The sequence below is a fragment of the Salminus brasiliensis genome, chromosome 8 (genome assembly GCF_030463535.1).
Source record: "Salminus brasiliensis chromosome 8, fSalBra1.hap2, whole genome shotgun sequence".
Lineage (NCBI taxonomy): Eukaryota > Metazoa > Chordata > Actinopteri > Characiformes > Bryconidae > Salminus > Salminus brasiliensis.
Genome location: NC_132885.1, coordinates 26343389 through 26631746, shown reverse-complemented (window position 1 = coordinate 26631746; position 288358 = coordinate 26343389). Strand labels below are relative to the sequence as shown.

Here is a 288358-nt window from a genome sequence, read left to right as displayed (position 1 = left end):
ATCAGACTGCCATTCAAGTGCTGCCCACTGTCAGCGGCCACATGACCGTCACAATGGCAGGGAGCTGTCCGCTGTACATTGCAATAAAGCCTGGCTACAGCCAAACACTCAGCAGGATAACACCCACTATGGGAGCTTATGTTAAAGTCTTACTGCTACAGCAAATGTGCACAATCCTCTTGTGAAAGCTCCTCAGTCAAATGTTAGTCAATGATTTTAACAAGTTGTAACCAAGTTACAACCAAAGTGGTGATCAGTAGAACGAAAAAGTGTCGCAATTGAAACACACCAAGAAAGCTAAAATATCTGATTCTGATTCTGAAATAACCATAGTCTAAATATCACAACAGCATAAAACTATTGGGAAAAATGGTTTACTGTTCCGCTTGTTATGTTTATTGTTGGAGACTTTTTCTGGAATCAATTTAGTTTCTATTGTGAAACACTGCCGTGTCTTTGCTCACAAAGAAAACTGCCATCATGCGACGCTCAGACAGTGATTGCAATCAGTGCTAATTCAGCTGATTTGCTTTAAAAGATTGCTTATCATGCCAGGCAGCTCCAGCAACGTTCAGGACACCAGTCAACATCTGGGTGGCAAATTGAAGTCCTTTCTCTTACTCTCCCCTGAACAACTGCCTTAGAGAGTGTTTGTTCCAGTGATTGCTGCTGGGCATATTCATATTCATAATCAACATGCATTCTTTACGGGCGCAGCGTATATAGAATACATCAGTGTGCTAATGACTGGTGTAAGTGCCAACATCTTAGTCACCTCCGCTACTGCAATCAGTCATTTATTGCCTCGGCAGGGCAAAATTAGCATTTTGGCAAAAACTCTCGCTGTTCTTAGAGTGGCTCAAATGTTCAAGCATAGCTGTAAAGCTAAAAAGTCACCCTCAAACACCAAACGAAAAGGGAACCTCAATGAGAATAGTGGACAGGTTTTCCAGACTGCGGAGAGCTCTTCAAAGTAGGTGGTTCCTTGAGGAAATTCCAGACGCCTAAAAGCCTTGTGACAGCTGCCTTTCGTGAAGCAAAATAGCTTGGCCAGCAAATGTTTTACATGTCATGGTCTCCTCTCAGAGCTTTTACGAGCTTTGTGGCCTAGCCTTACTTAACTTTTCACTGAAATGAAGGCCTGAGCAAATGCTAGGTTGGATGGGTTCCTACATATTTAATAATTTACAATTTCATGCCATGTATGTATTGTCGTGTATTTACGTATTTCAGCAGTCACAGGTATGTTTCATACTCTATATCGTCATGTGTATCCAATACTCGGAATACTAATTTGTTTATAAGGTGAGAGAAAATATGGTCTTTTCTAACATTACTTTCATGTGGTTTCAACTTGTTATCAAATGGTTATCTTAATCCTTTGTCTCACCTTTTGTTACCCTTCGTCTGCCGGCCTAAAGTGGTCACTCTCTCTTTGTATACCATCAACCCCCCCCTCAACTTCACCCACCTCCTACCCCTCTTTAAAGTGACTCCCAGTGACCTATCCTTCATCCCCCTCCTACCCCTCCTTAAACTCCTCTTCATCAACCTTTCTCCTCCCACAATTTCCAATGTATATAAGGCCCTCTCAAAATACCCCTAATCAGACTGGGTTGACCGTGACCGATCGAGTTGTACATCTCTGTGTGTACCAATAAACTCATCAACACTGAAGATCCAGTCTCCTGACTCCTGAATCTGTCTCCTGGACGCCGGATTTCTAACAAAGGACACTTATTCAAAGACATTTTGAATAAGTCATGACTAATGTTTTCAGTTTTCAGGCTGTTTTCACACCAGAGTTTGGGTTTTTGTGACATTTGTGTATTTTGTTCATTTGGTTCTGTTGGTTTCTCACACGTGGGTGTCCCTCAATTGGTTAGAAATTTGTCACAATTTGGATACAAGCATTCTGTTACTGTCATATTTGCCTCCATTAGAGCTCCATGAAAACTTTTTTTTTTCTTCCAGCATGAAATCCAGTACCAGTCCTCACACATATCCTTGTTATAACTGTGCACATCCATTTATTACACTGAACTAGTTACACATGACATCTACATGTACAGTATCACAATCAAAACAAGCCAAACAAGCCTTACTGGCTCTCTGCTTCTTTATAATCGATTCATTTGTCAATTTGAGTTTTACCAATCAGATTGCCTCTGCATGGCAATAAATGCATTCTGTAACCCAGGTGCCAATCATATGTTCTGTTACTCACATGCTGTGATTAGAAGCAGCTCAGTCTGTTGGAATTGTATGTATACACTATGTGGACAGTACAACACTGAAGCGAGGGAAGAAGAGTGGAGCTACTGAAGCATCGGAAATATATGCTCCCATCAGCAGCAAACTGAATTAGGGTTGAGTTGAAAACAGCAGACCAAGACTCTTGATTTATAGCAGACCAGGGTTTAGTTGTTTGATTCAGGTAAGGGGTGCAGTGTTCAAACTGTAAAACAAACTGAACTAAAGAATTATGGGTCAACACCAAACAAAGTCTATATGAAAGTGCCCTCAGATTATTTGTTGTATGTTTACATTAATAGATGTGTACTGATGTGAAGTAAACTGAAGTAAATACCTGTTCCCTAATATGCACTGTATTAATATGAAAAAGCTTTATATATATTAAGCTTAAATAAGCGTAATGAATGTTAAACAATCAGTTCTTGAAGATGAAGTGTTGGGAGTAGATAAAATGGGCAAGAACCAGAGATTTGAGTAACTTTGTGAATAGCAAATTAATAATGGCTGGATGACTGGGTCAAAGCATCTCCAAAACTGCAGGTTTTGTGGGGGGTTCTCAATATAGAGTGGCTAATACCTACCAAAGCTGATCCAAAGGAAGTCAACTGGTGAACCAGCAACAGGGTTTTGTCCACCCAAAGCTCATCAATGCATGGTGAGGACTGAAGGTTTGCCTGTCTAGTCAGATTCCAGTCGCACAAACTACAGAGGTTGTCAATCGTCAATGTATCAATGTGTGTTACATTTGGGAACCTAACCTAAGTGCTAGAACTGGCAGATAATCCTGAAATCACCTGCAGAATCTTTCATGAGATTAGGTTATTTTTGCAACTGAGCTTTTGCTGAAAATGTGAGCGTTTACAGTATCAAATATTTTCTCCTTTTCAGCTATTCTTTACATTCATGGTATCTAATTCTGTGGTTTTGCGTGTGGCCATATCGCTTGGCTTGGGGATCCCTCATTTGAGACCTGATCGCAGCAGCGCTTGAATATTTGCATTGACTCAGCTGGGCTGACAGCCACCATAATTGTGGGAGTGAAATTTAGAGTGGAGGAAACTTATGTAATTACCTGCTGTCAAGCTAATGGATGTGAGCTAGCAGACCTATAGCTCCAATCATGGGTGAAATTCTATGTAAACAGATGTATAAATCATCATTTGGGAGCCTCTCTCCCCATCGCTCCTCAAACACCACAATGCAAATGAGGAGGGACAGGGAATCTATGGGTTTACTAGGGCTGTATGGGGAAATCCATGGAGGCTAAAGGGAAAGCCCTTTACTAGGTTGAAGTAGCTTTTTAAAAGAAAACAAAAACATGTAAGACCAACTACCTAACTGCTTTTCCATTTTTACAATAATTGCATGAGTTATAATAACTGTGTTTACATGCACAATTATCTTATTTCACAGTAATCTAGGAATTATTGTTGAAATAAGTGATATTCTTCAGCTTTAATTCTATGTCTTATCAGATTGAACCCCTTATGATCTTTATTTTTTAATTTTTGTCAATTTTATTTGAATGTTGAATATTCAGTTTATCTGACTTTAATTTTTATTTTTACATATGAGTGAGTGCATCAATAGAACTAGACAGGGAAGATTGTGTCTTCATTTACAAGAGCTACTTGTGATTTTATTTCTATTTGGAGTTCTCATGACCGTCCAGTGTAAAACAGGCTGAGTTACCAACTGTTTTTCACAGTAGGTAACACAGAACAGCAGTAATCTGATCTGCATACACATCTCTGTGTGATTCTCCAGCAATTATTGAACACTTTCCAAACTGTGAAACAACAGGTGCTTCGAAAGGTCTCTCAACCCTTTACGTAGTCTAGGCGGTGGAACTTTATCTCCATCCTCTTTACAGTAAGAGGCTTTTCATTTCATATGATCATATGTTTTGAAATCCTCTGATTCATAGAAAATACAACCCACTAGAAACTTATATGTCCCGCAATTTATGTAACAGTTGCATGTTCCTGGTTACACAATGTCCATGGACCATTGGTTCTTTAGAAATTTGGATGGATTGCTGTAGAGTCCAACTGCCTTTAACTTGAGTAGATAATTGCTTGTTTCATCCCCGGTTTGGTCGTTTCCCTAATAAACTCAGCCATGTTGACAAATGTTTTGTTACCCAGGGAATGTGTTCCAGCCTGAATGTGAAGTCAATGCACAGCGTTTATTGGCAGTACCAAATTGGGACTAAGGGGAATATTCCAACATATTTATGGAAAACAATGATGACAAGATGAAAGGTTGCCGCCTTAATGTAACTGCCAACTAACATCGTAGCTCCTAACATCATGGCAGAGTAACCATACAGAGTTGCACTCAATATTATTCAACCCTCATTTCAAAAGGTTCATCAGAAAAATGTACAAACTTTCGCCCGTTTCCAATCAACCAATCAACAGTTTAACAACTAATGACAATTATTCAACCCCTTCATAACAAGCATCTTTAGTATATAGTAGAGCACCCATCTGCTGTTATGACCTTCTGTAAACGTGATGCATAGCCAATCACAAGCTTCTGGCAGCGTTCCTGAGGAATCTCATCCCGTTCCTCGTGTGCAGTGGCCTCCAGTTCACTAATATTCCTGGGTTTGCTGCTGCAACCACCTTCTTCAAATCCCACCAAAGATCTTCTATTAGGTTCAAGTGAGGCAACTGTGACTACCACCCAAGAATCTTCCAGGCCTCCTTCTGAAGCTTTGGTGTATGCTTGGGATCAATGTCCTTCTAAAAGATCCAATGACACCCTGGCTTCAGCATCCTCACAAAAGGCGTGATGTTCTCTCCTATACATTTCTGACACTTGATTGAGACCATCTTGACATCCACACTCATCCATACAGATGTGCTCTATTTGAGTGTCAGAAAAAGCACAGCAGCCCCAGAGCCATGGCTTGGTTTCAGAAGTAGTTCTGGAAGATTCTGGAGTGATTGTCACAGTTGCCTGACTTGGTGGGATTTGCCTGACTTGGCGGCAGCTGCAGCACACAAACCCAGGAATATTAGTGAACTGGAGGACATTGCCCAATTATGGCCAGACGACTGGGTTGAAGCATCTGTGAACCAATGAGGCTTGCAGGGATCATGGACATCAGTGGTCACTACTTACTGACAGCGGTCCAAAGAAAGAAACACCCAAAAACTCTTACAGGGTATTCAGGGCCCAAGGCTCACTGATGCACAAGGGTAATACAGGCTATCCTGTCAGGTTTAAAGACACAAGTCACAAATGTTTTAATGATGTTTATGGGAGGAACCATGTCACAACTACTCATATCCCCTATACAGGCGGTCATGTATGCATTGTTTATCTGAGGAAGTGCTGGCCCCAAGATGCACTGTAGAAAGAAGACAAGTCGGAGGAGGGTGTGTGATACGCTTGGCAACATCAATATGGAAAAGCCCTGACACAGGCATTTATGTGGCTTCAGGCTGACACATGCCACCTACCTAAGCATCTTTGTGGACCAGGTACATACCTTCATGGCAACTGTACTATGCAGTGATGGTGGCAACTGTCAGCAGGATAATCTACCCTGCAACACTGCACTCATTTACATTTAGGAATGGTTTGAGGAGGATGGTGAAGAAGATGCCTCTGTGAGATTAAGCATCTACGAGATATGACCTTAGCTCTTTGGTGTATACATGGTCCAATGCAGATGCCTTGTAGATGCTCACCTGGCATTCAGCTAACATTCAACTGAATATGTGTTTAATGCACCTGAACTCTAAGAATGTAAGAATGTAAGTGACTATTTATTGAATACACCTAACCTAAACCTTAAATGGGTTAGGTTAAGATCAAGGACTGATTCAAGATTAATTCATTAAGAGCAGGGTTACATTAAACATTCAAATACAGTACAATCAACTTAGAGTTCATTAATGTTCATTAATTATTAATGGATATTTAGCTAAATGTTAGTCAAATGTCAGGTGAGCATCTATGAGGCATCTATAATGGACCATCCAACGAAAGTGTTACCAAAATGCGTTATTTCTGTTATCTAAAATGAGTCCTTTTTCTACATCTTAATATCAATATGAGTCTATTTACAAAAATATGATTATTGACTACCTCATTCAGACCCAGAGTTCTCTCATTATCTAACAACTTAAGTGCATGAATTGTTGTAGGATGGAACATCGCCAAAATAATTTTTCTTGCAATTTATTGACATTTTCATATACTCAAAAATGAGCAGCGTAGTTCTCTGAATGTGAACAAATTGAGAGCAAGATATTAATTACCGGAAGATCTCAGTACAGAATATGATGTTCCAAACAGTAAATATGAGACAGGGCTAGAGAACTACAGCAGTACACCCAGAAAGAATAAAACCATACAAACCATCGGGGAGAGGAGGCTTTTTTGTGGCAGATTAATTGTTCTCTTTCATAGGGGCAATTTAAACTGCCAGTTTGTTGCAGCAATTTAAAATAATTTAAAGGTACTGCTGGAAAAATTAGACCTAATTAAGTCTCCTAGTGCTACTTAATCTTTTTTCCCTCCATTAAGCTGGAAGAACTGATGAACCCTCCTCTCTCTTCCCTGAACTCCATCTGCTAGCCAACAGTTCTCCATTACATGAGGTGGTTGGGTTGGAACATATCTGTAGCTCAGGATTCCTGAACAAATGTTGGCACTCGAGTGCTGGACAGTACAGAGAGTTGATTGGCTGTGTCCTGCAATACATTAGAATCTATGCCAGGGTTTCCCATTCATGGTCCAGTGCCAGAGGCAGTATTATTTCAGGTGCTGCTGTGCACTCCGGAGATGAAACACAGGCCAATATATATAGAGACACTTATTCATGAAGCATATTGGATCATTTGAGCCATTTTGGTATAATGTGTTGCAATTTCAATAAATGTTATCAGTTTTTAATTCAACACAACAAAGTAAATAACATTTATGTCTATCAGATAGCAAAGATAAGGAGTGTTTATGGGGTTCCTTTAGGCAAAAAGAAGCAAACAGGTCACTTCTCTATTTTAGAGCTGCAGCATTTGGCTTTTACTGTACTGATCAAAATATGCCAGGTAAATGCTAGGTAAGCAACATCCAGATTTCAGAGCAACACAACAGTCACCACTCCACCTTATTTTGAAGATATGCAGGATATTTGTTGGCCCTTTCACATTTCTAGGACAATAGACAGTAATCTGGTGATGCATGATTGTAAAATCTTATATGGATATATATATGGATATAAATATTCCTCAAATTTGTTAAACTACATATTATGCATTTAACCAAAATTACATAAACAATTAGAATACATGTAATCCCTGATCACTTTGGATTTAAAAAAATATTATCATTATTACCCCTAGTTGCTATTATCACCCATGTAAATATGTGTACTTTGTACTACAACCATTTTTGAACTTAAATTGTTTATCTGTTTCTGTGTTGGTTACTAACATAGTACATAAAAGATAAGGTTCAGGTCCACCTATGTACTATATACTCTAAGCTATACCACCTCAAATCACAAGTCAAGTAATTTGATATTTGATGTATAATAAAACAATACGTAATTATACTTTTCTTAAGCATCTCTCGATCAAAATATCAATTGTAAATATAAGTCTAAAAATACTCATCAGCCTAAGACAAATATACTTAGATATAATTGTCTTTAGTATAAAAACTTGTAAAAATGTACACAAGTAAAAAAGCATACAACTCAATTTTGTAAGATGCCAACTGGTCGTACAGATCATGGATTATCCAGCTCTGTTGTCAAATTCAAGTCAAATTCAGTCAGCCATAGTTTTAGGGATCACTCAATCTGTATTGTAGATGACTTGTATGGCGGAGCTACATCCCTCGTGATCTGCATGACTGGTTCATGAGGTCTGTTAGCAAACCTAAAAATTAGCTCAGCATGTGACAATCATAGGTCATGAGTGATCCAGCTCTGTCGTACAAAGCAAATTCAGCCAGCCATGCTGCCAGGGATCCCTCAATATGTGTACAACTGGTTCATGATTGCCTAATACTATCTTAAAAGTCAGATCAGCATGTGACAATACATTTTTCAGAAGGTTCTGAGCTCCAAACAAATGATAGCATTATCCAAAAGGAAGATTTCATAAAAAAAAAACAGTAGTAGTAGTAGTAGTAGTGGTAGTATGTTTTTCATTTGTCACGATTTGGGTCTGGGCTTAAGTTATTCTGCGTCTGCCTTTTACAGACACGTCACAATACATTTTTCAGGGCAGAGGTTGCGAAGTACTGAGGAAGATGAGACCTGAAGGGTGATTAGAGCCACAAAAGTCCTATGATTGTTCTTGTATTTTATAAATAAGCCCAGAGGAAGGCAGACTCCATTAAAGTGCAATTACCCCTGCCTGTCTTTGGTGGAACAAGACCATTACTACTGCACCTTGCTATTCTTAGTCAGGAACAAAGGCAATAACACTCTTTTTGAGCATCCATGCAAGCTCTGAGTCATCTAATGAGGGACTGTTCTTCTTTTGCTCTCAAGCTGAGACACCATTTGGATGTCTTATAGGCCGCCATCGCTCCCATTTCGAGAACAAATTTCCCAGCGTTTAATAAGAACACAATGAAGCTAGAAAGCAATGACATTATGTCCAGCTAATGAGTCCAGCTAATATAAAACAACTGATCAATGAAAGCATCTGTAACCTCATCAGGAACGGTGGCAGAGCCCTTGTTTATTACACTGCAAACCACAGAGACCATCTTCGTGGAATTTGCTTGCAAACTGCACTGTAACTGGCAATAATGTGAAACACAAACCACAGACCATCACCACCAAGGCTGTTCTGCACTCAAGCTGTGTAGGAGGCTCTCTAGCCGTGAGGCTGTTGGCATCAAAACACTGACCAGCAGATTAAAAAAAAACCAAAAAACAACATTTTTGGCCTCAAGCTGTACGCATCATAAAACTGATACACTTGCATACAAACCTCACATCACATTCTCAACTGTTACACATTCATAACCACTATGGTTATGTTCAGTTGGATGCATGCCATATAGTTCTCAATCATGTACTGTACGTTAATTATAGCATTAACAACAGTGACTCCAAAAAATGCTAAATATTTACAATTTAACATTTTCCATTCTTTTTACCTTAAAACAACTTTATAATCACATATTACTATGACTATCATTTTACATTTCAGATATTGTAAGTATTTGTCCTCGTTTTGTTTTTTATGACTGTGTGCACTCAAGCTGTGTCGGCTCAATTGTCAGGCCCTCAATGCCAAGCTCTCCCTTGAGGCAATCTCAGGACTCCGCCCACAATTCCAAATAAGGACTTCCTTCTCATTGTTCACGATTCACGGCACCTTGGACTGATGGTTCTTAAGCCCAGTCTACAGACTGGTAGGTGCCGTGAATTAGCCCTGTTGCAACCACAGTGGTCAGTGTTGTCCAGGGGTCTGCTCTAGGAAAACTGGCAGGTTTGCTTGCTCCTTGCTGGGCCTTGTTTCTCTTACCTTGCTCCTTGTTTCCTCTTTTGTTACTTTGTTGGTTTTCTTTGGTTTGCCCCAGTTCTGCCTCAGTGCTGCTTAGTGTTTTGTCCTTATCCCCTTGTCCCTTCTGAGCACTGCTCATTTACCTTGGTATTACCTACCCTGTTTAGTTCCTAGCAGCCTGTCCCAAGTTCCTAGCACCCTGTACCAAGCTCTATATTCCTCACAGTTCCCTGGTTTGTTGTTTTGCTCAGTCCTGTTTTAGTTGTCACCTTCTAGTTGGTTTATCGTTCTGTCCAGTAGATTTCTGTATCCCTGTGTTGTCCCATCGTTTATATACCCTGTTTTTTGTGTTTTCCCTACCAGATTAAAGATTAAATCCACCAGTGCTGTCAAAACATCAGCTTCAATGCAAGAGATAAAACTGGTAAAACATTGTTGCCATAAATTTGCTTAAATTCTTGCTTTAAAAAAACCCTAAAACATCAATATTTCTGTAATTTATTACTTTTCCCCAAACATTCTAAAACTTGAGAAAAAGTTCCCTCATTTTCTTTTTTTTAGGACCCTACTGTATATCACAGCCATTGATGCTTTCAGTAGATCAGGGGTAGGAAACTGTGGGCCACAGTCCTGCTCTGACAGACCTACTAAACCTGGCAATTAATGGGCGAGTTGAAACTGGGGTTGCTTCAGTAGAAAAAGCACAAAACTGTGCAGGAATCCAGGTTCCTTGCCCCTGATATAGACCATGTGCTTGTTTCAAGAAGGCCACGAGACAACAATGTCTCCTGATGCAGCTGGCCGAGGGAGGTGGTGCAGGAGAAAACCGAAGCATGCCAAATGGGCTGGTGTCCAGTGTAGTCTAAAAGCTAACCATAAGAGACCAGAATTTCCTCCAGATCTCTTTTGTGTGCTCCTTTGACAACATTCTGGATGTCTGGTGGGAGGCTGAGGACAGCTGTGTTTTCATTCTGTCTTTGCTACTAAGCTAAACGGGCTAAGCATGTTGCTCTCTTTGCATGCTGCCATATCTGTCCTCTTTTGAGGTTCTCCGACATAAAGGATGTGACAAACCTCACACCTTAGGAAGAATTACAACAGCTGTACTGAATGAACCTGTGAATTACCCATGACCATATGTTACTTGTGAGGTTGTTGTTTTATACTGTGAATCACAGCTCTCTCACACTTTTAAAGCATTTTAAAATTATCATTATTTTAAGATATGAAGCACCTCATAGACCTGGTTTTTCCTACCCTCATACCATCGCAAAATATTACCGCGGTATACGGGATCACCGGGACTGGGGAGTGTTGTAATTGCGCAGGTAGCGCAGATGGTCCTGTGTTTACGTGGCTTCTGTACAACCCCATCCTGCCTAAGTTTAAAACATTATTTTGAAAAATGATCAATCGGGTCACAGGCTAAGTGAACACAGTGCACACATTTAAATCAATCATTGAATAAAGGGCTGTCAGTCTGACAATTACAAATGTTACACTGCTCTGAAGCTGGTTAGCATTAGTTCATTTCGTAGCACGATGATTCTGTTCACCATTGAACAGGTTCAAGTCTGGCTTAGTGAAACCCTACTTACAAACGACTCAGATCGAGTGACTCCTGTAAAAACAACAGAAAGCTGAAATTAAAGGTGTTCTTTTTTCCCTCATGGTGTTGGCTTTGGTTCAGCCTTTGCTTAGCTAGCTCGGCAACACAGCCACAGAGCATCAGGCAGCTCAGTGCAGCTGCTGTTAAATAAGTGACACTAGAATTGACAGTAAAATCTCAAGTGGCTGGTGTTGGGGTGACAGAAAGGCCAAATGTGTTTGGACCTGTAGCCAGCCAGCTTGGCTTAGACCAGTTATCCAGCTAATAGGCCAAACACCACAGCACAGACAGTTCCAGCTAGTGGGAGGCCTGTTTTTTGCCTTAGTGACACTGGGTACCCTTTTAATTGTCATGTTAATTGCACTAATACGACTTTCAATGGCCAATTGGTGCTTAATCTTTATCTAGGTGGTGTAACACCAATATCTTGCTAATTTGCTAATTGCTTCCTGGCTAGCCACAAGCGCACATTCTCTTTTTGCTCAGTTGTATTTTCATTCCTGGAAACGGATCCGTCTGCTCTGGTGTGGATGAAAACATTTCCAGAACAGAGTGGCATTTTCCAATCCACTTAGGCCCAAAACAGAGCATACGTTACTACTTAAATATCTGCCACACCCCCAAGATCAACACTCTAACATGAAACCTTGTTTGAGTACAGCTAAAGAAAATGTCCTATTTTTGAAAGCTGCAGCAGGTCATGTTGTGCACTGAGAGACTCTGTTCCGCATATGGTCTGAACACAGGCCATTCCAATGGGCGATCTGCTGTCTGACTGCAGTAGTGGTTCAATCGTGGAGCACTCACTCATATCCGGCTGCAGTGGAACATTCATCATGCTCCATTAAATCCAGGAGATTCAAGAATTCATGGTTCACACGATTCCAAAGTACGCGTGTGAGCAGGGAACGCCAGAGGCTTTGTCGTGCAGCACAAATTGCTCGGAGTAACTCGATATAATATCTTTGCGCTATTACATTTTCCAGGCTGTACTGTAAACGTCAACAGCACTGATCATTGCTTTTCCATTCTCAGCTGAAAGGGAATCTTATATTACATTGTCTTATTGGAAACACCTGAAAAACTACACCTCGCTCCACAACTTACTGAGGCACACAGTCATCCGCAATATAACAATGCTGTCATATCCAGAGTACGGAAACCCATCTTTTCCTTTTTACACCATTTGGAAATGCCAGCTGTGCTTTGTTATGTGTGAACATTGCAGAACAAACTGACCTATGGAAATGTTTTAAGAACCTATTTACACTCCGCTCCAAAGATAAATGAGGATCCCCCTTAATGTAAAGTATAGTTTCAATAAAGAACATAGGATTCACAGATAATTTAAGTCATGCTACAAACAAGAACTGAGCCTTATTCACCAATTGGACTCAAGTTGGCATAAGAAATAAGCCTTATTCACCAAACATCCTTCAGAACACATTTCTTCTTAAAACCCACTCATGCAGTTTTGTCAAATATTCTGCCATTCATCAATGTTTTCTTATTTGGGATTTGTTCAATTTGTGAGGACAATGGGATCTATTATTATAAGAGGAATTATCTCCTCTTTCATTCACAAACTCCAGATGGTCCAGAACGTCTCCTCACCCACACTTGCTCACATCGCCACATTACACCCGTTCTCAAAAACTTGCCTATTAAGCTCCTAACAGTCCTGCTCCTTCTAATGTATCTGATCTTCTTCCCTACAAACTCTCTGACGCGCTCAGGTCTTCCACAGCTGGGCTACTCACCATTCTTCCAGCCATCCTTCAGAGCTTTGGCGGCTGAGCATTTTCTAGATTCGCTCCTCAACTCTGGAGCTCATTCTCTGGTTGCATACAATCTTTTTTGTATAGTTTTGTCTGTGTTGCTTTGTATACTGAATTGTGAGTGTTGCTGGGTTTGTGAGAAATGCTATAAACCTAAAAATAATAATAATAATATGAAAAAAGATTAAACAAAGGTACTATGTAGACACATTAATAGCAGTAAGACAATTTGTAGATAGGATGTGAACATATCCCAAGTGTGCACCTGCCCCGACTCCTAAACAGCCTAGCACACCCCCTGGATAACGAAGTGAGCATGACACGCAATCAGCCTGTAATATAACAGGTGCAGAGAGGGAGTAGCGGAATCTGCACAAGCAGGGTAAACGCATCTACTCAGTTTGCTCACAGGCTCACAGACTAAGTGAACAACCTGCACAATTTTAAATCAATCATTCATTAAACATTCAACTGTGAGTCTGACAATAACAAATGCTGTTGTTTGGGGGGCTAGGCCTCTTCGCTTGAAAGCCAGAACCCCTCCCCAGAACTCCAACTGCTCAGAAAAAGTCATCTGATGCCAATGAAAATGTTATGTAATTCATCATGCGCTCATTTAATACAGAACATAACAGACTCAGCAGTGAATTGCCTGTAGTCAACTGATGTACCTCTTCCAAAGCAAGGCAAGTTGGAGCTACCCCTGCACTTCTTCAGACTGGCCTCCGCTGAGAGGGAGCAAGAGACCGGATGCTCGCACTTCTTGCCTGTCCAGCCCTCTTTACAGTCACACCTCCCGCAATTACACTGACCGTGACCTTCAGGAATGGGAAGAAGAAAAAAAAAAAAACAGAGAGAAACAACACAGAGCAGGATTTAGTGTCCTCAGAGGCTGACGGATAAGCTTAAACTGTGCCTGAAGCTGCTGTGGAGACCAGCACACATAATCCCGCTGTGTGTGGGTGTGTTTGTGTCTCTCCGCTCGCGTGGGTGTGCGTGTGTTTTGAAAAACACAACTCATGGGGCGAGCTCAGTGCTAATGCAAAGCTCCAGTGGCCTGAAAGTGAGCAAGAGTGTGCTCTGGAAGTGCTGCTCCTTGGCTCCAACAAAATTCCATTCCTACAAGCACATACAGTCCTGGCCACCGTGTTATTCCTCAATATTAGAAACAGATGTTCACCCGTGTTTCATGTTTGCCTTATGTTCGTGAGCTCAGGCTAATCCGGCAGGTCTGTGTTTACTAAAGGAGGAATATGGGTGGGGGGAGTGGGGGTGGGGGTGCCGTGAGGACAGCACACAGTTCCACCCAGAATGCTTTAGCCAAGTCAGCACTTCCATTGCTGGACTATACAATGTGAGAGGGCCTTACTTGCAACTTACTATGCCACTTTGCACTCTGAAGATGACTAGGCCGCTTCAAACTAATGCTATGGTAGTGTGCTCTTCCGGTAAGGGTGTAGGAAGGGTCAGATAAGTCCAAATGTGGACACCTCTTCTAATGAATGCGTTCAGCAACTTTAAGCTGCACCCACTGCTGACACAGATGTGCAAATGCGCACACACACAGCTTGTCTAGTCCCTGTAGAGAAGTACTGTCAATAGAATAGGACTCTTTGGAGCAGATTAACATGAACCTATTAGCACCATTCCTAACCAGGCATGTGCTAGAGGCTAGCTGTGAAGCAGTGGAACTGTGTTCTTTGGAATGACACTGCTCTATCCAAAACTTTCGGGATTAGTTGGAGATGATCATCCAACATATGGCCCTCACTAATGCACATGTCACTAAATGTAATCATATCCTCACAGCGATGCTCCAAAATCCAGTAGAAAGCCTTCCCTAGACAGTAGATACCCCCCAATACTACACTGCAGTAATGGGACCACTCAGTGTGGTGGCTAAACCAACAATACCTGGAACCTCTGGGTGCATGTCAGGAACACCCCATGGACTAAGGCACCAGTCCATCACAGGGTAACACAACATACCTCACTCCTTGGGTAATCTTAGCATAGCCAAATCCCCTACCAGCATGTTTTGGGAAGTGGAAATAAACCTGTGCTAATAGCACCAGGAGTGAGGATCAAACCCACAACCCTAACATTTTCTGGCTAATTATGATTTTAAGCTAATTAAGATGTTAAGACTACATTTTTTTGAGTGTGTTTTCTTTAAACAATCATTTAAATGGTGTAAGGAAGTGGAAGCAGTGTAAAGAGGTTGTTTTTACCAGAGCAGAAATCATCTGAATATCTGTCATACGTTGAGTGGCAGCTCCTCTCATCGCACTCGCAGGTGTCTCCATGAATGTCACCCCAATCCCCTGATGGGTCCACGTCATAGCAGGTACACTCTCCACATATGCATGTGCCTACGCAGACAGAGGGTAAAAGGAAGTCAGCTTTAGTCAGCTTTAGCTCTACTCAATCAAACCTAACAAGATGCTTCCAGTCTTGTGGAGCATCATCTTCCCCAAAATAAATAACAGAGGATACATTTCAGTCACAAAATACATTGACTTTCAAAAGGAAACTGCTGAACAAAGTGGAAATTCATATTCCCTCCACCACAACGTCAGATCTACCACACTGGGATTCAGAAAGCTCTTTTAAATGGATTTACTGTGAGCTTAAATGGAAAGCTTGGAGACAATCTACACAGTTTGCATGTTCCCTGATGCACCCCACCAATTAGCTTGACACGCACTTGCCTCAAACTTTGTGTATGTGGTTTCTGACACTGTGACACATGTTATGTATGAAAACTCATCACTAAGAAAAGTACATCTTATGGCAGCCTGTAACCGTAATCATACCCTCATCCATTATCATAAGTTACTTAAAAATGTTGACGGTATCTCAAAATTAGGACGGTATTTCACAATTACGACATGTCTGATGTGTCCAATTTCTAAAACATGGCCAAATCAGCTTGTTAATTTAAGAACCCATCATAGTTGCAAGTTTAGTAATGACTAAAAAGACAGAAGCCTGGATGAACCAGTCTACTCAGTGTGTCTGAAAACAGTCAAAAAAACTCCCAAGACAATCCCCTCGACTCTGCACTCTCAGGTGTAACGTTTTATCCTCTAAACGTGGGTGGTTTGAGCCTCAGTTAGCAGGAACACAGGCCATGCTGTGCTGTTTAGGGTGCTGGCTAACTTTTCTAAGCCTAGATTTTCCCATGACCTTTTTCTAATAATCACAGTTATTTAAACAACCTGTTTCATTTTATGTCTAAAACTGACAGGCATGTAAACCACCTCTTACTGGCTCTCCTACATTGCACTTCATTTAACTGAAGTATGTGATAAAAGCCTCGGAAAGAAATAACTTCAGTGTGAATGGGTGGAGTAAAACTGATGTAGGCTGAGTAGGCAAATGCACCAGCAAGCCAAAATATTATGCCTAATATGCTGTTGGCACTTTGTGTGCTGCCAAAACGGCTCACTCTACAAGACGTCTGAGAGTTCCCTGTGGCGACTGGCACCAGGATATTACAGCAGATCCTTAAAGTCCTGCAAGTTTTGAGGCGGAGCCACCTTGGAACGGACTTGTTGTTCCAGCATATCCCACAGGTACCCTGTACTGAGCCGCCCATATGGTGTAATCGGACTCTGTTGCTCCAAGGTCCAGTCCTGACAGTGACCATTGTTTGCACTCTAACAGAAGTTAGCATTGGCCCTGTTTTGGCAGTTCTCCTAACACATCAACGAACCATGGCTGCCCAACACCCTGCTGACGGTTCATGGTTTCTCCTTCCTCAGACCACTCTTAGCAGCTGCTCACCACCACTGACTGGAATCACCTTGTAAGCCTTTCCATTTCGGAGGTGATCCATTATCAAAAGCACACATGTCTGCCCATTTCTCCTGCACCCAACATATAGTCTATGAGAAGTCATAAAAAGCAGCTTTATCTGTAAGTGGTTGTAATGATTTGGCTCATGTGTGCACACAAATGCATGGTTTTGTGCCATTCAAACAATGCTGTGTGGACTGTATGGTCTGAGGAGTAAATAGTGAGTGAAAAGGAATTTCGGGATAAGGAATTTTGGGAATTTCCCCACTGTGGGACTAATAAAGGACTATCTTATCTTATCTTATCTTAAAAGGCAAAGACAATCGTGTTTAACGTAACACCGTCTCTTTAAGTGCTTTAGGGCTTGCTGACGGACAGATACATGCCACAGTACAGCTTCATCCTCAGGTTCTGGATCCCCTGGAGCAACTCCAGCAAACAGTCAACAGCAACACAATCTCTAAACATAAGCCTGACAAGAACACCTCTCAGACGTGAATTGCTGGGTTGCAGTGCTGGGGACAGAGCCAAGGGAAGCACCTCCACTCTGACGTACCCGAGCCAGGCCAGCAGCAGCTGAGCAGCCACGCTTGTGGAAATCCCATTTTCTCTTATCTGTTCCAGTACGGGGAGAGCACACGGGAAGCTGTGCCAACTGGCAACCTCCTCACACTGCTGCTGCTTCCACCACCAGGCACAAACCTGCCATAGGCCTGACCTGCATAGATGCTATGTAAGCTTATGGAGTTCTCTTTCTTTCTTTATATATGATATTATTTCATTATTTCCTTTTGGTGGTCTGACTGTTGCATTTTTCTTACTCTTTCTTCCTAGAGTTCTTTAAAAAAAAAAAAAGCTAACTGTAAAGAGTATAAAGCTAGTAGCTCTTTAAAGGGTCTTTCTGTGATGAGTTTTACCCTGTCATTTAGTCCTTTGTGAGGAAAACCTCATTTCAAGGTTGATATTTTTATATATTAACCCTCTGGCACACTGGCATATTAGTTACCGCCCACATTTCATATCAGAATGTTCAGAACAATCCCAGCTCTCTCTGTAATGAGACCCAAATGTGACCTACAGCATTGCGTAAGGAGATAATCAGATTTTCCTGAGGAAATGTACCTTTACTCATGTGGACGGACTGGGTTTTAGAGTGTCCATTGATCAGATTCACACAATACATACATATGAGATAAAGATGAGTAACATATGAATCTACCAACTAGACCCGGCAGGAGGCAGATACTAGATACTACTACTACTCTTCATAGCCTTGTAACTTGGGATGGGAGTCACATACGATCTGAGAATGAGATGCAATGGAAAGGACGGGCTCTGCAGATTCACAAACTGTATTATCGCAAAATTATGATTAAAAACAGCAAGAGAAACATTGTATTTTGACAGGCCGGAGTGTTCATAGACTCCAGAGGGTTAATGACCACAATGGCTGCCTCAGTAGAGTAGGGGTAGGATAGGGGACGTGACTGTGTAGTGGTCATAAGCTCAACAACAGCTACTGCAAAGCACAATATAGACCCGTGGATTCCAACCCAGCTCCTGAGGAGCTACCTTCTCGCAGTGTTTGAATGCAACTCTAATCCACCCCAGCTGATCCAACTACCTTTGGAAGTTTAATTAGAGGTGTGTTACATTTGTGTTAGAAGCTAAGGGTGCATCCAAATTGCATACAACTGAGTCATTTGAACTTGGTTTTGAGTATGTAGTATGTAATATGTGAAAGCTGAGTACGCTTAAATATCCACAATACACACTCAGAACCAGTCGTTTTTGAGAGTGGTTATGACGAACACTATCATCTCGCAATGCAATGCAAAACAAGGGCTGTACAGTAAAGCTTCCACATGGAGGAGGTTAGTTGTAAAGCAGTGTTACAGTTGAGGCCTAAAATGAGGGGGAGTGCCTTTTATTTCTATACACAGACTGTGCAAATAGTCTGATTAGTATTTTCAGACAGTTTAATGTACTGTTTACAAGATGTTAAAAGACAAAGTTTGCAGCACCTCTTTTGTTAGCTAGTGCCCTATTCCCTGCTAGTTTGAGTAACTGTCAGATTATCTATAATTGATAACTGCATAAACAGCCTACAACTTTTTTTTTTCATTCAATCATTTTTGGGAGTACACAGTCTATCATTATAATTCTTTAGTATCGTTTTTTTTTTTAATGAAGCTTTACAATGCCTGACCTCCAACCATGTCTAATTGTTCAAAATTGATAATAATGTGAAGCCTTGGACACTTATGTTTTCCATTTGAAGGGCAAGCCATTTCTGAGATTGAGAGGGTGACTGGCTAAATGTGAAAGTGATGTTGGCATTTAGCAAGATAGCAGTGATCCACTGAGAGCAGTCAATTGCAGAGCAGAACGGGTAATTGAAGGCTGGAAATGGAAGACGGAATACAGAAGAGGCTGGAGAGTAGTGAAACGCTGTGGGTTTGCTGTGCACACGGGAACAAACAAACGTGTGCTCTCTTTGTAGAGCAATGCCACAGCCTGCCTATTTCGCTTTTGTCTGCTTAGAGCACCGCAGTGGCTCCAGATGTCTTTTAGAAGCCCCAGCCTTTTAAAGCAGGGAGCTTGTACTCAACATCTCCAACAGATCTGAGCACACCGGAGTTTGAGCTGCATTCAAATCAATCTCAAAAGAGTTGGAAGGTAGGGCTGGATAGGAAAATGAAAGTTTCAACTGTTGCTGGCTCGTTTGTGCTGAGTATTATTTGTGGGAAAACTTGACACTGCTCAGATTGCCAAAACTACTCTATATGTTCAAAGGTTGCTAGACGTCCTTTACAATGAATGGATTCAGCTACTTTACCAAAACAGTCTTCATAGAAAAGCTCTGCCTGCGCTGAAAGGAGCTGCTGCACATGAGCCGAAGGTCAAGTATTCCCTTACATTTAATCTCTTTTCCTCATTAGACAGATGTTATCCCTCTGCAAACTGCTCTTTTTCAGCATTGAGGTCCTTGCTTACTCTGCCTTGCCCTTTCCCCTCAGAAGAATCCCTGATATCATCTGAAATTCCTGAAGTCAATCTGAACTCAGACGGGGGGAGGGGGTATGCTCTGCCACTATGGCCCGAGGGGTCGCAAGTTACAATCTTAAGCCATGCGGCCTTTCCATCAGCAGCCGGAGTCAGAAAGAGCACAACTGGCTCCCTCATTACTCTTATTAAAGCAATGGTGTCCGGCACAGTAGTCTGTTAGCTGATGTCAAAACTGACATTTAATGATTCTTGGCTTCTTCACAACAAATCAAACCAATTTTCAATCATCATAAATCTGCAGTTGTTTAAAAATGACTCCAAAAGAGATATTCCTGACTTACTCCTTCTAAATTTTGCTAGGAATACCTTCCTACTGTACTATCTTGGTTAATCTCTTTTTATCGGGGCACAGAGTGCTTACCAACTGTAGTCATTCATGATCACTAATAGGGTGTTAAAGGGCATTTTAGAACTAAACACCAATACATTAATAATCTAAGTGAGGGTATGTATATTTTTGAATTAATAAATTATGCACCATATTCTTGTTTATCTACCCTTTAAAAAAACATGCTGTATATCTGCTTCTTCAAACTTGCCCTGCAAGTGAGGCAAAGTCATAACAGTGGTGAAACATCAGGTAAGACTATATTATTCTGCATTCTGCTTTGTTTGGGATGCATATATAGATTTCATATATTCACAACAAGATTATGGTATTAGCTCTGTAGTGGTGCACCTGGCAAAGAACGTTGTTTCATGTTGCCAGGACAAGAGCTTGAATCTTGACACTTCCAAAGCCAGCCATGGTTGCTGGTCCAAGATAGCTATTGGCTGTGTTTTCTGGATGGTAGGTATGGATTACTTCTACAGTGGTTTGGGCCAATCCTGCTCATGTACACATAATCAGGCAGAAAGTGCCTTTTTTGGGAGCAAAACCTTAAAGGAACCAATTTTGGCTCCTATTATGCTGCGTCAAACAGTTGCTGTCTTATTGTCCACAAAGCAAAGAACAGCGAACTGAAGCTTTAATCATTCAAACATTTGTCCTAGTCAGGACTTATTTAGCCCTGTTATATTTAAGAGTGCACAACCCTCCTTCAACAACGACTAAAAAGACCCAGTCTTGGAGGGAGCATGTGCCTGGCTTCTCATCTCACTCTCAGATTGGTTGGCACTGTACCATAAAGGAAATTCAGTCAGTGAGTGGGAACGGGCAACGACTAACTCTGGGGAGATAGCTGGGCAAGAATCCAAGGAAGTATTACACTATGTGTTACACTTCAGTGGGTCGGGATATATATATTTTAGGTTCTCCAGCTCAGTGGAAGCTTTCACTGAAGCTTCAGTCCCAGCTGGGCTTTCCTGCATATATAAAGAGTTCTGTCCCCCCCCCTTATATATGAATCCCAATTCTGGAAAAGTCCTTTAGGAAGTCCCTAGAGGTTGTAATCATCATAAATCATTCTACCTTGTTGTTTGGGATCATTATCATGCTGTAAGATGATGCGTTGCCCAATGGGTTTGGAGGCATTTACTGGAAATTGAGCAGATGTGTCTAGACACCTCAGAATTTAATGTGCTACTGCCTCTAGCATCAACAAAGATAAGTGTGCCGGTACTGGTGCTAATAGTAGTCTCTGACAAACCACCTCCTGAAAGCTATATTTGATGTGTCGGCCAGACAATTAAGGTCTTCTGCCATCAGCAGTGGAGGTCTTCCTTGGCCTACCAGTCCCTTTGCTATTAAGGAGCTCACCAGTGCGCTCTTTCTTTTTAATGATATTCTAAACAGCTGATTTTGGTAAGTCCAAGATTTGATCGATGTCTCTAATGTTTCTTTTCAGTCTCATAATAGCATCTCTGACTTTGGTTGGCACAGCTGTTGTCCTCATGTTGAAAAAGGGGAGTCTGTAGCTGCAAAGGTAGTTGAAGCCTGTGTATCTTATGCTTATGCTAGTGCAGCAATGGAACACACCTGAATCCAAATTCACACCCCAAACACTACGGTGCCCTGAAATGAAAAGAGCTGTGTTAAAGGTGTTTAATTTCAATGTGGTGAAACTGAAATGTACAAAAAAAGCCTAAATTGAAAGTCTTGAATGTGTACTTTATGCAGGGCACTGCAATTTGCAGTACTTTATAACCATAGAGAATATCATAAAGAACAGCTACAGGGTTATTTATAGTAGCTATTTATATTTATTTGTATTGTTTTTTGTTTGTTCTGTTCCACTCTACTTCCCTTTAAGTAGCTACCCTGTACTATGGAAGAGTATGTTGGGTGGGTGACCTTGGAATACTAACTTGTATTGTATTCATTTGTAGGTTCTATTCATATCTACCAACCAATCTAGTTATTTATGGTAAAACGAAGAAAATCAATAACGAAAAAATGTTGTCTGAGAACACAACAACTGACGATAGCCTTACAGGAATGTAACGGCATGTTTATTCTCAAAGGCTGTTTCGCAGCATCACCTTCAAGAAAGCAGATTTGAAATAAGTGTGAAATAATTCTAAATTAGCGAGGACCTCTCCCCTCTTGCGATCTGAACAAACTGGCCTCCCTCCCACTGCTCTGATCTGTTTGCTTGAGTCTGGCCATTTTAGCTCGCAGCAATACCTGCAGCTCTGTGGAGAACAGAAAGAGAGAAAGAGAGAGAGCAAGAGAGCGAGAGAGAGAGAGCTTCTCCCTCAAATACAACACAATCCCGCTGATTAGTAAGGCACCACAGGCATTACATAAACCCCGCTCATAACATTTTGCAGAAGAATGGCTGTCAGAATCCATTTGGAATGGTTGTCAGAAACCAGAATACTCCAGAGGTGAACCAACGCTTCTGTAAAAAAAACAAAAACAAAAAAAAAAAAACAGGTGGGTGGGTGGGTGTGTGTTGCTCTATGTACAGTGTGATTATTTGTAATGGATTCTATCATGCACCACATTCTGCCGTATTGCAGCAAACAGATTGGAAACGGCACCAGGCCAGAGATATTCACCCCTCTCATTAGGTACTACTGTATAGGATGGAGATCAAAGTGTTGTATGTGGTGATAAATAATAAATGAATGTCTCAAGTATTTTTTTGTAGGCAGTTACCTTATCTACTCCTACTCTAACAGCAGACTGCTGTAGAGTACATGTTACAGACTGCAGTAACTTTACATGGTCTGCCACTTCATAGCTGAGCTGCTATGGTTCCTAAACTCTTCGAGTTTTCAATAATACCACAGAGAGCTGATCGTAGATTAGCAAGGAGGGAAGAAATTTCACCAACTGACTTGCTGGAATGGTGGCATCCTATTACAGTAAAACACTGGAATTCAGTGAGATCTGCAGAACTTCCCATTCTTTCGCTATTGTGTAAAGACAGACTGCATGGCTATGCACTTAATATTATATTATGTGGTAATGGAACTGAATGAAACACCCGGATTCAAAGATTAAGAGGTGTGTCCCTATACTTTTGGGCTTATAGAGTGCATTTGCACATTCCTAATTAATAACCTGCTACTTGAAGCTGCACCCGACGATGCTATGATAGCATTGTTTTTACAACTTTAGTATAATAGCCTATGTTACGCTACTATGCAAGAGTTTCAAAATATGCTATATGTTATTTTGCCAGTTTAAAAACTAGGAGCTCAATATAATAAAAGGTTTTCTCCACCAGCTGAGCTTTGAGTCCTCCTACGATTTCACAGTAAGCCTGCCCCAGCTACCATTAAGGGCATTAATGTCATAATTAGGACCTCGCAGTCAACGTGGAACTTCACCGCTACAGAATGAATTTTGTGAGCTTATTTTAAATATACATGTATTTTCATTTTCATTTTTGATCCATATCTGCTCAGAGATATGCGAGACCTCTAATTGAATACAGGCACAGAACTTGACCACAGCTAGAAATTCAACATCATGCAGTCAAGTGCAGACTGTGTACCACTTACCAACTCTTTCACCGGTGTGCTGTAATCAATTTCACTCCCAAAGTCACTCCCTGGAAGATCCTTTTTTTTTTTTCTTCCATCTCTTTCCCTTACTTTTTTTCCCTACTCCGAGCAAAAGTCTGGGAATGGAGCCAAAAGGTGTCCCATTCTCATCTATACTTGTCAGTTGAAGTTAGTTATGCTGTAAGAGGCTGGAATGAGGCACCCCCTGTTTGTAAAACCCTCCAATAACATAGCAAGAAGCTCCTCTGCTAAGCTACCTTATCAGATTGTTGGAGGAAATTCTGTTTAAGAAAAAAATAAACAACAACAACAACAACAAACCTCTGTTGCTGCAGATTTTGCCGTCTGGAGATGTGCATCTCCGCTTGCTTTCCCATGGGCTGATGTCACACTGGAATTCACATTTATCTCCATGCCAACCGGCCGAGCAGTAACAGTTTCCACAGTAACACTTTCCATGGCCTGCAACCGAAAACGGCGGGAGAGAGAACAGACGACAGCCAGTCGGGCATTAGAGTTGCATGGCTCTCCTGCATTATCTCTCGCAGCCACAGAGGAAATATGGCCACGGCATTCTGTGCACTAGCCAGTCATTTAAATGCAGTTATAGGGGACACATTCAGGCTGTATTAATTGAAACCTTCAAAGCAATTTAATGATTTGATTTCCTATAAAGCTCTAGTAGCAGTAGATATAATGTGCTTTCCTTAAAATGAAATTACAGGCTAGTTAATTAAAGTGGACTGGCTGGGGATGCAATTCCTCTGGGGGTGCTGTATAAGTTGGCCGTCACCTGCATGTGAGGGGGTAGCATTATGTTATTATCTCTATAATATAACAATTAACCTTGGCAAAAAGAATAGCAATGTCCTCTTAAGAGACTGTGTTTTAGAAAAATGCAGTTTGCACTTACGTACTTTAAAACCATTTACTAGAAAAAGACAACATGCGGCACATAGTTGAACTTATTTCTCCCAATATTACAGGAGATACAGTATTACAGAGGGTCTGTGTACCCCCTCATCCTGCACATCAGATTCAACTCACGAAGGCAAGACACTAACCCTAACCACGTCATGCATCACTGAAATGCTTGTTTGTTGTACAATCTATTTAGACATACACATTGCCACTATCCAGCAAAAACCTTGTATCTACATTTTACTGTTTTTAACATAGTGTGTGTGTTACAGTATATTAAACTATATTAAAAACTTTAAATAGACTTTTTATATACATAATAAGGTTTGCATTTTTTTTTTCAAAATAATTTAAAAGCAAATTCAGGTTCGAGCATCTGCATTAAATAAGGCTTCATGCACAACGAGTGAGTCCAACAGTGATCTAACGTCATCTGATGCCACCAGAATTACACAACCAGCTTTCCAGCAGAAAATGTACAGGTACTGTTAAGTTAGGCTGGATGACTAACCTTATTTTTATAGTCCATAGCAATACACACACTAAATTACATTGCACACACACACACACACACACAGCATTGGAGTCATTAGTTTGGGGCAAATGCAGCGTTAGGAGCTCTGACTTCCCTAAAGGGGGATCTCCTGCATGGAGCGTGAAGTGATTAAACCACTCACAGTCAGTTATAAAATACAGATATATGGCCAATACAGATATATGGTAAATTGGTGGTCTAACCTACATTACAAATCTTTTACTTATGCATTAAATTATCACTTTAAAGAAGCACTGCAAGTCAAACGGCAACAGACATAAGCATTTTGTTAGGAGTGAGTTGATAGCGAGGCGTACCTCCACACACCTCTCCCGAATCGTCATCCAGGCACTGGCTGTCGTCGCACTCGCAGTGGCGCCCGCTGATGAGGCCTTTGCCGTCGGGGTTGTGGCACATGCAGCTGCCGCACTGACAGGATCCTGGTGGAGCACAAACACACACACACACACACACACACACACACACACACACACACACACACACACACCAACATCCACATACACACCAGTGACTGAGACACAGGCCGTGAGTCAGTCCATCAGACTTACAAACCACTAAATAAGGTTAAATCCAAGATGGAAAGGGCACATGGTTTCTTAAAGTACACACTATTAACAATAACCTTTCCATGAAATTCCCTAAACCCAGTGCCGCTATGATCCACGCTAGTGAACCAGTGTCAGTGCCCTTGTAAAGGAAAGTGCAAGTGCTCTGAGATACAGCAAAGAAAGCTGCAAAGAAGCTCTAATTAGCACAACCGGCTGTGAATTTAGCACTTTTAAGCGTAATAAGCATAACTGACTAGTTGGTTCAGTGGTTAGAGCGAGGAGTTATTGATAACAGGGTTGTAGATAAGCTGCCAGTGGTGGACCTCAAGGCCCTTAAATCTATACTGTGATTGCCAAACAACTAGATCAGAGCATCTCCAAAACAGAAGGTAGGTCTGGTGGGGTTTTTCTGGTCTGCAGTGTCTGCACAGTCAGTACCTGCCGAAAGAGCTCCAAGAAAGGACAACCGATGAAAAGTCAACAGGGTCACAGGCGCCCAAGGCTCACTGATGTGACCCACAATATATAGGACCTATATACCTAAAGCAGCACTTTCCAGCCCAATGTCTGAACTACTGAACAATGTCCAACTACTTTCCTTGTATCACTGGCTGTGAGTTCAAATCACCAAATCACATTTATTGTTACGTCACACTACATACTATAGGTATAAGGGTGATGTAGGTGCATCATCCCCCACAATAGTTAAAAAGAACATGCATTTACAAAATAGAAATACTCAATATTTACATGTTAACTTGGTGACCATACATATACACATATACACTAGAGATACTGTCTATTTACAGGTTTGATATCATCTGAAATGTTTACATTATTTACAAAACACACTGGCTGGGTGTGAATTCAGGTGTGGGGTGAGCGGGGAGACGTCTTTGTGGGTGCAGTGTGAACTAACCTCACAGGCATTACAGCAAGCACACAGCAAGCACACAAACACACATTAATACAACACAAACACAGACTCCCAACACTGTGTGCATGTGTTAACCAGCTGGGTCCTCACCCCCTGCTGCACATCACATTCACATCCCTACAGCCTCACAGCTTTAGGGGAAGTCAGGATTAAGGGTAGTGGACAAGGTCAGTCTGATTACACTCCGGAGTTCACTGGGCTTGTCAGTTTGTGGTAGTATGATGTAAAAAAAAACCAAAAAAAACAAAACATCCACTAACACCACACATTAACAGTAGGTGTCTTCTGAACTTACACACTCTAAAAATTCTCCAAATTCTAACCATAAATTTCTAAAACAGGAACAGAAGGAGATGCTGAAGGAGGTGTTACAGAGTACTGATTTAGTAGGGTGTCTACATTTTTTGCTGTTTACTTGTGAGTTTACAAGTGTAAAAAAAAAAGTCAACATATTTAAGTCAGTGTTCCCTCTGTGGCGTCATAGTTTTAACAGAGTGGACAGCGGTAAAGGCCGTACGGTGGCCGCAGCTCGGGGATGTGGGAGGAAATCTCACCTGCGTTGGAGCACACCACTCCCTGAGCGTTGCGGCACAGGTCCTTGCTCTTTCGGCTGGAGAGCTTGCAGTTCTGCTGGTACTGACAGGCCTCTCCAAACCAGCCCTTATCACATACGCACTTACCACAGTCACACACGCCATGACCTGCAATTGCACAAAAATGCACAAACACACACAAGCACATTTTACAGTTATTGATTGCTTTAAATGGAAAGCTAATTCCTAAAATGAAAGTATAACACGGTCACCCAGTGTGAAAACAAAATGGCTGAATGGCGAATGAAATTACACTGGCGGTGCACGCGAGCTCAATAGGAGATCGATTTTATGATTAGTTTCTGATTTGTAGGTATTTGGAGAAGGGGTGAAGGGCAAGGTGACACACAAGCCATTAACAAACTACACCTGCATGCTTCACTAGTGAAGCCCCATTACACAGACGTTGTGTGTATATGTGTGCGGCCTATTTAAACTGAGGCCTGAGGACCAGTGATGTGCCTCCCAACTAATACGGACTCTGGAGGGGTTTCTCTTTTTGAGGAGTTGAATATTAATGCGCAGGTATCTTGTTAACTGTGGGGAAGGAAAAGAACCACATAAAAATGTGCCCAAACAGTAGAACAGTGCACTGGTGTTCAGAGTTACCACCAAAGAATAACCTCGGTAGCAAGCAGAGGAATACGATCACATACGTTTACCATCCAAAAAATCGCTAAGGGAAAACTGTTGTTTTTGTATTGGATGAAGAACTAGGGCTGCTTCTGCCTCAGTTAACTGTAACTAGAACCTCAGTGGATGAAGGAAATCTGTGGTCTTTGTATAGGATGAGTAACTAGGGCTGCCTCTACCTCAGTAAACTAGAACTAGAACCTCAGTGGATGAAGGAAATCTGTGGTCTTTGTATTGGATGGGTAACTAGGGCTGCCTCTACCTCAGTGAACTAGAACTAGAACCTCAGTGGATGAAGGAAATCTTTAGTCTTTGTATTGGATGGGTAACTAGGGCTGCCTCTACCTCAGTAAACTAGAACTAGAACCTCAGTGGACAAAGGAAATCGGTGGTCTTTGTATTGGATGGGTAACTAGGGCTGCCTCTATCTCAGTGAACTAGAACTAGAACCTCAGTGGACAAAGGAAATCGGTGGTCTTTGTATTGGATGGGTAACTAGGGCTGCCTCTACCTCAGTGAACTAGAACTAGAACCTCAGTGGATGAAGGAAATCTGTAGTCTTTGTATAGGATGAGTAACTAGGGCTGCCTCTACCTCAGTGAACTAGAACTAGAACCTCAGTGGATGAAGGAAATCTGTGGTCTTTGTATAGGATGAGTAACTAGGCTGCCTCTACCTCAGTGAACTAGAACTAGAACCTCAGTGGATGAAGGAAATCTGTGGGCTTTGTATACGATGTTTAACTAGGCCTGCCTCTTCAGATGTGAGCAAAAACTACTAACTAACTTAGATAGCCTATAGGCAGGGCTATGAAACAGGGCTATAGGCAGGAAAAATAGAAATTAGCCTTATTTTGCTAGACAAAAAATGTAGTAAAATTAAAAAGTGTAAAATTATAGCACCTTAGATAGCCAACACATACTAGGGCTGTGAATTTGACAAGCTGATTTTGTAGTAGAGTTCTCAAATGCAAAAAAAAAACCTAGCAACATAAGCATCACCTTTCAAAAATGAGTCATTTCATAATCCTAGACAAACTGTACAGCTTTAATCTTGAGTGACAGCTGTTTAAGTGTTATCATCAGAAAAAAGGCATGGCTGATCCTTTGGTGGTCCTTGGCAGCAGTATTTCATGTTTTATTAAGTTAGTCTTTTTAGAAGGAATGTCATTATTAACGCTATGTTGAGGTTGGTTGGCACACAAAAACAGAAATGAAGGGAGCCAATTAGAGGTGAGTGACACAGCAAAAATATCATGTCATTTAAAGGCATTCATGACACACAAGATTTGATGCGATACATAATCACAGACAAAATGCATCAGTAGCGGCAGATTCTGGGCTACTGTCTGTCTTCACAGCTGCCCAGCGGCAAGAGGTACAGAAGCATGAAGACCAGAACCAGACAGTTCCGAGACAGCTTCTACCCCCAGGCAATTAGGCTGCTGAACAGTCAGTAGTGCAGTGTACCAGTCCACAGTCCACAAGTTATCTTACCGGTCTCATCACACCTCCACCCGTGAAACAGTCATTTACTAAAAGGCCACTGCCAATGTCCAGAACTTAAAGGAACGGCCTGCTGGTAATGAAAATTCGCACTGTGCCGATCACGATGGTGGCTCTGCATGCTTACTGTGTTTTCTCCCCTTTCTCTCTCAGTTGTGTTGTTATGTGGCTGGCTTTATTGCTTCATCAATAGATTGCGACACAAATTATATAACCATGCTAAGAAAAATGAATGCCTCCTGAAATGCACTGCTTTTCCCACGATTTTGAAGATTATTCGCAGGCGAATACAAAAAAGGGGAGCCATTAAAAGCTTCAATAGCACATGTGAAAGGGGGCTCAGGTCGAGCCTCCTTGTGAAGCCTGCAGGCTTGCGTAACTGCACAAACAGGGTCTTGGTAATGTGCTTTAACGCCTGATAGCATGAAACACAGCAGTTCGACAGAATAGAGTTTAATCCCATGTAATCAAAAGCCTCCTGCAAACGCACAATCCAGTCCACAGTTCATTATGCAACCCAACACTGCTAAAGGAGTGACAAAATGCAACTGACATTTCACTGCCTGACTCTCTCCGGATTGTGAGACTTGTTGTTTGTTGCCTGTTTGCCTTAAAACAAAACTGTCTATATATTTTTTAATCTCCAGTATGTGTTCAATATCTAAATGTTCACTCATTATTTATGACTTCCAGCATCCTCCATGAACATTGGTAAACTCCACACACCCATTGTTGGCAGCTTATACATCATAAATTTGTCTTTAGTCGAAGCCTGCAGTGCCATCTCCTATCTCTCCATGTTCTAATCCATCAGGTAAATTTGATGTCCTTTTCAAGGGCTATCCATCAGTCTTTAACAATAGCCTTGCTCTGTCGCTGTACTCATTACCGGGGTGCCCTAGCTGCTTGTCACAATCATTCAGTGTTTTACAGCTAATCTTAGAGTAAAGGCAAGAATTATGCTAATACGAAACATGGAGTCATCTGTCTTGCACCTTACGAATGTAAAAACAAAAGGCTTTTCAAAATGTTAGGATATGTTATAAAGGTCTGGAATAACCTCTGGGACAAAGGACTCAAGAACCCAAACCATTAAAGTTTGGTGCTAATAATCAAAAATATTAGTAAAAGTAATAATCAATGATTTTTTTATTTTATTTTACTGGACATGTTTTGGAAAGAGACACACCCGTCTATATACAGTCTCACAGCTGACCATTCATATCAGAGCACAAATCAAGCCATGAGGAGGAAAGAACTGCCTGTAAAGCTCAGAGACAGGACTGTGTGGAGGCACTATTCTTAGAGCTAGTCTCATCAGACTAAAGAGGAGAAGGGCCGAGGTGTGACCAAGAACCCAATGCTCACTCTGGCTAGCTCCAAAGTTCCCGTGTGCAGAGGAGAAAAACACCCAGAAGGTCTATCACTACAGCACTCTATTAATCTGGGCTTTATGGTAGAGTGGCCAGACAGAAATCTCTCCTCAGTTTGAAAATAAATAAATAATAAAACACACACACACACACACACACACACACACACACACACACACACACACATACACACATGAAAGCATGCCTGGAGTTTAAAAAAAGCACCTAAAGGACTCTCAGACAGCAAGAAACAAGATTCTCTAGTCTGAAGAAACCAAGATTGAACTTGGCATCAATTCTAAGTGTCATGTCTGTAGGAAACCTGGCATTGCTCATCACCTGCTCAATGCAATCCCTATGGTGAAGCATGATGGTGGCAGCATCATGCTGTGGTGGTGTTTTTCAGTAGCTGGGACAGGGAGACTGGTCAAGGTTAAGGGGAAAGCACAGAGATCAGAACCTCAGACTGGGCCGAAGGTTGACCTTCCAACAAAACGATGACCCTAAGCACCCAGCCAAGACAACACAGGAGTGTCCTTGAGTGGCCCAGCCAGAGCCCTGACTTGAACCCAATCTAACATCTCTGGAAATGGCTGTCCACGACGGCCCCCACATAACCTGAAGGAACTTGAGAGGACCTACAATGAAAAGAAAGGCTGAAAATATCCAAATCCAGGTGTGCAGACCTCATTTCTAAGAGGATTGGAGGCTGTATTTGCTGCCAAATGTGCTTTAAATTATATATATATATATATATATATATATATATATATATATTAGTATTATTATTTTAACCACAAGGCCAGAACATAGAATGGGGAACGTGAAAGGATCTGAACATTTTCCAAATGCATAAATGTGTGTGTGTGTGTGTGTGTGTGTGTGTGTGTGTGTATTGTCTACAATTTAATCACACTGATTGCTTCATTATTAGATCATTTCAATTTTAGATCGACCTGGATTAGCCATATTTACATTACAAATATTACATTAATTTCTGTAGGGTTATCTAAATGCTGATATTTTAGCACAGTAGCTAAAATAAACACAAGGGAAAACACAACGAAGCCTCTCCAGAGAAAAAACTCATATAACTTCATTTAGTTCAAGCTGTAAAGACTGTATGATATTAGTGTTGTGGAATAGTTGTTGAAAAAGTGATGGAGCTCCACCAAATACCTTTGGGATAAGATGGAGTGGTGTTTGTGATCCAGAACTAATCATCTAACTTCACAACCATACTTTAATAATGCTCTTCTGGCTAAATGCAGTCAGATACTCACATCTAGCTCCAACATCTAATGCAGGGGTGCCAAACATGCAGGCCGGGGCTGACCCCATCAAAGTTCTACACATAGAACACTTTTTAAACAGTAAAACTTGTCCATGTTTGGGTTCAGAGAGCAACCTGACTCACCAATCTGCTAATGCTAAATGCTTTTACCATCATGAACAGAGCTGTAGTCGATTCTTACATGACAGGAAATCTTGAATAACATAAGAATAATGTTGCAAAAATGTTAATATCCAGATTGCCCCTTATTTTCTAAAAGTGGTGATTCAATTTGAAGGCAGATAACATTGAATTAGGATTAAAAAATAATAACTGAAATGGGGTTTTTAGAGCAATCCCAAAGAAAAAGCATTAAACCATTAGCAATACCAATGATGACTCAAAACTACTGAGCATTTTATTTTTAAACTAAGGCATTACAGAAGACATCATTAACACAGAAAACGGCAGAATTTACCAGTCATTTAGTCATTCAGGCATCATTCATGCCAGGTACTGGTCCTACAAACAAAGCCAATCGCCTTGACATATTAATTGGCACCCACTCACTGCTGGAAGGAAGAGTGTGGGCCCCGCTGTCCACCACGTCCACACTCTTGTGCCTCGGGGGCTGTAATTTGCCCACAAGCCCCCGGGGAGGCCGGTCTGTCCAAGCACCATTCGGGTGGACTGAGACAGCAGCACAACGCCCCTGGACCGGATGACTCACCCCGAACAGCTGAGAACAGTATTAATAGGCCATGCATCCTCGTCAGATAAATTGTAGATCAGTGAGTCATCTCTAGATGCTAATAGCTGTTTTGCCATTGCAGTCGACCGCTCTCCTTGATAACTCGCTGAATTTGTTTAAGTGTGAGGAAATCAGATGAAGGCTTTATTGGTGCTAGTTACGAGCACTGATGCACAAGAATATTAACAAGAAGCGCTTGACAGGAAAACAAGAATAGACAACAGGATCTCGCCACCGGCAAGGCTGTCTCTGGAGATTTCTGTGGTGGCTTTTGATGTAAGGTAGTGCTGTTGACTGAAAAAGTTGATCTATAGACCTACAGTTGTTCTGCAGAAATGCTGAAAATTGCCTCTCCAAAGCATGTCTTAGTCATTTCCTTCAGCCAAACATCTGCTCTTGCACCAGAAACCGTGGGCAATGAATCAAAGCTCATTCATTTTCTCATTAACAAAAAAAAACTGACATTACTGTTGCAAATACAATCAAGCCTATGTCCAAGTAATTGGACAGTGACGATTTTCATATTTTTGCCATTGTACATCACCACAGTGGACTTGAAATGAAGCAAGATGTGACTGAAGTGCAGACTTCCATCTTTAACTCAAGGAATTGAACAAAAATACTGCATTAACTGTTTGGGAATTTGGGAGTCTTATACAGACCCTCCATTTTCACAGGCACAGTTTCATCTTCTGTTGCTGCTTTGTTTGTCTTTCTACCTTCAGTTTTGTCTTCAGTGAAAAGCATGTTCAGATGGGTTTTTTCACCATTAAAAACACTTCCATTTAGTTGCTTTTGACTAAATCAGCAAAACGTATAGCTCAATCCACCTCAGAATTTATCCTGCTACTTCCATCAATAAACATCACTGACCCACTTCCACAGGTAGCCATTCACTCGCATCCTGTAACACTGCCACCGGCATTTATGCAACGCCACAGGGCAGTTATTTCCAGCCAGACAAGACCAGGCACCGATCTCTATTAATGGCGAAAGACCATAATACTGTAAACTGAAGATCAAATTCCTGTTTCAACACACACATTTTAAATCACTGATAAAATCATGAATAGTTTATCATTCAGCTCAATAACAAACCATTAGATTTCTAGTTTCTCCATTAGAACGTAAACCTGCATCCCCTTTGCAGCACAACCAGCAAGCTGCTTGGCTTTTTTGATGGCTTAATTTCTGACTTGAGCCATAAACACAGGCCATGTTTAGCATTACGAGAAATCCCATTCTTCCACACTTGATTGTTCTTGACTCGATAAATGTCAAGGGATGAATCTGTGCATTTCTTATTTTGTAGAGAATGTACCAAATTATTCATCTGGCCACTCCTTATATAGTTTTTTTTTTTGCAAATATCGGCTTCCTTCACTTGCAGCAACACCGTTTTGTGCTACATATTAAGAGTTCTCAGCTACAAAATGCAAATTCCCTAAAAATCAATTCCAGACCTTAGTTTGTCAGGAAATAATGAGGAAATAGACCACACTTGGCCATGAAACTGCTTATTTAGCCTGTAACAATGGAAGAACTGTGTTCTATTGCTGAGAAGTTAATGCATTTTTAAATTCCTTGAATTAAAGCTGAAAGTCCACAATTTAATCATTGATTGCTTTATTCCAATCAATTTTAGATCCACCTGAATTAGCAATATTTATATTATAAATATTACATTTTAGCACAGAAGCTAAACTAACACAGGGGAAAACACAACTAAGCCTCTGCAGAGAGAAATTAGTTAAAACTGTAATGACTGTATGATATTAGTGTTGTGGAATGGTTGTTGAAAAAGTGATGGAGCTCCACCAAATACCTTTGGGATAAGAGGGAGTGGTGTTTGTGATCCAGAACTAATCATCTAACATCACAACCATACTTCAATAATGCTCTTGTGGCTGAACGCAATCATATACTCACATCTAGCTCCAACATCTAATGCAGGGATGCCATACATGCAGGCCGGGGCTGACCCCATCAAAGTTCTACAGATAGTCAAACACAGCTGAATTTACTTCAAATCTGGGTTTCATCTGGGAGGAGGAAGACTTTTCAAAACAGTAAAACTTGTCCATGTTTGGGTTCAGAGAGCAACCTGATGTACCAATCTGTAATAAATACTTTTACTATTATTTATGCATTGGGTCAAAGTTTTCATATTTTGAGAACAAGAACGATTGGAGTGGAGCACAGTAAACCCACATGGTGAAAATTCATGAAAAGGTTTACTGGGATTTATATTACAGCTATGTTTTGATCAGTCAGTTTTCCAGTTGTCTTTGATCCGTCAGTCAGCTGTTATGTTTGACTAGATAATATCAACATAATGGTGGCATAGCATTTGAACTGCATTTGCCCAGCTGCCTAAAATATGAAAAAAATAATGTGGCACATAGCCTTCAAGTATATAAGAAACAATACTTCATTACAAACTCGCTTAACCTGTTGTGGCACAGAATGTCTACAGTGGTACCCAGTGTTGCCCGGACATCAAAAGCATTGACGTATAATCACGTGTGCGATCTAATGATCATGAAGTGTCAGTCCTTGTAAAACCAGTGGTGTTTTGACCACTGAAAGGGGCTATAAGTAGGTAAAGCCAACATGGACTTTCTAGTAGGTAATCCGAGCAGTCAGATGACTGGAGCACTGCACTTCTAGGTATAAGTAGGTCGGACCAGCACAGGGCTTTTAGCGGCGCTTCACTGTTATGAGCCATTATAGCATTAGCCTAAACAATCTACAGTTTGTTTTCTAAATAATAACCCTAACATTTCAGGTTATTAAGTCTTTAAGGCGATTTGATAAGTGTGAAGTGCTGCCCCTGTCAGTTCCAGGCAAATTACATTTCTCGCATATCTATGACAGCTGCAGTAGTTTCAGCTACTTTCTGTACCATTGAAAACTAGCACAGCCACTTTTTTAGAATTTTGGTTTCTACTCGGTACTGAAGTATCGTTTCAAATAACCACTTATTAGCAAAATTAGCAAAAAATACATAATGACATAATCTGTACACCATGGAGATAAATATTTACCAATAAATCTTGCCATAGTTTGTGTAATCCTGACCAAATTGGAAGGATTTAATCAAAATGTCATTCAGAGAACACCAGCAAAATCGAAGCCAGATCAGCCATTGGGCATAATTACAGTATGACGTTGACTCCCAAATGTGAGCCTCATCAGGCATTGGCCTCTACAGTTTACTTGTACCTACCTTGCGTAAAAATCTCAGGTCTCACACTTAAACCTAGGTCATTTCAACCTAAGTTTGAGCCTCATCAGCTGTCAGGAGGCCATACAGTGCACAGTTACATTTAGTTACAGTTACATTTGGATATATATACTTGTGTTTTCAAACCTTGCTGGAACTATTGTGCATAGACCTTTAACTGCCACTTGCTGATGTAGTGTTCATCTTGTCTTTATATACTGGATGATTCAAATATTTTTAGTATATTCATAAGTATAGTACAACCCTGCTAAGAATACGTATCTTTATAAGCAAGCTAAAATTGAACTGTTAGCAAGTCTCTTTCTAAGCAAAGTGCGCATAGGGTTGGTCTTTTCCACTTGACATTCGAGCGTAGGTGAATTGACATGTTACCTCAAATGAGTCTGACACCCCTGATCTAGTGTAAAGCCTTCCTTGAAGAATAAAGGGCTGTTGCTGCAGCCAACACCATATTGATGAAATGAACAAACATCATATTAATACCCTTGATTTCGGAGCAAATACTGAACTAGCGGGGGTCTGTAAACTTTTGGACATGAGTGTGACATAACTGAACAGAAATACTGTATTCATATCATCAGCAGCATGGTAAACCAAGTTTAACATTAAGCCTGGCCAAATGTTTTTTGTTCGGAGCAGACGCGACGAATTCATATGAACCGATACTTCATGAGATGTGCAAGCTGTTTTACATTAGTCCAGATATATTTTGCTCAAAAACCATCACAAAATCATACCTACATCTTAATATGTTAGAAATTGGCACATGGCACTGACTTCAGACACAGCAATTATGCTCATGATTGGACTGTGCAGTAAAATAGATTGTTCTGATTAGCTATCTACACATAAATATGATTGAATATGGGGCCACTTTCTACATAACTGAGATTAATGTTGTATTCTTATCCAATTATATCTTTACAGAGGATGCAGAAGACACTGCTGTGGCATTTTATCATTTGGCACGTTTTTACATTTCTTCTATTCAAATAACTTCACTGTTAATACACAGCACCCAGTCCTGGCCCTCTAATGAGTCAAAGAAAAAAAAAGGGCGGAAAGAAATTGTCTCTGTTGTAATTTGTCACCCTGTGCAGGAGTTCATTCTTTGATGAATGCCGGTTGAACTGTGGTTATAAAACAAGGCAAATTTTAGCCAGGCAATTATTCTGCTCTTGTTCTTCTCTTACTTTGTGTTGCGGAGCGTGAAATGATTGCAGCTGGGTTGGGCTGGGCTGTGAGTGAGGGGGAGACACCTGTCTAGGGTAATAACTCAGCCCAGCTCCACTAGACCTGCACCATGCCTGAGCCAAAACACACACCCGTAATGAGGGCAGTTAGGGATGCTGCGGTGTAACTGCAAGATCACATTGCGGCACATTTAGACTAAATGCAAAACTAAAACTAACTGCTTGCTCTAAAATCTGATGCTATCCATCATAGATCATGAGTGGTGGGTAATTGTCACCTAATCACTGATTGTGTTATGGCGAGATGCAGGAAATCACCCTGTCTAGTCCTAATCACTCATTTCCATCTGTTCTTATGCCAAAAACTGACAGACAAAAAATCAAACCATGTCACTAACCTTCAGAAAGGGGTTGTTATTGTCATTTGGTTGATAATATTTAAATATAACTATGGAGTTATGTGAGATATAGGTTCTGGTCACAGAATGAATTTAATAGGATAAAAAATCCAAAAAGATTAGCTAGGCATACAACTGCTACTCAAATGACATAAACATAACTCAGGGTTCATGACTCATAACTAATGCCTTCAGAGGTTCAATGTGGTTGCAGCAGCCAAACAGCTACCAGATAACATTTTAACATGGTTGTTAAAACAGACACAATATAAAACAAAAATGATTAGCAGCAATGTGCTGCAGCAGTCCCCATTGAAAAAAAAAAAAATTAATTCCCACAGGATTGTCAGCCCCTCGGTATCGCGCCCTCCCCCGGGCGATTCCGAGCCGCCGCCCACAGGCCAAAATAAGGACTTCCCCCTCGTTTTCATTCATGTGTTTAGTTCACTTGTATCGGTTCATGATTTGGTTTTGATGGTTCATGTGTTTCACCTGGGACTGGGGGTACTTCCCAGTACTTGAGGTCGCTTGAGAGGTTCCCTGTACAACTCACCGTCAGGATTCATTGGCTACCCACGTCCAGCAAGGTGACCCGCGCTCACAGCAGCATGCTGCCGTTTCAGGTTAGGTCGGCCTTGCCGTTTTGTCTAGCTGCTGGTTCCCCAGCTCTTCTTGTCAACGTATTGAGCACTGCTTTAGTGCCCGCTCAGCTCCCAACTCCTCCCAGTCCCAGGTCTGTTGTGTTGCCCTATAAACATAAACCATCTTGCATTGGTTTCCATGCATTGCTTGCATTGGTTTCTCTGCAAGTGTTCTTCCCTTTGTGTCTGGCCTAGCACGCCATGACAATGATTTGGTTTTCTATAACTTGTCACTGATCTGTCACTGTGCACTGGGTGATTTTGGCAGTGTGGACAAATACGGCAAATAAATAAAGCAACATTTTAAGGAAGAGCCAATGCACAAGATCCACAGATATTCCGTTAATTACGTTTTCATGTAAAACAATTCCACGCTGCAGACTGTTTTGTTACCTTCTGAGAACGCTTCCCACTGCCACAAGTGGTAAAAGTCGCCTGTATTTAAAGTCTACAGGACACCAGAGGGAGCTCTGCTAAAACAAAAAGCATCAGGACTGGATCGGACCCAACATAGCCAATACCCGATACAATAAAATATGCCTGGATCGACCCCAATCCAAAAGTCAAAATAGGCAGATGTTTTGTGTATTGGGTGACAGGGCCTCATAGGGTTGAGAACTACTGGTATAGAAAAGAGTGGTAAACAAACGACTCAAAGTACCATGGCGCTCGTCACTAGCTGATGGTCTGGTTCTGCAGACAGCAGCTAACTGGGGTTTTCATGCTTAATTCCATGTGTTCTATCTCTAACGGTTTTCTGAATTTGTGCCGCACTTCTTGTTATGCTCTTTTAGTGCTTACTGCCATAGACACTGACTTGACTACAATGTGCGTATTGAATCGATTGCATCTTCTGGATACATGCACTGACTCCAACAAGGCTTTCCTTCTGAACTCAAAATAAACAGCTAAGCAAGATGCTTCCAGTATAGTTGTCGTTTTCTAAGCTGACGCTACAAAGACTATAAATAAATCAATAAAAGCCAGGAAACAGAAAACAGTAATGCTTACTAGAACTACTCTTACCACTGGTCTCCATTCATTTGTTTTTATTTACATAAACTCTCCTGCATGAAGATGTCCTTCTACATTTCTTGGTGGGTGGGTGTTTTCTTAAACGCTGGAATGTAAACTTCAAAAGACCTCTTTTCTTCACACCTACTGCATGTACATCTGTTTTGCTGGAGAAGCCCCAAGTAAGGACACGGTTTCATTGTGCCACTGTTTGCCAGAGCAGACACTTCGCCAGAGGGCTTTTGACCTTTCACTGCGATTCACAGGGCAGCTCAGTCCTGCTGCTTCAGCTGCCCATACTATAAACTTCTCCCCTAGAGCCAGCTAGGTCAACATATGCTAACTCACCTATAGCATAAACACAACACTTCTGTAACCTCTACAGTTCAGCACTTCATTATATACCACCAGGGATATCACTCCAGCATATATCCTAATATTTACCCCATCATCTATAGAGTGCCACTTCTTATGTGATGAGGGCATCATCCAACAACACAGCTCCAGCATTAAGCTGTTCATTACAGAAATATCATAAAAGCTACCACCAGTAACTCATACCTAGGTTAGCTATTATTGGAGAGCTACAACTAATCCTATCACTAGTGCTACACCTGCCAACTAGACAAATATAGTTAATATGGCAGATTTTACTTTAACCACATCTATACTGGCTTGACCAGGTGTATGTTACTTAAGTCCAGGGGGGTCAATGTCTAAGAGCACCTGCCTGGTAAAACTCTGTTAAACCATTTGTATTCTATCTGGGTATAAAAAAAACAACCTTTTTGATTTTAGGGAGCATGTTTAGGGTTCAGCCTGATTTATTATAAGCAGGTCTTTTTCTATGTAATTATGACTGTGTGGCTTATAACATGTGAAACCACATAGGCTCTCAGGGTTTAAGCTGGGCAAAATCTCATATCCGTGGAAGTGATCCCACTACGACGCTTAACAGCACTCTCCTGAATCCAGTTATACACAATTAGCTGTGAAGGCTCCATGTCAATCACTCAGTGTCAGAGTTGCAGAGTACTAAAGCTATAGCGTATTATGGCTACCTGGCAGTAAAAGCCTTCCACTGCAAACCACCAATTACAATTTCAAAGTCCTCTCGCACATCTAACGACTCCTGAACCCAGACTTTAAGTTGCAGCCAGGTGTTATGTAATACATATCTCTGATGTTGGCCTTCAATTCTGAAAGACTCACAGAGCATTCTTTGAGGAGGGACTATTGAACTCCAGCTTTTAGTGAAAAAAAAAAAAAGAATATGCAGCAAAAGCTTGACAGAACTCCCGCAGACCTAGAAAACATGGAACACATTCATTTCCAGACGAACAAAGGGACAATAAGGCATGTTCACAACAAACTCTAGACATTGTAAAGACTTTTACAATTATATATCTCCAAATTAAATTCCATTCATTTACTGATGGTTCCAACCTTTTTTTACCACAATTAGTGACGCAAATACTGCAATAATGGAAGACCATACCATCCTAATTTAATCTTTAAATACCATATTAATGAACTACAGGAAAGAAATAAATTATATCTATCATCAGCCAGACTATCACTGTGACTTTAACATCTTATTTAGTTAAGCTGATTCACCTCATATTCTTATAGTAAAATTGTCTGTGAAATTGGACAGATATTCACCTTAAAAATTTGGATTTGTGTCACAAGTATGGGCATGTAACCGTATGTGTATTCGGAAACCTTAAACTGTAAGCTTATAGATGTGCAGGGTATTATAGGAATTGTAGTGGTTTTATGAGTATTGCTATGGTAACTGTAGTCTCGTTGGCTCTAAGAGAAAGTCTGGTTAAAGTTAGTTGTAACTCTGTGTCATAACTAAGCCTCCTGAGAGAAATAATGGCTTCATAACCTCCACTTACTATTTCAGAAAATGTCATTTAAATTTGCCATGTTTGAAAGTCAGCTCTTGCTAATCCTATTAATTTTATTGCAGATGGGTTTTTTTCAATGTTTAGGCTGGAAAGCTTGTTTTTTCAACATTACATGCATTTCTAAGTCTATCAGTCTCTGAAATGTCTGTTAGATTATTATACAGTTAACCCCAGCTATGGGTTAAGGTGTAACATTTGTACACATTTTGCTTTCAGCTGAACTCTGCGTAAACTCTGAATACTCTGTGTAAATAGTTTATTTGATTGAAAAATCAAAATTCTGGCTAGTGCTGCCTTTAAGAGTGGTGACAAACTACAGTATAACGCTAAATGTGAATTCGAACATGCAGTAATGATGAGAGGTTTCGGTCTACATGTCTAAAAGGCTACAAGCCAGTAGCACTTGGCGCAGTAATAAAGAAGCTGTTGGAATGGTTAATTCGGAGGTGTTGCTCTGACCTAAATTTTTGTATGGATTTGCGTATTGAAATGGAGGAATAAATTAGTGGATGATGCAGTCTGAGTCCATATTCTTTTTGTGGGCAGTGTGTGTCTGTGTACAGTTCCTCATTCAATAGAGTTGTACACTTTTTACAGGACAGAAATCAGGAGGTCAAAGTTCCTGATGACATTTTGAAATCTTTAACTTGCAGTATCAGGATTTCTCTGGGATGATGCCTCTCTCCATTGTTCCATTCTGTGCACATAAGTGACTGTGCACACACATCTTTCATTATGACAGAAAAACTGATTAAAAATCTGCAGATGACACACTATTATGAATGTGTTTATAAGAGAGAGGTAATAATTATGGTGAATTGGTGTAAGGAAAATAATTTGCAAGAGCTAATCACAGATTTTAGAAAGAGGTAAAGAATAGTAGAGCCACTAGAAATGAATGGGAAGTGGAGGTACGGTGAGTAGGTTTAAATTTATTCCTACTGTAAGTTCACAGTGTGTGAAAATGCTCTGGTTCTTATTATTGAGTGTGTACTCATGTTCTGCATTACTACATTACATGGTAGTTAACTGCTAAGAGAAGAATCAGCTAGAGGGAGTGATTTAGATCGCATTTACGATTTCAGGCCACTTCTTGCTGTTATCTTTATTGTATCGGCTCGACCATTTTACTCAAGTTTCACCCCAAGCATAGGTCGCTTTTACATAAGAACGGAAAGCAAACAGAGAATCATGTATGGACCTTTTCCGGAGTTTCACACATGTAGCATACAGCCAGGGATTCTCTGTGGTTCTCACTACAGGAAACGTTATGCGTGGTTTAAGGCAAGGAGCGGTACCCACGTAGGAGGCATGGCAGGATGCATAACGCAAAAAGTATGCTGCGGAAATAGCAGTGTTTAGTTTACAGCACATCAAAGATGGCAAATGAAGCTACAGACTCCATAATGATGTTATCACCACCAACGTCTACTGTAAATTCTTTGAAAAATGACCTGCTCTATTCACACTCTGACACTGGGCTCACTCAAGTCCAGGTAACACTCGGAACAACTGATCTGGACATTTCCATTCCCACATTCAGCTCCTCCAGGTAATGTGAGGAACAGTTCTGGGTGACTGTGCACATCTAAAAGGGGCTTTAGGCATTTCCAATTCACACCCCCTAGCTTAGACCAGTGGCATGTGCTTCCTCTAAACAATCAATGCTCTGACCACACTAACTGCTAGTTCTGTTACATCAGCTAACAGACTGAACAGGCTGGTTAGCATTGTGCTCAATGATGAAGGAGAAGGGTGAGCCATCCTATCTACCCAGAGAGAGTGAGTCCAAATGTGCTCTCTGGGCCTCTCTCCTAGACCTTGAATTATTATTAGCAATTGCTCTCACCCAGCATTCTCTCTTTTACAGCCAGCCATTCTTATCTGAGATAAGGCACATACAGCTTTCATTCAGAACAGAATGATACAGAAGGAGCATGTATAATAATAATAACTGATTAATCTTAAATACATTTTAATATGTGATATTTATAGTGATTTTGAGATGTGTGAGGTGTTTTGTAAAAGTACCTGCACACCAAGAAGGATTCCTTACAGCCATTGGGCTGGAATGGCAATACAAGTTGACCTGACTTCATTTGAGATGTACAGGTTACTTGTCTAAAAATGATTAACCTTGCTCAAATCATTCACAAAAAGCCTCCCCCAGTTTCTAACAGAGCCGAATACTGTGAGGTTGTTCACCCCTAGGTAAAAGCTCTCCTTCGTTTACTTCCATTTTCTTCTGTTCTTTGTGTTTGTATGATAAATGAATTAAAAACCATCCTTGAAACTCCAAAATGAGGATTTGAACCTTCAGATCCAGACGTTCACCCATTAATGTAACTGACAACTGGACTCCACATACTGTAGCTCTTTTATAGCTTATATATATATATATATATATATATATATATATATATATATATATATAGCTTCAGGTTATATAGGTAAGCTCTTCACAGGACACCACTTAGCATGCCCTTGGTAGAGCAGGCAATGCGTCACACAACGGGGCCAGCTGAGGGTCAGGCCAAGCATGAGACACAGAGAGAGTAAAAGAGAGAGAGAGAGAGAAAACTACAACAGGCTGTGCAGATGGAAAAGAGCTGCAGAGGGGAAAGATCGTAGCCAGGAGGAGCCAAGCTATTCACGTGGCTGCGTCAAAACCCAGTTAACTTGTGCAGAGAAGAGGGGGGAAGAAATTGCCACGTTGAACGCCCTCCCCATAAAGCAAGAACAGATTCAAAGCAAAAGCCGGTCGTGTAAGAAGGGAAGAAAAACTATTGTTTGTGTAGCCTCAGACAACTGCCTCAGCACAATTAAATGAAGGCTCTCGTAGGTTTTGTGGTCTTGTCCGTCCCCGCCCGTTCCCTCACTCTTCATTTTTAAAGCAGTGCGATTTTTTGCAAACAAGCAATAAAAGACATGCAGAGATGCCTGATATGTTGTGCAGGAGGACTTTGAGAAACTTGGGTGGAAAACATGTGGTAAACAGCTTTCACTGACAAGATGTGGCATTTATGTAGCATGCGCCCCAAATGTTCATGCCTTTGTGGTCAGCGAGCAGCTGAAATAGGCATAAACTAAGAGGATGGTGACTTTTGGTTATGTAATTATCTCCTAGTTGACTCGGAAAAGCAGAGAAGTCGTGTGCAGAGGCATTGTCCAAAGGTGCTGCATGTAACATGCATGTGAATAGTATCTGAATTCTCAAACAATTTTAGCCTCATGCATTTACACTGGGTAGTCAAATGCGTCTCCAGTTAGTCAGACTGAAATTCAACTGCTGTGTGGACGGAATATGCTCGTTACAATATACGACGTATAAAAACTACAAGCACACGCCGAAGTACTATAATAATTAATAATGATTAAAATACATAGAGAGAGGTCAACAGAGAATGGTCAGACTGGTTGGGGCTAACAGAAAGGGCATGGTTATTCATTGATATTCACTCTGTACAGAGATTTTACCTTTTATATAGTCAAGTCAAGTCAGATTTATTTGTATAGCGCTTTTTATAACTGTTGTTGTCACAAAGCAGCTTTACATAATTAGTAATTAGTAAAAGACAGAGACAAAAAAGAAATAACGTAAGACATGAAGGATCAAAGACCCCCAGTGAGCAAGACAACAGCAACAGTGGCAAGGAAAAACTCCCTCAGAGCTGGAGGAAGAAACCTTGGGAGGAACCAAGACTCACAAAGGGGACCCATCCTCCTCTGGTCAGAACTATTTAAACATTATTGATAAAAATGACCAAATCATCTATTCTGTTGAACTGCTCCGATCATAATCATAATATAATAATCATGGTGTAGATAGTTAATAATGGTGATATTAATAGTGGCAGATAGTTAAGAGTGCATTTAGGTTTTAACATGGTCATTAGACAGGTAGCAGTGGTAGGAGGGTGTGCTGATGGTCTGGTATGGGTGGTGGTGGGTGTATGGGTGGTGGTGGCTTGTATGGTGGTGTATGGGTGGTGGAGCTTGCCATATTACCAAAAATACATTTGAGAGTCTAAACTGAAAGTGAAAAACAAAATGTTCTTCAAATAAATAGAAGCTTTATTTAATTGAAGTCTTTGATGTCAATTTTTGAATCATAGGGAAGCCAAATTTGGGTTTTAGAACTATGGACAAATTCGTTGCAATATTTATTTCATAAAAACATCACAATTTGGATTTTAGGTTTAAAATGATTTGAATTAAAAATAAAAATCCTTTTCACTAATAATTAGAATTTTTAATAAAATAAAAGACTTGATTGATAGTGTTACTGGTGGAATTATACATGGTTAATCGAATACTATTCTATAACAGAATAGAATAGTGACTCTGTTTGCTGAGAGCTCAACAAGGGCACTGTTAGGGTTGTAACTGATGTCACACAACCTGAACTTGTGTTAACATATTAGTTAGATTCGCTTAACTTGACTCCCTGTTCACTCGCTTTGTATGATTATAAAAGAAGAATGGTAAAATGGTTGCACTCTCTGTACCACAAGGACAAAAGGACAGGTAGTTAGAGTACTGATTACTTACTATACAACAGTAGAAACGAGTTGGGTAAGATTTTGTATTCAACCACAAGGGACGAAACGGGGTGAGTGAACAGGGAGTTAAGTAAATGAACAGAGAGTTTATTTGAGGGAGTGAACAGACAATCCAGCGGAGAGAGTCAATAGTTTAGTTTACCGAGTGAACAGATTTAGTTAGGTTTAGTCGAGGGAGTGAACTCATAGTTGATTGGAGAGAGTCAACAGAGTCCAGTGTCCAAAACTGTGCCCCATTCACTATATAGTGAACTACTCTGAGGTACCACAATTTTGTTGTGAACGCTGAATTTTCAGTGCACTGTAGCGATTCCACAATGCAATGTAATGTGTACTGTACAAACAATGTACACTAAGCGATCATGGAAATATGCAATATGCAAAGAATAGCGAATAGGGAATAGAAAACATAGGTAGTTTTGGACATAGGTAGAGTTGAATCAAATGTTACGACACCCAAGAACCCCCCCCCCCCCCCCCCGAAACACGGCCCAGCTCTTTAACTCTAAACAGGGTGATGAACCCACAATAAGCATGTACATGCTTCATGGCAGAACAATACATATATGATATCTATTATTAAAGAATTACTAACTACTATAGTAGTAACTTAATCTAAGATTCCAGTCCATATTTCCCATTGTTCACTGCTGGAGCTGTTAGGGACGGCATTAATGTTAGCTTCCTGAATCTTTACTAAAGAGAACCTAACAATGTACTAGCTAATGGCAGCCATCTGGTTAGAAAACTGGAAGGTGTAATGTTTTTCCCCAATACAGTTACTGATTACCCCTGACGTTAGTACACAGAAAGTCCTGGTCCATATGTGGCCTCCATTTGCAGTGCGCACAACTGTGAATGAAACCCTATTATCAGCCAGCCGCTGAAGCTCGCTTTCAGGGCCAGGCAAAGCTAATGAGCTCTTCACTGGCTCACAACCTGTCTCCACAAATAAATCACTCTCTCTGTCTCCACATATCTCCATTAGTGTTCTTCAGCACCTATACTGTCCCACCGAGCACAAAAACGAATGGAGTGTTTTTCCAGAAATCCATCAGAGGGACTGCTATTTTCAAGGGCATGGAACTCAAGGGCAGCCTGGCTTTGTGTACATATATGAGAATCTTTGATATCTAATCAACTTTGTCTTAATGCAAGTGTTTTTTTCACCATTAAAGGCACACAGGGGACCAAATAACACTAGCACACTAGCCAAGACTGGCTTTAACACTAACTAACACTGACAAGGACAGGTTTGCTTCCAGTAACACAAGGTCTTTGATCCTGAAATCATCTATGATGTCTTGAGAGCACGCCTTTTGGCATCTGAGCTTTCTTAAAAGCATGTTTACAATATCCACAAGTCAAAGGGGTTAAAAATAACACAGCGCCCAATGAGAAATAGATTTTTAAGAATCCCTATTTTGACAGAACAACTTACATTACTGCAGCCAAAGACCATGTCAATAATATCCTGTTAGCAACCCTAAGAAAATCTCATGACTCAGAAAGCAACAGTGGCAGGCTTTTCAGGCTCATGTCAATAAATGGCAGGAATGTTAGGAGAAGTAGAAGGTGCATTTGAGTCTTAGAGGTGCATTTATGCTCAGGATCCTAATGGGATGCTTCTGTAGGCTCACATGTTTTTTTAAAAGCCCTATTCAGACAGAATTCATTTTACATGAGGCAGTGGACAAATTTCATGTTACTACAGGATGTCTGTGAATTTTTTTAAAGCACAGGATGAGAAATCTTGGCATAAATGAGATGGTAGCGGCTGCTCGATGTACGCACTGTCATCACCTTCAAAAAAAATCATGATGATAACCAATACAAAATCCATCAAAAGTAGTAATAAAATTTTAGCTAGAAAATTAGCAGCTACATGTTCATAACATATATGTAGGCTATGGTTTCAAGGCCTCACAATGCAGTGGAAACGATACTGAGCACAAGGCCTCAAGCGAAAACGCCTTTTCTTTTCTTGGAAACGTCAGTGCAACCAGTCTCCTGCTGAAAAGCAGTGCCACATCCAAAAGAGCGCTTCGAAAGGGTTCGTGTTTGACTGAATGAAACTCTGAATTTCAAATGTGGTCCCTGTAGCTAATGACAAAGTCAAGGTTTGTGACATTAAAAAAACCTCCACCAAAATGGTCAAAAGCTTTCATTAGTCTGCAACACATTCTTTACAACACCTGGCAATGCAACTTGACCTTTACAATAGGCCAACGAGGACTGAAATGATTGCACATGTTAGTTATTTGAGAGGCTCTGCACTTACCGCCACAGGTCTTCCCATCATATGTTGTGCAGACCCAGTCGTGGCATTCACACCGAGGCCCATAGTACTTCCCAGGGTCAGTGACTTGGCATATGCAAACCCCGCATTCACACTCTCCCCTGCCACTGCAGATCAGGCCATCAGAGGTCTGGCAGCGTCTCTGCGAGGACTCGGTGGAGAGCTTGCATACTCCACCCACCTGCCTGTTAAAAATACACAACAGTCATTTACCCCTTTGATTTGTGAACCTTTGCACCCTGGCTTACAGTTTCAGCCCTTAGTACTTAGTGTCTCGGTGTGCATGATGGTATGTGCATGAGGATCTGAAAACTCATGAAAACTAATGACAACCAGACTCTGTCAACTTGGCAGTAAATCTCTTCTGGCTCCTGAAGATGGTTCTAGTTAGGGACTTTCAGACAAAACCGGCTTTCCAATCTTCTCACCTCGTCTTAGTACCATGTTGCTCACTATGCTTCATAACAGTACTGTTCAAATGTTGCAGGCATCTGAGCAACCTGTATGACCACTTACAGTGCCGGGACAAAATAAGAACACGTTTGTAGTAAATTTCCTGACAAAAAATGTTTTCAGGCCCAGCATGCAAAATGTAATAGAACATGAGGACACAGAATATCAATAAACTTTTTAATTGATAAACAGGAAATGCAGATACAGCATGTAAAACAAATAATGTAAAAGGACTTCCATCCATCTTCCAAAAAGTCCCACTTTTAACTCATCATCTGATTGTTCCCAAAGGCTTGAGCACAATCACATTTTCTGCTGTTGCTGTTTCTGGTGAAAAGCTTTTATGTTCCATGTGGTTAGCAGTTGTTTTTAACCTTGCAACTTTCTCCTGGATACAATTTTTGCCTTGTCTCCTTCTATTGGTAGAATTATGAATGCTGACCTGATCTGTGGAAAACAAGGCCTGCGGTTCCTTAGATGTTTATCTAGGTTCTTTAGTAACTTCCTGGATGAGTGGTCAATGTGCTCATGGAGGAATTTTTGGTAGGCCGGCCGCTTCTAAGAAGACTCGCCACTGTTCTGAGTTTTCTTCATATGGAAATAATGGCCCTCACAGAGCTGATAACATTTTTCTTATACTGTATACCAACTGTGTTAGAATATGCAAGAAAACTAACACAATACTGATGCAACTACCATCCAGATTGTCTGCCATTAAACTCCAAACAGACAACAAAAACATTTACTTGTGGTTCCATGTTTATACAGTACGAAATAAGCATTTCTGGAAAGTATACTGTACAACTGCACTTCAAATCAGAACAACAACAACAAAAAAGGCTGTCGGCTCACCACCAAGCCACAAAAGAGTCTTTCAAACAACAGAACTGCTGCCCAGAAAGATTTTATTAGATCAGATGGTCCAGATACAAGGTCTCAATACAACAGCCTGTAATATGTAAACCCCTTTCTCAAAAGACGTAACAAAAACACTTCCAAACCACAGCCATTGCTCTAGCTTAGAATTACCATAGTGTCAGAACAACTTACACTGGTGTGTAATACTTCAAGGTGGGGGAAGAGCATTGAGAACATGACCGGCATAAGGGGGCAAAGCTTTGCTAAATCAAACACATCTTGACCTGTCTCTGATGATGAAGCGTCTTCCGCCAACAGACATGAAAGTCTTACATGTCAGGTAGGAAACGCAACGTGGCAAGTTGTGCACCACAGCATTTAAGTCTACAGGTCTGGGTGGATTCTTCTGAGAGATTACTCCACTAAAAGGGGGAAATAGCATCCATATTGTTACTGTGGGCTTGGCACGTTGTCAATTGCACCATGTAACTGTGGTAAAGCAGGCAGGACAATGCTTGCGAGAGTCATATTGGTGATAAAAAAGGTGTACAAAGTGTGGAATTCTCACAACGCCTCCCAACAGTATAACCATGGTGCCTCACTGGCTATTGGCACCAGGAAGGAATGACGCTAACGAGACATCATCTGTACACCAGTTAACCTTCATAATGAACACCTTCCATCACCTAACATGGTCCATGCCACGTCGTCTCCCTAGTGTCTTTCGAGCCAAGAGAGGTTATTCCCACTATTAGATCATATTAGATCATAATATTCTGATATGACTGTGAATACCTCACTGCTTGGGACAGGCAGATGAGAGGCATACACTTGGTTGAGGTGAGGTCGACCTACGTTGAGTTCCCTAGGTGGAAAACTGTAGTCACTTTTCATTGGAAAACAATGTCCAACCTCATGGTGGTATCGTAGTATTGACCTGCAGTGTTTGAATAGCTGGTGAACAGTTTGTAACTCCAGGAGTTTATGTGATTCCCACTGATGCTGGTGCCAGATCTGCCTCCTAGCTGACAGAAATAGGTCAGTTGTGACCACCACCCTGTGAGAGCAGATCGATCTCAGAGGCAGCTAAAAATATTTCCATCTCCAGGACAGCAGTACTGTTATGCACTGCCGCGTAACCATCACCATAATGTGCTTAGGTTTTACTGGAACCAGGTGTAAGCTCTGCAGACACATCTGGAACCAATAAAGCTGCAGTATGTCCAAAAAATGACCACTGAAGCTGCCTGTCTTTCTGCTCAATAAACACAAAAGTGTGAGGAATGGACAACAATAGTCTTAAGCATGTGTAGATGTCAGAGAGGTCTTTATGGGGCATATATTCCAGAGTCTATTACATTCATGGTTTTTGATATAGCATACTCTGTGCTCTTTTTGACATGACCTCCAACATCTTGAAACTTTGGGGTCCAGAAAACTATTGCCCTACAAAACTGTTGAGGGTCAGCAGTAGTGAAATACAGTACCTATTATTTACCACTCTAACCTGCCTTATTTTAAAACTGGAAAATTATCAAATATAAAGTTCAGTAAGTGTTAAATCATCAGTCTGAGAACAACTGCTGCTGTTAAACTGGTTAGCATTAGTTTAGCTTAGTTTGCAGGATGACAGTCTCACTACTGAACTAATTCAGGTCTGTCTGACAGAAAGCACACTTCTAAACATTTAGATGAGAAGGACTCAGATCAAGCGACTGCTGCTGAAAGAACAGAAAGCTGAAGGTTTTTTTCTCTGTGGTTTTATATCTGTAGCTCACTTGCTAAGCTAGTCTTTGCTAAGCTAGCTCAGCTACAGCTCCACCAAACTGCTGAGTTTCAGACACAAGTGCTGACCATGAAAACTATTCAAGCCGGCCCAAGGCATACTTAAATTATGCGGTCAATTAGAGTCCCAATGCCACCAGGGGGCCCCCAAAAGCACCAAGGTATCATGAAAATATATATATAAAAAAAAACATTGTATAATAAAATGAAATGGTATTACACAAGTAAAAGCCATTTTTATGTACTAGGTTTATCAATTCCTGCTGCTGGCTGCTGCCACTGTTGGGCAAATGCAGATATGCGCTACTTGGGTGGTCGATAAACAATTATAAGTGCCTTCCTCACACTTAGCACACTGAAGCATCTGGTGCTGAGGTGGTGATATGGGGGCCCTAAAGGAAAATCTGCTTAGGGCCCCATAAAGGTTTCTGCGATGATTTAAGTCCTGACTTCTCGCCAACACGATTGGTCTACATGTACCTGCATCTAGTCACCGATTGGTCAACATGCTTTCCATCACAACCGATTAACCACAGCCTGAAAATGCCTAAACACAAACCAGTAATAGAAGAAAAATGCGCTGGTTTCGTCTTGGTGGAGCCAAGTGGACCAAATATTCTGAAAAATCCAAAATAAAAAAAGACACATAATAATAATAATAATAATAATAATAATAAACAAAATAATAATACAAATAATAATCAAATACACACACAGTTACAACCTGTCTGACACACCAGGGCAATGAAACAGTGAATCTAAAGGCAACAGACTTTATTTTATTAATATATCGTTAATTATGTGTTTTAGATATTGTTTTTGTTTAATGTGATGTATAGGACAGTAAAAACCTTTTCAGTTAAATTATTTTACCTGTAAGACACATCAGTTGAAATTAAAGGAGACAAGTCTTTTTTTCTTAATCTTGGTAAATGAGTGAGTGGTTATTTTTATATTGTTTTATTTATGGTTGTAGAGATATTTAACTCACAAACACATATACATGCATTGCCATTGTCCTTATATTAGAACCACTTAATAGAAGTCCCCCTGCCACAACATCCTAACCACAGGTAAAGCCTGTATGCCCCCCCACCTTTAATCCCCCCACCATGTCCTGCATATGTAGCAGTGTTAGTCTGGAGAAACTAAACAGTTCATGAGCACCAAGTCTAAAGGCGTGTGGTTTGCAAGACACACACATTTTTATTAGATTTCTACAGAAACATTGCATTTATTTGCTGTTCTGTCTGTTAGCATGCTGATTATGCCCTCTGAGACAGGACACATGGTCACAGCTTACTAGGTATTCCTAGAGTGCTAATCAACCACAACCTCAAAAACAACTTCAGGATGGATTAGCCTTGCTGGATTCCAGTTTTATCATACGTCAGTTGGCCATTGTTTTATCATTGAGCTATGTTTTGGTCCCCTCAGAATGATATACCGCTACAGAGATCAGGCATATTATTTTGAAAAATTGAGTTATTGGTGGAGTATTGGTTGATTGTGTTATCATTAAGAGAGTTAATGCCTCTGTGCACCTGTTATGAATAAACCGCCAAAGGTAATATGCTGCTCTTCTTTCTACCGCCCCTCATGTAGTGTGTCTCTGTGGCACGCTTGTCTTAAAGTGCATAAAGTTAATAGTACAAAACTCACCTTCCCACACAGTTCATTTCCAAATGGTCCATTAGCCACCCTGAGACAGTCTGTGCTTAAAGTGTTAAAATGGCTTTGATTCTGCCACTAAATAGGAATGCTTATTCAATTTGCAAAGAAAGGAAAAAACAACAACCCATGTACCATCTGTAGCACGCATGGGGAAAAAATGCACTTGTGGAATTTGTGCCAAACCACAAAGGAAGCTCTTAAAAAGGTTCGATAAGTGCAAGTCTTTTCAGTGGCACGTTTGACTGCGGCTTAAAGACAAAATGTACACACTGTGGAACAAAAAGGACACAACCCACAAGCTAGAGTAAAGTAGAGCGTGCATTCGACACATTTTAATGCATCACAAACTAAATTCAACATGTCAAGAATGATGGGAAGTGGGTATAAGGCTCCGTATGATATGCTGCAAGTTCAACAATCCATTTTTCCACTTTCCCCAAACTGTGCATGTCAGCAACATTCACAGAGAGAAAGAGAGAGAGAGAGAGAAAAAGTCACACTGGTGAGAAAAACAAAGCACCTTAACTCACCTCAGTGACTGTAGTAAACTTTCCTCAATGGCTGAGAGCAAAATCAGAAGTAAAGAAACTAAGATGGAGTTCACCAAAGCCTCTGCATTCATGTTTAGATCCCCGCACGAAACCTGAAGTCAAATGCCTTCAGGAATTTCCACTTTCCCAAACAGAGGGAAAGCGGGCTGGCCAAAACCGGCTCCAACTCTTCTGAGGCCAATAGCGCTCTACAGGCAAGTGCCTTTGATTAGTTCTGACTCTTGCAGCAAAAAGCAAGGAGCTGGACAGAGAGGCAACCTGCCAAAAGGGAAAACTTTGCCACTAGTAAAAGACATACATAGAAACAGTTGTTAATAAAGATTATCTACTAATACACTTTCCCTGTGTGTGCTGGGTGATTAGTCGGCCAAAAAAAAAAAGGTTGACAGTAAGGTATCAGATCAAATATACTTTTGCAAACATACTAATAGGAGCTATACAAACTGCTAGAGTTATACGTCTAATACAGTCATACGTCTAATACATATTTTACATTGCTATTACTATTACAACTGTGACTACAGTACACCTGGACCTGCTATTTACACTGGTCATGAGAGAAATATGCTGAAAAATATATAATAAGTATGCAGATTCATTCATTAATATTGCTGTAAATATCACTCACACTCAGTCATGTAGTGTGTACTACAATATTTGCTGGTTGTACTATTTAATTGAACCCATTCTTTCTTCTACCAGTAAAATGTTCCCAGTGCCACTGGCTGCAACACAAGCCCAAAGCATGATCCACCTCATGCTTAACCCATAACCATCCTGAAACCAATGCTGGCTCCTGCCTTTTTAACTTATTTACTACAACTTAGGAACAACTCAGACAGTTTGCATTGCTTTCCATGTATTTGCCAATTAGTCATCCTTAAGGTGTAATAAAAGGGAGGAAGCATAAGGAGTTAAAAGTTGGAGAGGTATTCTTTACATGAAATTCTTCACCATTTTGCACAGGCCTCTAAAGTTCTATGTTAACGCCATCAGCTTTTAGGACTTCGTCAAACTTGTTTAGGTGTCCCTTTGAAACATTCTGATGCTGAACTTTGTGGTTGCGAGGACACTGAAAAGATTGTCTTCTGATCACTATTCCACAAAGGTCATTAGGTGTTGCTGCACAGTAGAACAGTGCACCACCACTCCAGAGTCTGCTAAACATTCCTGCATGTGTTTTGCAGTAACACAGGGGTTCTGATATGTCTTTCATGCTGTCCTATGATTGGTGACCCCCACTGTTCCTGTAAATTGGCATTTTGTAATTGCATTCTTTGTGGACATACATGCTTAAAGTTTTCAGAGTGCTAGGCAGCTGCGTAGAGGAGCCCATGGCTGCTGATTGTTGGGACTTTTTTGAGGAATATTTACATGGCTTGAAAATTTTTTAACCATGGCTTGGGGTGCCTACACATTTGCTGGATGCTCCTTTCCTTTTTTTCACTCCAAAACTGTTCAAAATGAAAATAGTAATCTTGCTTAGAATGTTGAAAAATATATATAACTTCAGCATAAACAGATGCAGCCAGACCGCTGTAGGTGGATGCACTACTAACTGTTTGTGGACACCCTTTCGAATGAATGCATTCAGCTACTTCAAGTTTCAGCCACTGCTGACACAGATGTGCAAATGCACATACACAGCTTGTTTAGTCCTTGTAGAGACGCATTGCCAATAGAAAAGGACTGAAAGTGCTTTGAGTTGGGGAGTTGGGGATGAGGTGAGGTAGTGATCATCCAATTTTCTGGCCTCACTAACACTCTTCCTCACAGCAATACTATTAGAAAGCCTGTACAGTAGAAGTACAACAAACGCAGGATTAACTCTTTTTTTAAAAGACCCTTGATTTTGGTAGAAACTTTATGTGCATTGGTTTTCATGACATTACAAAAATGATACATTCAAAACAGGCTGTTTTGCAGCTTAGTTTCCTATGTGGAGAATGTTACATGTGCTGAAATGCTAGTGTTTAAATATCATGGAAGCAGTGATCTGGTGCAACTTCACTGACCATCAAGGTGCTTGGTAACAGTACAAACTAAAGAAAGGAGTAAAACCAGCAACTTTATTTGCAACCACAGTTTCAGCACGTTCAGTAGGCCTCCATCAAGGCTGAAGTATATAGTCACCACACTATTTAAAAACAGACAAATAATAATGGTGGCAACTGCCATGCCCGGGTCATTCTTATTTTTTCATCAATATTATTTTTTTTAATGTCTGTTAGAACCAAGTAAGATCTGAAAGTTGGTCGTTTTAGATCTGTAAGCTGTCTATTGGTTAACTCTGTAACTCCCTGTGTTCTGATTGAAAGATAACATAAAGACAAGGATGGTGCAGCCATTTTATTGGTTGTTGGTTGTTGTAAACAACAAATCTATTTCCCTCAACCTTGATTAAGGCCTATATGCCTGAAGAGTGTTTACATACTTGTGTATGTTAATATATAGAAAATTCATGATTATGAACAGATGTCAGCTTTGGATTCTTTAAGTAAATAAATAATGCTGTGGACTATTTGTCCTGAATACATAAATGAAACAAATTAAATCTTAAGTTTTTTTTTTTTACATTGTGTCAAAAGTTAATGCTGAATGGACCAATAGAAATGCTCCATTCGTTCTTCCCTTCAGTGTTCCTTATGCCACTGGCTGCAACACCATTGGAAAGCATGGTAGATTTACCCCCGTGCTTAACAGTTGGAAGTGTTCTTTGCATTCAATATTTTTTATTTAAGAATAATATATATATTATATATTTATAGTTACAATTCAACCTTATCAGCCCACCTGACTTACAATGCATTTATTTCCAAACCTCTGACGAATGCTTTAGTGAGGACACAGCTAAGAAAATTACTTGATTACTCAAAAATTACGTTTTTTTTCTTCTTATATAAATGTACATTTTTGAGATATTTTTTGATGACAGCAACAATATGCTTTACATCATCACCGCACAATGTATACCTGATTTCATGCTGATTTCTACGCATCCTAAACCATTGCCTTAGTGCTGTTACTGCTATGATTTACTGTGTCTGTTTCTTTTTTCTAACTGCTGATCATTTACACTGTCCAGAGGCAGAACCTCTCCCTAAATCCAACAGAAATATAAACACTTTATTTAATCATGCATGTTAAGCTATCCTCCGCTGTGTATTGATTGTATTGGGACTGAAGGGCCTGTGCGGTCTCCTGTCGTTGCTGCTGCTGCTGCTGCTGCTGCTGAGGACAAGCGCGCGCCCGATGCTACTGCAGTAGCCCCGCTGCTGCTGTAACCGGAGCTCCATCATCACACCGGCGTGCAACGGGAACATGGATCCAGCGGCACACTGACCTCCACCAAACGACCCACAAGTAAGCAATCCGGCGTTATTACGTGCCGTTCAGCCGCGTGGACTCGTGATTTTGCTTTGCCACCGAGGTCCGAGGTGAGGGGATTTGACTCGGCTGTGTGCGTGTCTAGCAGGAAGCACCTTTAGCCACCGCGGTGGCTACAGACTAGGCCCTGGCTAAACTACTACGCTATAGGAGGAAATCAGAGGCGTTTTTAACACTGTCACGCATGCACGCATGTCCCGTAAATACGGATCGTCCTTTTGGGATCGTGTATATGTTGATGTTTGTCATGTTTTAGACGTGAGGCGGTTTATTGTTGTCTTCTCTCCCCCAAGCCTGCAGCTAGCCTTCTTCTCCTCTGTTACCATGGTAACCGCGCTGAAGCAGATGTGCTTCATTACAAAGGGGGGGATTTTCTCTGTCCGCACACGTTTTCCTCGTCTGCTAGAATTAGTGGCGCTTATTTTACTGCTTTATACACACACACACACACACACACACACACACACACTCGGCAGACATGGTTTCAGATGTGTGATATTATGTAGCTAGCTGATGTCTTGGATCTGTGTTTCTCTGTTTTCATGACCGCTGCTTTCTTCTTGGTGGCGGTGGTGGTGGTCTACAACCCTGATGACGTAATTTTGTGTCCCGCTAGACAGGCCGTCAGTCAGCTGTGGTCATTTAAAGTCATTTTCGTCGTAGCTTGTCCTGATGGTTTGCTAAAAATGTAGACCATCTACAGAACGTCTTCTCGAGCCTTTCACCGGGGGCGTGCACAGACCTGTTCAGAGGCCATCGCTCTAACCCCTGAAGAAGGGAACCCCCCCCCCCTTCCAACGATTTTAGGTGTCCCCCCATCAGCATGTGGTGTAAATTATAATATTCTGAAATCATGATATATCATGATGTTTCACCTGCTGGTTGGTTAAACTCAGCTCTGCAAAGTTTCCAGCTTTTGAAAGACAGTGCCTACTATGATCTACAAAATACTACAACATAATTTATTTATTTATTATTATTTTTGTTTTTTTTTCAAAATTGCAACTAATCATCTCATATTGAAGAATAAGGCGACTTCTGTCTACTGCTGCATCAGTTTTTTTTTGCTGTGCTAAGCTAATGTTAGCTTATCTTCATATAGATACCGATACGTTAGCCAGCTAGCCAAGACTGCTTCAGGCCATTGCTATTTATTTTATTTTATTTTAGCCTACTTATGACTTTAAAACCCTCCTGAGAAAAGCATATTTTTGGTTGCTGGACATCTCTATCATGATGTTTTACCTGCTGGTGGTTTAAACCCAGCTCTGCAAAGTTTCCAGCTTTTGAAAGACAGTGTCTACTATAATCTACAAAATACTACAAGTCATTTTTTATTGATTAGTTATCATCTCAAAATAAGGCGACTTTTTTGCTTTGTTAAGCTAATATTAATGTTTATCTTCATATAGATACGGATATGTTAGCCAGCTAGATAAGACTGCTTCAGGCCATTGCTTTGCTGTCACTTGGTTGTTTAGTTTGGCCTCACATTAGCAGTTATGGGCTTCTCACATCTATAATTGCAACAGAAAAATTAACTATTTTAGCCTACTTATGACTTTAAAATGCTTTTAGAGAAAACACTATTTCTTTCCTACTACAACATAATTTATTTATTTATTATTATTTTTGTTTTTTTTTCAAAATTGCAACTAATCATCTCATATTGAAGAATAAGGCGACTTCTGTCTACTGCTGCATCTGCTTTTGTTGCTATGCTAAGCTAATGTTAGCTTATCTTCATATAGATACGGATATGTTAGCCAGCTAGCCAAGACTGCTTCAGGCCATTGCTTTGCTGTCACTTGGTTGTTTAGTTTGGCCTCACATTAGCAGTTATGGGCTTCTCACATCTATGTTGCCACAACAGCAAAAATTTAACTTTTTTTTTTATTTTAAGACACTTATGACTTTAAAATGCTTCTGAGAAAAGCATATTTTTGGTTGCTGGACATCTCTATCATAATGTTTTACCTGCTGGGTGTTTAAACCCTACAAAATACATTAATTAATCTACAAAATACAAAATTGATTAGTTGTCATCTCAAAATAAGGCGACTTTTTTGCTATGTTAAGCTAATATTAATGTTTATCTTCATATAGATACGGATATGTTAGCCAGCTAGATAAGACTGCTTCAGGCCATTGCTTTGCTGTCACTTGGTTGTTTAGTTTGGCCTCACTTTAGCAGATATGGGCTTCTCACATCTATGATTGCAACAGAAAAATTAACTATTTTAGCCTACTTATGACTTTAAAATGCTTTTAGAGAAAACACTATTTCTTTCCTACTGCAACATCATTTATTTTATTTTATTTTTTCAAAATTGCAAGTAATCATCAAAACATCTATGTTGCCACAACAGCAAAAATTAAACTATTTTTTTATTTTAACACACTTATGACTTTAAAATGCTTCTGAGAAAAGCATATTTTTGGTTGCTGGACATCTCTATCATAATGTTTTACCTGCTGGTGGTTTAAACCCAGCTCTGCCAAGTTTCCAGCTTTGCCTGCTATAAGCTATAAGCTTTTTTTAATTATTATTTTTATTCATTTATTTTTTGTTTACAAGATTACAAGTAATCACCTTATATTGAAAAAAGGCAACTTCTGTCTGCTGCATCTGCTTTTTTTGCTACGTTAAGCTAATGTTAGCTTTTTTCACATAGCTACCGCTATCTAGCTAGCTAAGAATGCTTCAGGGCATTGGTGTTATTAAACTATTATTATTATTTGATATATATATATATATATATATATATATATATATAATCATAATCTTTCACCTGCTGGTTGTTTAAACCCAGCTCTGCAAAAGACATTGCCTACTTTTTGCTACTATAATTTTTATTTATTAATTTTTTTTTGTAAAGCTTTTCTTCATATATCTGTTGTATCTGGTTTGTAAAAGTTTTATCAATAATGTTTAAATAGTTCTGACCAGAGGAGGATGGGTCCCCCTTGTGAGTCTTGGTTCCTCCTTTTCCTTGCCACTGTCACCGTTGTCTTGCTCACTGGGGGTCTTTGATCCTTCATGTCTAACGTTATTTCTTCTTTTTTGTCTCTGTCTTTTATTAATGACTAATTATGTAAAGCTGCTTTGTGACGACAACAGTTGTAAAAAGCGCTTTACAAATAAATCTGACTTGACTTGACTTGACATATAGCTACCGATATGTTAGCCAGCTAGCTAAGATTTAGATGCAGGCGCTTTAGAGGCACACTTTAGATGCAGGCTGGTAAGTTTTGGCCATCTGTGCGACGCATCAACGCATGTTATGCAAATCAACGTAATTTCATAATCGTGTCGCTCAGCCCTAGTACTGCAACCTGTAGCAGTATATGTGGTGTACTGTACCACTATACACAGCATACTATACCTGTATCTACTGTATAGTGTACACTGCATGCTACTTTTCATTAGTGTAACTATACAATTTAGTTGAGTTGATTACATTCTCATTACATGATCAGCAGCCTTGCGTTATGGGATGCAGTGTCTTAAATAATGGAGTATTTGGCCAGTCTAAGAAGTCCTCCGGGTGTTTTTACTTTACTGGAGAAATCCATAGCTGTAATGCACTGCATCCTGCATACTACTTTGTAAGGAGGATCCAGTCCATATGCAGTATCATGGTTTTCCTGTTGGTAGAAGGCTATTAAGAAGTACTGAAGAATTTTGAACAGCATTTGGCTTTTTCGAAAGGCTTTTAGTTCGATTCAATTATTATATATATATTTTTATGTGTTGATTGCATCTTTACTGTGCAAATAATCCTGGATGGTGCTCTTTGCATATTCAAAACCGTTTCATACTACTTTGCGAAACTAGTGGACACCCACAGCTATCATTAATATGCCCAGTGATTGCATCCTGCCTCTGGCGAGAAGGTCCTTTCTGGAGAAGTGAAACTAATTGCAGTTCTCTCCAACCTACTCCCACATTACAGCACATCCACCCTGTAATTTTGTTTTCACTCATCCATAAATCTCTACCAACATATGCTAAGTGTAGCAATTAAGGCCTATTTTGCAGATTTGACAGTATAGAGCTTTCTGAGTAAGTTGTTCCCGGCTAATAGAAAAGTAGCTTCAGATTCCAAAAAAAAAAAAAGAAAGAAAGGCCTGGTTTGAATTTGTGAAATTGTGCTTGGACATTTGATTGCCCTGGAAGGAGCTAATAACAGCAGGTATCGCTTAATTCTTCAAGCGTGTGCCATTTGTGATTTAACTCCCACAACATCTTTGTGGATTTTGTATGTGCAAATAATATGTTTTCCCTTGTCAGGTTATGGGAGACACCTCCATCTTCTGCTGTTCCTGTTTTCCATGGTCTGCAGGAGGTCTTGGTTGAATGAGGTGTTTAGATGGAAAGCCGTAATTTCAAGTAAAAACATAATGTAAACATGTCACAGGCGCGTATAAATATCATGCATGCTCAGCGAGACCTGCTAACCGTACATACTTGCATGCATTATAGTGGGGCGTGTTGTATTTTGTGTTGAGAAAACGAGCTATAACCGAAGTATAAACACGTCCTAGGGTGAACTTCTCTACCACCACTGTTGCACACCGTGGTAAACCTGTGGTAATCCACTCACATAAGCAAGCTTAAGTCGCTTTGGCAGCGGAAAAAGCTGTAGTTGATGGGTAATGTTGTGGTGGCTTTTTTTTCAGTGCGCAGAAGTGTAAGCATGTTATATATATATATGTAATATATATATATATATATATATATATATATATATATATATATATATACTATATATTCTGGTCAATTAAGATGAATAGAATAATGAGAGAGGGATATCTTTATTACTTTCTTCAAAGTCCAACATTTAAATTTACTCTTAGATTACTAGATTACTATGCCTTTAAACAATTTGGGACAGCCCATACGATGATGTCTTGTCTTTGGAAGCTTCTGATTTTTATTGGCAACATCTGAGTTAATTAGAGACACACCTGTGGATGTTTTTTAAGGCACATCTGAACACACTTTGTTGCCTCTTTGAGTAAGAGAATTGTGGACTTGCACAAGTCTGACTCATCCTTGGATGTCATTTCCAGATGCCTGTAGGTGCCTCGTTCATCTGTACAAACAATATTACAAGTTGGGAATGTCCAGCCATCATACCGCTCAGGAAGGAGACAGGTCCTGTGTCCCAGAAATGAACATGCTTTGGTCCGAAATGTCCAAATCAACCCAAGAACAAAAGCAAAAGACTTTGGAAAGATGCTGGCTGAAGCTGGTAAGAGTGTGTCATTATCCACAGTAAAACACTCTGCCAGGAAGAAGCCATTACTCTAAAAGAAACATAAAAAAGCCAGATTAATGTTTGCAGATGCACACAGGGACAAAGACCTTCATTTTTGGAGACATATCCTGTGATCTTACGAAACTAGAATTGAACTGTTTGGCCATAATGGCCATTGTTACGTTTGTGGGGAAAAAGGGGGAAGCTTGCAAGCCTGAGAACACCATCCCAACTGTGAAGCACGGGGGTGGCAGCATCATGTTGTGGAGTTGTTTTGCTGCAGGAGGAACTGGTGCACTTCACAAAATAGATGGCATCATGAGGAAAGAACTTTATGTGGAAATACTGAAGCAACATTTCAAGACATCAGCCAGAAAGTTAAAGCTTGGGCGCAAATGGGTCTTCCAAATGGACAGTGACCCAAAGCATACTGCCAAACTTGTTACAAAGTGGCTTAAGGAGAACAAAGTCAATGTATAGGAGTGGCCATCACCAAGCCCTGATCTCAATACTATTGAAAATTTAAGGCAAAGCTGAAAAGTGTGCGAGCTAGGCGGCCTACAAACATGGCTCAGTTACACCAGTTCTGTCAGGAGGAATGGGCCAAAATTTCTGCCAACTATTGTGAGAAGCTTGTGGAAGGATATCCAAAACATACAGTTTAAAGGCAATGCTACCAAATACTATATATATATATATATTTTATTACTTTCTTCAAAAAGTAAAAAAAGTTATATATATATATATATATATATATATATATATATATATATATATATATATTTTTTTTTTTTTTTTTTTTTTTTTTTTACTTTTTTTTACTTTTTGAAGAAAGTAATAAAAATGGCCTTGTTCTCTCATTATTTTGGCATTAGCAAATAAAAATATATTTGGTAATCTTAATTGACCTACAATGGGAAAAAGTTTATTCTGATTTTATGTCTGTATATATATTTTTTTTTTATATCTGTCTTTTTATATAGTCTTAGACATATTTTGCCTCCTTAATGACTTTATATCACTATTTAAATGATTCAGGGACATTTGGAGTAAAAAAAACACCCTGTGTGTTTCCCTTCCTTCATTTGTAAATAAGAGCTGATGAGCAAAAGCATGTTTAACATGAATCTCTTTGACTATTAAATTAAGCCCGACTTAGGTTGTGCCCTGTGCTTCCCTACTGATGTTACGCCAAGGCACTTGTATGTAATGTCTGCAGTACAAAAAGTTTCTAAAGTTTCTCTTTCTTGGTGTATTATGTGCCCTACAGCCTATCAAGAGAAGCCTCCGCCCACCTGGCCAATTACCTTTCGTACTGGTTTCCACCCCTCTGTACCCTGGGGATGAATGCACCAATGAGGAGCCTGACCGTGAGTCACAAGACCCAGCATTCCCATCTGTCCAGAACACCCCATGTCGCATATATGCCTCGTCTGATGTGGTGGACATTTTATGTCGATATAATCGTACTGTACACGTTGGTACACCATATATGCCATGTTGACTAACTGTTGTGTGTTATTTACAGGGTATGCCTGATCGCATGTTATGTGCAGTGCTGGAGCAATTTCAGCTTTACTTTTCCCGTTGGTATGTGCGCTTTGTTTCAGTTAGTGTGTGATATCCATGTATCTTATTGTCCACCGTGAGAATGGCCCTTTACTTCCTAGTATTACGCAACCTCTGTACTGACTGGCTGTAGGTGTGTTTTGACATTGCTGAAGATCTAGCATGATCTTTGCAGCAGGTAAGTCGGTATATCTGTGTGAAGTGAACAGTGTTCCGTGTCCTCCATGCGCTTGAGTGTGCTCCACATATGCCATTCAACAATACAATACATACTGTCTGGTGCGGAGACATGTTCTTATGTTGTAATGCGCAGCTGCTGTGAAGAGAGGCCTCGTATTTGAGCTTTCCACCTTTGTTCTGTTTGCATGTCAGTGTAGGCATACCTGTATCAGACTTTTCCCTTTTAGGTTTGGGATCACTTGTAGTGTAAGTGTAGCTTAAGATCTGTAAGATTAAACATCATATATTATTTTTTATTATTTTTTTTTTTTTCTCTACAGTTTCTAATGGCTGTTGCTTTTCATAGTGAGGTTAGCTTCTAATTGGAGCGTCTAGGAACGCTGTAGCTTGGTGCTAACTGCTTCCGGAGTCAGTTTTGGTACTGTTTGTGGCTGTGTCTTTCAGATTCACTCCCTTTATAGCACGGCTAGTCCCAGCATGCTGAAGAGGAAGCAGAGCTCACGTGTCGAGGCACAGCCTATGACCGATTTCGGGCCTGATGAAACGCTCACCGACAGCGCTGACATCCTCTGGATCAACAAACCAGTGAGTCGTTCAAATGAGCCTGTGCCACATATCTGCCGTTTCCATGCCCAGAAGTGGCAGCTAATAGACTGTAGCCATGATTCTCACTGATGGCTGGGGTCTCAATGACATATCAGGACTGTGCGCTTATGTTTTTTTTTAAGTTGGTGGCACTGGTGCTACCTAGCAGTAGGGACTGCACGATTACAAATCAGCGAATTAATGAACAAGTAGTAAACTAGATTATTATTATCAAATGTTTTCATCAAACTTTGCTGGAAATGGGGCCCCGAGTGGTCCAGCGGAATAAGGAGCTGTTGCTATGACCAAAGGATTTTGCAGGTTTGAATCCCAGTCTTGCTGCTAGCCACCAGCAGTCAGGGCCCCGACAGGGTGCACAATGACTGTAGAAAATATGGACGCTGTAGTTCCATTCCCTTCCGTTGTGTAGAAATGAATCAAAAATTGAACCATAGTCTGTGCAGTAGAGACCAGAGGTGAAGCCAGACATGCCTACTCATTTGGTTAGACCTTCCTCCTTTTTCAGACCAAGCATGTCTCAGACCGTCTTCATTGAGCTTACAGCACAGAAGCAAAGCTATTTGTTTCCCGGGATGCCTTGTTGTTTATTAACAACAACAACTTAGCAAATTTGTGGAGCCAAACACGCCTACTTATTTGGTAGACACGCCCCCAAGCATCTCAAAAAGCCTTAGTTGAGTTTACTGTGCAACCGAAAAGACTAGAAGCAAAGTGGATTTTTGTCCAGTAAGTGTAATGTTTTAACAAAAAAAATTCAGCAAATTACAGCACCGAACCTCAGCTCTGTTTGCTCTGTTTGCTGCTGAGACAAACTAAAGCGACTATAACCCAGTTTAACCGCTGAGCTGCTGCAAGAGAGTCAGCATGCACCAGTGCCGATTAAAAGAACAATAAAAATGATGTTTTAAACTGTGTTTAAACAGCACAACACCTCATGATACATAATAGTATGATTAACTAGCTAGTTGCCTGACGGCTCATCTACAACTCAGCTACTCCATGTAATGAACAGAAAAGTTCTGCAGACAGTTTTTTTCCAGCCAATCAATTCTAGAAGTAACCCCGCCTTCTGACGATTAGAAGAATAAGGGTTTAAAAATTGATTATTGGAGAAAATTAAAAAATGTGCCAAAATGTGCCAAAACAGGGGCATATGGGGATAGGCGGACCTACATAACATACTGCAACCAGCCAGCAGAGGTGCTAGACTTGTGGTGGCTTCACTTTTGAGAGACGTTGGGCTGTCTGTGTTTTTCTACAGTCATTGGTGGTGCATATATTTTTCATATTGCTACTGTCACGTAAAAACCTTGTAACTTTCTATGGTCTGTCCATCATGGAAATTAGAAATTTTAATTCTATCAAAAAGTGAAAAACGTGAGATAGAAGGTAGCATAGAAGTGTCTAGTTTGGTATGCAGCCTTTGTTTTTGTTGTAGAAGGCTTATGGAGGAAAAAAAACTGCAGCATTTCAGGGATGAATATCACTATCATTATCTGCTGAAGTTAGAGTGAAAAAAAAAGATTTGCGTATATTCATAAAATTTTACAGGCAGTTTCTGTTTCCGTAGCCTACATCTACAAGTGTTAGTGGGCTGCGTAGTGACGCAGTCACTAGGGATTTTAAGCAGCAGTGGAAACAGCATTGGCAATGGCAGCCAAAAGACAATTTAAGGTGTTCCGACATATGAGACATCAGTTTGCTGTAGTGGCTACATTAATTTATTATTAATTTTATTATACATGTATTGTTTACATTGTGTTTTGATTGAACATTTTAACAGCCCTAGATAACACTGCTCATTTAATGCAGATTTACAGTCTCTTTTAGCATCTTGCTCTTACTAATGAATATATTTATCAAATGGCACCTTAAGCAAGTACATAAGTAACATGTACTGCATGCTAAAATCACCACACACATCCAAATCTCGACTGGTGGTATTATAACATTTGCAGTGGTATTGGTTACATCTTGCATATTTTTGCGCAACAAAGTACTTTTGTGTTTTAACAGAAATAGTATTGAACTGATTTCTGGATTTCTTGTCTATACAGTACTGTGTTTTTACTGCCAACTAGTGAATTTAGTCATCAAAACAAAAAGAATATGCAACCTACGCTACCTAGCAGGCTTCAAAATGTAATCATTCAAAGTAAAGATCCTAGATCATTTTAGCCCATACGGTTGGCCTAGTTACTATCTGAGTTTGTAAATCTCCCACGTGTGGGTGGCACTGTACAACCCTACATATAAATGCATGTGATTTTACAGCAAGACTCTTCTCTGTCTCTCCACAGTGGGTGCACTCCTTGTTGCGGGCGTGTGCCATAATCAGCGTCATCTCGGTGTGCATGAACACGCCCAAGACATTTGAGCACTACCCGCCCCTGGAATACGTCACCTTCACCCTGGATACTCTTCTCATGTTTCTCTACACAGCCGAGATGATCGCCAAGATGCACATCAGGGGCATCATCAAGGTACCAAACTCCACCCTGGATGGTGGTGTCATTATTATTATTAAGGAACAAAAAAAAGAAAAAAAAAGCTCAGGGTTCCAGGGATGTGAGCGTGCAGCTGGTTGATCAAAAGGCCATTAATTACTGTTAAGAAACATGCAGACAACTTAATTGGCAGTTGAAGGATAACAAGCACATGGAGAGACGTTGAGCAGTGAATCACGTACTGCTTGACTTTTTGTGTTCCATGAATTTGTGAGAGTGCAGTGTGATTAGTCAAGCCTCAGTCAGAGGTCTGGTCTTTGGCAGTAACTATACATGACCTTTCATTTTGCACATAGTTATTTGCCTGAAACAGGACCTAATTTGATGAGTCATTGTTTGATGGGTTCAGTTCCGTTTAATTCAGATTTATTTATATAGTGCTTTTCTCCACAGGGGTTATTACAAAGCAGCTTTACAGAGATCCGGGTGTGAGCCTTTTTTGAGCAAGCTAATGGTGACAGTGGCACAATGTGCACTCTCTCAGGACAGGGAAAAAACCTTGGGAGGAACCAATCTTTTCTAGCAAGGAAACTAGTTATAAGAAAGACATCGGATAAAAAAAGGTAAAATAAAGTGAAATAATGAAGAACTATCACTAATGTGAGAACAGCGGTCAGTGTGGGACACATTCCCAGTATTATTATAGTGGGGGAGGGGATGAAAATGGTGGAAAAAAAAACTCCTAAGCAACCAGAGCAGCATTGAACACTGTTGAATTCATATGGCTATAGACTACGGGAGAAACTGATCCAGGGGACAGGTCGGCAGCAGGACTCAAAGTTGCAGATTCATGCCAGAATTGAGCAGACAGTAGGGGCAGGGCAGCTCAGGATGAGAGAGAGAGAGAAACCCACAGTGGAAGGTTAACCAAAAGATTGTGTAAAGAAGGGTTTTAAAGAGCAGGGGTGGCTCAGTGGTTAGAGCGGTGGGTTATTGATAACAGGCTGTGGGTTTGATACCTGAGTTTGCTAAGCTGCCACTGTTGGGCTCAACCCTCTCTGCTGCCAAGAGCAGTGGGTAGCCTCACTTGTGTTAGCTCACCAAGTTAACTGTGGAGGTCAAATTCCATCTGTGTCCCAAACAAATGGTGAATATGGTTGTTTGGGAGACTGATGAGAGAAAGCTCTTCTGCATATTTTTTCTTCTAATTCAAGAAACCGACAACTGACAGCGTCTTGCAAAGGACTGATTAGAGGAGTTCACCAAGATGTTGCGAACCAGACCAGTGAGCTCTTTATAGGTCAGGAGAAGCATTTTATAAGCAATGCAGAATTTAACAGGCAACCAATGAAGGGAGGGGAGAATAAGAGTTATGTGGTCAAATTCGCCCGTTCTGGTGAGCACTCTAGCTGCTGCATTCTGAACCAGTTGGAGCATGTTTAATGATGTAGTTTGATGGAGCTTGTTTAATGAGCATCCAGCCAGGAGGGCGTTACAGTAGTCCAGCCTTGAGGTTATAAAAACATGTACCAGCTTCTCAGCTTCTTCCATCTTTTAGAGGAAGTACATTTCATAGTTTGACGATATTACATACACATAAGAAGAAGAAGGCAGTTTGGACTGTGCTGCATTAGTGAGTTTCAAGTGAAATGACACTCAAGTCGAAATTGACCCCTAGATTTTTTACAGTTATACTTGATAAGACCATCTAGACTCACAGCAACATTAACAAGTTCACTACAAACCTTTCTCACCTCATTGTATCCAATATTGTATCCAATATGTTTGCGTGTTCTTTTGCTCATTGTTTTTGGGTTTGCCCTCTTTAATTGTTCTGCTCAGGTTCATTGGGGTGATTAGTTTTATGAACCGCTCAAATTAGGACCTGAAAAAAAGGTTTTGTCATTTGCAATTTAGAAGTCCCTCTACACTATCAGTGCTGAGAAGGTGAAGGCTGGGAAGAGAATGCTAACTGCTAATTCTGCTCATTTTGAGGTGAGCGAGGTCTGACGATAAAGGCTCATGGCTGTAAACGACTGCAATATCACCAGGGATCTCCTGATGAAGGGCCCAACACTTGAACAGTTCCACCTTTGGAGATCTTAATTGGGTTGGAAATGTTTCATTTAGTTTAATTATAAATAAAACAGGAACTTGAATCGTGATTAGCTTTCACGTCCATGCTAATTCTTTTTTTTTTTTTTTTTAACTGAGTGTTCAGAGGAATCCAGATGTAGTTTGCAATCCAATTTATTGCAGAGCCACAGTAGAGGCTTTGAATTTTCAAGGGATTGCTTGGCAGGGTCTCCAGGGGGCAAACACTCAACCACTGAGGTGTTCTGCTTCTCCAGCACAGAAAAGCCAGTGAAGTATGACTACAGGCTGCGCTCAAGCAAACAAACCCGCACATAGTGCGTTAGTGATGTCGTTTTGACTATTCTCCATTTCTGAAGGAAGGATGATCTGCCCTATCATATGGCTTAGGATACGTGAGTCACTCAGTAAAAGCCCACTGCTACAGTTTGACTGGTACAGTGTTCTGCCAAATCTAGTTTTGTCTCATAACCATTAGATTGGCACATCAGTTTACATTTTTGTCTTAAACAAACCAAACATTTGAAAAGCTGGTATTGTATTTTACACAAGTACAACCTATGAGTTTAGAACACTAGTTAGAGATGAGACAACTGTTGAATGAGGAAGTATCTGTCATGGCGGGTTAGGCCAAACACAGAGGGATGAACACTCGCAGAGATGGGTCCAATGCAAGTAATTTACACAACTCAAAAACATACAAAGGGGCAAAACAAAGCAAATGAAGCAGCAGCTAAAGGGCATAAATGTGAACACGACGCAAACTAGACAAACCAGAGGGCGAACACAAAACACACCTGAGACTGGGGGACTCTGGGAGCTGAGCTTGGTGAGCAGGGCAGGGAAACAGGGGGGATACTAACAAAAACCTGCAGGCAGAGCCTGGGGAAACCAGGGGAGAACTGATGACGCATTAGGTCAGTGCTGAGACTACACAAAAGAGAGCTGGGGAATCAGCCGCAGAACCACAAATGGCTAGGCCAACCAAACCTGGCACTGCAGCATGAAAGAGGGTCACCTAGCTGGAGCGAGAGTCATGGGTCTATCTTGGTAGCAAGCCTGCTCGAAAACGTGGTAGAAGAGCCGTATTGGGAAACTCTCTGGCTTCCTCAAGGTTCCAAACTAGCAATTCTCGGCAAGGAGCTCAGCATCGAAGCTCCTTAAGTACCCCCAGTCTCAGGTGAAACGCATGAACTAAACAAGAGATAATGAACATTGCAAACTAGAAACACACGTGAACACAAACGAACTGAACCAAACACACATGAATGTAAATGAACAAGAACCGAGTCACTGAATCGATACAAGAATGGAAATGTTACAAAAGTCCTTAAAGGAGCCTGTGGGCCGTGGCTCGAGTCCGCCCCGGGGGAGGGCGCGATGACGCGGACCTGACAGCATCATGCAAAGAATGATTTCTTACAAAGAGTGTTTTCTTATATCAAAAATATATATTTTTGCACCTTTTGGTATCAAGTTTCATCATGAATTTGTCATTTAATGAATTTGTCACCTACTCACACTCATACTTCATAACCCGTTCCTACATTATCTATAGCTCTTCATTATCTATCTGTCTAGTTCTTTGTGTATTTTTGGGCTGTGCGGGTCTACCTAAGGCAGATGGGTTCCTTTGGACTGAGTCTTGGTTTCTCCCAAGAATTTTTCCTTGCCACTGTCACTACCACCTCCATTGTAGTGCATTGTAGGCATGGACCTGGATCTCTGTAAAGTGCTTTGTAACAACATTTGTTGTGAAAAAATTATATATATACTTTTTTAGTGAATTTAATTGAATTTAGTTTAGTTCAGAATAGTTGGGATGTGCCAGTCTGTTCCAGTAAATCCAGTAAAGCCCAGTTCACCTCCAGTACTTTTGTTTAGACAGAAATTTTGAAAAATTACTAATAGCCAAATCACCAGGAAGCAGGAGATCAGTCAAAGTGGATCATAACCAATTTTAAGCACATTATGAAATAGACATTTTGATGCCAACAAGACAAAACCTTTCAGTGGAGATTGGAGTGGACAGTTCTGGTCCAAGAGGGCTGGATTCCTGTACAGTTTTAAACCTTCAACATTTTCAAGATACATCATGAAACGGCGCAGGGGTGCCAGTCCGTTAACTAGAAAATCTTGCTCGGGAGACTAATGTAGCACCGCTGTATGAGGCAAGTAGTCATTTTTGCAACTGATGTAGCAATGGTTCAGTTGTTCCTTTTGGCCAGAGTAGCCTTTCAGGTAAGACAGAAACTAGTGGGCATGTCAGTCTGCTACAGAGTTCTGTATGCTGGCTTCAAGTGCTGTTAGTTTCTCCTAAATCACTTAGCAACTCTGGACTGATATTCTCAATCTGTGGTCTTGTCTGTACTTGTGTTCCTGTGGACTTGCAGCCCAAGTTCCATTCAAAAGTTCACACCTAGCCAAATACAGTCCAAATGCCCGAATGGGTTCTTGTTCGACCCGTGTCATTAAGGAAGCATCAGGAGGTGACTTGTGTGGACTTGGCACAACCAAATACCTAGAATGCATTCCGCACCACAATGATGTTCCAGTTTCAAGATTACTGTGCAGCGCCCTCCCGTCCTCGGAACTTTGTACTCGCCAGTCGAACTTGCCAAGTCAGTACTACCAAGTACAGCAGTCAGAACTTGCCGTACTTTGTATTGAGATTCCCCCTTTGGTCTCTTTGATCCATGGGGCTGGATTCCTGCACAGTTTTGTGTTTTTCCAGCTGAAGCACACCTGATTCGACTGGTATTTGTTAATTGCCAGGTTCAGTAGGTCTGTTGGAGCACAGAAATGTTCCCTAAGGTAGAATGTAACACTATGTGCATATTATAAAGTAATTTCCTGTAGTATTAATTAGCAGACTACCATATCTTATCTACACTGTGCGATAGTTTTAAAAAGGAAATTCAAATATTGGATCTGCTGGTATTGGCTGATACTTAACATAAAAAGCTAAGTAAGTAATGATTTATGAACATGATTTATACATGACCCCAGATGCAGTCGGTCAGCCAAGACATGCTTGATCATCTGATATTTGCTTCTTTCATTTACAAACAGGAGGTGCTAAGTACTTTTACTTCGCTACCTGTCACCTCTGGCAATATTACAGGCCATATCTTTTGTCCATAAGTCAGATAATCATAAATGAATCTCCTTCACGTGTTGTTTATTAGTTCAGCCTACAAACCAGGGTGGACACCTGCAAGGGCTGAACATTGCTGTCCTTTTTGTTTCCACCTGCCCGGCCTTTCATTTGCCTTTCAGCCCAGCTGCTTCTCACCTGTGGACTCTCATTAAAACCTGCCTCTTATTGCTTCTCTGCTTCCAGGGAGATAACTCTTATGTTAAGGACCGCTGGTGCATGTTTGATGGCTTCATGGTGGTCTTCCTCTGGGTCTCTCTTGTGCTCCAGGTACAGGAATCAAGATTGTTTTTTTCCCCTAACTACAAGTCCTTGGTGAAGAGTGTTACCTTTCTTAGATTAAAATTCATGCCACATGCTGAGTCACTCTACTTGTCATCTTTCCTTTGAATTTTTTGTAGGTGTTTGAAATAGCTGAGATTGTGGACCAGATGTCACCGTGGGGAATGCTGCGTATACCGAGGGCCCTCATAATGATCCGAGCCTTTCGCATCTATTTCAGATTTGAGCTGCCTCGCACTCGCATAACCAACATATTGAAGTAAGTGTCTTGCCGTCGCGTGAGCCATTGCAAGGACAACGTGGCTTATCTGAAATCAGAGTTAATGTTTTCATGTTTGAGGAAGATTATGTTCAAGAACTATTGCTTTGGTGTCGTATAGGATTTTTAAACAGTTATAGCGGTAAGTGTTTTAAAGGAGCAGTCCAGCCTGGGCAGTCTAGCCTGAATATAACCGACAATGGGCAGTCTAGCCTGAATATACCCTACAATGGCAGTCTAGCCTGAATATTAAGTACCATGGGCAGTCTAGCCTGAATATTAACTACCATGGGCAGTCTAGCCTGAATATACCCTACAATGTGCAGTCTAGCCTGAATATAACCTACCATGGGCTGTCTAGCCTAAATATACCCTACAATATGCAGTCCACCTGAATATAACCTACAATGGGCAGTCTAGCCTGATTATAAACTACCATGGGCAGTCTAGCCTGAATATACCCTACAGTGGGCAGTCTAGCCTGAATACAATCTACAATGAAACGGTGCGGGGGTGCCAGTCCATTAACTAGAAAATCTTGCTCGGGAGACTAATGTAGCACCGCTGTATGAGGCAAGTAGTCATTTTTGCAACTGATGTAGCAATGGTTCAGTTGTTCCTTTTGGCCAGAGTAGCCTTTCAGGTAAGACAGAGACTAGTGGGCATGTCAGTCTGCTACGGAGTTCTGTATGCTGGCTTCAAGTGCTGTTAGTTTCTCCTAAATCACTTAGCAACTCTGGACTGATATTCTCAATCTGTACTTGTGTTCCTGTGGACTTGCAGCCCAAGTTCCATTCAAAAGTTCACACCTAGCCAAATACAGTCCAAATGCCCAAATGGGTTCTTGTTCGACCCGTGTCATCAAGGAAGCATCAGGAGGTGACTTGTGTGGACTTGGCACAACCAAATACCTAGAATGCATTCCGCACCACAATGATGTTCCAGTTGCTTTGGTGTCGTATAGGATTTTTAAACAGTTATAGCGGTAAGTGTTTTAAAGGAGCAGTCCAGCCTGGGCAGTCTAGCCTGAATATAACCGACAATGGGCAGTCTAGCCTGAATATTAACTACCATGGGCAGTCTAGCCTGAATATTAACTACCATGAGCAGTCTAGCCTGAATATACCCTACAATGTGCAGTCTAGCCTGAATATAACCTACAATGGGCAGTCTAGCCTGAATATACCCTACAATGGGCAGTCTAGCCTGAATATTAACTACCATGGGCAGTCTAGCCTGAATATACCCTACAATGTGCAGTCTAGCCTGAATATAACCTACCATGGGCAGTCTAGCCTAAATATAAACTGCCATGGGCAGTCTAGCCTAAATATACCCTACAATATGCAGTCCACCTGAATATAACCTACAATGGGCAGTCTAGCCTGATTATAAACTACCATGGGCAGTCTAGCCTGAATATACCCTACAATGGGCAGTCTAGCCTGAATATAATCTACCATGGGCAGTCTAGCCTGAATATAACCTACAGTGGGGCAGTCTAGCCTAAATATACTCTACAGTGGGCAGTCTAGCCTGAATATAATCTACCATGGGCAGTCCAACCTGAATATAACCTACGATGGGCAGTCTAGCCTGAATATAATCTACCATGGGCAGTCTAGCCTGAATATAATCTACCATGGGCAGTCTAGCCTGAATATTAACTGCCATGGGCAGTCTAACCTGAATATACCCTACAATGGTCAGTCTAGCCTGAATATACCCTACAATGGGCAGTCCAACTTGAATATAACCTACAATGTGCAGTCTAGCCTGAATATAAACTACCCTGGGGAGTCCAACCCGACTATAAACTAGATACATCATAAAAAGGGAGGGGTCGGCAGTCTTTTAACCAGAAAATCTTGTTCAGGAAATGAATAGCAACACTCTATGAGGCATGTAGGCACTTTTCAGCCTCATATTTAGCATTGCTTTAATTTTTTTCTTTTGGCCAGAGTGGCCTTTCTGGTAAGACCAAGACCAGTGGGCATATCAGTCTACTACTGAGTTCTTTATGCTGGCTTCAAATGCTGTTAGTTTCTCATACATCACTCAGTAACTCTGGACAGATATGCTTAAGAATACAGATCTAGTCTCTTTGATCCATGGGAACAGGCTTCAGTCGTGCCTAGAATCAGAACCAAACACATTAAAGCAGCGTTATACAGTGCTGGTGCTACCATAAGTTTCATAAGACGTGGAAATAAATTGGAATCGGCCATTAAGAATCCTAATTAGTGCATCTCTTGACTTTATTATCTATGAATTACAGTTGTGTACCACATGTGACACGTCAGTGGTCTCCAGTCCAGCTTCTGGAGAGCTACATTTCCACAGACTTTGGATCCAACCCTAGTCTTCAACCCCTGATCCAACTAGCGTCCTTGATTGGCTAAATGGGGTGTGCTAGATTTGGGTTGGAGTTGCAACCTGCGGGATGACTTTGGAGGCTGTTGTGCTACTTTAATGAACGCGACTTGCCTCGAACATTGCTGAGTGACGTTCATGACATAACATTTCTTTGTCTTCTTCCATTCTAGGCGATCTGGAGAGCAAATCTGGAGCGTTTCCATATTTTTACTCTTCTTTTTGCTTCTTTATGGAATCCTCGGAGTTCAGATGTTTGGCACCTTCAATTTCCATTGTGTCACCAATGACACCCAGAAAAAGTGAGTGTTTACATGTGTGCTTATCACGGTGTTCTTACCTTACCATGACTGTTTTGATTACTTGCTTATGCAAGTTGCTGTCTCTGACATAGAAAATTGCATTTTTTGATAATAATTGCTGTTTGTTACTTCTCTCTAAATACTGCAGGGCTGAGTGCTATTAATATGCATTTTTGGCAAACAAAAGAGATTGCAGGCACTATACCACCCACACACATCTGTCTTCATAAACACAAACCCCATCAGCTGCTGTATTTATCATCATTTTTAACTGACACAGCAGATTAAAAAGAACACATCTAGAAGTATATCCAGAATACATGTTGCTATACTCGCATAATCACATCTCCTTGCTTTTTTAGATTAGACTTTGTGTCTTTTCAGTATTTGTTATGTAAACATGGTTGGCAGTTATTTAGTCAGTACTATCCCTGTAGTGAATGTGAACTCAGAAACCCCTAGTGGAAGGCTCCCGATGCCTCCCATTGTAAAGGCATTAAAATGGAGTCTGTAGAAAGCTATGCGTGTGCTTCTTTTTTTTCAGAGCTCACGGCTGTTTAATATTCACATGTAGATAAGCGGTGTGTCAGAGCCAGCTCTGAAACAAAGAGCCCCTGTCATTAGGAGGAGAGGAGAGCAGTGCAGGAGAATCATAATAATTAGCGTTTCCTGTTTTGTCTGGGCTTTATGAAAGCATATATCCGTCCCTCAACTTTATGGCTTTGATCTCTCTGATCTATCACTATGACCGACAAGTGCTCTCCTGGGGCTGGAGGTATCTCCTATTGGCCGTGCTCTGGTTTCTGTCCTCATAATTAAACTTTTTCCTTGCGTTGTTATTGTTTGTGCTATTTATTAGGGTTGTAGCGAATTAACTGCCAATGTTTAACCATAATAGCGTGGAATACAGTTCTATTGCTGCTGCAGTCTTTTACACCATTTATTCAAGCGATACACTGACATTCCAATGCAAGACAAATAGAAACCACTTTTACAGGTGTGTTATGTTCGGTGTAAAACTATTGTGGAAAGGTTCCAGACAGCCATGCAGGGCTGCAGAACCACTGTGTTGAATTTCGCTGAGCTTTACAATAGAAAGATATGTATATCTTTTTTCCCCGGATGGTACACTCCAGACAAAGCGTTTGGATGTTGCATTCCACTTACATTTGTTTAAAAACAGTGGTTATATATATTTTTAATATTTTACTTATGTTCTTAATTATCAAAATGTAATTGCTGGAATTACTTTATTTGCTATTATCATTATATCAGTGATAATGTGATAATATTGTCATTATTATTATTATTATTGTGCAGTGTGTGCTGGACCTTGCCTGTTCTGTACTGGGAAGAACAGGATATATTATTATTTTTTTTTACTTTCATGAAAGTAGACCTCCGAAGTGTTCAGTATCAATTACTGTACCACGGTTTTAAAAAATGTTGACATTATGTCCAAATGAGGACGGTATTTCTAAATTCTGACGTGTCTACTGTGTCAGATTTCTGTTCTATGTCTATCTAGTTCAGCGCCAAGTAAGCATATTCTGCCTTGTGCATTTAAGAGCCACAGGGTTGGGGGCTGTGGGAGCTCAGTGAGCTCTATGAGTCTAGCTATTTGCCTTTCTCCTACTTAGCTAGCTTTAAAAAAAAGTTTAGCTAACATGGTCCAACAATGGTTGGATTGACTGTGTAACATTCATGAATGATTGCGTTCACTTAGTCTGTCAGCCTGTGAGCAAACCAAACGTTCTATTTGACCATTGTTGGTTTTACATTAAGGGAGGATGAGATTGTAGGGAAGCCACGTTAACGTAATACCATATACAATAATCCAATAATCATGTATACCACAGTATTATTTTGAGGCAGTATGAAAAAAGTGGATATGGCCCAACCCTAGCATCTTGTGTCTAATCTAGCTGGAGCACATGTCCTTGGCACAAAGTCGCAGGGATTTGATGGGGGGTGCGCTCTCTACAGGTCTCATTTTTAATGAAGATGCATTTTTGGATTTGATGATAAAACCGCATTTATTTTCTATTCCTTGTATTATGCCTAAGATTACTATTCGTGACCTTGCCAATCACATGCCGAGGAATATTTCAGGCTAAGACCTTTTGGATTTACTGATCTATTCCCTGCTGTGACAGGTGCCGGTGATAACATGATCCATGCATTCCGTGAAATCATTAGGTTAATGCTCAGGATTGAAATAGATTCATGGAATATTGAGATATCGCTGCCCTACTTCTTACTTTAGAGTCTGAAAACAAGAAACATTAAGCAAAGGAACATCTACTACATTTGGTCTGCTTTAAACATTTTAATGTATAAGCCTGTAGAGTTTTGGCTTCCTTTGTTCATATAAAGTGGGGCAGTCTGTTAGCGTATTATTAGAGCTATTTTCATTCAGCACTGTGTCTCTGATGATGGCCTCTGTGATACTGCAATAAATTATCCCCTCTCATTTCAGACCCCCTAATAAACTGTTTGAAAGAATGTCTGGCTAGCCAATTTGATAGCATTAATTTTCATTAGGGACATCAAATGGCTCCCAAAGTAACACCTGTGGCCCAGATCGAGAACTGTGTGTATGTGAGGGAGGGCTGTGTGTGTGTGTGTTGTGTAAGTTTCATACATTTCAAGGATACTGCCATGTAAAATGAAATGTGAAAGATTACCTTTGCTGGCACTGACCAAACAAGGACTAGCATATTAACGAAGTGAACATGCACACCGTTCTGCTGTTCATTTTTCAGTCATGTGACCTGGAACAGCCTCGCCATTCCTGACACACACTGCTCGCCAGATGGGGAGGGCTACCAGTGCCCCATGGGCTTTAAGTGCATGAACCTGGAGGACCTAGGTCTGAGCAGACAGGAACTAGGGTACAGTGGCTTCAATGAGCTTGGTAAGTGCAATGTCCTGATTTTTATCATTATTTTGGAAGCAACATACTTTGCTGTGTTCCATGACGTTTCATTCCAGAAAATCAGGATGTTATGGTTTGAATGACCACATATTTAGCATGTCACCTGTTTAATTTGAATTTTATGACCCAGAAAGTTATAAACGCTCTTCAAACAGTGCCAACACTGAACAACCATTGCCTCTTCTAAGCAGTTTGCTGAGGATCTGACTGAGCTAACCGAAGTTAAATGATGCTCCAAAGCAGGAGAAGACTATTAAAAATATCACAGCACTTCCAGAACTGCCGTTACGAAAAGACAGTAAAGGGGAACTGTGGAAGTTTAGGTCAAAGAACCCTCTTTAGAGCTGGAGGAAGAAACCTTGAGAAGAACCAAGCATCACAAGAGGGGACCCATCCTGCTCTGGTTAAAACTACTTAGAAATGATTGATAAAAAGTCACTGTCCCACCACCTAAGACTGTTCTTCTGCTCAGGTGTGCTTATATAATCAGTCATTGGTTCAGCCTGTGTCATTGGGATAGCAGTCTTCATGTCAGAGGTTTGTTACAGCGAGTCCGAGCCCTTATTATGAATGCTTTAATCAGCAGAAATTGTGCCGACATCGGTGGGTATTATCGACAAACTAGTATTTTGGTCAGTCCCAAGTTTCAAGGCAGCATTGAAGCGTCTTCACAAACAGAATCATTTATTTGCCCGCCAAGTTTTAGTGTACCAAGCAGTGTGGTGCATTTTTATCACTCTGCTTTGACAGAAATCCACTGCAACGGTGCACAGAGCAATAGCGCTAATCTTCAAATTGGCATGTAGGGAAGCTTTGCTGTCTCACAAACCTCAGTGGTGGCTTTGAAATGCTAGGCAGACACAGGATAGAGACCTCTTGAAAGGCCCTCTTTTTACATCTCTAAACTCTTCTGATAGTAATGGAGCGGGATTCACTGACACTGATGCTTGAAGGGACTGTCACCATTGACTGCGTGTAGTCCAGGACTTAACCTTTATTTCCGAAACCCACCTATGGTGTTTGTGAAGCCAATATGACAGTAGTGTCTGTGACTGCAGTAGTCATGTAACTCCTTGTACGTCTCTTTGCTGATTCCAGAAAGCATTACAAAGCACAGTGATTTTCAAGTCCAGACCAGGGAACACTCTTTCCTGCATGGTTTCCCTGCCCCAGCACACCTGATCCAGCTCATGAAGAGCTTGATCATTAGATGAGGAGCTGAAACAGGTGTGTTGGGGGCAGAAAACACCTGAATCCCAAGACTAGTCTTGAAAAACAGTGGTCTAGGGAACTATTTGGATGTTTACAGGTAGTATGTAGTAGCTCTTTATTGGGTTTTAGGTCAAATTACAATGATCAGAAAAGTAAAGTATGTTTTTACGACACCAAGTTAAAGTATCTTCCGAAGGCTAATTTGACCCCGTCTCTGTGGGGCAAAAGAAATGCACAGATATGCTTTTTCAAGCCTATTTACAACCCTGTTATCTTATTATTTTGTGAAAAAAAACCTCAACAAAAAGGCAGTTGTAACCAGGTAAGAGCAGTTCTATGTTTATTGTAGGAATTGTCACCCACTCTTCCTTTCAGAATGATTCTAGTTCTGCGATATCCTTCCTCGTTTTGCTAAAGATCTACCCTCAGCTTTCCAGTGATGCTCAAGTCAGGGGCCTATGAAAGTCATTCCAAATGCTTTAGCTTTAATTGGCTGGTTTACATCATTTGCTGTTTACTTCAATGGCCGTATGGTACGGTAACCAATTACAGTACAGCCTGTAACTTGTTTTAGTTATTTGCTATGCACTACATTGATGCTACAATTTGACCCCGATCTGTCATCAACTATCAGTGAGTAATCCAGTCTTCCATATAAGGAGAACTGAGAAGGGAGGAGCTGCTAGCTCCTCTTTAGTCTCACAGACTTCGAATTTCAGAATAAAAGTCCAGAGCCTGAGTTATTCATTTTAGTGACCAATGAACAGAAATTGGGTTAATTTATATCTGAGTTCATTTGTTATGGTTTAAGTTAGTAAAATAATGATCACCTGAATCCTAAAGTCTTAAGCCTCTCCCAGATGGTCAGGTATATGGTTTATTAATTTAACAATAGTATCGTATCGATATTGGGTATCGGCCAATACACAAAGTTCATGTATCGGTATTTGTATCGGAAAAGAAAAAGATGGATTAGTGCTTCCCCAGTTTTAAATGGATGCAGCCTTTTTATGATCCTTCAAATCCCCTTGGAGAAATCATCTGGCTAGATGAGTTAAAAGACAAACATATGTAACATAAATACAATATTTTGTAATATTTGCAATATATTTGCTGTTCCTTGCATAAGCACTTTCGCTATCCAAAATAAAATTGGAATGTGTCCGTTATGTAACTCCTTATAATTTAGCGGTTCATCTGTGGATGAATTTTAATGGGGATTTTTATGCCCTCCAGTTGCCTTTCACTGTGAATCACCAGTATGATCTCTATGAAGTGTGAATAATTGGACAAATGCCTGAGTGTTTTTGTTAGGGGTATCTTTGTAATGAAGGTAACTTTAACATGGTTGGAGAGTGTCCTTGGCTAAATCTGTCCTGGGACCTGGTGAGAAAATGGTGGACAGCAGAACTGTGCAGATGACTTCATGCTGGCCACAGACAGCCGCCACACAGTATGCTAACATGGGGTCATGCAAAGAGCACAAAGCTAACACAACCAAAAACTGGAGTTTTAGAGATAACCTTACAGTACACTACTGATCAACTTTCGCCGCCAACATTTCCAAGCAGGGTTCCAGTTGACCTTCCCTCCTTCCTCTCCACCTCCCAGTTCTATTTATGAAGTGTGAAAAGAGCCATAGCACTTATATTGCTCATATATTCTATGAGCTTATGTTATGTATTTCACTTCTCCCAAGAAACCATACCAAACCTGCTAAAGAATGTAGCCTTTTACACAGGTTTCTGGGCTCATCATCCACTTTTCACTTTGCCAGCAGTTTCACATTGTGCATACTTGAAAAGGCCTTACAGAAAATCTAAGATTATGTAATATAAATACAATATAAAGATTTTCTTCAGATTCACCCATGTCCTGTACTTTTTTTTGGATTGCTATTTGGTTTTGACCACTGCCTGTTTAGCTACATTTATGCTATCTCTGGTTAGCCCCATATTCATGTTACCTATATTTACAATTTTGACCTGGCCTTGTAGCAATAAACCAACCCTCTTAACTTGTAACTCCAGGCATCTAGCCCGAGCACCAAGCCACATCTGAAGGATCCTACACAATAGGGCAACCTTTAGTGACTTAATAGCCAAGATAGATCACCATCTTCAGGCTGCATCAATGTATATTATTGACTATTATTAACTTATACATTTGGATGGACAGTTTTTGCGGACTGCCAGAGCCAGAAAGCAGGACATCAAACACACCACAAACACCAAAAGCCATCTCATAAGAATTAAACCACCCCCATCTAAACAGCTCCACCCACTGCCTTTGCAGTTACCTGAAATGTCAGGTAACGGTGTGCTGTTGCATTGGGCTACCATGTAGCACAGTCACTGAAATGTATAAAGATCCTGGTTTTAGTAGCTGGAAGCCTAAGGACAAAAAGACAGGTACAGCAGACCGACTGCAGCTTGGGTAGAGAGAGAGAGAAGAAGTGGAACTTAAGGTGAAGTAAACGTTAGGGACAAATGAGAATTGACTGAGAAGTAAAGCCTAAGAATTTGTGTAGCCAGGGTTGGGGAAAAAGTGTGGGTGCAGGGGTGGACGGTGGAGCGAGCAGTGACTCATCGTCATTTACAGAAGCAGGCACTCTGAACAGGATTATTTGGACAGGGTGAAAATAGGTGCTGTGGAGCTGGACCCTTGAAGTATCGTGATCAAAGCCTGTCACAGACATTTCATGAAGACCCCAGGTAGTGATGTATCCAGTGAAAACGTCTGCAGGCGTGTTATGTCAGTTCCAGAAGCTCCCATTGCAATAATCCATTCTCCATTATGTCTTCTATTAATCTGTGGGTGAAAAGACATTCTATTATGAAATTAAAATGGTCTGCTATAATAGACCAGTTTCTGTCTTTAAGACTGTCAGATAACTGCAAACCCTGTTGGGGAATATGTTACATTTCATTATGGATCTGCAACTCCCATGTAATATTGGCCCATGTGTGGCAAAGGATAGGGTTGGGCGATATAACAGTAATAACGTATACTGCAGTATTTCAAAATGTGGAGGGGATCGCAAAATTAAGACAATGTTTTAAAATTACAAGTGTCTGACATGTTCAGATTTCTGTTTGGTGTCTTAGCTAGTTCTCCTTCATTTCCCTCATGTGCATTTAAAAGAGCGTCAGGATTGGTTACGCTCTGAGGTGGGAAAACCCCAAGCCCACCACAGTTGAGAGTTATTGACACACTGAGTTCATTTGAAAGTGAGAATCAAACAAACCTGGATATCAGATGTACCTGAAAACAGTTGAAACCCCCCCTAAGACCATACCCTCCACTCTGCTCTCTCAGCTATGCGGCTTTACCCTCTAAACCTGTGTGATCTGAACCTCAGTTAGCTGGAACCCGGACTGTGCTGTGGTGTTTAGCTAACGTATCTAAATATAGCTAGATAACCTCAGTCTCAGTTTACCGCTCTGTTCCTCCTAGCACCGGCTTCATGACTTCGCTCTCAGACACGAGTTTTTATGCTCAGCACTGAGTCTGAAGCTCAGCAGTTAGCCAGCAGCAGCTGAACTGAGCCGTCTGAGACTTGGTGGAGCTGTAGCTGAGCTAGCTCAGCAAAGACTAGCTTAGCAAGCGAGCTACAGATCCAAAACCACGGAGAGAAAAGCGGTTTTCCTGTGAGGATGAAGTTAGGACACTCTCACATTTATTATTACTTAATGTCTAAACTTAGAATCAAGCTCACCCACGTTAGCTGCAGGTGATTGGAACATCATTAGATGTTTTGATGTAGATGTAAATGAAAGCAAGGAATGCAGCAACTAAAGGGCTTGAACAGGAAAGCAACGTAAACTTGACAACCAAACGAGTGAACACAAAGCACACCTGAGACTGGCTAGGCCGACCAAACCTGGAGACGCGAAGTGGAAGAGGGTCGCCTAGCTGGAGCGAGAGTCACGGATATATCCAGTCTAATTACACTGTTAGTAATGAAAGCTGCAGCTTATCAGTGTTTCTCGGGAACGTCTGGCACAATGTGCCTGGGACAGATGAATCTTGAGTCTTGCCCTACTCACCTCTCTCATGTCTCTTTCTGATGTTTTTTTGCCGTACTGTGACATCAACTATGGCAAGAGCTACCTGCAGATCCCGTAAAGACATTTTAGGGTGGTTGGAGACCTCTTCACACATTTTACGGTCTGCTATTGGACTGAACTTGCTTGACCCGGCTTCACCTGGCCATGCTGGCAGTTGTTGCACTTGTAAATGATTTAGTGGAACGGCGAGTGTTCTGAGATCTTAGACTAATCTGCACCTACAGCCTTCATTCTGAAGGCCTTAGAAAGCTCTTGGGATCTCAGCATGGTGATCCCACTCACTTTACCAATCAAGAGACACCCAAGCTACATGTCTGAGGTTTAAATAAGACCGGCTCCTCCAAAGTCCTATCTAACAATGTTCTTATCATCGTTTTAATGGGGTGTCCTAATTCTTTATATAGTCTTTATTTTTTTTTAATACAACCTGGAATTTGACGAATGCGGCACTGTTTTACAGTTTGGGTGCTGCTGAATCTTATTCTAGAGGGGCATGTTTTTTTCGGGTGGAGGGACACATAGCTTCATAATGAAAAACACCTGACTAGGTGCAGCAATGCCAGGGCTTTGTTTATGTCTGCATTTTTGTGTCTGCACACCCGCCGGCCTAGTTTGGGGGCACTGGAATGATCTCACATCTGGGCCTTCTCTCTCTCTCTCTCCCAGGCACCAGCATATTCACTGTGTACGAGGCTGCCTCTCAGGAGGGCTGGGTCTTCATCATGTACCGAGCCATTGACAGCTTCCCACGCTGGCGCTCCTACTTCTACTTCATCACACTCATCTTCTTCCTCGCTTGGCTGGTCAAGGTGGGGCATCCTTCGCTTTTCTCCTCTTCAAATGAACTGCCACGTCTGCCCACCATCTCTCTAACCCCTTTCACCTCTATTTATAGCAGTGCCGAAGGCAGGGCAGCGGTTGTGTAGACGGTCTAGACAATACAAGACTCACTGAAGGCGACACCTGACATTGATATTGTTTCATTCCATTTCCTCTTACATTGGTGTCTGGTGTAAGACTAGGCATATGGTGATGTCCATGTAGATTCATGTGTCATCAGTTGGGGAAAAAACATGATGTAGCTGGTGGTGGAGAGGAGAAATAGTGTGGTAAGATGAGGCAACCTCACCTACAGCGGGAGAATGAGAATTTTTATTTTCTTTTTTTCCTGTTACCCAACACTATTCAGTCCAAGGAAAAACAACTGAAATAGAAAAACTGTCCTGGCAAAGAAGTTCTTTTGAATATGAAATGATGTTTTACCTTTAACCAAACGTATTCTGAGCTACTGAATATCTTGTGATTCTCCTATGCATTATTTTAGCCGTTATGCCCTTTTTTTAGCTGAAGGTCAATGACCATATGAGGAATTTGCTATACTGTTGGGTCTCCAGCCTTTTAAACAGTTGTCACTGCACTCTACAGGGATGAGCCACACTGAACTTACCTGGGAACTTTTCTCAACGCTAATCTAGTTGTAAAAACGATGTAGTAAATTCCATCACTTATGACTCAATGTGAGCCCTGTCTTATTGCTTTATGTAGGCGTTATGTAGGTGTCTTGTTGCCTTAAGACTGGTGCATGACAATAAAGCATTACCGTCACAACACTGACATCAGTCAGATCTTAAAAGCAGCTTGAGTCAGAACGGGATTCTGCTAGTCTTCTCATTATTCTCTGCTTGTGTTCTCAGAACGTGTTCATTGCTGTGATCATTGAGACGTTTGCTGAGATCAGAGTGCAGTTCCAGCAGATGTGGGGTTCCCGAAGCAGCACCACATCTACAGCCACTACACAGGTACAGTTGTGTGTCTCTCACAAAAAGTGAGTTACAGTATGTGTGTATGTTTTTACACTGTGTATCCAAACATTTGTTGAATTAGTTGAATCAAGCAATCAAAAAATCAGTTGTATTAATGGGGAATGTGCCTGTATTTGCTGTAGTAACAGCCTCTACTCTTCTCGAAGGGCTTAAGATTAGATGTTGGGCTTCTTTTCTCCAAATAACATGGATTCTGCTGCTCCACAGCCAGGTACTGAGAAGTTTATACTCCTCTAGCTGGTACTTGGCAAACTCAGGCTCACTTGTGCCTGCTCCAGAGCATCCCAATCTTTTTTTCATTCAATCGGATCAAATTGGATCTCATCTAATCACCCTGATGATGCATCTTAGTGTAAACGGAATCTAGATAATATCTGTATATGAAATGCATGTTAATACAAGATTTAAACAGCTTCGCAGAATGCTGTTCGGCCAATCACATTGTGAGATCGTGACTGATCAGTAATTTTAATTACTGTTCACTATACCCCAATCAATCAATCAATCAATTAATCAATCACGTGTTTATATAGAGCTTTTTGCAACGAATGCTGTCGCAAAGCAGAGTTACAGAGATCCAGGTCCGAGCCTCTTTAGAGCAAGCTAGTGGCAACAGTGACAAGGAAAAACTCCCTCGGGTTGAGAGGAAGAAACCTTGAGAGGAACCCAGACTCAAAAGGGGAACCCATCCGCCTCAGGTCGACACCGGATCATAATAATAAAAATCAAAACAGGAATAAAGACAATAATAAAACTAAACTGAATTAAGAATAAAAAAGGTAAGTGACGAAGATACAAGACGAAGATGTGAGTAAGATGGAAGTCCATGCAGATAAAACATGCAGAATCGCAGTAGTCCATGAGCTGGAGCATCTTGATCTAAGTTTTTCTTTTGGCAATACTATGAACCTATCACAGCGAACGTTGTACTGCAGGCTATGTGCAGTGAAACTTATGGGGTAAGTTAATACCTTGAAAAATAGTTGTCCCAATAAGGTGCCCCCATTCTTGGTATGCCCATGCACACACACACACACTAGCTAGCACACCTTCAGGCACATTAAAGGAATTTTCACCAGACAAGTCTCTGGAGGCTGTCAGAGCCTGGCGTTCCTGACCCTCCGCAGGCAAAAGGCTTCTGAAAGCAGACTGCTTTTTAAATAAATTTGCCTGCTTGTCAGGTCAGGGTCCCCAGCATCGTGTAGATGAGCCTGGGCAGCTAGCAGACTGTGTGGTGAGTCATGGTAGAGTGAGGCGCTTCAGAGAGAGTGGAAGTGGGGGATGTGTTTTGTGTGTGCGTGTGTGTGTGCGCAGGTGTGTTTGTGTAGGTGGGTGTGTGTTTGATGCTGGCAGACCCGTCCGAGTGTAATGTGTCTAACACCTGTCCAGAGCTGTGTCATTCCCTCAGGACTTCGGACTCTGCTAAGGGACAGAGGGAATTAATTATCCCTCAGCTTGGATTGCTTTAGGGAGAAAACGACTGGACTTCATCTCTGGACTGCTTTCGCGGTGTTTGCCCTGGATCTATTTTCAGACTGAGCTGTAGCGCAGGCTTTCCCAACCCGGGGATTCTGAACCTGTGCGCATTCATGGAGGAATTGCAATGGTTTTTTTGAAAACATAGAACAAAAAATAAAGAAATGCGGTGCTCTGTGACCTTTACTGAAAGCTGTGAATATGTGCCTCAGAATAAAACACATCATGGAACCCAGCAGTACATGTACTGTACCATTGTGTTTAAAAAATCAATATATATTATATATTAATGGGATTTTAGGAACTTTTTTGTGCACAGCTGCACATTTTGGACCATTTAAAAGAAGCATTGACCCGGATCAGAAGAAGATTTATATGTAATTTATATATATATTTATAATCATAATTTACAAATAATGCTGTGATTGATGGTGAAGGTTGTGTCGAAAGATAACTTATGGAGAACTGCTTTAAAGGGGGAGTTTACCAGATTAATTATTATTATTATTTTTCTGTTATATATATATATATATATATATATATATATATATATATATATATATATATATATAATTTGTTTTTTACTAAAACTCAATTTAATTGCAGAATATGTATCAATTATTACATTATATTTCGTGCACATACAACTACACACCTCAACTAACACAAACAGAAATGTTCCTCATAGTGACTTCGGTAATAACCACATTTCTAACATACCAGAAGCTTAAAATATTGAGTTGTTTTGCTTGCCTTTGCACTAATCACTCAAATGTAAAAACTAGATATTTATATAAATTAATATAAATATTAATATATAATATTTTACTCCTTTTAACTGTAAATTATATAGGGTATATGTAACATGGCATTAGTTAATCATAGATCTACCCCTGTCTCAGCAGGATACGCAAGTATTCTCAGTACCCCCTTGGTTCAGATGAGTCGTAAAATATGAAAATATAATGTGTATAAACCCACAAATCAAATCAAACCATGCTATTTGAAAACAACAAATCATCAACAGGAGCTCACAAATTTAAAATAGGTTATTTTTAAAATATGTATATTTTTTTTACACAACAATACACAAGGTTGTGCTGTAAGAATGTTCATGAAGTTGTGCTATTCCGTGGATTTTGGCATTTGCTGTTAAGACGGTATATTCATTCATTCATTCATTCATTAATTCGTTCTAAGTTTTAGTTGTAAGTGTTATTCAAGGCTCTGTGACTAACATTTTAAACTTGTCTTTTACAGTTTCTGGTTGTTAGAAAGTTACTGGCATGTAAAGCGGACTGATTCTTACTGAGTTGCATTCACAGTGCAATTTTCAAGTCATATTACAGGGTCGAAACTGCTGTATTATTTCTTAGTTTTGTTACAATTTCATTCTTTCAGTTAATGGTTTTATTAAATCTGCTAATGCTTAAAAGCAGCTGGCTGTGTGCATGTGATATTAATATTTTTTTTTTATACAAAAAATATTGTGCTAATTTTTTTTGGATGTCACCCAGGCCAAAAGTAGCCTTCATTTATTCAGTGATATATTTATACACTTTCCCCTAGCTTCCCTATTTAATACTAACAGTGGTGTACAATAACTTTCCCACTCTCACTTTAGTCTATATGTACGGCTGGGCGACATGGTAAAAGAACTATATCACAATATTAAAACACAATCTTCACGATATGCAATATTTATCACAATACATGTAAGTCTACTATTTAGAGACTTTTCCATTTTGAATACATTGATTTTTAGTCAACATGTTCTGCACTTCTAATTACCAACGTCTAATTATACCAGTCTAATTACACTGTTGGTAATAAAACATATTGTTTTATTACCAGTGTTTATTAAGCACTAATAATATCCTCGATTTGATTAGAAAATCATATTGTGTATCACGATAGCAGTATTTTTCACATTACAATAAAATATTGTCACATTGTCCAGCTCCACCTATATGTTTTGCACCAAATAAGCCTACTAGACTAATTACACTGTTTGTGGGGTGTGTGTGTGTATGTATATATATATATATATATATATATATATATATATATATATATATATATAAAACCCATCTCTAAACTGGTTAAGGTTCCTGTATGCTCGTTAAGGTTGAGCCCTGTCTGCAGTCCAACTAACTACTGTTACTATAAGGCATATAAAGCCATAGATTGTCACGTGTCAAGTTCAATCAGAGACGTTATAAGTGATGAAGCTGGCGGCTGGTTGAAATATGGATATAATAGTTCTCGGCATGGTGGCTGTTTCTCAGCATGGCGCCTGTTTGCGGATAAAGACTGTCTTTCAGACACAAGAACCAATCAGCTTGCTGGTTACCTTAGTTACCAGTAATTATGTCAAACAGTCACGTTTTTTGTGCATTTTTGAGCTGAATGCTACAAACGTACAAAAAATGTTTCCAGTACTTTGGTCTCTTCCCATTCACAGAGATCAGAGCTGGAAATAACTGCCCGACAGCGTTGCAGAGATGGCTGTCGAGTGAACGGAGTTGCCTATAAGGACTTTATTGTTTATGGTTTATCTCTGTCTTGTTAATGGTTGTCGACGTGTCGGCAGAATACAGTTTTAGTGTAAAAAAGCTGAGCTGTTATCACAAATATCAATAGAGTTGGAAGGCTTCTCAACCAATCAGACTGTGAGTAACTGTTATCTAATTCCTAGGAAACTCACACTATCTGAGTGAGTGCTGGAAACACACTGCAAATCTGGAGTGGAGGCTCGGGGCGAAAAACTTGTGCGTGTGCAATTGTGTGAACTGAAGCATAATGGGTTTCTGATGGTGCTGGTCCCTGTGCCAGGGCCACGCTGGAGCGACACCGTAGGGGTTGGCTAAGGTGGACTTGGCAGCAAAAACAGTGGCCAGACTTGGCACTGTGAGATACGGTGGTTCTGTAGGTGCTCTAACGGAAATGAATGGACTCCTCTGTATCTCCACCGCTATTCGGGACTGTGCAGAGAGTTTATTTCGAGGCAGGCTTCAGAAAGGTATGACCGAGAGGAGAAAGAGTCTGAAAGCTAAGGTTTATTAAATATATCAGATGCCAACAATGGAGTGAAGCGAAAACCTTAAAGCATTAAAGATTATTCTGCGATATAGAGCCACATTGTCCTCGGAGTAACTTCTACCAAGACTTTTGCCATCCTATAACTTTGAATCGTTTCCCTTATCTTTAATGGGCCTCGGATAAATAGTATAATGTGTTTAAGCCTTTTAAGATCCCCCTAAATTTAATGTAGGTTTTGAGGTCAAGAGATTCTAGGTGGCCCCAGACATCGAGAGAGAGAAAAAAGAAAAACAAAAGGATTGGATGGAATCCAACTTGGCTATTCCCTGAAAAATACGCTCTGTTGAGCAAGAAATTCTATTGGGGCCCAAAAAAATATCTGTACTATTTTTAGCTCCGTTCGAATAGTACTTTTTTTGCTTCGTACGGAACTGTTAACTCCTTTTGCCCGCGTACGTAATTTACGTAAGTAAGACGTAAGTCTTTGTAAATTTAATTCAATCTAACGCTGCCTTTTCATTCGTCAGTGATTTGATACCCTGATAATGTGTCCCTTACAATCAGACAGTGCTGCGACCTTGAAAACAATTAGCCTTTCTGCGTCTATTAAACTCAACTTTAATTACAGAAGCGCTTCAGTCTTCTGTTAAGAAAGGCAATTAGCTCAAGGGGTACACAAAGCTGTCATTTACTGGGTGTTAAACAATAAGGCTTGGGTCGGCGCCTTTTAATCCCAAAGAAATAAAATGAATATAAGGTGGACCTGGGGGACCGGGCTATTTAATGCCAATCTCTTTTTTTTGTGTAACTAATTTCTATATAATAACAGTAATTAGGTCCCTTAAGAAGATTAATGCATGAATAGCAGAGTTGGGCTTTAAAGACAGTCTGTAGAACTTTTTTTTTATATTTATTTTGTATTGTATTAGTTGACTCTTCTAATCATTTAAATTTTTTAGTGGCATTGGATTCTTTCTTACTGATTTATTTTCAATGTGTGAAATTTTGGAAATGAGTTGTTGCCTGATAACTGTAATTAATACAGGAAAAGAACACCTTAGATCAACATTGTTGTGTTTTACCCTGTCATTTTTTGGTGTTCCTGTGTACTAATGACCACCACTATCACCGACGCATCTCAGTGGACGGTGCAGAGTAGGACGTGTAAACGGAGAGCTCAGTGGAACAGTGGCTTCAATGGAGCTCCGTATAGAAAGACCATGGTTCGCCTTTTTACATTTGTCTCAAACGTTTGTTTGAGCACCAGATACTGTCATACAGTTATGTGAAGTTAAATACTCCATAAAAAAAATAAAAAAAACTTGAGATGAAGGTAATATTACTATATAATAAACACTATATTGGTAAAAAAAATAATTCATAGTAAATAGCAATTTTCTTGTAGGGAAAAAGTTAAGACGCCCTATGCTCCAATAGCTGTAATCCCCCCCACACCCCCCACGTTTCCCGTAATGATCTGCCAGTGCTCTGATACAGTAAAGAATTCCTAGAACTACTGCAGAAAAGAAGCCCCAAAACCAAGACATTTCCACCTCCATGCTTTACAGTTGATATCCAGGGCTGTACTGTGACTTCAGCAAGAGCTACCTTTAGACCCTGTGATGACTTTTTTGGATGGTTGGAGGCTTCTTTACAGATATTGCAGTCTGGTGTTGAATGGAACTTGCTAGGACGTTCAGGTTTAAGTGTTTAGTTATATTACCTCAATCTCTCAAGAGTGTTATATGAGGATCCAATGTCTGTATGTTTAAATATATTAAAAAAGAATAGGGGTAAAGAAGGGTATAGGGGGGAATAGGGGAAAGGGGTGTAGTATTTTTTTTATATTACTGTAATGTCTTTAGCATTGGCCAACAATACATGCAATCACAATATTATATTTAAATAAATAGTTGGGTGGTGGGAGGGGTTATCAGCTGAACATGATTGATCACTTACCCAAGATGCAGTCGAACAGCCAAGGCTTGTGTGGTATCTGATGTTTGCATTTTTAGTTTAGAACGAGAGAGTCTTGGCTAATCTTGGTCACACATTTTCATTTGAGTGAATACATGTCCAAACATGTCTCTCAGCCCACTCAAAATGCTAAAATGACCATGTGCTTTAGAACATTGTGGTTTAGATTTACTTTATTCTATAAAAAACTTAAATGAACGTAAACTTATTACTGCAGCTAAGATCAACCTAATTTCCAGTAGCCAATTTATTCCTTACTGGATTTTCAGGGTTCTGTTTCCATCATGCTTATGCATATTCACCTTTTTATTGCAGCTCTCGTTCTTAAACATGGACATGGAGCATGAAAACCTGTAATGTTCAAGTTACATTCTGTTCTTTAGATGTTGCACTTCGGATTAGGTAATATCTGCTGTGGTTTCAGCCAAGCTGTCTAGTAGGGCTGCAAGAAATGACTGTTTTGTATATTTGTTGAAACGAATAATCGATTGGTTAGATTATGAATCCTTCAATTACCAAATAACTTATGTAGCTATCAGCTTTCAACTTTAGCTAGAGGTTGTATTACATATATGCTAACTAACAATGACGAGGATAAAAATAAATACCTTATTAAAAAACGCACTGTTTTATTAACCTTTCTGCTAGTATAATATAAATAAAACTCCATATTTTTTTCCAGACATAATTTAAAACCTAGGATGTGCAAAGTAGCAACAATAACAAATATAAAACTACTTGGGGCCGTAGAACTGTTCAGTGGGAGGGCTTGATGATATAGGGATCCACTGTTTGGCTCCATATTTGCATTACCTTTGTGTTGCGAAATCCAGTCTTTATTTTTCCAGTTCAGAAAATTCCGGCGACTGTATTCTAATAAGTTCAAGAATAGTTGTTTCAGTTTAGCACTCCTTAAGTGCATTGATCATTAGTGTGGCACCAAGTACACTGTAATGCACTGCAGCTTAAGAAAGTTTCACGTACTTGAGTCTGCTATGGGCCATCCAACATCGCAAGCATGGCATTAGCGTGGCCTGGCTGCCGGGCTTGTCCAACATTACTAGAGCGAAGTTAGCATGATCCGGCTCGCTTAGTAGAAACTACAACAACAACTGCTGGACTCCGTTTATGATTTTGTGACCGTCTGGATCATTTAGTGCTAACTGCATGCTGAACTCGTCACACGCTCACGTTAAACCTTTTCGAGTTAGATTCAAACATACTTGTTTAAGTGGATTCCAGCATTATTTGGCATACTTTGCCCCTTGTTGGCGTCATTTGAGACGAGTGTGATTGATGTTAACAGATGAATTAATGTTTGTGCAAGACCAAAGAACACAACTGTCACATAATTAGTACACAATAATTAGTAGTTTCCTGGTCCTGATTTAGCAAAACAACAAATAGAAAAAAATAAGCGTCTATAAGTGGTCTAAAATGTCTACACCAGGGTGGAACAGCACTGCTCGGCATTAATAACCATTTGGCCCTGCAGTGGAAAAGAGGTCCTTGAGAACCACAGACATGCACTTTGAGTATCTTTGAAAGTAGCTAGAAATGAGAGCTACACATTATTATTTTTCTCAAGAGAACATTTGGTTCTGCTTTGGAGTGTTGACTTCTTTCCTCCATGCTCAGAAATCTTTTCTTAGCAATTTATTTTTTAGCAAGAGAAAAAAAAGTTGAGTGCAGAGATGAATAGGTTTTACATGGCTCATCTGTCTTTGTGGAGTTGTGGTGCATTTAGAGTCAGAAGCATACAAATAGATATTTACAAAATAATAAAGCCAATGGCACTTAACCTCCACAGGATATTGGTGGCTCAAAGCGTGAATTTCACTTTCCAAAAAAGACCAGGTCCTTGAGGAACTTTTGGCAGCTTCTCAGTTTGAAATGTTGGATTAACCTCTTCAGGTGCTTTAAGGAACCACCTTCTACAAACCTTCAAGGTTCCATAAAGCACCTTACGAAATTCTTCCACATTTTCAAATTGAAGAATGTCCTAAAGTTCAGTGTAGAGGAAGCACAGGAGCGAGAAATCCCAGTTTTTGCACAATGCCTCTGTAAGTTCTATATTTAAATAACACATGTAAATGTAAACCTGTAACTTGGCCTTAATTGAGTGGGCCTGAGTGATCTTGGGCAACATGCTACAATGCTAAGCTACGTTGTGTGTAGTGGAACTGACGTTTTTGAGAGTTTGAAAATCATTGCCATTATAACACAGCAAAAGCTAACAGCTTGAGTGTTTAACTAGCAATAAAACCTGACCACTAGGCAAGGTTGGTCATTAGGCTTCTAGTGAAATGTGCAAGGAACCAAGCTGACTCGCATCTTTCTGGTCAAAGTTGAGGTATTGGGTTTTTCCAGTGGGTCGCACAGTGGGATTCACAATGGTACCAAGTCATTGAACCTGATTCTCAGATATCTGTTATTCACTTATAGTTATATAACTCTTGTATGTTGTTGACTTTATGCAAAAACCTTTAATCTTCAAAATAGCAACTTTACAGGAGAGAAAACTTTCAGTGGAAGTCAGTGTAAAAAGATCCAGAGAATTCAAACCTTCCTCTCTAGAGAGTCCACCCAGGCATTCGTTCAGTCTCTCGTCACTTCAAGACTTGACTACTGCAACTCTCTTCTGGCTGGTCTTCCATTGCGCACCATCAGGCCCCTGTAATTAACCCAGATTACGGCAGCATGGGTCGTCTTCAATGTTTCTAAGCTTAGCCATGTCACTCCTCTGCTGCATTCTTCTCTTTACTGGCTTTCTGTAGCTGCTGCCCACATCAGATTCAAAACCCTGGTGTTGGCCTACAAAGCCGAGACTGGACCAGCCCCTCCGTACTTGATGGCGATGTTTAAAAGCCGATCAGTTCCAAGAGCCCTTCCAGCTTTTAAGTACGGCTCGGCTCGACCCGCCATCCTTTAAGATCTATGGAAGACAAGTGTCCAGGCTTTTTCTGTCCTGCACCGAAGTGGTGGAACGTACTTTCCTTGGGTGTCCGAATAGCAGAGTCTCTCGCTGTCTTCAAACGCAGACTGAAGACCCACCTCTTCCAAGAGTATGTAGGTGAAGAGTAGTGCTGAGTATTATGGTCTCCATACTGACTTCTGTATTTAGTAATATCTAAGGTTAGGATCCTAGTCTATACAAACTAGATAAGGGTATTTCTGAGTAAACAGTGAAGCACTTTTGTAAGTCACTCGTCTGCCAAATATCTTAAATGTTTGCTTAGTTATAGAAAAGTAACATCAAATAGACAAGGTTAGACACTGTAGAGACATTGTCTTATCAGCAAAAAGGAAAGCAAAGGTTTCCACACATTAGAGCGAAACCATAGTGGAGATCATCATCCGTCATCATCCTCTAAAACTAAAGAGGGTTTTTACCTTCTCCTGTAAAGGTGTTGTATTTTGGAGATGCAAGGTTTTACAGTGACGATATTTAACTGCCTGTCATTAATACTAATTGTCTGACACCCATCTACTGTTTCTCTGCCTCTGACTGACTGTCTCTTTCTCTCTTTTCTCTCTTCTCTCTTCCCCTTTTCCCCCCCTGGATGGCAGATGTTTCATGAGGATGCGTCTGGAGGATGGCAGCTTGTAGCGGTGGATGTGAATAAGCCACATGGCCGTGCGCCCGCCTGCCTCCAGGTACCAGACATCTGAGTTAATGGCACTGACGCCCCCAAACGTCAGCACACGCTCAGTACGGTGGCGCTGCCACATCTAATGCCACGCCATGCGGTGGGAGTGTAAGAAATGTGCCGCGGGCCGCCGCAACACAATGGCTACATTTAGATTTAGCCGGAACCAGCTGGAATCCAGTTGACGGAGCATGAATACACGGCAGAATAAGCACAGTAACCATTCCTTTCTGTCTCTTTATGAGCTTTTATACAGCGCATGCATAAATTATGTTGTCGGGTTTTGAAGTACGCGACGCGGTTCTGAAACGTGAGTATTGTGTCAGTTTAGCGCATCACTGTGCAGTAGAGTTCAGCTTGGAGCCTTTTCACTTTTCATCAAACGGCAGCTTCAATGCTCATGTTTAATAGTGTGTTAATTGATTCAGTTTGACGTGACAATGACGTGCTGTTTGTCTTTGTGCCTCTTGTCGTTATAGTGATGAGGGGAAACGATGAATAATGTTTGCGTGACATTTACATGAGAATGGCTTTGTGATAGATTATTGAGTCGACCAGATAGAGATGAAGAACCCGAGCTGCAGCAGAAACCATGGCGCTTTTATATGATGGCCAGTTCTGCCTACACGTCTGACTCACTCCCCAAAAAAATAGCCACTGGCAGTCACTATCGATGGTGGACCGTCACCAAGGTCACAAGATCTACATAATTGATTATTTAAAGGGCAGTTGTATACCTTTTGGGTTGCAGTAAGTTGTAATGATGACTAGGGGTGTAAAAAATACTATTAAAGTATTGCGTTATTATGTTTTGCAATTCTCAATACTGATTTTTAATAAGTAGTTTATAAGCAAAGACAGTGGGTCATATTGCGTTGTTTAAACTCCGACCACTAGAGAGCAGTGTTGCACTGCTTTAGATCTCACTGCTTTGATTGTATAAAAAGTAAACTTTTCTTTTACTCAGATATGTGATTCATATATATTGTCTATTACAGCATCACAGTATATCTTAATATATTAAATTATAACCCTTGTATATCATATCGCCAGGTTCTTGCCAATACACAGGCCTAAAAACAACCCCAACTTTAAAGAGAATTGATATGTCTTGCTCCCCCTACAGTCAGCAAGTATAATTAGGTATAATTAGAGTCACCCCTAAAAGATACACTTTTCACAAGTATCACAATGGCTTTGAAGCTCTTATTTTAAAGTAAAAAGAGCTACATTATGTTGACCAAAAAAAAACATCGCTAGGGCTCTGATGCTGAAGAATGACATTTAATGACATTTCTGGATCCAGGTGACTTTGAAGGGATGCCATTACAAAAAGGAAAGCTATTGTGTGTTCTCAAAGGGAGCAGGAAAGATAGAGGGAGGGAGGGAGGGAGGGAAGAAGAGCACTCTCTTCAAGTGGGTAAAGGTGTAGTTCGCCTCACAGTTCAAGCGCAGTGGCTTTCAGCACGCCCCAGTGGTCTGTGAACTGTGATTGAAGAGTCTTGTCAGAAACGGCGAATGAACACTAGTCCATGTCTGGGTAGAAAGAAACGGAAGGAAGCACTTGATTTGGCTTGAGCCCTCTCTTGTGAAATGATGTCCAAAAGTCCAAAGTCAAGGTTAAAGGTCAGGTCACTATATTGTCATATACATTATGTGTATGTGACAGAAAGTAAATAGAGTTTACACTGTTCAGTGTTTTATGTGGTTCATTTCCTATATTAATTGTGAATAATAATCTTTCCAGTAGGGTGGATAAGCAATAGATAGGTTCGACAGTATTGTGGAAAATACTAGAGCTGGGCAATATGACAATATTTTATTGTATCGTGATAAATTTAGTTATGTTGATAAACAATATGCTTTTCTAAGCATATTGAGGATACTGTAAGTGCTTAATAAACACTGATCAGCTGCAGGTTTCATTACTAACAGTGTAATTAGACTGGTTGAATAAGATGAAGAGCAACAGATGTTGAACAGAAATCACTGTACTCAGTATAGGAGAATATCTGAATAGTAGTTTATAGGAATCTGTTGCTACTGATGTGTTTAGTCTGTGATTACATGTATCGCGAGGAATATCATGTATTGAGTTTTTTTTTATCATATAGCCCAATCCTAACAAAAACCTTGTACTTCCAAAACGACAACTTTACAAGAGCAGGAAAAAACCCTCTTCACTTTCACTGGAAGTCAGTAGAAGGACTTTTTTTTACACATCTAAAATCCTATTGGTCCATTCATTCATTATTAAATTGATTAAAATAGATCTAGATAAACTAGATTCAGATTAGTCACAGATTCAAGCAACAAAATGGAGATTTACTGGGGTATAGGGCTGTGCATTGGCAAGAAGCTAAAAAAGGTAAAGGAGGTTTGAAGCAAGATTACATTGTGATTTTTATTCATTTATTTATGATTATTTTAGGGAAACTAAATCGTTCCAGTATAAAACATGTGGTAATGAAAAATCATACTAAAATCTGAGCAAAATAAAAGTTCACTTTTTATCCAATCTGATCAAATCTGAATACTATCTTGTGGTCGGGGTTTTTAACACAACACAAAATGACACAATTAAACACAATTCAACTATTTATCAAAAATCAATACTCTGTTTTTGAGACGCAGTACTAGGCTTGGCCGATATAACGGTAATACTGCGTAAATACTGTGGTATTTAAAAGTGCATAACAAGCACATTGTCTCAGCAGAGGAGCTAAAGTGCAGGGGCTGGGAAGGATCCTGGAATCAGACTGAAGCTGTTAACGCAATCTACTGAATTTCTGCTGTCTTGCCAGGTACCTGGAGCAGTCAGCCTCCTCCACTGAGGTTTGGGTTCAAGAACTCAAAGACGCTTCTAATGATCAGTATGCAGAGCATTACAGACAAACAAGACAACACAGCAATACATACAAATCGAGTGGACCATACTAGAAAGGGGCGAGACCTAATGGAGGAGTAGTTTAGGCTTGAGGAACATTACATGCAAGGAAGAAGCGATGTGTTATAGGATTACTTGTAAACATAGAGAGAAATATTTCTTCTTTGGTTAATTTCATTGATGTAAAATTCAACTCTGTACATGCAGTCAACACCAGCTGTCGTTTGTTCACATGCAAGGCAGCATCTCAAAATAAGGGGCGGTATTTCATAAAGACAGAATGTCTGATGTGTCCGAATAAGCTTCTTCCCCCATGTGCATTTGAAAGAGCCACAGATTGGGGAGCGGTGTTGGAGCTCACTGATTGGTGATGTCACGCTCTGAAAACAGGTGGGGGAAAAAACAAGCCCACCATAGTTAAGAGTTTAGTAACCCAAGCCACTTGAAATATGAGGCTTTATCCTCTAAACCTGTGTGATTTCAGCCTCCGATAGCTGCCAGTTAACATGGCAGACCCTCAGTCTCAGTTTACCGCTCTGTTCCTCCAGCCACAGGTCTCTCGACTTCGCTCTCAGATACAGGTTTTTTATGGTCAACACTTGTGTCTGAAGCTCAGCAGTTAGTTAGCAGCAGTTGAACTGAGCTGGTTGTGGATCCATGGTAAAAAAAATTAACAGTTCTTTCAACAGCAGTCACACGATTATTTTATAATATTGCAATACTTCGATATTTTGATATTTTCATACACCCCTACAGGGGTAATACTGAGATTCTAAATAACCGCCAATGGAAAATAACATGCAGTGTGGTGGACTTGGGTGAGGTATGAAATTGTAAGTATAGGAGAAAGATGGATTAGAGCTAGCAAATGGTCTCCAGGTATCTGGTACTGCACCGGGTGATTAGGTACCAATTGCTGGATGGCAGCAATGTGAAGAGGTCTCTGCAAGAGTATGTGCTTTTCTTATATACTTTGGAGATGAGTGCCAGTGGTAACCTAGTGATCAGACGGGCTGATTTCACCACCCTCTGGCAGGCCTTGCAGTCTGATAAGGAGCAATTGCCATAGCAGGCTGTGTAGAAGCAGTGAGGACAGTCTAGCAGTATTTCTCCAGATTTCTGGTGGTCTGGTGGTCGACCCTTTAAAGTTGGAGTGTTGTCATGCACTTGGACAAAAATATTGGGACACCTGCTCATTCATTGATTCTTGTGAATCAAGGGTATTAAAGATTTTGCCCTGCTTTGCCCTGCAGAGTAACTGTCCCCACTGGGAAGGGAAGGCTTTCTACTAGATTTTAAAGTATTGCTGTGAGGATTTGATTGTATTCCGTGTCAAGCGTTAGTGAGGTCAGGATGTTTAATGATCACTATCCAACAGATCCACTGCTGGGGTCTTTATACCCCTTTTAGCCCACACCTGGCATTAGGCATGACACCAATAGGTTCATGTATCTGCTCCAGAGAGTCCTATTCTATGGAAATACTTTTCTACACTTACTAGATAAGCCACATGTGTGCATTTGTACATCTGTGTCATGCATTGTTTCTTGTGAAATCAAGGGTATTAAAGATTTTGTCCTGCTTTTGTTGGAGTAACTGTCTCTACTGTCCATCCCATTTCATCCTCGACTCCTTAACTCGTCCCAAATGATTGAATGGAGCACCATCCAGGCAGCACAGTTCCCCTGCTCCATAGCTCAATGCTGGGGGGCTTTATACCCCTCTAGCCCACACCTGGTATTAGGCATGACACTAATAGGTTCATGTATCTGCTCCTGAGAGTCCTATTCTATTGGAAATATTTCTCTACGCGGACTAGACAAGCCGTGTATGTGCATTTGCACATCTGTGTCAGCAATGGGTGCAACTTAAAGTAGCCGAATGCATTTAATAGAAGTGTTTTTGTGATTGTATATACCTTTTACCTTTGAACAAACTCCATCCTATACAGTTTTTATACAGTTAATTTTCACAGGTAATTTTCATGTAAATTCCTATCAAGTGAGCATATGTGCAGACATTAAAGACAAAGGGGTTTTCTTCCAGTTGTGTGGGTGGCATATATTCATTTGGAGATGTATAGCTCTGTAACACTGGGCCATTTTTCATTAAATGGTTAAGGTTAATGAGGCCTCCTTATCCTACTCTCCACAGGCCACGCAGGTGCTAATTAGCCCTTTACATTTCCTTACATTATAATTACAGTACAGAGGTTCCAGTGTGCCCTCAGTAAAGATCTCTCCAGTCATCTTCGCTTTTGAACTTCTCCTGCAGGCGAGATAAGTTTAAAAGTGACTGTGAGGCAACTTTCCCAGCAGTGGCCTCATAGCTATTGTGAAATTAATAAATGCTTAATTGGAGTTTAAATTCTGACCTACTAGACACGATATTTGCAGTTTAACTGTAGATGTCGTGAAATCCTTGGAGCCTGCCTAGCTTGCAGATTTTTCATGGCAAGTTTTATAGGCTTCGACACATTTTCAATATCGAAACCTTCAGATACGCTTTATCCTATTGCTTTAACAACCTTCTCACGATCAAATGTAGGAAGATGGGATCAGGTTTACTGCTCACTGCCTTCTAACTGCTAAATTCGTCATGCTGGATGCATTCCAAAAAGCTAAAGTTAAGGCATTTATTTGAGTATTAAAAGTTCGCTGTCCATGTCCTGAACCAGTTGCCAGGCAAGTTCAATATATATATATAGTGTTGATTAATTTCTTTTTTCAATTTTCTGACCAATATATAACAGTATATACTGTGATTAGGCACCATTTGCTGGATGGCAGCAATGTGAAGAGGTCTCTGCAGGAGGGTTGATGATTCTGCATATCTTCCCCCCTTCTTTTACATTTTGGAGATGAGTGCCAGTGGTAACCTAGTGATCAGATGGGCTGATTTCACCCACCTGTGGTGGGCTTTGCAGTCTGATAAGGAGCAATTGCCGTTGCAGGCCTTAAAGCTGCTGTTTTTATGTTGACGTTTACGTGTTTTTTTTTTTGTTTGTTTGTTTTTTGCAGGCTCAGTGGTCGACCCTTTAAAGATGGCGTGTTGTCAGACATGCACTATACGTACAAAGTTTATTGCTCATTCATTGTGTCCAGGAAAATTCATACTTTTTCTTGTGAATTTTGTGAATTTTGCATTTACTGGTTGAGTAACATCAAAGCACCTTAAGAGATTCCTCCATAGTTCCTCCACCAAAAGTTCCTCAAGGACTTTTAACAGTGTGGTGGTCTTGCATTAAAATACAAGCTACACACGTTTTTAGCCATGCATTGTCCATGTAATGCTTGAATAAAAGCAGGAAAGCTGTATTCCATACTAGTTTGATTCAATTTTGGCAGTTAATCCACAGTTCATATGCTTGCCGAACCATGGGGGGGAGCGATCTGTCTACCCGTTGCATTCCACTCTGGGTGCATGAAGGTTCCATGCATTGGAGATTGTGCCCAGTGTATCACCTACACGATAGATAGTTCTGCCAGAGAGCAGACAAGAGGTCAGTACTACTGTACTACTGGCTAAAATAATGGACAATATCAAGGTCAGCAAAAATGATCAAGGTCTTCTTCAAATATTTGACCACACCCACGGAGGGAACACCTTTACCTCTGGATATGACTGTCCTGCTTCATGCTGTGATGATTTATTTAAAAGTTAACTCCAGTAGCCATGTGTTTTCCTCCATCCAGCAGCGAGCTTCTTTCTGGTCCAAGTGCAAGTCCCTCAACTGGCAGTGGCAGCCAGGAGAGCAAACGGGGAATTCCAGAGGACAGTCAGCTTTAATTAACCAGCCTAGCCCAACCCTAGCATGAATCAGGCTGTTGCAGTAATGGCACTGATAAGCAGAGGGATTTGGGCCCTGCTAGCCTCCCACAGGCTATTTATAGTCTGTTTGCTTAATTAAACAGTCGAGTAGAGGCACCGGGACGTACCTGCTGAATTGTGCCTGAACAGAAATTGTGTTCTCCTGTTTCAGTAAACAAAGTATTATTGGGCAGCTGACTAAAGCAGCAGCCAGTGAGCCTTAATGGACAACCTGAGAAGTTTTTTAATCAACTTATATTTGGAGGTTTGACCAAAAACTGTATGATATCCAATGCATATGAAAAGCTTTCAGACCCTTTTCCCCTTGTGCTGAAATAAATGTAATAAAATAATTTTGGGCAAATGTATTAAATACATTTACAACTAAACATATGCATTGACTTGGCTCTGGGCCCTCCCATTTCTCTTCATCACATGAGATGTTTCTACACCTTGATTGGAGTCCACCTGTGGTAAATTCAGTTAATTGGACAGGATTTGGACAGAGCCTCACAGCTGACAATGCATATCAGAGCAAATCAAGCTATGAGGAGGAAAGAACTGCCTGTAGAACTCACAGATCTGGAGAAGGCTGCAAAAAATGAATTCTGCTGCACTGAAAGTTCCCAAGAGCATAGTGGCCTCCATAATTCTTAAATGGAAGAAGTTCGGAACATCCAGGACTCTTCCTAGAGCTTTGGCTCCCCACCAAAAAAGTAATCTGGGGAGAAGGACCTTGGACCAAGAACCCAATGCTCACACTGGCTAGCTCCAAAAAACGTCCTGTGTGCAGATGGGAGAAACCTATTGCAGAGTGGCCAGACAAAAGCCTTTCCTTAGTAAAAAAAAAATACAACACATGAAAATCAGCCTGGAGTTTGCAAAAAAAAAAAAAAGAAAAGCTGTGGGGAAACAAAATTATCTGGTCTGATGAAACCAAGATTGAACTTTTTGGTCTGAATTCTGAAGGAACCCAGGTGCTGCTCATCACCTGCTCAATACCACCCCTACAGTGATACATGGTGGCGGCAGCATCATGCTGGCTGTGGGTGGGTGGGTGTGTCGTGCAAGGTCAATGGCTGGGACAGGGAGACAGATCCATTTAGCTTTCCCTCAACCCTGACCAAAGTACAGAGATTAATGAATACCTTAATGAATATGTGTTGTCTCGGCACACAGCCGAGACAACACAGGAATGGCTTAGGGACAACTCCCACTGTGAATGTCCTTAAGTGGCCCAGCCAGAGCCCTGACTTGTACTCAATCGAACATCTCTGGAGTTGGCTTTCCACCGACAGTGCCCATCTCCCCCGGCAGAGCTTCAGAGAATCAGAAAATCTCCAGCTACAGGTGTGCAAACCTTGTAGCCTCATACCCAAAAAGACTGGCTACTGTAATCGCTGCCAAAAGTGCTTGAACTGAGCACTGAGTAAAGGGTCTGAATACTTCTACTAATATGTCAGTGCAATAATATAGGATGCATAAAAAACGAATGCTGAATGACATGGATGAGGTGGATGAGTCGGTTTATTGAGACGGGAAGAATGTTATGGAATGAGTGGTAACGTATCAGGAGCGTGTTTGGCATTATGGCCTATATGGACAGTTTGCTGTGATGACGTTCACTCTCAGGGTTTCTGTGGGCGATGGCAAAGTGAGTGTGTGAATTCTGCGTTTTAATAAATGGGCCACTGGTTGTTCAGCCCATTGTCTCTGAATGACCATTGATGGCAGCTGTCAAAACTGCTCTAAAAACGTATTGTTTGGGTGCTTTTGGGTGCGGTGGAGGATACTTTAGTTTCACTCCTTGCAGTGCAAGTGTCATGCCATTTTTTGAGTGATTTGAGTGATTATTAGTGGAACTGAACTTTTCTCATCATCTGCCGCACAATGGAGGATTGGTGGAGCCTCTTTCTTTCAGAGGTCCTCAAGAATCTCCTTTGTTCAAGGCCTGGCACACTTCCGTATGCTTCTATAGTGAAGATGAGCCTTAAATAAACCTGCTGAACCTTTGAAACACCTGAGTTCAGTTACCCCTTTACATGAACTCCCACACAGAGGTTCACATACACTTTTTTTTCAGAGATGTGGCCATTAAAAAAAAAAAAAAAATCTTGGGTCTTAAAGGTTAAACTCGCACCTCTCTATGACATACATGGTTCTTTATGGTAGCAAAATCCATTTGTAGCGCCTTTATGCTTTGAGAGTGTAAACCTGTAATCTTTAGGCATCATTTGTTTAATTTGGTTGGTGATTTTTCTAGGTTAAGGACTTGGATTTTTTAGGTTATTTGCATTTACAGAAGCACATACAGGTGTCCTGGTTTACAGAGAGGGTTACATATAGCATGCTCTTCCAGCATCTTTTCTTGATATAACTTGGCTTATTTAATCTACCATTTGATGCTTCATTTGTCTTGCCTGGCAGTCGCAGACAGCAGAAGGAACATCGGCGCTCTTTCAAATGTGTGATGCTACAGTGGTCAGTTTCCAGACTCCGTTTGGAAGCAAATATGCACAATGTGCTTCGCACAATCTTCATCATTCTGTCAAAGCTGGAGTTTGGGGAATTGCAGAATATGGTAATATAGAGAATGGTTTCAGTTTGTTTTATAACACTTTGAAGACTGACTTGGAGTGTGTGATTTATTTATTTATTTATTTATTTATTTATTTATGTACTTATCTCCCTTGGCTCTTTTAAGGGAGCTTCACACATAGTTTATCTGGTAGGACTTCCACCAGTTGGTAGTGGCAAATGGGATAGAATGTCAAAGCGGGATTGTTTGTAACAGTTTAGGTGTGCAGTATATGTTGCAGGGGTGTGAGGGGAATGAGAAAGGCATAGTGAGTGACCCGCTCGACTGATAGGAGGCTGACCTTTGACCCATCCATCTCTTTCGTTTCACACAACAAGGAGACAGCGGCTTTTTTTCACGGTTACTCTGCTAATGGGTTGACAGGAAAGTTCTGAAAGTTCTTAAAGCAATAACTTGCTTGGTGTCTCACACTGCCCCAAAATGTTAAGTGATCTGAAATCGATCCTGCTGTGCGATTGGCTGACCGGATGTTCTAGGAGTGTTAATATTGCACTGCCCAAAGCTCTTCGGGTATTACTCCACCACATACGCATGCAACTTAGCAACAATTCCAGCACCAGCCATTACAAAGCAGCAATTACAAATACATGACTGACAGAATTGATTCTAGACCTATAAATCTGCATATTTCACGCTAAAAGCTGGACATTTCCAGTCCCAAACCACACATAGGTACACTAAGCATAAACAGTGTGGGTTTAAAACAGAGCACTACTTCTCTGAAGTGTTTCTAAGTAGGTTGGTCACTAGGTAGGATACATTAGACGTGTGATACATTAGATCCGGCATTCAGAGGAAGCATGATGATCTGCTGCACGATTTAAGGTAGAATGGATAGTTTAAATCCAGGGCAGGGAAATATGAAAAAAAAAATAGCTTTACATAAAAGTAAGTTCTTAATATTTAACAGCTTTGGCAGTGTGTGTAGCCATGGGATTAATATAACCTATAACATCGCCTAAAGTTTTGACTGTTGCTTGTAATCCTGTTAATATTGTGAAAGGCATAATGTTGATAAGCTTAGCTAAGCTATTTTTTCCCTGTCCTCTTTATCTTAAAATCTAACTATAAATGGTGATATAATGAAACTGTGGAGATATTGGCACTGGCGTACTCATGCAGACTGTGGTACACCAGTGCCAGGATCTAACGTTCTAGCATGAACCTCTAGTGTATTATTGCTTATTTGAACAGGAAAATAGTTTGGATTAATCTTTGTGAAAAATCACACACAGCAGCTTAATGTTGAGACTATTAACAAGCTGACTGGATCTAAGGTAAGCTACATGTTCAGATCAGTTATTTCACTTAAGCATTTCTTAACATTTTGTGTAAATATTAATACACACAACATACTGCAAAAAGGGGTGTGTATAAAAATGACATGTCCTCCTTAGCGCCTTCTCAGTTGTTTTTTAACTGCTAGCCTTAGTGTCAGATTTAGCATTAACTCCTCTGAAAGGACAGCTTTCTTAGCTCGAAACCTTGCAATTCTACCTCTTGGACATCTACTGGCTAAAAGGTTTCCAGGAGATACTTTTTAAATAATGTTTTAAGAGGTACCCCTCTAATAGGCCTGCAGCAAACTAGGACTTAATTAGACGAATAATCTATTGATTATTGAAAAAAATTATTTGATTATTGCTCAGTTGCCAAATTTAATCTTCAAATCTGACCAACTCCTATGTAGCTATCAGCTTTAACATTTAAGGATGTTTTGTATATTTGCTAATAAAAATAAAAGATATGACACAAAATTCCAGTGTGTTTTTTCTGTCAAATATTAAAAGCAATGATAGCCATAGTGCATAGTAGCAGCAATTAAATCTAACAAAACTAAACCTGTTTTCCTTTACTGAGTTTCCCATAATTTTTTCAGATCAGAAAAAAAAATATTTATTTTGCCACAGTGTGTCCAGAGCCAGAATACCGTCCACCCACCTCCGCTTGCGGCATAACCAGGAATCTGCTTAGCTCTATTTGTTTATGTGACAGACAGCTACTCCATCTTTGTTCACTGTAGCTTAGCTTCCTGATTGAGGGAATTATTACTGTAAAAAGTAACAGCGACTGTGGGCTTCAGTTGGCTCAGCTGTCTAATAAACTGCCACTGTGGCTCGGGGGATCGTTTGTTTGAATCCTGAGCCATGCCGCTTTGACATCAGCAGCCGGAGTCCAATAGAGCACAATCAGCCATGCTCACTCCGGGTGGGTAGATGGTGCGTTCTCTCTCCCTTGGAAAAGTTGAGGTGGTTGGCTTTGCATGTGTCGAAGGACATGTGTGCTTCCTTACCCTCCTAGTGTCTCCTAGAGCTACTAGTGCTAGGGGGAGCTACAAACAGGTGGATTGATTGGGAGGAATCGGGGGGCAAATTTTTGACACACAAATCTAGTTAGCACAAGAAATATGCAAGTTTATAGTCAAGTAAGTTGATCAGTCGTTAGCACCCCTTCTCTTTAATGAACTTTTTTAGCACAAGCTAACAGCTATGGATACTACCAGGTAGTCTGAGCTGACAGTTTACTGGCCCTATCAACAGTAACTAAGGGAGCTAAGGGACCCATCTAACTGAATGATGATGATGTAGTTGCCTCCAGTATCATAGAACAGTGCTGTTGTTTACGTTTACGTTTGATTGGCCGTTTCTTTGCTGTGAGACTGACAGTACTGTGTATACACCCTGTCAGGGAGAACACTAATTGCATGTCAGCTGATGGAGGCAGCACCTGAAGTTTCGAGCACTCGGAGACAGCGATAATGTCACGCCCTTGAAAGTCTGTGAGGGGGGAAAAAATAAAAAGTGGAGCATACAAATTGGTCTGCATCAAACGCTAGGAGAGGGGGAACCATCTCGTCTCGCAGTAGTAGCTATTAAATTGATTTTGACGTCCTCTTGCGCACGTGCCACCAGCAAAATCAGAGAAAGTAGGCCAGCACACCTTAGGTTGCATCAACGGCGCCGTCTTTATAAATGGTCGGCGGTTCTAGTCAGCGGGATGAAATGTGAGAGTGAAAAGCTAGCGCACTGTGGGGGACAGCGTGAGCCAAGATGACGGAGAGGCTACGGTAACAGGCTTTCGGCCCCCCAGCCCACCCCCACCCCCAGAACGCTGTGTTAATAGCGCGGCATCCACATGAACTGAGAGTGTGTGGAGGTGAAGTCAAGCCCCTGAGAAAATGGAGTCATCTGTCAGTGACCCCCCTCAGCCAAAACATCCTTGGGGAACTTGAGTGCATAGAAGCTGGAAATGTCAGACTGCTTTGTCATGGCCCATCTTTTGGAGAGAGGGAACCTGGAAAAAGCCGAAGAGGAGTTGGTGGGTTTTTTTCCCTTACCTGGAGCTCTGAAAGGCTTAAAATTGAAGGTGCCAAAAGAGTTCTTTGGAGTGATGCCATAGAAGAGCCACATTTGGTTGCCTAAAGAACCCTACAGGTGCATTTAAGCATTCTAGTGGTTCAGTGAGGTGTCCTGGTTCTGTACATTACTGTTGCTTAAGAATCCTTGAAGAACCCAGAAAGGTAAAGCTGTGTTGTTTACAGTGAAACGTTTCCTATAGGACTTTACTTACCCCCACATCTATGCCCACACCCCCATCTATGTCATCATTCCTCCTTCCACCGGCTACACTAACTTTACTCCTAACTTTGCACTAGCTAGCTAACGTTTACTTCACCTTGAGTTCACAATTCTCTCTCTCTTTCCTTCACTCGCTCGCTTTCCCACGCCACATGCTCATGTATGATGGTAGTTTCTTTTACGTCAATGCATTTAAAAGCCAACATCTGCATCCAGCTGGATTCATCAGCACCCATTAATGGCATGTGAAGGGCTGGCAGTTCATATCTACACCAGCATCATTGTGGCTAAGTGAATGAATCATGTAGTGACTTTACCGATCAGTGGAAGTGTTTCATTTCCTGTATGTCACAGTAGCACAGTGTAGAAAGTGTAGAAGTGTAAAATGACTCTTATTGAGCCTTAAAATTAGTGCCCCCCCCCAAAGCCAGAGCCATTACATCTTATTTATAACATAAACAGGAACGAGAGACCGTACGTTTAAAATTTCACCAGGCAGATGAAAAAGGATGAAGCACACCCGAAAGACTGGATATCTTCTTAGATGAGTTCTTAGATTATCTGCTCCTGTGTTCCTTGCTTTGGCTGGGGCTCATCACAGGCTGTGTGCGGGGCTGAGAGTGTGTGTGTAACCCTTAGGCTGTAGAGCTCCACATGTGGTCCAGTCTGGCTTCCTCACCCAGAGGGAGAGTGTCACTTCTATTTGTCTGAGCTTGTGCAGTTTAACCCTGTGCTGGCAGCTGGTGCGAGTGTGTTTGCTTTCCTTCTGTCCTGAATCACATATACAGAATGATTATGGCCTAAATGAGCCATATGGGCCATATGCCTCATTTTTCTTGTTTGGTTTTGTTTGGTCCCCCCAGACCCACAGCTTGGAGGTCCACATATGATGTTTATATGGTGTGGTACTGAAAACGGTCTTCAGTCATTTCACATGTTCATCTCTTGTTGGTATGTTGCCCTAAGCACTGATATACAGCATATGAACATTATAGGCTTATTCTGTATTCCTCCTCATCCAGAAAGCAGAGTGAAGGCGCAGGCTAATCTGCAGCAGGCTATATACAGTAGGAGGATGTATGTAAATACATGGGGTTACATTGAATTTCTAATATCTGTTTGTGAGTCCATAAGCAATTACTAATTAACATTATCTTAAATTCAATGTGTCCAAATGTATAAAGTGACATTATGACCCTCTTCCGCAAGTTAACACGGTTCCTGACATGTCTGATTGACTGTTAAATTTCTATCTAGTACACGACCAGAATAACTAATTTGTTCATGTGCATCTAACAGGGCCTCAGGGTGGGGTGGCTGTGGGAGCTCACTGTTCACTCCGCTCAGCACTCCCAGGTTTGAGGCTTTGTGTGATTTCAGCCTCATTTAGTTGGAACACGGACTGTGCTGTGGTGTTTATCCTGCTAGCCTATCACATGTCTGTCTGTCAATAGCAGCTGAACTAAGTCGTCTGATACTCAGTGGAGCTGTAGCTGAGGCTAACATAGTGAGTTGACTACAGAACCAACACTACACGGCGGGCTATACAAGTTTTTACTATCTAGCTAACATTTACTTCACCTTGAGTTCATCTTGAGATCTTTCTCTCTTGCTCTCTCACACATACATAGACTTTCTCTCGCTCTCTGACACATACATGCACGCCCCTTCTCTCCCTAGAGTGTGCCTGGGCACTGAATAGTGAGTTTTTTTTATATTTCCCATTTACAAAACCTTCATTTTTTGCCTGCGAAGATACTGTTGCATATGCCCAGAGGTTTGTAGACCCCTGCTCATTCAAGATTTCATCAGAGATCAAGGGTATTAAAATAGTTTATCCCCCATTTTCTGCAGTTACAGCTCCTCTTCTTCTGGGATAAACACTTGATGTTCAAACATCCAGAGTAAAGCCCTGTGGAGTACAGGCTGGAACACTGCTGAACGAATTTGCTTCAATCATGTATCACAAACCTCTCTCCCATTCATCCCAAAGGAATTGAATAGAGCTCCATCACTCCAGAGAATGCTGTTGCATTGCACCAGAACTCAATGCGGGAAGCTTGGCAATGGGCATGGTGACCTTATGCTCATGTTTGGATAGTCCAGAGCACCTTGTTCTATTGGCAGTGCTTTTCTCTACAGATGCTTGTATGCAGTTGAACACCTGTCCGGTGCCTTGACACTGAAGGAGTGTCTGGAAATAGTTGGACAAATCTGTGCCTGCAGCCTTTTCTTCATGCATTCATTCCTTTTGTCTTCAGTATTCTTTGGTCAATCCACTGCTGGTCTTTAATTGTTTGCCAGGTTGTTATTGCTATTGCTAAACTCTCCAGTGCATCCCTAGCTGCCTCTAATTAATTTGTTCTGATTTTCCAGCTTCCTGATGTCCTGATTTACTGCCTTTGCTCCTTATTTGGTTCTCAAATTGAGAAACCCCAACATGAGACTTTGTTTTTTTTTCCTGCATACACTAAATGACTAAGGTTAGGGAGGAGGACCATGACTTCAGATTTAACATCCTATGAATGTCCATCCTGACAACATGTTTCCTGTGACCACTACATCTTCTCCCTGTATTTTAGTCCTCTCTACCGGTCTTCTTTCTCTATTCTTTAAAAGAGGTTCCTCCCCAAAGCAGAAGCTGGCCAGTACTTCAGGATTTTCTCATTCATTGCATTTTCATTCTACCACCATATATTGAAGGTCCACACTAGCATATTCCTACATATTCCACTGAAATGTGAGAACTATTTATGAAAACCTTTAAATTCTTTGTGATTCCTCTCTGTATAGGGGTGTGCACCCTCATATTGCCTCTAACTGTGTGAATTCAACTAGTGTCAAGTCAATAGTTGCATTTGCAGTTACAGAATAGCTGAATGCATTCCGTAGAAGAAGTGTCCACAAACATGTGGACATATAGTTAGAGCTGGGCAATATGACGATATTTTATTGTATTGTGATAAATTCAGTTTTTTATTTTATTGTGATAACAATATGCTTTAAGTTTTTTTTTACAATAAGTATCTTCCAATAAGCATATGGAAGATACTATAAGTGCTTAATAAACACTGATCAGCTGCAGGTTTCATTACTAACAGTGTAATTAGACTGGTTTAATAAGATGAAGAGCAGCAGATGTTGAATAAAAATCACTGTATTCAGTATAGAAGAATATCTGAAGAAGAATCTGTTTCTACTGATGTTTTTAGTCTGATTACATATCGTGAAAAATATTGTGTATCGCGAAAAAATTCTTTAGATATCGTAATATAGTATTTGTATCATATCGCCCAAAGAAGCTTGCGTTCTATAGCCCAAAGCAAGCTGATCCACTCTCATGCTCCCATGGTAAAGGCACACCGCATTCAGTTAACCCCTTAACACAGCACAGCTTATCACACACTAAGGCATATTGGTCAGTAACTACATACAGGGACTTCTGTACAAACTGGCGGGTAATAAATATTTGGTAATAGAAGTTAGTAATGCCACTTTTGTCCCGCCGGGTTAAAATAGCTTGGTAGATTGTCGAGAAACACAGTAACAATTGTGTTACAAATAAGGCATTATGCATAAATCAAGTAACCACTCCCATCTCTGTAACTTAGCTTTCTTATGCCATTCCAATAGGTCGCTAAATTACATTACCTCACCTCCCCATGTAAGACTGACTCTGCGTGAACAGTATTTATGACTTGTACATGCAAAAACAAGTGCTGTAAACTAGAGTAGATATCCATAAACGCCATCGTCATATATTACCTCATAGATTACATAATGTTTAGAAATCCCCCCATAGATTTATGGCATATTGATTTTAACTAATAAAGATAATGGAGTTCCCCTTTGAGATCAGCATGGGCAGTCTACTCTCTGCTGTGAAGACCAGATGGGTGTAAGTGCCTTTGCATAACATCTCTGCTTGTGACTGCTCTCGCCCTTCCCAGAGAGTTAGAATTCTGTGTGCCGATAAAACAAGTAACCCCCCTCCCAACCCATTTCCCTTTTCTCTCTCTCTCTCTCTCTCTCTCTCTCTCTCTCTCTCTCTCTCTCTTTCTTGTCAGATCTTGTCAATTAATCCACCCACCCACAAGCTGTGGGGCTGCGCTTGGACTGCTCTCCACAAGTGTTTCACTACATACACATTTCAAAGCAAAGTGTGCTCTTCCCCTTTTTTGTAACACATGAATGGATTCAGTCTGTGATCACTTGCATACTGAAAAGCACTGCAGACCATCTTATAACAAGGGATAGGCGACATGACGGTGATATGATGATGAAGTTATTAAGACACATGTTTCAGATGGCTGTCTAAAGTATCAACCTGTTGCCCGGAGGTTGCCAATAGAATAGGACTCTCTTGGAGCAGATAAACATGAACCTATTGGCATCATATCATGCCTAATGCCATGCGTGGGCTAGAGGGGTATATAAAGCTGGCTTGCTTTGAGCTGTGGAGCAGTGGAACTGTGCTCTCTGGAATGATGGTGGTTACTTTGGGGATGAGATAAGGGGGGGTGGTGGTGATCATTCAACATCCTGACCTCACTAGCACTCTTGTCGCTGAATGCAATCAACAGTAAACACTGCGTCTCACAGTTTCATTGATTGAGAAGCGTCCCAACCACACTGATATTTGACATGACAGCATTGCTTTTCACACGAAAACTGAATCACTCTGCTGAAGTCTTTTTATTTGGCAGCCATCTTTGCAACACCGCCGGGCAGTTATTTCCAGTCACCAGACCCCAATCTCTATGAATGAGGAGAGAACAAAATATTCTTAACTGAAGGTCAAATGAAAGTTTTTTTTTTAATTACTGATAAAATCTGATAAAACAGTTTGTAGTGTTCTGCTCAATAATGATTAAACACGCAATTGTTCGCAATTGGATACTGTAAATGCGCACATCTTCACATTTACAGTAGACCAGCCATCGTTCCTCATCACTGAGCCTTGGGCATTCATGAGCCTGTTGGCGGGTCACTGGTTCTTCTTATTTGGAGCTCTTTTGGTAGGTACTGACCACTGCATACTGGGAACACCTCACAAGACGTGCCGTTTTAGAGACGCTCTGACCCAGTCGTCTAGCCATCACACTTTGGTCCTTGTTAAAGTGGCTCAGATCCTACGCTTGCTCATTTTCTTGGTTCCAACACATCTAGAACCGGCCACTCGTTGACAGGGGATATTGTCACAAGATCAGTCGATGCCCACATCACTTCCCCTCAGGGGTTTTACGATAACGCTTAAAGTACGATTTCCAGTGCAACCCCATTCAGAAGTTAACTTCAGCGCTGCGCTAAGGCCGATCCCATGGCGGCCCTGGTGGCCAGACGTGATCCAGGCCGTGTCCCTGCCTGTCTGTGGCAATGTGTGCATTCTGGGGAGCCTGGGACAGAGAGCTACATTTGGCCCGGCAGCGTGCACTCAGTCCTGCTCTCTTGTGCCTGTGATTAATAGGCTCTATTATGAACCAGCAGAAAATGATGGATCTGCTTCAGCAGGGCTCACTTTGGTTCTCATTGAGGAATGGATCAAGCTGCCCAGTTACGACAGAAAATGTGCTCCGCAGAAGTGTTTTGCTATAGTGTTTAGTTTGGTAGACAGCTATCGAAAGGTTTGTAGATTCCTCTTTTCCTAGCAGTGTCTTTTCAGGTCTCTTGTGTTTGTGGCAAACAAGCTGGCTGTTTTCCTCGCCATACACAGAATCAGTGAGAGTGAGATTTCAGAAAAGGCACTTAAATGAACATGTTTGAGGGATTTTACAATACTGCAATGATGGTGGAACAGATTTAAAATGGTTGCTCTCAGTTTCAGGTATACGATCTGCTGTTTTGAGCCAGGAACACACACTAGTCCTTAGTTACAGTGGTTTGGACCAAAAAAAAAGAACTCAATCTCTTGCCTTGTTTCCACAGAAACTGATGCGCTCCTCTGTGTTCCACATGTTCATTCTGAGTATGGTGGCTGTGGATGTGATTGTGGCTTCCAGCAACTACTACAAAGGCAAGAACCACAAGAAGGGCTACGATGAGTTCTACCTGGCTGAGGTGAGACTTCTGTGTTGGCCTTTTCTTGCCTTTTTTTCTGTCTTCTTGTAAAAAACTAGGCTTAGAACTATGTGATTTTCGCCTATAAAATGCTATATTCCATTAGAATGTTTACAATTGCATGTAAATACAATGAAAATAGATGTAATACATTTTAGTTAAGGTATCGGTAGGTTGGTTAGAAGTTACTGGAACACATGTGGTTGCCGATCTCTTTGTGAACTTCAGCCACTGTATGGATTTGTCCAGTTCCACCAGCAGCTCTTCTGATTTACTGTAATGACGGACTGATTACATTAACTGGGATTAGATAGGAACTGTAAACACTGGAGTTCCTTAAAGAGTTCCTTAAACTATCGCACTTAGAGATGTAAATGCACAGGTAAATGCACCCTGTATAATACACCTGTCTGTCTGTCCGTTCGCCTGTCCATCCCTCTCTGTCTGTCCTTCCGTTAATTTATTAATTTATTCATTCATTCATCTATCCATCCTTCTCTGTTTGCCAGTTCATCCATTCATCCATCCATTTGTCCCTTTCTCTGTCTGTCCATCCATCCTTGTGTTCCTCTCTCTGTCTGTCTGTCTGTCCATCCATCCATCCCTCCCTCCCTCTGTCTGTCTTTCCATTAATTCAATTCATCTATGTCTCCCTCTCTCTGTCCAGCCACCCACCCATACCTCTGTCTATCCTTCCATCTATCCATAATTCATTCATCCATCATCCATCTCCCTGTGCTTCTGTCCATCCAGCCATCCGTCCGTCCATCCCTCTCTCTATCTGTCTGTCTCTCCATCCATCCATCCAGCTCTCCATCTGAAAATCCAATCATCCAGCCATCCATCCATCCAATCCAAATCTTGCTGTCTGTCCGTCCCTCACTCCCTCTGTCTTTCTGTCCATTAATTCATCCCTTCATTCATCTGTCAGTCCATCTCTGTCTCCCTCTCTCTGTCCAGCCACCCACCCATCCCTCTGTCTGTCCACCCATCCATCGAACTGTCAATCCATCCATCAATCCAAAATTCTTTCTCTGTCCATCTCCCTGTGCGTCTGTCCATCCTTCTGTCTGTACATCCATCCATCCATCCATCCATCCTTCCATCTCTCTGTCCGTCCATCCCTCTCTCTCTATCTGTCCATCCATCCATACATCTCTCCATCTGTAAATCCATTAGTCCGTCCATCCATCCAATCCAAATCTTGCTGTCCATCCATCCATCCATCAATCCATCTGTCCATCTATCCATTCCTCTCTGTCCAGCCATCCGTCTCTTTCCTTCGTGCATCATCCATCCATCCATCTATCCATCCATCCTTCTCTGTCCATCACTCCATTCTGTCATCTGTCTATCCGGTATAAGTGTGTAGACATATATAGATGCATTCGTCTCAGGGTACCAGTTCAATTCCATGAGGTTTGCAATGTCAGAAATAATTGAGGATATTTTTGATGCAAAATAAAAACCTTGACATAGAAACGAATGATAGTGAAAGTTGAGATTTTTTGGTGCACTATTTCCTGTAGACTCTTGAAGTAGCTAAAGTGCTATCATATTTGCATCATATATGCGTGTGCATATGTGTTTGTGTGCCCGTGCAGCCACCAATTTATTCCAAGTCGTGACAACAGCAACCAAATCTCTTGTTTGAGTGAGCTGCTGATCATATCAGAATGGATGAGCAGATTAGATATTACTGAAACCTATCCTCATCACATTCTGCCATCTTGAACTCAGAGATTAAGTGAGGGATGACAGTGTGGGTGCAGCCTGTAGGCACACTCCATTTCTCTGAGCTCCAGGCGTGTGTATTTCTGTGTGTGTGTGTGTGTTTATGGGCACGTGTGCTGTCTGCCACACTCTGTCTGTGCAATCAGTATGCAGGTGGCACGGCGGGAACAAAGACAGATAGAAGAGTGTGGCCACCCGCCCACTCCCAGCTGAAAGGCAGAGATAAGGCGAGGAATGCACACTGCATATTCACAGCCCTGCTCCAAATCCATATCAGCATTAATCCAGTCCACGTTTTCATGTGGATCCGGTGAATACATGGAGGATTTAGCTAGTTTTCTCTTCTCTTCTTTCTTGTAGCTTGGGCACCCGTTCCCTCATGTCTTTTGCAGCCGGAGGCATGTTGCAACTGTGTTCTTGATTTCCTTAATGTACATTACTGCCTACAACGAATAAACTAAAGTGGTTTAAAGATCAGATGGTGGTTATTCGGCTCTTTAAGAACATATCAGACTTCGTAATGTATTGCTTTTCTACCAGCCATTACTGTAGATTGCCTACATTAACCCTATAAACATGTCATGTAGGCCCAAACTTCATTGCTGTTATAATCTACATTGAAAAGGAGCCTAAAATAGAACCCTGTATAACTCTAAATATAAAATCTGGTAAGCTAAACAGCAATAGTTTTTGTTTTAGGGTTAACCCATAAAACCCTAGATTTATGATTCAGCTGGTGAGATCTGAGTCCTAAGCCTTTGTTTGTGTTTATCTAGTATTTAAGTGTCCCTCTCGTTCTTTCTTTGTGCTGGATGTACAGGTTGCCTTCACTGTGCTTTTTGATCTGGAGGCTCTTCTGAAGATCTGGTGCCTGGGCTTTACTGGCTACATCAGCTCCTCTCTACATAAGTTCGAGTCTCTGCTGGTGGTGGGCACCACCCTGCACATCTACCCTGACCTCTACCACTCTCAGTTAACCTACTTTCAGGTAGGCACACTAACTTGCGCACACTGCAGTCCTGAATGTTGCCGCTGGCGGGACCTGTCAAAGCATCACATTTTCAGAATGGCGATTTTACAAGAAAAGGAAATACCCTTTTTGACTTTAAGCCATTGTTAGAGCATTTGTATTGGTCCACTTATTAGTAACTTTTGGTAAAATGCAAATGGTTTCAAATTATGCGAAAAACTTTTTTGTTTGGGCATAAAAATATAAAAAATAAATAAATAAATAAATATAATTTTCCCCCATGTGGTATGTAATAATTCATGTAGTCTGGATGGATCACATTTAGTAGTAAAAGCATAGTAAATGGTAGTTACAATCAATGTGAAGCATTTTTTTTACCTGCACAAATACGCTAGACTTCCCATCTTAGCTAGATTTCCCATCTTCTTAAAAGTGTTTAAAGTGCAGGACAGTTTTACATCATTGGAACAAATTTTATATTCAGAGGCTTGCTGCATGATCTGAGGCATTTGAAGGAGATAAGGAAAGGTATAACTTGTTTAAAAAAGGGCGTTTCATCCTCTGTCTGGAGTCCGTTAAAGATTATCTGGGGTTTATCATTTTAATATTTCTCTTTACCTTCTATTTCAAAAGAATTTAGGTATTTGTAATTGAGGCTGTATTTGTGCAGCTCCAGTGACCTTGAGATAAGGGTATTATGTGGAAAAGCTATGAACTTCTAATTTTGTATCAGTTATACATGTTAAATGATAGCACTCAAACTATGTTCTGGAGCTCCTCTTTATTTCCTCATTAATAAATATACAAAATTTATACTGCTACCGATACCTGTTTTAGGGGGTTAATAATGATATTGGGTGAATTTTGCATGTGTATTTTAGATGTAAAAGTTAGCTTCCATAGCTTCCATTGGCACTGAGGATGTTTCCACTCTTGGACCGCTTCACGAATCCACATTATCTCGGACTGTTGAGTCATGGTGTCATTTGCATAGGTGGACATGTCAAATGACCTCAGACCTTTCAGGAGGTGGTGTCTGTGCGGTTTGTCTGCAGTTCGTATTGTGGTCTGATTGATTTGGGCATTGTGAAAGAACAGAAAGAAACTGCCCCGGCAACCATTACGATTTTTCCAAGCAGGTAAAAAAACAAACTCTGCAGGAGAACGGCTGCCCGTGGGTTTGTGTGATTTCACAAAGAAATAGCAGCGGTACTGATAAAGCAACATGCTGCCATGAAAGCCCAAGTATTACAGTGATTTTATCTTGATTAAAGGGTGATGCAGGGCCCACCATGACGCAGAGTTCACAGCCTTGCACAGCCTCGAGTTGGCTTTTTTATAAGGCTTTTAAAAAAACAGTAACACACACTATATGCAGTATAGTAAAATACAGTATGATGGGTAAAATACCATGTAAAAAAGCCTGTGGAGTTGTAAGGATTTTAATTATTTATTTATCAAGTCTTTCAGTCTGACTCAAGAATCAGGTTAGGTTGAGATCTTATTACTGCTAAAGATGAAAACATATGAAAACACTCTTAAGCTCAAATAAACAGCAGAAGCAGTATCAAGTAAATATTCGAGCATGGGGGGTGGAGTCAACCATAATAATAATGATTCTTTACCTTTTTGATTTTTGTTAATTACACCTTCGTTTTCCTGTTTTTGTAGTCCCATGGTATATATGTCATATCAGTCTAGCTTTATACTAATTATATATATATATATATATATATATATATATATATATATATATATATATATATATATATATATATATATATATACATTATACTAATGCAGGGTGGTACAACAACACCTAACAACAGTCTACAGTGCAGAATAGGTAGGACATGATACAGTGGTTCAAGTACAATAGACAAACCACAAGACCAGGTGCACAGACAATAAGTACAAAGAAAGTAAATACAGTAAATACAAAAATATATAAATCTGCAAATGTGTGCATAAAGTCTGGGTGATTAGGCTCCAAACTAAACTACTGTACTAAGATATGGAAATACCAAATCCTAGGAATATCTATCTATTCTAATAAAATCACAGTGGAGCTTCTGTGAAAGTGAGAATTATCCCCCAGCCCTGTAAATGAAAGCCTGTCCTAATAGGGCTGAAAACTGAATTTTTGCCTCATCATGGCTTCAATCAGGTTGGCTTATATGCGGAATATGCAACAGCTCCATCAGTGTATCCACCAGTGTTTATTTTTTCTCCACGATGGTCACAGAACGAGCTCAGTGTGGAGGCAGCACCTGCTAGGTGGTCCAATGCTAATCATGTGCTAATGGGGGGTAATAATGCATACCGCTGGTTGCTGCGGTGGAGCTAGCCGAGGACGGCTGCGGGCAGCTGGAGGGAAACTGGAGAGGAGATTAAGGCAGTTTTTTGTTGACAGGCCTCATTAAGGACACAACCTGCGCTCCACTCAGTCCTCCCCTTTCTCCGCAGGAGGGGTGGGGTGCCAGCCGCATGCCGCCACGCTTTATGAGCAGAATATTCTTAGCTTCTCAGTGTGTGCAGAACTATTATATGCACATGCGTCGAGAACAGCTTGCCTGATGATTCACCCTCCGTTTTGAACTAGGAAATGAGTCACTTGAATCATTGAGCCTATTTCTGTTTTTGGTCATACAGGTTATGTGATTACAAACTATTGAATCGTGCAGTACTTTTTTTTGTGTGTTATTTGTGTTTCGGACGCTCTCCGGTCAGTTTTCTCAACTTACTTCGTACAGATAGCGCCATGCGCCCAGAATTAAAGCAGGTAGTTTGTTGAAAATGATCGATTCCGGACTGTTTCACATTAGAGAAACTCTCTGAGTCATCATTCCCAAATCCTAAAATCCCAAAGTGAGCACAAATACTTCTTACGCTGGTGCTGTAAGTCCTTATTAAGGACAATGTTACTAATACAGATCAAGGGTTTTTCTCACTCCCCAGAGGAAAGCCTCCTAATTCATTCTGTGTTCCACTGCTAAAGGTCACACTAAGCCTTTGTCATCTAATTTGTTAAAAAAAGGACACCAGGACAAGAACTTCCCTACTGTGAATAATCTCTAATCATAAGTGTTGCTCCTCTTCATATTTAAGCTATTTTCAGAGAATGTATTAGTCCCTGCTATTAAGATCACCTTGACTGATCAGCTGTAGACGGAGGCAGGTCTTGCACGGCTATAAGATAAATATCCCATTGAATAATAGATAAGCAGTACTTTTTTCATGAAGAAAAAGCCATAGGCCGGTAGACTGGTGGATGTACATGCGTTGAGCTTAGCCGTGTTGAGATGAGGACATCCAGGAGCAGTGTGATAGATGTGGATGAGCCATGAGTTGGCCTTTTCCTAAAACTTGATGGAGGATCTTTTAGGCTTGAAGAATCTCAGGCAAGAAGCAGCTGAGTGCAGCGCCTGGATCGATAGCCATTCCCCACTCTTGATCAGCGTTTGACCGTGATGCATTGCTCACAGATTTGTTGTCACCCACAGCAATTTGGGAACTGCTGTGATAACAAAGGAATGTAAGATATTGTTATTGTAGAGGAAAATATGAATCAATGGCTGCTCCTTTTTTATCAATACTAGTTCAGTGAGTTCCATTGTCTACCGTGTTCTTTTTGTAGTCTCAAACTGTGCTCCAGGAGAGCAACTTCCCACAGATGTGGGCCAAATCTGATCCTCCCCACCTGATCCAACTAATTACTGCCTACAGAAGACCTTGATTGGTTAAAAGCAAAGGTGTTAACAGTATTGACGTTCATTACTCAGGTAGAAGTGTAGATACTAGGGTTTAAAAAGACATCTATAGAAGTTGAAGTATCAACTTAAGCTTTTTACTCAAGTAAAAGTGTAAAAGTACTGGTTTCAAAACTACTTCAAGTAGAAAAGGAAAGGAATGTAAGGAAAACATGACTTACCCCACCAACACTACCCCACCTCCCCAAACAGAAATAATGACTATAATGTTTTATTAATTACCATTTGCTGGCCAATTGCTCAAGCTTGTTCATGTGAACTATCACTAGCAATGGTCCCTAACACAAGAAAGGTGACGACTAGCGCATGTCTCCTATGACGTGTGATGTGAAGCCAGTCATCCCCTTTTTTTGAACTGCTGCTTATGCAGCATCGTTAGGCCGCCAACGGGCTCTCCTCAACTCCGACACAACAGCTAGCAGAAGCCTGTGGGGAGGAAGTGCAGTCAAGCCAATTGTGCTCTCTCTGACTCCAGCTGCTGATGGCTAGCAGCATGACCCAGGGATCCTCAGCTCATAGTAGCAGAGCCTTAGTCTGCTGGACCACTCTGAGCCCAAAATTTGATTTTGATCATTTTTGTGATTTCTTCTATAATTGTTCTCTTACTACAGTACTCAGTATGCATTACACGTGTGCTATTCAACCATTGGAAGTCCTCCCTACAGCCATGAAGAAGTCCACTGGTGTACACTGAGGCCAATGACTACGGATTCTATAGAACTCTTTTGTAATGTATAGTAAAGTCTAGAGAAGCCAAACAAGTTGTGGACTGATGACATCAAAATAGTACTCTGCAAAGATACGGATTGAGAAAAAAGGACTGAATGTCATGAAAAGAACACCTTCAGAGGCATGTGATCAATAAGCTTTATTGGAAGGTAAATGTGGAGCTTAGTCGGGACATTTCGCTCCAGTTCTCTTGAGTCTCTGCCATGGACATCTCTATATACTAGGCTACATATGAGATGGATCACTTACAAACTAATAGGGTGTCAGAATGGTATATGTTTACACTTCTCATCCAACCACGATCAAATTCACACTTTCTGGATGGAGCGTTTTATCTGGATAGGGTATTTTTTGAACAATGACAAGTAGAAGTATAAAGTCGGCTGAATAATAATTACTCCAGTAAAATATAGATAACCAAAATTTCTACTTAAGTAAGATAACCAAGTATTTGTATTTGACACCTCTGGTTGGGTTGGAGTTGAAACCTGTAGGAAAGCAGCTCTCCTGGAGGGATGACGACCACTCTTTTAGATGGGCTAGGTGGGTTTCCCAAATGGGCCGCATCATTACAGCCCACCCTAATCTCTCATGGGTTTCTATCTTGGCCCCAAATGCAGTGTACAACCCAGATGGGGTCAGTGTTCAAACCCTTCTGGTTCTATCACTGACCCTGTTTGGAGGCTGTTGGGCATCCATTTGTGGGGCCAACATGAAACCCATGGGCGAAACTTTCTGGTTCCCATTTGGGCTGACCATACAGGCCCCACATGGGCATGTTATCTGGGGCCTTCCTGGGTTGATGTTGCATTAATTGAAGGGCAGTGTGATTAAAATAAAGGAACAAAGACACAGTGTTATTGATATAAAGCACACAAATTACCAATAGCGCCACCTTGTGGAGAATACTAAACAGGCTGAATATGAGGGGGTAAATACGTAAATGAGTGAGTTACAATCCAGATCCACCAAGTTCTTAGTGGTAGTGTTCTAACTTAAATTTGTTCTTGAGAAAAGTCTTGAGAGAAGTCGTTGATCTCAGATTCATGTGTTTGTTTGCAGCTAAGCTCCTATAATGATGGATGCCATCTTAAAGTGAGCAAATCCCAGATAAGACAAGTCAGAATTGTCAGAATGTTAGGAAATTAATAATTCCTCTTAAAAAGTTGCTGATTGAGGCCCTTAGTTATCCAAGATTAGCCCTATTATTGGGAGATCACTAGTTTCATACTTAGCATTATCACAGTCATATCTGTCTGGGAGTCCAGGAAACCATAACTGTCCATTAATTCAATCCAGGTGACCCCTTAAGTTATTAAAATAAAGAAAAGGCTGTTGTCCAATAGCAGTCTTTTGTCTTTTTGTCTGTTGTATTGTGTTAAAACTCTGTGTATCTTTGTGTGAAATTGTGAGATTAACTGACTAAAGCTCTGACTGTCTTTTGTTCCTGCAGGTGCTGAGAGTGGTGCGTCTGATTAAGATCTCACCTGCGCTGGAGGATTTTGTGTACAAGATCTTTGGACCGGGGAAGAAGCTGGGTAGTCTTGTGGTGTTCACAGCCAGTCTGCTTATAGTCATGTCTGCCATTAGTCTACAGATGTTCTGCTTTGTGGAGGATTTGGACCGCTTCACCACCTTTCCCAGGGTAAACGTTTCCCTTATTTGAGGTTAAATGTGTGGTGATTGGTTTAGAAGTTTGTAGCTGAAACTCAGTAGCCAATATGTATTGCATTAAAAATTCACCTATTATATGTAGAGTAGTAATATTTTTGTCACTCTTCATGCCCTTCCACTGCATTAGCTGTGTCCAGGGTCGAAAGACCACTTAAAGTAGCCAGTGCTTGACTCTGACAGACTCCAAGTGGCCCACTACAGTACTCTACATTTCCTGGTTTCCAAGCTAGCTATTGTGCACCCTTAAGTTAAAGGGGAATTTCAATCTAAAAGTATGATTTAGTATGTTAATTATTTTATGTGATATTGATGTAGTATCATCTATTGTTGCGTCCTCTGGGGGACTGCATGACATGAAAAGAACACCTTACCAACTGTGAAGCATAAAGGTGGATCTATTTGAAGCTGTTAGAATGACCTCCACAGTCCCCCCTGATCTTAGCATCATAGAACATTTGTGGATCGACCTTAAACAAGCTGTGCATGCAACCCAAAACCTTTGCCTAAGACTGTGTAGGTACAGTGTTTCTAGCAGTGATGATGGCTATTATCCACCCTGAAGCAGTTGTACTTTTTCAAAAGTTTCACCAACCTTCAAGACATATCATCAGAAGAAGGTTTTACTAGTCTTTAAACCTGAAAGCCTCTCTCCTGAGACTGTTGTGGCACCACCGTAGGAGGTGCGTAGGCATGTGAAATCTCTGACTCTATTGATGTATGTGTTATGTAAGACAGGATTAAAAAGCAACAGGTTTAAAAAAACAGCGTTGTTTAAAAGGAGCAATATGAAACTTTGATAAAATGATACCACATGGTTTTATACACAGCCGGTGTCTGTCAGTTCCGTAGCAGTGAGATGGTTTCCAAGGAAAGCCTTTTTGAATAGCCTTGCTTGGAAACATTGGAAAACAAATGTAGCCTGAAACACCTTCCAGTTTAATTTGTTAGCAGATGTAAGACCCCGTGCCAAGTTCTTTGATACCAAGTGCTCATGATATGGGCTCTCATTAGCCAAATCTTTTTATCCAGCGTCATTAGCAGGAATCTACAGATCCCTGTTTGTGCTGGGACTCTAAAGGGCCCGGATAAACAGATGCTGCTTATTTCTAAGGCTCCTTTTTTTTAGTTGGCACGAAAAAAAGCATTGAACATAATGATGTTTACCCTGTTCTTTGGAATAGACCTGTTGCAGAAACTCTCTGGCTGCACATGTGGCCGTGCTTTAAAGGTTTTTTCGGGCCATGCTAGACTCAAACTCTTTAAAAAAGGGTTCTTTAAGGGTACTTCAGTAAGGAAACAGAACTATAAGAATTCAGAGAGCCGTTTGGGTGCGTAGGTTTATTCGGGCCATGCTAGACTCAAACTCTTTAAAAAAGGGTTCTTTAAGGGTACTTCAGTAAGGAAACAGAACTATAAGATTTCAGAGAGCCGTTTGGGTGCTTAGGTTTATTCGGGCCATGCTAGGCTCAAACCCTTTAAAAAAGGGTTCTTCAAGGGTACTTTAGTAAGAAAACGGAACTATAAGAGTTCAGAGAACCAATTGGATGCTTAAATGGCTCTTTGTCTGGTTAAGTGGTTCTCCAAAAAGGAAACTTCTTTAGGTGATTAGCACCAAAAAGAGTTATACTACTGTTTAGTTCTATATAGAACCCATTTTGCTGAGTGCATAGACCTGCTAGACTCTCATTTGACTTCCATGAGAAGACTGTCACTAATAGAATCCAAATCAGGCTTTATGGCCAAATGTGTTTGTCTTTGGTTAAGCAGTAGCTCACAGTGGACAGTAACAGACAATTCTCATTTCACACTTGGACTAACATAGACACGTCCATTTATTATATTAATAATCAGTGATTCTACTGTATTCTGTTGATTATTTTAAGGATTTATTGAGTAATCGGAGTAAAATAAAAGCTAATTATAAAAATGATTTGAATAGAGTTGACCCAGTTTCCCAAAAGCATTTCAGTGTTAGGAAATTCTTAACTGGTAGAGAGAGTGTTCAGTGTGGTGCTCACTCCACCATTTACTAATCGTATATGTGATGATTTAAAAAAAAAAAAAGCCACATGCGGCCACGCCCCCGTATGGCAAGTGAGATCCCAAAAAACGTTAGTGGGAAGCCGGCGCTACTCCCTTGAGTGACAATCTGACAATCAAGCCTGGCTTACCAGTCCTGCAGCTGTGCTGCATGTCTTCTAGCACTGCCTGCTTAGCCTCACCACTAGCTCGGCCCACTTTTAACGGGGTAGTGTTGGCACATGGCAGTGCAGTGTAGTGATTTTGTTCTTTTTTATGCTATTTTTAGTCATCATGACAGCTCTATGTAATATCACTTGTATGACATTAGTGAGACAGAGGCGGAAACAGCTTTGAAACAGAGCTGTGATATGAGTGTGGTACTGGAAGCCATGGTCACTTCTGCGATGTCTTGGTGAGTGTAATGAAGCCTTTGAAGGGAGTATAATAAGGGAGCGCTGACTGATCTGATGTGTTTTTTTTTTCTGCAGGCCTTCATGTCCATGTTTCAGATCCTCACTCAGGAAGGCTGGGTGGACGTCATGGACCAAACCCTGGTAGCGGTGGGGCACATGTGGGCTCCAGTGGTGGCCATCTACTTCATCCTCTACCACCTGTTTGCTACTCTGGTAAAACAAAACAACAACAAAACAACAAAAAAACATTAGTAATGGTATTAGTTATAGATTAGACAATTCCTATTTCACTCTTTTGGGAGGGGAGCGAAATTCTGTACGTCTGGCTTTTTATCTGTTCTTCTCTTCAAATGACGCAATCTCAGAACACTGCAGTTCAGGCTGTTGTGAGATGAAACGATATGATGGAATATGAAGCCTTATAAATGCTGCCCTTCAGTAAAGTGTTTGTTCTTTGTTCTTACTCTGTCGAATTGCATGTTTCCACCCAGAATAAAAAAGAATGGCCTTTATAAAGTGGCAATAAAGTATGGCCCCAAGTGTATTCTGTAACTGTAGCAGACTGCAAACCCAGAGAACAGCAGCATCCGAAGTCTTTTTATACAGTAAAGAACAGAGTGAGACCACATACACCTATTTTATATATATTAACACATTTTTAATATTTACCATTTGACATTACAGCTTTTTTTGTTTATTTAGAAAGAATGCAGTCTTCTTGTAGGGCTATTTTAAATATTTTTTAATATTTTAAAGTGCTGTACACAAGAACAAGCGCCAGCTACAGGAGGACATTGGGTTGTACAACTGAAAGAGAGGGCAATTGCCCTGTAATCCTAATGCCAAGCTCTACAAAAGCTATGGCTGTAAAACTTTGTTCTTTCCTTGACTGGGTTGCCAGATTTGCAATTTCCCTGGCAAATTTGATAAATGTGAAAGTGGAGTTGAGTGTAGAAGCCATAAAGGGTTCATATTCAAGTTGCAGACAGTAGAAATAAAAAATGAATTGGCTTAAGTATTGGGACACTTGCTTATTCAGTGTTTCTACTAAAATGAAGGGTATTAAAAAGAGTTTATCCTTCTTTTAGTGTAGTAACTGTCTCTACTGTCCAGGGAAACCTTTCTAACAAGAGCGTTAATGAGCTCAGGATGTTGGATGTTTACCACCCCACCCCATCTCCAACTCCCTGACTCATCCCACAAGTATTGGCTGGAGCACCATCATTCTTCCAGAGAACACAGTCCCACTGCTCCACAGCTCAATGCTGGTGGATGTTATACACCTGGCATTAGGCGTGTTCCTGTTTCAGAGAGGCTTTTTCTACTGCCATTACTTCTCTACAGATACTAGACAAGCTGTGTGTGTGTGTGTGTGTGTGTTCATTTGCACATCTATGTCAGCAATTGGTGCTTTGGATTTGCTCTCTGCAAGCCGCAGGAACTGCAAGAAGGCCTGCAAGTTGCTCTCTGCAAGCCAGTAAGAGTGGTAATGAGTAATATAAGCTGATGTGTTTTGTTTAATCTGTTCAATGTAATGTGGTTAACGAGACGACGGCCATGCAGAGTGATCAAATTAACGCTTGTATCTCTTCATTCTTTGGTTGTTTATAAATACGTTATTAGTAAATTAGAGAAATCTGTGCTGAGTGGAATGCGCTTTATAATGTCCACGCATGGCAAAGGCATCTCGCCGTTATCTGCCATTCATGTTCATTTGGCCTCCTTATTAGTTTAGTTGCCTGTTAGGTTATCCGCCACCTGTAATAAATAATGCATCGCTGTATGTCTCAAAAGGTTGACTAGTTGACTAAGTCCTGCATAATCCTTGTTCTTCAGTCATTTCAGTCGTTCATCAGTCATTTTTGTCTTCGATTGATTCCCAATTCCCTGTGGTTCTAATTGACCATCACCACGGTTGGGATGCCCGTGCTTGTGTGTGACATTTGATGCGCTGAAATGAGCGAAGTAACCGCTGTTTAAATCTGACATTTCAACACGAGCTTAACAGTAATGAGAGAGCAGCCGGAGCATGTAATCAAGAAACGAGTGAATCGCTTATTTGTCCCCAGTCAAACAATAGAACATAAATAAATAAATATATAAAAGAAAAGGAAGGAAAAAGATGCAGAGTGTGTTCGTGCAGACTGTTGCTGTAAAAGCCAGACATTTTAGAAGTGTGTTGTGGCTCCAAGTCTCATTTATTTTCAAAGTATTGCGTTTTGTGTTCTTGCGCAACGCTCATTTGTCTGTGTTAATAAGACAGGGGGAACACAAGACACGCTGATTTCATTTTTATCTAAGGTTATTCAGAATGGATTAGCATTGGGTTTCAGTTATTAAAACTGGATTTTTATAAATACATTCTAGGATTTGTATGTTTAATATGTGAACCGGTGCTTATCAACCTGGCTTATAGCATCAGTACGGCTCTTTAATTACATTAGTAGAAGGGAAGGCTAGCCATTGGCACAGTAGTCATCCTCTTTACTCAGATTTTACTATCCACATCCCACTCCATACTCACTATGTAGTGCACTACCTAGGGATTGAAGCGATGACTTCTGCAGCCTAAATAATACATTGTATGTGCAGCGTATAGCTGTTTCATTTGTAATGTACACAGCCTTCAGTAGACTTATATTACATTATATAGATGTCATATGCGCACTTTAATGACTGATGTAGGGCCCTACAAAGGCAGGTAGGGGGCAAATTCCAATTCCAATAGAGCTGACTATTAGTTTTCTCACATTAGTGGCTTAACTAGCTAGCAAAGAGACTTATGTTGAATGATTGTCAGAGAAATTGTGAGTCTACAAGTCAAGCATTATGATGTGGGGGTCAATTAGAAAGAATAGGCCTTAGAAAGAATAGGACCAGAACTGCTTACCAGTACAGTGTGTCTCATTGTCTAAACTGACACTATACCTTAGCTTCTAGAAAGTCTCCCTTCACAACCTGGACATAATTAAAATCTAAAAATGTGTCATTATGTATTTCAGAAGCTGTTTATTACTAAGCAAATAGATTTTTCTTTGAACTAATGTTTCTAATGTCTTCCAGATCTTGCTGAGTCTGTTTGTGGCTGTTATTCTGGACAATCTTGAGCTGGATGAAGATCTAAAAAAACTGAAACAGGTAAGAGTTTGGATTTTGGAAATACCTTTTTTTCCAACTTGTCGCCACTATTTTGAAGGGATCCGTTTGTTGTGTCTAGCTAACAGTTTGTTGCATGTTCGCGAAGAACCTTCTCTTGTCAATCAGTAATGGGAAAATAAGTCATGGGATGGTTCTGAGGTCAGTGTTGTATGTTCTGTTTCAATTTCCACAAAACACGTAAAGTCGTTTTGTAGGGCTGAGTGATGTTTTTAATACTTACAGTACTCTTTAATGTCCACATTAATGGGACATTAATGCATTTTATGTGTTACGAATGTGCACAGTTGAGTCACAGGAACACATTTAAGGTAAAGCAGCTGTATTATATTGTGGATAACACTCTCTGTTTAGGCAGGGAAGCAGGAAAAACACCTTTCCATTACTGTTTGGTTTAGAGTGTCAAATGTATGAGCCATAACATTGGTACCACTGATGGGTGAAGTGAAAAACATTGATTATCTTCGATAAGGGTGGGATATGAAGTTGATGTGTTAAAAACAGGACAAAAGGGGGCAAGTCTGAGCCCAATTGTGAAGGCTGGACAACTGGCTCAGACCATTTCCAAAACATCAGGCAGGTCTTGTGGGGTTTATCTGTTACGCAATGGTCAGTACCTACCAGAAGTGGTCAGAGAAAGGGCAACCAGTGAACTGGCGACAGGGCACCTAAGGCTAGTAATGAAGGCCCCAGTTTTATGTTTGTATAGTTAGAAACAGACCTTAATTACTTCTAAATGGATTTTTGGTGGACACAGGCATATAAGAATGTTGTGATCACCTTCCTAATAGTGGGAATATCCACCCTTGGCTCGAATGACACTAGCAAAATGTCGTTGCATAGACTGTATTAGGTGACTAAAGGTGTTCTTTATAGAGGTTAACTGACCCACAGTGGCGTATCAATCGCTTTTTACCACATGCCAGTGCCGTTGTCCCCCTTGGGCATCGATGGCATGGGGCACTACTGTTGTGCCGTTGGGAAGCAACCACTAACATCCTACAAAGTAAGTGGTTTCAGAGATGCTAGCACCCATTGCCTGGCACCCTATTATCATGTTCGTTTGAACATGAGTCAAATTGCATCCTTTGCCCATGACTATTGTTTTGCACATGATGTCCTGGGCAGAGAATTAGTATATAGTGATATTATGACTGTGACCGTGGGCAAAGGGTGGTAGCATTTAGAAAACCGTGCACCACTCCAGAACACTTCCATTGACCAACCACTACTTTGCATGAAAACCTGAAGCTTTTTGTTGTGCAGGAAAATGGATGTGGGGCAGTGGCTGGTCATGAAGAATTGCCAGTACCTGTAAAGCCATGTGCAGGACAAAACTGCCAGGACAGTGGCAGGGTGATAACACTTGAAGCATTTTTATCTGTCCATTCACATAGGTCACAAAGACCCTATAGAAGCCTGCTAAATTGCTGTCAGCTAGCAAACAACTGACAAAAAGAAATGACCCATCAAACAGGGCCCCTCAAACACTGCTTCACAGTGGCCATCAAGTGTCTCTTCTTGGCGGAGTGGTGAAAAGCATGTGAAAATCCTCTCTGCAAGGATTGTTCTGTAGTTTCTTGAAGAAAATAGTTTGTCATCAGCACAGGGATGGTGATGAGGGTGAGAAAACGGTGACTGGCCGACTGAGTTGTTGGGGCTGTTGTTGGGGTTTGAATGACAAGAAATGCCAGAACGATCAACATCAGAAACATCAGAACTGAAACCACCAGTCTTAATCTTGCAGGATCTGTTTTTTTTTTTTTTTAGTATATTCAATAGGTGGGTAGCTCGCCTACGATGACTCATGCTAGATGATTAGCATGAGAAAACATGACAAGGCAGGGTTCTGTGATTACAGGTAGTCAGTTGCTGGCAGTGTTCCCTCTTTGAGCACCTTCTTTATCAAATACAAATGAGCTGCCATTGCCGTGAACGAACAAACCGCTTTTATGGATATCAGTGTGTTGCCATCTTCTCCAGTGTAGAAGTGCATATGTCAGAAAAGTGACATAAGTGACATTTTGCCAGTGGGGAACCCTGTCCAGTCAGGATTTTCCCCTGGTGATACAGCCATGCTACCTTTACTTATAATTACGTTGGTGGTTAAAATAACAGGTAAGGCCTATAATCCAGCTCCTGGCAAGTAAGACATTTGAGATACTGGCACTCATAGAAAACCAGTCAGCTCAGCCAATCACATGGCAAGTTTGGAACTGACTGTGGTATAATGAAGGGTATTATTTATAATGACTTCAAACGTGGCTCAGCTATTAATATAAAAATATAAACTCTGATAAACTGCAAAAGGGAACACTAAAGAAATCCTAAAGGCAGGGCCTGGGTTAAACAGGGATTAACTTAAGTTGCGCTCGACCGGCGCATAACAACAAAAGGGGGAAGAACTGGGGGACCAGCTACTAGGCGAAAACGTCAAGGCCGACCAAACCTGGAACCGCAGCATGCTGCCGTGAGCGTGGGTCGCTTAGCAGGGACGTGGGCAGCCAGTGAATCCTGACAGTGAGCTAGCGAGCCTCGCTGATAATGTGGTTAGCAGGGGTACCTGCTCCTGAACGCGGATACCAAGCCGAAGCTGACCATAACACACTAGTTCTAGTTGTACAGGGAACCTCTCGGGCGGCCTCAAGGTTTCAAACGATACAATTCTCAGCATGGAACCATGGTGTTGAGGCTCCTTAAGTACCCCCAGTCCCAGGCGAAACACATGAACCAAACAAAAGGACAAAGAACAATCAGAACCGAATCATGAGTCGACAGACGTGAAGAGAACCAAACACACATGAACACGAACATGACGAAACTAAGGCGAAAGTCCACATTTGGGCCTGTAGGCGGCGGCTCTTTTTCAATCCATATATACAGAATCATTTGCTGTAATTTGTTGGTTTTAATGATGAATATGCTATTCATGTAAATAATGTAGATTTCATGAGCTTTTTTCTCTCTCTCAAACAACTTTCAGTCAGGAAGGCCAGCCAGTCAGAACTAAAATATTCAGATTATAATTTTTTTTTTCTTCAATATTTTTTCAGTGGTCAAAAATTAGTGTCTGTGATCATTGTTAGCAACCAAGACCACTCAGCACATTTTAAATCTTCATTTAGTCTAAATTGAGCTTTTATTTTCTGTTATAATTGCAATAGGAATTGAGCGTCAATCTTAAAACGGCAATTCTCGGGGGTCAAGCACGACACAACATTTTGGATCCATCAGAGCACAAGACTGGGCTTATTTCTTATAGATGTAGGATCTCCAAAGGAGATTTTAGGACATGACTGGTAAATGCTGTCAGTTCATTGACATATTGATTTTGATTGGCTTTTGCCGAAGATGTCTAAAAATCCTGGGGAGAGCAGCACACTGATCACCGCCACAGTAACTTTATAAATAGGATTTCCATTACTGTGCTGCACATTTTGTTTTTTTTGGGTGGCATAGAACGGTTACTGCTGAGTTTTTGGATTCTGGCCCTATACCTTGTGCCAAAAGCTTATAGTTGTCATGGTGTGTGGAACAGGCAACTGCTTGCGAAAGTTTGTTTTGAACAGATTAAAAATGGTACACTGAAGTGAAGACTTACATAACCAATGAGAGTGCAACTGACAAACTATATGAACTTCTGTGGACGGAGCATCTGAGGCCTAGTCTACTTCATTTATAAATACAAGAAACTGGTACTATGCAACTCAGCAGCTAGTTTTCTAATATGTTCTTTTAGTAGATTATCCTAGGATTCCTCAAAAATGGTTTGTAGCCACCTGTGTTCTCCTGCTCCTGGAATGCTTCCAAATCCAGAACATGCCTAGATCAGTTCTCCCTTAGCCACAGCTGACTGATCTGCTGTTCAGCCTGTAAAATTGCCTATTTTACAGGTGCTTCCAGCACAGATGGGGGCAAACCAAAAATAGACTACTAGATTATGATTGCTCTCCAAGAATACAGAGGAAAGAGGAGCTTTTCTAAACAGCTGGCTCCGAAGCAATTCGGAGACTGACCTTGAAGGTGGCAAGACTAGTTCAGCCTGATGTGGAACAAATAAGGACTAGATGGGCCTTTGTCCTTTTGTATCCTGGTGTTGATTTGGTGGCTGTGTGACGGCTCAAAGGGTTTTTCTGAAGGTTGTTTTTGTAGCTCTTGGCGAACAGATTGCTCTCCGCTGTGATAATGTCATCAGTAACTGCCTTTAAAGGGGTTTGGCCCCCTGCTCTCCCAACTGCGGTCAGGAACAGGGAGCATGTCTTTCTGAGTCATGAAATTGCTGGGAGATGCCAGGCATTTTCTGCAGGGCTCATAATCTAGGCCTGGGAAAAGTCTTAAAAACAATTAGCCAGAATTGGGATTATGGATGCTAACTCTCCAGTCGCATGAGAACAAAAGATCCCACAAACTCTCACAGTGAGTTCAATAGCCATGTTCATGTGTTTTATACGTGTTAATATATTAGAGGTGTTTTTCATCATTACAGAGGAGATGCTCTGGAATTCAGCTAAAGGTTCCTGTGGGAAATCACAGAGTGATCAGTTCTTCTCTCCAGCTTAGTCATTGCCAATTCCCACCCACTAGCAAGAACTCCCCCAATCACATGGTTCTACCAGCTGTGGGAAGGTGATGACTGTGATGGGACCACATTGGACATCTCCAAGTGCGCTCTGAAAAATCTAACTAGCATAACAACCACTAAGCAAAACCATACAACTGCCTGAATACCCATGCATCCACCTTGCAAAATCTGTAACACCCATCAAGCTACGCAGCATCATAACAACCATTTAGGATACCATAGCAACACCCTAGCAACACCACTTTGCAACACCATAGGGATTCTTTAAAATAAATAGATTGTCATTCTAAAAGTGGAGAGAAAGAGGCAGAGCTCCATCCTACATTGAAGGTTGTCGTGTAGTGTTTTTAATTAAAGACTGAAATTGAGTCCAGCTGGTTGGTAACTGTATTGACCCACTATGTGTTGGGCTGAGTGATCATGGTGATAGGGAAGTCTGGATCACTACGTCAGAGGAGAGTATAGGACGGGTTTAGAGGGGGTTGATTGTCTTTTGTGAAGGGGAGGAGTTGCAGGAAGGGTCAAATGTCTGCATGGAAGCTGATTTACATAACCTGGATAGATTTTTAAAGCAGTAATTAAGAGTAAGGCAGGAATTTGTTAAGGCGAGATTGGTACTAGTGTAAGTTCAGTAGTTGTTAGCACTGTTAACCTAGTATCCTAGTCTAGTAAGTGATCAATCATGGTAATTGGATTTTTCAGTGAACTATTTCCATCACTGCAGTGAACAGTGGAGACGTTCTTGAGCATTGCTTCCTCTTTTGATGTAATTTACTAACACTAATTACAAATTGCTTGACTAATGCCCCTCCTAAAAAGCGTGAAATAGTTCCATGCAATGAACTCCTTCCACTGTTGATCTGGAGGAGGGGGGTACTCAAACTGTGCAGAAGACTATGGAGAACAAACAGTGCCATCAATTGCTGTGTCCAATTTTCTATTCAAAGGATTTATGAAGTGTTACAGTTTGAGTCTTACACTTCACAAGTGGAAGCGGATCTATTTGGTGCATCCACTGTACATGCATCTGACCTTCAGCACCCCCCACCCCCTCTGATTATTGTTAATTCACTGAGCTACATTGATTTAGCTTAATGCTATTGCTACATGCCATTCCAGTTAAGCACAGACACCCTGTCTTTTGTAAACACGTAGCAGCTCATGGAATTTGTCTCTTATTCCGAACGGCACAGACTGTATGTGGTCGTGATGCTCGCAGTGAAACACTGCTACAGACAGAACAGAGCCAGGCTTGTGCCCTGCCCTCTACCCCTGACTGAAAGACAGACAGTGTGGATGTAAGGCGTGTGGGAATACTGTTCCCTCCCTGCTCCCATTTCATGAACGTTACAAGCAAAACCTGTCAGCTATGACAGAACTCGGGGGAGACAATTGTATTTCAGCGTGATTGATGGCTGGGCTTCGGGAAAGCTGCGAGAATTGATCAGGCGGGTTGTTTTAAGGTTGTTTCGTGTGAATGGTTGATATAGACTCCGCAGATAGAATTGACATTTCCATTTCAGTGGAACGGTTCATTGCAGGATAGGGTAACCATTGCGTAGTAGTGTCGGGATTGCCCGACATAACCTCCTGCTGTCTGGTATTACTGATGTACCGACAGCGAACACCAGCAGAGCTGCAAAGGTTGAGCGTTTAAAGTTCAACAGAAACATAAGAATCACTTATTAACCAATTACATTTTTACATGCTAGGAATTTGTTCAGGTGCATGCTCAGCTCAGAAGATACACAAACGTCCAAAAGGCACCTTATACAGCCGTTCGAATGAGCACATAGAACCAGGAGGATCTGGAGAAACTGAGGTCACCGAGCTCACTGCCATCAGCTTCAGCTTGGTAGTATGAAGCCCTGGAGCTTTGGGCAGTGGAACTGCATTCTCTGGAGTTCCATTCGATACTATTGTGCTGTGTTTGATCTAGAACTAGTCAGCCAACATCAGTACTCTACCTCACCAGTGCTGCTGTGGCTAAATACAACCAAATCCTCATGACTAAGGTTAAAACATCTAGAGAAGAGCCTGTTCATGCTACCCAGAAGGAGCAGCAACTGTTATTACAGCAAAGGAGGGAGGAATAAACATTGAATGAACAGGTGTCTACAAACTTTTGGCCATGGCAATGTTTAATAGTATATTGCGACACACAGGGTGTCACAGAATGCTGTACTATTGCACCCGACAGTCCCCCTCCCTGCCCTTCTGCCTTTTTTTTTGGTCAACCTAGCATCTCACCCTCTCCTTCTCTCACCCCTTGCTCTCTCACCCTTTCTTCATCTCTCCTTTTTCCTTTTTTTCCCCTGGTTTTCCTCTGTTATCTTTCTCTCGCGTGAACGCTTTTGCTCTCGCTCTCTGCCCTCCCCTGTCTCTCCCCCTTCTGCCTCCTTTTGGTCAACCTATTACTGATAGCTTTTAGTCTCCCACCCTTTCCTTCACTCACTCTTGCTCTCTCATCCTTTCTCCATCTCTCCCTGGTTTTCGTCCCTGTTATCTTTCTCTCTCGCTCTTGCTCTCGCTCTCTTGCTATCTGCCCTCCTCTGTCTCTCTCCCACATTTTCTGTAAATCTCTGCTCCTCCTCTCTCTGCCCTTTTCTTCCTCCTCTCCCTCTATCTCTCTCTCGTTCTATCCACCTGTCTCTCTATGCCTTTCCTTCTGGCTTTCTCCCTCATTCTCACCTCCTCTCTCTCTCTCTCTCTCTCTCTCTCTCTCTCTCTCTCTCTCTCTTTCTCTCCGGGCAGTGCTGGCTGGGTCTGTGTAACAGTGTTCTCAAATCCCCTCACAGAATGGGGTTGCTTTCAAACATCAAGCGAGTCTCAGTGGAGAGGGAGAAACAAAGAGCTCCCAGCTAGTGCTCTCAGGCCAGACATGTTTGTGCTGAGTGTGAATGGCCAAGTCGCTCTCGCTGGGTTTATTTTGCGGCGTGGTGCTCCGAGGGTGTCTAAGAGCCATTCCAGACACTTACTGCCGTGCTCGCTGCTCTCATAACGCCGGTGCACTTTGTTTTGGAAGCTGCGCGTGACCCACATAGCTCTGTGGTGTGCTCTATTATGTTTCCATTGATACTGACTGACTTGGCGCCTCTCCGTGGGATATTTGGCCATGGAGAGCGTTAGCGCGTTAGCACATTAGGCTAAATTTGGTGATTCTGTTTTGGCTGTTCAGTATTAAAGGCTGTCTGTCCAGCAGTGAGACTTCACTCCGTAGAGACGAAGAGCGGCTGATGACTCATTACTGGAAGTTGTGTTAGCGATAGTCCTTTAATAGAAATCAGTGAGGATAGTGAGGATAGTGTTAAGTCCCAGCCACATGAAGGCGGTGGCTAGAATCTATACCTGTGGTCTGTTATACCGAAGCGATGCTACTAAAAGTGGACGATTTCACAACAACAACAATGTCACTTTCGTTGTGACTATTAATTCAGTTTTATCCGATTTTGAAGCCATCCAGTAGGAATAAGAGGCCACGGTTGTATATTAATCCAGTCCCATAATTAATTCAAAGATCTGTGGTGATGAGGAGGCCCTAGAAGCCATTTCCTTAGGTCTGCTGCTCCTAGAAATATCTTTAATATCGTCCGTGCGGATTATAAGCTTTCTAATGTGGCGGAGGAGTGTCTGCTCTTATTCCTGTGAGCCCGCTAAAGTTGGTGTGGAGCCCTACAGAAATGTTGAAGTCATTTTGATCAGGCTTCTTTGAACATGTGCAATAGCCTTTTAGCTGACTCATTAGAGAGTATATTTGGCTTTGCTCTGAATATTTCAAACAGCCCAGGTGTTTCAGCAAGAGCATAAACTCTTTCAGAACGCAACGGCCGAAGGGTTGTTTACCACGCGTTGCCGTGATCAATCCCGCCGGCGCGTTCACATTCATCATTATTGTAACGCGGGCCTTCATGGAGATGACTTGCATCTGTCAGTGCAGACAGCTGATTTTTCTAGATTTGAAACCCATTTCAAATACACGGACACAGACGACGACGGCGCCTGTGGCCTAATCGGCACGGATGGATTAGTTCTGATCCATGCATCTTATGGTGTCTGTTGGTAGGACTGGGCAATGTGATGATATATCATCATTAGCATTATAAGGTGCCTCACAGCCTATGTTTCTGAGTCTGTTACTGTACCATCACCACTCCGGTTGCATCACAGAAACAATTTATAACAATTAGAGAGTGAGTAAAGAACACCAGTATATAGTAGTTTTCCAGCAAACTTCAAATCACGTAATGATGTCCCAGTCAGGTTATTTTATCCCCCAATCCGAGTCTCCTAATGCTGAGCATTAGCTGATACAGATACAGTAATAATACAGCCACACAGTTTAGATAAGATGAGCTGCTGATTAATACTGCAGTCAAATCTCTTTTACTATTACTATTTTTAGTAACAGTTTCTATAATGAGAGATTCTGGACTGACTGATGTAGTTTCATAGTAATACAGCTGTTAATAAAATAATTGTTATATAGTGTGTTTATAATCTTATAATCCAGTCTGACTCATCCCCATGACCTGTCAGCTCCCAGCTCCTTTAAAACACTGCAGGCAAATCACTGTGTGTGTGTAGTGGTATACACTCTGGGCCTGTATATTTGTAGTTGTTTGTCGACTACTGTTGTGAAATAACTGTTTTATAGTGAGGCAAATGTGCTGTGATGTGGGTTTCCATAGCATGTGTGTGTGTGTATTAGCATTAGCGTTAGCCTCCACTCGGTTCTAAAAACACAAAAAAGTCATGTGGCTCCCCCGCCAGTAAAGCAGAGCTTTTCAGTGATAGCAATGATGTCTGTTAAACACAGCAGTTATAACCAAGACTTTGATTAGAACTGGATAAGGATTAACGTAACTGATGCCCGATACATAATCATATGCCTGGGTCAGAACCGATCCCGATATTTGGCACCATGATATGCATTATGATAATGTTGCATGGAACTGTAGAACAAAGAATTAGCGAGGAAGGACTAAGTGACCAGCCCACAGCCGGGGTTACTGACCAGAAGAAATGAGCTGTTAATGAATAACAAGACTCATCTCCGAAATGACCCATTCCTTCATTAAGCGCACCTTATTTTGGAAGTGCAATCTCGGAGTGTGGATTCAATTTGTCAGGCCGCATGGACGGCACCTGCGCGCATGCAGAAGGATCATTAGCAATTAAAGCCGACAGGATAAGCGGAGGTAGAGCTAATAAATACCCGGTGTGTTCCACATGCTGCGTATCAGCCCCTGATAACAGGAAGTGTTTAATGAGCTCCCTCCTAGACTCCGTCAGGATTGACTGTACGTGCTCTGATGCCTTGCACCACTCTCATCACCACTGATTGGAATATTGCATTTATTGCGTGAAATTAGGTTTGGGAAATTTTAATGAATTTGCGTCGACTGCAATGCCTATGAGGTGACAAGAATTGATTAAAGAATACATCCAGGAAATACATTCATGTGTGTGCAGTGTCTGTAAAGCGGGCGATTACACATGCACTAGAGTGAATGTGAATATTATTAGCCATTATTCCTTGTATATATGATTTGTAGATATCCTGAATTATTATTATTATTATTATTATTATTATTATTATTATTATTTATTTCCCCCCCATCATTCTTATTATAGGCTTCATGTTTATTATCTATTAACTACAATGATTTGGAGGAGAGAAAGTGAAACATTCACTTCTAACTACGCTTTGCCTGCTGTAAAACGTGGTGATGGTAGTATGGGGCTGTTGTGCTGCTAGTGGACCTGGTCCATTGCAGCAAGTGTCATTTTGGAATGCCTAAATCAGACCTTCCCAAAGGACCAACGTAAATCCTTTCGTGGATATGTGGACTCTCAAAACCAGTTGCTAACCAATTTGACCAGTCCCATTATGCAAAAATATGCAAAAATAGGCTTTTCATAGCTACCCACCAGGGGGTGCTCATAGGACGATTTGTATTAACAGCTGTGGGGAGAAAGTGAACTGTAGGGGGAGCCCACAGTTCCTACATAACTCTTACATAACTCTTACAAACTCTTACAAAAAAAGCTAATATCAGACATATAAACTAATGTTGCACATGCACATTCATAGTCATGTTTACATTATACCTGCAATAAACCCATAAAATACATTCCAATCTAATAGAATAGTTCCAATCATCCAGTCACAGATAGTTGCAGAAGTAATAGAAATTCCAATATTGTGGTCCAGTGGACTATGACACTGCCACTATGATCCGAGGACCGCTGGTTGGGTGGGTTCTCATGGGTGGGTTAATGGCACTTCCACCTCACATCACCTCTAGTGTGATGTTGGTCAGCTCAGTCAGTTGACAGAGCTGGGCAGCCACACTTTCCTAGCACTGCTTTAGCATTGTGGCTGGCTGAGACGGTGGCAGGCTTTACATGTGTCAGAGGAGAGTGTTGGGGGCATTGCTAGTGACAGGGCGAGTTCCTGTGAATGGGGATTGAGTAATTTGGTGGAAATTTGGTCAAATAAAATGTTTTTTTGATATGAGCCCTTTGATAAACCTGGTCACTCTCATCACAACCTCTTCTATTTTGTTCCAAATCACGTTCTGTTTCATATCTGTTAATGCAGTCTATTCATTTGGCCGGCCATGGACTGTTTCCCCTCCTGATTGGTGAGATTGATGGTTGATAGCAGCTCAACAAATCGTTACCTCCCTCCAGCTAAATGGCAGGGAGAAGCAGCTAGCAGTGGTGGAGAGGGGGGAAATGTTTATCTTTTCACTGACAGAAATCAAATGGGAGAGTTTCCCTTGGGGTGGTGTGTGTGTGTGCATGAGTGTGGACAAACGGTACTGATATCAGACGCCTCTCCAGGCGAGCCGGGCTGTGTGCTGTGGCACAGGTTGGGGGCGGCTGTTCGGGGGAGGCAGAAATCAAAAGGCTCAGAGAGAAAGGCGCTGCACTACATTCATTACAGCTCAATTTGCAGAGGCTGTCTCATAAAGTGCCATCTCTCCAGGTGAATAATGAAAAAGACAATGTAGGGCTCTTTCTCTCTCTCTCTCTCTTAAAGGCTGGCTTTCCCAGCCCACAGTGGTAAATAATGAGCTCTGAGCACTGAGCTCTCGCGCTTTCCTCTGTCTCTCTCTTCCCTTTCCGTTGTGCGTGTGGTCAGAGAATCAGCGAAGGATAAGGTGTCATGATTAGCATGGCAACTCCGGGCGGTGTCAGTAATTACATTTTTCTCCATGCCATGTCTCACACTCTCTCTCTGTCTTTCTGTCTGTCTCGCTCTCTCTCTCTCTCTCTCTCTCTCTCTCTCTCTCTCTCGCAACTCTGCGTAGCTTTTTGTTCTTGTGCTCACACACACACTTTTGTGAGCTCAGAGTGATCATCCAGTTGTGCGTGCATGGTCTCCTTGACAAGGTCAAGGTCAAATTGTGTCGTTTTTGACATCTGAAGCTTCGTGATGGGGTTGTGATGTTACCCCTCGTTAGTTGTTCCCTGGTTGTTTTGCGTCTGACCACACTGCCATCTAGTGCAGAAAGCCGAACAGATACGCAGCTCGGTATCTGTTTGCATCCGTTGTGCGGCAGGGAGGCGTCAGGCTGCCCTGCTGATATTGAAGCTCACAAGCCCACTCGATCCCACTGTGTGTGAAAAGGAGCAGGGCTGGAACGCCAGGCCCCTGCTTGGCATAAAAACACTCGGCTTGCACAGCTTACCAACACAGCTGTGAAATTAGCCAAGAGTTTGCGAATAAAAGGCAGAAATGGAAAAGCAATAGAGAAATATTCCCTCTTCTCCCGCCACCCAGGGCATTGAGCTAGCTGCTCCCAATGCTGAGGAATGTCTAGGCTGGCACACGGCACAGAAGAGACAGTACATTTGATCTGTGGTGAATGCTTGTTTTTTTTTGGCTCCTGCCCCTCATCGGCATAAGACACATCTGGTCTTTAGAAGGCCCGAGAGGAGCGTCTCGCGCTCACACAAACAACCATGCACATACACACACACACACACACACGGACTAAAACCATAAAGAACTTGTCTGTTTATCTGTCTGTCTCGTGTGCACACCCAGAAGTCTGTTAAATTTGACAGGCCCGTCCCTCCTACCTCCCTCAGTAACAGAGCTGTCCGTCAAACACGCTGCCTGAAACACTCGTCTCTGGCCTCGAAAAGTTCCACCCTTTTCATCCCACCCCTCCTCCTTGCTCCACACACACAGCACTTGATCCAGATGTCTGCTGCCCCAGACAGTCTATGTGTGTGTGTGTGTGTGTGTGTGTGTGTACGTTGCCGTCTCACCTTTTACCTTGACCCACTTTTCTCTCCGCGACAGCGTCCGCTTTAACATTTTCGCATGAAAGGATTCGCTTGACCAGATGAGCCCTAACTATCATGACATCTCTCCTTAGCTCAGTCTCGCCTATCCCATCACCGGGGTGTTAAATAAAAGCCACGTTCCGTTCGACTGAAGGGACCCCGCTCCGCCAGCAGCCGTGAACGTGGTGCCGCACAGGGGACACACAGACGTAGCACAAATGGCTTCAATGTCACCTTTGCGTTTTCCTCAGAGGGGCTGGTGAGAAGCCGCAGCCATGGTCTGTCGCTCTCCTGTCGTGCTAAGCAGGCTGCCAGCCGGCCTCCCGGGTGCCAGAGGTGCGGCTCTAAGTGGTCTGGGAGTTTATAGCCTATGCAGCACCAGCATGCCTCATTAGAGGCTAAATGAGAAGGAAGAAATGACCCCGCTTCCCTGATGCTCCTTATGGAACTCCTACAAGTCTGGAGAGCAGGGCAGAGGCGCATTTACCAAGAACTTGTCGAGACAGATATACACACCCATTTTGAGCAAGAACTTGAAGGTTAACTGAATACTTCAGGCCATGGATGCCTGACATATAGCAGCATTCAGATCTCAGTTGAGCTTTATGTTGGTAGTGAATAATAGGTCAAACACATCAGTGTCACTGTAGCTTGTTGAACTTGTTGATCCTGCTAACTAGCTTCCATTAAGGCAGTGGTTAATCCAGGGCTTTTTGTGTCCACGATAGCGGGCCGCTTGTGAGGAAGGCCATAGCTGGAGCTCTTCTTTACAGGTAATTTACTTATAGGAAGCTAGTCTACCTATAAGAACCTGTCTAGCTATTCCTTTCCCATAACGTTTTAGGACCGCATCACCCGCTGTTCCATCAGTTCTCCATATGTTAATCAATGGGGCTTTGACCTTCAACCTTAAAATGGAAACTGGCCAGGACTTCTCTATATGCAGAATTCTCTAGATGCTCTAGATGATGCTTGATGAATATTTCTTACAAAGTAAAGGGTGATGATGGGGAGAGGGTCCTACCTTTGCTACTCTCATGGGAATGCCACTGACTTCCACTAGGATTAGTAATGTCGGACTTTGATGTTGGCCTGTGAGGTTGGGTCACCAAGCAGCAGTCCATTTCTTTCCAAAGGTGATCGATGGGGTTGAGGTCAGTTCTTACACTATACTCTCTACAAACCATCTCTGTATGAACTTCACTTTGACCTTTCCCACACTTTTGCATTAACAGCCTTTGGCCCAAGCCAGACAGTGTCGTGTGCTTCATCATTCTGAAGAACATGGTTCCACTGCTCCAGGGTCCAATGGTGGTGAGGCGTATGCCACTGTAGTCGACGCTTGGCATTTCACGTGGTGATCTTTGCGTGGTTTGCGTGCAGTGCTTGATCATGGGCCATATTGATAGCTCTCATTGAACACTTCTTGTGCTAATATTGCTTCCATAAGCAAGTTTGATTTCTATGCCATTTGATTCAACGTTGTGCATTTCAATGATTTGCTATTGTTGCTCTTGCTGTTGTTTCCACCTTGCAATAACTCAAGTTCTAGCAGGGCATGAACTTGTTAGAATGGTAGCATCCCATGAAAATCACGAAGCTCTGCATAGTCTCCCATTCTACTGCCATGTTTTCCAATGATGTTGGCTTAGAGTTTAACACCTGTCATTAGTTTGGTTTGAACTGCCAAACATTCGGAAAGAATGTCTCAGAAATACACAGTCAACAGGTTAACTGGTCTGCAGTAGAGCTTAGATCAGGCCCAAAAACTCCAGCCAGATCAGTCCTTATGAGCCTGAGCCCAATTTAAACCTGACATTTTTTTAATGAGTAGAACAATGTTAAACTGAGCTGTTTAACAACAAATCTGAGTTGTTTGAATGAGCGAAATCTGTTCAGAATGACGTTAATGAACAGTGCGACACGGAAGAATCAGAGACCTATTATTAAACCTGTTCATTAATAATGCAACTCCAAAGGATTAGAACATCAACAACGCGAGCAATGATCCACAGGCCTAAACATCAGCAGAATAGGTAACAATGTTCCGTGGGGCACCACTGTAATGCTATTGAAAAGCACTCAGAATTCCATTCTCTGTACACTTTTACTACAGCAGCTCTACAACATGGTTTTCTGAGATACTAGAACCCTATTATCATGCCTTTCAGATATTTGTCAAATTGCGTCCTTTGCCCATGGTGATCGTTTTGCACTCTGCTACAACAACTGACTGGTTTGCTCGCTTATTTATACACGCGGCAAACCATCAAATATGATTATGTTGTGACACTGTTGTAACTATTGTTTTGTGCCCACAACGTTGTTGCAACATTGAAATGCACTAAAATGTTCTAAAAGATATAATGTGTCCTGTTGTCAGGAAGTGGACAGTGGATCAATTTTGGAAAGCTGTCGAAAGGTAGTCTTATGACTACAGTAGGCAATGTTACTTAATGATGAGTAAACATAAACAGTGCAAGCATTGGACAGTATTACTGAAAATAGACAATACTGTGCCTTTGCTAGGAAACCCTGTCACGTGTTAATTCCAAACCAGGGGTGGTCATAATATCCTGATGTGACTGTGTAGTGTACAGTACAACTTCATTCTCTTTTGGATGTTCATTATCTCTCAGTTGTGTAGTTGTGAGAGAAAACCTAATCAAGAAAGGAAAGCATATCTACACATGCAATGAGTGAAGTGGGAAAATGCCTTCATGAAATCATGGACTAAAGCCAAACCTATTAAGAGCAGCACTAGCAGAAGTAATCATGTCGGAAGCATTTCTCACAGACCCCAGCAATGTTCAAAGATTAAAAAAACTCTAATTAAACTCTACAAGAAATCCACAACAGTATAAAGTATTTGTCAAGGTGATGGATTATGTGTTTATGTGAAAGCTGTTTTACCTGGGGACATAACATGCTGGTCTAAAATTGAATGCATAACAGGCATGACCATACGCCCTTCTTCAGTGACAATGTTCGAAAACCTTGATGACATTCAAAACACCTTCACCTACCCTTCCTCCTGACGAATGTCCTCATCATCTCATTTGTTCTGAGATCAGTGCTGGAGCTCTCCCCTCTATCTTCCCTCTCCATCCTGCCATCCACACGTTCCTCTGTCCTCCCAGACATTGGCCAGCTGATCGATAAACGCTGCTCGGCTTGGGCTGTGATGGATTACATGGGATGCATGGCTTCTGCCCATTAACAGCTTTCCAAATGAGGGCAAGCTCGCTGTGTAGGCAGCATGGGGAGCGCCGCTAGCAGAATGCCTGATTCTGAAACTCCCCATAGTAGATCAGGATGCAGTCTGTAGACATTCCTGAACAATTCGGCTGAAGTATAAGGACTCGCTCATTCTGGTGGCCTGCATGTTGCTGTTTAAATTCCAAGCCCTTTGTACTTCCAGCTCTGATTTCCAGCTCTTTACAGTAATAATACTGACAATGGATGTGCTATTGTTTGGACGCTTTCCTAGGAGAATATTTATGGCCCCCCAAACTGCTCGCTGGAGACAGAAGTGAGATCTGAAGCAGTGATCAAAGCTAATGCTAACTCGCCCCCATTGAGTTCCTGTGAGAATTAGAAGACTTCTGGCTCCCAGCGTCTCTGAAATCACTTGTCATCTCTACCAGAAACAGAGTATAATCCCACGGCGCTGTTAATGCCTACAGATCTTTGACACAGCCTCAGTTTTAGGAGGTTTTCTGAGGTAGCTTTCTCATTATAAATGACTTTGGCTTTGGCTGTCCACCATGGGGGTCAAGAGGGCTTGCCCTTTCAGCGAACAGATTGAGGCCCTGATGAATGATGGCAACATTTCGTTTCCTTGCCATGTTGGAAGCATGAGGAAATTGTGCTGCCTTCTGTCACAAGACAGAGATATCCGCTACCAACTGTGGCATTTGTTGCCATGATAGGAATAGCTGTAGCGTGGCTAGCTGCCTGTGCATGATCAGCCTTGTACTCCTAGCCTTGTACTACGATTATTAGGCCGTTTTTACAGAGACTAATGTGATCAATTGAGCACTTGATTATTTTCCACTGGCTGCTGCCACTGATTTTTCAGTCAGTGCTCCATTGAAAAAGCCTGCAACTCAACTTCTGTGTTCTTCCGAGGTTCTAGCTATCGAAGTTCAGAAAAACTAGCATAGGTTTATTAAGACATGTTACCATTTAGAGCTACACGTAGTTCTGAAAGTGAGTGGCATTTTGTCAATAGGTACTTATAGGCAGTAGCCCAGTTGTCTTTTAACCAGCTTTTAGGCCAGCTGATAGACCACCTGATGCTGTTCCTCTAGCACACTTTAGCTAAGACCTTACCTGAGCGTAGTCTCTCTTTGTTTCTGCCGCACATTGTATTCAAATGCACTGTATTTCTAAAAAGTTTGTAGACTCCTGCTCAGCCGTTCCTCTGAAATCGAGGGTAATAACAGATTGTTTGTCCATCATTTGCTGCAGTAACAGCCTCTGCTTGTCTGGGTAGGCTGGAAGGATGTGCAGTGAGGATTTGATTGTATTCAACCATGAGAACTAGGCCAGTGCCAAAGGGTATCATCAATCGAAGAGAATGCAGTTCCAAGGCTGCCTAGCATTGGACATAGAGTTGATGTGAACCTAGAGTTCATGTGCAGCCACTCTATTCTATTCTCAGGGGATTATACAGGTTGTGTATGCCACTAAATGCCTGTCCAATGAGTGAAAGAGTGTCTGGATTCCTTTGGACCATGGTGTGTGTATGCACTCATTCATAGTAGTAACTCACTCATACACCTCCACAAATGCACAGCCTTGTTACCTGTGTTTACATTAGCTCTGTTCTGTTTATACTTGCTGAACTGGAGCGTTAAAGTGGTTAATGGTCTGTGGAGTAGATTTGGGCAATAGATTCATGCCGGTGAGCAGAGTAGCCATTCACAAAGCGCGTCTACCTTTCCCATGACTCCAGCAGCACAGTATCTATCATGGGCGTTTTTGTGAATGTGCTGTAAAGCATGAAGTGATTGATCAATAATAAGAGCACAGTCTTTCACAAAGGTGGATGACCTGGAGGGAAAAAAAGCCTAATGCACCGATCACCCGAGCCTGAAATTGGAAAGAATGTGTGAAAAGGAGTGAATGGATCACCCTAATGTCTGAAGGCCACTACATTCATTTCAGCCTCTCCGCTGATTTATGAAAAACGCCACCTCTGATTCCTCATTATGTGGAGCAGAGGCTGTGCACAAACACGCACACACATCATAAGCGCGCACAAACACGTACACACATCATTAGCCTGCAGAACCCCAAGTTAATGCAAAAATAAGCAGGCCGCAGCAACCCTGTGACCTGTGATTCGTTCAATTAGCACCCAGCCAAAATAGTTGTTTTTCCACTTAGTCATATAAATGCACCAATCAGTGTGGCACAGGTCGCCTGATGGGTTCTGTTGAACCCCTATCAGTGCACCTGAGGTACATCGATCAGTGTTTATCAGCTGAGCCAAAGGTGGAATTAGCCTCCTGACTGGGGCTGTGCAATTAACCCCCTCCTCCCCAAATCAGATTAAACTGGTCACATACACAGTCCTTCACAGTACTGCTTGCTGAGAGATGGTTTGTCGACTGTTGGGTGTATACACGCCGGTCAGCCACGACATTATCACCACCTGCTTGTTTCAACACTCATTGTCCAATTCATCAAATCCTCTTACAATATAGGACACTTTGTACCTCTACAATTCCAGACTGTAGTCCATCTGTTTCTCCGCATAGTCTATTAACCTCCTTTCACCCTGTTCTTCAATGGTCAGGTCCCCACAGGACCACCACAGAGCAAGTGGTATTTGGGTGGTGGGTCGTTCTCAGCACTGCAGTGACACTGCTATGGTGGTGGCGTGTTAGTTAGTGTGTGTTGCACTGGTACGAGTGGGTCAGACACAGCAGTCCTTCATAGGTGGTCACCCTGGTAGGAAAAATCTGGAAATCAGGAAGGTCTGAAATCTTGAAGTTGTCCAAGTTGTTATTTTTTTCAGTTTATACATTGGCAACCAACATAAAAAGAACATGAGGGAGCTAGAGAGAGTGTTTCACAGCTGCGAAACCAGCCACCTTCAGCTAAATGCACTACAATTACCATAATGCAATGCGTTCCAAAACCTTAACTACCAACTTCCAAATTCTTCACTACTTGAATACGGATGTAAATCCAACTATAATCCAATTATAGTTGCAATAGAGTGTGTAACTCGCTTTGCCTTTTTTGAGTTGGGCGGAAACTTGGCCATTGCTTGCCCGATGCTGATCTCGCTCATCTAGCCAGTGAATGTTATGTGGACGCTATAGCCTGCGCTGCACTTCTGCAATTCCTACTTTTGCATTCGGTCAACATTCACATTATCATTTGTCGTCACAGAATTGCCCCCTCTGCATCAAGATGCTTCTAAGAATCGACCTCCCAAACTCTTAATATCTGCTGGATTCCAAAATGTGTGGTGATTTTAGCATGCAGGATACATTAGACATCCATGAAGGGGCATGGCCAGAGCCGAAGACTGCAGTATTTCAACCAAAACGATTTAATGACTCCATTGTTGACTAGTCAGAATAAATACGGTATAAACTCACGGTTTAGGCATGTTTGCCAGTTTTGTGCATAACACATGGACCGAAAACGTCCTGTAAGCCCCTGAAACTGCCACAACAGGCTTAGTACATCTTGCCCCGAGTCTTATTTGAGTTCCCAGTGTTCAATAATAAGACCAGAACCAGGAATACGCAAGCAGGCAAGACGCAGTGTAGCGGAGCCGCACAGCTTCCTCTGTTGGGCTGTTTGTAAGGGGGGGATGTAAATAGTGGGGAGGCTGGTGTTCTCTCCGTAGTAGGCCATGTTTCTGAGCAGAGCCGGGTGAGAGCTAATCAGAGGTTACTGCTGAGCAGAGCGTTCACTTGCAACGGTCCCGCCGAGCGGAGAGCCATTGATTGGGGCCTTGGGGACTGGTTAGGGTTTCAAACTCTTATGCTTAAACAATACAGTCATCTCCAAACAAATGTAGAGGCACTGTTGTTGTTTTTTATCCTGGGGAAATGCACCTTTGCCCCAGCGTGAGCCAGGTTCCAAGACTAGAAAAGATGACTGTAGCAGTTTTCAAAGTTTCTCAGCAGCAGCTAACATTTAAGAACACAGTGAAAGGTCAAGAGTGCAGGCCACTCGTTTCTTCTGGGCTTTTCTGTACACTGTAATCAGTAAGATGCATGATGTCTTTTTTTATTGTTGTTGTTGTTGTTGTTCCCTCCTGTCTCAGTTGCGGAGGAGGGAAGTAAACAGCTTGTCTCTCGCCATTGCATTTGCATCCTTCCCAAAACAAGATGCCAAGACATGAATATCCTATTGTCCAGGTGTTGCTTTCTGGATTTCCCTGTTCTAGCTCATTCAAAGCATCTTCAGAGTTGTGTTTGTTGTGATGAGGCTGAAATGAGGCCTAAACCTATTTGGAAACCAGTTTGCCCCTCTGAAAGATTGGAGAGGGTGTTTTGAATACAGACTAGTGTACCAGTGTACTCTCAGTCCCGTTATGATTGCTCTGCTTTCTGTATGTGCAAATGTTTTAGGTAGAGATGCACCGAGCAATCGGTTGGTGACCAGAATCGGATGATGTGATAGGCCATAAACGAACCGATCACATAACATTTACACTTGTGTACCACAACATGGCTGTGATTGATATAGCTCCCTATATATGGCTCCCTATAGATCTGTATTCCAGACAACTGTGTTGTCCATGTGTACTGTTTAACAGGGCGCTCGCCAGTCTTCAGCATTCCTCACAAATCTTTATTGGGTTTCAGCACCGCCAACAGGAGGGTGGAAGACCCTCGAACGTGGATGAAAGGCTAATTTGTCACGCAGAAGTTCAAAGCAGTTGTGTGACCCTGCATTTCTAATGCAGCGCACTGTTTATCACTGCATGGAGCTCAACAATGAGATCAATAAACAGTAAAAACCAGGAGATTTAATTCTTCCACCATCTTCTACCTACATTCTTCTACAGTTGCTACAAAGTTCAAACCCACTGTTATATGTATTTAATATTAAGCATATTATTTAATAGTATTAATAGACAGTTAAGGGTTATTCAAAATTCTTAGAAAGAATCCGTGCTTCCCTAGTATTAGACACATAGGCACATTATTTAAACCCATTCATCTTGGAAGTAAGGGTGATTTTGCAGGGCTGAAGAATGTCCAAGGACAAAAAACTTGTGCTGGGTCCCTCATTGTCTCTCTCATTGGCCATATTAGTTTAGGACAAGACAAGACGAGACAACCTTATTCACCATTAGTGTTGTCCACAGATGGATTTTGGGCTTCACCTTTAACCCATCCGTCCACATACATACAGTGATCAGTGACTGTGAGCACATGCCCAGTACGGTGGGCAGCCTGGGGAGCAGAGAGGGTGAAGTGCCTTCCTCGACAGTGGCAGCTTGCCGAGCCCGGGTATCGAACCCACAAGCCTGTCAATGATAGCCCGGAGCTCTAACCGCTGAGCCACCACTTTCCCAAATGTCAAAAGGTCAGGCTTAAAGAGATCCACCAACTTATATTTCTTTTGAGGTGGTGATGGGATCATGAGTTTATGGTCTCTACAATATAATCTATGGTAAACTAGTGGTAAATAGTTAAATTATGGTACTATTTTGTCCACGTTTGGAGTTTTTACGCTTGTTCTTGGATACGTCTAAGCATCCAAAAAACTGAGATGACGTCAGTAACATGATTCTTATATATTACACTGTAGTACTTTAATCACAATATAGTGTTTTGTCCATATCACACAGTTCTGAAGGCACTGCTGAGAAAACCGCTGCGGGGATGTTTATTTTCCATTGCCTCTGTCCTGGAGGACTCTCAGCTCCAAATCACAGAAGCCCCCATGAGCTGCTTATGCAGCGGGTCAAGCACAGCACCCTCTCAACCCGGACGCCCAGTGCCCCGGTGCCATCCATCCTCCTCACTGCAGGCTCTCAACAGCAATAACACAACACTGCCACAACACAGTGCGTCACACACCTCGGAATATCACTTTCTCTGTGACTCTCTGCTCTCAGAGACGAAAACCCAGGCCTATAGGCATCTACGGAAAAGCAGCAGCAGCAGTTGTTGTTGAAGAATCTACCCAACAGTAGTTGTTGTATAGTTTAGTCTTTGAATAAGGCTTGTGACCACTGGCCAGTGAAAGTATGGCTTTGCATGCCAAGCCCTGAAGTCCCAGCTGCTCTGTGGAAGGCAATAAACAGATTAGCATTTCTCCTTTTCATTCCATTCCCTCCGGCCCCTCTCTCTCAAGCCCCCCCTTTTCATTTCCGGAAGGGTCTTTCGGTGGCCACGCGAAGACTGGGCAGAATTGCACAGGCTGGCAGCTTGTTTCCAACGATAAGCATTCATCAGAGCACTCAATTTTGGGGTCCCTCTCACCCCTAATCAGAAATGCATCAGATTTATCTGCAGCCTTGCAGACAGAGCGTGCCAGTCAAGGAATATCAATAGGACACTTTCATAGGTAATTAAATTTGATATAATTGGCTACCCCAAAATCAAGACAATCTCCTTTTTGCCTGACCAGTTTGCCCGGTTCTGACTGCCTTCATGCAGTTGCTTTGATAGTATTTTTCCTGATGCATGGTTGTTGTAGGAGTTGGATTGTGTCTGGTTTGATTCCTTCAGTCTGTGTGCTGCTGCCATCTTTGGATGGGTTTAGAGAACAGCACCATGGTCTAACCCCCGAGTCTTGCTTTAGAGAATGCATCGTATATATTCTGTAGCATCGTATATATTCTGTAGGCTTGTTTGACATACATTAATAAGCCCCTATCTGTTCGTATTAGAAATGCTAGAGAAATGAGTAGCCATTCCCGATCCATTTCCATTACACACAAGGAATCCCTGACCTCTCTTGGATGGAACTGCAAAGCTTTAATTATGTGTGATATTTCGTCTGGGTTATCGTTGCTGTCAGGCAGTGTTCCATAGTGATGCCATTCAGGCACGTCTTTGCTCTCCGCTGATTGCCTGACACTAGAAGGATGAGCCACTCAAGTGCACTGTGCTAATCACCCACAGCTTTTGTGTTGCGTAATAGAGCCGGGGAATGCTAAAAAGCTATGGCACATTGCGCCAGAGCAGTCCACTGCACAGCAGCCTAAAGACCTAAACTCTAGCTTAGCTTTTCCTCCCCCGCTGACGATGAGATGAACCGGTGGAGTGGAAGCCTCACTTGCCAAAATGACAGCAGGAGTTTTTTTTGTGTGGAAACACAAAGTTTCACATTCGCTTGTTTGTTCGCATGTTTGTAATAGGGATGTGTGAGTGTGAGGAACCTTAACACCAAGGGAAGATTTTGAGGCCGTTAAAAGAATCTTCACAGTCATACAGCTCTATTACAAACACTGTTATTATTTATATATATATATATAATTAAATGAAACCAAAAGCTGAACTTTTGCTAATATAACGACATCTGTCAGCTCAGCTCGCGCTTGGAGGAGAACACTAACGCACTGGCTAGCATCACGCTAAGTGGTGTGGAGAGACGGAATGCCACCCTGCACAACCAGAGAGAGCAAGGCTAGTAGCTGGGACTTTAGGTCATAGATGGCTGTGGCATCATTGGGGATCAAAATGGCAGTTTTCAGATTCTTCGATAGTTCCACCAATCAAGGACCTCATCTGTCCAATTGTAAGGGATAAAAACAGGTGTTTAAATGGTAATGTAAAAAATGAACGGAAATAGAATTAGTAATAATTACATAACAGTTGTACTTAAGACTGTTTGTCAGGTATGAGCTCTTAAATGTATTTGGAATTTGGCACAGCTAGTACTTAGTAGGTGATGGTTAACTTGTGTATTTAATGTGTAACAATAGAGGACAGCTTTAGGGCCAAATTTGCAAATTCGCATTCATCTTTGTGTATTGTGTGTACATGTATTGTACATGTACATGTATTGTGTGTGGGATCACTGTTGAGAGAGTGATTTTTGGTCGCTTTAAAAGTGAGTGCTTCGTGAATGCCTGCTGGTTCTGTTCCGCAAGTAATGGGTAATGAGTTTGTGTGTGTTCTCTCTGTAGCTGAAGCAGAGCGAGGCCAATGCAGACACGAAGGAGAAGCTTCCCTTGCGTTTGCGTATATTTGAGAAGTTCCCCAACAGACCGCAGATGGTGAAGATATCCAAGCTGCCGTCCGACTTCACTGTGCCCAGGATTAGGTACCGTATGGACCCGCATTCTGTTCCATTCGCCTGATTGTTGCAGTGCGTGGAATACTACCTAAGCTAATCCAGCTCACTACATTTACTTATTTAAACAAAAAAGTGTTTTTCTTAAATAAAACTTAGAGGAAGGGTCATACAGCTCTCTTGTCTCCATAGATTCTTGTCAATTAGGGCTAGTTTAGCCATAAAAAGTGATATTCTAATGCATATCACTCTAGAAGTATCAATATTTACAGGAAGCAATGAGGCAGTGAGTTATTTTTTTTGTTTGTTTGTTTGTTTGTTTATTTATTTGTTTTATTGGGCCAATCAAAGAAATTACGGCTCATGCAGAAAGAACGTAAATGTTTTTTATGTCATTTATGTCAGTTTTACATTAATTAATTCATTACTTTCACATTACACACAAGATTACCAGCTTTTCTGGGTTTACATGGTGAAGGTGAAACGTTTCACATTCTCATTTCTGTGCCATTATTTAAATTGAAATCTCACTAAAACCCTAAAAGGAGAATAGGTAGGATAGCTTAACTAATTCTAGAAATATTTGTTAGTTGCAGCACTAATGTACAGGTTTTGGTTTGCTTGCTTCTGTGTGTGTGTGTGTGTGTGTGTGGGTGTGTTCACAGGGAAAGCTTCATGAAGCAGTTTATTGACCGGCAGCAGCAGGACCCCAGTTGTCTGTTCCGCAGGCTCCCCTCCGCCTCGTCCTCCTCCTGCGACCACTCCAAGAGGTCTGCCATCGAGGATAATAAATACATTGATCAGAAGGTATATATTCCACCAGCATTCACTTCCTCTATACCAGCACCCTAACTGTTACCGCAATGCTAAGGATGGACCTGGAATTTAGCAGTTACTGCATACATTCAGCATTTATCTGCTTCTAGTGTAGCTTCTGTAGGAGGGATGATATTATTTGCAGATACATGTTTATCACCAGCAGTGATTTGCAGATACTTGAATTTGACTTGCACTCTGTAATGACTTCTAAAAGAGTGGGGTCTCCTCTCCGTGGCTTACTGCTTAATGTTGTTTTTTTTTTTTGCTGTTTTTTCCCCCCACTCTAGCTGAGAAGGTCAATATTCAGCATCCGCGCTCGCAACCTGCTGGAAAAGGAAACAACCGTCAATAAAATTCTACGGTACGTTTGGGGACTTCTAAGGCCTTATTCTTTTCTGAGCTACTGAAGCCTTAAATGAACTATGGTAACCTCATATGCCTTATATAGTCCAGTTACAATGCCTATTAAAAGTTGGGGTCAGCTCTTCGTCGTTGTTATTGTAGGTACATAATTGTAATTGTAATGTCATTTTTTTAATCAGCAGTTTATCAGCTCATTGCATTTTTGTTTGTTTGTTTGATTTAATTGGTTTCATTTGGTTTCAATTAGTTGTGTTAAAATGGAGACATTTGTCATCTACATTTTTTACAATCAGAGAAATATAGATAAACATTATCTGATTATTTTCTTGATGTGACTGTTCTGAGGTCCATGGGCCAAAATCACACACATCAATCCTCATTTTATCGCTTGTCTGTCATTACTAGCAGTGTAATAGAAGTGTAGAGCTAAACGTTTAAAACAAGGCACAGTATGCAGCCAGTAAAGCATTGCTAGAAGAAGGGAACAGCATGGTCTGATGTTGAATTCACCTAAATGTCTTTTCAACTGCAGTAAACTGAATCAGGGTTCACTTGGGAGCAGATGGAGACCCTTGATTTTTGCTAGACCCTGGTTCATTTGTTTTATTTGAGTATAGGTGGAGTGTACGTCGGAAGTAACTGCTAGAAATTCATCGAAACGAGTCTGGAGACTGAAAATACACCGAACAAGAGCAATAGCATAAGACCTGGGTCCGGAGTTGCAAAATGGTTCCTAAGAAAATTCTTACAAAGGATCTTAAGATAGATGGTTCTTCTTACAGTAATTCTGCACAAAATCTGATGTTCTCAAACATTCAGTTAAGAAAAGACACAGTCTTTTATTCTGCGTTCCACAGCTCATTATAAACAATGCAAAATATTATTAATAATGTTCCAGTATTGAGTGAAATCCATGCATTGGAGAGTGGAATGGGGGATAAACAGACTTAAACCAAATGTTCAAACATTTTCTTTATATAGGAGCTAGAAGTGAATTATTCTTATGTAGACACTAACCAGCACTTTAATTCTGTTAAATTAGACATTATTTCCAGTAATTCAACTATTTAAACTGTTCATTTTAAAGGCTTACCTTATGAACCCCTACTGAGCTCTAAGTGTGAGGTTATTGTGAGATTAAGAAAATATTTAGGACATTTTCTTGAAAAAATATCAATTCTTAGAATTTTTATTAAGTGAACCATTACGAAAAATGAGCAAAATCTTTTATCTTAGAAGACTTTCTTTTTTAAGACACTTTTGTCAATCCAGCCCCTAATCTTCAGATCATGAGTTTAGTCATGCATACGCAGAGAATCATGCACAGGCACAACTTTTTCAGCAGTGTGTCACCAGACCAGTGAACGCACTCTCTCAGGGTTTAAGTAGAGACACTGGGAATAGGGGTAGAATTAAGTGGAAGAAGGTGTAGGAGGACTGTCAGGGTGAGGATGGTGATGTTATCAGGGTGAGAAGGGGTATGGAAGATGACGGTGAATCACATCCTTTAGGAGAAAAGGTGCAGCTGCAACATCAAAATGTATATTAGGTATTAAGTGAAGTTGTGTTAGAAGTAGGAAAAATGGCTAAGCCTAAGTGCCAAATTGTGACGACTGGCTCAGAGCATCCCCAAAACAGCAGGTCTTGTGGTGTGTTCCTGGTGCGCCTCCAAATTCCCCAGATTTCATCCCAGCTGAGCATCTGTGGGATGTGCCAGACAACCAGATACGATCCATTGAGGTCTTGCCTCCCAACTTCCAGGACTCAATGCTAATGTCTTGATGCCAGATACCACTGGATGCCTTCTGAGGTCTTGTGGAGTCCTTGCCTTGACATTTGCTGTCTCAATTTTAGGCAGGTGGTTTGCACTTTTTTGGTCAACAAAGGTGTTTTTACTTTGCAGGGCAGTGATACTCTAGGATTAGGATTACGTACTGAGGGCCTAAATAGTAGTTTGATGGTCATTTCCTTTCCAAACTATTGTTAAAAGCACATATTAAACCTTAGAGTTTTTTTTAAACCCCTTTAAAAGCCTATGGCTCGTGGGAGGACCGAAACTCCTGCTACTAGAGAATAGCCCCACCAGTTTATACAGACATGTGTAGGTATGTAATAAGCCTTAAAAGGGCTAAGGGGCTAAGATGGCACAGCAAGAGGGTACAATGCTATTTTCCCCCTAAGATTGTACTGTAAGTAAACCTGGTTAGTCTTTAATATACAAGGTTTTGCTAGATGTATATTAAAAGCATATTGAAAATCTAGATGTTCCTGGATGTTTGTCGGTGTATTAGCTCTCATTTTCCATCCAAAAGGCCAGTCCCATTAGGCACAGATGTTAGACAAAATATGGCTTTGCCAAAGCTTCATTGGCAGAGATGGAATGTGATGGTCTGTTTCTCTGATTAAAAGCACTAGGGCAGTGTTGTGGCACTCTGAGCACTTTAATTCAATTAAAGGGAGAAATGTGTTTTGGTTTTTGATTCCCTCAGGCTATCAGGTTGCACTTGCTGTCTGGCCAATTCAGCGTTAGGACAGATAATGGTGTTTCTATCACTGCTCTCATTGTGGGGTGCCTATCAGCATGAATAAACTAATTAATAATTAAAAGTTTGGCACTGGGGTGATCTTGGCTGTGGCTGCTGCGTCTAGCCGTGGCCCAGTCTGTTTCACACCAGGCTTGTGCACCTAGTGCTGTGCCATCAGCTTTCAGAGCACGTCTGCAGCGTCCCCGAGCCCTACCTGCCATTATCGTATCCACTCGCATAATACACACACACACACACACACACACACACACACACACACACTCCTCCCCTCCTCCTACTGCCAGACAGCACATCAGTAGCCATCCCACGTCGTCTGCTTGTGCCGTCTGGGGCTTTCGGCCTGTCTGTGTACGCAGACACAAACACACACACACAGGCAGCCACTCATCACACGGAGTGGCCATAAATAAGGCTGACACATTCTCCTGAAGCCCAGATTGTCATTAGTTGTGTTCTGGTACATGACTTTGCAATTAATGGCCAACAAAGCAGCGGCGACGAGCGGCAGGCTAACTGGCTGAATGATGATGGGAAGATGCCTGCGTGTGTATCCATCCACAGCCTGTTGGGCTTTAATGGATGAAACAATGGAGATGTGAAAAGCACATTAACAGCAGGCCATTTGGTCGAGGGAGACAGTGGCAGAGACTAGCGCTGCACAAGATATTGTTTCAGCGTGGTCATCGCAATGTGGGTATGTGCAAAAGTCACATTGCACAATGTGCAATGTCTTGTAAGGCTCCAAATATTTAGTCTCATCTTGGATACACAGAGGGCTTTATTAATATCATGTCATGTTGGATATTTGGCTTCTGGTGAATTCTGGTGTAAATTCTTGTATATTTGAATATTGCAAGTCATTTTTTTTCCAATCCCTTACAAAGACCAATGCAGAAAGCGGTGCAGTCAGTCAGCATGGTAAATTCTACAGTCTGACAAATATATCCGTTACAGTCAGGTCCATATGTATTTGGATAGTGACACAAGTTTTCAATTTAAAGTGTTTTTTGTTTCAAAGGATTTTAAGGAAAATAATCTCGTTAACCTTGTAGACTTCTGTTTACTGCTAACTAATGAGCTGTTTTATAGTTGGGGATAACCTGTTATTAAATTTGTGTTCGGTAGCTGTTGGAACTCTTTACATGGAGTCACAACATGGATACAAGAGGTATCCGAGAGATAGCAAAAATATCAAGTGTAGCCAAATCAATAAAAATCACCGGCGGACTTTATATACCCCACTCGAGCAGAAAGGCTGGATTAGACCTCTCTATAAATCATCTGCCCCTTTATGCAACAGGGTGAAGGGCTAATCATTCAAAGTATACCATATCATCTGTCAAACATGGTGGAGGCACTGTTATGGCATTGGCCATGTGTGACTGCCAGCTGAACTGGCTCACTGGTGTTTGTTGATGATGTGACTGCTGATAGAAATAATAGGATGAATGCTGAAGTGTGCTGAGCTTTACCTTCTGATCAGATTCAGTCACGTGCTGCAGAACGGATAGGCTTGCGCTTCAGTGAACAGATGGAAAATGTCCCAAACATGCAGCGAAAACAACCCAAAAGAATGTTCTTCAATGACAGAGCCAGTCACCTGACCCCGACCCTACTGAGGATGCTTTGCAAAAACTGAACTGAAGGCCTGGCAAAGCATCTCAAGGGAAGAAACTTTGTATATCTCCATGGCTTCCAGCTCTGTGAGTCATAAAATTGATCATATTAATTAGGCTCTGTTAAAGTTACATTAGTGATTCCCTCTACATGACACAAATTGGCTTCTCTCAGAAAAAAATTCCTGACTAACCCCAACTTACAGTAATACTGTAGCACACTGTAGCTTTGATGAAAGGCCCATGCAATCCAGGATACCCCCTAAGATCATAAATTGGAAGGCATCCTGTTTTCCCTGCATTTCATTTTCTCAAGTCATGCTTCTGGTTTTATGCTTTATAATTGACTGTGCTAAAAAGGGATTAATTAGTTTTCCTCTCAGCAGTGGCCCAGCTCCTCAGACCTGCCTCCTACCTGTGCTAACTCCCCTTATGCTAATAAGAGCCATCTGCCATGCAGTGTGTGTACACAATGCCACACGATGGTAGTCAGCAGCCGCTTTCCCCCGGGACCTCTCTGTTGATCTCTGAATGGGATGCTAATGTGCTGGTGGCAGCGCTGTTAAAGGAGCTTATACATCACCCCTGAATGTTTACGTTTCCCTGCATTAAGGCTCCAGAAGATGGCACAGCGTGGATTGAAACAGAGGTTACCTTGTTATGTGATGTTTTATGCAGGAAGGCTTGGCTGAAGGTTCCTCTTTTGTCTTCCATTAATGAGTTTATTCATGGCCTTGTTTAAGGGAGGATGTTGGCTGATTTGAAAGAGCTAAGGTTTCCGCTTACTGCAGAACAGCAAAGACAGAGCATTTTGAATTCATCACAGCCATGGACACATTTACATATCACACCTTTTACATGAAAGTACTAAGGACTGCTGATTATTCCTGTCTCCTTTCTGTAAGGGCCGTTAGTGTGATTGGGGGCAGTTGGTCCACCAGGCCTTGCATGGTTGTTAAAGATATCCTTCTCAATAGCTTTCTCATTTTCCAAATACACCCTAAAAACGCACATACCAGTGCTGAAAAATTTAGAACGTGGGCCCTTTAATCCCCATCCAATGCTGCCTCACGATGTATAGTGTATTCAAGTATCTGTGGGGAGTGTGTTTGCTAAAGCTGTTTACTGGGTTGTGGTTACAGGGCTTGCACCAGGCAGCGCATGCTGAGCGGCTCCTTTGAAGGCCAGCCAACCAAAGAACGCTCCATCCTCAGCGTGCAGCATCACATCCGTCAGGAGCGGAGGTGAGCTCATCACACTCACATTAAACACACACTTTTGTTTTTTGTGGGTTTTTTTTTTTTGGGGTGCTACATATACCCTATATTTAGAATACAGTTCAAAAAGATAAAATTGTGTCTATAAGAGAAACCTGTTATTTTTACTGCATTACAGTTGCTTTGTAGTTAGTAGGTTGTTTTTTTTTTTTTACAGGCTCAACACTTTCACACAGTTTTCTGACGTGTCTAAGCAGCTCAGTACTGTATAAACAGTCTTATGGGAAGTTTGAACCCCTAGCGTCAAATTATGTGTGTTTTCATTTTTGAAGTGAAAATGAATTTTCATCCTCTACATATGTGCGCCCAAAAGTAACATGAAATATGGAATGTTTCATATATATATATATATATATATATATATATATATATATATATATATATATACCCCCCCATATGTCAATATGTCAAATAAAGAATTTTTTTTACCCTTAGAAAATCAACAAAATGTGTGATTTGACCTGAGGATCTCTGGTTCGAATCTCAATTCAAGTCTCCCTGCCATTAGCAGACGAAGTCAATTGGCCTTGCTCTCTTAGGGAGGGTAGAAGACTTTCTCTTTCCCTCCCCACATCACTTCTGCATGATGCTGGCCGGTACGAGCGAGTGGTAGCCAATGCATCAGAGCTTTCCTATGGATTGTGCTGGTTGCCCGGTGACATTGCATCGGTAGCAGTTGAAAAAGAGGCAGTGTCAGTCTTCACTCTCTCTGTGTCTGTAGCATTGCCTATGGTGGGGAGAGTATTAATTAGTGGGTTGGGTAATTTGCAATTTAAAAAAGTGTTATTTGCACAGGGGTGCCTAAGCTTTTGCATTAGGCTGTTAGTAGTCACTGTGATTCAACAGTTTTTATCTCAGTTTTTCAGCCGTTTTTCATTTCTTTCAATTTTCAAGATTCAAGAATGAATCTTTTCACATGGACTTCCATTGAAAGATAAGATTTCCAACACTGCTAGATTTGCTCAGTAGATTAACTCGATTAACTGCATACATTATTAACGCCACTTATTGTTATTAACCCTGTAAATCCAATATCCTAGTTTAACTCTGCAAGCCAACCATATTTCCAGGCTCAAGCAGCTTCTCGTGCTCTGTATCTTGCTATGAATAAATGCGTGATTGTAGCTCTGTCATTCAAATTCAGCTTGATAAGTTCCCTGATGATCTCTTGATAAAACCAAAAGACACTCTGTGAATTAGTTTATCTCTTTAATACATTAAGTCGGAAGTATCATTAGAGGTAGACAAAGCACTGATGCCAGCAATACCTATATGCCACCAATATCAGTAGCATTAGCATTTGATGACTCCTTCAGCAGACTACGCTGGACAGTTCCTGCGAAAATCATATTTATACAGCAGCGCAAATAAGCGGCATTACTGTCATATTTACTAGTGAAAAAACATAATCATAAAGTCAATAATAAATGCATGGTGGCTGCCGATAATAATATTGTGAACTTGTATTTTATTTGCTCAGCAGGAACACATGAATACGGTGAGTTTAGAACATAGTGATGCTTCTTACTGGATGAAACCAATGCTCACCTAGTGCACACCCTCTGCTCTTTATTCTCTTTTTGCATAAATGCTAAATGAACTTGCTTTCTTTATTATTAAGTAATCAAAAAGAAATCAAGACCAATCAAAACCTACTAAAAACATAGCATGTACTGAAGTAGGAAGTTCAGAGGAGAACTTTAGGCAGCATTAACAAGTTGAAAGCTACAGTTCCTCTTAAGAGCCTCCACTGTAGCAAGAATTCGCTAAACGTACTGCATGAACGTAAGCAGGAGGCTGCTATAGCAGGTGTTTCTGGCTGAGTTAGTTTGATGTAAAGTCACAGGCTCAAATCGGTTCCTTTGTTGATATTACATTGGAAAGTTTCTCTGAGAAAGCAGGGAATGGGTTGCAGTAAGTAAAACACATGGTCACTTGCCTTCATATCAGTGTGTGAATGTTGTGCTAGTGCTGAGGATGTGAATCTGATCGTTGCCGCAGGTCTCTCAGACATGGCTCCACCAGTCAGAGAATCAGCAGAGGCAAATCTTTGGAGACACTCACCCAAGATGTAAGTACACACTCACAGATATGTGATATATATATATATAGAGAGAGAGAGAGAGAGAGAGAGTCCTATTTCTAAATCTTGCTGTGTGTGATTTTGTGCAGCACTCCAGCACTGTGCGCTATCGGAATGCTCAGAGAGAGGACAGCGAGATCAAGATGATCCAGGAGAAGAAGGAACAGGCTGAGATGAAACGGTAACGCCCCAGCCCCCTGCAGCATGCTCGAGTTTTATCACCATCACACACAGTCAACCGCACTTGATCTTATCATCCCTGCTCAGTCACGATTATCACAAGGCATGTTTTACACAATAGGTGATGAATAGAGGTGTAGGGTTATTTCCTTTAATCTGCAGTGCCATTTGAATGTAATTACAGAATGACTAAAGGAATGGAAAGAATGGGCAATATTTGATTCTCACTCTGTAATCATGTGTAAGTCCACACTTCTGACTTTGCTACTTGTTTTAATGTCAGCAAATAATACCATAAAACCATTTTTTTACATTCAAATTAGAATTATAATCAGGGACTAGAGGTCCCTCAATGTAAAAATACAATGTGCAATACCCCTCCGCCACATGTGCAATTACCTGTAAATAATCTGTAAATAATATTGTTATTGCTTTTTACTTTTATTATTTATTTTGTGTATATAGTGGTCATTTATCTACATTTTTGCATCTGAGTGTCTTGCTATCCCTTTTCTGCTGTGACACTGAGAATTTCCCCACTGTGGGACTAATAAAGGATTATCTTATCTTATCTTATCTTATCTTATGAAACAGCTCTTCTTCAGCTCACAGCAGTGGTTTTGACAGTGAGATCCAAGTGAGAAATATGTAGCTTTTGGTATTGCTGTCGATAACTGTGACACCTGCTAGTACTCAGAGCACATAGCCTTCTTCTGCACCCTCAGCCTGGCCCTTTCACATAGATTTTTGAACCCGCCCCAAATGGCAACCACACCAGCAGGTGTTTTTCATAGATCACAGGTTTCTATCCTGAGGGGAAGATTGAATGTGGAGATTGAAGAATTCTAGCCATTCACTCACAACAGGAAAAAAACAGTATGGCAGCAGAATTAGCTAGCGAGCTGTGTTCAGTGTTAAACATTTTTGGACTGTAAAATATTTGCTGTTCAGGAACACCTCTGAATGAGGCTACAGGATGGAGCGTGGAGCTTTCTCTACCATTACATCAAAATTGTGAATTTCCTGTATACCGTCATCCACATGACCTCATTTCTGTAATTTCTACATTTCTGTCTTCTATATCCACATAATATCTATACAAGTACTAGTATTGTTTCTCTGTTTTTGCACTGTTATCAGAAAAGTCCAAGAAGAGGAGCTGAGAGAGAACCATCCTTACTTTGACAAGCCGCTCTTTATAGTCGGGAGAGAGCACCGCTTCCGAAACTTCTGCCGAATGATCGTGCGAGCCCGATTCAATGCGTACGCCTCAAAAGCAACACTTTGTCTAAGTAGTACAACTTCTGCATTGTTTGCCAATGAGTAGTAGTAAATGTTGTGTAATTTGTGTTGTGTCAATTACTGTAGTATGAACTAATTTGTCTTTGTTGAATAGGTCGAAAACGGATCCCATAACAGGAGCAGTAAAGAGCACAAAATATCATCAGTTATAGTAAGTTGTAAACTTTTATGGCCATTTGACAGCATTTAGTCTTGATTCATAGCATGCAATGTTTACGACTGTCCTAAAACTGAAAAATTGATAGTTACATTTTTCACTCTGTGGAAATAAAGCAAAATCGATTGCACTTCGCATTTTATTCTTTTTAGTTGCACATCCCCATCATCATTTATAGTGGTATAAGTTCTAGTTGGGTAAAAAAAAGTTCTTGTCACTTAAAATGCTCTGGAAGCGTGGACAGAGAACTGGTTGGTGTTATAGATTAGCAATACACATTTAGTGTCGCAGCGTCCTCTAATGATTTTGGCACTTTTCACAGTCATCAGTTGCATAAGACCACTCACTTCAGTCCAGTTCCACAAGATGTGCTGTTGACTGACTCTGAACTTATTCTGTGTGAACTGTGTGTGTGTGTGTGTGTGTGTGTGTTGTAGTGATCTGCTGGGCCTGGTGACATATCTGGACTGGGTGATGATCGTGGTCACTATCTGCTCTTGCATCTCCATGATGTTTGAGTCTCCTTTCACCAGGGTCATGCATGCCCCCACATTGCAGGTACCAGCCCGTACTGTCACAGTTTTCTGGATTTGATTTCCTCGATTGCTGTTCTGAAAATCATTGTATTTCCTAATGAACCAGCTGAACAACTGAAGAACAGAATTACAACATACCCCCTTATTATTGCTTATGAATATGGAGACTTCTAAGGGTTAAATAATACATTTTGCTTCTGATTTCAATGACGCTGAATCCAGCCCAGCACTTCAGAAGCGCTGTTAGAAGTCTTTGTTATTACAGAGGCTTCAAAGTCCACTTCCTCTTGACGAAAAGACAGGAAGATTGAGTAGATGAAAGTGATTCTCACAGATTTAGCTGGCTCCGAGACACCATTTTACCCAGCACTTCAGACGGTGTGGAAGTAGCTGTATTTAGGGTGACAAGAGAGAGGCTGCTTTTGTGAGAGCCACTCTACTCTCAGCCTGCGACTGCTCTTTAGCAGAGTGACCTCTCCGTGTAAAGCCTGATTTGACTATGGCTGTTATCAAAAGCATGCTATCAGGCGCAGTTTTGCATGCTATTTATGATCATTCCAAGAAAAGAAGAGGAAAGGCCAAACAGCAGTAAATGCATAGCCAGTAAAATACAGTGGCTTACAGTCATAGCACACAGTACCAGTACAGTGCAGTGAAAAAATGCAGTTTAACATCTACTAGAAAGTTGGTAATGCAGTTGTGGAGTGGAAAAAGTCTGGACAGGGGTTAACAGACTTTACTGAATTTACTTTAAGATGTGGAAAAGTTTGAAAAGTCAGGAAGTACATATCCATCAAAATATACAGGTCTTTCAGACTGTACATGTAAATCAGTCAATATAACTACTCACCTCAGCCTGTAACCCCATGACTGGTTCTGGTGGACGCCTCTCTCCTGTGTGCAGATTGCCGAGTACGTGTTCGTGATCTTCATGAGCATTGAGCTGAACCTGAAGATCATGGCGGATGGTCTCTTCTTCACACCTACCGCAGTCATCCGAGACTTTGGCGGCGTCATGGACATTTTCATCTACTTAGTACGACCTCATTCCTCTGGCTCTGCTCTGTGAAGCTCATTCTGATGCTAATTTATGTGAACGCCAGTCTTCTCTCTTGATTAGAGGCTCTCCTAATGAGTTGGAGCATGCCTGTGACTAAACTTTTGAAGACAGCTCCTTAATGACTGTAAACATCATTTGATTTGAATGCTCCAGTATCAGAAATTGCCTCCTGCTTTCTTTGAATTCTGATTTGCCCTCATTACTCAATAATCTCTTTTTTTGGGTGCAAACATCATTTAAATTTTGCCTAACCAAGCCTAAACATAAGATATTCAGACTGTTGACATCTTTTCCTGTACTTGTCAGTGTGATCTTACTTCATTCTTACTGATGGTACATGTCTGTATAATATATTAGAAAGCAGTGGCTGTTTGGGTTCGTGTGTTTTTTCTCGTCTATAGATTTTTGGGGCAAATGGATGTGAACTGAAACAAATAGGATAGTTAAGATGTTCACTGTATTCATCATGGTTAGAGTAGACTTCACTATAATGGCAATTAATGATAACTTCCACACATTCTACTAGTCCACAGTGAGAACATTCCTGTGTCTGGATTTTTTTAGAATTTACAAAACACTTCAGGTTCTCCTACTGATGCATTATTAAATATGACAAACAGTAAGAACGCTTCCTCCGATATTTCCATGTCATATTTTACAGCATTGCATGCATCTCTTTCTGTTCATCATGAACTGTGTTGTCCTTTTTTTGCCGCCCCCTCCCCCTCACTCTGTAGGTCAGTCTGATCTTCCTGTGTTGGCTGCCCACGGATGTACCCCCAGAATCAGGTGCTCAGCTGCTGATGATGCTGCGTTGCCTGCGTCCTCTGCGTATCTTCAAGCTGGTGCCTCAGATGAGGAAAGTGGTCCGGGAGGTCCTCAAAGGCTTTAAAGAAATCTTCCTGGTAAGAGGGACAATCTCCCTGTGCCTTTATAGCATAGCAGAATAAGCTAAATGCTTCCACTGGCACATAGACTTTAATTATAGTAATCAAAGACATAATTTCTACTTCCACTTCCACCTCCATTGGATGCAGTTATTTGATTTAACTGCACATTTTATTGAATTTTTTTAGAAATTATTATTATAATTCTTCTATGCATTTAGTTAACTTTGCAGTTTGCATAAAAAATAACATTCATGTTCAGTATCCTTTCATCATGTTCATAGATTTACATAAAAAAAAAAAAAAAAACTCTTGTTCAGCATATTTAGAAAATGCATATATTGGACAGATGAAATGTTTAACAGGTTAGTGACAAATATTTGAAATGTACAAATAAGCAAAAAGCTAAAAAAAAAAGTCAGAGTAGCCAAACAGTGTACATGCCATTGGGGTACTCAGAGGGTTAACTCAGATATTGACAGGGTTCATTCTGTTATGCAGCATCTTTGATCGATACAAAAATAGAAAGTATCCTCCCTTTGTTGGTGGAGTCCACAGCAGTAACCCTGTAATTCTACAGACAGACATTTATTTCTGAAGTTCTCCCATTGTTAGCTGTTTGACATTCACTGTACAGCTATGCAGCTCTATATGGGAGTAGTGTCATGATCGGATTCCGTGGGAATGTCGTCCGGCTCTAAAGTAGAGTATTGATTTTCCTCACGCAGGTCTCTATTCTTCTTCTGACATTAATGCTGGTGTTTGCAAGCTTCGGGGTGCAGCTCTTTGCTGGGAAACTTGCCAAGTGTAATGATCCTACCATTATCCATGAGGTAGGGGTGCTTTCTTCTTTCTTTCTTTCTTTTTTTTATCTCTTGCAAGGTGCTATCCTGGACTGAAACTTTCTCTGTGTTTTACAAACTCTTAAAGGAGGACTGCCATGGAATCTTCAGAATCAATGTCAGCATTTCCAAAAACCTGAACCTAAAGCTCAAACCCGAAGAGAAGAAACCTGGATTTTGGGTGCCAAGAGTATGGTATGGACCTCAAATAGTGTTCCACTGACCCAAATGTAGGTTAAAGTACCCGGTCAACCCTCTCTGTTCCCTGTTCGCTGCCCACCACTCCTGGCAAGTGTGCTTACAGTCACTGTGTGTGTTTGATGACTAGTGTGTATGTGTGTTTACTGCACAGCTGGGTCAAAAGTGGAAGTCCACCTGTGTCCAACACAGATTGCAAATATGTCTTGTCTTGTCATTTAGGCCTCCTAAACATTTGGTCTCCAAGACCAGATGAGGCCCAACTGTTAGTTCCTCAGTTAGTAACAATAGACAAAATTATGGACTTCAGCATTGCTGCTAATTCCTAAAGAATATGGGAAAAAAATTATCATAAATTTATCCCTAGAAAAACTCACCTTCTCTGAGACATCAGGACTGTGTGGGAATGATTGACACATGTAGCCACAGCAATGTTACCCAGCAGCAGGCTTTCCTTTTTTTTTTAAAGATGTAATATTATGGCAGAGGATCAGATTGAGGTCATGGAGGTAAACCTACGGTACATTTAACCAGGAATTACTATGAAAACCGCCATAGTGAATCATGCACACACTAGGTGGTTATGGCAGGCAACAAATCGTTCAAGCATCAATAGTATGTGGTGTTTTAGTTAAACTAGTGACATAGTTCTTTCAATAAACTGCTCTCCAAAGCCCTCTTTGGGCTGGTTGGACCAACAGGGCTTGTACCTGGTTTACTTTAAGACCATTGCACCATCCAGTCATAAGCTGAATATTCCCCAACACCAGATATAGATTTTAGGCCCCTGGCTGGGAGTAGGTTTAATGTTAGATTATCTACCATTTTAATATTATTATAACTATTTAACATAAGTGAGGTCAATTAAGATAAGTGAGGTCAATGTTTTGTAAATAGTGAATCACAGAAAGCAGGAAAAGCCTCTGGTAGATATACTGCAAATGTATCAAGCAAGCAAAAAAGAAATGCATCTGGTTTAGCCAACATTGTTTCCCATTTGACAATCAGTAAAAAAGGAAATAGGAAAGTGAACTTTTCCAACGCAGCCGGTTTTCAGTGGTTTGTTCCTGTATGGTACCTTTAAACAATGCCTTATTAACCTCCAAAAGGAAAGTGTATTTCTATACAAGCGCTTATGATACACAATACATACAGTAATCGCTGTAAACAAACTGATATATGATTTCTTCTACTAAAGTTTATTATTTACTTGTTAAAACATTCCCCCCTCACCTCCTAACAGAGGCATAGCTCCATATACCTAGCCCATGCAAACCACTGCTGTGCACAAGGGCAGCAGATCTCTGCTGGGGTCTCCAGTCAATCAATCAGTAGTCAATAATTGTCATTATTGTTAAAAAGCTGGGCTCAGAGTGCAGGGTCAGTCCCATGTTGCGTCACTCTTGAAGCAGAGAGGGTTAGAGAGTGTTTTCCGCTCCACTGTTGGGTAGCTTAGCGGACATGTGTATCGAACCCGCAGTTCTGTAATCAATAACCCAGCACTAACCAGGGAGTCGCCACTGTTCTGCTTCAACCCGCATGTTTTTTGTTATTGAACCACACCCACTTCCACTTTTATTCTGAATAAGGATGCAGACATGTGAAACCCTAAGCGGATACAGAAAGGGGCACTGCATCACATCCCAGTATGCATTTAAATAGATTACAGAATGTTGAATAAGTGATGAGTAACAGATTGGCTGCAGTGACTTGCCTATCAGAGTGTCTCCGAGCCTAGCTTTGGCGTCCCGTAAGTACTGTATCTAATCAGTGACAGCTGGAGCCAGCATGATGGATGTCACCTTTTATATAAAATTGGCCCGTTTTCTCATATCAGTCAAGTCTTAAAACGCATGTTAATAATGCATCAAAACATTAGGTCATCCCAGTGAAAAACATGACTGCGCATCAACGAATGGTGATTCTGCATTGTGGAAAACAGGAATTCTGGTAATTATGAAAACTAATGCAGTTGCATTGTGAGAGGTCCCAGCTGTAGATTTAGATTACATAACAGCATGGATACAGTCATCTTTTTGTTCATTCATATTTGGTTAAATACAATCAAATTGTGGACAGAGTATTTTGTTGTTACATCCCTAGTGTTTACTAATTTTACTCCTATTAACAACCAACTGAAGCATAGGCCACTAATGACCACAAATGCATTAAAAAGAGCTCTAAATGTATATGATTCAGATGTGCACAGATGTGCATCATTTCCACACAAAAAAACTTTAATTTACATTTGATTGCATTCAGCAACAAGAGCATTAGTGAGGATAATCACCACCCCACCGCAACCCCAACTTATCCCAAAAGTAATGGATGGAGCAGCACCATCCATCATGCCAAAGAACACAGTTCCACTGCTCCACAGCTAAATGCTGGGGGACTTTATAGCCCCTTAGAAGGGGTGTCCACAAACATTTGGATATATAGTGTATGTGAATCCAGCTAATTCAAGGCTGTGTTTTGGGATTTATACCCACTGTGCAGTAGCTTTGCATGATTATTTATGGCTTAAAAGACAGCATACAACCCTTTTAAATGTTCTCCAGCTTGTTTGGATTAGTGGATGATGAGTTGTTTTAGTCAGTATTTACTGTTATTGTAGATTGATAGCATTAATGGGTGGCTAGACTACACTACTCCTAGATAAGAGGCAGAGCTACACTATTTATTTTACTAACCCTGCATTTCACCAGTTCAATCAGAATGGCTTGGGTACCCACTGAACACTGCCAAGGCATTGGCTGAGCCTGCTGCCCAACTCTTTGCACTGTTCTTTCCAGGGCAAACCCTCGCAACTTCAACTTTGACAACGTTGGCAACGCCATGCTGGCTCTGTTTGAGGTTCTGTCTCTGAAAGGCTGGGTGGAAGTGAGAGATGTTATCATACACAGAGTGGATCCGGTAAGTCTCAGTGTGAACGCTCCTACCCGCCGGACCCTGAGGAAGGCACTGACTGATCTGTTATTGACTAATCCTGTCTTTTTGCAGACCCACGGCATTTACATCCATGTGTTCGTATTCCTGGGCTGCATGATCGGACTCACTCTGTTTGTGGGTGTGGTCATTGCTAACTTTAACGAAAACAAGGTAAGCCTTGCGGTTGCACCATTTGGAAAGGTGTATTTTATTAAAGGGAACCCGGACTGTTAAGACATGTAAACAGTGACCCCTAGACGCCTGTTCCAGTATTCACGGTATAGTGCAACTTTGAGCGCATTATTGCATTATTATTGCGTTGAGTTTATTATAATTCACAGGAGTGTTTACTCAAAACTGCTAATGGATCACTGCTGGGTTTACACACAGAGTCTTACGGCACTCCTTGTCTGTGTTGTGGTGAGTTTAACTGCCTTCACCACAGTGTTCAAACACAGAAACGGGTCGTCTGCCCAAACCGGCACTTTTTTCGCCGTTTAAAATGGGAGCGTTTGGGCTTGTTGTTGTAGCTGGGGGTAAAGACATGTTATTGGTTCGTTATGAGTTTCTTCAGACTTGTTACCCATGACATTTACATTTACTGCAATAGGCAGACGTTCTTATCTACAGTGACTTACAGAAGTGCTCAGTCATTTACTCAGGATATCCAAAACTAGTGTCGATAGACCCCGGATTCAAGAGCCATGACTCTGCCAGAAATGAGCGCCCAATTTGCCCAAAATGGCAACAATTTGCAAGCGTTAAATAATTCCTAGAACCTGAATGTAGGGATTACTAAACTATGCAAAACCCTAGTACTTTTGTAGTGGCTTTTTTAGGTTACCAGTGAGTAAGGCAAACTGACTTGGCACTCTTGACTTGTTATCACATTGCAAGGTTTGAACTTACTGTGGAATAATTTCATAATTTACATTAATATTCAATCATATTTTACTAGAATTGTACTATTATACTGTTGAATGTTTTAACAGTCATTGTCCCTTTTTTTTTATTTATTTTTTTTATACCGCTATATTCCAATAATTAGGCCATTAAGATTTAAATGTTAAAAACATGATACTAAAGACACCTACAAAAGTCTTTCATGACATGAACGTTCATGAACAGTCAGTCAGGGCAGTTGTTTTAAAGGCTGCTTCCTCAGCAAGTGTTATGACAATGGATACTTTTGGAAAATGCCTGTGTTGGGGCTCTGAGTAGTCCAGTGGACTAAGGCGCTCCGAGGGTCGCTGGTTCATCAACAGCAGCAGCAGCCAGATTCAGAGAGAGCACAATTGGCCGTGCTCTCTCAGGGGTGGGTTGATGGAACTTCCTTCCCACATCATTCTCAGTGTGATGTTGGTCAGCACAGGCATCTGTTAGCTGTTATATTGAAGCTTGGGAACCGCGCTTTCCTCCAAACACGCTACCTCCTCCTTCTTCTTCTCCTCAGAGACGTGTGATGAATGTAGAAGTAAATAATAATAATAATGTTTGTTTAGGTTCATGTCTGTTGCTATAAAGACTTATGTAGATGACTTACAGCTTTATGAACACTGCCTTTCTCACTGATGTATTTAATTAAGAAATTGATTTTTTTTTTGTGCATCATGTTATCCAGGGCACAGCTCTGCTGACAGTGGATCAGAGGCGATGGGAGGATCTGAAGAGCAGGCTAAAGATTGCTCAGCCACTGCACCTTCCCCCACGACCAGGTCAGTCTCCCTCTTTCTCTCTCTCAGAACACAAGAGCTACTGACCTCAAAGCTCTGCTCTCCCAACAGATACTGACAGTCCAGCAGCAGCAAAAGGCAAATAGAGAGGAGGAAAAGACGGAGAGTCTCTGACTCTGTCAGAAAGGCAAAGAGTATGCAGATAGATGACTTATTTGCTCTTTCTCCATGACCTCCTAGTGCAGCCTCATTTTTCTTTCTTAGTTCTTTCAGTATCTCTCACTCCTTCTCTTGCCAAGCCTCTCTCTATCTATCTCCTTCTCCTGGTTAATGAGTCCTCCCTGTGCTCTGAATGAGTGCACAGAGAGCATTTTAATCCACTCTCCTCCACTGTGCCACCAGCAAAGTCGGGGACTCATCATGCCTTTTTGAGGGCGCTGCCCCAAAGCTAATGTCACACTGATGAGTAAAAAAAAAACATTTCGCTCCGGATGGAAGTTGCAGAACGCCTACCCACAGGCTTAGTGGGTGCCCTATAGCTAGTGCGAGACGAGCAAATTCCCGCAGCATTTCCAGCAGACTACTGTAGGCATGCTTTGTGCCTGGTCTTGGTGACATCCAAGTTTTCTAGGATGTCACCTGACTCTTTATTACACACCTCCCATAAAAGTCATACCAATGTGTGGTCTCTTTCTGATGGTAGATGCTGTCATTTGACTTCAGCTGATTGTTGGAGACATCTTTATGCAGAACCCCCCCCCCCCAAAAATAAAAAAAAAATAAAAAATGGATTTGGTTAGTTGGATGCGATCAGGAGGGTCTTGTGTAACATCTGGACTGTGGAAAGAACTGAAAGAAGCACTGAGTTTAGCCTGCTCTTGTAGGCCAGCAAGAAAAATCAATAACCTTGCTAAACGCTAGCGACTCGAGCAGCATCAGTTCAAACCTACTTCAAATGAGCCATCCTGCTCGCAGTGTGTCTGCCTGCCGGTATTACCTGGTGGCTTCATCTGGCGAATGATGAATTCTCCTCACAGCTTGTGTCTTTTTAGCAATAAGGCCCCCAGCTGAAATGATGACTTGGCACATTTCAGAACAACCCCGAGTGCACACTCTTAGCTGAGCAAATCGATTCTCTTCTAGTGGCTGGTGCAATATATTTTATTCTGAACTGGATCTGTCTGTTTAGAAAGAACTGGCAAAAGTATGCTGTACACTGAGGAGCTATTCTGTTAGTTACACATAACCTGTACCTTTATTCACTAGAATATTTGTTGTTAGACAGTTTGCCCTAGCTAACTCTACAGTGTTTGTCAGTGGAATGGTACCACCACAGGTGGTCTGTTGTCCAGATTCTATTTGGGTGGTGGACTGCCTTGAGCATGCCAGTGATGGCAACATGGAAGCGACATTGCATCCTTTAAAAAAATACAGTGGGAGCTTTTAACAGGTTTTCTTGTTTCTTTTGTAGAAAACGGTGGCTTCCGTGCCAAGATGTATGACATCACTCAGCACCCTTTCTTCAAGCGAGGCATTGCAGTGCTGGTTCTAGCCCAGTCAGTTCTATTGTCCGTTAAGGTAGGAGATGCACAGCCAGCGCCTTTATACACAAACACTAACTCAAGAACAGTAAGTCAGTGTCCTTTCCTGGTGTGTATTTCAGTGGGATGTGGACCACCCAGCAACGTATCCCCTGGCAACGATGTCTGTGGTTTTCACCTTCATCTTTGTCTTAGAGGTAAAGATATTTCAGTTTTGTAATAATTGTCCCTGCAGAAATAATTGGATGGTTTGGTTTCAAAAGGCATTAAATGCTACATCACACATTTTTGGTTTCTGGTGAAATAAGCTGTTATGAATTTTGGAGTCATTTCAGTGCTATACAATGATGTATACACCATTATCCACCAGCATTAGAGGATTAAAAGCATTTTTGTTTTGCAATTAAACTCCCTTATTTATAATGTATAATAAATCTGTTAACAGGTGACTATGAAGCTGATAGCCATGTCACCAGCTGGTTATTGGCAGAGCAGAAGGAACAGATATGACCTGCTGGTCACATCTCTTGGGGTGATTTGGATCATTCTACACTTCGCTTTACTGGTAGGGAGCAAGTTCACTTCATTGCTGGATTCTAAATATTAATCAAAGCATCCCACTTCATGCAAGTAACTGCTATTAATCACAGAAACATCTGCTTTCCCATTCCTTAGAATGCCTATACCTACATGATGGGAACTTGCGTGATAGTGTTGAGGTTTTTCACCATATGTGGAAAGCATGTGAGTATAACTGAGCAGGTAACATAAGCTGACATGATGGTAATGTATATATACAGCATGCCTTAAGCCCAATGAACACTGCATGGGAGAAAATCTGGACAAATATTTATCACGTGTGGACACTTTTTATTTTGGGGTTTCACCTTCTGGCAGGTAGAAAAGCATCCCAAGGTGGTTTCTTATTAAGCATCTTGCTTAGCAAGCACAGAATATTTCTAATGTATTTATTAATATTATTATTATTATTATATGAATTATTGTTTTTTTTATTTATTTTACAATAAATCTGACATGCCATACCATACACTGATAAGGAAAGTTATCCTAGGACTTTCTTGTCAGTTAAAGCAGCATTATGTCATATTTTTTTACCTGAAAATAACTGCAATAAATAATAGGGTCTCTGTTATTGCCACTCTGGGCTCGGCATGTTGCTAAATGCACTATGTAACTTTGGTAATGTGGGCCTGACAGACCTCAGACATGAAAACTGCATAAATTCTGTAATACTAATTTACTGCCTCAGACCACTTTCAGTGGTGGTTCTGTGTCTCTCAGCTTGTCCAGAAATGCATGTGGAAAGAGTGTCCTTTAAGGACTACCCGTTCTTGCATAGCACTGCTTTAAATCCTAACACAGTTAATCCATGGATCATCCAGTAGAAAAAACTTTACTCAGGCCTTTACTCAGGGTCCTGGAAATAGCTCAGGTTGTTGGTTAACCTATGTTCAATCAACTCTCTTAAATCTTCCATTTTTATTTTCTATTTTGCTTTCATTTATTATCTTTCTTTTATATTGTGTGTACTTATAAATAACACTTTGAATTGCCTTTGCTTGTGAATATAAAAAATCTATTATTACCTATTATTATTACATTTGGACAACCTGTTCAAAAATAGGTCTGTCCAAACTCTTGGCTGGTACTGCACTACATACTATGATGACTGTATGTAATCCTATAGTGTGCATTACTTCTCGGCCATGCTTAAACCAGTCTGTGTGTGCAGGTGACACTGAAGATGCTGCTGCTGACGGTGGTGGTGAGCATGTATAAGAGTTTCTTCATCATCGTGGGAATGTTCTTGCTGCTGCTGTGCTACGCCTTCGCTGGTGTGGTGCTCTTCGGTACCGTCAAATACGGAGAGAACATTAACAGGTAGTGTGGAGGCGATGATTAGGCTGCGTCAGCACGCCTCGGGCCAAGTGTGTAACACACTAACAGGCTCCCGTGGCGTTGTGGAAATAGTAGGGGGTTTGCAAGTTTCTCAATTGGTGCTTGTGGGAAAAAGTCAGAAAGTGCTGCTGAAAGTGCTTGTTTAGTTTTTTTGCTGGTATGCTGTTGAGAAACAGCTTTCAATTGAGAACAACTGACTGAGTGTTGGAAAGAGTGACTGATGTTTGTTTTCTCTGTCGACCTCCCCCTATCTGTGTCTCTCTCTCTGTCAGGCATGCAAACTTCTCCACCGCAGGGAAGGCCATCACTGTGCTGTTCCGTATTGTCACAGGTGAAGACTGGAATAAGATTATGCATGACTGCATGGTAGGTTGACACATGACTACCCTTTTTGTGGGCTCATCCTTGCGTCAGGCCCTTGAGATTTCAGACACGTAGAACGATGGACTTGATGTATAAACCCTCCGTCTGTGTCTTTTATGACATATTTACTGATTCTCTTGCAGCAATAAGTAGTCCAGCAGTCCTTACCGATTTCCCATGTGGTCGTCCTGCCCCGCTTTATTGGGCCCCATGTGTTGAGCCTGTGTGTGTTTGCTGGTCTGGGTCCCCAGGTGCAGCCTCCATCCTGCACTCCAGACAAGCACCGATATTGGGAGACAGACTGCGGCAACTACGCCGGCGCCCTCATCTACTTCTGCTCTTTCTACGTCATCATCGCCTACATCATGCTCAACCTGCTCGTGGGTACGCTCCACTCCCCCACCCCCCGACTCAATTTCCTGTCTCATTTCCTCCTCCGCCTGGCATTAGTCCAACCAGTTAATGAAATGCAATAACATGCCTTAGCCTCCCACCCCCCTGAAACCTTTTATTATTATGGGATTATTAGCGCTTTTTGTCCTCGCAGTGATTAAGTTTCCTTCTCTTACAGATAGAATAATCTTTCTTCTGTGAGGATATTACAGATTAGTTTTGGGAGGATGTCCCTGCAGAACGTGAACGAGCTGCTAAATAGATTTGGGACCAGGCCAACCCTCTGTATTTGTCTTCACTTCTGGGTTTATAAGACATTGCTGTGTGTTTTAAGTGGATATAATATACGTACATACAAACATACATACAGTTACACAATAAATAGTATAATAATACAATTATATATTATATAATTATAATTATTATAATATAATAATAAATAATGTCTGGAATTTACATCCATAACTTTCAAATCAATTTAATTCAAAATGAAATACAGTAATGTCACCCAGTGTACACAAATGTCCATTATTAATTTAATTTTCTGTCAAAACAAAGTCATTAAGTACCTTGCACAAGGAGGAGCGAAGTCAACAGACTAGAAAAAAACAACAGTTTCTAAAACTGGAGTTAATCAAGGAAATTTGACTCCTAAGAACTGTACAAGATCTGTCAGACCACTAAAACTACCACTATCAGATACAAAAATGAGGACCAAAGAAAATCAATCCACCCTTGCTTCAGGTCTAAAAAGAATCCACTACCATCATTCCTCTCCATCATTCCACTGCGAGAAGACCATCTCCAGATTAAATAAAGAAACTGCTGGTGTTCTCAAAGCAATGGTGTGACCACCCCAGAGCCCAGACCTTAACATCATTGAAATATTCGGGGAATACTTAGCGAGAAGCATAAATATATATATATAATATAAAGCTGAATAATCAGTAACTTGTAATTATTGGCTATTGTGACTAAATATTAAATACATGAAGAGTGAAAGGGTGGGTTTTTGCACAGTACTGGAACTCCAAAATAAATGTAGTATAAAATGCCACAAAAATAATGAAAAAAGAACACAATATGTAAAAAATTAATATCAGAATATCACACTATGTTGTTTTTGCAGGCTAGTCAAAGGTTAAACTAGTGCTTTGAGTGCTGCTAGAACAGAGAGAACTGTCTAAACATTCATTGCAACTTGTTCTTGCCTTCCCGCAGCCATCATTGTGGAGAACTTCTCTTTGTTTTACTCCACGGAGGAGGATCAGTTGCTAAGCTACAACGACCTGCGTCATTTCCAGATCATTTGGAATATGGTGGATGACAAGCGAGAGGTAGGCAGGCGGTGGAGGTGTCCCATTGATCAGAGTTGGGGCGTGTCGATGTCTGAGTATGTGCGCGCGTGCTCTCCGAGGCAGTCCTTCAGCAACAAATGAGGCAGTTGTAGGCATCGACATCCTCACCTTCAGACTAATGAGGGTTATTACTGTCTGTCACCGATAGAGACAGAGGAGGAGATGGCATCTTCATTAGCAGCCTTATTGAGAGCAGGAGAGAGAGGTGTCGACAAAGTGTCATGCAAAGAGCAGCTGTAGCAGTTGGCCTGCCTGGAGCTTTTTATGCCGGTTAAGCGAGGTGTTACAGTCTTTCCTTGGCACTAATGAATACGCCAACTGTTCTGCAGTGACCTGAACTATTAGAATGGAACATTAAAGTAGAACCGAGCAGAAGAAGGTAGGGTTTCCAGTCTCAGTCTTTAAAAAAACATTATTTCAGTTTTTTTCTTAGGGACTCCTACAGAATGCTGAAAGTGGAGATTTAAAAGGATTACTTGTGGGATACTGTGTCTAAATTAAACCTACACTTTGACTGTTCAGTTGCTGAGAAGGAAGCAAACAAATCCCATGCCGGCTTCAGGTGTCTGGCCTTCTAGGTTGAGTTGAGATGTATTAATAGCCCACGGTTTGCATCATTGTCCATCCCCTAGACTTCAGCAAGTGTGAAACAGCCTTGTTTAGGATTCAGGATGTGTAATGCTGAAACGCATCATTTGGTGAATGAAATGCAGCAGGACTTTTGAGAGCTGTTGTGGGATCAGTGTGTCTTTGCTTCTGCTGATGGTTTTGAATGTGAATGAGAGTTGAGATGAATGCGCGGTTTTGCAGGGTGTGATCCCCACCTCGCGGGTGAAGTTCTTGCTGAGGCTGCTCAGAGGCCGGCTGGAGGTGGACCTGGACAAAGACAAGCTGCTCTTCAAGCACATGTGCTACGAGATGGAGCGGCTGCACAACGGAGGGGACGTCACCTTCCATGACGTGCTGAGGTAGTCATGTACCATGTAACCGGGCTATACAAGAGAGACTGTATTATTGCTAGTAGTAGTAGTAACACCTGGAAAATATGGGCCATGACATTTCTATCACTGCGTTCATGCAGTAGCAGCAGTAGTAATAGCAGTAGTAATAGCAGTAGCAGCAGTAGTAATATCAGTAGTAATAGCAGTAGCAGCAGTAGTAATAGCAGTAGTAATAGCAGTAGCAGCAGTAGTAATAGCAGTAGCAGCAGTAACAATAGCAGTAGCAGCAGTAGTAATAGCAGTAGTAATAGTAGGTGTAGCAGCAGTAGTAATAGCAGTAGTAATAATAGATGTAGCAGCAGTAGTAATAGCAGTAGTAATAATAGATGTAGCAGCAGTAGTAATAGCAGTAGTAATAGTAGGTGTAGCAGAAGTAATAGTGGTTGTAGTGTTAGCAGTAGCAGTAGCGGTAGCAGTACTGTTTAAAGGTTGTGGTGCTAATATACTGTATCAGCCCCCACGGTGATCACCCCGACACAGAGGACTCTTAACTTAGACTGTCAGACGCCTGTAGGTGTGATTGATTTCAGTATTTCCCCCACCTGCACCTTCTGTCTAAAGTGTAATTCTGCGCTTCCAGTCTCAGAAGGCTGCAACACCGCACAGTCTAATGTTTTCCCTGCATCAGTAAATCTGATTAAATTAGGAGGTTTGTGCACTGGCGCGGGCCTCTCGAACCTGAAGTTAGAGAAACTTGTGTTTGAAGATCAGTTTGGTGTTTGTGTGTGTGTGTCAGCATGCTATCATACCGCTCAGTGGACATCAGGAAGAGTCTCCAGCTGGAGGAGTTACTGGCCCGGGAGCAACTAGAATACACCATTGAGGAGGAGGTAGCCAAGCAGACCATCCGCATGTGGCTAAAGAAGTGCCTCAAACGCATTCGAGCTGTGAGTCCACATAAACACACCACACACCATAACCCTCACACACACATTTTCACACATCCTCACCTTAAAAGGACCATTACATGGAAACCAGATAGAAACAGAGTTGTTTCTCATTTCGTTTGGAAGAAAAGTATTTTGGTTGTAAAATGTATTTTGTAGTTTCAAACCATATCCTCCCCAGCCTAAAACATTGAACCATTTTGATGATGTCATGTCACCCAACTCATTAACATACATATACTATATGGACAAAAGTATTGGGACACCTGCTCATTCATTAGTAAATGAATGGTTCTGCATTAGTTAGAGTTCGTCCTGATTTTGTTGCAGTAACTATCTCTGCTGTCCAGGAAAGGCCTTCTATTATATTTGATGTCAGGAATTATGTTGAATGATCACCACCCTACCTTCCCAAAAGCCTTGGCTGAAGCACCATCATTCCATAGAACACAGTTTGACATGTATGACATGTATGATGTCCTATGTCCTAAGGAGCTACAAATGTAATGTAGCTATCAAACAAACTAAGCTTAAGACCGCCAGTTAGAACTGTGTGAAGTGCACGCCTTAGACAAACCATAGACAAAAGAATGTCTCATAGCTAGCCCTGAATTCTGTCCACACATTTGTCCATTTTTCTAAATGACAGTTTGATGTGTCTTATGTGTGATGATTTAGACCTGCAGTTTTCTCTGTGCTAATTGGTGTACATAGGCTTCCATTATTTGTAGTCTACATTAACCTTGTACCTCCACTGCACAACTATTTAAGTAAACTTCAGATACCCGAAGCATTAATGTGATCAACTACAGGCCAAAAAGTGCCATGATACAAACACTGTAAATAAAATACACATTAAATAAAAATTAGAACGCTGGCTGATGAGCTGTTGTGTTTGTGTTGCCTTTCAGAAGCAGCAGCAGTCGTGTAGTATCATCCTGAGTCTGCGTGAGAGTCAGCAGCAGGACCTGCGCCGCCTTCTAAATCCCCCCAGCATCGAGACCACTCTCCCAAGCGACGACGCCAATGCCAACAACCAGGACAACCCCACACAGCCTGAGGTGTCGAACACGTTCTCGCACAAATCCATTAATCGTCTGATCTCTGATCTGAACAGTGGCAGATTTAATGGTTTCTTGTGCGTTTGTCCAGCAGAACAGCGGACTGCAGACGCTGCTGAGCCCCACTCTGTCAGACCGCAGCAGCTACAGACAGGACTCGGCCGACCGGCCGCAGAGGAAACTGGGCCAGTGGAGGCTGCCCACAGGTTAGCTCCAGACCACTCTAGGCTTAGGGTTTAGTGCAGTGAAGTGTTCAGTTTTTACTTTGAATTGCGGTTGTTATTTCAGAAATCTTTGGAGTCTTGGAGGTTCTGATATCTGTAATCGAGTTACTAGCCAATATTTACCTATACAATTTAAATGCCACTGCACAGACTAAGCTCTGCCCCCTCACAGAGCAGCAGCCTGGCTAACCCCGGCTCTCCCTTGCAGCAATATCAAGACACGAGCTCTGCCCACACGGTGAGGATCAACTCGTCTAAACCCCAGGCTCTTTCTCACAGCGCCTCGAAGCTGGCTTTTTAGCCGGGCTTCTCCTCACTGTTTAGCAGAGCACATGATCTGTGCAAAGTTACAGAAGCATGTTGTAGACGACGCAACTATGCCCATAACACTCTAAAAAACGGATCCAATTGTTATGTGATGATACCTTAAAGAAGGTCAAGTCTTTATCTACTGTCCTTTTGGATGGGCATCTAGAAAATGCACACACACAGAATGCTGGCATAAGTGGGTGAATGAACCTCAGACATACCAAACCCCCAGGATAGCTGGATAGCTAGCTAGTTTACTAAGATGCCTACTATGTGAGCTTTAACTCGCCAGGTTGCTCAGACTCAAACACAGGCCAGAGCCCGTTAGCCTTGTGATTGGTCAGGGGTATGCTGATGTAAATCTAAAACCCATTCTACATCGAGGGGATAGCAATACAGCAGACATTTATTAGAATTTGGGAAGTCTACACTGGGTGCCAGAGGAGCCAGAGTAACTTAGTTAGAAAATAAAACTCAGATTTAGCTTCTGAGGGGCTTAAAAATAATCAATAAGAAATACATATAATATTTTAGCCCACATTAATAAGGCTACCTTGCAGTATATGTCCTTGCTGCCTCTTCTGTAGTTTTCCAGAAGTATAATATACTGTCTGAGGACAAACTCAAGTGTCCAGATGTTTCTAATCAGTCTTATTACACAGGCATCTTTATAATCTAATCAATAATTCTGATTTTTTTCACACAGGAATTTTAGACGATGTATGCAGAACTGTAGATAATCATAAAATATGGTTATAATAAGTTATAATAAGTGTAATATCCAGATCCCCTTCAAGTTCAAAAGTAGTGCTCAGATATCAAGTTGACTCACAGTTATATAAATCCCCTTAATTAAATTCTGTATAATTACTCCAAATATATGTTTACAGGGGAAGTACAAAAAAAACGCTTAATTTATAATGGAAGTTAATATAAATATCTTGTATATTCTTAATAATAACTTGCATGATCATATTGTAAACTCACATAGTGAGATCAATACTGTTATATTGATTTTTTAGCATTAAGTTCATATTTCTTACATTTACAATTACAAGCTCTCTGTTACAGTTTAAGTTATTGTATCTAAAATAACATGTTGTCAGTATGATAAAAATGGTCAATAACAAGAAATTCCAGAGCAGCAGTATATATTAGCTTGGGGTGGTTAGCTGTGTGGGTTACATTGCCACACAAATACTGAACAGATAGTTGAAAAAAAGACAAGTCATTTGTAAGAATGCAGGTCATTTTTACTCAACCTTCCTGTGTTAAAATGTGGTTGTGTGTTTATTTGCTCTAAGCCTGTGCTTGCCTTTGTCCCCAGGGCGCACCAGTGTTAAATCCATGGTGTGCAAGATGAACCCAGTGAGCGACGAAGCCTCCTCCGGATCAGAGGTCAAAAAGTGGTGGACTCGGCAGCTGACCGTGGAGAGCGATGAGAGTGGCGATGACCTTATTGATATCTGAGGATCGGTAGCATCAAACTTACACGTGCTCAAACACTGAAGCACTCGCAGCTCAGAGCCTTTCTGCTGGTGTCCAGCTCTGGGGCAGTGCGATAAGGAATGTCATAATGCATAATATATATGCATTAATCAAGTATGCAAATTCTAGACATAATTATATGACATTTGGCAGTGCTGCTGCCCAAACCTAAAGAAAATGATCTTCATTGAAATCACACATTGATCATCACATACTGCTTCCCAAGCCCTCTCAAAAGCAGGCTGCCATCTGTGTTTAAAAGCCCTCCATAAAAGATCTCATTCACCTTTATAAATTTTGAAATTCAGTCCATCTATGATTAATGACTGTGATATCAGTGTATTCATTTATACTGGCCACTGTTAAGAATGGGATCTTCATCTTCAGTGCCATTCTTCATCTAGGGAACGTGTTGCTTCTGGGAGAAGATCTTTACAAGCTTCTTTATGAATAATGTAAAGAGCAGCTGCTGTGCGCTCCCAGGACCTTAAAAATGCAACCTAACAGATTCCTAATCTCAGAGCCAGATGCAGTGGTTATGAGAACAGAGCTTTAGTGCCACCAGATGTCCTGGTATGTCTAACCCAAGTCAACATGAAAGCCATAAGGACCTTACTTCCTGTTTGCTTTGTCTTTGTGCCAGCGTCTTTCTTCCCTACATAATATATGGCTTTATAAATATGTATGTTTGTCACATTCACGATTACCTTGGTTTGTGATGCGTTGGGCGAACAGTGTTTAAACTGCACATGTGGGCGGACCAGACAGTTAATGTACATCTGTTGCTCTCTGTGTGTCGATGTGACTGTGAAATCTTAATCTTCAAAGTATTCAAATAAAAATGAGATTTATATATAGTAATATATATATATATGAAGTAATTTATAAAGTGAACATATCACAATGAAGCTATTTTGTAAAAGGAATTACAGTTTATATGTATTCTGTGATTTTAAACAAATATTAAAAAATGAAGAATATCACTTCTGGCCTGTAGTGCTGTTCTTTTTTATTGCACATAGTCTGTAGAGGCAGCACAGTAACAGTATCATTGCTAAATTATTAAATTGACAGTTAAAAAGTAAAAAAATAATTAAATAAAAAACACCTTTATTTGTGGTCAATATGCGGTTAGTTTACAAAAACTGCCACGTCTGTTTAATGGAAATTCATTTTTCTGACGTGTCTGAGTTGGTTACTTATATGAATTTGCTCAACAGGGCCAAAATTGCACAGGATAGAAACTTGAGGGAAAGAAGTGACTGAGAGGCATGTGAAGGTCTTGGCAAGTTAAAGGGCAATTCCACTAATTTTTCAAAATTTCTGCATAATTAAATGGTTTACATTGTATACAGTCATGGTATAAGTCATTCAAAGCAGTTAGGGGAGAAATGCTCCCTACTGGAGTCAGAATTGTCCACAGTGGTGATGATGGGAACCAGTTCTAAAAGCTACAGCACAGAACGTTATTACACTAACATGGTTGTGAAAACTGTGCCACTTAGAATTTCATTGAGCTAAGCTTCTTACCTAGACCATGTTTTAATACATTTGCAGCCTAGTAGTACATTATATTGCATTGCTACATTTTTTTTTAGATCTCACAGTTTTAGCATTACAAGCTTTACATACAGAAACACAGTGTGGGTTCATTGGTCATTTTAGAATAAAAATGGCTATATTTGGAGGGTTGCAGATATCGCAACCCCTGGTACCCATCACCTTACTGAGTTGGTAAGCTGTTCTACAGTGTGCCGTGTTACATCAAACCTTCCTTAAAAGCCTTGTTTCCAGCTCAACTACCCCGATCAATGATGATAAAGTAGCTGATTACCAAATGAAAGCTCTTCTTAATCAGATCTTTAGTTCTGCGTCGCATTTTGGTTAAGTTAAGCAAACTCGAAAACAGCTGCAGCTGAAATTGATCAAATATTGTGTAAGATGTTGATTTTCTGGCTCCTCCCATGCAAAGATGTTTACTGTTTATTCCCATCTACAGGATAGAACTCCACCATCACATGGAGGGAGAACTTCCTATTGCCACATGTGCAGGACTGTGGTGTTTGAACGCATGATCTCCCGTCTCCTGATAAGCATGCAGTTAGACAGTTGCACCACTACGGAGCTCTAAAGCCATGTATGCATCTGTGTCGAAGAAAGTACGGAAAGGTGAATTTACTCAGAGCTGTGTTTTTATGTAGTGCCTGTTTATCAAGCGTGTGGAGATTATACACTTAATGGACAAAAGTATTGGGACACCAGCTCATTCATTGTTTCTTCCTAAATCAAGGGTATTAAGAAAAAGATTTTATCCTGCTTTTGCTGGAGCAACTGTCTCTACTGTCCAGGGAAGGCTTTCTACTAGATTTTGGAGAGTTGCTGTGAGGATTCGGCATTCTCTTGCATTCAGCAGCAAGAGCATTAGTGAGGTCATCACCTCATCCCAAAAGTACTAGACGGAGCACTATCATCATTCCAGTTTTACTGCTCCTCTAGCCATGTCAGGCATTAGGCATGGTGCCAATAGGTTCATGTTTATGTGCTCCAGTCCTATTCTGTTGGCATTGGCACATCTGTGTCAGCAATGGGTGCAACTTAAAGTAGCTAAATGCACTTATTAGAAGGGATGTCCACAAATATTTGGACATATAGTGTATAAGTTTAAAGCTTCCCCATCTGGGACATCATATGGTGGGAGAAGTTGTATACTACAGTTTGGAATAAACAGTAAACAAATTGAGGGGGAGGAAAACCCATCACATTCTGTAATGTTTTTGAGGCTTGACTTAACATATTTTTGACCAAACTGTGATGCAGAATTAAAAATGTGAGTTGAAATAAGAGCAAATTTGGCTAGGTTGAGTTGAGCTGAGTCGAGTTAACTCAAAAAGTGCTCTGTAATCAGTCGCTCTAGCATTCTAAGTTGACTACAGTGTAATGAATGATGCAACCTCTGAAAAATCAGTGGAATTCCTCCTTAAGGTGTTTTCAGAGCAGAGCTCCAGCTTAGACAGTTCTTAAAGAGGTAGGTTTAGTGTATATGCCTCATGTTAATTTTGTCTCTACAACGTAAGTGAAATAAATAGAATGGCAACATGTAAATAAATAGAATATATATATATATATATATATATATATATATATATATATATATATATATATATATATATATATATATTCATTGACAGTTTCGTGTTAGATATGTCGATTTTAAAGAGGCCATCATGTTTATGTAAAAGTCCCACTGTCCCACTTTCCCATACGGCTATGTCCACAGCTCCATGGGCATGATACCCTCTTTGGAGTTTAAGGAAGGGAAGAGGTTCTCTTCAGACAGGAAGTAGAAGGGGAACTGGACCAGGAAGCCGCGTACCTTCCGTAGTTCAGCGCAGGCCTGGATGGGATCTTCGTTGGCCATGCAGGAGCGAGACATATACTCCCTCAGAATCTTATAGTTCAGCACTGCGTCGGTAGGTAAACATCGGAACACCTGCACACACACACACACAGCAAAAGGACCAACGTCCATACTTTTGTATTCTTACGAAATTCATGCTCAGCCTTGACTGCCCTTGCAGAGAGAATACACTGAATGTGTGTCAGTTACGTAATACATAGCACGGCATATGAGATTAATCTGAATATTGATTAATAACTGCATCGAACAATTATGCATGTGTCCCTTTATGTGTCCTCCTGAAGGCACTGGCACAATCACAGATGGCTTTGCAAAGCAGTCTGTTGGACTGAGGCCAGGTAAAGACTCTACTGTATTGATTAACTAATCCTATTTTTTACCTCAGAGACGAAAGGGTACATGCTCTTAGACCCAGTTGGAGCGTGTTGAAAGCATCTCCCACCGTTCAATCAAACAGATTATTCACCTTGTCGTAAACACTGGCGTTCTTCGCGGCCGTCACCATCCAGATCTCCTTATAGAAGCGGTCACTGATGGGATCACTGATGTCCACGCTGTAGTCTCCCATTAGGCCAAGCACAGTCCTACCACACACACTGGAAGTTATAAATGGTGCATGGCAATGTCTTTAGGAGCACTGCCACCTTCCTTTAATCACATTTTTAACCCAACAGACCAAAGTAGCAGCAAAACCTGCTGTTACTTAACATGAATCAAATGAGGAATATTTTAGAAGCTTGACAAATTAAAAGCATAAAAGTACAATGAAGAAGAAATACTTAAGATTTTACACTACACTTGATATTGTTGCTGTCCATTGAACAACATGTATCTACAAAATGATGACTTTACAGGAGAAGGCAAAAATGGTATTAGCTTGGAATACACTCTTATTTTACATTGACTTCCATTTAGAGTCATTTAGAGCATTTCTATTGGTCTATTCATCCAGAATTAGGGATACAGTGTACAGAGCAGCTATAGGATTCAAAAGATGGAGAAAACTAAAAACAGACAAAAATGGAGATACATGTTTTTCATTGTACTGCAGCGACACGTGTATCAGCTTCAGTTTTCACTCATAATTATGCACGTGTGCCTGAATATATATTACAGGAAAAGCAGCAGTTCATATAAATATAATTATGCTTATCTTACACATGTGGAATCATATATGATAGACTATGCTGTCCCAACTATTTTATAGTATTTAACCATCATTACTTTCATTATTCTCCACTCCACTATGATTATATCAGCACACCTGAGCAGAAGAACATGGTGGTACAGTGACTTTATTAATAATTCTGTATGAAGTAGTTTTGACTTGAGGACGATGGGCCCTCCTTTGTGAGTCTTGGTTGCTCTCAAGGTTTCTCCCTCCAGCTCTGAGGGAGTTTTGCCACTCTCGCCTTTGGTTTGCTCTCTTGTTGATCTCTTGTCTTATTACTGGATTTCTGTAAAGCTGCTGTAAAGCTGATGACCGTTGTAAAAAGTGTTATATAAATAAATGTGATATACCTGTGTAGTCACATGAGACAAAGCAGAAGATGACACACTTGTAATTACACAAGCTGTACGACTGTACTCTGTCTGTATCTGTGAATACATCACATGTAGATTCACAGTTGTTGTCTGGATTATTATTGTTTTTAGGAAGTCATTAGAGATACTTAATATAAAGTGTGACCCATTATTTGCATCACAATTGGCATTAAATGAATCAATGAGGGATATAGCAGGGTCCAAACGTTTAGGATTTTAAAAGCTTGACAAATTAAAAGCATAGAAGTACAATGAAGAAGAAATACGTAAGATTCTGCACTGTTACCAAGTCTTTTTTTTCGGGCCAACTTGATATTGTTGCTGGCAAAATGAGTGACTTTACAGGAGAAGGCAAAATATTTTTATTTTACATTGACTTCCATTCAGAGTCATTTAGAGCATTTCTCTTGGTCTATTCATCCAGAATTAGGGACAGTGTACAAAGCAGCTACAAGATTTAAAGGATGGAGATAACTAAAAACGGGCAAAATGGAGATACATGTTTTTTCATTGGATGGCAAACAAAAAGTTACCTTTTTTTAAAAGATCTATTTAGATCCACTGAAGCTCATGATTAGATGCAGCTTTACAGATCTATTGTCAAAAACACTTTATATTTATATTCATATTTATATTCCAATGTCTGAATATTCTTAAGAATTAAACATTTACTTTTCCTAATAATTAAAGTGGTCTTTAAAGGGGTGTAAGGGTGCAGTTATTATATTATTATTATATCACTGGCATAAAGTGGTCTAAGAATGACTGTTATTGTTTATTGCAATATGTGGGACAATATATTGTCAAAAAAAAAGTTATTGTGACAGGCCTAGTGTTAGATATGTGAACAAGGGGGAAGTGTTGACTATACATCACAGTATCTAAGGCATCCAGATAATGCAGATAAGGCTTTCGGTCACATGGCTGACTTAACTATCCCATGTACACACTACTAGCCTTTCAAAGTGGTCATATTGCTGTCCTGTTCACACTACACAACTTACAAGTCTTGTAATTGGGAAAACTTGCTTTGCGCACTAGAAAGCAGAACCACTCAATCACTATTTGTGTTGTATTCTGTGGGAAGCCTGGGGAGCAGCTGGGGCTTAGGTGCCTTGCTGGAGGGGCACTTCAGTCATGTCGTGTCCTGTTGCTTCAGTGAATTATACCAGCGACCTTCTGGTCACAAGGCCACTTCTCTAACCTTCAGGCAATGGCTGCCCCGACTGATCAGCGTCAGGGGGTTAAGATCTTTCACCAAGATGAACCCCCAACAAGTCTGTCTGGTCTTCAGACTACATTTAGTCACAGAGAGAACACAAGAGAAGTGGCACTTACTACATTCAAGCATACACACATGCAGCCTTGCTTGTTAATGTTCTACAGCTCCAGCCCCTGGGTTTCCTCTCACACCATGTCTTGCACTCTCATTGGCTGTAGCTCATCGCTGCACTCCCTCCCAGACTCAACCGAGTCACAACACTTTTCACATTCCAGATATTTAGTCTGCTAGATATGCTGCTAGAAACGGTTGTCTGGATGGGTGGAAATGTAATTTACAAATGAAATGTAGTGCCAGCTTTGAATCTGTTAGCTAGGCTTAAGAAGGACCCCTGCTATCAGATATGATGCATTATTATTAATATTATTATTATTATTGCATTATTTGGATTTTATTAGAAGCCCTGAGACTGCAACCCTGCATAGATGTCTGTAGTGCATTGATAAGAGATGGGGATCAGCAATCAGAAGGTTGTGAGTTCAAATTTTAGGACTGACTGGGTTCTGCCCTTGGCCAAATACTCCCTTTGACACCCCACCCTCCACCTGGATCAATAAAGTCCAACTAAGTACTTACACCTACCTGAAACACTCCTCTCGCAGAGACAAGGCAAACCTGCCAGCCTGGTAAATCTCTCCATCCATGAGTGAGTCCTGGAACTCTGTGTCCTCCACAACTACGGCCATCTCACTGTCTCTCTTACCCAGCATGCTTCGGTCATTGATGTTAGCAGAACCTGCACAAACCAGCACCCCCACCCTCGCTCAGCACAAACACAGCCAACCGTACGCTTACAATTTACACAGTTTTCCACTTAGCCATGTAGCCAATCCGCAAAGACACATTTGCTGTCTAAATATTTGACTGTTTAGTTGAGCACAGCAGCGTTGAAGCTAATGTTGCTAACAAACACCAGAGGTCAGAAGTCACCTAGAGGACGTCTGTAAACTTTATGACCCATTTGCGTGAGAAATTTAGGCATAAATGAGTCACTACTCGATACACGGGCTAATGTCACCTCCAAGTGATGATCTTATACCCCCCTTATAGTATGTTCATAACCCAGATGTAGTCTATAAGCAGTGCTACACAATGACTTGCCTTAAGCTGCCAGAAGCATTGTGCCTAAAGCGAAAGGCCTCCACAAAAAAACATGTAAAACTCCTTTTCCACAGGATATGGCGGAATATTTGCCCACATGTCGATTTGCACAGGAAATAATATAACCTGAGGTTATTTTATGGCTTGTTTTACAGACAACAAAAGGCCCCAGAATCTTTACTCACACAGGAGTGAGCAGTCTGTAAAAATCACTAAGAAACTTGGCTAATAATTACATTACCCCACCTCCCCATGTCTTGTCTCCTGGAGTCTGAATAGGGCTTTTGTTAGTAACGTTAGCCACGTAGCTCTAGTGCACAGCTGAAGAAGCAAAATCTGGATTGATCCTGGATAAATGGAACCTTTTTAAAATCATATCATTTAAAGTAAAGACTTATTATTCACTTATTAATCTTAACGTAGCATTCAGCACTAGGGATTATAGAGTAACTACACAATAAATGGTGCTTTGAATTTACCGATTGTGCTGCTGCATCATTTTCATTTCATGTGCAGCCATTTGGCACATTTGAATCATGTGAATTGAATTTACCATTAGTTTCAATGAAGTGTGAAATTAATATGCAAGTCATTAAGTTGGTGAGTCATTGAGAGTGAGGTATCGCAGTGTGGGACCACATACAAGCCCTCACAGTTTAATAATACATACATTATTTGACTGCATTCAGCAACAGAAGCATTAGTGAGGTCAGGATCAGGATCAGCACCCCACCTCATCCTCAACTTCCCAACTCATCCCCTAGGTATTGGATGAAGCACCATCAATCCAGAGAACACAGTTCCACTGCTCCACAGCTCAAGCCCTCTAGCCTATGCCTTGCATTAGGCCTAACACCAATAGGTTCATGTTAATCGGCTCCAGATAGTCTATATTCTATTGGCAGTACTTTTCTACAGGGACTAGACAAGCTGTGTCTATGTCAGCAATGGGTGCAACTTAATGTAGCTGAATGCTTTCATTAGCAGGGGTGTCCACAAACATTGGGACATATAGTGTATAAAGAATGAGAAGAGGGTGGTGTATTTACTGGTTAAAAAAGCAAGAACGAGAGAATGTCATTCATGACGTGTGTCCAAAATGACACGCACAATGAATAACATGGCATGGCTATGACTCTACTACCATCTAGTGGCCTGCGTGCTTATTACAGTGCAGTCCATTTGGGCATGTAGGTTCAGCTCATTGCTCAGGAGCCAAGCCCTGTGGCTATTTGCATTAGCTTGACAGTGCAGTGAGCTGATTACAATTGTGGACTCATTTGTAGTGCTGGGGGCTGAATAATTAGCTGACTGGCTGTTGGAGGGTCTGCTGGAACAAAGGCTACAGAGAAACAGCGATAATCGTATACACTTATTTAAGCCTTACATCTTATGTGCACGTTTGTGTATATTTATGCATGTATGTATGTATGCTTGTCTGACAGCAGTGTGACTGACCAATGATGACAGTGCAGTCGTCCACGATCATGAGCTTGCTGTGCACATATATGAGCTCAGTGACCAGACGCCCGTCCAGGTCAGCATGGGTGCGCAGGCCGCAGAATGAAATGTAGTTGATCCAGCAGTCTGACACTAGATTGACACACAGACAAACACAGATATATATATAGTAGTATGAAAACATTTGGGCACCCCTTTTCTGCAAATGGTAATGCACAGTTACTGTTTATTTAATAAACAGAGAAACAGAAAGGATCGCTATATTAAAATGCTGACAATAATTCCCCCAAAATAGGGAACGCTATAAAAAGATATTAGTGCTTTCAGCTCATAATTTCCACTTTCTAGATCCAATCAGAATCTGGATGGCCAAGGAAACTCTCAGAACCTGCATGATCCGAATACATCAATCATTAGAAGGAAACCTTAGCTGCAGCCTTGTCAAAAATGAAAAAGTCAACACCTGAAGAGCATCTAGATCAGCTAGAGGCATTTTTAGAAACAATTACAGTGGACTGATGAAGTAAAAATGGAGAACAGATGGAGCAGAATTGAATGAAAAGATCACCTTGCCAACCGTTAAGCTTTTGGGTTGATTAACTAGGCTTTGAAGTTGCGTGGCAGTCAGTGACACTGTTCAACTCGCATGACTAGGTAGAATAATGCATTCCACTAAATTCTGCAAACAAATGTGAACCAAAAAACTGCATTTCTTGACTGATTGATCTACAGCAGGACAACGAGGGAAAAAATACACAAATCTGTGGGTAGATCCTTAACCATCTGTGCAGCAGACGGGCCAAGAATGTCACAGCACTAGAATTTCTGTACGCACTACTGTGTGAACATATACTAACCCAGGAATAAAAAGAGGTGTTAATGAACACTGTCGTGTGTTAGGGAGAGTGATAGGGAGCTAAAAGGCATGGACAGCTGAAGGTGTTTTACTTACTCACACATTTGAGTCTCTCGATGATTGAGTGATCTCCTCTGCACATAGTCCTGGAGATAGACAAAAGAGGCAGACAAAAGTCATTGTCCTCACATGGGCCATCTCAAGTTCACCAACTGACTCGCTGCTAGATTTTATTATAGCAGGTTGGAAACCTCAGGTTAGAGTGCTAACCAGGGTACGTTCAGAATAGTAGCTACAAAAAAAATGCATTCTGGGGGATAGAGCATGTCTTGGTCAATTACATGCCTTACATTTCATCTTGGCCAAACCTCTGCTTTCCCAATGCAGCCTGTAATGGCCTCTATGAAGCCTGGGACAGACGGGACCTACGTTGTTTCTGCAGTACCCACGTATAATTGGCAGAGAGCGCAGAGTCCAGCCTTTAATTGAGGCAATTTGGCGATTACAGATGAAGCATGCACTGGTGATTACCTGTAATTAAAGTACATGATTGCCTTGATGGCTTGGCCCCCTCCGGAGGAGATGTCGCCTTCAAAGCCGGGCAGCAGAGGCATCACCACGTAAACCCGGAACTTTTTCTTCTCCCTGCGGAGGATCAATACGCCAGCCAGAAGCCACGCAGCTGTCAGAGCAGGCCACAGGGTCTGATTGATCAGGGGCTTACAACGTGAGGATGGATGCACAGGAAAAGCATGGCCATACCTGTATGCTCGGAGGATTCTCTCCGTTAGTGCATCTCCAATGCTGTTGTGGATGGACTTGTCAGCGCAGCTGATGAAGAACTGGTTCTGGGACACAGCAGGGTTTTACTTTTTTACTGCATTGTATAATTATATAACTTCAAGGAAAAAGCAGAAAGCATGTATTTAACTAAATATTACACACAAGCTTCAACAACTATCACTAGTATGTGATTCAGATTCGGTGTTTAGAGTCTCTTTATATTTATTACTTTTTTTAAAAGACTTGTTTTCAGGTTTGTCATTCAGAAAATCTTTTTTTTTGCCTTAGTAGTTGGAGCATTTCTGCTCCTCGTCATCCAAGTAATCCCAAAGACATTCAGTGATGCTAAAGTCTGGACTCTGGGGTGAGTGATCCCATCAGATCCAACAGGCTGATGTCATCTTCTCACAGTGAAAGGATGTCCTGAAACCCTCTTCTGTCTCTATGGACAAGGCAGGTCTTGTGGCCTAACAGTCCCATCTCTCTAGTTATTTATTTTGTTTGTGTTTGTGTGTGTTCAATCCCTTGTATCTCCATATTATGAAGCATAGCTATTCCAGTAAACCAACCAATAGAAACAGCAGAAGATGACTTGGGATATTACATCAACAATATGTGGTAAATGGCGTATTAGTAGCATAATACCATTTTAGTTGATAGCACTTACCTCTATATAGATGAAGTGTTTGCTGTTCTGTATGGCTGAGATATAGGCCAGATGAATGGACTCCTCATGTACCTTTGTGCCTATGGACCACTGGCACACAGACCGCAGAACCTAGCATTTTAAACCAAGTCGAAGCACAATTACATAAACAACCAGATACACACACACACACACACATATATAAAAGTTGTATACTTTCAGCTTTAACTCAGTGGGTTTGTCATCACTGCTGCATTGACTGTTTAAGAATTACATCCATTATTTTACACTGTCCCTTCATTTTTACAGGCTCAAAAGTAATTGGACAAACCACTGTAATTATCTTTTGCAGTCAAAAGCTGAATGTCCCTTTTTGAGATGCTTTGCCAGGCCTTTGAGATGCTTTGCCAGCCAGCTGATCTGGTTGTGATCAGGTAACTTGCTACTTTCCCTGTATGATTTGGGTCATTATCCATTTGTTGCCCCTGACACTGTATTATGTTCAGCAATTCTAGCTCAGATTCTGAGACTTGTGATGTTCTTTGATGCAGTGTGTGTTCCAGTGTGTGACCTTCCCTGGGTGTTGGTTATTAATATGCATTACCTCATTACTGCGTTGATTTTGATAGCCATTTAGGAAGGACACGTAAAAAGGCTGCAGTCCTGAGCAGAGAGCAGCACACTGGTCAGCTTTGCAATGAACTCTTAATTACAGTGCTGAACAACTGCTGTACTGGACTGTACTGTGGTTACTTCAGAATTTTATGAATCTGTTCCACAGTGTTGCTTTTTCAGAAATGGCTGAAGAAAAGAGCAAAATGTGTGGTATGGTAATGAAGTCCTATTTATAAAGTTATGGTGGAAGCTCTCAGCATGCTGCTCTTTATTTCCCACTGCGATATTTTTACATGTGACCCCAATAATAGCCAGTCAAAATGTACATGATAATGAGCTAAATGTATATTAATGTCCAAAGCTCAGCCTGTCTGGGTACCAAAGTGGTCCAAAATCTCAATAGTGGTGACAAGACATGAGCCCCAAGTGGTCTAATTGACTAAGCTGCTGTCATTATAGTGAGAGGATGGCTAGTTCGAATCCTGGTCATGCTGCTAGCCATTAGCCTCAGTCTGTCCAGGGTGGGTAGATGCCACCACATCTCTCTAGTGCAATGCTGGCCGGCACTGGCATCCGCTGGCCAATGCATTATGGCCTGGTACACTGCGCTTGCACTGCAGCAATTCAGAAAAAGAGACTATGGCTGGCTGCGTATGGGCCAGAGGAGGCGTATATAGGTCCTCACCCTCGTTTTTTGGGAGCATTGAATGTGATAAATTGCCACTGAAACAATTTAAATAACTCTCTCTCTCTTATACTGGGAAATTTACCATCAGTCTATTTTATACAACCTCTAAAACACATCTGTAATCATTGTTTATGAAGAAAGTGAGAAGCTATTGACTCTTAATGCCATAGTCAATCTGGCAGCATGCCTTACGAACCTGTCCCAATATGTTCCCCTGTTTGTTAGGATTCTGATCATCAGGAGATGTTCCTCACCTGCACGTTGGCTTGTGTGTGTTTACCCCTCATCTCTGGCGGCTCGCTGGGTGTGGAGAGAGACTTGGGCATGAGGCAGGGATAACCCGTTGCCCCTGAGCGCTTCTTCACCAGCTAGGAAATAAAGGAGAGCTGATTAAAACCAGACAGCACGCTGCTTGCTGACTCCCCAATCACACCCTTAAAGAGTGCTAATTACCCCAGCAAGTCCATGCGGCCCATTGGGCTGACCATCGACCCGGCCCACTGGCTGAGCTCCTCATGAGGCCCACAACTTGCTTCGGGCTGAATGAAAGTCACCGCAGCCCCTCTTTTTGTCCTTAACAGTACGCCTGATTGCAATAAACGCAAGGCCGCAAGGCTAAAGACATTTTCAGACTGCATTTCTAATGCCTATTGTCCTTACCAGACTACACTCAGACTGCTTTCACCTGTACCAGAGTGCAGGGCAAGCTTCACTTTATTCAGATTACTGACGATTACTTCTCCTGGGTGTAGTCTTTAATACAGTAAGGCAGTAATGCTGTTAGACCTGATGTCTCAAGCATCTGCAGCATCTGACAGAGAATTTGAATGTGTATATCATGATTTTTCCAGCATTTTCATATTTTCATATCAAACTCGCTGTAATTCAATTCACGCTCTCGTACCAGACCTTGCCCCCCTCTCGGTCTTGTACTACGAAACCTGATTTTTGTTTTTCACAGTTTAATTATCTGTAGTCAGCCCCGGTCTCCGCAACGCTTTCTTTGCTCTACATTACACACTCGAATGTTCTCACCCCTCTCGAAGGAAGTGGTTGCTGTGCAAATTAGCAAGCTGTACTCCCATGTCAACACTGACCGCAGGCTAAACAGTAATCTGGGCCTGGTGTTTTTAAACAGATGGTTACTAATACAATAAAAGTATTGAATTTATTTTAGCAGCAGGCAGCTCGGGCAATTAACAACTGGCATAATGTGTTGATTAAAATCTATTGAGTCCTGAAGAGAGGACTGATCTTAACTGGACTCGTGGGATGTTGGCAGCCATCCGAGTGGCAGCCCAAACTGCTCTGACCTTGGTGGAGAATCACAGCCTGAACCAAATCATCACAGCCTGCACGTTTGAGGCTGGGTTGCCGCTCATGGGTGCAGTGTAGGTGTAGGTGTTGGGCACAAACCTGCTGAGGGAGAGTGAGGTGCAGCTTTTGCTTCAGGGGTTTCTGCTGTCAGTGTTGGTTTAATAAGCTAATGAAGGAGGTTTGGCTTGTCTGAAAAGAAGCAGTATTTTAGATTGTCTCTGACAGACGCCAGAGCGTTGGGTGAAATGGACTGTGGTCTTTTGGAGCTTCTGACCAGCTTACGTTCCTCTAGCAGCATCATTTATGCATTCTATTTCTGGGTAAACTCATACAGTCACAGCTAGCCTGGCTTAAGGAGAGTCTTATAGCACACTCTGAAATCCTGTCTTGTTAGAATGAAGTGACCCCCCCCCCCATATATTTAAAAATATGGCATTTAAGGCATTTAAAGATGTCTTTATGCATATATAGATTTGTCTAAAATGTGCTGCAGAGTTTACTATAGGATTCTGATATTTGCTCTCGTACTCTGAGGTTAAAAACACATTTATTTTTTCAATCAGATTGAATTTATTGTTTTTGCATAATTTTACCAGACTTTTACTGACTTCTAGCTCCCTCTGTAACAGTTAACCTTGCGTCTGGGGTAAGTCGTACGTTTGCATTCAAGCTGCCTTCAGCTGAATTGTTAATAAATGGTCAGTGCTGGAAGCAAAGTTCACATTTTCATTTGCAGAGATGCAGCTGATTAGAAATAAAGTGTGTTCGGTAGGAAAACGCAATTCTGAAAGCCAGCTTTTTGAAAATTTTCATGTTCTCGCTCTATGCTGTAGATGATTAATCGTGGTTGTGTTGATAACGAAACCATGAGCGAGAGTTCGGTCCAACAAGTTATAAGTAACTTTACATTTACAGTTTTATTAGTACACTGTACTCTTAGGCACCAGTATCCTTTCCACTTATGTGAACTCCACATTATGACCAATGCGAAAGAGCTCAATTTTCATTGAAACACAGGTTTTCTAACTACTTAACAGCTGCTTTCAGCTGGGAATTAACCAGCAACTCCTGAAAAGCAGTACGTCAAGCACTGAAATACTGATAAGAAACCATTAATCATCCCCAAAAAGCAACAAAAAAAGCCCTAACTGCTCTAATATAGCCATATCTCATACTGTCTCATACTCTCATTACTGATTGAATTGTTCTCACTTTGACACTCTTTCTTTGTGGCCGTGGTGAATACGGAAAATAGCCGAGTGCCGTTCTCTAATCAGCACCAGTCAACTGGCACCAAAGGAAATAAATGAGAGTGCACTGTCTTTGAGCAGAGAATTCTCATTTCCCCTAAACACCTCATCAGAAGCATTCAGCCGCCTTTTGTTTGCCCTCCTGCGCTGTGCACACACCTGGCTCCCTCCACTTTAATTATTCACCAGGAGAGTGTCTGATCTGTAGCCAAGCCTGAAATATGACTGGCATATTGCAAAAGAAATCATACAGGCCTCAAACCAATTCAATTACCGAACAATCAAAGTAAAAAGGCCTCTAATTGCTTTAAAAGGGAGGCGGGAGAGCAGGCCCGCCATTGAACGCTGACGGCATTCAGAACAAGACACAATGCACAACTGCAGGGGGTGCTAAGCTCAAGCTAATAAAGATCACTTTAGAAAGACCACAAGAGGTTGGAGAGGGGGGGAGGGGGGAGGAAGGAGGTTCAGGCATGTTTTCTGATCTTTCATTCTGGACGATTTTGCATTTATAACACTAGTGTGAGGAACTGTAATAAAGGATTATTATTGTTGTTATTATTATTATTATTATTATTATTATTATTATTATTAATAATAATCATCATCATCATCATCATTATTATTATTATTATTTATTTTTAAGAGGAGCATTTTATTGGATTTTTTTGTGCCATAGTACTATATATATATATATATATATATATATATATATATATATATATATATATATATATATATATATATATATATAAAGCTATTTATGTGGGCAGTTTTTGTTATTATTATACATTAAAATAAATACAAATTCTAACGTCAGTGTATGAGCATAACAACTTCCAATGCTCTCCTTGAGGAATCCAGTATTTATAGAGGCCATCCAATACCTAGTTAATCTAATCAGTGCTTCATTACAGTAAATCAGGTGAGCTGCTGGTGGAACTGAACAAATCCATACTGTGGCTGCAGTTCACCGAGAAGTCAGCAACCACACCTGTGTTCTTCTGCGTTCCTATAACTGTATTCTTCTAACTGTATTCTTTTACCAACATATCAGATGCTTTTACTATCGAAACATAATATAATAATCCTTTAATATATCAAAACAATGGGCCTGACTCCTCAATACTGTTTCTTAAATTTGTTCTTGAGAAAGGTCTGAGCGTAACGTCTGTCAGATTCAGGATGTGTTTATAAACCGCAGAACTTATAATGATGGATAGTTTATTTTTTTGAACATTAGAATATTATATTGCCAGGCCTTTATATAATAGAATATTATTAATATAGAAGAGCGGTTGGTGAATAAGGGCCATTGTTCTCCCAAAACCGTCTTTTTCCTTTCTTAACTTGGGGTGGAGGTTGATATCTCAAGATTTTGGGTTCTGGACCATTTCTACTGGTCCCTTCACCATAACATTTTTACACAACTGGTAAGAACTGAATTGTATCATCTGTTTTCTCACATTATTTTGAGACAAAATCTCCACCTTTCATCCTTCGAACATTTCAGGATGATCACAACAATAGAAATCTCATTACATCCCATTAACATTTATTAATAAGGAGGTTTTTCTTTTTTTCCTATAAAGTTTAGATTATTTATGGCTTATCAGGTTTCCTTATAATATCTATATTTTATATTATATTGTATTATATTATATTACTATTATATATATTATTAGTATATGATATATTTTATGCTCCATGGAAACATTTCAAAGACATATATATATAAATATTTATTTGCTTTTGAAAGTTTTCTGCTGGTCTTATTGCCCCTCACCTTCGTAAAGTTCCATCTCTGAATGAAATGTCGAGCGATGTCTCTGGCTGCTTTCCCGTGAACTGCCACTCCGATGTCATGCCAGGGCATTCTCGGTGTCTTATACCTATCAATGAAATCTTGACAAGATAAAAGCACACAAACAAACAATGACCTCTCAACATCAATAGTTTTAAAGAGTAAGTTCATGAAACGGAGCACGTCGTGAATTAACTCCAGACAGGATTGGCGCGACTCTGTGACACTGATCAGCATAACAAATGTGGTGCCTGGGCCCCTTTCGGTTGTGGGGGGGATCAAAGAAGGGCCTTAATCTCTGTGGCTGGCATTTGTTGAGGGTGCGCCGCCATCTTGAAGTGAGGGAATATTGTAATGTATATATCTGTCAGGCCTGCCCATCTTCCTGCTGGGCCGTAGCCAGACATCACTGTGTGGGCACCAGACCTTGCAAAGCACAAAAGCAGAGATGCAAAAATAGAAAGCGCGCGCGAGAGAGAGTGGCAGTGCTGTGAACTGACAATAACCCCTACGGTCTGTAGAATGCAATAGATTGGAGAAGCTCAGGTAGTGTCTGTTTTTCCCCCCTTCTTGTCTCTGTCTGCCTCATATTGCTTCATTTCATGAATCTGACTGGAGGTATCAGAGATACGTATCAAATGTATACAGTGGCGGAGCTTCTCGTTTGTTGTTTGGTTTCTTGGTTTGTTTGTGTCGTATGACCTGATGCTGCTGGCTTCGAAGCAAACCAAGTAATAAGAATGGTGTCCTTCTGGGATGGGCGAGGGTGTTCTGTGATTCACCAATCAAAATGCATCGTCCCGAGGACTACTTTAGAACCAGAGGACAGGGCGCTTGCTATAGTGGAGCTGCTGAGGGCTCAGCTCGGAGTATGATGCAAATCATGCCGTACCATCAAAAGGCTTGTTGAGCTTGACCCAGTCTTTGAGGATAAAGTTGCAGTAGTCTTTGCCGTGCCAGAAGCGCGTCTCTCCACACAACTCGGTGCTGCTTATGTGACTCCTGAGGGAGCTGGTGTCTGCAGTAAGAACAGAAAACAGAAATTCACTTAGCAAGTAAAAAAAAAACTGGTGACCGTTAAATGTCTCAATCTAGAGGATACTTAAAGGATCCAGATCATGAAAACAAATGGTAACACTTCTTGGATGGTCCACTGTAGATGCTTCACAGGCGATCTCCGGACTTTCAACTAACATTCAGCTGAATGCCTATTTAATGCAACTGAACTCTTAGTTGAATGTAAATGACTGTCTATTGACTGCAACCCTACACCTAACCTTAACCTTTACACCCAACAGTACACTAACCTTACCCATTTAGGGTTAGATTTAAAGTTAGATTTAAGGTTTAGGTTCTGAGTTAGGATTTAGGGTTAATTAAAGGGTAAGGTTAAGGTTAAGTGCAGGGTTTGGATTTAAGGTTTAGGTTAAGGTTAGGATTGAATTTAAGGGCATGGTTAAGGTCTAGGGTTAGATTTAAGATTAGATTTAAGGTTTAGGTTAATGTTAGGTTTGAATTTAAGGGCATGGTTAAGGTCTAGGGTTAGATTTAAGGTTTAGGTTAAGGTTAGGATTTAGGATAGAATTTAAGGGCATGGTTAGGTCTAGGGTTAGATTTAAGGTTTAGGTTAAGGTTAGGATGTAGGCTTGAGTTTAAGGGCATGGTTAGGTCTAGGGTTAGATTTAAGGTTTAGGTTAAGGTTAGGATGTAGGCTTGAGTTTAAGGGCATGGTTAGGTCTAGGGTTAGAGTTAAGGTTTAGGTTAAGGTTAGGATTTAGGATTGAATTTAAGGGCATGGTTAAGGTCTAGGGTTAGATATGAAGTTTAGGTTAAGGTTAGGATTTGGGATTGAATTTAAGGGCATGGTTAAGGTCTAGGGTTAGATTTAAGTTTTAGGTTAAGGCTAGGGTTTAGGGTTGGATTTAAGGTTAAGTTTAGTATTAGGGTTGAATTTAAGGGTATGGTTTAGGTTTGGGGTTAGATTTAAGATTTAGGTTAAGGTTAGGATTTAGGGTTGGATTTAAGGTTAGGATTAAGGTTGGTTAAGGTTAGGATTCAGAGTTAATTCAAGGGTAAAGTTAGGGTAAGGTTTAGATTTAAGGTTAGATTTAGGTTTAAGAGTTAGTATTAAGGTTTAGGTTTAAGATTAGGTTAATAGGTTTAGGTGCATGGTTAGATTTAAGGTTTAGGTTAAGGTTAGCTTTGGGGTTAGATTTAGGGTCTAGGTTTAGGTTAAAGTTAGGATTTAGGGTTGGATTTAAGGGTATGGTTTAGGTTTAGGGTTATATTTAAGGTTTAGGTTAAGATTAGGATTTAGAGTTAATTCATGGATAAAGTTAGGGTTAGGTTTAGATTTAAGGTTTAGGGTTAGATTTTAGGGTTAGTATTAAGGTTGGTTAAGGTTCAGATTCCAAGTTGGATTTAAGGTTAGGATTCAATGGTAAAGTTAGGGTTAGGTTTAAATTTAAGGTTAGATTTTAAGTTTAAGAGTTAGTATTAAGGTTTAGGTTTAAGGTTAGGTTAAGGATACAATTATCTTAAGGGTTAGATTTAAGGTTTAGGTTAAGGTTAGGACTAGTTTAAAGTTTAGATTTACGCTTTAGGTTAAGGATTAGCTTATGGGTTAGACTGAATGTTTAGGTTCAAGTTAAGGTTAACTTTGGGGTTAGATTTAAGGTTTAGGTTAAGGCTAAAAAACATTGTTACGGTTACATTCAATAGACAATTGTTTACATTCACCTTAGAGTTTAATTACATTGAATAGATTTTTAGTTAAATGTTGAAAAGTTGAATGTCAGACAAGCATCTAGGAGGCATCTATAATGGACCATCCATGTAAAATGATAGATAAAGAAATAAAAAAATAAATAAACGCCTTGTTGTTTAAATAAAACAGTTTAATACATGATAACACTGTTAGTTTTAAAGCATACTGTTCCCCTCTTCAGTTAATATATGAGAATTAAACAGCAAACACAGCCCGCTTGAATGAATAGAAACAGAAAATGCAGCACAAGGATCCTTTCAGCCTCAGTGTCTCAATGACATGTCTACCCTGACAATACTTTAATGGTGTATGTAAGTGTGTGTGTGTATATATGTAAGCTTGTGTATATATGTGCTACACTGACCATGAGGCAACAGGAGGGAATGGTGTAGGCCCAGTGAGTAGGAGTCACTGGAACGCAGGGACACACTCTTAGCATACCATTCTCGAGCAGGCAGCGTCCTGGAGCTCACACTGTTCCTACTGCTGCAGTGCTCTACCGAAGGAACACACACATATGCAGACGCACACACACACACACACACATTTAAATGCAGAGCATAGGTTATATGGTGTATAGTATCCTCACTGTCTAGATATCACTAATTAGCAAAAATGCCTCTTAGGTATAGTCCTTAAAAGGGAATGTTTTGCAGAATTAGATGGATAAGATGTAAACAGTCATTCAGAGAGGTCAGATAGGGGTCAGAACCGCATCAGAGAAAGTTTTGACATTTAATATGCAATATTATAATATACAGTATGTTGCCTGATATAGGACAATTAGGCCTATAGGACATCTCTAAACAGTCCTGAATGCATTCAGCTACTTTAAGTTGCATTGCTGACACAGAAAATACACACACACACACACACACACAGCTTTTCTAGTTCCTGTAGAGACATACTGCCAATAGAATAGGACTCTGTGGAGCAGATAAACATTCCTTAATGGGGTGGGCTAGATGGGTATATGTTCTGTGGAATGATGATGGTGCTCCATCCGTTGGGGATGAGGTATGGTGGTGATCATCCAACATCCTGACCTCACGAATGCTCACTAACGATCACTGTGCACTAATGCACTAATGATCATCATGTAATTATGTTGCAATACAAGGGGGCTCAAATGGTGCACAAAGGTACACAACATAATACATACAGTATATAAAACTTCAGTAGATCTATGTAGCCTCACTGTTCTTGGTAAATAGTGAATAATATGACTCTGCTTGTAAATAAAACTACTATTCATATGAATATTGGCATTCATATACAGTAATAACACGTGCAGTGTAGAGTTAGAAATGTAATAGTTATTATTCAGGGAAGAATATAATAGTGTCATCTGCTCTTTTAGAAAAACAAAAAAGTCTGGGTGTTAATATTTAATATAAGGTAGTTCTTGATGTTGTGGAGAACTTCCAATCGTGGAATACTCTACAGTACCGATCCTCATTCTGGACAATACCTGAACATACTATACATGTTTTCCTCTTACTGGACTCGGTGGCCTCTGAGCTGCGTCTGCTCTTCTCCTCTGGCGCTGTGGTGTGGAGTTTGCCGATGGGGAGTGTGAGGGAGGAGGTGTTCTCCCCCTGCTCCTCCACCGGCTCTCCTGCTCCATCTTCACCCAGCAGATCCTCCTCTACCACCACACTGAACTTCATCTCCTCATCCTCTTCCAGCACTGTAGTAGCAGACTGCTGCAACACACACACACACACACACACACACATCCACACAGCCTGGATGAGTTGTTTAAATGCATGTGATATATACACATCCAGCTAATCAATCTCACCCGAACGCAGCCATGTAAAGGGTTTCAATGATATAAAAGCAGTGTTATTATGGAGATATGTATAAAAGTGTTGTGATTTAAGGTTATGTAGAAAGCAGCAGGAATACTTTTTAGTGTGCCTGAATGAACAGAGCTGTGGATAATTCAACAATGGCTAAATTAGCATTTAGTAAATTATTAAAAAATCATTTCCAGAATGTGTGAAAATCAACTACATGAAGCCCAGGGTTGATATTCAGTTATTAGTCTTAAAGGAGTGGTTCAGTGCAAAATCAAATATTAATATTTTGTGGTTAAAACACAGTCTGGTTGAGTTTTGCTCATTTCCATACTTTCAATTAGACCATACTGTTTGTTAGCAATGTCAGCATGGAAAGGGTTGCGGGGGATTACTGACTTCTACTGTTTGTTGGCAATGTGAGTGTGAAAAAAGGGGGGAAAAGGTGTTGGGTGATTCTTTAAAAGCAGTGTTAGCCTTATAGCTTCAATTTAAAATGAAGAATTATTACTACGATGAATTATTCAATAGCTACTGTGGAACTCAAATGTTAAAATATAACACTAATGAGTTATATACACACATAACTACTATACAACAATGAAGGTACAGGCTTAAGTACAGATTCTTATGGTTCAAGAGCTTAAAAATGATCAAACCTCGAGGCAGTTTGAGGAGTAGGCTGACAAGACCTTCCTATAGATAGATAATGGTTGTATATTATTTATTTACTGAAATGTATTATAATTGTATCTTTTTATTTTTTTATATTATTATTATTATTATTATTATTATTATTATAACATAACTTCTTGCTGTTACCAAAACATTAACTATTGCCATAAAGTACAAAAACACCTTCAGATGTGTACATTCTCAGATATTCAATTCATATCTCAGATATTCAATTAATCATAATCATAATCATTTACCTAGTTTTTTGTCCAATCAGTAATTATTTTATGCCTGTCTACATCAGTCTACATGGTACATTTTATAATTAAGCATATTTTACTGATATGTATGTATATTTATGGCATAGCAGTATATACAGTACGGGGCAGTGGTGGCTTAGCAATTAGAGCAACAGACTATTGATGTTCGATACCCACAACCCTGGCGAGCTGCCACTGTTGGGCCCTTGAGCAAGGCCCTTAACATTCTCTGCTGATGGCTGCCCACTGCTCTAGACATGTGTACTCCTTGTCACTAGTGTCTATGTGTATGTTCACATCACGGATAGATTAATGGCAGAGGCCAAATTTGCCCTCCACTGGTACACACACCCATTGTGTGATGTGATGTTGTTAGCTGTGTGTTTCTGCCTGTGGGGTAGGAGAGAGTTTAAGCATTACAGGCTACCTTCAGAAGCTCATCTTGAGTGAAGTGTTTTAATTAACCCCTTGGCCTATGGACCGGCGTTGGGCCAAAAGTGTTATTACAAACTTCAATTACTAAAGAACTCCCTGTAGTTACCTTAGCATCATTATTACTCCATACATAAGGTTTAAATATCTGTATTGTAATAGATAGAGCAACACTGTGCCTAGTGACAGATGTTTTTTTTTTTTTTACTGTCTCACTTAATAAAGTGTTAAAGAGCTGCTATGTCCTGTCTTAGTTATCTAGGTCTTAGCTTGAATCTTCTGTGTTTATTGACCGTGTTTTCAGCTGTAGGTTCTCTTCAGTGATATCTGCCACCTGCTCTCTCCTGAAGACACCCATAGGGAGTTGTAATCTATTTCTACCATATGTTTAATGAAGGAAAAGCCTCAAAGTGTGGCAGAACTTATCCTCCGCTCGGCTCGGCTGTAGAACTGTGACAACATGCCATATTAAAGGCAGCTGATGTATTGAGCTTCCTGGCGGCTCCGAGGTCTCAGGGCCTAGTAATGGCCCACCTGTCCTGAATCAATGGCTAGACTTTATGACATGAATTAGAGTATCACTGAGTGTAATGTGTTACTAAAGCTGCCCTCGCCGTCCCCATCCACAGTGAGCTGCATTCTGAGTGCAGAGGAAAATGGCCTCTGAAGTGTGCAGGTTAATGGCTCATGGAGGATCATAGTGGCCCGGGCTTGACAAATGGCAAATGTCACAGCAGTCTCCTCCCGGTGGGCATAATTTTATTAAGTGCAAATATCACTCTGCTCCTTAGGAGACGTTTGGAAAGGTTAGACCAACAGCTGTAACAGTTTCATGTATATTAGCAAAGATTTTACAGTCGAGAAGGCCCGAGTTGATAGATACAGCCACTCATGCATGGGGAGAGAAGCCCCTAAGTACATGCAATAAGCGTCTCGATTTTGGAAGGGCCGAAATCATGTTTATTTAAAAGCCCCGGCCCATATTTAATGACACAATGGCAGGCAGGTAGGCTGCAGCCTGAGAGAGGTGGCTTATAAGCGAAATCATTCTCCCCATTTAGTGGCCCCCAGTAATTTGTTGACTCACTCATCCATGCAGGCCCTTTATGTTTAATGCAACTCTCCAGGGGGAAGGAAGTACCCGGTGAGGCCAGGCAATGTTCCTCAGCGTGAGAGCACTGGGATTAGCAACCGCGAGGCCTTCAAGGGTGCCCCAGATGCTCTGTAATTGCGATTTTACGTTTGCTAGTGGAAAAAAAAGAAAGAAGCGAGATCCAGACCCGCAGACCCGCAGACACTAGCCACAAAATCAATCTGCAGAACAAAAAAAACTGACGTCAGGTTGAAAGCCAGACCACAATGGTCTTTTGTGGTCAATATGTTTTCCAGACACAAGTTCAGCTTTGAAACCATTCTAAACACATTACCATCAATTATCATTGCCAGATTTTCATATCATCAGTGTCATAACAAATACTCCGAACTCCTAACTCACAGAAACAGAAGAAAGATGATCTAATTTCTTAAGGAACTGTTTAGTGATCCTGAGCAACTTTAGACCATCCACCAGGAAATATTAATGCAGAAGGGAATGGCCTCAAAAATATATGTATTTATATATAATTGTACATATGTATTTATATACTGTATATATAGTGATAATACTAGTTCTACTAAGCACACACATTAGACAATATACAACTTATGAAACAGGATAATATGCAATAGCAAAATATTATTCCAAATTAAAGGCTAATCTGTATACACTACGGGGTAGATTACTCAACCCTTAAAAACCTTTTTATTTATAGGTTTAACTGGACTATTTGCAGTAGATACAGAATCATTTATAATAAACACTGAATCATTTATATTTACTGAATCTTTTACAGCATTAACTGAACCATTTGCTGTAGATACAGAATCATTTATGAAATAATACTAAATCATTTATAATAAATACTAAATCATTTTAGCATTCACTGAATAATTTCCTGTGGATACAAAATTATTTATAATACATCCTGAATCATGTATTGTAGAAACAGAATCATGTATAATAAATATTGAATCGTTTATATTCACTGAATCATTTTAGCATTAACTGAATCATTTCCAGTAGATACAGAATCATTTATGATAAATACTGAATCGTTTACATTCACTGAATTATTTACAGCATTGACTGAAGCATTTGCATTAGATACAGAATAATTTATAATAAATACTGAATCGTTTATATTCACTAAATTCTTTTCAGCATTAACACATTTGCTGTAGACACAGAATCATTTATGAAAATTACTAAATCATTCAAATTTACTAAATCATTATTAGCACTAACTGAATCTTTTCCAGCAGATAACGAATCATTTGTAACATAATCTGAATCATGTATTGTAGAAACAGAATCATTTATAATGGTTACTGAATAATCCTTATATAAAAACTCAAAATATGCCTAAGGTTCAAGGTGTTAAGAATGTAATGTAACCCTGTATTGACTATAAATTACATTAATTACAAATGAATACATTGCACTATAATAATGTACTACAGTAATGTAATATTTTAGTTGAATTATTAAGTATAATATTGGTATATAAGGTAATCTGTGTAACTTCATTTATGATGTTTCTTACTCAGTGGTGGTAATGTTCAGCACGTTATTAGGCTGATTTATCTTTGTTGCCTATTTACAAATGTAACCCTTACAGTAGTAGTGCATAAGACAGCAACTCTAATTCCCTTAACGTCTGATCAGATTATGTAATCTAGCCCATTATTACCTAACGCTGTCTGTGTAATCATAATTGTCTGTCCCTACAGCTGCTCCAAACTAGCAGACAGACCTGCTGTACACGTTAGATGCTCATTGGTGCATTGGTGCTGATCAGTAGAGGAGTGTGAGCTGGCAGCTGTCAGGTGCATGTTGCATTCCCCCATTGAGCACTTTGACAGATCTCACAAACACCCAGCTGGCAATAGCATGTCGCCGACACTGATGGGGTCAGCCCGATGTTGACAAACATTGCAGGGCCACTGTGGGCTATTGCTCTCCATGGGTCACATTTACAGCAAGTTTACTCCTGTCCAATCTGCTTACAGTTCACTGGAGAAGCGCGTCTGAACATCCAGTGATACCTATTCTACTCCCGCAGCTCACTGAAGTCTATTTCTGTCCCCGAGGAGAGTAAACTGGAGCAACTTGGTACAGTAAGTATGCTGGACTCATTAGCATTATAGAGATTTGTTAACAGTGTTAATCCATTATTCCTCATGGGGTCTGCTTTTGGGGTCACACCTGAATCCCTTTTAGCTACAGTAACTGTTACTGCAACTGTAATGTACATGTTACTTTTATAGTGTACAGAACAATGTACAGTAGTTACTGACACTATCTTAACATATCTGTCTCATACAGCCAGATATCATGTAGGTCCCTGTCGTGCAGCCAAACAGCTCTGATCAGTCAAGGCTTGGACTCCACAAGACCTCTAAAGGTGTCCTATAGTATCTGGCACTAAGTCTTGTAAGTTGCAAGGTGGGGCTTCGATGGATCGCATCAATAAGCCTTGGGCGCCCCTTTAACCCAGTCGGAGGCCTCACCTGAAACCCCACACAAGACCTGCAGTGGTCTGACCCAATTATTATTCTTTTTTTTTTAGTGTTGTGGTTAATGGGTGTATATGAACTCTCTCTGGGTCTTACTTATGGCCATGCAATTAGGTCTGTTCCACGATGGTTCTTACTCTCTAAATCACACAAGGCTGCTTACACATGCTTTAGTGGATTCCTGGCCACAGAAGGCATCGATGGGAAGTCACAAACTCCCCAAAGCTGGGGTGTGCCACTGTACCACTCAGTAGTATGGCTAATATTCCTAGAAGCTGATGTTGACATTTTGCCAGCAAGTTTCCAATAAAATAAGTATTATTATTACTATTCTGCCACATTTACTATATGTTACAATGTGTGTATTTCTACTTAATGGCCATTCTTCCCCCTCATTTGTTATGTAGGAATACAGCGGTGTTCTGTGATAGTAGAGATAACTCAAGTTCTTTGTATTTATCCACAGAAAGTGCAGGAATGTTTGGACAACTAGCCTAAAAGAGACTGTGGCAGGCATAGTATCACAATAGCACAAATAAATACATATTTTTTTATGACATAATGAGAAAAAAAATAGCTTACTTACTGTCAATTAGCAGTTTCTTTTTATTTACTATTTTTCACTCAATTCTCTTATTTTACTGTATGATCTCCACAAATTAAAAAAAAAACACTAAAATGAACAGTACCTTCACTCATACTGTGTGAAGAACCCTTAAGCGATCCCCTTTTTAACAGTGTGAACTGCACAATGATAGTGGTGGTTGTTAATAAGGATTATGGAGCTGTGCTTGTCTTACTCTGGTGAGGCAAGGGGACAGTGCAGGACTTGGCTGAGGACTCCTTCTCACACTGCCCACATCGGTCAGTCTGTGCTGGGAGTCGTCCCATCTCCCGTAGGCAAGGTCGATGCCCCCCAGGAAGGCCAGCGACTGATCGATCACCACTGACTTCTCATGGTGAGCCCAGAGGAGTGCCGTGGAGGGAACGTGGTCAGGGTGCCGGATCACCTATCACGCAACACAGTCAGAAATGGAAAGTTCTTTTTTTCCTCCATACAGCAGCGCTTCCCCTGAAATAGTTTCGTTTTTTAGGTCAATTTTAAAGAAATACATTGTATATTTTAGACAGACAGCAATTACAGATTCTTTAGAAAAAAAGTAGGGAAAAAAACTTTTTGGGTAGGCCTGTGAAAAATTGGGATAGCCACCTTGATCAATTGTATGTATGTTCCAAATGTTGGAAAAGATGTACACAAGTAACTCGAGGAAAAACACTTCTAGCAAACCTAACCAGACCATCAAGCATTTAAAGGTAGAGCACACTGCCATAATAGACCTGAAGTATGTTTATGAGCCATTTGTTTTATGATTTGATGTATTTGATGAGGGTGGGGGGGTGTGGGGGGCATGTGATTTGCTTTGTCCTTCTGACAGTCAGTTTTAGCCAGTTAGTGAACTGTGCACTGTAAGTTACAGTATAAGCTCATAACCACTGACAACTAAGACACAGCCTATATATATATATATATATATTAAATACTACTAATAAAAAAAAACCCACAAAACTTTGTCTTAACAGTCTTGGTTTGTATTTACACTCTAACGTCTGACCCCTCGAAAAGAGACTGGAACTGGAACTAAAAACACATCAGAAGTGAAGGCCCCCTCCCTGCTGAAGAGGACAGCAACACTATGAGGTAAGTATCAGGAATACTTACCAAAAAAAAACAGCTAGTGTTAAATGGTGCAATAAAAAAGAGCTCACAGTTTTTATTCCACAAGCCCACCATAAGTGTTTTATTCTGAGGCATAACAGGGTTGTAAATAGACTTGTAAAACTGTTCGAAGTACCTTGTACGTAATAACTGCATTCTTTCACACCTTTAAATGTGTGTTTGTTTTTGTACTGCGGTAATGTATCCGCTCATGCTTTTACAGGTTTCACAGGCATATCTCAGCACTTCAAAAGCACAATATCCAGGGGGAACACTGGTGTGCTAAATCAAAGCTTGACCAGGCCAATGGTTGACAGGGTCATGATTTTGTTTGGTCACAATAAAATAACACACATTAAATTTCTCTCTCTGTCCATCCCTATGAGATTGGACTGGCCTGTGAAGACTTGGCCAGTGACTCTGCCTTCTTTAAACTTAGCCAAGCTAAGGACTACTTTACTGTTTAAAACTACAAGACCAGCATGTGCACTAGCATGTCCATTGATTAATGACTTCATAAATAGTTTTATATTTTTATATTTATAATTTATAATAATTTATAATAATTGTAGTAACTAAATAATTCTCAGAGTAGAGGGTAGAGAGTAGCCTAATCAAGTAAAAGTTGTCAGGCCCTCGTTGACAATCTCTCCCCAGAGGCAATCTCAGGACTCTGCCCACATTTCCAAATAAGGACTTCCTCCTCGTTGTTCACGATTCACGGCACCTTGGACTGGGGTTTCTTAAGCCCAGTCCACAGACTGGTAGGTGCCGTGAATTAGCCCTGTTGCAACCACAGTGGTCAGTGCGGTCCATGGTCTGCTTTAAGAAAACTGTCAGGTTTGCTTGTTCCTCGCTTGGCCTTGTTTCTCTTACCTTCCTCCTTGTTTATCATCTTGTTACTTCATTGGTTTTATTTGGTTTGCTCCAGTTCTGCCTCAGCGCTGCTTAGTGTTTTGTCTTTCCTTTAGGCCCTGTCCTGTTTTTACACCCAAGCTCGGCTTGTGTTTTTTTTTTTTTTTGTTCTCCTTATCTCCTTGTCCCTTCTGAGCACTGCTCATTTACCTTGGTTTTACCTACCTTGTTTAGTTCCTAGCAGCCTGACCCACGTTCCTAGCACCCTGTACCAAGCTCTATATTCCTCCCAGTTCCCTGGTTTGTTATTTTGCTCAGTCCTGTTTCAGTTGTCACCCTCTAGCTAGTTTATCATTCTGTCCTTGTTTATAGTCCCTGTTTTGTGTTTCCCTTGCATCATTCCATCCCTGCAAGTGTTCACTGGTTCACTGCCATGCCTAGCCAGCATGACCAGTATTGTTGTGCTACGTTGTGCATCCAGTCTCCAACAAGATTCAATAGGTGCCATTAGGTCTATTATTTATAAGGTGTAAAATAAATCATATTATATATAAACCTATAAGGTCTTAACGTTATATTTCAATATTTGCAGTTAACACAAAATCTCAACTGAAGGTGAATAATCTTGCAATGTTGTTTAAAAAGGTAAAGGTGCACGTATTTTGTCACTGTACAGCGAAATGTGTTCTCTGCATTTAACCCGTCTGTGGTAGTGAACACACACACACACACACACACACACACACACACACACACTAGTGAACTAGGGGCAGTGAGTACACACCCAGAGCGGTGGGCAGCCAACTCCAGCGCACAGGGAGCAGAGAGGGTAAAGGGCCTTGCTCAAGGGCCCAACAGTGGCAATTTGCCGAGCCCGGGAATCGAACCCACAACCCTGTTATCGATAGCCCGGCGCTCTAATCGCTGAGCCACCACTGCCCCGTAACTTAAGTAACTTGCGCTCACACAGGTAGACAATAAGTCCATCAAATTGTACTACATACATAAGATAATGTAGCCTGGAGCCTACACATGGACAATGAGTTTCATTGGTGTGGTGCAACAGATAACACCACTACCTGTCACTGAGTGTCACTACCACACCATGTGGGAGACTGGGGTTCGATTCCCGATCTAGGTGACTATGCTGCGCTACACCAATAATAGTCCTTGGGGAAGACTCCTAAAACAACATTAGCCCTCCTCTGTAATACAAGTAACCTTGTAAGTCGCTCTGGATAAGAGTGTCTGCTAAATGCCATAAATGTAAATGGATGGACATGCTCAGTATGCAGGTATGTGGCACCAGGAGCCTATGGGAAAGGTGAGTTTTACTCAAGTTGTACTGCACCCCACTGTTTATTACTAAACCTGCTTACTGGACTTACTGGACAGTAATTCAGTTACTATGGTGTCTCAGTGGTTAGACCACTGGGTTATTGCTGACAGGGTTGCAGGTTTGATACCCGGGCTCGGCTCGAGTAAGTCCATTCACCCTCTCTGCTGGCTGCCCCCCGGACATGTGTGCTCACAGTCACTGTGTGTTTACTGAATGGATAGACCTACACAAATGGTCAAAATGGTTAATCCAACATCTGTGCGGTTTGCATGGGCCAATCACTGTTCATTTGTCAATAGCAACAGACTAAACATAATTATTACAAGTTGATCTAACTGAACTCAAAGATCTAAAACAGTTGAGTAACATGCAGTGTATATCCAGTTTTACACACAGCAGACTTCATTTATTTGGGTAATAACAACTTGTGGGATTACTGTGTAGTCTGCAGTATTATTATTGTCATTATGATAAGTACAAAGCATCAGAATTTTACTTGCGTTGGGAGGAGCTGCCCCACCTAACATGGGATAGCATGTAACATGAATTTTTATGCAGTGATGTCTATACATTTATAGTAATATATTTATTTATAGTAATATGAAAATTGTAGTTTTAGTTGTTTATATTTTCAGTTTTAATGTGTAAGGAGTAAATACAGTCCAGTTGCAAGAATTATATTCGTTCATTCATCTATAATTCTATAAATGGGGAATCTCAAAAGTAATTGGACCATTGATAGCTCAGCTGTTCCATGGCCAGGTGTTGTGTCAATTACAAATAAGCACATAAAAGCTTATTTAAAGAGTGGGCAAATCAACTATGCGGTACATCCATAGCACACTGTTAAGACTAAGCTAAGAAACTCAAAGGCACCGAGGAGCACAGAAAAACACTGTTGTAGATGGCAAAATAAGTATTTCTCTGTCGAAGAAAATCCCCATAATTTCTTCCAGAATGATCTGACGAGAAGTGTATAGAGAAGAGAAGGAACTGTTTACCCTTCAAAACGTACCACCTAATCTGTCAAGTGTGGTGGAGGTAGTGTTATGGTATGGGCATGTATGGCTGCCAATGGAACATGTTTCCTTATATTTATTGAGGACGTGACTGCTCACAAAAGCAGAGGGATTAATATGAGGCTATATTATCTGCTCAGATTCAGTCAATTGCTTTATGGTACATACATTCTAAGCCTAAGAAGTATAGTATACTGCAAAAGCCGAGTTAATCTCATGACCTCAATTATGCCAAGCACAAACGGCCCAAGAACAAGCAGGACAGAAACAGCTGCCTGAAATAACAGAACAGTGGAAGAAACATGGAGAAAAGTGTCTGGTCATTTACTTAAAGATTTGCGACTAAAGTCACCAAATTTGTGTGTAAATAAAAAAATAAAATTAAAGTCTAACTGAATAAGAGTTATAATATAACAGAATGAGACAATGTGATTGGTCAACAATAAGACCTGAACAATAGGTGTCAGGTTTAAGGCGGCAACCGAATGGTCTACACTGGAGAGATCAGTGAGGAATACAGCTGGCTCCGTGCCAAAAATAGCAGAGCTCATAAGATGGTGGCACCCAATGTGAGAAACAAGTACAGCTGCGGCTCCACCCGCTTTTGCAGAGCCTCCAGAGGATGCTGCCCCTGGCAGGTGCTTGTGCACCAGCAGGGCCCAAGAATATACCTCCACCCAGCTGCTGCACTGGCCCGTCTCCTCAGGGTGTGGGTCCCCAGCCACTTCCCAGCATCATTCTTCTGCACAATTTCAACCAGCACTCCAATAAGATAATATGACGGTGCGTCAATCACTCCCCAGCCCGGGGTTAGCCTGCTGCAGTGATGGACACTGAAGAGCCACGATACGAAGCCAAGACAGCTCCTCCGTGTCGAAGGAAACCGAGGCAGACTTACAGCCTCGGGCTTTTACCGAGACGATCGGCGAGGAACAACCTGGCCATCTCCAGACGCGATCGGTGGGGTTCAAAACAAAGTGATATCCCCTCTTTCTGCTAGAGAGAGGTTTTGCCAAAACCCAAGCATGATCTAAGCGGCCCCTCCCTATGGCCGGGGGGCCCGGAAACAAGCTGGGCACTCCAGTGCTGTGCGTGATATGTTTTGATAGGGGCTTTGTTCTTGGAGGGACATGAGCGGCTGTGGGATGTGGAGGGGGGAGGGGGTAAGGCTGATGCAGAGGGACAGCTCCCCTCTGTATCACTGTCAGTGGAGGAGAGCAGCCAGCTTTTAGGAACGTCTGACATACTGTAGGACTCACCATGATGTTGGAGTGAAGGCCCATCAGAGTCTTCTTGGTGTACTCACTGTTGAGGCCCAGGATGACTTCAACCTCCTTGTAGAGCAACACACAGATCTTTACGCCTTGCTCCTGGTATGATGATCAAAAACAAGTCAAGTCAGTGCTTCTGTTCTAACTCGTGTGTTTCACCAAGAGCCATGAGTCACTTTTCACTGACTGTCTGAGTCACTGTTAAACAGTTACATGCAATGTAAAGTACAGGGTACTCAATGCCTTTTTACAAGATTCAAATTTGTGTTTCATCTAGAATGACAAAAATATTTTCTAGTAATTAGTAATATTTCCTAGACGGCTGCTAATATTTGCTATTTAGTAACATTTCCTTTCTGAGTAAATGATTGGTTTGTTCAGAAATTTGTAGTAAAGTATCATTTACAGTGTACACTTACACAATACAGGACAAGTTTACTGAACTGATTAATTACTCAAATATTGTACATTCGCAGAAATCTAATTAACTATTTATTTCTAGCAAATATTTACTTTCATCCTGTACTCCAGAATTGACATACTACTTTAAAAAAGGCTAAATGTTTCTGTACATAAAATGAATTTAGAGGCTTAATACAAACAATTTTCCAACTTTTTAAAAAGTAATCTCAGTGGTTGTTGATTTCAATGTACCGTTTTTACCCAGTTACAAACAATGTATAACAATGTACTCTCCAAGCTGCAACATGGTCCTTAAGGTCCATCTTGCACCAGTGCACTAGTACATTCACTTTCCCAGAGGAAGAGCCTTATTGGAACATAATAAATACTAGAACAATAAAATGAAATGATTAAAAGCATGGAGTGAAGATGGGGTGAATGGATTTAATCGAATACAACCTCACAACATTTGACTGGGTGCATCCTTAGCTTGTATGGTAGGCTAGTTTTTGAATATACCTTTAACTAGATCCTGCTAATACTTGTGTTTTGGTTAACATAAAGGCTTGGTGCTTGTTAGTTGATTCAGGAGGTTTCAGATTAGCTGAAGTGTAAATTGCAGGGGTGGGTCAAGTGCTGTGGTCTCCATACTGACTTTTGTGTTTAGTAGTATCTAGGCTTAGAGATATCTTTTGGATCCTAGCTGATAGAAACTTGCTCTGGGTAAGAGCGTCTGCTAAATGACTAAAAGTACACACAGTACAACTACACTCAATGACTAAAGGCAATGAAGACAACCCCAGTGACAGCTTAGTGTCTTATTTTCTGAAGTAGTATCGATCTGAGGACGGGTTAGGAGAGGGGTTTTTGCACTTCCAGATTAATCCATCAACCTAGTCCATATATTTGTTTGTGAAACCGTAAGCCGATGAAAATACTCACTGCCTTCCGTTTTAAGACATGGTCTAATCTCCATGTGTTCCCATCCACCACTGGTCGTTTGAGGAAGATCTCTGGACTCAACCTAAGGACCCCAGAACAAAATCGGATTAGAACACCACTGCAGCAGCACCATTTAAGTAACCCACTTTCAATTGGCTTCAGGATATGAATAATACAACTAGTGCTAATGTGATTACATTAATAATGCATCCAAATCTCTCTAAAATCCCAAGAGGGCTTTGAAAATGGCCTAAACCTAAAACCACTAGACGGAGTTTGGTGAGCAACCAAATCTTTTTGAGTTCTTATCCAGAAAGGGAGACATTCGCACATTGTCAAAAATGTTCATAACAAATATCCCCAGGTGGAATGAGATTTGATTCTGGGGAACAAGCATGCATGCTATGGTGTGCAAAAACGAGTCCCGCATGTTCTTCTACTACATCAAGGGGTGTGAAATAAGTGCTCACAGCGTCGTCAAACCTAGGCACAAGAAGAATGATTGATGCTGAGTCTAATCTGTACCACCAGGCTGTGATGAAGATTTCCTCCTTTGCACCTTCCAGGGCATCAGCTATGGCATCAAAGTACCCAGCTGCGTTGACAAACCTTCAAAAGAGGCACAGGACGGTTCATTTAAAGCAGTACCAGGGTGCCTCACAGATATTTCTTATACAGTAATTGTACAAGAAAGTACTGTTCACATCTAGACAGGAAAGAACAGGAAAGACATGTCAAATGAAACTCACAAGAAATAAAGTGCAGTAGCGAGGTGATTCATACGATGTGAAATGTTCAAGTTTTATTAAAGGAAAGAAAGTCACTTCACTTCAGTTGGGTGTATTATATGTGTATTATATTGGAAGAGATTACATCTCAGTAATTTAGTGCCCCTCTCACCACTGCACTGTTGTGTTTTCTCTGACTGGAGCAAAAGAGCCATGTCGATTTTCTCTCAAAAAGTCCTGACCGAACCTCTGGGCAAATTCATCAATGGAGTGGCCCCACCAGCGGGCCTGCCTGTACGTGGAACACTTAATGGTAAGTGCCCTGTAAAAAAACAAAACAAAGAGGCAGTAGTGGTTAAATAAAAAGAAATAATAATTTAATTTATTAAAAATTAAAATGAAATATATGGCAATATTTTCAGCAAATCCTAATGCCTGGCCTTCAATCATCAATGTGGCCTGTGCAAACATTGGTAACCTTACAGAGTCAGGATGTAGTAACATCCCCTCTGGCAGAAACCACAGCTTGCGAATGTTTTTTGTGGCAGGTACAATTCTTTTAGTTCATGTAGTTAGACTTTTGTCCCCCTTAATCTTGTTTGCAGAAGGCCTCTAGTTCAGAAATATTTCTAGGCTGGTCTGCATGCGCAGATTTTTATGTTTTAGGTCAGGGAACTGTGAGGGTCCAAAACCTGCAGTTCGTGTCTCTTCAGATAGTCCATAGTGGACTTCATCATGGGCGTATCATGTTGTAGAAGCCCCCATCTTCTGAGATCCAGCCTTTATGCAGACGATCTGACACTTGCATCCAGAATTTGCTGGTATTTTGTGGAATCCCTCCCCTGACCTGTACAATATCGCCAACGCAACCCCAATGCATGAACGATCCACCCCATGCTTCACAGTTGGGCAAGTGTTCTTTTCATGCAGTTTCTTATTTTTCCAAATATATGTTGTTGATTGTGACCAAAGGGTTGTATTTTGACTTCATGAGTCCACGGCACTTGTTCCCAAAGCTAATCTGGCTTCTCTGGATGTTATGTAGCATACTGTTTTTTGGTAATGTGGTCACAGGTACGTTTTTTTATGCCTTTTTATGACTCCTTCATGAAGATTCCATTTGTGCAAGCAACACTGCACAGTGGAATGGTGCACCACCCTCTTGATTTAGAGGGAAATTGAACTTTCAGGCAGGTTTTTGGCAGTCAAATGTGGATTTGCCCATCTTACCAGCATACGAGTGGCTTTGGTCTTCTCCTGATCTGCCACTTTTTAATACAATTCTACACTGTAAAAAGTGCTAGGTAAAAATGTTTGACTTCCCTGTCTTGGGCATTGCTTACTTTTGTATTCAGATCTTCGGCTAGCTGGTTGCTTAGAAGAACCTATGGCTGTTTTTTAATGTTAAGAAAGACAGAGTAATGAAAGTGCATTAGGCTTTGCTGTAAATATTGTGCTTTGTGTTAAGAGTGGCATGACAGTGCAGTCAACCTGCCTGCAAAGATTCTCAATCGTCACTCCATGCCGGGCTCCGGTCTCTTGCGTCCCTATTTTGATGTGGAAGCCCTTATCGTAGAGAATCACCGTCCCCACTTGGCCATCCTCAGGCCTCATGTAGAGAACAAAGGAGTCTTTCACCACCAGCCATCTGAAACATGAAGCAGGCGCCCGATGAGAGCTGAGACATGGAGAGAGCTGATCCAGCCGCTATAGGAAAACAGCCATAATAAGCAAAAATAAGTAAACGGCCGCAACAAAAGACACGGCACGACCCGAGTGCCCAGCTAGGGCCGCAACCCGAGGAGCGAAATTCAATTGGAGCTGAAGCGTCACTGTTTGCTTTTACGAGCTGTGTGAATTTTTCAAGTGTAACACTAGCTGCCTGTAAAGCAGAAATGAAAACACTGTTTCTCCACAGATGAAGAACAGTTCAACATGAGCGTGTGTTATTCTGTCCTACTCGTTTCAGGGGCAGCTCTGTTCTGTGCTACGGCAGTCGTGAGAGGAATAAAGTCGGGAGGTCACACCGATGACTGTTAGCCGGTCAGCCTGGGCTGTTTCTCACAAAAAAGAGAGGTATCAGTTCTTGTGTTTGAAGGGAGTGGTTTGAAACAACAACAAGAAGGGGCAGTGAAACATGACTTGACAGATAACCGTTTTGCTTCTTTTCATGCCAGTGAAATTTACTGAAAGGAAGGAACAAAAAACAGGATTAAATTAAATTAAATTTAAGGATTATACAGCAGACCTCACCTTTTGGACCAGCGATAGCACACACTGTTGGACCCACACCAGTAACAGACTGGAAACGTGTTCCCCCCAGACTTTTTAAGGATCAAACCTTCACTTTTTTACAAAGGAAAAGAGCACAAATCAGTCTGTAGGTTATGCAGCTTTAGCTGTTAACATTCTGGTTACATGTTTCATTGCTAGTGAATACAGAATAACAGGGCATGAACATTAATACAGAATAAGACTATAGCTGCGAACCATAAATATAACACTACAATAAAGAGAAATCTGAGTAATGTATTTCCATAAGTAGAGCTAGATGTGTTCTTACATGCCCTTCGGTCCAAGCTCCTGGATAAACGATATTTGACTCACTTCTAAGAATTCAAGCTGAAATCAAATTTAAACACAAATGGAGTTCATTAGCATTTGAAAGCCATAGACTGGCTTTAAGGCAAACGCATTTGAATATGCTGAACACACCGTTTCATAATAAATATGCTTATCAATATTTCAGTTAGCTCGTCCCTTTCTCCTTCTATGTTGTAAAGATTGCGATTCTGGGGGTAATTGTGTGATGTGTTCCGGCTGAATGACTAGACACGCCGAATGTGGAAATGGTGGAGGACACAGGTAGTCTTTAATTAGCCTTTCAGGCAACTGCTAATTATGAGCGTGGCACAGTGCAATCCTGTGTGATGTACTGCAGTAAGTGAGGAGCCACCTCGACGAGGTGTGCTCCACTGAAGGACCAGTTTTAATGAGGAAAGACACAGCAGGCACGCCTTGGAGAACCTTCTCTCTCCAAAATGGAGACCAGCTGGGGCTTACCACTTGAAAATGCTGTGACCACCACTCGTGTGGTGAAACGAATTCAGTAGCCTGCACTAGTGTGCGGGAGTTTGGAATCACTTGTGATGTTGATCAGCTGTGTTCTTTTATATTCAACACATAATATAGCATTTAGTGATTATAAGCACCCAAACACAACCAGGTGTGAGTATTAACTACTTCCATCTACCTCAAATATTTCAATATATTTCAATATAACATAACCTTTTATACAAACAATTTAAAGTATTTTATTATATTAATAGATATGTTATACTCTTGCTTCTGTTCAAACATACTGGTAGTCAAAGTAATGTACTTTTTACAACACTTTGGAAGTGGTGAACAATATGGCCCGGGGGTTGCGAGGTCAAATCCCAAGCTATTTTGCTTTGCCATCAGCATCCACAGTCCAAGAGAGCACAACTGGCCATGCTCCCTCCAGGTGGGTAGATGGCACTCTCTCCCCTCATTACTCTTAAGACATGTTGGCCAGCACAGGCATCTGTTAGCTGGTGCGGTAAAGCTGGGAATATGTGTGTTGGCTGCCCGGCATCGCCACATTGCCAGCAGTTTGAAATGAGGCAGTAGCTGGCTTCACATGTATAGAAAGAGACGTGTTAAGTCCTTACCCTCCTAGCATCAGCAGCATTGCTAGTGCTAGGGGAGCTACGAATGGGTGGGTTAATTGGCAGTGGCAAGTGGTGCACAATAACTATCAGAGCCCTTCATTATAGGTCATACATTTCAAAACTAACTCTTCAATAATGCTTATTTTTGCTAGCCCAACCTGTGGGATTCTAGTACCATGTAAACACTAAGTTAATGGCATTTTTTTTTTGTTCTAGATTAAACACAGATATTTGTAAATGGTTGTATAATCTAATTTATTGAAAGCTTGTAACAGACATATGTAGCAGTTTTACTGGAACACTCTCAGGCCCCGTTTAAACCTGGCCACTTCTTGGGACCAGTATCTGGATTGTATCCTGATAAGATTTTAGCCATATGCATTTACACTTGGTAGTAAAATGTGTCTCCGGTTAGTCGGACTGAAATCGCATTGCTGTTTGGGACAAAATATGCAAATTAATTAATTGTGTGGCAATTTTTACTGCCGTTTGGGTTTTGGTTGTAGGATGAGTCTTGGCAAGATGGATGCATTTAAACATGGCTCAAACATGTCAGATTTGTATCTATTTTAAATGTGTATTGAGGGCATTTACACTGGCATTGTTAATGTGGCTTGGCCTTGGATGTTAAACTGACCAGGTGTAAACGGGGTCTCAGGGAAGAGCAGTTTTGAGCTTCCTAATATCTAACAACTATCGCTCCTATTCGCACTCAGTGACTTTCAGAATTTTCGGAAAGGCCTAGAGGGATGTTTGTCACTAAATTGATCCACATTCTAGATATCCAAACATGATTAGTCTATGTTGGTTGTTATTCTAAAGTGTATGGCCTGTATGAGGTCCTAACTAATGAACAAGCTTGCTTTAATGTAATCCTCTAAAGGCCTTAAATGCCCTCTGTTTCATTTTATTCTATTACATTGTGGGCAGCATCCATACTGCTTTAGACACCTCTGACATTTGAGGTTTATCATTGTAGTTTAGCCCAACAGGATCCTGAAAGAGAGAAATTGAGCCTAATGCACTACTGTTCCTGTACTGGAAGATGCTGGATGTACTAAGACTAAGAGTTCCACAATTCATTCGATACTCTAGTTTCAACAGTGCTACTTTTGGACTTGCATTTAAGGTATAACGGTTTTGCAAAGGTTGTTTTTACCCACCAACGATTATAGCATCATTTGGCACGCCAGAGTCTTTCCATTAAGTTCTACGGATCTTCAATAAATAAGAAATCTACAGATCAGTTCATCAGGACTTTTATTTTTTTTTCTTCAGATTTTTTGTATTTTATGTCCTTTTTGGAACATAAACTGCTACTAAATGGGCTTTATTTTATTAAAAACATTACAAAGTTTCTCGATCAGTGATTCCAAACTTCTTAACTTTAGTGTATAAAAACTAAGGTTGCAAAGATTTAGGATTCTGTGATTTTGTGATTTGAAGCACATGTATTTCTATATGTGACACAAGCATAACAGGTGTTTTAGTTGTTTTACTGGTCACTTACTGTGGCAGGATGATTTCTATATAATGATCTTTTCAAGATATTCTTAAGATAGTCTTCAAGCTGCATCTAATGAAGAACAACAAGAACGTAATGAACTGAAGAGAGTCAATAGAGAGTCAATCATCAATATGTATTAGACATCACCACAGTGGAAATGAAATGGCATGTGTGTGCATGTTAGGGGGTGGTGGTAGTGGTGTGTGTGTGTGTGTGTGGGGGGGGGGGGCGTTGGTGTTGTCACAACACATAATAGCTAGAGTATTTTCCATGAGATTGGGGTATAAGACAAACATTCTTACTTTTCTGCTGATCAGCTGCTCCTCTTTCACTAGGGCATCAGGCCTGCGGGGCAGTGTGGGCATGTGTCCTCCCTGAGATCTCTTGTGGCCTTTGAATGACCTCCTTTTGACCGAGTGACTGGGAGAGAGAAGAGATCCAAAATGTCTGAAGTGAGCTCTGCTTAAAGGGAAGCTGCTCACCGCTGCCCACCACTCCGGGCATGTGTGTTCACTGTCACAGTGTGTGTTTGATCCCTAGTGTGTATGTGTGTGTGTGTGTTCACTGCACGGATGGGTTAAAGGTAGAGCCCAAATTCCATCTGTGTCCAACAGTAATGGTGAATACGGTCGTCTTATCTTGGCTTGTCCTGACTGTTAACACTTGTAGGCCTTAAAGTAGGGTACATGTCCAGTACTACTAAGTACAGAGTCCGCGGGGGTCATACTGATGCTGTTATTAGGTTGAACTGGACACAGTCTTCCAGATATTAAGATGCACAGTCAAGTGCTTCTCATGGGGGATATCATGCTCGGGTTAAAGCTGGAAAGCCTGAGTGGTACATTTAAGTGCAATTAGATGTTTAGCGCACTGTTGCTCGCTTGGTGGACAAGGAGTCTCTTCCAGCACTCTGTTAGGAAGTTAGATTAGAAGATCACCACTTTAAGGTATCGACCAATCCACTGGACAACACTATTGGCATTTGCCCACTTGACCAAAGTAACCAACAAATAGAGAATTTCTAAATACTAATAAATAAACATTTTGCTTGGTTTATATATCATATTTTAATAGTATTGGACATGTGTATCATGGTCAGGTTCATGTCTTAACAGTCAGAGTTCCCATTAAGAAAATGAGAAACATGATCTTGGTAGCTAACCAGCTGTACAATGTAGCAGCAACAATGTAGCGTTCCGAGAAAACCGCAGTAGGGTTCGGGTGATAAAGACAACAGATTTAGGGTTATAGGAAAACATTTAACACTCACTCATTTACTTTTCTTAAGTGAGGGGATTAGGTTTACACAAGCAAATGCCAGGGTTTAACACTACTATTTTCTGCGGCTTTGAGTCTGAGTGCCACTGAAGCATGCTCTGATTTGTTTAACTGCAGTGTTCTGACAGGCAGCGTCAGAGCTAGCGGTGCAGCAGAGCTGAGAACAGGTTGTTTAGGAAGAAGCTGAGGGGATACATCTGGGACTAATTGAGAACACCCAGCTGAAAAATGAAAACATCTAGTGATACAAAAAGCAGTGGGGTAGAGCGTGTTTCCAGCACAGGCCTGTGTGTGTTAAAAATACATTTCCAGAACAGAAATATGACAACGTTGGTTATTTGTTATGTACATATTTGCAGATGTTAATGCATAAAGATTCAGAAAGTGGAACTAAATCTATGAAAGCCCATTTCTGTGAGGTATAGGAGAACATTCATTCATTATTCTTGTTATTTTTTTAATCCTTAGTACTAAGAAGATATTTTCTCAAAATGTCTCTCAGCATCTCAGAAAAATCGGCCCTATTTTAGCGACCTTATGCATGCCGTCAACCGTGCAGCACACAACTTGTTGTGTCAGCGTGTCTTTGCTATCGTAACGATGGGATGCCATTCCCTTTAAGAGCCAGGTGTAGTCTGACTGTGTTGACAATTCACTGCCAAGATTACAGTGAACGTCTGACTGTTAGCGCCTGCTTAGGTTGTTTACAGTTAGTGGAGCTCCTGTGTTTTCCGTTGCAAAGATGGCAACATGCCAGAAATGTACCTGAACAGCCCACATGTCGAGACCACCACGCCCATCGGCATATATATATTCACAAGCACCATTGCTATTTAAATGACGTAGGCGGAAGGCAGGAAAATAGACTGTTGGCGGGGTGCAAGATAGGACCCAATGACTCACTAAAAAAAGTATTATATATAAGTATTATATATAATATTATATTATATAATATTATATAAATATTAGCCAATACATCAACACAGTGAGTCAGTATATGTCAGATATATTAAAATATACATGAAAATTAGTCAAAATTTTAGATTACTTGCCCAGTTTTGGCTCGACATTCTGTTGTTCCTTAATAATTACATCATTAAATATTGGTTAATAAGATCATTAAAATCCAAACATCTTTCCAATGCTCATCATTTCCAGACTGGTAGATTTCAATGACTTTGTTTGGCATCTGTATTTGAATCTCTTTGTCAATTAAATCTGGTTAATTGGTTGAAATTAATTTTTTGCCTGGCTGATTTCAAGGTTTTAAATGAATTATTATCTTCAATAAATGAAAGAATCATTTCAAAGCTGCATTGTGTGTTTACTCGTGTTGTCTTTATCTTCTGTTAAAATTAGTTGTTTGATCTGAAACATGTAAATGTGACAAATATGCATAAATTGAAGAAATTGCACTGGGCCAAATACTTTTTCACAGCACTGTAGGTATGGGAATGCCAGCATGTACATAGGATGCAAGTATCTGTGTATACATTTGCAAATAGACATGCCGGAGTGTGTGTGTGTGTGTGTGTGAGTGAAAGAGGGGAATAAATTAGCACCGCTCACATTCGGCTTGGCAGTGGGATCTTTAAGAGGGCCTTGAACTTGAGGAGCTCCTGATGAAGGGCTTGAAAGTGTTTGAAGCGTCGTTTGATTTTCCATGCGAAGTTCCCATGGCTCAGCTCGATGGTATACAGGTTGGGATTTAACACCTTTATAGGGATGCAGTTCAAAAACACAAGCTCACAAATTAAGATCTGCAGCTGAGGCTTGGCACACACAGACAAACCGTTAACTGAAAAACACTGAGAATAATATTAATAAGCAAGATTTGAGGAACAGGAGGGTTTTAATATTTATATTGTCAGTGTTGCAAAAGAAAAATCCATTTTACCTTCTGTTTTTACTTTTATATTGTTTTTCAAAATTTCATGCTGAAACAACCAATAGAAATACTCCAAAATCCCTTTCCTTCTCTGTCATGTATGTATTATAGAGAGAAAGACAGAGAGAGAGACAGAGGGAGAGACAGAGAGAGAGAGACACAGAGAGAGAGAGAGAGACAGATAGATAGATAGATAGATAGATAGATAGACAGATAGATATAGATATACGGACGGACCGACAGACGGATAGATATACAGTCAAATAGACTAGACATACAGGCGGCTAGATATACAGATAGACATACGATAGACATACAGGCGGATAGACATGCAGATAGACATACAGGCGGATAGACATACAGATAGACATACAGGCAGATAGACATACAGATAGACATACAGGCAGATAGACATGCAGACAGACATACAGGCAGATAGATATGCAGACTGACATACATATAGACATGCAGATAGACATACAGGCAGATAGACATACAGATAGACATACAGGCAGATAGACATGCAGACAGACATACAGGCGGATAGACATACAGATAGACATACAGGCAGATAGACATACAGGCAGATAGACATGCTGACAGACATACAGGCAGATAGATATGCAGACTGACATACAGATAGACATGCCGACAGACATACAGGCAGATAGACATGCAGATAGACATGCAGGCAGATAGATATGCAGACTGACATATAGATAGACATGCAGATAGACATACAGGCAGATAGACATACAGGCAGATAGACATACAGACAGACATACAGGTGGATAGACATACAGACAGACATACAGATAGACATACAGGCAGACATACAGGTGGATAGACATACAGACAGACATACAGATAGACATACAGGCAGACATACAGGCAGATAGACATACAGACAGACATACAGATAGACATGCAGATAGACATGCAGGCGGATAGACATACAGACAGACATACAGATAGACATACAGGCGGATAGACACACAGATAGACATTCAAGCAGATAGACATACAGGCAGATAGACATGCAGATAGACATGCAGGCGGATAGACAAACAGATAAACATACAGGCAGATAGACAAACAGATAGACATACAGATAGACATACAGGCAGATAGACATACAGATAGACATACAGGCGGCTAGACATACAGATAGACATACAGGCAGATAGACATACAGATAGATATACAGACGGTTAGACAGATAGATGGCTAGACGGATGGACAGACAGACAGAGACAGATAGACTGATGGATAGATAGTACAAATGTAAGGTACTGAATAGGTTTTACCCTTGTACATGTGAAGCGCTCCACCTCAGTCACTTGCACAAGGATTGGCACATCCTCTAGAAACACAGTGCAGTCCAAAGACTTGAATGGAAGGAAAGTGTAGACCGCTTGAAAACGGATGTTTCTGGATTCTAGAAGGAACCAGATAAAGCACTTTACTGCTAAAATGTTCACTCTTTATTTCTTAATTTCAAAGTATTTCTTTCTAATGAATGATATAGACAGTATAAATATGGCAATATTCAGAAACAAGGGTATACCTTGATATTCAACAAACAAGACACTGGAGGGGAGAGGGGTCACATAATGCCACCCTTTTCTCAATATTAGTATAGTATAGTAGAGCCCTTTTTTAAGGGTGTACCATATGATTTCGAAACACGATGGAATATCTAATATCCAAACTGGACAGGCACATTGTTACGAAAGCCTGCCTCACCAGCCTGATCACACAGTGATATGGTTTCTTATGCATAAGCTGTTTTTTTTTGCATGAGGCTTTCAGTTCATATATGACATATGATCTGCCTTACTTCAAAATACAGAGTGACCTCAGCTTAAATTTCAAAACACAAGGCTTATTTGTTATGTATGGCAAAAAATAAGAGATCTCATAACAAAACGTCAGACAGTGTTAAGCGTTTGGCCAAAGCATTTTTACTTAGCTTTATCAGCTGGCTTCGGGCCAATAATAATAACAATAATAATAACAACAACAAAAACTACAACAAAACAAAAACAAACATGACAATAATAATACAATGTTTCTTATGGAGTTTTGAAATTGTATTGTAAACACAGCAAAATACTTGTATGTAAATAATTTAAAAACCCAACAACAACAACAACAATGCTAGAGCACAGACTAGAAAGACATTAAAATTCCCAAGTAACACAAAAGATTATGGCTGAATAAAGACTCTGATTAATATTTGTAACTAATATTGTGTATATTAATATTGATTAAGTATGATTTTATGTGTTCTTAATATTCACAACAATAGAAATGCACTTAAATTTCCATAATGTTCATTACTGTAATTAAAAAAATCACATCTGCATACAAGAGCCCACAGTGTGGTCTTATACTGTAATGCACTGTCCCAAAACTGTTCCCTCAGCACCTGCCCATGTCTGTGCACACCACGAACACTTCTTCCCCAGAGATGTTTTGTAGATACAAAGAACTGCAGCGAAATGATACCAATGTATTATCTGTTGTTTGTACAGCAGTTTTACAAGTCTCTGCACCAAAACCATGATGCTCATTAAAATCCACCCACAAAAACAGGATTCTAGAAATGGATGAATAATAAGATGAATAATATTTGCTGCTATCAGGGATATTTTTCAAAAGACCATCCACAATCCACAAAATGTACAACTACTAACTCATTACAGCTATTAAAATATGATATTGAGAACACTGTACATGTATGTACATTGCATTGCTGTCATACAAAGACACTCATATATCTAAAATGGAAAGTTTAATGGAGAAGAAAACCTTTCTTAACTTTCAATGTAAAACACAGAGCATTGTTGAGCATTTCTATAGGTCCAATAATCCAAAGTGTGACCAATTAAAGAAAAAAAAAAGTCAAACTGTAAAAAACGGTAAAAATGGAGATACAAGGTTTTGGCCTGAAAGTGTTGCTATGTTACCTTTAACATGTAACATTTTACCAGAGATTATGATAAGATTGTAAACTGCAATTAAAGGTAAGTAATTATTATTGTATAAAATTGTTATATCTGGAAATCCTTACACACGCACACACACACACACACACACACACACACAAGCACCTGATAACCTACTGCATTGATGTTGCACCTGCAATTTGAAGCCCGGCTGATAGCAGCATAGCAATCTAGTCGCTCTACAGCAGTGGAAGTGATTAGATTGACTATGTAACCTTTGAAGTGGCACAATAATGGGTTGGAGGGGCGACATTTGAGGTCCAGCAGGGTAGCAATTCAAACGTCCAGCTGGAGAAGCACACTATTGGCACTTGGGGATTTCCCTGGGGGCAACTGTGCTCTGCTGTACCAGATAATACAAAACCCTCACAACACTCAGCTTTGAGCGGCTGCTACAGAGATTTCTGTACTAGAAAGACGAGGGTTGTGTAAGCAGCACTTTTTCAGTGAGCTCGGCTGCCATTCACATGTGGTTATTATAAATGACTGGCTAGGTCAGGGCTGCCTGGACGCCTTACTGTTTTCCCCACTCAAACACATGCACACACACACACATACACATGTCAACTCAGAAAGGGCTTGGTAATTAGCTCATTTGTTGGATCAGGTGTATTGGGAGCGGTAAAAACCTGCAGGGCAGGGGGACTACAGGACCAGGACTGGGAACCAGGGCTTTGGATCAAAGGAGATATCATACCACGAAAACATATTGCACTGTTACACAATTTCAGCGTGAGATAGATGAAGTTATTATTTCATGCCATTTCATTTCTGCTGCTTTTTGAGGATACTGCCTTACTCCTGTGCCCTATGATACTTTGCATGAAATATGGACTTTTGCCAAAGTATACACAGATAATGCTAATATAATGCTGAATGCTAATAACAGCATAATGTAACTGAAACAAGGGAATAAGAGTATGGCGACCCCTGGTCAAAATAGCTGATAATGCAAATCGTAGTAAGAGGAAAAATGACCTGATTTCCAAAAGGCATGAAATTAAAGAAAATTAGATTTTTTAAAAATATTTTTTATTTGTATTTTTATTTATTTTATTTATTTGTTTTAAAAACAGAAACAAATGAGAATGGCAAACATCTGGACACCCTGTATGGGCAGTACTTAGTAACACCCCTTGTGGTAAGTATTACAGCATGCAAAAGCTTTCTGTATCCAGCTCTGAGTATTTCAGTTCTTGTCTGGAGGAGTTTCGCCCATTCTCCCTTGCAAAAATCCATCCTACTCATGCTTTTTTATATCTATCCACAGATTTCCAGTGTTGTTTAAATCGAGGAACAGTGAGGGCCATGGCAAAAGACATGTGCGTCTTAAGGTCTACTGTGGATTTTTGAGGTGTGTTCAGCTTCTATTCTGCCTCTTTTCATCTTCAGTGTTTTCTAAAGACAGTGTGATGTTTGCTTACAGAATCAGTTGGTCTTTTATTAAATCCATTCTTCCCTTTACCAGTAAAATGTTCCCTGTGCTGTAACACAAACCCAAAGCATGATCAAACCACCCCTGTGCGTAACAGCTGTTTTCAAATCCAGGCTTGTTTAGATGTTTCTTTAAAAACAATCACAGAATTTTGTGTTGAGGGAACAGGGAAAAGTTTTTTTTTGTGATAGCTCCTTCACAAAGGTCATATCTCTGCATGTGCTGCTGCACAGTAGAGCAGTGTACCACCACTCCAGAGGGCTTTTGCAGTGTATGATTCAGTCCTTGCTGTAAGAGAAATATCGTGCCTATACAAAGTCTTTACCCAAGTCTTCTTCAAAGTTATGTTAACTAAATCAAAATAGATCATGTAAAATTATATTGACCATGATTCCATTTATAAAAGCAATAAAAGGGGAAAACATTCAAGAGGGTGAGGACTTTGTATAGGCACTGTATTACTCTACAGGGACTCTTTCAGGGAAAAGTCCTGGCACAGAGCTGCTGCCACTGTTTTCCATCTCTAACAACTGACTGAAACCTGGTTAGACTCTCGCTTAAAATGTGTTAGCTCATAATTATGTTGGTGGTTAATCAGACAATAGCTAATTCAGTCCAGCTCCTGAAGGCCTAACCAATTAGAGAGGACACTCAGCTGTATCTGCCTAGTAGTGCTCTGCAATATACTGGTTATTATAGGTAGTAGAATTGCTTGTCATCTACATATAACACATAGATTGTATTAACTAAAAGTGCAGAAGCTACATGTTTGACAAAATCTTTCTGCTGGTTAAAATGAAAATATTCATACTGAATATTTGTATTATGCTAGAAATAACTGCGGCATAGAATAAACCATCTAACCAACCAACTACAACAGCATGTAGTGAGGGGAGTGGTCACTGTGAGTAGTGGAGATTCACTGACCCAGCTGCTTGCCATCACAATAGTCAGGGCTGCAGCTCACATCCAGCTCCTCGGCGTCATCCTGCAGGTCATAGTGATCCAGACTAGAGGCCAGTTGCTCCAGCCGGAGAGGCCTCTGGCGGCCCCTCTGAGTCATTCCACTGCCCGCTCACGCTCCAGATACCATCTATCCTATCAGCCAGCACAGGAACACACCCGTCAACAGAACAGACACACACACACACACACACAGACATTCAATCAACATTACACAGCTGCAAAGTACAAACATTCACAGGGATACCCATCTGAATCCAAATCCAGATATTTTCACAATGTATGATATGGCATTTATACAGCATCATGACATTTGTGAAAATATTAAGGAAGAACTAATAGAATGCAAAAAGATTATATAAATTATAATTTATAAATATATAATTTATATAAAAATTATTTTCTTTTCAGAATTTTACACGGAAGCATACACTGAAGGCATACACTGAATATATGCAATTCAAATGCATATGGTATAAATACAGTACAAGTCAAAAGAAAATGACATGTAAAGCTATTTATGACTATTTATGTTAGAAATGTATGTAATGTAAATAATGCCAAAAATGGCATGAGATGTCAGTTAGACTAACCCTGCCCAAACACTACTTGAGGAAAGCCACTGTTTACAGTTCCCATCCAACACCTACTTTATCTCATCAGTCCTTCATTACAGTAAATCCGCTGGTGGAACTGTACAAATCCATACAAAACCTGGATTATTCTAACCAATCCATCAATACATTTACTAAAAAGAACATTTCTGCCTGCTGTATCTATATTTATTTGCATTTATTTTAATAATACTACATATTTCTTGTGATTTAAGCCAATCAGATAACTGCATCTGTTAATTTTGGTAGATGTCAATACTGTTTGCAAATGAATGTTTCAAACAATGTATAATATAAGATAAAATAATCCTTTATAAAATAAGATAATCCTTTATTAGTCCCACAGTGGGGAAATTCTCAAATAATATAACTGGGATCTTGCATTTGGAAAATAGTTCAATCAGAGTTTAATCAAAAGACTACTACACTAGACTGCTACAGTACAGAGTTAGCATGCCAGTCATATATGACTGTGGGCTACACCAATATTTTACATCATAGGTATTACTGCCTTGTATTTTAAAATCTGTAAAACCACAAAAGAGTATTAATGGTCAATAGTTCATATTCATTTCATATATAGATATATTTCATATATCTATATATGAATGAATATATATTCATTCATAATCAATTCATTTTAAGATGAGCTTAAATGGTGCAGTGCTCTAAATACAGAAAGTATCAGTCTAACTTTCAACAAGAAAAAGTATAATTTTATTAACATCAGTGTTGTTTGTTCATATTGAAGCAATGTTTTATTTGATGTATAACCTAGACCATTTATGTTACAAAATATTATACTTAAAAGTTCATATTTCTTTTCATCATGAAATGCTACTTCACCAGTTAAGCTTATTATGACATTACTTTAAAAAATGTATCTTAAAAAATGATTAAGCCATGTGCACAAAATGTGTGAAACAATAATTAAGTCCATTCAATAACAGGGCATAGTTAGTCTACTGCACAGTAGGGACAGTGGGGTAAAATCAAATTCCCCTTTAAATATAATACAATTCTCTCAAAATTGATACATACAGGTACTTGTAACTGGACAAATGATCTGACAAATAATTATATTTCGTTCTAAAAATAATAAAAGCACTTTCCACACAATCTCACACTCATACATCCCCTTAAAAGTATATAGCCAACTCATCTAATTAATACTACATGACACTCCACTGTGAATGAAATAATTCATTTTATTAGATCAGTTGCTAGATTACAGTGATTTGGTTCTTCTTATTGGCTCTTTGCCTTCAAATTAAAGGATGAATGGTTATTAATTTGTTATAATGGTAAGTATTTTGAAAAGGAGCAAGTTTAATGGGTACAAAATTTACCCATTAAGTACAACCTGATTTTATTTAACTTTTAAGGATATATGTCTTTACTTGAAATGATAAAACATTTAAAAGAACTCAATATATTACTGTATGAGAAAATGATATTTCATTTAAAAATAATTATCTTGAGCTCTAAAAATGTCTCAGTGTAGATTTTGGTGAGCCTATTAGGTATGCCTACCCTATGTTACATAATATTACGCAATATACACTTTTTTGAGTTTTTTTTTTTTTTTGATAATTGCTTTGATGCAATATAATGTATTCATGTGAGACTGATGTATGCGTTTGGCCCAATGCTTTCATTTATTTAGACAAAGCTTCTCCATGTTTTTATAGTTTTTGTTTCTCATGAAAGAGCAGGATTTGTAAAATTACAAATACTTAAAATCCAATTTGCCAGACCTTCACCTCTTCTCAATTAGCTCCATTTCTCAACGATCTCTTTGGTAAATGCCCAGTGAACGATAAAAACCACGGCTTTTCATTTTGCGGTCACTGATCATTGACCCCACATGCAAAATGCATGACGTATGGATTTCATATCTGCCGGCTGTAGCGTTCGGCTCTCTGCTATTTGTTATTTGCATCAGTTACACTGGAGGACAGAACTGTTAATGAGGGGCACCTCTCTCCACACCAGCCGCCACGCCAGTGGCCCAAATGCAAAGTGACAGACCAGTCATCAAAGGACATGAGGACGTGATGTTTTCTGATCCTGTAATGGACAGCAGACATTGATTTCGCGTGATTTGATGGAGCACGTCACGACAAAGGGAAAAAAAGGCCAAAGTCAAACAGGGCGACAGATATGAAATTGGGGAGATATCATGCAATCTTTCAGCTGCTGAACAGAAATAAACTGTGTTTGAGACAATGTGCACCATCTAAGTGGACTGTGTTGAATTCTGGTGTTCATTTTGTCAATCTGAGGCCTAAGAGAAACATGGGATGGGTTCCCTAAAGAAGCAATCAAAATCACATGAATGCATCAGGCCAGAGAACTCCAGAGTGTGTGTATATGATATGCAATAGCCCCCATCAGTGTATGTACGTGTGTGAGAGAAAGAGAGAAATGGGGGGGAGGGTTTTTTTTCAGGATTTAGGATTTTGTGCTCCATTTCACCTGTCATTGCTCCACTAAGACAGAGAATCTGCCTAATGGCCAACGAGAGGCCCAATGCTGGAGGGAAGGAGAGAGAGAGTCAAACCCACTCATGTTATCCTTGTTAAACTAGGTCTCAGATATGATCAGATGTCCAGACACCCAGACTGAAATGGAATGTACTTGTCCCAGATGGTTTAGAAGAACCCCAGACCCTCTCTACAGACAGGTTTAGACTGAGCCTATTTACACCTACACCTTTATGCACCTCATATGTGGATAAGGTCCAGATACGATGTATCCACAGATGGTGTCTGTGATGCTTCACCAGAGTTATAAGTATAAAATGTTGTTTTTACAATAAGGCATTTTATAAAAGCACAAACCACACCCTACCAATGGCTGTGAACACTGCTATAGAGGACAATGCTAGATACGTTTACTGACAGTAATCACTAGCTGATTAAGTAACTTCGGTAGAGTTTAACATCTGGTCATATATGTGGTAGATTCAGGATTCATTTGTTCTGACAGAACACTTCCTCACAACATCTTCACAACAGGGTTATACCTCAATTGACCCTTTAATTATCCAGTGGAAGGTTAGCCACTAAGCCCAGGTAGCTCTGACAAGCTTTCAGAACTCTCCAATGCATTGCAATGTTATGTGGGGTATTAAAATGGGTACATAGTAAAAGATGACTTAATTTTTAAAATCAAAAGGTTCTTTTACTTTGTAAAAATATTTTAAGCAAGACTTAAAAAATGTTTACTTTCCCCCCACCTTTCACAGCTTCTCAGTAACAAAAGAAAAAGGACTGGATACAAAAGTTTAGGCACCCTAAAGAGTCAGTACTGAGTAACACCCCCTTAAAGTGGGTTTCCATACATCAATATTTTTGTGAATGGTGAAAGAAATGCATAAAAAAACACACAAATATAGATGAATATACATAAATAGAATTTCACTAAAACTGTATATGTATATACATAGTACATCTAAAGGCTCAAATTGCTTGTGTAAAATCTTAAAGAGAAAGTTTAATTTTTAACTTCATGCCAATTGGACGTTAGTAATTTCTGAAATTTATTGTGTGCCCAAACTTGTGCATGCCACTGCATGTGACTATTTTTTCAATAAATTTCACACCTGACATTTCTCAACTGTCAAAAGTTAACTGACTTACATATACACATATTACATGATTAACTAACTAGCTGATCAACAAAGCTTTGATTAACACATTTAACACATTAGTTAATTTAGAAAATTACGAAATGTAGAAGCATTTTAGCAGAAAATAAACAGTGTTTGCTCCCTAACTTCGAGAACACGGAAATTTAGATTTGCATTAAAGACATGGAATTTTTTTTAATTTGATGTTGATACAGTGAGGGATGTGGCTAATGCTACCTGCAATTCCAGTTGGAAATATCTTATTCATAAGATGAGGGCACATGAATGCCAGAACAGTGTCACATTTACTGGAGGAATTTTTTTGAGCCCAACTTTGGTAATTTGGTAACGCTGGTAATTTTATATTTTGTATTTTAATTGTGTTTTAAATAGCAGCAACACATAAACACCATAGTCTTAATGTTTTTAATGGCTTAGCTTATCCACCTCCATCCTCTGATTTTGTGACGAACTATATTTGCTTTCTTTTGGTAACAGAAAAAACAGGAAAAAAAATTACCCAGATCTTTAATGTTGTCTTCAACCAAACCCACTTAAACAGAAATCACGTCATATTTACAAGTTCCAAAGTCAAAAGTAGAACCGTAAGTACTGTTATGGTGAAATGGAAGTATCTGGGAACAACAACAGCTTGGTCACAAAGAAATAGAACATGGAAATTTGCACAGCAGGGTTGCCGACTGCCAAAGCATGTAGCATGTTATAATCACCAATCCGCTGCAGTTTCAAACTGCCTCTAGAAACAACATCAGGAGCTTGGGAGCTTCATAAAATGGGTTTCCATGGCTGAGCAACAGCACACAAATCTGAGACCACTATGGACAATGCCTAGAGCCAGCTGGATTGGTGTAAATCATACCACAAGATGGACTTTTGAGCTTGAGTTGTGAACCACGCTTTGTTATCTGGCAGTCTGATGGATGAACCAGGGTTCAGCGGATGCCAGTAGAACAGTAGAACAGTAGAATGCCAGACAGCATTTTGCCAGTGATAAAGTTGGGTTGAGGAGGGATCTTCCCTGGGACCTACACTTGGCCTTCACAATAGCCATCTGAAGAGGCTAAGTTTAAACTAGCTCATACTCGTCCCATTAGCATTAGCACAGCAGCAGCGTGGCCCAGAGTGTTCCTTCAGGCTGAATTTGCCCAAACTGATTGGCATTCTTGTATTAACAATGCACTAAAGAATTTAAATATGGAACACATCATTCCTATTGCTTACTGAAAAGGGACCCTTTGTTAACATATAATTTGGCGCCCCAAAAGACCACTGTTGACACACTAAGTAGGTAAAAATTACACAAGCAATTAAAATGTGCTGAGTTGAACATCCCTGAGCAACGAGGAAATGAGCTTGCTTGTTGCGTTTAGGCACCATTAGGTGAGGCTGAATGTGCCTGAAAGACTCTTTAGTTGGTGAAAGTAATTTATATTCACATTTTGTGATGGCACTGCACCAAATTAATCCCAAGAGTTATAAAGGTTTTAATCCTTACCTGTACAATGTACCATATTTAAATTACATAATAGGAACTCTAAACCCCTTTATGAACTAATAGAAGTCATCTGAAATCTTTACCCTGTTTATACACAGATACAGTGGCAGTCTGACAACCCTTGGTCAGAATTTCTTGTAAAAGATGGCCTGATTTTTCAAAATCAAAAGGTTCTTTTATTTCATAAAAAATATTTTAAGCAAGATTTTAAAGATTCTTCACATGATTTTATGGAGCACGTCATGACAAAGGGAAAAAAGGCCAAAGTCCAGAGCAACAGATATGAAATTGGGGAGATATCATGCAATCTTTTAGCTGCTAAACAGAAAAAAACTGTGTTTGAGACAACATGGAAAGCATGTGCACTAAGACTCTCCCCCCATCTTTTACAGCTTCACAATAACAAAATAAAAAGGACTGGATGCAAAAGTCTAGGCACCCCAAAGGGTCAGTGCTGAGTAACACCCCCTTAAAGTGGGTTTCCATCCATAATTTTTTTGTGAATTGTGAAAGAAATGCATTAGAAAATGCCACCTGTTTTACAATGACCCTGCCCCGGGTCATCACAGAAGCCATGTTTGCACGTTTATACATGCAGAGTTTGCTGCATGTATAAATAAGCGAGCACACCAGTCAGTTGTAGCCAAGTGCGAAACGATGCAATTTGACTGGATGCCGAGTGTGAAAGGATGCAATTTGACTGATGATGGTGAAGGGTGGAAGCATTTTGGAAACCGCTAACTTTGTGGGATGTTTAAGAGCCGCCGTAGTGAAGGTGTACAAAGAATGGACTACTTGCACATTGAGTGCTTTTCAATGGCATAACAGTGATGCCCCACAGGCCATTAATGCCAGAGGGGAACAACGACTCCGGCGAGTGGTACACAGCAATCGACTCATCACTTTGGACCAATTTAACCTGTGTAAGGAACACCATACACTTAATACAGTCATGCCATGACATCTCGCTAGTGTCATCCGAGACAAGGGCAGGTGGTTATATATACAGACAGCACACACACTACACAGTAAAGCTCTGCTATTCTAAGTTACCATGAAATTTGAAGTTTGTTGATATCTCAAAAGGTTACAGTTATTATTGAAGTTACGAGTTAAAAGATGACGAGTAGGGATTCCCCACATGCATGACACCAAATTCAAGTGACTAAATAGAGCATTGTGTACATTCTGTACTATAAGACATTGTTCAGAAGTGTGTGGATGAATAGCTCCCTATTTTAGAAGCAGTAGGAGATTCAAAATTAATACATTAATTTAGTCCCGGATATTAGATACATCAAAGTAATCACGTGTGTGATGATGGCCATTCAAATCAGGATATTACTTTGTGGGATAATTAGACAGCATGTGCGTCTCTGTGATGCAGCAGTACGAGGACAATTCATTAAGCATTCAAGAGAGCATGTTATTCTACAAGTCCATATCATCAGTCTACAGCAGACGCTGCTATATTCCCACATATTTATTCATTACATCAAATCATAACATTAGCTAAGCTGGAAGCCAGAAACAGCAGGAAGCCAGGATGAGAAACAGAGAAAGCTCCTACTTCACCTGAGAGTCTGGTGCAACCGAGATTGGCCTTCTTCCTTCTCCACTCTAAGTGCAGTGTTGTTCTGCTGTTGTTGCTGCTCTAGATCTGCTCTTACTCGACCCTCTCAAAGTCAATTCACTGGTGTTCCACTAGCCAGTGAGGTACCACAGGGCCTGCATCAGGTTGTGGTGACTCTAGCCTAGCAGCGTCATTATGAGGACCCAGTTCTATTCTATTCACAGCTCCTACAATGTATCATTGACGCCGAGGGGAAACAAGGGGATGGTTTCATGGGCTGGTCAAAGCCCCTATTGATGCCAGTGTTTGTGTTTGAAATGTTTGTACCAGGAATCAGAGGGCTGCAGCTAATCTCCGTGATGTCAGCCCGATTGGATTCCAAGCTCCAGAGCTGAATGCAATCAGCGGGGACTGGCAGAGGACCGGCCCGACTGGTATTTGTGTTGCTGGGTGGGGGGTCCTGCTGCAGCAACGTTACTGATGTGTCAGCAGTTCAGAAGGGCAAATGCTGGCACAGTGAACAGCCTGGTTACGACATAGCAGCGTGGGTGCGGCTGGGCTGAATATGTCTGTGTGTATGGGAATTGCAGAGGAGTAGTTATGTGACCTCTTATGTGACACAATACAGGGTAATCAACTGCAGGTGTTTATGCTGAAAAAGTCACAATAATAAAATGTACAACTTTGTGGTTTTCTCTAACAAGTGGGTAAATACACGTTTTAACACAAAAGGTAGTGTGAATGTCTAAACAGACAATTGTACCTTTAAAAAAATCCACCCAATGTAAAAGTATACATTTTATAAACAGTAGAGATTCTGGAGCTGTGTAAATAGGGTGGCCAAGGCAATTATAGGGGGCCCAGAGTCTATAAGCCCCCAAAATATGACTATTTACCAAAAACAAAACAAAACAACAAGGTTTAACATGCACTCTCTCACACTTTCTTACAGAAAGATTGTGGCTTCCTCAGACTTCAGTCTGGCTTCTTTATGTCTCTGTGGGGTCCTCTTGGGTCTCTTCCCATAGCCATTCCCATCCCTTTTCATTAAGAGGGCAATATATAGTATGGGCTGACACTGTTGAACCTTGTGTCTGCAGGTCAGCTTGAGTTTATTTGGAAGTTCTTTAGCCACTATTCGAACAATCCTTCGTTGCAATCTTCTATCTCAGTTTTTCTGTTCCATCCACATCCAGAGAGGTTAGCTATAGTGCCAAGGGCTGTTGATTTCCCAATCTGGACACTGGAACATGAAGATCTCTGGAGTTGAACTTGAAGCCTTAAGATTGTCTATACCACAATAGTGGTCCTCATATCCTCAGACAATTCTTTGCTCTTTTTTATTTTTTCCCATGCTCAGTGGGGTTCACAGACACAGAGACCGAATCAACTTTATTCCATTTAAACTGGTTAAACGTGCGATTTCTACATTGCCAGCATTGCCTGTTAACCCCAGCCACAAATACAAAAGAAAGAAGCATCACATGACTGAAATCCAATTATTTCTTACAGTTTTGAAAAGGTGTCATTAATGTTGTCCAGTCTATTTCTGGAGTTCTGTGTGGAATGATAGTCAGCTTTTATTTGAGAAAAGAAAGAAAGTGTGAATAACAATGCATTTGTAACTGCAATACATCTCTAGGAGAAGTTGTGCATTTTATGAAAAAAGTGCAGGGGTGTCAATATTTTTGACCATGACTACATATAATTAAAACTAGCAAGGGCCTTAACTTTAAGTTTTAGTGAAAAAGTTTAAAGTGGCACAGAGGGTAGTCCACTAGGCTTCAGGAATGGCCAGTGCCACACTGGCCATTTCACTGAACAGGGCAAAGTCATCTAATAATACATGATCATAAGGTTTACAGTATACAAATGTGACATAAAAATACATGAAAATAAAGCTTACAGTATACAATTGTGACATAATAATACATGATAAGGTGTGCATTTTACAATTGTGACATAATAATACATAATGTGTACATTTTACAATTGTGACATAATAAAACATTATGTGTTAACTTTTACAATTGTAACATAATAATACATAATGTGTACATTTTACAATTGTGACATAATAATACATAATGTGTACATTTTACAATTGTGACATAATAATACATTATGTGTTAACTTTTACAATTGTGACATAATAATACATAATGTGTACATTTTACAATTGTGACATAATAATACATAATGTGTACATTTTACAATTGTGACATAATAATACATTATGTGTTACCTTTTACAATTGTGACAATAATACATAATGTGTACATTTTACAATTGTGACATAATAATACATTATGTGTTAAATTTTACAATTTTGACATAATAATACATAAGGTTTGCATTTTACAATTGTGGCATAACAATACATTAGTCAAGTCAAGTCAAGTCAGATTTATTTGTATAGCGCTTTTTACAACTGTTGTCGTCACAAAGCAGCTTTACATAAATAGTGATTAATAAAAGACAGAGACAAAGTAGAAAGAAGAAATAATGTAAGACATGATGAATCAAAGACCCCCAGTGAGTAAGCCAACGGCGACAGTGGCAAGGAAAAACTCCCTCAGAGCTGGAGGAAGAAACCTTAGGAGGAACCAAGACTCACAAGGGGGACCCGACCCATCCTCCTCTGGTCAGAACTATTTAAACATTAATGATAAAAATTACCAAACCAGGTACAACAGATAAATGGTTTTAACATGGTCACTAAGCAGGTAGCAGTGGTAGGCGGGTGAGCCGCTGATCTGCTATGGGTGGTGGTGGGTGGGGGGCCTGCTGGTTGGACTGGTAGGTGGCAGCTGGTTAATTAGGTGTGCATTTTACAATTGTGACATAATAATACATAAGGTGTGCATTTTACAACTGTGACATAATAATACATGATAAAGTCTACAGTAAACAATTGTGACATAATAATACATTAGGTGTAAATTTTACAATTGTGACATAATAATAAATAAGGTGTACATTTGACAAGTGTGACATTAAACATAAGGTGTACATTTTACAAGTGTGACATAATACATAAGGTGTACATTTTACAATTGTGACATAACAATACATAAGGTGTGCATTTTACAATTGTGACATAACAATACATAAGGTGTGCATTTTACAATTGTGACATAACAATACACAAGGTGTACATTTTCAACTGTGACATAATACATGATACATTTACAGTAAACAATTGCGACATAATAATACATAATGTGTCCATTTTACAATTGTGACATAATAATACATAAGGTGTACATTTTACAGTTGTGACATAATAATACATGATAATAAAGTTTACAGTTTACAATTGCAACATAATACATAGGTTGTACATTTTATAACTGTGACATAACAATACATGATAATGTTTACAGTAAACAATTATGACATAATAATACATTAGGTGTATTTTTTTAATTGTGACATAATACACAAGGTGTACATTTTCAACTGTGACATAATACATGATACATTTACAGTAAACAATTGTGATATAATAATACTTAAGGTGTACATTTTACAATTGTGACATAATAATACATAAGGTGTGCATTTTACAATTGTGACATAAAAATACATGATAATAAAGTTTACAGTTTACAATTGTGACATAATACATAAGGTGTCAATTTTACAGTTGTGACATAATAGTACATGACGACAGCGTTTACAGTTTACAGTTATGACCAAACGATACATAATAAAGTTTACATTTTGCAGCTATGATATCTATGAATGCATGACAGGTGTTCATCTTTGAAATGGTGTCATGTATGAAATCTGCCATGCATAAACGTACAAAGCAACTATGTTATTAAATTAGAATATGATAAAGATTATCATATTGACATAAATAATAAGAGAATAAGATTAGTGTACTGGTTTCAAAATTAATAATTTTTAAAAAATATTAAATAATATAAATATGAATTGTATGTAAGCCTGAGGTGAAGGACAATAGCACCCAGGTCACGTGACAGGCGCCTTCCAGTCCTCTGAGTACTACGCGAACAGAACGCGCATGCGCGCGAGACAGAGCGAGGGGGAGAGAGTTATTTTAGCCACGTACCAGACCTCTAGTCTGTAAAAGTAAAAGTACATCCCGCATATTTTGTTTTATTCTATATTTCGCCGAACTGGACTCGCTGTATAGGTCAAACCCAGCGGCTTACCGAGCGCACTCTCCAGTCTACCAGGCTGGAGGCTGGTGCGGGGTTTTGTACTCTGGCTAGCCGCTCGGCTGTATGGCACTAGCTGACGTGCTCGTTTACAGAAGCGTAGTTCATGCCTGCAAGGGCTTTTACCCAGGTTTTCATTTTGAATGAAACGTTATGAGCATGATTTTCTGTGCTCCCCTTGTTCGCTGGGACCGCTGCGGACCGACAGACTGTTAGCTAGCTAGCTTTTGCTGCTGCTACTGCTGCTGTTGCTAGCTAGCCTACCTGTCACTTGGCTGCTGCTGCTGCTGCTGCTACAACACCACCACAGGCCAATCAGTGTAGCTATGTAGGTGAGCACTGTCACACATCTCTGACATGTAGAGGTAGGTTGTCAGTCCTGTGTATGGCGTGCATTGTAATCATTTAATTACAAGTAACAAGTAATGATTCATACTTTTTAATTACATATGGTAAAACAGTGCATGGAAATCCATGGCCTCAGCCTGACGTTCCACTCTGTCCAGTCTTTCAGCAAGCAAATGGAGTGAGTGGCGAGGCAGCATGACCAGCAGTCCCAAACACCATGGCACAGCCTGAACCTTCCTGGGACCATCACGTCCCCTTGCCAAAGCTCGGACCACTTTATTCACGGCTTCTGGTGGCCTCGGTTGCCCTGATCTGTTTCATAAACAGCTATGAAGGCGACTTTGTCTTTGATGATTCAGAGGCAATTATCAATAACAAGGTATTGCATGAGTGTCCATCTGGACTCAGTCAAGGGTCTTGTTTATTTCCCTAAGAATCAATAAATACGTACACATGCAATTGTATACATATTATGTTTTTAAGCATGCAAATACTTGAATTCCTATTTGACATTTTAGTTAGTTAGTTAGTTCTTGATCTGACCTCTGTCTGGTGTGACTCCTTCCAGGATTTAAACCCAGCGACCCCTCTGAGTAACATCTGGAAAAATGACTTCTGGGGAAGCAACTTAAGCAGCAACTCCAGCCACAAATCCTACAGGCCGCTGACTGTTCTCACCTTTAGGTAAGCTTTCCAGCCTTTCTTGCCTGCAATTGGATTCACTAGGGTTGTGAAATTGCATGCCACTGTTATTGACTGACCCGACGATTAACATAACATTACTGTCCAACCTGCATATATCAAATATTTTCTAAATGATCTTGCATATATTAAGGGCATATGGTTGGAAATGCAATTTTATTCTCAGTAGGAAATCTGAAGCGGTGTCTCCGAGTGCTTAATTCGTGGAAGGCACAATAATTGACAATAAATTGGGATGCTGCATATATTGCCTTTTCAGGACTGCTAATTTCTGCTTTGTCTTTGGCATTTGAACTCGGCCATGTCGGCTTTCTATATGAGGGTTATTTAGTCTAGGTCATGTCTCATGCTGTTAATGAGAATGACATTGTTTTGCATATGTAATGGCTAAGGTCTGATTTGTCCAACCCCCGTATGCACAGTCCTAAGGATCCATACAGGCCAATTTAGCCCCAAATGCACACAAATATGACTGCCCGGGGGGTAGATGGGCTCTCCTGCAAAATGTATACCTCTGTTGGAACAGCCTAAATCTTCAGTTTAGCTATGTACTGTTAAAATGGATGCAATATGGAGAGATAACACTATTGTGCAGCAATTTTCTTAGCAGCCTTCGAAAAATTCAAAAGTGTGAACATCATTTTAAAAACATTTGATCCAATGCTAGGGTGACCATAGTTATGTTTAGAAAAAAATAAATAAATAAAAGTTATGTGTTAATCTGAAAGGAGGTGATTTGGTCATATAGGCTATTAAGGCTATTTATTGGTATAAGTAAAGGTTTATGTAGTGATGTTCATTAACATACTGTAGTTGCATTGTTTGAGAGGCATTTCTATTGTCCCCCAACTTGATGGCTTTCCTAATAATAATGTATTTTATTGTCAAAAGGAAGACTTTTCACATCCTTCCATTACAAAATTAATAGAGACTCACATATAAGAGGCTTGATCTTCAGCTTTGATTCACATTCCAGATACTTGTGTTTCGAAGAACTGACGTTTGTCTCTGACTCACAGCCCAGAGATTCTAGACTTCACTTAAACTCACACTCAAGGGACTTGACATACAACTTAGACTCACACCCGAAGTGCCCAAGACTCGACCCAATCTCACATAGAGGTGACTTGACGTTTGATGACGCCATAACAGACTTGAGACTCGAGACATTAACTCTTGGATTCACACACCTAGAGGCTCAAGATTGATGTAGGAAAGTTGATCTTTGATCTGACTCGACTCGGACTCACATCTCAGAGACTCAAGGCTTGACTCTAACTCACACATAGGAGACTGGACATTTAGCCCTCACCTCTTTGACTCGGGGCTTGACTCAGATTCACACATAGAATATGTGTCCTTTGACTCCAACTCAATATAGAGACTTGTGACTCAACACACACACCACATTTTTAGTGGCACTCCTGAACAATCCACAGCTGCAGCATTGAAAGTTGTGAAAACACAAAAACTTCATCTGATCCTGGTCCAGCTGTGTGTTTATTAATGCGATAAGGTCTGATTTTATTGACTTGTATTGTGTTGTCTGCAGGCTAAACTACCTCTTGGCTGGTGGACTGTACCCGGTAGGCTTCCACGTGCTCAACATTGGCCTCCACTGTGTGATCTCTGCGTTAATGATTGATGTTTTTGCAATATTAATTGGTGGCCTGCCCTGCGACGGGACAGCTAAGAGACTCACCCACGTTCCGAAGGCTTCCCTCCTGGCTGCGCTCTTCTTCGCTGTGCACCCGGTTCACACAGAAAGCGTAAGTAGAAGGGAAGCCATGACTCAGCATGGCATCCCTTCCCAGTAAACAACAGCATACTACAATGCCCTGTACCACGTTTCTGCTTGGATGCCGCATGAAACATACATTAAAAGGGACTGGCGAGTAGAAAGCCCCGCTCGGTAGGTGTGCACTGCTAAGGTATGTTCTGGAGCTGCTCTGCCCGGCTAATGGCTGCAGAATAGCTGGTTTAACCTGCCGAGGATGTATCCGATAGTGATTGAACTGGAGCGCGAAGCCCGAGCTCCTCCACTGCCCGGCTTCTTTAATCAGGCACAGAGAGGCTAGCGCAGGACCTGGGGGGGTGAACTTCAGAAAGACCACTGACTTAGACCTACCGGATTTATCAAAGGATCTCCAGCCACTGCCCCAGGACTCCAGCCAGGGCCAACCATGGCTCTCTAATGAAGGCGGCCTCCTGCCTCCGTCATTAATTTGGCACCTCCAGAAATGCAGGCAATTTCACAGGCCAGAGCACGGCAGCAGATATTTTAACTACCCTTTTTTTTCTTTCTTTCTGTTCTGTACAAACAAAAGCCAATTTTGCTTGCTGTAAAATGCTTAGCTGCTGCTGAAATGAATGCCTCTAGGACTTGTTTTGTAAGGCATTTAGTGTCATTCAAGCATCTTAGAAAGTTTTTTTATAAGGCTTAAAAGGAAATTTCAATAGAATTTCAGTGGCTCAAATGGAAGCATTAATTATTGCATCAAATCTGTTCATAGAGGTCTGGTTTCTTACTTTTTGCAAAGCTACTTATAAGATAAGATAAGAAAATCCTTTATTAGTCCCACAGTGAGGAAATTCTCAGTGTCACAGCAGAAAGGGATAGCAAGACACTCAGTTACACAAACATCGATAAATAATTTACACTATATACACAATATAAATAAGAATTAAAAAAGCAATAACAATATTATTTACAGATTATTGCAAATGACTCTTAATTGCACATGTGTTATTTTATTAGTAATTTTTAAGTTATATTAAAATAACTTTTCAAATAGCTATTTACTTTTAATTGATCGATTTAAGTGTAGTATAGTATATGTGGTACTAACAACAATAATATGAACAATGATAAGCTTTCTAATAGGGGTGGGTGATACGGTAAAAATGTTTTATCACAATATTCAAAAAGATTTTCATGATACACAGTAATTATACAGTGGCTGCCGATTTTAAAAACTGCTACAGTCGGTCAGTGTTCCTGTAAGTACTAATGATATCGCTGATGTACTCATGAAAGCATGTTGTGTGTCACGATAAGATTGTCTTTCTTGAGACAAAAGTGACAAATTCTCAGTCTCAAAGGTGGTGGTCAGCCTTCTGCTGTGTGCTGTAGCCTTGTTCAGATTATGGCAAAAATACACTCATTAATTGAACAAGGGCTGGGCGATATGGTAAAAACAATATTTAAAGATGCACAGTATTAATTCATTAGCTGTAGATTTAAAAAACTGCTATCCATATACTCGTCCGTTCTCAGTACAAATGATTTTTATTATATTTTTGTTCAACGCCATTCAGTTAAACAGGAGTAATTACACTCTCTGTGATGAAATGTTCAGCTGTTCGGTAAGTCCTGATAATATCGCTGATATACTATAAAAGCATATTGTGTATCAGAATACCAATATATACTACATAATGTCATATAGTAATGACAAATGAAAGCTGATCTCATTTTTCTCTTAAAAAAAAACATTTTTTATGGTAGCGTGCCACTGACACCAGCTTGCATCTCTCATCTCATGAAATATTGCTTCATATAGCCATAGCTTTAAGAATCTAGGCACCCCATCGTAACCGCAAACTCTGACCTTTTGCACTGCAGGAAGCAGGAGTTAACCAGCTTGCTTCTTTAACTTCTTAAAATGTTTGCGTCATCCTCTCCCTATGTTAGGTGGCTGGCATTGTGGGCAGGGCAGACCTCTTATGCGCCCTTTTTTTCCAGATGTCCTTCCTCTCATACTGCAGAGCATTTCAAGGTGAGTGGAGTAAAGTAATGGAAACACATCTATTTCATTTGATCTTCCCTGGTATGTGAACCTAATCTAAAAATATTACGGTGGATTCTTCTTTTTCTTTTCATTGTCTTTCTTGAGATGGTGACAAGAGTGACAAATTCTCAGTCTCATGGATAGTGGTCAGCCTTCTGCTGTGTGCCGTAGCCATGTTGTGCAAGGAGCAAGGCATCACAGTTTTGGTATGTATAGGTATTGATACATTTATACGTACAGGATATGTCAATATGTAGCATTGTATGCTGTAGTCAGTAAGGTGTTGGAAACAGATACTCTGCATTTAAAGGAGAGATTAAGGTTGGAGAAATCAGGGGAGGGGTGTAGATATTGTCATTCTCACACAAAAAAAAAAAAATCTTAATTTTCTCAATATATAAGTTTTTTTTAATCTGGCACTTGTTCTTGTTGTTACATTGTGTTAAAAAGTAATCATGAACAAACCGATAGAATTACCCCCAAAATTACTTCATGACAAAATGAAATAAGAAAAATCTCGCACTTTGATTTCCGTTGAACATTAAGATGGATTTTAGCTTTTGCGTGATAGCGATGATGCATACATAAAATTCCCAGGTGAATATATAAAAATATTCTGCATGTTTAAGTTGGTAGTGACTTCAGACTTCTGCAGATGGCTAAAAATACCTGCAAGGTGTGCGACGGTACAGTGCAGTGGACATCTGTTCGATGTGTGGAAAATGGGTCTCAAAGCAGATGTTAATCATTGGCAAAATGGAGTGATTGCATTTGGGTTGTTGCTAACTGATGGATGATTGTACACTCACTCTCTCATGCATTATAGTCACTAGTGGAAGGCTTTTCTTTCTTTTCAAACCGACTGAAATGGGTGGCATAGTGGATAACATAACTGATCATAGGTCATAGGTTTACATTTCCATTCAAGTAGGAGTTATTTTACACATTACAATCAGAACAGATCAGATCACGCACTTGATCAACTTTTGGTAGCAGTACTGTTAACAACCAGGTGTTAGTCATGAAATATCCAGTAACCATATATCCTATATTACTGCCAGTACACTGTACCTAACACTGTTTTCTGACAGAGCGCTCTCCACACTGTATAGTTTTTCATTATACCGTAAGTAACAGCTACCAACACACTTTGTCTCTGATCCTCTTTCCCAGGGTGTGAACGCTGTGTTCGACGTCCTCATGATCTGCAATCTGAATATCTATGAGTTGACTCACAAGCTGCTAGTCGAGAGGAAGGCTGCAAGTGTAAGTGTCTCCTCTAACACTGTTTTTGCTGTTGCACCTTCTTCTACATCTGAAATGGTGCCTAGGTTGATTGTGATGTGTTTTAATGTCTGAGAAGGTTGGTGATTGGCTCAGGAAAGGGCTGCTCATCAGGCTGGCTCTCCTGCTTTTCTGCGGCTCTTTGCTTTTGTACGCGAGGTGGAGGATCATGGGAACGGGGCCACCAGCCTTCACCGAGGTAGACAATCCAGCCTCCTTCGCTGAAAATGTGTTTCTTAGGGTAAGTTGAAAGAGCAGATTGTTCATGAACTTCATGATTTTTAGTATTAGTACTTTGTTGCATTTTTCAACCCAATCTCTTCTGGCTGCATTTGTATTGCATGGTTAATTAGCGTGGTCAGGAATTTTTAACTCTTTCTCTGCATTAATTGGCAACTTTACAGAAGATGGATAAAAACATGGGTTCATTAGTCGGGAATGTTTGACAAAATGTTAAGACATCGGCGACTATATGCTGTGAATATGATGTAATACAAGGAGATTAGGTGGATAATAACTTCCTTTAACATAAAATCTGTTCATTAGTAAACCATGTATGCCTTATCCTTTCACAAAAATGTTGGTTATTAGTGATTGTGCATAAATAAAGCCCATTTTCTCCCGTTTCTAATAATGAATAAGATGCATAATCTCAGCACTGAAATATTTACTATGTGTAAAGTCCACTCCCAGCATCTTATTAAACTGATAAGACAGTAAAAATGATTAAAAAAGGTGTGTAATGATTTCTGCAACTAAACCCCTCGTGTTTTAGATGGCTGGGGCGATGTTTGGTCCACTGAGCGTCTTAGTATAATTGTTACACAGTTGTTATTAGTCTCTGTGGATCGGCGTACAGTTTCATATAGATTATTTGTACAGTTTGTACAGTGTCATTTAGTCTCAGCTATGAGCCCAGCGAGACAGGCTCTGGCACACTGTTTGACACAGACAGGTTTCTCCCCCCTCAGCTCTCTGAATCATTTCATGTTCCTCTCGTTTGCTGCCTCTTTGATGTTGAACACCTCCTGTTCTCTTTGATTGGCAGATTGTGAACTATAATTACTACTACTCCTTGAATGCATGGCTGCTGCTGTGTCCCTGGTGGCTGTGTTTTGATTGGTCAATGGGCTGTGTACCTCTTATTAAATCAGCCGGTGACTGGAGAATTGTCTGGCTGCTGCTGCTCTGGGCCTGCTTGATTGGCTTGATAAAGCAAGCTCTGTGCTCCCCAGACAGCAGTAAAAGAAGGTGAGAATCACGCCGTCTCTAAATGGCGTTTTACACTGTTTTCTGTGGAATTGGACTGTATGTGGAAGCTCAGAAATGCTTGATGTAATAGGTTAGGGGTTGTTTGAGTGTAGAAAGCTGTAATGTATGATAACTTGCATAGGGTGCACTCATGTGGGAACTGTGGACTGAATCAAAAATGCATGGTGTGTCCATCCTTGTATTTTTTAACACAACCTATTGTCGCTGTCCAATAAAAAAACATGAATCTCCAAAATGGTGGCTTTACAAGAGAGGACAAAAATGTACTTAACTTTGAATAGACGTTAATGTAAACTAAGTTGGTCTATTCATCAAGAATTAGTGACACAGTTTACAGAGTAGCTACATGGTTCAAATGACGAAGAAAACTAAAACTAATGTTTTTCATTGGACAGCAGGAATATGGACATTCGATCTTCACTTTAACAATTTTGGTAGATGGAGGTAATATCACTAAACAAATTAGGGATGTCCCGATCAAGGTTTTCTACCGCCCAGTCCGAGCCAATCTACAGCCCCACAATTGGCCCCAGATCCAGAGTTACTGGAGTGAATCGGGATTGCATGAAATAAATGCAGAAAAAAATAATATATATTTATTTAGGTCACCCCCACATTCACTACCATTTAAAATGTCTAGGGTAGGGTGCATTACATCAGCTACAGATGTTTAGAACATCATTAGAGAGGAGCCTGTATTATTTAAACCTTTAGTTGCTTCAATTTGCTCTTGTCTGTTGAAATGAGTGGTATCACCATGTCTGCATCTGCCAATTCCAATACATGGCTGATTTTGGGCACTGGAACTAAATTAAACTGGATAAATGTAACATTTAGATATTGTATCACAGTAGTTCAGTGTCATCTAAACATGATTAAAACACACATCATCAGTATCATGTTTTTTTATCCCTAAATATAAACATTTTCATTACTTCTGTAGATATTTAGATTTTTTTATTGACCTTCTGTATAGTACAGGTATCGCTTGCATTAATTGCTTGCACTTACACGTACACATATGTTTATTATATATTATTTCAGTGAAACATTTCCAACGAAAGCATTTAGTGACATTTGGTGACTTGTTTGGTGCTCATGTATTTGTTGCCAGGACCCTGACGTTTGGCCTGGTGCTGCTGGTCATCCCGTTCCTTCCAGCCAGTAACCTGTTCTTTCGGGTGGGCTTTGTTATAGCCGAGCGGGTGCTGTACCTCTCCACAGCAGGCTACTGCCTCATCCTGGCCTACGCTGTGGCCCACTGCTGCTGCCGCTGGAGGAGACACAAGGTAGCTGTCCTGTCTAGTGCCATTTATCTCGCTCTTCTCTTCCTAATCTCCACCCTCAGGCCATACTTCTTTGTAACTAATGCTCCTTTTAGTCTGGGGGTCTAGCCCTCTCTGTGCTTGTTTAATGTTCCTCTTTTAATGTGCTTGACTGATCCATTCCAAAAGCTGCTGCAGGCGGCCATGTTGGCCCTGCTGGGCATGAATGTGGTGCGCTGTGCCCACCGCAGTCAACAGTGGACGTCTGAGCAGAGCCTGTTCACCAGCGCCTTGTCTGTCTGCCCGCTCAATGCCAAGGTGAGTCCACGCACATGTGTTGGGGGGGGGGGGGGGGGGGGGTCTTCTGTTCTTTCTGCTTTGTGTCAGTTATTTGTAGACTAAAATTAGTTGTTAACTTGTAACTTTGGCCTCAAACAGAGCAGCTGTGAATGTTTGGGAAGAATGGCAAAAGACTTGAAAGATTGTTCATTGTGTTGTCAGTGAATGCATAATTACTGTCTTTTTATTTTCTAAGCTAAGAGTGTGTAAGAATGAACACTCTTCATGTTCACTCTTCATGTTGGTGCAACTCTGAAGACCTGATAAAACGGGTGGCTCTGGAATGCAGCTATGTGAGCAGGAAAGCTGCTGAATGTCTCTTGTTTTTCCTTCTTTCTGCAGGTTCATTACAATGTTGGCAAAAACCTCGCTGACCACGGCAACCAGACTGCTGCAATCAAGTACTATAGAGAGGCTGTGAGGTATGCGGAATAAAATGCTTTTTTTTTACAGTATAGCCAGCAATGCTAGTCTTTTCATTGTTCAGCACTTTACAGGAATACTTCACAAGAGTGTAAATGGTGCAAGCTGGGAGGGTCCAGGCTGACTGCCTGCCTGACTGACAGACCGATGTACTTTATGGATCCTAGAGAAATTCAGGATTATATGTTATGACATCATAATAATACTTTTATACTCTATGGGCTGCTGGATTCCCAGACCCATATTAATCTAAATGTGGTAAATCACCATTGATCTCACAATTTAGTCCTAGGCTAGGCTTAATCTGTGTCCACAAAACTGGCCTTAAGTATGTGTCTGTTTTCATACCGGGTTTACAGTACTGTTAGGCTACTTTTCCAGTGCTGTGTTAATAAAATGGCTAAAAGGATAATGCGTGTGTTTTGCTTTTCTGTAGGTTGCACCCGAAATATGTTCATGCCATGAATAATCTGGGCAACATATTAAAAGAGAGGAATGAGCTGCAGGAGGCAGAAGGGCTGCTCTCTACAGCTGTTCATATCCAGTAGGTGAACAGAAGACTCATGTGGTTTATCACAGAGTATTTTAATCTTGAGAAATATTGATAAAGTAATCTTATACCGCTCCTTAAATCTTCTTGATTTGGACGCAGGCCTGATTTTGCTGCTGCTTGGATGAACCTGGGTATTGTGCAGAACAGCCTGAGAAAATTTGATGAGGCAGAGCAAAGCTACTGGAATGCTATTAAATTCAGGAAGAAGTATCCAGATTGCTACTACAATTTGGGCAGACTGGTGAGCCATTTATTTTGTGCTGTGATTAAAGACACCAGGAATTCAATTCAGTTTAGCCTTTATTTAACCTTGGAAATATATTAATGAAGGATCCTCATTTTTAATATAGCCAAATGAAAACAGCAAACCTGAAAAAAAGAGAGATCAGTACTTCAAGTAACTGCAATAAAATAAGTAAACATAATATAACAGATATATACAGATATAGGAAGAATAGATGATTAAAAACAATAAAATCCAAATCAGTTAGAACTGTAGGAATAGTAAAATAGGTTGGAATTGTAAAAATGTAACTGGTCTAGAGGTAAAAGTGAGAGAATGTGTGTGTTTTAACAGGTAGCAGCTCAGAGCGTTTCCAGACCAGTTCAGTATCAGTAATAAAATAAACGCAATGAATTAAAGGAAGTTAAAAGCATTCATTTAAATCACACTAGGCTTCTAGCTTATGGGGAGTGATAAGCACTGAAACAATTGAAAGTGTGTGATTAAATGTGTGATTTATTAACTGATTATATTTTGTTTAGTATGCAGAACTGAATCGCCACGTAGATGCATTGAATGCTTGGAGGAACGCTACCATGTTGAAGCCTGACCACAGCCTGGCGTGGAACAACATGGTTATTCTGTTGGACAACACTGGTATGTTCAGTAGCACAAAGATTAGATGTGTGTCTTCAGATTTTGTTTAGAAATGAATTGTTAAGGGCAGTTCCTCCTCTGAACATCATCCTGACGCATGGGTGAAACGATGCACAACAAGTGGTGATATATATTTCAGAATCCAGGACACAGTATTCGAATTATGGTCCATATATAGACTGTATGTAGAGACAGTTACTTTAACAAAAGCAGGAGAAACTATTTTCATACCTATGATTTCAGAAGAAACAACGAATGAGCAGGTGTCCCAATATTTATGTCCATCAGAATCAGAATCAGAATCAGAATCTCTTTATTTCACCAAGTATGTTACCCATACAAGGAACTTGTCTTGGTGAGAGCAACACGCATGACAAGTAACAAAGAAACACAGAACACGGTCTTAAACTAAAGGAAAATGACACTAAACAATAAATAGGGTAGGGGATAAATTAAAAAAAAGTAGAAAGTACTAAAGGTAATAAAGGTAATAAAGAGCTGAAAAATATATTTACAGAAAAGAAAAGGACATCTGTACAGGTGTGCAAATAGTCATAGTGCAAAATAGGCAGAGTGCAAATAACTGTTCAGTCCGGTTTGGTACAGTTCAGTTGTAAGTTTAGAGGTTTACAGTGGGAGGTGACCACTGTGATTGAGGAGCGCTACAGCTCTGGGGAAGAAGCTGTTAGCATGACGTGTTGTGCTGGTTTTGATGGACCGCAGTCTTCTACCCGAGGGGAGTGTCTGGAAGAGGAGGTGTCCAGGATGTGAGGGGTCAGATGTAATCTTGCCAGCCCGCTTCCTCATCCTGCTGGAGTAGATCTGCTGAAGTGATGGCAGGTTACATCCTATGATCCTCTCTGCTGTCCTGATGATGCGCTGGAGTTTGGTTCTTTCTTGTGAGGTGGAGGAAACAAACCAGATAGTTATGGAGGCTGTGATAATGGACTCGATGATCGCTGTGTAGAACTGGATCATCAGGGTCTGTGGCAGGTTGAATTTCTTGAGCTGTCTCAAGAAGTACATGTCCATGTGGTGTAACGACATTTTGTTCCCTTTTGAGTCTTGGTTCCTCTCAAGATTTCTGCACATGCAGTGTTGTCTGAAATCTCTAATGCAGTATTTAGATGATGCTGCATGTTAGGATTGCTAACTTTGTACCATCTGAGGTCACTGGACTTTTGCAGGTTCAGGTGAATCGCTGGACTTGAACTGCTTACATGTCAATAATAACTGAAAAACTTAGGATGTTACTGTACGTTAAGTGTAAATGAATTTGAATTGAATTGAATGTAAGAGGAGTAATCATATGTACCACTGTAGCACTAAAATAATCTGTTTAATTACATTTCACATGAGTGGGCCAAGATGCCCACGTTTCAGCCTGTTTTTCCATGTCATATGACATTGCAAACTACAGTATTAGAATGTTCCCTTATTCGAATGGCTGTCCGCATTTAGATACTCACACAGACACACAGCTACTGTAAAGCAGTCGAAGTCTGTGCGGATGCAGAGTGTCATAATCGTAACCTGACTGAGTGTTCTCATTAGACGTGTCCTTGACCGACACCTGGGGGGGAAAGGAAATGATCTCTGCCTCCTCCCAAACCTACTCACTCATTTTTTTTTTTCTCCCCCAACTCCCAAGTATAGCTACTGGCCACAGCTCTGTGTGTAAGGTGCGAACCTCCATTCTGCAGATGCTGAGCATCAGGTGCATTCAAGACGCATGGGGTCCTCTTGCATAATTAGTCCACCCTTTACACCAATTAACTTTCCTTACCTTTTTTTTTTTTTTTCGTCTTCTTGGGCTGATCAGGGAACGACACAAGCCATTATCTCAAGTAACCACTCTCCAGTTCTCCTTTGTAGCCTAGTGATGTTCTCTTCTTCTGCAGTCTTGCGCCAAAATGAGCCATATTTTTGATAATTATATAATAACGTTAAAGCTTAATTTCAGTAGTGATAGTTTTTCAGTGGGAGGCAAGCTGACCTCTTATTTGAATTTTATAGTAGGTGAATTTTAAGAATAGGTGATGCAGGACTACAGGGGGACATCTTTTCTTATTTCTTTAATATGTCTAGGTAAGCCAACTCAGTCATATCAGTACTTCCATTCCCTGAACCTGAGAATATGTGTGTTTTAACAGGTAGCAGCTCAGAGCGTTTCCAGACCAGTTCAGTATCAGTAATAAAATAAACGCAATGAATTAAAGGAAGTTAAAAGCATTCATTTAAATCACACTAGGCTTCTAGCTTATGGGGAGTGATGAGCACTGAAACAATTGAAAGTGTGTGATTAAATGTGTTTCACAGACACAGAACCGTTTCACAGACTTCTAGGCTTCAGCCAAAACTACGGCTAACAGGTAGTATTGGTCCTCATTTGTGGTTTGTGGAAACGTAACACATTTCCAAATGTAATGACGCTACTTAATTTAACCCAAATGTAGTCAGATGTGGGTTTAGTGTGGTCTCGTGCACTGGAATAGTCATGTTTAAGAAATGGACCCCCCTAAAATACTCAAAAAACACCAAAAAGTGCAAACTAGTGGCAATAAATCCTGAGCTCAGTAACTGCAAAGCGACTGCCAGTTGTCTTAACCTCCACTTCTGTGACAATGCTCAAAATATCAGTGTACTTGAAGATAAGGTGTTGCATATATATATCATATATAAAAACATTTAGTGCCCCAAAGAGTGTTTATTTTTCATCTAACATTCACAGCAGGATATGAACTACGTCGTTAGAAAATGGTCTAAAGGACCAGGTTTATTACATGGGTAATCTTGTTTACTCTTGTTTACCGCTGGAATTCAAAGGCTAAGTGTATAGTATATATAATTAAAATTAGGTTATTAAAAATGACAGTGAGCTCTCATGCTAAAAACAGTCTCGCATTTTTGGTATTGGTATCTAATTTAAAGTATCAGTATTGAAAAATGTTCAAATGATACCCAGCCCCGAACATGATTAGACCGGAAGAGCAGGAATCAGCAATGCTTGAAATTTATGTATTAAAAGCTTTGTGTGTTGTTTTAAAGCCAGTCTTCCCCTGCCGTGTGGAGAATGCCCCGATTCCCAGACAGAAACTCTTTAAGCAGACACTTCTCCTAGCCAGGTTGGTGCTCCCCGGAGTGGCTTGGCATGCTGCATTTTCGCTGCCAAAAAAAAAAAAAAGAAAAAAAAAAAATGTTGGCACCAGTAACTTCTCCCTCAGCCTCATCTTGTCCCAAGACCGCTCAAAGTAAATTACCAAAAAATTGAAAATGAATTTCTTCCCGTCCTTGCTTGCCTCGGGAGAACGGCTGAGAGACAGAGTGCCGGGGTGCAGAGCATGAGTCATGTTCAGACTCCTGCGGCCGAGGAGAATCTCTGCTGCTCATGAATTAGATAAGGGCCGGCCAGGATGATGGGACCTTTCTGACTCTGTGGTCAAAGCGAGTTTTGACACCCGGATCAATAAGTCAGTAGCCCTTGTGTTGAACCCTAATTAGGAAACTAAAGCAGTCGACCATGTGCAGAGAGGAAAAACTCGTGTGGACACTGCTGACAAATGAGGCGCTGATCCGTATGTTTAAAGCAGCCTGCTGCAAAAGAGCACAACACATTTTTCATTTTTTTTCCCTTTGAGCATGTGTTAGGATCATTTGAGGAAAAGACGTGTGTGTGTATGTATATATATATATATATATATATATATATATGTATGTATGTATGTATGTCTTGGGCTTTAAATAATACAGATCACGTACAGTTTGTATGTGGTACCTAAGGTGCAAAAATTATGTTTTGAATTTACTGCTTTTGTGATACACACAAAATTTACATATAGCCCCGTTAAATTTCCTCCTAATTAGTTATTTTCAGGTTAAAGGTAAAAATGTTCTTAATGTTTAATTTAAAATGACTTGGAATGAAACCTTTTATAAGAGATGTCATTAGTGGATCCTGATGTAAATTCTGTCCTTTTGTCTGTTGATGTAATTTCAGGCAACCTAGCTCAAGCAGAGTTAATAGGAAAAGAGGCCTTGAAGATATTACCTAAAGACCACACCATCATGTTCTCTTTAGCCAATGTGCTGGGAAAACAGCAGAAATACAAGGTATGTTGTCCACATTCTTTTCTCTTTAATTACTGTCCTCCGACCCCGCATATTCAGTACAATATTGTTCGAACCATTTCATAATAATAAAGAAGAAGAACAACAAAAAAAGTAGGTTATGCCTCAGTTCAAAGACTTCCACTTTAAACTAACTGTGGAAAACATACCATTACCGCCAGTCATGTTCATTTTCTCTTTAGGAGTCGGAAGGGTTTTTTCTAAATGCACTGAAGATCAACCCCAATGCTGCCAGTTGCCATGGCAATCTTGGTAAGTCTTTCACAAGACGCGCCGCGCCGTGTTGGGGTTCCGTCTCTGTGGGTCGCTTTTAGATACTGTCATTAGAACTCCTGTTAAAATGTGACTTTTTGTTCTTTTATTGGTCTAAATCGGTGAACAAAGCTGGAGAGTGCTGATCAGTCTCCGGGACGTGTGACTAATGATGGGTTATTTTAATGGTTGTGACGTTAAGAAGCTGCCTGTCTCTTGTGCTGTTGCAGCTGTTCTGTACCACCGCTGGGGGAAGCTGGACTTGGCTAAGAAGCATTATGAACTCTCTTTAAAACTAGACCCCAATGCTCCAGGGACCAATGAAAACTACAACATGCTGAAACGCAAGCTTGAGCAGAGGCAAAGGACAGCTGGTTAACATGGGTTTTGATATTCCAGGCATGTGCCATGAATTCCACCTTTGTATGATGTTCACATCATAAAAAAAAAAAAAAAAAACGATTAAAATGTCCTAATTTATACTGTACAGTTTTGTAGGGATGCTGTGTTTGTTTTTGTTGTTTATTATTATTATTATTATTATTATTATTAAGAGATGAGCTGCAAAGTGGTCATTGTCTTGAGTAGCTGCGACTTTCTAAGCCACTCAGGCTCCTCTGTTACATGTGGCTCTTAGTCCCGAGGCATGTGGAACATATCTACCATCTTGTCTTTCATTCCTGTCTTTCATCTTTGACCCCGTGTTATGTCAGCTGGCCCTCTATTTATTAGTCTATTTGACTTTGTAATTGTAAAGTTTGTTACAATTGGCCGTTCACCAAGAATGTGCCGCTCCAGTCATATTAACAAATTGCGTTCGTAAAATGTAGGTTACTGTGATGACACACCAAGGTATGAGGTTACCGTTGGCCTGTTGGCTTTTGTTAGCGTGTTTGTTTATGCACATTCCAGGGTATCGAAGTAACGTGTTGGTGAGTATGGGCCGCGGCCCCTCCTTTGCCTGCGTTCCCTCTGTAGTTAATGTAGGAAAGGTGTTTTGCAAGTGCACGTAGTGATGTGCAGGAGCCCAAGGGTCACCCCAAGCAGGAAACCGGCGGCCGTGGCCAAAAAGAAAACAGCACAGCACGGAACGAAAGCTTCAAAGGAGGCTGGACGCCATCCCCAAGGGGCATCTCGCACATGCTGGCTCTTCTTGAAAGTTACTGCTGAGTGAGGGCTGACCCCAGGACACAACTTCAGTCAACAAGTCTGCTCTTCGGTTGAAAGTTCAGCACGCTTCTATTTTTTCACCTGCTTCCTACCGCTGCCAGGGAACGTTTGAAGAGCTGGTCCGGCAAATACGCCGCGTTGGAGGGGAGCTGGGTTTGTTTTCAGAGTGTGAAGCACAGGTGTAAAAGGTAGGCCCAGAATGGGGATAGTTGTAAACGATGAGGGAAGTAATGTCTCAGTAAGTCAGAAAATGCATAGTACTGATGCAGACATTCAGACTTTTATGAATAACCCAAATAAACCTAAAAGTAGAAATGAAAGGTAAAGTCATGTTCAGTGTAAAGGTATCCTTTACATCACCGTGCAGTTGTTTTTTTAAGTTGTCATATTTCTATATTAAACCCTTGCTTTTAGTGAAGGACTCTCAAAGAAGGGTTTCCACTATCCATTAGAAGGGTTTCCTATTAATTTGCTTAATTTTGTTGTTCAAAAATGTGGCACAATGTTTGCAGGTTTTTTATTTTTGTTTTTTTATTTCCAAAACCTTAAATTGAGCAAATACACAGTATTTGTAAATGAGTTACAGAATTAATTACAGAAAATTAACAAAGCGTAGTTTGACCAAGCGTTCCCTAACTTTTGCATGTGACTGTAGCTTTGTTCTCTGGGAGGAAATTGGTTTGTTGTGCCATACAAACATTTGTCTAGGCATACAGAGGCATACAGAACAGATCTGCACAGGATACCTTGCTCAGCAGATATGACTACTAGCATTACCATCTATGAACATACACCAATGTGTAGAAGTTCCTTTAGAGACATTCTAGTACCAGTTTCAGTGGGAAGTTTAATGGAGATAACTGATATGTCAACAAAAATATAGAACAGGTTGAAGTTAAATTGAGATATCTCCCAAAGAATAATCTTAAGTAGGCCTACATGTCCCAGTATCATCAGTGACTAGCACAGGCCTTTAGTTAGCCACACATCCTGTTGACCACAGGTCCTTTAATTTATGTCTGCTATTATGTTATTCCCTTGTTATGTACATGTACAGTGCATAAAGGAAAAAAAGAAGGGTTAAAAAACTTTTCACAATTCTGCTTCACTCAGTAACATCCACCAATTCCTAAGTGTTACTTTCCTTTTTCTTGATTATGTTTCTGGCTGAGATGATACTGACTAATTAGTATGACTTGTAATAGCCTATTAAAAAAATGAAATGACTGGAAATCTGACCAATCAAAGGTATGCTTTTCATTATGCAGCTGCCGTATGGCTTTCTGACTTTCTCAACCTTCTGAAGGAGGATCCATACATTCTTCACAGAGCATCAGTGTACTTAACCTAGCTAACTTCAGCTAAAGGTGGTGACTACAATGTGGCATTTCTGTTTCCCTTCAAAGAGAATCTCATAGTTCCATCTATATATCCTGAAGCCAGAAAAGCAAAAAATGAGCGTTTGTAAGATGAGCTACGAAAACATAAGCCTGGCTAATTGCTAGCGTTATCCCGCAGCATCAGAGGCTGTTCTGCTGGGACAGATTTGTCTGAATGTAAGCAGCTACATTGCAGCAAGAATTGTCTTCGTACCTGCCTTGCGTTGTGAAACTGAAAAAATTGGCAGCACCAAAATTGATCTACAAAGAAGAAAGGACCAACGTACAGAGAAATGCCCAAGGGCTTCATTGACTGTTTTTAGAGAGAGAAATAGGATTAGGGGTTTAGGGTTTAGGGCAGCAAAGCTAATTATCATGAATTTCCTGCCTTCAGAAAGTGATAGTGATTTAAGCCAACACCTAGCTACACTGCTTGTCCAAATATTTGTGGACACCCCTTTTAATGAATGCATTCAGCTACTTTAAGTCGCATTCATTGCTGACACAGATGTGCACATGCACACACACACACAGCTTGTCTAGTCATTGTAGAGAACATTAGGACTCTCTGGAACAGATAAACATGAATCCATTGGCCTAGGTGTGGGCTAGAGGGGTATAGAGCCCTCCAGCATTGAGCTGTGGAGCGGGGGAACTGTGTTTTTTGGAATGGTGGATGGTGCTACATCCAATACCTTTAGTAAGAGGTGTTGTGGAGATCATCCAAAATTCTGACATCAACGCTTTAGTCGTTGAATGCAATCAAATCCTGACAGCAGTGCTTCATCATCTTGTAGAAAGCCTTTTTCGTTGTTTTTAATACCCTTGATTTCATAAGAAACAATGCATGAGCAGGTGTCCCTGTGACATTTTTTCATGTAGTGCAACGACATTGTCAGTTCGTGTCTTGTAATTGAGGTGTGGAGATGAGGAGGTGTGGTGCTGATGAGCCACCATCCTAATAATGCAATCAAATAATAACCGCTCCAAAATCTAGTAGAAGGCCTTCCCTGGACAGTACAGACAGTTACTGAACTCTACAAAAGCATTTTTTAAAAATAAATGGAATATTAAATAAGCAGGTGTCCCCATCTTCAGATAGGCCTGATGAAGTGGTGAGTACTGTGTTTACGTTTTCTGTTGCTATTGTATATATCCCACTGTGTTGAGTGCCTGTACTTGTAAGGCTTATGGACTCTGTAGGCAGAAGAATGTATATTAGTACACAGAAAGTGGCACTTCAGGGAGTAGGCCAGCTTAGGCAAACATAGTAGCAGCAAACGCTTCGTCAGTTGTAGCTGCATTTTGAGGACCGCTGGGCTGTATTGTGAAATGTAGGCCATAATTTGAGGTTGCGTGTAAATGTGTGTACATTGACAAACGGTGTGATGTATATGGAGAGGTGGGGGTGAGATGCTTTATGCACTGCATGCCTCTGCTTGCTGCCTCCTCTCCAGTCTAGGAATGTTGTTCCAGGATGGATTTAGGACATACAGTTGATTATAGTGACCGGACCAGTTTGGACACACCTTCTCATGCAATGTTTTCCTACATTGTAAATGAATACTGAAGTCATCCAGGTGATGAAGGAACACATAAGGAATCAAGTGTTAAACAAAGCCCACCTAGGTGGGCTATTTTCTGGATGGCTGTGAACTTGCAGTTTCTGAGGCTGGTGACTCTTGGTCTTCCTTTATTGGGGCGGTCCTGATGAGAGCCAGTTTCATCATAATCATCATTTGATGGCCTTTGCAACTGCAATTGAGGATGCTTTCAAAGTTCTTTCCAGATTGACTGACCTTAACGATGGAAATAACGATGGACTGTCAATTTTCTGTACTTAGTTGAGTAGTTCTTGCCATTATATGGATTAGAACGTTACTCAAATAGGGCTGTTCACTGTATACCAACACAACTGATGGTCTCAAACACATTAAGAGAGCAAGAAATCCAAGTATTTAACTCTTGACAAGGCACAGCTGTTACCTGAAAGCCATTCCAGGTGACTACCTCATAGCCACTGAGCACATAGCTGACTGAGAAAATACCAAGATGTGCAAAGTTGTAATCTAATCAAGAGGTGCCTACTTTGAAGAATCCAAAATGTGAAATGTTCTGATTTTTTTGTTTACTAAATAATTCCATATGCTTTACTTCATGGTTTGGATGACTTTTTTTAAAATGATGAAAAAACACTGAATTGAAAGTGTGTCCAAACTTTTGACTTTTGGTACTATATCTTGGGAGACAGATTAGGATGAGTTTGGTTTGGATTAGGGTTATTTTTGTTTCATAATGTAGGACTGAGGACATAATTAGCTGTTTTGTAGACGGTGGTTGGCATAGCATGATAACCTTGAAGTCTGCAGCATTTAGATATGAACTCCTTCTTAAATACTGCTGTTCCTGATCTTTCAAAACACCCCCAATCCATGTTCATATGCAGTGGCAAGAAAAGGTATGTGAACCCTTTAGAATTGTTTGGTTTCCTGAATTAATTTGTCATAAAATGTGATCTGATCCTCATCCAAGTCAGGCATATTGACAAATGTAATGTGCCTAAAATAATGACACAGAATGATGATCTTGCAGGTTTTTATTGAACACACTCATTCAACATTCAAAGTGGAAGTGGAAAAAGTAAGTAAATGCCACCCCTGGCAGCAATAACCTCCCATAGCTGTGGATCGGACCTGCACACTCTAAGAGACTCTTTACACAACCATAGCTCTTGTTAAATAATGATTCATGCTGAATTATGCTCCCTTAACAGTCTTACACATGCATTCATACATTTTACAGAAGGACCCAGAGGAGCCTGTATCATTGAGGGATGGTTACACAGCAAACACACTACATCAGATATCTTCAGAGTAGTGTTTTCTTTATGACCTTGCGGGATCAGCTTATAGACTTTTTTTGGTAATGAACCCAATATTCTCTCCCTCACTGGCTTCTGATGAGTTCCTCACTTTCCTCGCGTTTCTTCTTAATTTGCGTAGGAGTGAAAGTCAGCGTCTGTGAATAGTAATTCTTGAAGAAGCTGCATGAATGAGTATTAGGGTGCTCCTTTTTTGTACAGTGCTAATTTAATTTACTACCTTGAAAACAAGCCTGATTTTACAGCAGTAGGGTAAATTAGCTTTTAGTGTAGATTTCAGTTATTTGGGTTTCAGTGGGTCTTTCTGTCATTACCAGGATCTACTGAAAGGCGCTCCACAGGGTTTGTTCAAACGGTCGTCTTAGCCTCTATTGCCATGTTAGCGAGCTACACGGCTGTCATTAAAACAATAATTGCTTAATCCTCTTAAAATACCTACAATAAAAAAGGTTCATGTGTCTGAGGATTATAGCTTCAATACAGTCTGCATCTACAAACTTACTATTTGATCTAAATCATAAAGAATGGGGTTTCAAGCTGAGAAATTTTTAGAATACGGTATGATGCTAATAGAATCATAATATAATACAAGTAGAATGTCTGACATTGCTGTATTTTTTACAGGTTACTTCTGCATTGAACATTCAGCATTGGCTTCTGCTCATTTTGAGAATACATTTATTCTGCATATCTTACACTACAGTACTTAAAGTGGCAGAATACTCACACAGCTTCTGCAGTCATATTCAGACAATAGGGGGGTAATTCACAAAGCAGTGTTTCTCTGGTTAGCCAAGAAAAGAGCCCATTTTTGGGCTCAAGTTAAATCCGGCTTCATGGAACCCTTGTTAAAGGGGGCTTATAATGACAAAACCCCTTTTTTAGTGCTTGTGTACATACATTTGAGTATTTGGAGTCCTACCAACCCAGAAATTGTGAAAACCTTTTTTGAGGTCTGCCTAGGCAATGAGCATTAAAGACTTGGATGGTGAGCATTAAAGACCCATTTGATTTGGACTTGCTTCTTCTATTCATCCATTTGAGTGGCATCACGCATCACCTTTAAAATCAGGTCAGGTCAAGGGATGTATTTTTTGGGCTGCTTTGACTGGAGACAACACAAATTAAAAACTACTTCATTAGTGTATATGGATCCTAATTTGTGTAGCTAGAATCCTAAGGACAGAAAGGCAGGTAAAGCAGACAACAGCTGCGAAAGTGTATGTGAGTGAGTGAGTGAGTGAGTGAGTGAGTGGGAGATGTGCACTCAAGGTGAAGTAAATGCTAACTAGCTGGTGTCAACAGGAGCATAAGATGCTAAACTACAAAGTGAAGTCTGAATTTGTGTAGCTGGGGAAAAGGCTCATTATTATTTAAAGGAACAGGCACTCAAAGAGTCCATTCCGAACAGTGCTGTTTAGACAGAGTGAGAAGTGTGCTGTTGGTGTTTGGTCTTTGAATGCAATCTATAAGTAGAGCTTGGTCTACTTACTACACCTAGAAGACGTCTTCTGTAACACCTCTGCACACCAGAGGTCACTAATAGGTCAGGCGCTGTCCTCTCCGGACCTAGACCTGTAACTGGGAATATTGAGAATCATTCAGTTTTGAGCGTTACTTTTAAACTTTTGGAGCCTTAAGGTACAGGTTTAGAGGCCCAGGAAACTCCTAGACCAAATGCATGCATTGTAAATATCACATGGCACTATTCAGCCAATCAGATCTGTGCATTATGATAGGACCCCTTTGACTGAAGTAAGTGAGAGCGATTAGAGAAGAAGGCGAGTCAGAGGAGAAAAGCAGAGAGTGAAAACCAAGCTTTGAATCAAGTCCTACATCTTTACTCTTCCCATTAGCAGTTGTGTTTTGCATATTCCAAGACTGTGTGGCTTATTAAAAGCAGTAACGTCACGCGTTCCTAACATTTATTTGTTGAATTATTTCCTGTTTTCCCCCAATTTGAACTGCCAATTAATCCACTCGTCCATAGCTCCCTCTAGCCCTAGCAATGCTCTTGACACTAATAGGGTAAGCACGCCTTAACACGCCTCTTCCAGTCAGAGATGTATAGTAAGGAAGTAAAGTACTTCTACTGTACTTAAGTAGTAAAATGCTGTATCTGTATTTACTGGAGTATTATTTTTCTCTCCTACTTCCACTTTTACTTCACTACATATTTTAGATAAGTTTAATACTTTTACTCTGTTGCATTTTTTATTTGCTGCATTGTTACTTGTTAATATTCTAAAAATGGCACCAATCATTTCAAACATTATCACCACACCAGAGAGGTAGATGGCGCTGTCACCGAATTTGATGATGCCGCCTCAACATTGAGCAGAACAAGCGATCGAGCCGTGAGCTTCCTTTCACTCCACTACTGCAGTGAGAACACTAATGCTAGAGCTTTCTAAGAACCACCAGTAGAAACACCTTCTTCACCACCTTCAAATACTCGTATACTTGTAATGGCCTGAGATCTTTTAGCTGTAGTTTAGTTTACAGAGAGTAAAGTTCAGTGTTTTAAGATCCTCTCTTCACTTGTTTTTACAGATGAAACTCTTGTATAAGGCAGGTTGAGTCAGTTCTGTTCAGCCCTTCTTTCTTTTGGGCGAGTTTGTTTAAACTTAATTGACTGTCTTCTACAGTCCTTTTCTTGTATTGCAGCCAAAGAAATTGTCACAGTCCTTAAGTCTGAGCATTTAAAATAATATAAACAAAGATATTCAGACGTTTGACTGCTTTCTTTAAGAACTGTTCTGTACAGAGCACAATACTTGTACTTTTACTTTCAGTACTTAAGTAGTACATTTTAGAATAAACTACTTGCAAAGTACAACAAATGTTAAATACTTTCACGTAAGTATGGCGCTTAAAGATCATTTCTACTTCTACTCAAGTTACTTTTTTTGATAGAGCACTTGTACTTTTACTCAAGTCTGGGTGTCTAGTACTTTATACATGTCTGCTTCCAGTACATGCAAAGCATCGCAAGGCAGCCATCACGCTCAGAGGAAAGCACCGGGTCTCCAGCTCCACAGCATCAGCTAACAATTGCCAGCCGACATTGATTTAAGAGCGATGAAGGGAGAGAGCACGGCAAATTGTGCTCTCTTTGACTTTAATGACAACAAACTCACGACCCCTGGGCCATAGTGGCGGCGTATTAGACCACTCTGAGCCCTTAAGATGCAGAGTTTTTTTTTATAGCATTCTGTTTAATTCATTAAAGTACTTGAAACAAGAAAGGGGTATTTATTTATTATTATTCATCCCGTTTAGTGTGAAAGCTGATAATAAATATTGTCAAAATCTCCTAAATTATAATTGTAATTTGATTTGTCTATGTAATACAATGGAAATATATATGATATAATTACTAGGCTATGTAAATATACAGGATATGGCACTTTTTCTTAATGCAAATTAGACAATATGAGGCCCTTGACTGGACCTTGCAGAATTTTAATTAAACACCCCTGTTGTACACAGTCTTGCTGGCTTTTTAGCTGACTGAAATCAATAATAATAATAATAATAATAATAACCTTATTATCACCTTTCTAGAGGACAAAACTCTATGGTTCTGCTAAGAGCAGTGTGGTTGTTGCCTGTGGGCCAAGAGCATCTCGGTCCTGAAAAAAAAGGACTACAGGAGCAGACATTGTTACATTTATTCTTTTCTTTATGGGAGAAAAAAAATCAATAGTTTTGAACAGGCATAAACTTTCAGCTATTAAAGTAAAATCAGAAGCAGAGCAGCGTGTGAGAAGCAGTGGAGCAGGGATGAATTGAAGAGAAGGACAGCAGCCTCCACACAGTACCTAAATCCATCATTCAAACGTTACAGAAACAGTTATTTTGTTTCTTCATAAATATTCTACATCAACATCCATCAGCATTAACCCGGCAAAATGTGCAGTACATGAGAACAACACAGTAAATATCAGTGATGGTCTACTCTCTTTTTCCTGTCACCCTTTCAGCAACATTTGGTACCTACAGTTAAGGACTCGGGAAATTGTGTGTGGAGTTTCTGAATCCACTGGCTGGTTGAATTCATTTTACAGAACAAGCTCGTTTTTCCAGTCAGTGATCAGAATTGTAGTCCGTTCTCTAGGCTGACTTTACGTTCAGCCGAATCAGCCCTGAATCCCATTTTACAGCTGAGAGCCCCCCTGACAGACGGCTAATCAATCTGACAGGATGTTGTGAGTGGTGCTCCCTCTAAAATGTTCTGGGCTTCACCCCGCGGTCCCTTAAACAATCCTAATGTCTTGTGATGGAGCCGAGCCACTGTCTGTCTAATTGATGCACATTTTTCCGGCGTTACGGAGGAGCTCGCTGCTTTCTTACTACTCACTTAGTCATTACACACTGTTGTGTTTTAAAGACACCAGGTTGTCCCGCACTGCACTCCCAGCCTGCACTCATTCATTTTACCACTGCCTGTGATTCATTAGTGAAGGCCAGCTGCTGGACTGAGTTTGCACAATTAATATCACAGACATGCCCGGTCAGCTCTGCCTCCGGACATGATCAGACAGTTCATCTGCTTGTTGTCTTACAGTTCTGTCCTTATTGAGCATTTGAATGTTTTATTATTTATCATGTCATTTTATTTTAGGAAATTTGATTGTAAGGGGATACAAAGGAGCACTGAATTTTGTGCATGGAATTTGATGAATTTCATTGTGTTTCCAGTAAACATTGGTAAAGTTTTAAAATGCAAATTCCTGAAAGCCTAAATGCCACGCTGTTGGGTTTTCTAAGTGAAGATAGGTGAACAAATTCTTTACAGAAGACAAAAATATATAGATTTAGGAATTAATATTAATTAATTAAGCAATTAATTACTTAATAGGGCAAGTTTCTGCACATTTTAGACATCATGTCTATTTATTTATAGAATTTAACATATAATAAAAACAAATACATTATAAACACAATACAGAAAATGCACCACAATCTTTCTCCTACACCCCAATTTCTTTCCCCATTTCTTTCCTCAATGTCAAATTTTGAATTTAAAGTTTAGAGGAATTACAGGAGAGGAATGTCGAATATGTACTCATTTACCCTAAATTAACAGCACGTCATTTTACCAGGGATGCCAGGACCTTTGCACACAGCTGTAGCCTTCACTCCTCACCACATGCACTCCATATATTTTGAATTGAATCCTTTTTGTGATGTCACAAAGGCAATCACATACATCAGTCGCTGTAGCCCCGCCCACTTAATACTTACACAGATCGTTTCAGGCCTGCACTCTTATTTGAATGAGGTGCATTACATGCTGGCCAATAAGAACGCAGCAAATGCACAGAAAAAAAAATTAGCTATGAATTACAACTACAATCCACATGAACGCTGTAAGTGACCATAGGTGGACATGAAATGTAAAATATGGGCTCTTCAATAGTTCTAATATAAAGAACAGTACGATTTGGTTGCTTGTATAAACCTATGTACAGAAGAATTGCCAGGCCTTTGATTACTGTAAGCTAAAAGATCAGCTCTCTCAATAAAGAGTGCTGATTTTGGCCGTAGGGGGCGAGGGGCGATAACCGAGCACCTCTGAGCTTTTTTTTTTTTTTTCTTTTCTTTTTTTTTGGCAAAGCGAAATGAAGCTCTCTCTGGATCTTATTGAAAATATGGAGCGCCGAGACGGAAATTTATTAAGCGGCACCAGTTAATGCGCGCATTATTCATTTCTGGCGAGCATGAAGAAGTGATTTAAAGAGGTTTGAAATTGCAGCTGCAAAGCCTGGCTGCACAGCGCCCAGCTCACTCTGGAGCAGCGCAGGGGTGTGATCCTCTCCCTGGACAGCCTGTACAGTAACAGCTGTGCTCCTCTCACGGGGTGTGTGTCTGTGTGTGTGTGTGTGTGTTCGTGTCGAGGGGGGTTACCCAGCCCAACAGATGGAAAAGTCCACCCGAGCTCAGCTCTCAGCTCACATGTCCCCTCGCTGTTATTAAAAAATACAATATCCTCCACTTTTTAGGCCCCGAAGGAGGCGGAGAGGGTGGCCTGGTAGGCCGACTATCGCTGCTGCGGTCCAGGACCGAGAAGCTTGAAGATGCTGGACACATTGGAGCTCAGTAGACTTTGTATCTGGAGAAAGTGCAGCTGGAGAAGTGACTGCTTCTCGTTTTCTTTTCCAATTCCGGGTCTGGCAAGAGGGGAACAGTGCCAGTGGCATATGGCTCTCCACTGCACTAAACATCCATACTGCAGACAGGTCCATCAGTCATAGCACTGGCTATGAGGGGCGACTATGCAGGCACCTCAGTGATGAGTTTAAGAGCTTACGGTCTCATCAATAAGCCTACTAGGCTTCCAGCCTTGCCTGAAGAGTTTGTAGCTGCTGCTGCTGCTGCTTCTGCTCCTCCATCACAGCTCAAATCCATCCGACACCAATCTACGGAAACGCAGCGCGGGTGAGCACCCACCGTGTCGGCCCAGGTTAAGGAGAATAACAAATACGCACTTTAAAGCTCTCGGTTAGGGACCCAGGGTCAGGCCTGCACAGGCCAATTAATGCACAGCATCTGTTGTACAGGGCAAACGTGCAAAAAAGCCTCCAAAGAACCTCAGTCAGTTAGTTCAAGGCTAAATGCTGAAACTTCCTGTCTATTCTAAATGTCACGTCGCGAGAGCGAGCACCGAATCGGGCAGTAGACTGGGACAAATCGAGCCATTCTTCCTGAACCTCTCCTTATTTCTATGGAGAGCGCTCTGGCTTTGTTCTTACTAAGGCTCAGTGTTTTTTCTGCCAAATTTAACAGAAGGCTCAGAGGGTAACGGGGGTTCACCCCAGCATCACCTTCTGCCGCTGAGCAACTACCCACGAAAGACAATCAGTGTGAACCCTGCTGCCTGCTCCTCAAAGTGAAAATCCTTTAATTAGGCCCTGTTTTTTACGCCACATTTTCCTCCAGGATTGCTAGATCATAAAAAAGCAATTAGACCTTTCAGCTCGCAGATTTTTCTTTTCTTTATCTACCCTCACCCATCCGACTAAATATCAAAAGAAAGGATAAATGTCGTTTTATACACGCATTTGTATTCTCTACAAAAAATAATATAATGTAATGACCTCCAGGCATTCCTGTATTCTGCCTCGCTAGACGGCCTTTTAAGAGATAAATATGATTTATCATATTGCAGATCACCTAGCAAAATGAATCATTCATGCAGTCAGAGCAGTAACCCATGGTTGTAAAACATGCAGTTGAACATAATGGGTATAGGTTGCAGTGGACGGTATTAAAAATAAATGAATGAGCTATTAAATGTGAATAAGGCTCAGCAACACAATTGTTATACATTTTTTATTACAGTAGTATCCCGAGGCTGCACTTCTTCAAGTGGCCGTTGGGGGCAGTGCTGCCTACCAAAACATAGCCACACTGCAAATCTCTTTAGGGCAGCAGGAAAAGGTGATAATTCAAGAAATGTGTGTGGATAAAACCATAGAGGTTTGATTGTAAAGGCTGGCAGGTGATTTCAAAGTATTTAGAAAAAATGAAATATGATAATTAAAAAAAAAAAAGATCATTAAACACACATACATATATCAATGGTACTGTAATGGCAAAACCTCACAGGAGAAGAAAAAAAAACCTCAGTGTAAAATATCTCATACCAAATTATTCTGGAACATGCTTACAGATCCACCTAAATGAAAGAACGACTGGCGGATTTGTAATATTTGTAAAATTTCTAAATATGTAATCAGTGAAAAGAATAACAATTATTATTATAATTTATATTATAATAATAGTATAAGCACATGCACCACATTGTGACAGCTGCAGTATCTTGACAGACACTAATTAAATTCTAATCTAGTTACTTGAGTTTTATGAGCTTTATATAAGCCTGTGTGTGTGTGTGTGTGTGTGTGTGTGTGTGTGTAGTATAAGTAACACTCCCAAATCAGACAAACCAAACAGCCAAACTCAAGCCAAAGTACACTTTCTCGTAGTATATTATTTTTTGGAGGGGGTTGTTAATGTTATTAAATTTGAAAATCTTTAAATGGGTCCAATTAAAGTGTGGCTCGCTGTGTTCCTATTACTAAAATGACTAATTATGCAGATGAATATCATCAGAGCCAGAGCATTTACACGTAAAATCAAAAAGCCATTTACTAAATGAGCATTCTTTCCATCTGCTAGCAAAATGTCCTAATGTTACAGTGGAATCTTCAGCATACTGGAGCTGCTTAACAATCTGTCTGTAAAAGCATGTATGAGTGCAGTGCAGGTGAATATGAAGGAGGGTGAATGTGAGGAGTTGTGGTTTTCCCACTTGATTTCTGAATAATTTTGATGAATAAACAGAGCTAATTATCTTATAAATCTCATATCTTATAAATGTGATTATATTGAAAGGCTTTTGTGTAATTTGCTTTAAAGCACATTGGTTTTGATCTCAGCAAATTGCACGTATCAGGTTTTATTTGGAGGAACAAGTCAAGCTCATGGCTTCGCTTTTCTATTTCCCTTCAATATGCAAACTCATTTGGGCTCCATAACCCTGGATAATGATGCCGTGTTTATTTCCTTGCTCAGTTCACTGCATAATCTCTCCATTAATAAGTCATAATTACAGAGACATTACAGAAGCACAACAGATTCTCCCCCAATTGAACGCTAGGCATTGTCAGCCAAGCGCTTAACCAGCACATATCTGCCCCTGTTCCAGCCGGCAGAGTACATACATTGTAAATTAGGTCTGTTAATGTACTCCGCTCTGCCTTGGGCCCAGACACTGGGGCAGGGCTGGATATACACCCACATGCTCCTTATGGACTGCTTTGTCCTAATGATTATGCTCACACACTTTGTGTGTGTGTGTGTGTGTGTGTGTGTGTGTGTGTGTGTGTATTTATCGCTCTCAACAAAGTGATCAAGTACCATATCACACATGACAGGATGTGAAACATTCATTTGCATGAGTGTAGAGGCTGCTTGACTTTGCTTTATGTGTGTGACTGACCGACGACTCCATAAAATTCACTTTAGCTGCGGGGGTCCAGGGACCTTGCTAAATACTGCCACAATACTCCTGTCAAAAGCCTGTCAATCACTGAAGAGCGGGCGCGATTACAAAACTAGCTTCAATTCAGTCATCGTGATTTTCATACAGTCTGGCTGAAGCAGGCCCACCCTCATTCACCAACTTACATGCTTTTCACAGTTGCTTTGACACAACGTGTGAAAACATTATCTGAGCTGAGCAGAATAATGCCAACCCCATCAGATGTAAGCCAGGCAGTTACACACCTTCTATAGGAGCACACACCACATTTATCTTTCAGTATAATCACCAGATTAATTTCACTCAAAACCAGCACAGATGAAAACTACCAGACGACTGAAGGTTGAAATGATAGGTAAAGGTTTTAAACAGTCGCCTGAATGGGATTTATACACTAAAACTTTTACTTAGCATTATTTTAGTGTATATATATATATATATATATATATATATTATACTTATTCTGTTTCTCTCTTTTTATATTGGTATTTATAAAATCATGTCGGTAAATGGATGAAAAAGTAAGATTTTTATTGTACAGTGTAACTGCTTATTTCTGCTGTGCACATGACAATAAACTCTTGAATCTTGAAAAAGTAAGCCTGAGACTGGACTGTCCATCTCCATAGTCATTATGTATATCCCCATTTCATCCATTGACACTGACCAATAAAAATGACTTGGAATATTATATTTTTATTTTGAATTCCAATGAATTTTGTCCTACAAAAACAAACAAATAGACAGTAAACAGTTTAACAAACAAACAAATAGACAGTAAACAGTTTAACAAACAAATAAATAGATAGTAAATAGTTTTTGGGGGGGAATTTGTTTTGGGTACTTTTGATGATGTATATATATAATATATATATACTGTATAAATTGTATAATATATCATTAAATAGATGAAAGAAATATTATATATTTATTTATATTTTATATACATAATATGATTTTTATTTGATTTTGATTGATGTCATTTTTAAGGCAGTAAAGAGGACAGATCAGTACATATATATAAATCTTGACTTGACAGACTTGTGAGATTTTCTGGTGATACTGCATATAATGAAAAGTACCCATCTAATATTAATGTAATAATTATTCATAAAAAATAAACACATTTTATTAATGTTTGTGATGTTCAGTTTTATATGTAGGATTTAACAGTCTCGGTCAATTTCTCTGGGGGGAAAAAAGAGCAGTTTTCCAAAGCAGTATGAGGTTTACAGGGTTTTAAAAAATAATAATATTGGCTTCATAAATATTATATATGTTCACAGCACTTGTTTAAAACATCATGCTGTTTTTGTAACAGAATAATCCATCCACTCAAATTCTCACCCAAATTTTCTCTGAATGCTTTCTTTAAAATAAATAAATACATTTTAAACAAGCTGAGAAAAGTCAGAGAAATTCCACGCCAGGCCTGTGTTGTCCAGTTTGATGTGCAGTGATATGTTATAGGAATCATGAATCAGAATAAATAAGCTGCGCAGGTTTATGTTAATGCATACTGACTCCTCAGAGCAGCAGCTTTGTTCCCCATGAATAAAGGGAGAAAGGGCTCAGTGTCACTCCTCCTTGCTTGCATTGGTTTCACACACCATTAAATTATTAACAAGAAAAGGAAAACACAAAGGTCTTTAGAGGAGAAAAGACTAGACATGGCAATCAAATCAAATAAGAAAGAGAAGTTGAGAGGCTGCGAGGGGCCGGCAGCACTCGAGCCGGACAGCTGAATTCACTTCTTACAAACCTTCTGATGGACAAAGGCCCTCGCCGAGCATTCATACAGTATCAGTTCAGTTCAGCACCCCTCAGCAACAACCTCCCCCCCTCCACCCCCCACGTGATCCCACCATGTCTTTCCTGTCCTTTTGCATTTGATTAAATCAAGCTCCCAAAAGTTGAGTCCATGACAGCACGCCACGATCATACACTGACAAAAAAAAAGAGAGAGAGAGAGGGAGAAAACACAGCAGAAAAGACAGGAGAAATGAGAAGATTCATTTTTCTATTAATTTTTTATTTCTTTTTTAATTTAATCATTTAAATGAAGTGCGTCTCTCTTAATGTTGATGTTCATTTTACACTCTAATTTGACCCCCTTTTTATTAGTTCATCACTGATTCAAACAAAAACAAAATCTGAATAAAAAAGGATGTCAATATTTGTCACTGTCCTGCAAAAACCTTGTATCTCATTTGTAGAACTTTGTGGTAAATGGACCAATAGAAATGTTCCTAAATGACTTGAGTCCTAAAGTCTTTTTTACCTTGACTTCCATATATTTTTAGCTTTCTTCTGTAAAATTGATCATTTGGAGATACATGGTTTTTGCATTGGACAGGTATATGTTAAAATTGAACAACTTAGGTGGAGTTTAATATCTTGTATATATTATGTATTATCTTATATATTTATGTATCTTCTATACAGACTAATACACACTAATATTAAAAAGATAATGAATGAATGAATAAAAATGCTGGGGTAATAACAGTGAAGTAAAGTAATTTTAGAGCTCTCAAATCAGATAAATAAAGGGTTCCTTGTATTAAATATTAAATATTTGTTCAATTTCATTCAAAGATTTTTGGTTTTAATAAGATTTAACCTACATCTACACCCACAATCTATCACGTCAGCAAAAAACCTAAACAACACTATATATTTGATCAATATATAGAACTAGTCCTAGCAGCTCATGTCTACCTAAAACCCCACTTTCAGTACTATTTCTCTTCTGCCTTTGCCCCGTTTTCTATTTTTTAATACAGTACAGAACATGCTTCATGCACTCAAGGTAATAGCTGAACATGACACTGATAAGAGTCTCTGTGTAAAAACTTACTTTCGTCCCTCAAGCAGGAACGAAAACAGGAGGACTCGGTTTGTCCTCCTGCTGAATAAAGTGTGCAACTGTCTTTTCTTCAGCTGAATTGTAGCAAGGCGGAGGACACAATCGGCCTGCGCTGATTGAACGCTTTGGTTGTGTGTGAAAGGCTGAGACGGTCTTTAAAAGTTCATTTGAGCATATGTTTTGTGGGCTGAAAGGATGAATGCAGGTAAATTTGAACAAACTTGTCGAAGGCTTTAAAAGGAGCCGTTGTTCCCTCTCGACTACTCAGCCATGAAATTATAATGGATCTCTTTCCAACTGCAGGACGATTAGAGACACTGAAGGGCATTATTGTAGGAAATAAAGGAGCTGCTTCTGTCTGCAGGTGTTTACATCCTTCAGTGGCGATGAGGACCACCCCCCCACGACACCCTCCACCCCCCCCATGCCCCCTGACTGGCTGCAAAGGCCCTACGCTCCCTCTAGGACCATCTTGAAGCTGACCACTTTTAATAGAATTACGGAAAAATAAAAAATATTTATGTGCATTAAAAGACAGAGCTTTGTGAGTGTGTGCGTATGGAAGCGGGTTGGTCAGGTTGGTCAAAAATGTGAGGACTTTTGGAAAGCACTCGACTTTAGTCCTAAGAACCTGTAAAATCCTCCCAAAAACTGCTTTTGTTGGCTTAAAATTGCTTGATATTGATATTTGATACTACTATAAAACCCCTTCAACTGCTTTTTACCAAATTAAGCCTTTTTTGGTTTGTTTATTTGTATTTATGGCATTAATTTTACTTTCCTATCTTTATTTACATTAGCTTAGACCTATAAACGAACCCCTTACAAAAGCCTATGGACCACCGGCTGGCCCAAAGTGTTATTAAAAATGTCCATTACCAAAGAACAGCCCCACCAGTTTGTACTGAAGTCCCTGTAGTTACTGAGTAATACGCCTCAGTGTGAAATACAGGCTCTGAATCTGTGCTTTTTAGCATTTGCAGTGTATCATGCGGTCGCCCTATCTTGCAGTGGCCCCGGCATCCCTCTCCGAGCGGGCCCTCTGGGGCCAAGAGGGCTGTGTCCTGCTTGTTTGTCCCCTGGCTTGACAGACACCACCTCCCCACTGCATGTGGGCGAGCGAGAGAACGAGCACGCAAGAGAGAGCCACGCTGTCTTCTGGCACATTCTAGGGCCTGTGCCGACTCAGCATGGCAGCCGGCTTACTCAGCTGAACACCTATGCACCACCACCCCCAACCTGCCATACACACACACATGCCCAAATGCACACACCGACACACAACACACGCACCCTAAGACCCTGGCCTGTTCCTCTCATCAGTTGGCTGACGGCTGCACTCCCAGGCCCTTTCAGCATGAGCCGCGCTAATTAAAGCCCTCCTCCAGCACGTAGTGTGCAGCGGTGGGGTAATGAATGGAGAAGAGCCAGTGCGAGCAGACAGCAAAAATATTACCTCAAGCCCGAAGCTCATCCTCGACGAGGTCCTGCTATTAATATCATTATTCCTACACAAATAGCAGCAGTGCCGCTTGTCAAAACATCCATTAGGCTCCGGAAACGACGGACTGGTTCAGGTGAGGATACGCACGAGGAGCATCAGCATTCGTGGGCCTGGTGTGGCAGTGATGTTTTTGCAGTAGTCCAGAAGATGGCAACCTATCTCTGATTCATGCATACCATCAATTGTTTATTTATTTAGCTACCCTGTCTGTCTGTTTCCAGAAGGTGTGGTGCACACATGGATGCATGGGTGGATGGGACTGCAAGGCTCAGGTACAGTAAACATGGTAAATAATGCAGGCTGAGCTTGAGCTGACCACCAGCTGGAGATGCATAATATTGCTTCTGGTTTCCGATACCGATACTGAAACCTTGAGTGTCAGCTGATACGACACTGTATTTCTGCTAAGCTTTCGAAGGAGCTGTTTAAATGAAAGCATGCCACTTTGGATGAGCTTCTTAAAACAAGCTATGATGCTCAAACTACTTAAACACTCTACTACACATCACATCAGTGATGAGTGTGTGCTGGTGCAAGCTGGATTTCCTACAGGACTTCCATTTCTGCCGATATCAGCCCAGATGACCGTTGTTACTAATATTAATATTCAGGGGTCAAATGTCCAATACTAAAAAATTCAATATTTATTTATCCTATATAAAATAAACCTTAAAACCCAAACCAAAACAGGCTATTTTTCTTATAAACTAAATTTATATCAATAAAAATAAACAGTAAATAAACTGTTCTAGGTTGGGATAGACCAAACATCTGCATACCGTTGTATGGTGGAACGTTTGGATGCCCCAAGTCATATGACATATTATGTTGCTTATCGGGATAAAAAACAAATAAAACACCTCTACAGCAAGGTATATTTGATGGATGTGTGTGTGGACAAAAGTTCCGGGGACCTGTTTATTTATTGTTTCTTCTGAAATCAAGGTTTTATCTTTTACCTTTGTTGGAGTAACTGTCTCCACTGTCCAGGGAACGCTTTCTACTGGATTGTGGAGGAGCACTGCTGTGAGAATTTGAATTTGCATTCAGCGACAAGAGCGCTAGTGAGGACAGGATGTTGGAAGATTATCTCAAAAGAATTGGATGGAGCACCATCATCATTCCAGAGGACACAGTTCCACTGCTCCACAGCTCAGTGCTGGGGAGGGGGGCTTTATACCCCTCTAGCTGACGCCTGGCTTTAGGCACGGTGCTTATCTGCTCCAAAGAGTCTAGTCCACTATTCTATGGTAGTACTTCTCGACAGGGACTAGACAAGCTGTGTGTGTGTGCATGTGCTGTGTCAGCAATGGGGGCATCTTAATAAAATTGTAACTGTAATTGTGGTAACTTAATTGACTTGTTAGAACTGGTCAGAAAGGTCGCTAATACAATCTCTGACTTTTTAAGCCTTGTCCTTGTGCTATATATATATATATATATATATATATATATATATATATATATATATATATATAGCACAAGGACAAGTTATAGTCTTCTTTTGCTTTGTATACATACAAAGCAAAAGAAGACTATAAACAAGATATGAAACTGCTGCCGACTGTTAATCGAAGGGCTGGGTTTGTTGGGCTTTGACGTTGTGTGGCAGCCAGTGGCACAGATAACATTCCACGAAATATTAGCAAATTCTGGAAACAAATATGACACAGTCTGTCAGGAAACTGAAGATGAAAAAAAAAAGGTTGGCAACAACAATCCAAGGAATTTACAATTCACCATAAACTACCTCAGGACGCTGAGGCTGAAGCTGTGGGAACAGGCTTCACAGCCCCCTGATTCAAACGTCATTGAAAATCTGTGGAGAGATCTGCTGTGCAGCAGGACACACCAAAAATATCGCAGAACTAGAAGCGTTCTGAGAGGAAGAGTGGGTGGAAATTCCTAAAACAAGAACAGAAAGACTCCTAGCTGGATACAAAAAGCTCTTGTAAGCTGTGAATTCTGCCAAAGGAGAAGTTACTAGGTACTGATTTGGTGAGGTTTCCAAAATTTGGCTCATGCCACAATCTTATTTTTACATTTTGAACCCTAGACCTGATTATTATTATTTTTTTATTTGAAGACTTAAATTATTACTCTAATTATTCAGTAACTGCTATAAAGTATTTAAGGAATTACATGATGGACCCATGTACACATCTTCAGTTAGTAAAATACTTGTTTTCTGTAGAGGTTGTGTTTACTTCTTATTAAATCATGTCAGAAATCGACAACAAATATGTAATTTGATCAGGGGTGACACAACATTTGCACACAGATGCATGCTGGTACTATGTGTTCCAATTTGTTCAAATACCAAATAATTGGGGATTTATTTTCAAATGAATGGATGGAATTTTAAATATTAAATGATGAATGTATTACTTTTTTAAAAAATACAAAAGAAGCACCATGCCAAAGTTTGGGTACTACAGAAAATGTGAGCTCGCAGATTAACTTTTACCAAGATCTCAGACCATATTGAGCTTGTTAGGGCTATGTTTTATTATTAATATTACTATGTTTATTATTATTTTATTTTTATAATAATAATAATAATAATCATCATCATCCAAATTGAAACCCATGTTTGACTGAAAAAGACCTTCAGAGGGATTTAACAATGAGCAAAGGTATGGTCGGAGAAAAAAATGGCCCTGAATTTCATGAAAAGAAAACCTCTCCAACTGTTAAGCATGGGGGTGGATGCAACATGCTTTGGGCTTGTGTTGCAGCCAGTGGCAGGGAGAACATTTAATTGGCAGAAGGAATAATGTACTCAATTATTACATTATTATATATATCAAATACTAAGAATAATCATTTCATGTGAGATCACATAATAATAATAATAATAATCTAAAGAAGAAAAAAAGGGTTAAGACACTTTTCGACAACCATTCCTCTGCATCCCCCAGTCAAACGGCACCCTGCTGTTTTGCCATCACTACCAGTGGCACAGGGAGAAGATGAAAGAGTGGCAGAATGGGTCTCTTTGGTCTGAGCAGTTGGAAAGTGCTTCATCAGGAGAGCCAAACACAGGCCCACCATGCGCTCATGCCACCCCAGCATTACATAAGCACCTCGGCCCCCCTGCACTAGCAGTGGCACCGCTGCAGCATGCGCCCAACCACCGCGTCCCAAACACACCGGCGGGCGCGTGGATGGGAAAAAAAGCAGGAGGGAGGGGAATAGTGGAGCATAAAGCGAATGCTAAAGCAGCTCCTTCATTCATTCCCTCCCTGGCGAATGCAACACACTCCACATCCAGCCCGCCATCGCCATGACTGTCACTTCAAAAAGCCTCGCGCGCTTTGCCATGGTAAACAACTTAATATTTGATGGCAGCAGATCGGTGCCTGTCCGTTCGCTCTTTTTTCCTTCTCTTGTGTTTTTTTTTTATTATTATTCCTCAACGCGCAACCGATCGGCGAAGACGCGCGCGCTGGCAATTAAACGCGCACCAGTGCGCAAAGTTACCCGTCCCCGGGGGGCTTTACCGGCCAGATTAAAGGGGCTAAACGGAAGCAGCGGAAATAGAGCCGGGCATCTAACGCCGTTCAAACGAGCCGTTTCCAAAAACGCGCGTGACGCACCAGAAAATGCGAGCGAGGGTAATTACTCAGAGGAGGGTGGTGGTGGTGGTGGGGGTGCAGGGGGGGGGGGGGGTGCGGTGTGCCGCTTGCATTCCAGTATGCCAGCCTTTGGGTGTCAGGCGCACCTCAGTGTTTGCGTGAAGTAGGCACTGAGGGGTGTGTTTGCGCGCGCGTGTGTGTATATGTCTATATGTGTGTGTGAGTGTGTTTGTGTGTGTTGGGTTGGGAGGTTGGGGGGTCTTCCGGACCGAAGCGGGCGGAGCTGGAGCTTTGCCGAGCCGGAGCGCAAGGCCACCGGGCTAAAGCGCGCAGTCGGGACGTCAGCAATTAGAGCAGCGGCTTGTGATCGCGCGCCAAGCGAACGAGCGACGCGGCGGGGTGCAGCCAAATGAGAGCGGCCCGTTACGGCACGCCGCCCTGCTGGACTCGAGCCGCGCCGGATTAAAAAAAGAGGGTCCGCGATGGAGTGCTGGCGGGACGGCGAGTCTCATTAAAATACACACGAGGGTGTGTGCGTGTGTGTGTGTGTGTGTGTGGAAGGGGGGGGGGGCGAGATTGGGGCAAGAGCTGGAGATGGGCCCCAACGGGCCAGCACGCGGCCACGGCTTTAGGTTTATCTGGTGGAATAATCCAGAGAGGCCTGCAGCCCACTGCTCAATCACACACCGCGGTGAGAGAGAGAGAGAGAGAGAGAGAGAGAGAGAGAGAGAGAGAGAGTGTGTTAACCATCAGCCACAATCTACAGCCCTCAGGCAGAGCATGACATTAAAGCTGTAAAAACTCAACCACAGCCACAAACCCACGAGCCGGTAAACAAGCAGAGACCAGATCAGCTTAAACCAGACTTCAGCTTAACCTCTTAAACTGCGGGGTTAGTGGTTAGACGGGGGACAAATACAAAAAAATAGATGTTCTAACAGAGACCGTTATAATAAGGTTTGCAACGTTTTTAAAAGGTGTAACTTTACAGGAATAACATTGAAGGGACGTTTAGAAAACGTGTGATGTACTAATGGTTTTCACTACAGCGTTAATAGAATGTTTCCCATACAGCTTTCAAGCACATTATGGAAATATTTAAAGTCTCATATGTGTTTTAATTGTAAAATAAACAAATTTACATTACTGGAACAAATAAAAATAAAAACTAGGAACATCCAGAAAATATTTAAAGAAACATTTTAAGAACCAACTGCTCTAACTCTATAGAACCAGGACAACTCAATATAAATCAACTGAATGCTGAAATGGTTCTTTGCCTGGTTCAGAAGAACCTCTTGTATAGGGTTCCTTAAAGAAAGTGTCCAGCTCTGCATCAGTTCTACTATTGGTATTGAGTCAGATAACCCTTTTGCTCATACTGAGGACCACCACAGTCTGCCAGAACATCATTATTAAAGATACATCTGGTCTCTTGATGATATTGATGGTATTAGAAGGCACTGTGGAACTGTGGTCCAAAATCTCCTATAAGCTCTAAGCTATAAGACATGGCTCGGTCACACACTATTGGGACATTTCTAATGCATAGTCCATTACTGTTATTACTTTTACCAGTCATGATCAGGATTTGCATCCTTCCCTACTTCTTCTCTTCAGAGTAAAATACGAAATATACCTCCCAGCAGACGTACACTCACGAAGCTCAACTAAAATAAAACCCAAAAACCTTCAACTGTTAAATTAAATAGTTGCCAAAATGCTGCCTGTTTTTCATCCCTGTGTTTCCCGGTAACCTATCAGCTTCTGTTCACCCCCACCTCCCACCCTCCCCAATGAACACCTGAGTAAATATGCAGGTACGAAAGGGCCTATCGACTAAAAGAGCTGTGAAAAGCGATCAATCAGAATAACTGCACTGATTCACAGTGACCCTGGGCCCAAACCATGCCAGAAAATGCCCACAGGACCCTTCACTGCACACTGTCAGAAAAAAAAAACTGTACTGGACATGGTGTCTCCTGAGTGGCACAGCTGTCTAAGTGCAGGCACTGTTACTGGGTGATCGCAGGTTCGATCCCTGATGATACCACAGGTACTACTGGTTGGTGGTCTCAGAGAGCACAGTTAGCCTCACTCTTTCGGGGGTGTGTGTGGGGGGGGGGTTAATGGTCAGCTCTTCTCTCCTTTCATTACTCAGCTGTCCAATGCTGTTGGCCATATTACTAGCAGTTTAAAAATGGTTGGCTGTCTTCATGCTAGTCTGTGGCTGTGATGGTAGCTTTGTGAGATGGGGAAGTCCTAGCTAGTGGGTGGGAGCCGGAAATGACAAAAAAAAAAAAAAAATCAATCTGTGTCCAGGTAGCAGGAAGGGTTAAGGTGCTTGCTCAAGGGCCCAACAGCGGCAGCTTGCTGAACCCAGGTAGCAGGTACCAGGTGCTTTGGAATGCAGCTTTTGCACAATATGCTAATAGCTTCATAACTTCAGCGCAAAACCTGAATTTTGACCACAGCATCCTCCCTGTGGTCCATACGACTCATATGTGTGAAATACATCAAAGTTACAGTGCAAGCATGTGGGCTCATGTGTATGTGCATCCACAGCTGAGCGTATGTACCTCAGTTTGGTCAACAGGCCCGGAGCAGGGTCTGACCCGCACCGCCACCCCCCCTCGGGCACGTCCCGTTTGATGCTCCTTGGGGGTTCCATCATGTGGTTGGCAGGCCGGCTGATAAACAGCCCTTTCCCAGGGGAGTTCTGCGTTGGAAGGCAGTGGGAGGGTGGTGGTCGGGGGGGTGTTGGGAAGACAGCGCAGCCTCTCCAGCAGCTGGCTGGAGGAGCCTGAGAGTGGCGGCACTGCAGATGTGAGCCTGGAAGCGACAGAAGGTATCGCTGAACACCATGTTTGTTTTTCCACCTCTCCTGGAGGAAAAAGGAGGCCCTTGATCTGGCTCCGAGCAAAACAGTTAGCTTTTGTTTCAGGAGATGAAAACCAGTGTCGTCCAAAGGAGGGGATAGAGAATGAAAGAGAAAGAGGGGGGAGAAATCCGGCGGCCAAATGTGGCGTGAGGGTGGTCACTTGCAGCCTGCCACAACCTTTGACCCAGAGTGCACATGATCAAGGGAAGGAAGACCGTCGAGAACTTTCCCATCAGACACTGCCAGAGCTAGCCACTTGAACACATGGGAATGTAACTCATACACACAGTCACTTAGATCCCATTTACACCTGGCTTTGAGTATAGGGGTTGTATATGGATGGAGATTATCTGCAGTAAAATAGAGGTGTTAACGTATTCAAACACATTCGAATCTGACCACTTCAGGAGGAGGGCTGAGATGCATTTTTGGACAGGTTGAATGAAAGGGCAAATCCATCACTCTGACCCATGTTTGACAAGCTAATTACACCATTTCAGTATGTGGACTACAGTGTCCAATATGGACAGCTATTAAAGGAGATACAGTAAACCATAGCATACAAAACTGCAACCTTCTTTATTATAATCTTTCACATAGAATAAAAAAAGTTGATTAGCATAAATCTTCCTGGTTTTAGTCTTGCAAATGAGAGACTGCAAATACCGAAACTCCAGGCCACCCTGTACATAGGCCAACAGTAGGTATTGACCCTCAAAACTACACTGCTGTCATGATTCATATCAGTTTCATAGGCCCTAAAATAGAACCCTGTGGGACTCCACAAAATATCCTATTTAGTTCAAATCCAAATAGTTCATAGTAGTGTCTGCATTATGATTAATAACACATTTAAGTTGATTAGCATAAAGCTTTTGTGTTTGTAAATATCAGCACTCCAGGCAGTGATACCATAAAAAGGAGTGATACCATAAACAAAACACTTGGTTTCTTTGGGAACGCTTCAATAGATGCCTCTTAAATAAATAAAAAGTTGTCTCTAAATTGTCTTATAACAATATATCAAATAAAGAATGTAAGAGAGAGTACTGGGGAAAGGGGGGCTGTAACTGAGAGCTAGGACATAATAAAAAGAGGGTAGTTAAAATATGGTGGCTGTATTATGAAAAGGCCAGCCTTTCAAAAAGTCAATCAATTTGTTAGCAAATGAAAGGCTCAGTAAAAGTCAGACTCAGAACACCCAAACTCTGAAGAGAGAGAACAGTATGAGAATGGAAGTCCAGCTATTGCATAGCTATCTTAATATGCCAACCACTTCTGCTGCTAATGCCATCACCTTCTAAACATACATCATGCTAGTCATGCTATGCTAGCTAAATAAATGACCATTTTTGAGCATCTGTTCTGAAGATTAGCCTCAGCAGCACCATCTTCTTGAAACCACTGTTGACAACTGTCGATTGACGGCTGTCAATACCTACTATCATATTAATCACTGCCAACCCTGTTGACAAATTCAGGTCAAGATCAGCTGGTTTCAGACGGTCTTAGCAGGTCTTTGATGGTCAAGGTGATAGAAGAGCTGACCATCCTAGTGAAAACATACCATAATGATGGTAAGCTAGCTGGTTAAACTGGTAAATGTTTTCATTTGAGATTAATGGACTAGCTGGACCAACCTGACTTAGTAATTTGGTAAAAGCTGGTTGACCAGTGAGCTCAAGCTGGTCATGCTTGTCACAATGGTGGACCACCATGGTCATGCTTATCAACGTGCTGACTCCATCAGGCTAGCCATGCAGGTTGGACAGCGTGGTCAAGTAGCTTGGTCATGATTGTCAGCAAGCTTAGTCATACCGACTGGGGGAGGGGGTCACAAATAACCCATGTGAACATTGGGGAGGACACGTCCCCCTGGTTCTAATGCCCTTATCATTTAGTAAAACTTGTACCTTGTACATAGACATAAACAGTAAGTACTCCCCCTCAAAGCTACACTGTTTTTATGATTTACATCAGTTTCATAGGCCCTATAATAGAACCCTGTGGGACTCCTATGTTCTACCAAATACTTCATGGTAGGTTCTGCATTGTGATTAATAACAGAATAATAAGCCTAGGGTTTAAGGGGTTAAGAATGAAGGGTTAATGTCATCAGGACATCGTCTAGACACAGGTCATGTGAAATGGTCAGGTGTATACGGCCCTGATTTGCTCTCCCTCTCTCTGGTTCTCATTTGAATGTGGCTGACAGAGAGACTGAGTGACTAGAGGCACGAGGGTGAGAGATTTCCTGTGAGTCATTAGCCTTCAGGTGTCTCCTGCGTCGCCAGCCAGGCCTACTTTACATATTCCTGTGAAATGAACACGTATTCACACGTTTCAGAAGAACCTTCACGAAGGTTACGAGATGAAAGAATGCAGTCTCTGGGGGAGCCACGGTTCTGAGCAGACTTTAACATTGACCTGGTCTACCAGCAGCGAAATCTCACTTAATTTAAAAGCCTTTCTTTTAATAAATACACGCTACCGTATTCCTGCGACGCTGCCATAAATTCCCCCCCGTGTTCAATACTGTTCCTGTCATTAATACCACATTTCCATAGAGGCATTTGTGTGAAATCCACTCGGCGGTAACATCATCCTCCCCGAGCAGCACGCAGCACACAGCCCATCTGAAGCAGCACTGAATTTTCCCACAGAGATCGCTGTTGCACAGGTCACACTTTTAAACTTTAACCCCCTCCCAACTAGCAAGTAGCTTTCAGCAGTTCTCTTGTACAGGACGCTGCCATGCAAACACAGAACCACACGTATGCACATATTCTCACATGTTTTCCTTGAGACAAGAGCGGAGTAAGTGTGTGTGTGATAGAGAAAGAGAGAGAGTGTGATGCACCAGTGCACAGTGCATCTGCAGTTGGAGTGGTGGCAGCCTGTTAGCATTCTGGCTTGACAACTCCATCAGCCTGGTCTCAAGGTAGCGCTGTCAATCAGGACACATCATTTAATCCAAGCAGCAGCAGTACCCCAACCACCCCCCCCCCCCCCCTCATCCGCCCCACTCAACCCAATCCGCAAAAAAAGCCCATGACAGCGTTTACTACGACTCTATTTACCGGTGTGCACAGTTGTGTTTGCAGCATGCTTGTAATTAGATAGTGGTGAAGAGAGAGAGAGAGAAAGAGAGAAAGAGAGAGAGAGAGAGGTGATGGGGGGAGAAAAAAAAGGCAACAAGTATGGCTGCCTACGCTCAAGGCGGTTAATTTTCAAGATTGGCATTTGAAGTGCGAGCGCGCTCCGACTGTGGCACGGCGCTAAATAACAAAGGCAGCACTTCATTCATCCTCTTTGGAGAGACACTGCTTCATTTGCAACTCGCTCTAATTAGATTAATGGTGTTGTGGCATACAAAGTGGGCCCACTTCACATTAGAAAGCCTACGAATTAGGACAAACACTTATTGCAATTCCAGGCAGAGAACGGCAATGGCTAGGGTATTTAGCATAGCCCTTTATGGTGGAATGAGATGTTAATTGTCTGCCATTACCTCTAAACTGCTTGCTTGTTGTATTAATCATGTGCTAATTGATGCAGAGATAGAAACGTAGCCACGGGCAAGGGAGACGAAGAGGGAGCGGGGGGGAAGATGGCGGATAAAGCATTATCGTGTAAACCATATGGAGATGGCACTGCTTTGAAAGCTCCTCTACATGCCCACCAGCGCCCACTTCTGCTGATAAGTCCTGTGCCCACCAGTGGAAAATTCCTTACTCTCTCTCTCTCTCTCTCTCTCTCTCTCTCTTTTCTTTTTTTTTTTTTTTTGCTGCATTTTTGCATTTTTGGAATTTAAGAGAAGGACATTTCAAAGAGGTGGCGGAGCATGAAGGCGCCATCCAGCTGCAGTGTGTGGGCACTCAGCACTGTAGCTATTCCCAGGGATAGAAGCACAGGGAACACAAAAGGGAGAAGTAAAGACTTACTCAAAGTAATCATTCAGGATTGATGCTTCACTGACATTTTTTTATAGCGTACCTGTGTAGTGTCACCAGCAAACCCCAATGCAACGCAATGTCTAGCCTGCTGTAGCTAGCAAGCCCTGAAACATGTCACCAGTGCTGACAGCTAATAGAAGAGCACAGGGAACATGAAAGAAGGTAAGAGTGATAGAGGGAGGAGGTGGCAGGGCCAGGGAAGAAAATGTTCATTCAGATGTATGACAAAGACAGAGAAACAAGGACGAGCGCTCGATGGAGAGAGAGAAAGAGCAGGCTACAGGACTTGCAGCTAGCAGCTCTGAGACTCTGCCATCCCCAGGGGGCACCACTGGCTACCTGATAGAGAGGAGGCAAGGTCCAGCACCCTGATGACTCTCTCACGGTCTCTTTCTCTCTCTCCCTCTAGCTCTCTCCCTCTCTCTAGAGTCCCCCTACTGAGTTCAGCAACACCTGTCTGCTGATCACCACACGCTTCCTTTTATGCTAGTATGGCCATCTTGCCGGAGCTGTGCTAATGACGGGCACTATGGAAGGGGAGAAAATCGCTAACACCTAATGATGCTGCATATTAATGTATGTGAGGTGAGGTTGAAGTCTATAAGCGGGATGATATGGACTACTTAAAAAGGCGTAATAAAAAAAGCTGATTCAGACATTTTATTTGCCTAATGACATTTTGCTGACCCAGCAACCAGACATTTACTGTGTTAAGGCTTTTTTTTTATTCTTATTGTTAGTTTCGTTAGAGTGATAGGGAGAGACAGAGACAGATAGAGAGGGAGAGAGCAATGATAGGATCCATTTGAAAGCTTAAATAATCCTTCTGTATGATAAAATCCTGTATATATGGTTCTATGTAGCACCAAAAAGGCTTCCACTATTATTAGATATGAGCCAAAAATTCTTTCCCAGCTCCCCTTTTTACTGAGAGTGCATTTTAGGGATATGGAAGGTGTTCTGAGTGGGGAGTGGATGCTTTTTTCATGTGAAGTTTTATCTACAATTAAAATGTGCCATTAAGCACTATAATGTGACCAGAGACAACAATTTACAAATATGAAACTGACTCATGAATCTGCTGATGTACATCCATGCAAACTGTGCTCTCTCCCTCTGGACAGACTTTCAGCAGATGAGCCATGCAAAGAGCAGTCATATTGTTCAGATCATTGCTGTCCAATGAAAAACATGCATCTCAATTTTAGTCCGTTTTTAGTTTTCTCCATCGTTTGGACCCTATTTACACTGTGTAAAATACACTGTGTAATTCTGGTTGAATAGACCAATAGAAAGGCTCTAAATGACTTGGAATAAGCTTTTACTTTACATTCACTTCCATTCAGAGTTAAGACCATTTTTGCCTTCTCCTGCAAAGTCACCATTTTGGGGATACAATGATATGCTGATCAAAGCGTTTCATTGAAGATTTGATATTCGGACTTTAACCCCAGAATACTTCAAGGGTTATCACACACTAAGGTGTATTATTCGGTAACTACAGGGACTTGGTGGAGTTTTTCTTTTGTAAAAACACTTTCAGCCTGTCGGCAGGTCATAGGCTGTTTAAGGGGTTAAGCTTAGTTTTGAATGCTTCACTTTAAAACAAGCCCATTTAAGTTTTAACTATGCTAAGATCATTTTAAATTATTATTAGCAGCTGCAGATAAAGAATTCTAAACCAGCATCTCAAAAGCATTTTTCTTAATAGTAAAAAATAAATGAATTAAAGTTACCAT

The 288358-nt window shown here is 40.8% G+C and overlaps 4 protein-coding genes across 17 annotated transcripts in view; 2 read left to right on the top strand and 2 right to left on the bottom strand.

The window, feature by feature from the left end:
• itgbl1 (integrin, beta-like 1) overlaps positions 1-53701 on the bottom strand; it is a 78450-nt gene extending 24749 nt beyond the window's left edge. The window contains exons 1-7 of the mRNA XM_072686316.1: positions 53561-53701; positions 48243-48445; positions 27417-27563; positions 25674-25796; positions 24222-24362; positions 15365-15505; positions 13805-13951 (exon numbers count right to left, since the gene is read on the bottom strand). Of these exons, the coding sequence (XP_072542417.1) occupies positions 13805-13951; positions 15365-15505; positions 24222-24362; positions 25674-25796; positions 27417-27563; positions 48243-48445; positions 53561-53652 (994 nt within the window). The 5' untranslated portion in view covers positions 53653-53701. The remainder of the gene's footprint in view (positions 1-13804; positions 13952-15364; positions 15506-24221; positions 24363-25673; positions 25797-27416; positions 27564-48242; positions 48446-53560) is intronic.
• A 2947-nt stretch (positions 53702-56648) lies between these two features.
• On the top strand, positions 56649-183201 carry nalcn (sodium leak channel, non-selective). Of its 3 annotated transcripts, none has more exons than XM_072686302.1 (45): positions 56649-56944; positions 63503-63602; positions 64426-64566; positions 66888-67070; positions 72472-72555; positions 72687-72826; positions 75373-75501; positions 78267-78418; positions 84388-84530; positions 85416-85520; positions 95610-95696; positions 114489-114620; positions 117175-117342; positions 123277-123468; positions 126008-126145; positions 128996-129070; positions 153097-153233; positions 153869-154010; positions 154310-154383; positions 159690-159791; positions 161826-161895; positions 161997-162088; positions 163228-163350; positions 163484-163540; positions 163984-164104; positions 164987-165118; positions 165880-166047; positions 166758-166862; positions 166960-167066; positions 169865-169985; positions 170073-170171; positions 171622-171715; positions 173145-173251; positions 173337-173411; positions 173660-173779; positions 173890-173958; positions 174968-175116; positions 175407-175500; positions 175749-175881; positions 177112-177227; positions 178059-178216; positions 178986-179136; positions 180048-180197; positions 180289-180403; positions 182058-183201. In XM_072686302.1, the coding sequence occupies exons 2-45, from the start codon at positions 63576-63578 to the stop codon at positions 182198-182200; spliced, it is 5220 nt and encodes a 1739-aa protein (XP_072542403.1). In that variant the 5' UTR covers positions 56649-56944; positions 63503-63575; the 3' UTR covers positions 182201-183201. The 3 variants fall into 3 exon arrangements, with proteins under 3 accessions (XP_072542403.1, XP_072542402.1, XP_072542400.1); XM_072686301.1 differs by lacking the exon at positions 56649-56944 and adding an exon at positions 63761-63822 and having other exon boundaries at positions 63512-63602; positions 180292-180403; XM_072686299.1 differs by lacking the exon at positions 56649-56944 and adding an exon at positions 63761-63822 and having other exon boundaries at positions 63512-63602.
• A 47-nt stretch (positions 183202-183248) lies between these two features.
• LOC140561237 (phospholipase D1) lies at positions 183249-238098 on the bottom strand. 11 transcript variants are annotated; one of them, XM_072686304.1, is made up of 27 exons: positions 237925-238098; positions 230550-230720; positions 226484-226614; positions 224858-225003; positions 222313-222430; positions 222014-222079; positions 219372-219430; positions 219062-219154; positions 218304-218456; positions 216981-217130; positions 216606-216689; positions 216081-216162; positions 214725-214835; positions 209336-209545; positions 203223-203457; positions 202116-202247; positions 199877-200002; positions 198967-199085; positions 194868-194981; positions 193332-193442; positions 192644-192729; positions 192413-192526; positions 191978-192027; positions 191023-191157; positions 189046-189199; positions 186103-186232; positions 183249-185708 (listed from the first exon to the last, which is right to left on the bottom strand). In XM_072686304.1, exons 2-27 carry the CDS (start codon positions 230683-230685, stop codon positions 185484-185486), a joined length of 3270 nt encoding a protein of 1089 aa, XP_072542405.1. In that variant the 5' UTR covers positions 230686-230720; positions 237925-238098; the 3' UTR covers positions 183249-185483. The 11 variants fall into 11 exon arrangements, with proteins under 11 accessions (XP_072542405.1, XP_072542404.1, XP_072542407.1 ...); XM_072686303.1 differs by having other exon boundaries at positions 230550-230715; XM_072686306.1 differs by having other exon boundaries at positions 186103-186220; positions 230550-230715.
• Positions 238099-241974: 3876 nt separating this feature from the next.
• Positions 241975-259733, top strand: tmtc4 (transmembrane O-mannosyltransferase targeting cadherins 4). 2 transcript variants are annotated; one of them, XM_072686298.1, is made up of 18 exons: positions 241975-242444; positions 242619-242839; positions 243029-243144; positions 244715-244931; positions 246857-246941; positions 247059-247159; positions 248127-248219; positions 248317-248478; positions 249286-249488; positions 250624-250798; positions 250964-251092; positions 251456-251535; positions 251973-252080; positions 252189-252330; positions 252855-252969; positions 256967-257079; positions 257280-257349; positions 257580-259733. In XM_072686298.1, the coding sequence occupies exons 2-18, from the start codon at positions 242678-242680 to the stop codon at positions 257726-257728; spliced, it is 2220 nt and encodes a 739-aa protein (XP_072542399.1). In that variant the 5' UTR covers positions 241975-242444; positions 242619-242677; the 3' UTR covers positions 257729-259733. The 2 variants fall into 2 exon arrangements, with proteins under 2 accessions (XP_072542399.1, XP_072542398.1); XM_072686297.1 differs by having other exon boundaries at positions 241975-242477.
• Positions 259734-288358: the final 28625 nt, after the last annotated feature.

Bases quoted from the DNA above. Each gene is read 5' to 3' on its own strand.
- tmtc4 (XM_072686298.1), top strand. From the start codon at position 242,678: ATGGCACAGCCTGAACCTTCCTGGGACCATCACGTCCCCTTGCCAAAG. The intron at 243,145-244,714 runs GTAAGCTTTCCA...TGTTGTCTGCAG, and splicing joins CTGACTGTTCTCACCTTTAG to GCTAAACTACCTCTTGGCTG. The intron at 251,536-251,972 runs GTATGCGGAATA...GCTTTTCTGTAG, and splicing joins TACTATAGAGAGGCTGTGAG to GTTGCACCCGAAATATGTTC.
- LOC140561237 (XM_072686304.1), bottom strand. From the start codon at position 230,685: ATGACTCAGAGGGGCCGCCAGAGGCCTCTCCGGCTGGAGCAACTGGCC. The intron at 202,248-203,222 runs GTATTGTCCAGA...TTCCTTCGGTAG, and splicing joins AACATGTATAGTATGTTCAG to AGCACTGCAGCAGTAGGAAC. The intron at 185,709-186,102 runs GTGAATAATCTG...GTGTGTGTGCAG, and splicing joins ACGCCAGTGTTTACGACAAG to GTGTTCCGATGTTTACCTAC.
- nalcn (XM_072686299.1), top strand. From the start codon at position 63,781: ATGTGCAGTGCTGGAGCAATTTCAGCTTTACTTTTCCCGTTG. The intron at 75,502-78,266 runs GTGAGTGTTTAC...TTCATTTTTCAG, and splicing joins ACCAATGACACCCAGAAAAA to TCATGTGACCTGGAACAGCC. The intron at 78,419-84,387 runs GTAAGTGCAATG...TCTCTCTCCCAG, and splicing joins CAGTGGCTTCAATGAGCTTG to GCACCAGCATATTCACTGTG.